The 288,358-nt window shown below is 42.4% G+C and overlaps 3 protein-coding genes across 5 annotated transcripts; 1 reads left to right on the top strand and 2 right to left on the bottom strand.

The window, feature by feature from the left end:
- Window positions 1-46,672: 46,672 nt before the first annotated feature.
- On the bottom strand, window positions 46,673-226,200 carry ARHGEF28 (Rho guanine nucleotide exchange factor 28). Of its 2 annotated transcripts, XM_074995427.1 has the most exons (36): window positions 226,116-226,200; window positions 217,254-217,297; window positions 192,331-192,478; window positions 184,502-184,795; window positions 172,396-172,579; window positions 171,193-171,373; window positions 167,168-167,240; window positions 157,320-157,372; window positions 155,226-155,286; window positions 118,877-119,007; window positions 115,040-115,341; window positions 109,352-109,541; window positions 106,916-107,027; window positions 103,392-103,434; window positions 101,803-101,926; window positions 100,320-100,446; window positions 99,460-99,515; window positions 97,755-97,806; window positions 96,202-96,349; window positions 95,991-96,112; window positions 94,705-94,845; window positions 92,844-93,094; window positions 89,463-89,585; window positions 88,652-88,769; window positions 87,498-87,752; window positions 86,045-86,121; window positions 84,929-85,107; window positions 83,389-83,477; window positions 81,855-82,037; window positions 78,761-78,892; window positions 77,893-77,987; window positions 74,678-74,713; window positions 74,544-74,591; window positions 70,411-70,899; window positions 68,442-68,712; window positions 46,673-47,773 (listed from the first exon to the last, which is right to left on the bottom strand). In XM_074995427.1, the coding sequence occupies exons 2-36, from the start codon at window positions 217,284-217,286 to the stop codon at window positions 47,613-47,615; spliced, it is 5,082 nt and encodes a 1,693-aa protein (XP_074851528.1). In that variant the 5' UTR covers window positions 217,287-217,297; window positions 226,116-226,200; the 3' UTR covers window positions 46,673-47,612. The 2 variants fall into 2 exon arrangements, 1 of the variants encoding a protein (XP_074851528.1); XR_012645767.1 differs by lacking the exons at window positions 46,673-47,773; window positions 68,442-68,712; window positions 70,411-70,899 and having other exon boundaries at window positions 74,582-74,591; window positions 77,893-77,981.
- Window positions 226,201-243,488: 17,288 nt separating this feature from the next.
- Window positions 243,489-267,179, bottom strand: UTP15 (UTP15 small subunit processome component). 2 transcript variants are annotated; one of them, XM_074994234.1, is made up of 13 exons: window positions 266,862-267,015; window positions 266,091-266,237; window positions 265,038-265,130; window positions 264,754-264,938; window positions 263,014-263,192; window positions 261,357-261,482; window positions 260,222-260,357; window positions 258,382-258,466; window positions 250,877-251,026; window positions 250,183-250,284; window positions 249,898-250,025; window positions 245,461-245,519; window positions 243,489-244,915 (listed from the first exon to the last, which is right to left on the bottom strand). In XM_074994234.1, exons 2-13 carry the CDS (start codon window positions 266,178-266,180, stop codon window positions 244,692-244,694), a joined length of 1,557 nt encoding a protein of 518 aa, XP_074850335.1. In that variant the 5' UTR covers window positions 266,181-266,237; window positions 266,862-267,015; the 3' UTR covers window positions 243,489-244,691. The 2 variants fall into 2 exon arrangements, with proteins under 2 accessions (XP_074850335.1, XP_074850334.1); XM_074994233.1 differs by lacking the exon at window positions 266,862-267,015 and adding an exon at window positions 267,049-267,179 and having other exon boundaries at window positions 243,631-244,915.
- A 155-nt stretch (window positions 267,180-267,334) lies between these two features.
- On the top strand, window positions 267,335-282,733 carry ANKRA2 (ankyrin repeat family A member 2). Its single transcript, XM_074995426.1, has 9 exons — window positions 267,335-267,453; window positions 270,975-271,379; window positions 273,897-274,055; window positions 276,386-276,451; window positions 277,988-278,085; window positions 279,073-279,198; window positions 280,596-280,662; window positions 280,775-280,855; window positions 282,220-282,733. Exons 2-9 carry the CDS (start codon window positions 271,091-271,093, stop codon window positions 282,273-282,275), a joined length of 942 nt encoding a protein of 313 aa, XP_074851527.1. The 5' UTR covers window positions 267,335-267,453; window positions 270,975-271,090; the 3' UTR covers window positions 282,276-282,733.
- The last annotated feature ends 5,625 nt before the right edge of the window (window positions 282,734-288,358 follow it).

The following is a 288,358-nucleotide window of genomic DNA, read 5'->3' as shown; positions in this document are numbered from 1 at the left end:
CTTCAAGCTGGATATTTTGAGAAAAAATTTACCAAAACTGTTCAAATGCTTTCAAGAGTGACGAATGTTGTTAAAAAAAAGTGAGTTCTTCTCTTACAAATGCTTTAGGGCCCTCAGCTTTAGCGCAGGGACAGAAAATTTGGCCTCTGTTAGATTTCCATTTTGCCATCTCAGTGACCATTTGCCCAAATGTGGCTGAGACACAGGCCTTTGAGAAATCCATTGGCACAGGCTCCGTTTTAACAGTCAAATTCTCTGAAGAGTCCCACCTTGCTGATCATGCTGGAGCCTCCCACAGTACCTAGTACCGACCAGCCTGCATGTGAACCTTACCTCAGAGCAACTGGCTGAGCATGCTCCATTTAGGGCTATGGGGACTCGTAAGGACTGTCCTAAAGCTGGCCAGTGGAAAGGAGACCCAGCAGCCTATCTGTCCGGTGCTTGAAGTGCCCATCCCCACCATGCTGGCAGGAGCCAACTCATTAGAATACAAAGGGGACAAAAGTCACACTGGGTGGGGGAGGGGGAGAGAAGTGGATTGAGATGAGGAGTTTGATGGGGCTGGGCTGGAAGGAGGCAGAAGTGAAACTGGAACTGGCTGGGAAAGGAGACAGTGTAGGAATTGGGGGTGGGGAAGAGTAGGAGCTGGGGGAGGAAGTCAGTCTAGGACTGGTTGGGCAGGAAAACTGGGACAGGGAGCTAAGGGGACAGAGGAGTCTTGGCCTGGTAGTGCAGGGATGCTGGGACTGGGAGCTGCTGCAAGCAGAGGCTAGTACTGGGAGACAGGAATAAAAATGAGGTGAATGTCTGAGAGCCAGTGGCTGGCAGGGGACTCGGAGGTGGTGAAACGCCCAGGGCTGGCTGAGCAGGGGGACTAGGAAAGGGTTGCCGGGGCAGCAGTTTGGAGCTGAGATTAATTGTGCAAGAAGCCTCAGACTGGATGTGTGGAGGGGGGAATCACTTGGGTGCAGGGTGGGAGACTGGACCTCAGACAGCAAGCCCAGAGCAACTAGGACTGGCTGAGCCAGGAGATGGGGACTGTGATGAGAAACCTAAGGAGTGGAGACTAGGGCTGTCTAGGAGATGAGCAAGTGTATGGGAAGTGGTGCCACAACAGGACTAGGACATGACCAGTCTAGAGGGAACAGGAAAGAAGAGGGGGGCAAGCCTGGAAAACAGGGCAGAACAAGAGTCTGCGCCTACTAGAGAACACTCCCCTCCAAAGCCTAAAGAGGAACTCAAGTTTCTTAAGACTGATCATTCACCTGCTGTCAGCAAAGATCTGCAAAATATGCTGGCAAAATGAGGGGCTCACCCCCCACCTCTAGTTCTGGTCCAGGTAGACGATAACAATTTACCACTGGTGACATTTATTACCGAAGCTTAACTAGCAGAGGTCTGTGCAGTGGCTCTGTAGGTCCAAACCCTGCTGAGGAACCATCTGTGTGTCCAAACATTGCCAGCTGAGAATTTTTTTCAGATAGCTTTTTATGTGTTCGTATAAAAACTACAGACTATAAATACTGTAGCGTAATGCATACACACTTGGGACACTTGCAGCCGTGACATTCATTCTGGCATTTCCTAATTTCCTAAGGTTGACTTTCAAACATTAATAATGTTCTTTTCATGTAGGTTTTTGTGTGCAATGTAATATTGGGGGGCGAGGGGGAAATGATGCCCGAGTATTCGTCATGCCCTTTGCACTGCTTTGCCATTACTGGCCTTATAGCCTTCTGGAAGGCATTATCCAGTGATCGCTGTTCAGGTGTAGTAAGCTCTCTCAGGTTTCCAATACAATATCCTGATTTTAGGTGCTTGTCCCTCAGAAAGAAATAATAAGTGCCAGACACTACATGGGGACACCTGCCTGCTTACGGAGAGCTGAGAACTACATCGCTGTAGTCTTTATTAAAAAAAAAACTCTCTCAAGAACAAAAACACCCAACCCAATTGAATTTGTCAGATATATAAAAGAAAGATGAACTGTTAGAATTTACCTTTAGGCTGAGAATGTATTAATAGAGCCAGCCTGTTTCCAAAAGCCTGAATTTTATTTGATGTATTAATAGAGCCAGCCAATTTCCAAAGGGCCTAAAGTTCATTTCATGTGAATGAGTAGGTCCCACTGATGGTGAGGAGAAATATACATGAGCACAGCCCTTCACATTTGAACTGACTACTGCCCCCGCCAGCCTTTCTTGACGGACATGACTTTGTAAGGATCAGTTTTCATCTTGGAAAGCCCTTTCTGGCTGCGCAATGATAGGGAAAAATCTGCAAATGAATGCACAACTTTGTGCTTAGCTGCTTACAAGTGGGCCTGAGAAAACAGCCCCCTGTGTTGGTGGGCTCCTGTTATGGGGGAGCAGGCCAAGACTCCATCTTGAGGAGCTTCCTATGCAGTTACCATATAATAACCATATAATGAACCACTGAAAAGTTTTTTTATCTCGTGCTGGTTCTAAGACAATGGCTAATCATTAGTTTTGTTCTCATTAACTAACATATTGTATGTGTATTTTCAGGAAAACCATAAATTATAACAAGTGCTGAATTCAGTCTGTCTTACACGTGCACACACCCACACACATTTGTAGTGCAACAACTACTAGTAAGAGATGAAGCAGCCCATCCATAGTCACACAACAAATCAGTGGCATATCTAGGGAAAAAACGCAGGTTGCTTGATTTTCAGCATGGTGCCCTAACTACTGGACTACATCACTTAACATTACAATGAGCCAGTTTATGAGATAAGATATTTACATCCTACAGGAATTAACCACTGACATGCAAATAATAACTGTTAAACTGTCTCTGAGAAGGGTAAGCGGGAGCAGCATTTTTCCTGTTTTTCTGCAGTAGAAATGGATAAAAGTGCGAGTACTCTGTCTAATATTAACAGTACCTCAGGGGTAATTCTACACGGACAGTTGTCCCTGTAAACTGTGCAAGCTCAGGTTTCCAATACAATATCCGGAGTTTAATGTGCTGATGTCTCACAATATAAGTCCCAAGCAACCAAGTCTAATGGTATAGAGTAGGCATTATTTTTAAGGTCATTTTTAATACGTCACTTTTATTGTTGTTCTTTCTCTTTTTATATCTTCTTCTGTGCCTGTATAGGAATGGTATATGGCTCCTTTGTTTCAGACTTGCTTTTTAATGATTGTGGCCCTTTTCTCTTTCCCGTCTGTGTTGCAGCTTAGTACATTATATTTTCTTATATGGCTCCTTACATTGCTTCCTCCATCTGTCACTGGAGATCAGGGTTTCAATAAATATATGTTATATGGCTCTTGTAATGTTTCTCTCTTTTTATTTCCTGCCCTGGAGATGAGGAAAAAGAGGCTAAAAATCATAGTGCATGGCCAAGGAAATAAGTCACTATGGGGAATGCGGCTGTTAGGATGCTTGAGTGGTCTAAGGTATTGCCTTCAGTAAATGTGGGCAACTGCCTTACTCCCCTATGGCTCAGCAGCAGCATTTCCCACTAACTTACACTCCAATTTCTCTAGGCAGGCAAGGGGATCAAACAGCAATTACATTTAGCCCTAATTTCTCTCTTTCAGCATCGGCGGGAGGGGTAGGGCAGTTATTCTGGTGGGTGCTTATTTGTAAAGTAGCTGCTTTTTACCCCACTCCATAATTTATGCCTCCATGTTGAAAATTACCATCTGAAGTACCTTTGTACCTTCACTTTTGACACCTCAGCTGTTGAAAGCTGAGACGAATCAATCTTGGAGTATTGAACTTTTAGTGATGCAGCTGAATATGAAATTTTTATCTTATTGGCAGCTTGATGGGCCTCATACAAGCCATTTTAATTGTTTAACATAGCAGAGTGATCACTGCATGAAGAAACAAAGTTCCCTTTCAGTGAAGTTCAAAGCCCTGAATGAGGGCTGGCAGGAATATCTACATACATTGCAAAGGTTCAAGTTTTTGCGAGACCCTGCAGAGTCATACTTTTTATTATATGCATATTGGTAACAAGACATGGATGTTGCCAATCCAATATAACTTATCTGAGCAGTCTTGACAACAGACTAGGTTATTATTGCAAATGATTGGCTCATCTGACTAGCAGCAGACTTACAAAAATCTCTAAAAAATATTATTGCAATACAAAAGTTGCACAACGGAGAAATCTCTGTTTTCATGGATTTGATTGTGTATGTGATGCACAGCTAAAGATGTAGAGTGTTTCATTTGAGACTTCATGTTGCATAGTGTATGTGGGTCCTAATAAATTACAAATCATTTAATTACAGTGAGTGATTGCTTTCATTTCTTGAGGCCCCAATAGCAGAGACAATTTGATCAGAGCGTTTATGAAAAATGGTGAGGGAGAGTGGGTCTGTCTTGAAGAAACACTGGAAAAACCTGCAACAGAAGAGTAAATGTGGGACTGTTATAAAGGTGGCTTAAATATAATAAGGGTGTTGTCCCGCCAAAGAGGGAAGCGCTTCTGGATCCAGAAATTATGATCATCAGAAAAAAAACATGTTATAGAGACAGGTCTTTTTATAAATACGCTGTTGCTGTTCTATATTATTGCTTCTTAGTAAAATACAGTGGCTATGGTTAATGAAAATTATCACTCACTTGAAAGTATCAAACTAGGCAGCCTCATTTCCCCTCAGTCATGCTGTTCTGCGCAAAAAAATGGCATCCTGGGATTAAGTTAATTAAGTCATTAATTGTCTGATTACCATCACAAAAGGCCTAATTTTCAGTTCTGTGGAGGCATCTAGATGCTACTCTAGCAGCATAACCAGGCAGAAACAGACCCTGAAGAAAATATTTCTTATGTAGGAAGCCTCCCTGGCCAGTGTACAGCACCCATTTGCCAGTGCTGGGTTGCAGCAGGAGCAGTGAGAAGGCAGGAGGACAGAAGTCAGATGAGGATGATGGATATGGTCAGGGCACACTGTGTTCTGATTAGTCTCTGCATCCCAAGAGGCAGAGGGGACGGTGCAGACCCACAGCAGTCCAAAAATAACAAGCACTTTTGCACCCCATCTCCCTTCCTCTCTAAAATACAGGGTGAGACTTGTGTTCATAACTCCTGCATTTCCAAATTCTTTGCAATCTTCCCAAACACGAGTACAAGGGTACAGTTACACTAGCAAGTTGTGCCATCAAAACCCCGGTTTTTGTCAACAACACTCATGGAGCATGCACACGCGAAATGGAATTTGTCGCCAGTATCTGGACAAAACTCCTCACTTTTGCCGTCAGTGTTCTGCCTCTCAGCCCTGAGGCATAACACTGCTGTCGACAGATTCTGTCAACAAAAAAGAGGTATGGATGCTCTGGGGTGGAGGTGGGGGAGGGCTCCTCTCCACAGCTAGGGTATCCACAACAATGGGCAGCCCTGCCTGCTGTGCTTCCCACTGCCTGTTTTGTTGAGAGAGCAGCCGGGCAGTCCAGCTGCTTTGTCGACAGAACTGAGCGCTCTCCCATTTGGGTTTTGTGTGTGGCCACACTCTGTCAACAGAAGTTTTTGCCAGGTAAGCTCTCCCCACAGTGACTTCTGTTGACAGAGCACTGTAGTGTAACCATAATGAATGTCATAGAGCACTTCAAAATGTCACTCATCTGTCTCTCCTTTTCACATTCTTGTTTCCATGGTTACTAATAAATGTTAAAGGAGAAGCAAGACAAGCTGTTTACAGCTGAACCAACAACCATAAATAAATATCTGACAGATGAGTATGTGGCAAAGAATGTTCTTTGTTTGGGGACAGATCCCTCACTCTCTCTCTTCAACTTACTGTGCTGCTACTCATGAGGTCAAATCAAATTCATGGCCATAAACACTGCATAATCCCACCAGGATGGCCCGAGGACTCAAGAGACAGGAAAGTGGTGGGAAATGACCTTTGTTCCTATCCCCATCAAATTCCCTGACCCCAGCACCTCTGAGGACAAGTTTAGGTGGTTCAGCCACAAAGGGAGATTATATGAAATAACTAATACCATTGGGGTTGGCTCCTTATTACTTGGAAGACAAATTGACATATGTTGGAGTGGGATTTGATTTTCACTGCCTCTCCAGCATAAAATGTTTTCACTGATGGTCATTGATGTGTAGTAACAGACTCGTTTTGCAAATGTGGTCAACCAAATGGCATACGAAGATGAGCATATGTGTGCGCCATGGCGAAAGCCCTCTTGTTGGGGGCTTCTCACATGCCTGTTTGCACAAGCAGCTGCAGAATGTGCACAGACTATTTAAACAGCCACTTTTGCAAATAAGACCCATGTTCAATTTGCAACACAACACATTAACAAAATAATGATGTAGGCCATTGGGTCATCAGTTGTCTATGCCATTAAAGCAACAGCATAACTTCTGGCATTTCTTAAGCTACATCTTTCCCTTACCTTGTATTTGGGACTAAACAGGTATAGGCTTCTGCTTTTCACACACATTTACTTCCTCTGTATGAAAAACTGAATTGGAGAAAATAATAAAAGTATGGCACATATCCTCATTTCCCAAGCAGGCCAACCGATGTTAAAAGTCATTTGTATGGGAAAATGGACCTGCCATCCTTATAGGCTGATATGGCTAAAAAATTGTTGTAGCTGTTGCAATAGTCTTACAGAAAAAAATGCATAAGGCGGCAGTGTGAGCTTTTTTCCCCACATGCAATGAAAAGCTTTTATGCTATAAGAGTTGCTGCAAAAACAAGGAAAAATGCATTACATTATTTCCTTACCTTGAGATATCTGTGCCCATTGCTGTGGCCACACTTAGCCAAAACTTCGAAATGGCCATGCTAATGGCCAAATCGGAGAATACGAATGAGGCGCTGAAATTAATATTCAGCACCTCATTAGCATCCTGCCAGCTGCAGTACTTCGAAAGTGCTGCATTTCGCTTGTGCACTGCTTGGTTACATGGGGGTCCTTTTCGAAATCCCCTTATTTCAATCAGCTGAATATTTTCAGCACCTCATTAGTATACTCCAATTTGGCTATTAGCATGGCCATTTCAAAATTTGGCTAAGTGTGGCCACAGCCCATATATCTTGGTGATCAGTGTGATATGGAACTTATGTAAAATAAACTTGCAAGAGATGGCTGTGGGGCAGAAGGGAGAATATTTGCTTCATAGCAAATTTAAAGCATGAAAATTCTTGTACTTAGTGTCCCATGAGAATTGGAGGCATTAATTACAATGGCATCTATTGCAATGCATTATTACAGTAGCACCCAGAAGGCCAGTCATGGATCAGAACTTCATTGTGCAAGGTGCTGTACAAACCCAGAACCAAAGAAGAGTCCATGCATCAAAGACCTGATAATCAAAGTGTAAGATATGACAGTCAATGCATCCAAGCAGCTAGGTGCAGTGTACGCGGAAACCCTGAGACATATTGGTCTGGATGACAGATAGAATTCTCAGCTCTCCAGTGATCCAGCCATGCCAAATATTTTTTTGTAGGCAACATGAAAAAGGAGAGTTTTAAGACAGGAGTTTACAGTTGGAGGAAGTAGCTTTTGCAAAAGATTATGTGGAGCCCCTCCCAAAATGTTAGGAGCAGCGTGGGAGACCGAGAAGACAAATAGCTTATGTTGGAGATGGGAGTAAGTGGAAGACTGCAAAGAAAAGAGTGATGGGGTAAGAACACTGGGCTAGAAAAAGAGCTCTTTGCAGCAGCATTTTGAATGGCTATCAGTGGAGTAAGCCTATATTTATCAAGGCCAGAATGTTACAGCAATCAAGACAGGTGATGAAGAGGAGCTGGACAAGAATTTAAGTGGTGCAGCAAGATAGAAAAGGCTGCATTTTAGAGTTGTTATGCAAATGCACTTACACAAGATTTAGACATGCCTTGGGAATGAGGACCTGGGGTTGGTCCAATTGAAGATGATGCCCAGGTTATGGGATTGAGTGACTGGATGGGTGTGTGGTCCACAGTGACGTCGAAAGGCAATAGTAAGGAGGGCCAGCTTAGGAGTGTTTTAGCCTCGTTGATATCGTGTTGACTATTAGCTATGCATGAGGGGATGTCAGAAATAGGCTGAGATTGCAATTTACACAGAAGGAGAAAGGGCTGGAGTGAAGAACTAGAGCTGTGAGGCATCAGCATAGTGATGACTGTAGAATTTGTGTCTGAGATGATGAGACCCGAGCCACCTTCAATGAGGCTCAAAGCATAGCAACACAAGGTCAGGTTTCTGGCCACATTCAGCTAACACCCATCCTGAACATGCTGTCTGATTTGCAGATGACTGATATTGTGTATGCCAATGTGGCTGAAAGGGGAAGTTCTGTAATTCATAGCACTGAGGTAATCTCTATCCTTTTTTTTTCCATCCCCAACAAATCATGATCCCAGGTTTGCAGCCCTGTGTGCAATGAGCTTGAAAGCATCATCCTGGACAACAGCCAGGCTATTCGGGGAGAGGGGTGAACACACACTGACCGCATGAGCCTGTACAGACCAGACCAGTGCCCTACATGCCCCCCCTTGCAGGCCACTGTGTGATGAGAGAGGTGGTCTGTAGGAATGCCAGGAGGAAGGGAGAGAACACAGACTATGGAAGCCCCTATACAACTCATTGCAGGTCACTCGGGCTGTGCTGTGTGGTCTATCTGCCTTGTATATAACACATGGCTTTTGTGCAGCACAGTCTTTGATTCGTCGTAAAGGAGTTGGCCTTCTGTGTTTTACACTGTGTCTTCTCTAAAATCTACCTTTGGGCTTTTTTTGGCAATGACTCCATTACCTGCTTCCCCTGCTCTTCCCACGCTTTGACCGTCACGGATCAGAAGGGGAAAAAAGAAAAGGGACGAAATGCTTAATGAGCTCATGCACTCTGCCCGCAGCGCTAGCGTTCCGCTGAATGCACGGAGGAGACTGCTGTTAGAGATTAGCCACGCCGAGCACAAGGACAGGAGACCGTTCAGGGAACATAACATAAGACACAGGAGGAGACGTTGAGGCTCGGGGGTGAAGGGGAAGCAAACAGAGCTGATGAGGTATTTGGTAGATGTGTAGGAAACACATCTAGAGTACAGAGTCCCCCTGCACCTTATCTACTCCTCACCAAATTCCATAGGCTCCTTTCCCAGGCACCTAGAATGGGGTAGTACTGGGGGCAGGGGGCAGTCCCAGGAAGTCCTCCACTTAACGCCCAGAGATATCTCTTTTTCACAGCTTTGATTGCTACACCGGGAGATGGTAATATGGCACTGCCCCGCCAGTGCAATCCCCAACCCGCCATCAGACCTCATGCCCTACGCTCTTTTTCTGCCTGTGTTCCCTGTATTTCCTAAATAAAAATTCACGGTCTCAGAACAATAAGATCTTTATTGTTTGTGTCCACTGCAGGGTGTGGGGAGAGGGGACGGGGAGCAGGAGTGGTCTACAGGCCAGTACACATACAGCAGGGGGCACTTTAGTAAACGCAACACACATACATACCACATCATTGTAGGGTGACTCATGAAACTGGTTTTCAGACCCCTCTGATTGACAATATCCCTTAATGGTTTCTAGTGCCTAGATATCTGGCTATTGGGAAGCAGCACAAATAGCTGCTTCCTTGGCGCCAGCCCCAAAAAATGCAGTTGGGCACCTAAATGCTGTCTCCTAAGACCATAAAAGGTACACAGTATTTTTTAAATCTGAGCACTAGTTTGACCAGTTTCTGACTCTTCTCTCAGGTAGACCAGAATCAGGTCTTTTTAATGCAGTGGACATGCTCCTGCTTAACAACAATGTGAGAACACGAGCAAGCCCTTATTACTTATTACTATACTGTTCAGCAGTGAAACATGTTGGTATCTCGGGACAGAGCCATAAAAGGTGTAAATCAACATGGTTTCTACCTGTCTTCAATGAAAATGTTCCTACCTGCATAATTTAAGGAGCAGGCCTTAAATGTTCTTAAACCAGCTGTTCTGCATTTGGCTAGCTTCCAAGGACCTAGACTGACAACGGTATTAAAATGGCTAATTAATTTAAGATCCTTAATTGCTTACCAGCCACCGCCCTCTATGCACCTTTAATAATTGAGTTGACAAGTATGTTCCTGCATTATTCTTCTGGGATAGTTATATTTACTTTGCAAAGAAAGAGAAGTTGCCAAGGTGAAGGGCATGTCACCCAGAAGGCAGCTCTGCAGGTACATGCCAGCCTTTTACTGTATCAGTAGCAAGGACTGTGCCTCTGTTTCAACTACATCCATTATATAACACTAGAGGCCTGGTTGCAGTGCCACTTGCCAGTGGAAGTTGGGCTAGAAGAAAGTTCTAGACAGAAACTTTTAACACACATGCAAATTGTATGGGCCAAGCCCCATGCTGGCTGGGGGAGGGGTTGGGGCTGGCATCGTGTATGCGGGGCAGGGAGGCTGTTGTTAGCAGGGCGGAGTTGGGCCAGGCCACACACTGGCCAGGGCAGGGGCTCTGTTGAGGGCTGGGCTGAGCCCTGCACTGGTGACAGGAGGGCTGGGGCTGGCACGGTGTTGGTGGGGACGCTATTGGTTGGGGGCTGTGCCAGGCCCCGTGCTGGCTGGGAAAGGGAGCTGGGGCTGGCATGGTGAGGGGGAGGGGGGTCCATTGGGGAGGCTGAGCCAGGCCCTGTGCTGGCCAGGGGCTGGGACTGACACAGCGCAGGAGGCTGTATGATGGGGGTGAGTGGGTGGGGACCATGCTGGCCAGGAGAGGGGCTGGGGCCAGTAGGGGGGAGGGGGTGGGATGGAGGAAACATGGGAGACCCTTGTCTGGACAGACAGATGGCTGGACACAGCAAAAATAATATGTCAGTGTTACTAAACATCAAAGTCATCACTGTTTCTGTTGGCATCAGCAGTTTACTCATCCCAGCCAAAGCTCATAATCTCGCCTATACAAGCAAGCTACAGTATTTAGTGGGAAGATGACTGATGAAGAAACAGATGAAAGAGTCATTCTGGATGGTGATGGCGCCAATTATTTCACCTTCTGTAGTCATTAAGCACCTGTGCACTAAGAATATAACATGGGTGCAAGACCCTACCAATGTGAAATAATGGTGGTTTCTACCCTTGGTGCATTCTTTTTGCACATATATAACTCACTACATAAGGTGCAAGGCAGGGGTGAATCAGGCGACAACTTTGCTGTGATGCTGGAGTGAGCAGAGAGCTACAAAAGGCAACTCTGTGAGTCAAGAATAACATACACTGGCTGCTGTTCCTTGATGCCTTGGAAAATAAACAAACATGGTGGTTTGTTTAATTATATCTTGTTTTGAATTAGCTAAGGGTAAACTATTCAAGTATTCTTGAGTTGCCCATTAGCATAATTCCACTTCCCTCTTAGGACCAGTGCTATGATTTTTTTCACTGCCAACTTCACACACTAGTCCTGCACTCTGCACTAACATTCACAATTATCTCAGGCAATCCTAAGTGCCAGTATCTGATACCTTTGTAGCCTCCTGCACTAGGAAGGGAGACAACAATGGCATGCCAACAACACTTTTTCTAACAGTTATTCTGCCTCCACCTGGCCAGTTCACACTATTTTATTTACTACATCATATTAGCAACCTAAAAAACAAAAGTAGAAGTAATGAAATGGAGACTTTTTAATTCTCTGATTCAGTAAGCTAGTACAGTTAGCTTTTATTTTGAGCCAAAGATAAGCACAATAACAAACGCTAAACTACCCAACATCATTCCTAAGTAAACAATATTAGTGCTTAGGTACACACGTAGGTCAGATCCTGGCCTCAACAAAGACTGCTTTACAGTGAGCCAGTGGGGAAAAGCTGCCTCCAAGACTAATTAAATGCCAAATAGAGGCTTTGCCCTGAGCAGGATAATCTTCTACTGACACAGGGCCGCTGTCATGGTTAGTCTGCCACCACCATCGCCACTGCTCCATGAAGGTCCTAGTGTATAGGGCATGGCTATGAAAGGTGGGCATGGTCAGGATCCCATAGTGCCTCGCTGCTTCATGACCCTCTTGGGGAAATCAGTTGCCTTTTGAACCTGTGGCACGCCACCTCCTTTTTGGGGTGCATCACCACAGCTCGAACTTAGCCGAGATCTAGCGGAAGCAGTATCCCTTCCTGGGACGTAGGGCACAGCTGCAGCTGCTATAATGCTGGGGAGCCGCATATGACTGGAATGAAGCTTGTGAAATAGTTTCCCCACAAAATAAAAATACGGCCTAGCCCAGGCAAAGAGTCCAGCCCCAGTATTGCATCAAATGAAGGTCATCTTTGGTCTCTGTCAGGCCCTGGTTGTCACAATAATGACACCTTTCATCACTATAATGTATAGTACCAGAACTTGTTAATACCTGTGAAACATTGTGTAGGAATCATGATCCTTGAAATATGCAGCTGGAAGCAACAGCCAGTACCACAGTAGAGCACTTAGAGTAGTATTGACCGCAAAATTTGTTGCAGTTTGTAGAAGCTGTGCCCTTTGTATGCTCTAGTCATGCTGACTTTGTAACCTAAATATTCCTTTACCAGCTGCATGGGGGCCCAGAGTCCTTTTCTTGTCATTCCTGATGGCAAACAAATGGAACAAGACCTGAGCCAGGTGTCCATCTTGAAAGTGATTTTGGCCCTGGGTCTAGCTGGCTGATGGGCCAGACTGCTTTGCAAAAAAGGAAACTAGCCTGGAAAAGTCCATCTATAATCTGAAGAATGTAGGACTCAATAATTATAGGGAACTAACTACATCATGCTGAACTGTATTAGCTGGAGTTTCCGACGGCAGTAGCAGCGTGTGGTAGCACAATTCTGTCTTAGATTGCTTCTAGGAAAATCTTCTCGCTTGATATATATGCAGGTCTGGCACACGTAGCGATATATGGGCCTTCATTACTAAGCTCCCAGTGCTTTGTGCTCCCTTCCTTAGCGGCCTGGAATTCAGCCTGAAAGACAGCATAGTGCATGCCAACTGGCCATCATCTCAGAGCCCTGCTATCTCTTTCCAGACTACTGCATGACATTCAGAGTACTGATGTCAATGGCAAAATTCCTATTGACTTCAGTTGGGGCCAAGATTTCATCCCAGGGGCACAGTTATCTGCTCTCTATTTTCTACATGGTCAATCCACTATAAACATAGTGGAAAGACAGTTCAGTCCAATGGGGAAACACCAATAAATCTATTTAACAATGATGCACAACTGGACAAGGATACCTTAGAGAGGTGTAAGACAGATGTGCACATAGTAGGTGAGTGGCCGCAGAGAAAACTTCGGAAGTGCCCCAGACATCGTCCAGCTGGTTTACGTTACAACACTGCAAAATAATTAGCATTGTGCTGAGTTTGTGAAAAATCTTTGTTAAATTTTTAGGCGAGTTAATCCCTTGAGTCAAGAAATGCTTTCAGAAATCGTGGATTCTCCTCCATCTCTCATGGGATCTTTTCTGGCAATCAGGGGAACTTAGAATCAGTGAAATAAGAGAAACAGAACCTGGGATGCAGGCCTGGATACTTGTTTAGCAGCTGGAGATGGAAGACTGCTATAGAGCTTAAAGACGGTGACCATATTTCCCCATGCTGAATACGGGACACCTGGTAAAATTAGTCATATTCAAGCAAGTTCAATGGCAAGCAATCAGACCTATGCAATATAAACATTCAATGGAACCTCACATTAACTGAGCTCCTGGTAAAAAGAAATACTGAGCAGCTTACCTACCCAGTGCTCTCCACTCTCCATGCCTGGCTGGGCCCCAAGGAAGGACCTGTCTCTCCTGTTACCTGATGCCAAGTCTTCTCAAGGCAATATGCTGGGGGCATGTAGGATCACAGTCCCTCCTCCCCAGATTCTGGTCGGGGGTCACACCAGAATGTGGCAAGCCTTTCAGCATTTTGAGGGAGGTAAGGGAGGGGAGCTGCTTCCAGCTGAAGGAGGGTGCGAGTTGAGGGGGAGGGATGACCTGGCCCATGTTTTTCTAGAGATCATCACTTCGTTCCCCATCTTTCCATGGCTAGAAGCAGCTTATCCCTTCCTGCCCACATAATGTAGATGGCAGCTAACACCTCCAGGCTGCTGCTGGCCACCAACATAATTCACTCATCTCCTGTCCTGTGGCTATAGAGCAGATAGGAAGGGATTAAGACCTCAGGATGCATGACACCAGGCTCAGGGAACCTGGCTGAAGGTGCTCAGCAAATCTGGCCAGAGAAGTGGCTCAGCAGGGGAGGGTGCTTAAGGGCCAGAGCAGCTTAACTTTTGGGGCAAGACCTAGAGTGGAGAGGAGGAGAGAATGTGAAGAGGGTGCAAAACGCCCCTGCCTGGGGATCTGCAGGGTCAGGACGTAAACAAGCTGGAAATAGCGTCCTGCCCAGCATTCCAGAGCTTAACTGAGGATGAGAAGTGATGAAAAACAATCTCACCAAATCCAAACAAGTTCTTCCAGTCCCAAAGGACCAGCCACATTCCCAAGTCAATGTATACTTCAGATCTTACCCAAAAGAGCATTCTGTGGCAAGCCTCTAGAATTTAAAATCTAAGGATTTATTAATAAAAAGAAAGAAAGACCAGGTGGTGCATAAGATTATTAAAACAATCAAATTACATACACCATTCACAAAGTTCTGGATGTAGGCTTGCAGCAGTGGTGGAACAGTCTCTGGAGTACAACCTTTGTTAGGATTGGTCAACAATCATTCTGGACTCATTTCATTGAAGATTTGCTCCTGAAGTGATGAAGTGAATTGAAGATAAAGATGGAGGAATCCCAGGGCCCTCTTCATAACCTTGCCCATGTGGAGGGCATTTGATTGGTCCTCCCTGTCTAGAAGCATGTCCAAGATAGAGCCTGTCACATGAAGAAGTCACCCCTCCCAAGCCTTGGTAGGCAGGCAGTTGAGTTACATGTTACAGCCAGATTCCTCAGAGGTTGATTGGAATCTAATAAGTCACTTTCTCTGTCAAGTATGGCTTCATCTGACTAGGAACCCTTTCACAATGGGTTGCCGCACCTCCTAGTGTGGTCTCACAGAAACAAAAAATTCAACTACAAGCTCAGAGCCAATACTTATAACACCACATATAAATATGGTACCAGCATACAAGCGGTATAAACAGTTTCAGCAACTCACCAGCTTTCAGCGGACACCTCAGTTGGCTCAACTGGTGTAAGATTTGGTGCAAAGCCAGAAGAGTGCTTGCAATCACATTTTGCATGTTCAGCTTAAAAGTCAGCACTGTCACATCACTTTCTAACATGCTGTCTAGCAAGGGACATTTCTTTCTAAAAACCTGTCCGTAGTGAAAAGGAAAGGGAACAAAGGCTGTTGTTAAAATGAAAGCCTTATTTAATTTTAACTGTTTTTCCTTCTTTTCTCTGTATTTAATGTGATTAAAAGGATATCTAATGGTGTGTTTACCATGGTACCAAGAACGCAGGTGTCTCTGCATACCAAACCCTGAGTCTTGTTTAATACTGTTTAATGATAGACAGTGACTAGGTTGTTGTAACAGCTTTGGCTCTCTTATTTCTCGTAATAAAACAGCTTGGACCAGAGATGGGTGTCTGAGCCTCCTTCTTCAGTGGTATATAAATTCCACAAGTTTCTTATTTGATTCTCCCATCTCTACTTTGTAGCTAAAAACTCTGGGCTAAATTAATCCTCAACTCAACTCCAGCAGCGCTACAGTAGCAATGCATTTGGCATGCCATGACTAAAACTATACAGTTCACCAGGACCTTACGATGATAGTAGGGGGAACAGTGTACTTCCTGTAGTATTTGTACCATTTGTCACTGTGGTATCCAACCAGCTTTAAAAAGAGAGCTGCTGAATTTATGTGTAAAGGTCCACACATGGAACTGTGGCCAAAATAAGCCCAGCACAGGTCAGAATGGGTTTACATAACAGGGCTACAAGTAGTTTTGTGTTCCCTGACCCTGGGCCATCCAACTGCTGCATCTTCTCCTGATGTACATTACAGCAGCCTTTGGGCTGCTGTGTTTTCTCTCAGCTGCACATGGCCCTAAGGGTCTGTTCTGGCAATCTGGAGATAGCATGGGCCTAGAGACACAACAGATATGCCCACATTTCCCTAGCCACATCTCCTGTTCCATTATCTGTTATGGATCACCGGAGAAGCCCCTATCGTAGAGGTGCCCAAAGAAGGGGCACATGCTCCCCTTGGGGGAGCATGATATTTCATAAGGGGGCACAGCACAATCAACTGCTGAGGCTCAGGGTCATCCATCTCATTAAAATATTGACTTATGTTACTGGTTTTAATGTATGTGTACTCACATTTATATACCAAGTAATAAAGTTTCTACGTACTTATTTTCTTACACATGCTGAAAGTATTTTTTTTTCCACATAACCTAACTGAAATTTTTCCATCGGCTTGGATTGCATTAAACAGTTGGCGGGGGGGAGGGATTCTAATTGAAGGGATGAAAGGTCCCCACCTTAAAAAGTTTGCTCACCCCTTGCCCTACACATCACTATGCCACACAGAGATTCAAGTACCAGGGTGACTTCTTAATTGGCCAGGTTAAGCTGCTCTGTGCTGTTGGAGCATTGGAAAGTAGCCATCATGTGTCTGAGGAGCTGGCCTACTGGCTTTAAAAATTAAGCTGCAGTATTAAGTTTACAAGACAGACACACACAGGTGGAAGTGGAAACTGTAGCTGAAAACATAAGCTGAGCTGTAATTGCCTGTTTGTAGAATGTCATGGCTCAGAGACTCTGTCTTTTGCCTTCGAGAGCAGTCACATATCAGAGGACACAACATTGCTACTGAGCTCTGGGTTTTCAGGTAACAGGCTGAGGCACCCAGCGGCCTCTCACTCAAGCAATTAATCATGTTCCTTAAACACTGTCAACAGAGGCTTGTTTCTCATTAAACCACCTGAAAGCAGATCTGCTGACAGTCCCAAAGGAAAAATAAAGAAGAAAGGTATTTGTTTTCAGACACAGTTCAAAGGCAACAAAGCTAAGAAGAACTGCCAAAACAGAAACAATTACCATGAATTTATTTTTTTCCCCACTGAGCACACTAAGATAAATTCCCCTTGTGCTGTTCTACTGAGACAGCTCTTGAAAATGGTTGTATATGACACATGATGGTATTGCAGACACGGATACAATTTACTGCTTCGTTTCTTCTACGTGGGTTTCTGAAATATAGTTTAAAATAGGCAAAAATATAATGGGCAAAATCCTGCTCTTAGTTATAATGGTGTAGACCAGGCCCAGGGCCATCCCAAAGAGGGTCAGGCCCCTGGGCACACACACTGTATACCTGTCCTCTTCCCCGTCAGCCTGGCCAGGGATTACCTGAGGCAGGGGGCAGGCAACAGCAGCCACAGGGAGTCGCCTCCCCGGCCTCTCTTCACCCCCCACTCACCACTTGGCACTGCCCATGGAGAAGCATGACTTAGTGGGCCAAAAGGCAGTGGCAGAGCAGAACAAGCTGCTCACTCTGCAGGGTGAGTGAACGGTTGGGCATCTGGGGGACCAGGAAGAGATGACCCTCTACAGCTGCTGCTGCCTCCCGTTGCCTCTGGCACCCGTGCCCTGCCCCAGGTAATCCCCGCTCCCATTCTTAGAATGGCTACGGCTGCCCCATTTCATTTCATCAGTGGGATAGCTCTGACCAGGCCTAACCCATTTAGCTCATGGGGGGCAATCCCAGGTGTAAACTGGTGTAAATGAGTAGAATTGGGTCCGTTCAGCTGCTCAGCGGCATATGAGTAGACCTACAAATATATTTTGCTTTGGCTCATACTGCCTTTGAACTTTCACATCTTTTGTTCCCCAGCCTAAATCTTTGCCCACAAAGGAATGCTGACATGCATTAGGTGAATGGCAAATATAACAGTCGAAAGGTGTAAAAAAATCTCTTCTGCAAATAACCATTTTAGACCTGTACAACTGGTTAAGATACAATAGCCCTGATGATTGAGGCAAGTCTCTTTTGCTTTATTTTTGCTTTTTTGTTTAAATTCCTTCTACATCAGGGATCAACAACCAAAACAGTGAGAAGAGCCATTTTTTCAAATTTGGTAAAAACTCATTAATTCAAGAGCCCCAAAGCATGTGACTATAACAAATAACATCAAACCATACTTTTTGTAACCCCTGTTTTAAGAGCAGTGCACACAATGATTTGTAATGTGATACATGTTTACTGCAGGATGCTCATAAAGTTTTTATAAAATCTCTTTCCTCAAAACGTATAGGTGTTTGTACCACTATCTGCCTGACTTTCACTTCAGAATCCACTTTAATTATGCCATTTTTATTTAGAATCATACAGCCTGAGGAGATCATCAAGTCCAGCCCTCTGCTTCCATCAGGATCAACCCCAAATAAGTCATCCCAGCTAAGAGTTTGTCAAGCAAGGACTGAAAAGCTCTAGGGATGGCGATTCCACCACACCTCTAGGCAACACATTCCAGTGTCTCACCACCATCCTGGTGAAGTAGTTTTTCCTAATAGCCAACCTACTTCTCTCCTTCTGTAACTTCAGATCATTACTCCTTGTTCTGCCATCTGCCACCACTGTGAACAGTTTCTCTCCATCCTCTTTAGAGCTCCCCTGCAGGAAGTTGAAGGCTGCTTTTAAATCACCCCTCAGTCATCTCTTCTGCAAACTAAACAACCCCAAATCCCTCAGCCTCTCCTCATAGGTCATGTGCTCCAGCCCTTTAATCATTTTTGCTGCCCTCCACTGAAACTGCTCCAGCACATCCATACCCTTTCTATACTAGGGGGATGGAGGTGGGGGTGGGGGCAAAACTGGATGCAAAACTCCAGATGTGGCCTCACCAGTGCCAAATAGAGGGGAACAACAACTTCTGTAGATCTGCTTGAAATGCTCCTCCTAATGCACCCCAATATACCGTTAGATTTCTTGGCTACAAAGTCACACAGTTTACTTATATCCAGCCTTTCATCCACCATAATCCCTAGGTCCCTTTCTGCTGTGGTGCTGCTTAGCCAGTTGATCCCCAGCCTAGAACAATGTTTGGGATTCTTCTGTCCCAAGTGTAGGACTCTACACTTCTCCTGGTTGAACCATATCAGAGTCCTTTTGTCCCAGTCCTTCAATTTATCCAGCTCACTCTGGATCCTCTCTCTACCCTCCAAAGTATCTACCTCTCCCCCTAGCTTGGAGTCATCTGCAAACTTGCTGAGGGTGCAATCCAGTTGCTCATCCAGGTCATTAATAAAGATGTTGAACAACACCGGCCCTAGAACCAAGCTCTGGGGAACTTCATGTTTAATTTCTGGTTTTTTTCTTAAAATGCGTGTTGCCCTTCACAGCAGGAATGACACAAGCTCCCTTCTCCTTTTCAAAATCAAGTCTTTATTAGCAACACAGTCAAAACACAGATACAGTATCATATCCCACAATACACTGTATATATTATAGGGGGAGTTATCCAACGTTTTGAGATCACGTATCCTTTGCTGTTTAGATATGAGTTGTTCACTGTTGGGCTTTTAGACATTCACCGTTTATTGAAAATAATTGGGAGGTGGTTTGTTTGTACCTTTCCAATTCTAGTGTCAGTTGCCACAAAGTCGTCCTTAAACAGCCACGTGTGGCTCTGGAGCCGCAGGTTGCACACCCCTGCTCTATGTAAAGTGCTCATTTTTTAATTCAAGGAGAGAAGAATGTTGTTTCTTTAGCCCCAGTTATATCTGCCCTCTGTGCTGATTAGAAAATTGCTATACCTTGATCCATTGAATGGCTATATTGTGCTCATGCATGCTGGAGAGTCTAGGGAATGCCATGCTGTGGTCAAAACCCACAAGAGGATTTCTCACCACTGGAGGAATAGCTTCCAAGGATCCTAGCTTGTATTGGGTACATTATTCTCCCTCTCCATTGGGCAGCTGTGCTGGATGGAAGGCAGAGATGTTACACTTCCTGTATGCCCTGTGCCAGCTTTGGTTCTAGGACACACTTTGTGCTGGGGGCAGAGAAAAAGCAGCTGTGGACAAGGCAGTCACAGGCTGTAGGTAAACAGAGCAGTGGAACATTTATTACCTCTTGCGTGTTAATACCCCTGTCCATAATTAAGGGTTTATCTTGACACCAGTCTCTGTTTGTCAATAACATACTACTGTACATGGCCAATAGGAATGGAAGGCACAGCCTGCTGGAAGACCCAGTGAATGGTAACTCTGAAATGGCTGCCACAATACCTGCACAGAACTCATCACCAGCCCTGAAAACAGGGGCCATGCTGAATGTGCCTGGAAAATGGTTCAAATAGCCATGCTCCACTTTGTTTGGCCCATGAGCAAAAGATTGTTCTGCTCTGACCAAAGGCCCTAGATGTCTGTAATGCATTCCACAGAGATGATGGTGGCAAGAGAAAGGCAGGGTATGCAGGAAAAATGAAAATATTTGAGGATCATTGTGTCCATGGGCAGTGAATAAACCCCTGGCTTGGGGAGGCAGCTGACAGCCCCGCCCCTTCTGCCCAAACCCTTCCACACCAACCCACCCCATCCCCCCACCATTGTTGCCTCTGGTTCCCACTGCCCCCACATCCCACTTGTGGCTGCTGGAACCCAGGGCTGCCCAGCAGCATGGCTGCAGCCCTCCTGGTCCAGGAACACTAAAAAAAAAAAAGGCAGATGGCGCCGCCCCAGCTACCCCCTGAGTGCTGCAGGAGAGGCTAGCAGGCTGCACGGCCCCAGCCAATATCACCCCTGAAAGACAGGCAAATTGTTTCAAGGTGTAAAATAATAAAAAAAAAAAGCCCCCATCAGTTACTGAGGGAGATGGTTCTGACACTAGAAAGGGTAATTTGCATATGCTAAGCAGCAGAACAATCAGAAATGCAAATAAAAAGCCCAGAGAAAAGCCTAGACATACGGCTGTGACTATTATAGCTAAACCAGCAAGGGCAAAGGCACAGCAATTTCTGGAGAAGACCAGAAATATGGAAAGCAGAAAACAATGCCAGTGTTGTGCAAACTAGCATGTACAGGAGAGGCTCAGAGTGCAAGCAAAGAAGTAGAAATTGTAATAATCCCAATCATGCTGTTAACACATACAGAGCAAGCAAGAAAGCGCACATACCAAGAGCAGAAAGTGATTCCACAAGTAAAGTGGAAGAGCTATTAACACAGTAAATGAAGGACATTGAACGCTCAGAAGATTTGCTAATTGAAATGTGCACGGACAGTATTTATATGACACACAAGACAGATCGCGGGGCACAGGTAAATATAGTAACAGAAACTGAAATAGAGGTAAGGGGCACATAGAAGAGGAAGAGTCAAAGCTAGAATATGGGTAATGGCCTTTACCATGACTCATTGAAGCATGCAAGGGCAAGGGGAACTGAGCTACATTTTGTGTGCCTGTAATTTTCCACCAGGTCAGACTGATAGAGTTCCTTCCACATGGCAAAAGCAATAAAAGATCCTGGAAACACCTCCATTTTGCTTCTTTCCTGCTGTAGCTTCTGGACTATAGACTTGTACTAATGGGAGCATTCTAACCAAGGGTCTGAAGACCATCAAATTATTTGGAAGCAACCAGAGACTTGACTTAAGCTGGCAATTTATGCCACTATTGCTGCATGCCTTATCTACAACTTCAAAATTATTGTATGTATTTAATTCCTTTAATCAATTGTAGCTCTTACCTTTCATTTTGTAAATAACACTTTAGATATTACATGCTAAAGGATTGGCAACAGTGTGATTATTGGGTAAGAGATGAATTATAAATTGACCTGAGTATATGGCTGGTCCTTTGGGATCAGAAGAACCCTTTGGTTCAAGGAATTGATTTTAAATAACAACACATCACTAGGTTTAATGTCTGGGTGTTGATTCCAGGACTGGAATATCCAAAGAGCCTGCATTTCTGACTTTTTATTAGTCAGTGTGATGAAACTAAAGCTTATGATTGTTGCTTGTTTATCATGTCTTACAGAAAAATAACCACCACTTTTGGGGCATGTCTGCCCTATTTCTCAGCAGCTTGTCATAAATTTGTGTCTTACTTAGGACCCACTGAGGTGTGGTGATGCTTTGTCTCTAGAAGTATTACGCTGCACAGGGGGCCAGACGCTAAAGGATCTAGCAGGTGTGAAAGTGTACATTGATGGCATAATCATTTGAGGCTGCACTGCCATTGAACATCAGAAACAGCTAAGAAGCGTACAGGAAATTGCAAGAGCTAATAACCTTAAACTGAATAAGGCCAAATGTCAGTGGCAAACAATGGAAATAATATACTTTGGAGGGAAAGTGACCTCCAAGGGAAACTTGCTCGATGAATCAAACTTTCATGCAATAATGAACACACCATGAGCTGAAAATTAAAAAAAAATTCGAAAGCTGAGAGGCACGTTGAATTAAGTCAGCAAATTCATACCTAGCTATACACCTTGCACAACTCACTTAAGCGATCTCCTTCACAAGCTCACCAAATGGACATGGAAGTCAGAGTCTGCAAGAGAGATCAGTGATTTCAAGTATATTCATATTACCAGCAGTTCTACAAATCATTGACCCAATGAGAGGTGTCAGATTCCCTACAGATACCTCAAAAGCAGGCTCAGAAGCAATATTGGTTGCCAGTTTCAACAGGCACCCAGACCTAGGAGAGCTGGAGAGATGATGTATGTACCAATTGGAAAAGAGGTGCTAAGTCTGGCTTATGGATGTACAAGGTTTCATAATTTTCTCCATGGCTTTGGCTTTAAAGCCAAGCTTGATTGCAAGCCACTGAGTGCAATGCATAAGGGGGGAGGAAGATTTGGCAGAGCACCATCAAAGATAAATTGACTACTTTTGAAAGTACGAAAGTAGAATGTGACTCTGGCGTTCCAACCGGGATGTCTTTTACTAATGGCAGACAAAGTCTTATGATTCTATGCTTCATCTGACTGTGCATAGCCGCTCTACCCCAACTCTGCCACTGCTGCACCCGTTCATCTAAGACCCTGCCCTCACCCTGCCTCTTCCAGCTCCTACTCCCTGAGGCTGCTACCTGACAGCTGCTCTCTGCCCTCCTCTAACTCCTCCACAAGTGGCAATGGAGTCAGCACCTGTGATAAACGTGTCACCTGCGGTATCGCCACGCATACAGGATGAACTGAATACAGAAACAATGAAAGACAAAATCCTGTAAGCAATGGAGCGAGTGACAAGTGTAAAAGGAAAAAATAGCAATTTGCACTTGCATATTCCCATTACCAAAATGAATTTGCAGTGATTTCAGAAGTCCCCTTGATGGAACACAGATCATTGTGCACAGGGATGATAAGGAAAATATTGGAACAAATAAAAGAAGGATAGCAGGGAGCAGTGGTGTATTGGGGGGATACACAGAGAGGGGTACACAGAAAAATGAGTTCCCCCACACCCAGACCCATGCCATCAGCCTGCCCAGAACTTTTATTGCGTGGTGGTAGAAGCCCCAGGGCTCTGACCCTGTTTCCTTGACAGGAGGGCTAGATGAGTGGAGTGCGGCAAGCCTCAGTACCCCAGCTCTGCATCCCGGCAGACGGAAATAATGGGTAAAGGCCACTACTTGCTCTGGTCCAGGGCACTATGAAAACCTAATTGACCTCTGTGACGTTACTAGATTTTAAATTAAATTTGAAAACCATTTCTGTAACTACTGTATTAAGTTTGCACCAAATCTTGTGCCTCATGGGCCAAGTAAGGTGTCTCATGAAAGCTGAAATATGTTTATGCTACTTGTGTATCTGTGCCATTTTTGTACGTGAAGTCATGGATATTGGCTGTATACCTGTATTAGAAATGTCTTGGAGCTAAGGATCACAATGGAAGGTGTGGTCTCCCAGCCAGGAAGATGGGCTAAAACAAAGACTCAGACTTCAAGACACATCTCAAGAATTTAGTGTCCTCTGGGAAGCAGCCAATGGCACAATGCCACAACAGGTAACCTGATCAGGTGATCCTCCACTGAATATGTCTTCAGGAGGAGAAAGCTTCCCACCACATGCAAGATGGGTGGATGGGGTGTATTTTCAGAGACTTTCAGGATAGCAGCTTTTACCATCAGCTGTGTCGTGCATCAATAGCTTTGACTGATGTATGTAATTTAACCGCTTTAGCAATTTTTCTTTCTCACCCTGTTCTTTCTTACTTTAATGATAAATCTTTACCTTTTAGATTCTAAAGGATTGGCACAGTCTGTTGTTTTGGGTAAGATCTAAATATATATTGCCCTGGAAATGTGGGTGGTCCCTTTGGGGGCTAGAAGAATCTGTGAATTAGGTTTTCATAACTTCTCACATGAGTAAAGGGGGTTCCTGGCTCGGGCATTTGAAACTGCTGGAGAAGCTGCGGGATTTTTGGTTGTGCAACTTCTAACTAGCCAGATGGGTAGCAGATGTACTTTTGTGCCTGGCTGTATCTGTTCACCTTATTGAGAAGGAGTCCCCAGCAGTCCAGGCTGTAAGTGGCCTGGTTTCAAGCAATTTGCCCAAGCTTGGTTCTCTCTGCTGTGCCCAGAAATTCCCTCTAAATACTACGTCTCTCCCTGGGAAGGACAAGGAGATCTAGAGATGCTGTATTCTGGCTATTAATTTAATAGTGATTTTGAAGAAATGGTGAGCAGGTACTAAAAGTGTCAGAAGTACAGAGATTCCCAGCACACAGAACTGATGATAATATACAAACAACTTGTAATTCTGCAGGACAAAGTCAGAACTCAAGTATCAGAGGGGTAGCCGTGTTAGTCTGGATCTGCAAAAGCAACCAGGGGTCCTGTGGCACCTTATAGACTAACAGAAATGTATGAGCATAAGCTTTCATGGGCAAAGACCCACTTCATCAGATGCAAGAGATGCACAAAGTCAGAACTGACATGTTCAACTTGGGAAGACATGATCCCCTAGTTAAAATGGACTACTTTACCACTTTTCCAGAAGTAGTCACTCTTGAAGATGCCCCAGACTCACCAGTTATCAGGCATATTTAATCTGTATTTGCACATTATGGAATTTCTGACAACAGACCACAGCTCAAAATAGGGAATTCCTGGATTTTGCTAAAATGTATGATTTTCACCAAGAAACATCTAGTCCCAGTTATCCGCAAGCCGACTGGTTAATCGAATGTGGAATAAGTATATTGAACTTTCTGAAAAAAAGCACTGGATGCTAGAGAAGATCCATATTTATCTCCAGTCACCTATAGAGTTACAGCAGTGAAATGTGAAAAGTCACCTCTGAACTCATCTACAACAAAGAATAAAAACTCATCTATTGGACATGGCACAAAATCAAAGGATTACTGAGCAGTCTGTGACAGCGAGGCGAAGACTGGGAAAGCACCTCAGACAAAGCATTACAATAAATAACGCCATCCTTGCCACAATGGATGTAGAGGCTCTGTACACTAATATTCCACATAAAGACGGATTACAAGCAATCAGGAATACCATCCCTGATGCCACCACAGCCAATCTGGTGTCTGACCTCTGTAACTTTGTTCTCGCACACAATTATTTCCATTTTGGGGACAATTTATACCTCCAGATTAGTGGAACTGCTATGGGCACCCGCATGGCCCCACAATATGCTAATATATTTATGGCTGACCTGGAACAACGATTCCTCAGCTCTCGTCCCCTATTACCACTCCTCTACTTAAGATACATTGATGATATCTTTATGATTTGGACCCATGGTACAGAGGCTCTCGAGGAATTCCACAGAGACTTTAACAATCTACACCCCACCATCAACTTATGCCTCAATTACAACATGCAAGAGATACATTTCCTGGACCCTACAGTGCTAATCAAGGATGGCCTGATCAGTACCACACTGTACCGAAACCTACTGATCGCTATACTTATCTACACCCTTCTAGTTTCCATTCTGCACACGTGACTAGATCCATTGTTTACAGTCAAGCTCTTAGGTACAATCGCATTTGCTCTGATCCAACTGACAGAGACCAAAAACTACAAGAACTTTACCAAATATTCATAAACCTGAATCACCCACCAGGAGAAGTAAAAAAACAAATTGACAGGGCCAGACGAATACCCAGAGACCAGCTACTCCAAGATCAGCCCAAAAAAGCCAAGAACAGAACACCACTGGTCATCACTTACAGCCCCCAACTCAGACCACTGCAACGAATTATTAAAGACCTACAACCTATCCTTAATCAGGATGCCACACTCCAGAAGGCCCTGGGTGACAGGCCTGTTCTCTCCTACAGACAACCTCCCAACCTCATGAGGATCCTCACTAACAGCCACAGTCTATACCCCAGGAATACCAGTCCTGGAACCTTTCCCTGCAACAAAGTCCGCTGCCAGCTTTGTCCACATATCTTCTCTGGAAATACCATCACTGGACCTAACCAGGTTACTCACAGAATCATGGGCACTTTCTCATGCTCCTCTACTAACTTCATGTATGCCATCATGCACCAACAATGCCCAGATGCTTTGTATATTGGACAGACTTCTAACTCCCTTAGACAAAGGGTCAATGGGCACAAAACAGACATCAAAACGCTCCAGATCCACAAACCAGTTAGTCAACATTTTAATGGAATAGGGCATTCTGTCAATGACCTAAAGGTATGTGTGTTACAGAAAAGGAATTATTGCACCATTTTGGAAAGAGAAACATCTGAGCTGGCTTTTATCTTCAAATTCGGCACATTAACACATGGTTTAAATCATGATGGGAACTTTCTGAGTCACTATAGGGGCTTGTCTGCATACTTGGCTCAATCTAATTCTTGACCTTCCCCCCCACCCCTCCACTCTCTGATTTGCTCACCTTGATTATCTTTTTCTGATTTGTCCTCCTTGCTTACTGTTTTTGGTTCTCTGTGCCTTAAATATTGAGTCTGTTCTGGTCTGGCTATGGTCTGAAGAAGTGGGTCTGTCCCACGAAAGCTCACCTAATAAACCATTTTGCTAATCTTTAAAGTGCTACTTGACTGCTTTTTGTTTTGATAGTGTATGGACTAGCACGGCTTCCTCTTTGTTACTATTCAATAAAGAAGCAAGGACACTTTCACAATTAACAAAATCAAGACTCGGTGAGAATTTGGCAAGATGGGGTCTGGCCAGTCAAAGCTGTGGTTATCAAAGAGCAATCCCTTCTCTGGGTGATCAAAGAACAATCACATTACTGATGCTCAGTGATCAAAGATGAAGGCAAAAATCTCACAAAGGAATCATAAGCATTTACTTAAGATACTTCAACAAACTAGCTGAGACAAGTGACAAAAAGAACCCATATACAAGATGAAAACAATTCTCATCTTGACCCTATTACTGACCTTGTTGCTGAACAGTCCATTACAGACAAGGCCTTTCCTAAAGAGAGTTTGCAATACAGCAGATCAGGAAGATTGCTGAAATGGCCCACAGGAGGGATCCAGACATGTAAAAGTCAGACATGTAAAGGGTTAAGTCAGTTATGGTATTTGTTATAATTTGTTTGTTTAATATTGATAAAAGCGAGCTAAAAGGGGGAAGATGTGCAGCGGAGTTAGAGTGACCCACACACCTACTCGATGTGTTTCACTGTCACACGTAGTGACACCTAGATCACTTACAAAGAGAAAAGAATGAGCCTCCCCTAAAGCCTTAGCTGTCAGCCAGCTGGCTTTTAGGTCAGACTGTAGAGGCTTGTGGATTAAGCTCCAGAGTCCCCAGGATTGTGTCTGACTGTTGGCAGTTACATTAGTCTTCCAAAAAGGGTAGAGAATCGCAAGTCTGGGACTCATCACCTCTCCCATCTTGAGCCCATCCAGAAGGACTACCAAAGTTAGATGGGCCATCAAGAACAACACAGTACAGAGGGTTGGTTAATGGCCCTATCCCACTTGGAACGTGCTAGATCCTACTGTGGGTTTGGAAGCTGAATGAGGGTAATAAAAGAAAGTCACAGGAATTTTTTCCATCTCTCTCTTCACTGTTTGAATTCTGACAGGACTGGAAACTCTACTGAAGCACAGATTCCCTTGAGTTATCCAGGATCCACCCTGAAAGATACTGAATTGGCAGATCTGCCACTCTTAGGACTTAGATCTTATTTGTTTACTTGCTTTAACCTGTAAATTACTAATTTCTTTTTCCTTGTTAATAAGCCTTTAGATAGTTTATTACAGGATCAGCTGCAGGTGTTGTCTTTGGTGTAAGACCCAGAGCACTAATTGATCTTGGTAGATAAGTGACTGATCTCTTGGGATAGAAAGCAAACTAAACATGTTGTGCTAGTTGGTACAACTAAGCATCTGTCACTGAATCCTGTATGTCTGGGGATGAAGGTGGGAAGATGGACTAGAGAGTTTATGGGGACTGTCTGGGACTCCATAGTAATGTTGTTATAGTGATCCAGGAGCTCACATTTTTTACTGGCTTGGTGAAATCTATTTCTAGACCACATCATTCTTTGGGTGTCTGCCCTGTTTTCGACAGCCTGCCCTGAGTAGACACGCACTGTCATGAGCCACTCCAGACACCATGGTGTTCACCTTACACCCAGATAATTAAAGGAATCTACAGCGTGAAAGCAACTAGTAAAGCAAACCTCCGACAGCAATGTCTTTAACCTGTTTGAGGTTAGATGGGGGAGGTAGCAGGATCTATTTGTCTGAGTATCTCTAACCCTCCCCTGCAATTCAAAACTCATCATTTATTTTTCTTGGCTGTCAAGAGGCAGGTCTCCTAGATTCTGATACTAGGAATGTTGAAAGAGCTGGTGACATTTCAAATGCTGGATGATTTCGTACATTTTCCTTAGAAGTGACAGATGCAAGAGATGCCTCTTCAGCCCTGGCTCTTTCCGCTAATAAGTTGGAAAAAAACAACTGTCCTGGTTAATGAGAGAGACAAATAGAATTATGTTTGATCTGTAGACTCCACAGCACTAGCTTCCTGCTCTTCTAACAGAGCAAATGGCGTCATTGATTTGATTTTGCTAGGAACTGTACTAATTGCTATCAAGCTGTCAGCAGCTAAGTGATGCTATTTCTGAATCTATTGATACATCTTTACAATATGAGCTAAAGTTGGAATTACTAACAAAGAAGGACACTTGTCTATCTTGCTCTTGACCTTCAATAGTATCTTCCCAATGTCTATGTGCCTGGCAATGGGTCTATTTGTAAGGCCACCACCATTGTAGAATCTGAAATGCCTGCAAATGGAAGCCATGTTAATAATCAGTGGGCTCCATCTGAATTTGTTAGCTTTTTGTTTCTTTCTGTTGCTTAAGGTAAACCTTTGCAGCTCTCAGACACTGCCATTAGGAACCAGCCCAGGTCAGTAGCGGCAGAAAAGCTGTAACCTGCTCGGGGCAGGAGGTTTGTATACCTGAATGATGATGAAGCACCTAGCACTCTTCCAACACTGCAATAAAATAGAGCAGTCATTCCCCTCTGGTGACTATTGGATGAACCAGATGTCATTAAGTGGTGAGCCCATTCAGGTCCTGATAGGCAGATGGTCACTTCCCAAAGCCACCATTCAAACGGACATCTTCGTTGGCAGTCTCAGCACCGAGGTTAAGGAGGGAATGGGTTGAATGAGATACATTCTCCCTGCCCTATAGTTGGTCCCTCCAGGGTATGTACAGAAGTCTGCACTGCTACTGTGGTGCTGTATCTGTTTTGTGACTAAATAAAGGCACCCTCACAAGTGAAGAACTTGGGCCAAAGCCATTTGAAATAAATGGAAGTCTTTCCTTCAATTTCAATAGGCTTTGATCAGGTCATTTTAAAAAAAAATAAAATAAAAGCTAAAAAAATTAACTACTCACCAGTGCAAATCAAACAAGTTGGTTTTAGTCTATGCACTTGTTAGCATAGTAAGTATGATTTAAAAAATATATATTAGTTGGTGTATGTAGGATACATTCTCATGAAAAAAAACCACTTACAGTATTAAAATCATAGCTTTTCAGAAATGACTTCTCACTACATGATACACAGTCACTTTTTTCTGTAACATTTCAGGCACTCTCAGTTGTCTTAGTAGTATCTTAATACATTATGTAGGCCAAGAGGTTTCATTCCTGAAGGAATGTTTGAAGTTAAAATATTGACGACACTGTCTGGACACCAAATTTTATTTCCTGAGAGAGAGATCCGTGAAACTGAAAGTTTTGAAATATACAATCAATAACAGCAGGACAATCCTTTTCTTGTATTTTGGTTTTTCTAGCAATTCTGACTTTTTTTTTTCATTTTGAATCATATTAAGTCAACCTGAAAACAATGTTGCTGGTTTTTAATTTTTGGCAAATTGAACAGGCAAACTATTTTGGGTTGAAAGAAAAAACATTTAGTTTGACCCAAAATAAAATGTTCAGTGTTGACCAAGTACAAAAAATTAAAATAAAACTCAAGAAAATTTTGAAATGAAGTTATTTTGAATCAAACCCACGCAAAAATGAGCCATTTCAACTGTAGTCAGAGTTTGAGGGGAGGAGAGGGACTTCTTTGTTGTTTTTGTTTTTAACATGAACAGTTAGGAGGAATAGACACAAATTCACAAATTGTCTGCTTATTATCAGATCTGCACTTTTTGCTGAAGACAGACCTGGGACAATGAAACTATATATTTTACCCAATACAAGGCAGATTAGTTACATTCAATCAAGAGCTAAGACTCTTTGTTTCATTTTTAATGGTGACCATTATAATTGTGCTAAGTATGATAGAAAATACCTTGCAACAGGAGAAATTATGCTTGGTATAAGTGAAAATTATTCTGTTCCCCTGAAGTAAGCAGTTGCACGATAGGTTGAACCTCTCTAATCTGGAACTGTCTCATCTCATCATAATCTGGCATGATTTTAGTTAACCAGATGACCCCCTTACCATGGGCGTGGCCAAGTTTCCTGTTGGCCCACAAAGTTTGTTTACAGCCACCAGTCCTAGTTCTCAGTGTTCTGTGCTATTATTTAGCTGTCACTTACCCCTAAATGTTTTCTGAGAGCACAATAAGCAAGGAAAGTGATGATAATGTGCTAGACCAGTGTTTCTTAAACACAGGTGTTCTGTGAACAACTCATAGGTGTGCCACAAGTGTTTGGAAAAATACACTGATGATATATATTTTCTGCTATTAAAACCAGACAAAATGTTACTCATTCATTGCTATGATACTTGATTAAATTACTTCATTTTGTTTTTGCTATATATGTTGTTGGTTGGTTTGTTTTTTTGGTCTGGCAACAATGTTCTGAAGAAAATTTTCATAGATGTTCCACATAAAAAATATTATTTGGTGTTCCATGGTCTCAAAAAGTTTAAGGAACACTGTGTTAGACAATATTGACGTCCCATGGTCCAGCAAATTCTCTCATCCAGCACCCGTCAGGTCCTGAGGGTGTTGGACAACAGAGGTTCAACCTGTAGATTTGTTTAGGAACTATTTCTTGTGGTTATTTAAAGATTTAGGAAAAAAATTAGAAAAAGGCTAATTTCATTGTGTTAGTCCCCCCAAAAAACAATTGGCCATTTCTGTCTTTTTAAGCCTTTACTCAAAGATTTTTTTTTTCTCATTTGAGAGCAGATTTTATTTTTCTTTATGGAAAAAAATGCAGATTTTTAAATCAAAGTAAGACCAAGCAAGCTTCTCATTAGCAACAAGAAGAGTAGAAATAAATCTAGACTCATTCAAAAGGCAGACCTTAATCTCATCTAATTATTTCCATAACCCTAAGGAAGCTGTTTCCCATGAGAGTATGCAAGATAATCCCTGAATATTAAGAAAGGGGTGGAAAATGCAGCAGCTTTAGCAGGCAAATTGGAGAGAGAAGGGGGAATCAAGCACCTGGGAATGATACATGCTTCAGCATTTATTGGGTTGTCTGGCAGTTATTTCTCACAAGCTGAAAGAAAACAGCAGATCACCTTTCATTGCACAACCATACAGAGAATTCAGACAGCTTTCTAAGACCAAATAATTCCATTTCATAAATATATTTTTCAACATCTTGATTATTATCTGGGTTCATATTTGGATATGAAATTATGTTCAAAGAGACCAGGGTGGAATAGTTCTGCAAAAATAGGTCCCAGGATAGAAATTGTTACACAAATATTTAATGTTTGATAGCTTTCAGCATGGCAGTATTCTTGCTGTTCCATCACGCTCTAAGAATTCCTCACTTTTGCTGCCTACCCCTCAGAGCTATGATTCTAGCTGATGAGTGCCCTGGAAATTTCAACAGCTTGATTATAACTATTTGGGTACTCTGTCAACTTCTGCCATGTGTGCTTACTCTGAAATGGTGCCCAGTGAACTCAATAGTATTGCTACAGACTCCAGTAGACATAGAATGGTGTTGTAAACATATTATATATATAAAGAGAGAGAGAGAGAGAGAGCAAAATTCAGGGTCTTAAATCAACAAGATCAAGGATATGTGTGTGTTTGTTAGGTAAAAAAATTAATTTTACTGTTTAAAGTCTTTCTTTCTGGCATATTGGCTCTTTGGAGCCGCCAGCTACTGTAAGTATGAATCAACCTGCATATATATTAGTGCTGTATTTTATATTCAATTAGTCCTTTCACACAATACATAATGAACAAAAGATGGGAACGGATTTTGAAGGCCTTTGTTTGTGTGCCTGGGGGAAAAATAACCTGTTCATTCATCAGCAATTCATTTTACCTGAAAAGCTGTCAAATAATAAGGATGTCAAGTTCTTCTCTTTCTTTGTCCCACACAAAACACATTCTTTAATTTTAAGGAGAAAGCACAAATGACACTACATAATTCACAGCATCTGCTCAGGCCTTAATTAATCCAGTCTTCACATTGTCTCCATAGCAACAATGCTTAGACTGCTGGCTTGGACTACTCAATAGAATATCTTACACTACATATTTTATTCAAATTATAGTCATTATAGAAATATTTCTGAATTAGCTCCACAATGTCAGTGTTGATGGAAATGGAATGAATCCTTACCATAGGTGACCTTAGCTTATTGTCATACATAATGACTTTTATGCTAAGCTACAAAAAAGCAGACATGCTCTTTCTCAAAGCCAATGAAAATTACATTACCACCTTTTGTTTATTCTTAATAGAATTCCCAAGCTGCAGAAAATTAATGGCCATTGTTTCCTACTACGAATATCTAAAAAAGTAATTACTGTATGCAAACGTAAAGCAATGACAAAAGGATAATTTCTTTGCAGGAGTAGTTGAATGTCTGTCTATCTGGGTTTAGTGTGTGGTATTCCAAGGTGGGATCCCTGGAGCTCTTTAATTTAAATGAGGGTGGGTGGGATGAGGTACAGTGATCATTAAGGATAATTAAATCATCTGCATATTTTGGTAGTTTGTTCAAGAACGACCTTTCCCTCACTGTAGCTGTGTGTGTGTGTATATAGAGATATATAGATATATTTTGAGCAGAGGGGTCATGTTCTTTCTTTCCAGCACAGCTGAATGAGGTGCAAAAAAATAAAACAAGCTTAATGTTACATCCTTTGTTAGTGCCTCCTACAGGAGTCTCGCTCTGTTCCCTCCATACTCACATTTCTTTGCTTTAAAGGTTACACTCCAGATCCATTCCTTTAAGAACTAAAGGATTTGACCCAGATCTTCTGGGTAAAGCAGTTTTTGCTGGGTACAGGCCTTGGGCTGCCAAAGTGCCCAGTCCAGTTTTACACCAGTGACAGCAGAGCTTAAAGCAACCTGAAGTCTGCTCTAACCAGTGCTAGCTGGTAAGAGAATTATATACCAGCTGTTGGTAGCAGAAGCAAATGGTGTCCCAGAAACGCTCATTTCTGCCCTTCCCTGCCCCAACATATCCCCCACGTCAATGGCTACAGCAGATGGAGTGGTCTAGGACCCTGTTGTGCCACATTAGTTTTGTGCCTCTCTGTAAGGCAGTCTCACCATCAGAGTATCAGACAGGTAGCCGTGTTAGTCTGTAGCTTCGAGAACAACAAGTAGTCTTGTGGCACCTTATAGACTAACAGATATTTTGGAGCATAAACTTTCATGGGCAAAGACCCGCTTCATCAGATGCATGAGTGAAGCGGGTCTTTGCCCACGAAAGCTTATGCTCCAAAATAATCTGTTAGGCTATAAGGTGCCACAAGACTTCTTGTTGTCGCCATCAGATGAATTCCAGTATGGGAGACGGAGTCAGTTTGCCCAGAGCAGCACAAAGGGAGCAACAAAATGGAGAGGTCTGGCCCTTGCAGTCTAACACGCTAGAAGAGTTCTGTTGACAAAGAGTTATTGCAGTGCTAAAAACTGATGTAAGACTGATCAGTATCATCCCTCAAGATTGCTTTCTGGAACTGTTATAAATCACAGTAGTGCAGATCATGCAGGCAGATCAACATTATACATATCCTGATGACACTGGAGTACAAGATGCATTGTACTGTGAAACTGGTATTTGTTTAATTTTATAAACAATCATCTTTTCTGTGTATATGAAATTATAACTTTTATTAAACATTTATTGTGTATACATTGACTTGAAACGAACAGGATTTTGATATTATATTTGGACAAAATTGCTGCTCTGGGGGCCTATACAAATTAAATGTTAATCTGAGCCTTGGGATAATTTAATTATTGCTTCCTTTTGAAGTACAAGAAACTATATTTACTGAATAGATTATGGATCTTTGAAGGTACATCTTGCTTTGAAGATTAAGTACCACACATGTTGTTACTTAGTATAACCATGCTCAACCTTTTTATCGTTTGTATAAATCAGAGGAGAATTTGAAGCTTTCTCTGAGATTTCATGGAGCCATAGAATCTCATGAATTTGCTAATTAATGATGAAATACTCACTGTAGGTCCTCAAACTTTTTTAAAAAACAGCAGGCAAATGCACAACATAGTAAAAGTATATATGGATTGGATCACCAAATGTACAAACTGCACACATACATTTTAATACAACCCACTCTCAACATAAGAATGGGTATGCTGGGTCAGACAAAAGGTCCATCTAGCCCAGTTTTGTGTCTTCCAACACAGGCAAATGCCTGATGTCCCAGAGGGAATGAACAGAACAGGTAATCACCAAAGTGATTCCCTTTCCTGACAGCCTTTTCCAAGCTCTGACAAACAGAGGCTAGGGACACCATTCCTACCCCTCTGATCCCCCCGCCACCCACTCATGCATCTGATGAAGCATGTCTTTGTCCAAGAAAGCTTATGCTCCAAAATATGTTAGTCTGTAAGGTGCCACAGGACTTCTTGTTGTTCTTGAAGACACAGACTAACATGGCTACCTCTGATACATTCCTACCTATCCATTGGTGGACCTAACCTCCATGAATTTATCTAGTTCTTTTTTGAAACCTGTTAAAGTCTTGGTCTTCACAACTTCCTCTGGCAAGGAGTTCCTTGGTCTTACTAAGAGCTGCATGAAGAAAAACTTCCTTTTGCTAGTTTTAAACCTGCTACCCATTAATTTCATTTGGTGACCTCTAGTTCTTCGGTTATGGGAACAAAAAAATAACTTTTTCTTATTCACTTTTTCCACAAGTCATGATTTTGTATACCTTTCTTACCTTATATACCTTACATTTCTCACCCTTTTGGATACCGGTATTGGCTTGCTGCCTTCCTAAACTGTGTCAGAGAGGGATCAGCACCGCTCCAAGGGGGAACACTGGTCTCGGTGAACATTAAGCTATTAATCTTTAAGGAGAGACCCCTCAAGTGAACTGTTGATCAAGAGCCAAGATCCCGTTGACTGAAAAGCAGTGCAGATTGATCCCCCACTTAGTCTCCTTTTTTTCTAAGCTAAAAACGTCCTAATCTTTTAAACCTTTCTTCGTATGGCACCCATTCCAAACCCCTAATAATTTTTGTTGCCCTTTTCCGAACCTTTTCCAATGTCAATATATCTTTTTTCAGATGACATGACCACATCTGAACACATATTCAAGATGTGGATGTACCAAGAGTTTATATATAGTCTTATTATCTATCCCTTTTTTAATGATTCCTAACATTCTATTTGCTTTTTTGACTGCTGCTGCACACTGAGTGGATGTTACAAAGAACTATCTGCAATGACTCCAAGATCTCTCTTTTAAGCAGTTATAGCTAAATTAGTCCCCATCATTTTGTATGTATAGTTGGGATTATTTTTTCCAATGTGCATTACTTTACATTTATCAATATTAAAATTAATTTGCCATTTTGTTGTCCGATCACTTAGTTTTGTGAGCTCTTTTTGAAGCTCTTCACAGTGACTATGTCTACACTACAGAGATCTTTCACAAAAGAAACCCTTCCAGAAGATCTCGTCCGAAAGAATTTCTTTCAAAAGAGTGCCTTCATACACAAAAAAAAGGTGGCTCAAAAGACTGATCTGCTCTGTTGAAAGAGAGCATCCACACAGCCCCCATTGTTTCAAAAGAATGGGCCAGGGACCAAAAAATCAGGCCCCATGAGGACTGCTCTTTTGAAAGAAGGGCCCTGCAGAGCGTCTATACACATTTTCTTTTGAAAGGTGTTTTCGAAAGAAGGAGCTCTTCCTGAAATGGGAAAGGAAGCGTGATTTCAAAAGGAGCAGCACATTCTTTTGAATTAGTTTTGAAAGAATACCTTTTGTGCGTAGACTCTCCATGGGATCTTTCAACAGAGCCCCCTTCTTTTGAAAAATCTTTCGAAAGAACTTACTAGTGTAGACTCAACCAGTGTGTTTTGTTTTCATTCTCATTCTGTTGTACACAAGACACATTCCTCCTGGTACCTGGTGAGTGTTATGGGGCCAGGTTTCTCCAAGGCAGAGTGTAATGGAGAACAACTTTGATGAGTCCCCTCACAGAGTCTCCAACAGACCGTTTTATCTTCCTTACTCCCTTTCATCCGCTCTTCTGCAAAATGAGGTTGGTCCTCAAAGCTCCAGTTCTTGGTGGTACTTGGAGAGGGACCATGGCCATCCCTGTGTAAGCATAATGATTGATATTTACCTGCCTCCCAACAGGCCTGGAATGATCCATTTTTGTGCACAGGTAACATTTGGCAGCCTGGACAAGGCTCTGCAGAGAAGTCATGAATCCTCAGAGATAGTTTAGTAGACTTCTGCTGAAAGGAATAATGTAAGTTTTACTTCCACTCCTTTCATTTGCAAATTCTCTCCCCTACTGAGGGGTTTTGAGAGGTATGATGCCACAGAGGAAGGTGATCTTTCCCCTAGTGTGCATGCCCCCACCCCCGAGGATCCACACAATCAAGTTCATCCTTTATTAAACTCAAACCATTCTGGATAGATCTACCTGCAATGTTTGATTAGAAGAGACCTATAGTCTGCAGTTTAATTATTTATATAATTAATTACTAAACCTGAAGTGCTGAAAGCACACTTCTTTTTACACCTGGCATAGAGACCTGAAGGCAGACACAAAAAAGATGGGATACACCTGGCCAGAACTGGAAAAGATTGCCCAGGACAGGGGACGCTGACCAATGGTCATCAATGACCTATGCTCCAAGATGTAGGAGTGGAAGAGGCTTATTACTATGTATTTCTGTATCTGCTAATTTGTGGTCTAAGTTTTAAATATTGTATTTAAATCAAAGATGGTCATGAGCAGTTGAAGCTTGGAATCAGATAAGTAAATTACTTTATAATAAATGCAGGTGCTTAGAAATGTGTGATCCACGTTTGTATTCCACTGTGCTTCAAGACCTGGAGTCAGAGACTTCCAGAAAGCAGTGTCTGTTGGTCCAACCATAGGCCCTCACCTTTTTTATATCACCAACTAAGGAGAAATAGTGCAGGGTAGGCTACCTGGCTCTCTGGTACCTCACTATCTATCTCCTTCTGTCAGGATCTGGGACTTGTGATGGATCACAATTTTGATATGAGTCAATAGTGCAATGCTGCTGCAGAAAAAGCAACAGCAATTTTAAGTTGCATTAACAGAGCTGTATCATGCAAGTCATGAAAGGTGATAGTGCCACTCTGTGAGGTACTGGTTAGGCCTCAGCTAGAGCACTGAGTATAATTTTGGTCACCAGTGCATTGACAGGATTTGGAGAAGATGGAAGGGATCCAGAGGCAAGCAAAAAAGATGATTAAAGGGATGAAATGCAAGTTGAAAGAGCAAAGGCTGAAGGAACTGAGCATGCTTAGTTTGGAAATGAGGAGATTAAGGAGGGGAGTCATGGTAACAGTCTTCAAATATTTGAAACAGTGCCATAAAAATGATGGAGAAAAGTTGGCATCTCTTGTCACAGAAGGCAGGACAAAGAGCAATGGGTTCAAACTACAGCATAGCAGATGAGATTAAATGTCAGAAAAAAATTCCCAATTGTAAGAACAGAAGGACATTGGAACAGATTGCCTAGCGAGAGTGTGGAAGCTCCTTCACTGTAGGTTTTCAAAAGGAGGCTGGATAGTCATGTGTCTTAGATAGTTTAAATCAGGAAATCCTGCATCTTGGCTGGGGATTAAATTAAATGACCCTCACAGTCTTTTCTAACCCTATGATTCTACTGTGAATCTAAGCATGAGGAGAAACAGAAGGGATTGCAGAAGGGTAGTAGAACACAGATAGTGATCACACATTTAAAACAACCTCCAATTATTATAAGTAACTAATGCTTCTTCATGTGCTGGTCCTGATGTGTATTCCACATTGGTGACTGACAAGCAATGTTCAAGTAGGGCGCGTCTACACGAGGAACTAACTTCGAAGTTAGGCCCTACTTTGAAGTAGCCACCAGAGAGTCTACACAAATTTTCCCTTACTTTGACATTAACTTCAGAGTACGGAGTCCAACTTCCAAGTACTTACTCCATTCCAGGAATGGAGTAGTGCCCTACTTTGAAGTTTAACTTTGAAATAGGGTGTGTATGGACACAACTTCAAAGTTGCTTACTTGAACGTAATTTTTGTAGTGTAGACACGGCCATAATGTCTCATGAATGTGTGGATGGAATGCTATTCGGTTGCTTTGCAAATGTCAAGTAGGAGTACTTTGTTAAGTGAATGCCATTAGTGTCACAGTAAATGTCACAGTAAAATGAGCCATTGCTCTGTGGGGTGGGAGGAAGATATGATAGTTGGTAGCAGATGCACCAACTTCCTCTGGGCCCCACAGGTGCTTACCCTAGCCCGACTCCAGCCCAGGCACCACTCCCTTCCCCAGGACTGGAGTACCCATGGAGTCAGTGTTTAGACTTTGTAGCAGAGTAAGGTACTGTCCAAAATTCATTTAGAGATCATCTAAGAGAATATAGCTTGATTTGGACTAGTTCAGTTACTGTGAAAAACAGTCTGGGTGACCTTCTGTTTGGCTTTCTCTTTGCAGTAACAAGGCTGCATGTTAAGGGAATGGTGAGTTCTCTCTTCACATGTGTGTGGTTTTTGGGGAAAAAAACCACAGATAAGTGGATTGACTGGTTCAGACGAAACTCAGACCACTTTTGGGGGTGAACTTAGGTGAGGAAGGCTCTGCCACCTGTGCACCAAGCCCATCTACTCATCTAGTCGAGCTCCATGGCCATATGGAATGTAACCACCATAAACAAGACAGACATGGAACTTGCAGCTAGTGGTTCAAATGGAGGCTCAATGAATGCCAAAAGAACAAAGTTTAAGAACCATTGAGGAATAAGTTTGGACTTTCCAGAATATGCTAATCAGTCAGAAAGCAAAACCTGAGTAGCTGCATGTAGGTGGGTAGTACGCACAGATTGCTGCCAGGTCTACCCAGAGTTAATGGAGACACTAGCCATTCTGAAAGAGCAAAGATAGTCCAAAATAAGATGACTCTGATGATATGCACTTTTATTGTGCCCAGAGGGAGAAAATCTTTCACTTAGCTAAGTAGGATTTCCTGATGGAATCTTTACAGTATTAGAAAGGATGTTTTCTATGGCTTCAGAAGAGGGTTGGCCTTAGGGAAAATGGCACCCTGCTCAAACTTGTATTTTGGCACCTCTGACCCTACCTGCCACCTTGAGCTCCCGCCCTGACATCCATTGTCCTTTACTGCCTGCCCACCCATGCACCCACCCCATTGCTCCTGGCTAACTGCTCCTTCCTTGGGCTCCCTCCCCTGTCCATTGCTTATAGGTCCACTGCCTCCCCTCATTGCTCCCATTCCCTCCCATAGCCTCACACCTCAAGCCTGCCCCACTCCTTGTCTCTTGTCCATGCTGCCTTTTCCCTCTGACCACAGCGCCCCCCTACAAGGCTAGCCTTGGTCCCTGTTGCTGTTCATGCTGGGTGCAAGGTGTTTGCAAGTGCAGCAGATGGTGCAGAGGATACAGAGTTCATCTATCTGCTCGCAGGAAGGAGAAAAGACCTGAGCTGGGGTGAAGAGGGAAGACCCTGCTCACTCATAGAGTGTGGAGAGGGGCCTACGAGTTGGGCTGGGAAACCAGGTGGAGCAGCAAGAGAGGGCCTTGTTTTATAGTCAGTGATTTGCCTCCTACACACAATAGACTATGCAGTGGTACAGAGCAAGGGGCTATCCCAGGGGGACAATCTGAGCAGTAAGAAAAACTTCTATGGTTCGGTCAGAGAGAATTTCCAGATGGCGCTAGTATGGCTTCACACAGGCCTACACGTATGAATGCTTGCCCAATAGCCTTTATTTGCTTACTACACAAAACCAGAGTGCAGCCATTAACACATCCCATGATCCCATGGCTTGATTGATGCTGAGAGTGGACAGCCCCATTTTAGAGATGAGATTTTAGCGTGAAATTATCCTCATTACAAAGATTCTTGAGTTTGGCCAGCGAATTGTTATTTACACTGTGCTTTTATACATATATAATATGACTATTTACTGGAGGTTAGTGAAGTAACGCATTAGTTTTGCGAAGCAAAGTGTGAAATTAGGATTACTATTCAAACAGAGAAAGGTCAGTAGTTTGTCCATGAGACATTCAAATTGCTCACCTCCCTCACCCTTCACCCAGGAATTAATGTAATAACATTAGATAAAGCACAGTGATGCTGCCACATATAAAATAAAGAAATTGTATGGCTCATTACAGAGCTGGGATCCACGAGAATCCTGGATTGAAATTTTATGCATACCGTTCATTAATTGTAAGATCTCCAGGAAGTCTCTTAGTCTCCTGATTTTTTAGTCAATCCATGTGGATGCCCTCAATGTCAAACTGTCATTACATAAAGGCGGCTTTTCCTTTCCATTAAAAAAATCAATTAAAACAAACACTAAAGGTGCACAATCAGGATAGCATGTGCATGCTCTCTCTGACTGAAGAGCTACGTAACTGTGTGTGTGCGTGCGCGCTGCCACGGGTTACAGCATATTACTATAGAATTTACACCAGCTTGATGAAATACAGTGCAAAGGCTTGTTCACTTTTGCAGGTTAAGGACTGCCACGTAAATTAATGCAGCCCCAGAGGCAGCAGCAAGAGGAAATAATGCCATTTTTATGTGTTAAATCTCATAAGAGATTTTAAAAATCACCTCACTAAATAAGTTCTGCTCTTTGCTAAGAAGTCAAAAATTTGCATTGAGTTTAGTCCCGTTCCTGGAAAACAGTTTGGCTTAATCACTTGCAAAATGTAAGCTCTATACACTGGCAGATGTTGTGATGTGGCTCTAGAGACAGTTAGTAGGTGGCTAGAGATTTTTTCTTATTTTATGCTATAAATGACAAAAACATCAAGTAGTTAAAATGATCCAGCCCAAGCTTGCCAAGTTACCAAGTACCCAAAGTTTGGGTGCTCAGCACCATGTAAGACTGAACCCTTCATGAAGGTCATTAGACCTTAACCAATCTTTTTATAAGTATTGTTAGCACTAGTAAGTTGGATAAAAACCTTAGTTTTGTGTTTGCCTTAAAAACTAGCAAACCTTATCAAGCTGTCTGGCATGACATTTTTGCTTTGCATCTCAAAATCACACCAAACTAAAAGCAGTAGGCACAGTCCAGGCATTAACTTAAAGAAACACTCCCTTTATTGAATGATTGAGGATCATTTTAATATTTTTACCTAAGTGCAGAGAGAAAGCAGACCACCACCAGTGGAGGTGTCTCGCAATAAAATTATTTTTTTTATTGTTAATATTGAAATGTATTGCTAAAATCAATGCTGAGGAGCCAAAGATAAACTACTGAGGAAGTCATGGTAGAAAAAGGAAGCATACTATACCTGATGAGTTGAAAGTACATACAACAGTAATGCTTGGCACCTGCAAAATAAAACTGCTGCTAAATGGTGCAATAATCAGCAAGGTGATTTGTACTATTAAACAGCTGCAACAGGTCAGAGAAAATGTGGAACTACTTTGTTGAAATAATTTCTCTCCTGCAAATAAAAACGAGGAAAGGAGGCGAGATCATTAATATTCTCCTGACAATACATGAACAACCAGCCTACTGAGTGGATATTGAAAAGGCTCAGTGCTGTTTCAGGGAGGCAATTTCATTGTTAGCTAGACTGAACTAGTTGATTTTCATTAGTTCTCAAAGGCTCATGTTGCAGTTTGGCTAAATATTAGAAATGGCTAAATAACGGAGAGTGTGCAGGTTGCACAACAGAGCTCATGTTAAAGACCACCTGCCTATGGCACCTTGGCTTATTTTGTAAAATGCTTTCTTCATTTCAATACCTAAATCCAGAGGCCACCCATTTCCTGCCTTAGCCTTCTTCAGTCTCATAAGTTCTATTGTAAACACAGGTGAGCAAAATAAAATATATTGTTTGACCGTGGGGAGCTGGAGAAATTTCAACAATAGCTGAAGCACAAACCAGCTACTTCTGGAGCTTTCCCTGGCCTCCTCAACAAACTTGATGAGAGAGAAGTGAATCTTTCCCTTGGGAAAAGATGGTTTGTTTAAAAAAAAAAAAAAAAAAGTACCATGCTGGATTTTGAACTGTGGCTTGTCTAGTCCAATAGTTTTTCTTTGACAATCATTAGCACCAGATGCTTCAGTGAAGGCACAAGAAAACTCATTGTGGGGCATTACAGCGCATTGAAGCATTAAAGAATAAACTGCCTGGGGAAATTTTGTCCCACCAGTCAGTAAGTGGCTTGTTCTCATATGTAATGAAGTATACCCTGTGCACTGCCCTGCTATTGAGAAACTCACCAACAATTATATAAAAACAGCAACAGCTTATGTTATTGGCTGGTAAAATATTTCAGAGACTGGTTTGTTCTCACCCTCGGGAGTCTAAAACAGATATGTTAGTAACTGTTTTCCTATTTTTATCTCTCTGACATTTTTAAAGCTTTTGTAGCATGAGGATTCTTGTCAAATTAGAGCAGTCTGTACTGGGGCAAGTTTTGTAGCACACCACCAAAAACTTATCTATGAGCAGATCCTCAGCTGGTGCAAGTGGAGCTACACCTATATCCGCTGCTGAGCGGGCCCAGTATGTTTGGAGAATAAGCCTGTCATTTGCTCAGTGAGAGTCAGTTGCTCATTCTGCTAGCCTAATGAGGCCAAGCTTGGAAAATGTTGCTTTAGGGCTATTCTAATCCCGCTGACTGAAAGTACAATTCACAGTAGGAAGTCAGTGGTTGCAAGGAGGGTGCAGGCACTGTGTTCAGAAGACTGGCCTTCAGCAGGCAGGTAGAACAGACATCTATGATAAAGCTATCAGCTCCTTGGTAGAGGTTTCTGACTAAATAAAGTAGTAATGAAATGGTGGATTGTTGGCCACAGGCAAGTTCTGGATGGGGGGCAGAGCCAGTGCAGAAGGAGGGGTGGGGAATGAACCCATACTACAGTGGCAGTTTCTGTCCCATGTAGATGGACCCTGCTCCAGGCATTGTGACCTTGCACCCAGGGTCACGCTACCACTCAGCACTAGGACCCCATGCACCGGGTCACAATACTCACAGCAGGGAGCCAAACGCAGGCTTGAGGGACAGGAGTTGCTGATGCAGGGTCAGAATGCTTCTCCAGCTCTTATCCCTCCATATCAGCTTGGCATGGGGGTTACAGCTGCACATGTTCAGTGCTGGAGGAGAAACACTGACTCTATCCCTTACCCCTTCACCCCCAGTGCTGGGAAAAGTACTCCAAAAAGTTAACTGAGTAAAAGCATAGCTACTTTGCAACAAATGCAATTAAGTACAAGTCAGTGTATCCTTCTGGAAATCTATATGGGTAAAAGTACAGCAGTGTTACATCTTAATTGTACTCAAGTACCCAGAAGTACAAGGAGCCAGCCTATGGAAATCTATGGTTAACCACCCAAGTTATCATTATTTTTCACATATCTATCTAACCCTCCTTCCCGCCACACACACATAATGTGCGTATATACGCATATATACTTAGGTGTGTATGTATATGTGTGTGTGTATATTATATACTATATACTATGTACACACATACTATGCATTTATATTTCAAATCTGGAAATTAAATCTGTAGTCGCAGCCTTCATTTATAAAGCTAAAGAGTGACCAAATTAAATACAGGAGTCAAATTACAGAAATTATAAAAAGACAAAAAGCTTAAAACACACTATGCAAAGTTATAAAAAATAAAAAAGCGCATTTCACTGAGACTTTTTATAAGCCAGAAGAACAGGGTGGAAGCATTGCAGAGAGGATGTGGCCCAGACTACATTCCCACTGAGTTCCTCTGAGTTTACGTGCCCCATTGAAATTTTCAGAGGTTTCCAGAACGATACTCTGACTTTTACTTATAGCAGTTTCTCCACTCTTGGTGTTCACATGTCCACATTAGCTACTGATAATGGGCCACATCCCACCTGACTGAACTGACTTCACTTCGCCTCTCTTGATGTTCACAACTCCACATTAACTGCTGATAATGGGCCACATCCACCCTAACTGACTAGACCTTGTCAGCTCTGGCCCTCCCCTTGACTGAGACCCCCTCTTTAAACCCTTCTCTGAAAACTCCTCCACTCATGCATCTGACAAAGCGGGTCTTTGCCCACAAATGCTTATGCTCCAAAATATCTGTTAGTCTATAAAGTGCCACAGGATTTATTGTTGTTTTTGAAAGTACAGACTAACTCGGCTACCACTCTGATCGTTGAAATTGCAAGTCAAAACAATCACACCTTATCTTCGGATTCTCACATTAGGAACCCCAGTGAGTTCCTGAGCATGAAGATTTGTAGGTTAAGATGGGAGCAAAGAAAAAATTCTTATTTTTAATCTTGATGCAAGAACAACATTGTGCTCAAAAATGTCTCAGGTTGTGGGCTTTAACAAGGCCCCATGACCTGAGAAATTTCAGCATACTGATAAGTACAGCTTGCAGTAAGAACATAAACAAAACCTGAGCGTGTGGCTAGATCATGAAGAATTGAATGAAAGGTAAATGTGTTTCAGCCATCCAGCCACACATCACCCATTGTGACTCACTTCCCCAGGCGATGCCTGGGAAAGCTGATTTCAGTAACAGTTGCTCTCCTCTGCACCCACCCGCCTGCCTCACATTGGGGAAGCAGCAGCCCCCACCCCTCCCCTAAAAGTAAGCCAAACTTCTAAGCCAGCCAGGGAAGCAAGAAGACAGGACCAATAACTGCTAGGGGAGGGGCACAATTTAAAGGTTCCCACCTCAATAACCCACAGGGAGTGGATCCACCCTAACAAAAATGCACATAGCAGGTTTGCTCCAAATCCCAGCCAGCTGGCGGGCACGCACGCACTACTCACCTCCAAACCTCAGGCAGCTCCAACACAGAGAACACACACAAACTGCTTTAATCCCCACCAAACTCAGCCGTCCACCCTGACTCCAAGCCTGTCCCACTCTTTTGCTATAGGGCTTCTACAGGATGTCCTCTGCCCCAGGGAGAACGAGCAGCTCCTACCCTGGGTACCTGCCTTGCTGATGCCACCAAAGGAAAGTAATTGCCTGAGATGGAGTAAGTGCCACTGTCTTCCCTGTTCTTAGCTGAGAAACTGAGTTTGCCCTCCTACCTAGCTGACTGGCCAGAGGTAAAGTCACATGAGATTATTCATAGGCACCCCCCTCAGCATATCACCCGGGGCAGCAGCCCTAGTTGCTCAGATCTAGTGCTGGTAGTGCCTACATACATACTGTTTTTGACTGTAAAGGTGTTGATGCAGCTATTAACATGTTATTAAAAGGGTTCTTCTTTGGCAGGGTCATTGTGCTTGTTGGTTATTTAAAATAGTCACTGCATGATATTGGATAATTGCACACGCAGCTGTACTTTAGCAAATTGGAATACTGGCTTGCACAACTGCTAGCAGGGTGATGAAAGTAGTAAGTAACTAAGCCCTTTCAGAAACGGTGAGTAAAAAGTACAATATTTTCTTCTAAAAATACTTGAGTAAAAGTACATATTTCACAAAAAATAAATTACTAGAGTAAAGTACAAATCCTGAAATGTACTTGCATAGTGTAATGAAGTATTTCTGTTTAGTTACTTTCCACCTCTGCTCACCCCCAAAATCTGGCTTGACAGGATTTAAAAAAAAAAAAAAAAAAAAGAGAGAGAGAAGTGCAGTTTGTGGGTCTCTTACTAACATGTTTGGAACCACTGACCTAAGGCCTACGTGAAATATGAAGTAATTTGTCTATTGATTGAGACTAGTTTGGCGTAATTCATTTGTTCTGCATGTAGTCACTGCTGTGTTTGATAGTAGCAGGGTACGGACACCAGACCAAATGGAAGACCTTCTTCTAACATATATGATAACTCTGTTCTGTGTGTGTGAATGACATGAAAGTTAAAACCTTCCAGAGAGGTACAGAATATTTATTAAGTCCAACAGAATTATACAAATATTTGTGAAGAAAAAGAAGCCAAAAATAGGTCCTGCTTTATTATTCTCACACATACCGAGCGAAAGTGGAAAGGTGGCTTTCTCCTTTATGGAAAAGCAGTGGAGTCTCAGTGGGATTTTGTTAAATTAAAGACATTCTATGTTCTTCTCTTCTTTTTCCTCCCTGTGGGAATGCTTCATTTGGTGAATTCTAATGCTAATGTAAGTAAAGGCAATTCCTGTGAGCAGGCGCAGTTATTCTACATACATTGCCAAACCTACAGTACCTTGGCACAGAAAGCATGCCCAAACTAAGAGTGGGTCTGTGTTGTGAACAGACCTCTGCTGAGATCTAAACTGAGAACTCCAAAAACATCATCTTCTGTGAGTTGTGATGTCTTAGCACAACTCTGCAGAGCTGCAGGGCTAGTAACTCAGAAACCCATCTAGTCTTCCAAGGAGAGCACATTTTCAAAAACGTTACCCACTGCCACGCTCACTCTCCCATCTTCCCTTCTTATATCGCTATTTTTAAACTGTTACTGATTCATACTATGAAAGCTCACACACAGACGCTTATCTCTAAACACTTGAAATCTGCATTTTTAAACTCAAGAGAAAAGCAGTTCTTGTCAGCAGTCTTGTGGGGGGGTGTCTGTGACATTTCTAACCATCATTACCTTTGAGTTTGTCCTTTCGGTTGCTTCTTGTGAAACTCTGGAAACCACGTATCATAAATTAAAGATTACAAAAATGCTTTTAAAAATAACTTAATTGTTATATTTATGGAGGGGAAAATCTTGCATTGAATATTAAATACTATCCTTAGAGCCTTTTGGTCATCAAGTGAGCAACTGCATACAGTTAGCAAAGCAAAATATAATTTCATTCCAAAGTGCTACTGGTATTAGGAAATGCGCGATCAGAGGTAAACAATATTTTCTTCAACTCTCACTCCATTTTCAGCATCTTGTGAGCTGTGAGACTGTGGGTTCAGCACAACATCAACAAGTGGCTGGGCCTGGATGCATCCAGGATTCCAACTCTGCATTCTTGGGCACTCGATCTGGGATGCAGTTAAGTCTGTAACACACACAGAGGACGTGATACAATAAACAGCTGATTCAGACTAATAACTATCAGACAAAATTCTTATTTTGTGACCGGAGATTAGTTAAACCACTACCATGTATGTACAGGATTTGCACATAAAGCAAAACCTTGTTACTATAGTAATGTACCCTATACTGAAGCACAACATTGACCTAGTCACAGCTCAGTGAAAGCAGTAAATATCTTTCTATTGCTTTCCAAGGGCTTGGGCTGATGTCATTGTTTTTAACCATGATACTAAAAACAGAAGCAACTATACCCATAGGAGAAGTTTGTGTCTATCCTGGTTGTAATTCTGTATGCTCATATGCAATGGTATAAATACCATAGGACATGGGTTGGAAGGCAGCATATGCTATGAAATGCATTAAGTAGACTGCCCCTTTTGTAAAAGTAAGAAAGTATCACACAGCACATAAAGGGTATATTTTCAGCCAGGCGGAGACATTTTTTGTGTTTGTAGATACATAAGAATGGCCATACTGGTTCAGACCAATGGTCAATCTAATCCAGTATCCTGGCTGCCCGTTGTGGCCAGTGGCCATTGATAGATACTTCAGAATGAATGTACAGAAAAGGGAAATTATCAAGTGAGCCATCTCTTTCATCCACTCCAACATGCTAGTAGTCAAAGGGTAAGGGAAACCCAGACCAGCTTGGCTAATAGCCATTAATGGACCTATCTTCCATGAGTGTATCTAATCCATTTTTTGGAAACCAGTTATATTTGTGGTCTTTGCAATATTCCCTGGCAACGAATCCCAGAAGGTTACTGTTCATTGGGTGAAGAAGAACTTTTTTGTTTTAAAGATGTTTGTTTCAAACCTCTTGTTTATTAATTTCATTGGGGGACCCCTGTATCTTATATTATGTGAAGGGGTAAAGAAGACTTCCTTATTCACTTTCTCAAATCATTCACTATTGTATCAATCTCTATTATATCACCCTCCCCGCCGAAAAGGAAAAGCAACAGCTGTATTCAAGCCTGTTTGTCTCATATGGGGTTCACAAATAATATCTGCAAAGATGAAACTGTGGATCTTCAACACAAAAGTGAAGGGTGTGCTCTTGTACTGGTGCAAGACCTGGTGTACTACAAAGTCTTTAAATCACAAGCAGAGGCCTGATGTACATCCTTCACAACAAACAGCAAGACTTGGTCACAAATAAGAGGCTTTAGAATAGAACAGAAGAACCACTTGACATTAAAAGAAGGAGAAAATGGGGATAGCTAAGCCACACTCTCCAAAAACCACCATCCAACGTAGTCCATCAAGCTCTCAAAGGCCGTTTCTACACAGGCCACTTTCTTCGAAAGTGGCATGGTAATACACGGCCCAAAATATACTATTGAGGCACAGATGCAAATTCCCTGTGCCTCATTAGCATATGGTCATGTGAGTTGGAGTCTAGCAGACTGTTCTTCTGGACTCCAAAACGCCGTGTAGAAGCGCGGCCCCATGGGAGCTTCCGGAGGCCCCTTCTTCCTGAAAATTTTTGGGAAGGGGCCTCCGGAAGCAGGACTTCGTTCTGGAAGACCCCCTGGGGGGCCACGCTTCTAAACGGCGTTTTGGAGTCCAGAAGAATGGTCTTCTGGACTCCAAATCATGTGACCATATGCTAATGAGGCATGGGGAATTTGCATCCGCACCTCATTTTTCGGGCCATGTATTCCCGTGTAGAAACGGCCAAATGGAACCCGCAAGGAAAACACAAAAGAGGCAGACCTCAAACAATGTGGAGAAGATCTACAGAGACTGAAGGACAACAACTGGGGTACTCCTGGGGTCAGTTAGAAGTTTTGTTCTGAGACAGAGTGAAGTGGAGGAGACTTGTAGATGACCTATGCTCCACCTGGAGTACAAAGCTTTAAGTCAAGTAAGTCCCACTATCATCTCTTTTCCAAACTGAACAACACCAGACATTTTTTATAACTCCTCATATGGAAGCTGTTTTGTACCTCTAATCATATTTGTTTTCCTTCTCTGTATTTTTTCCCATTCTAATATATTGTTTGCTAGATGAGATGACCAGAACTGCATGCAGTATTTGAGTCATGGACATATCATGGATTTATACAGTGGCATTATGATAGATAAAACAGCAACTCTCTTTCTAATATTCTTTTAGCTTTTTGAACTGCCACTGCACATTGAGCAGAAGTTCTCAGAGAACTATCCATAATGATTCCAAGATCTCTTTCTTGGTAGCAGTGAATTTATACACCACATCATTTTTATGTATAGATGGGATGTTTTCCAATGGGAATTACTTTGTATTTCTCAGCACTGAATTTCATCTACCCTTTTGCTGTCCAATCACCCAGTTTTGTGAGATCTGTTTGTAAATGCTTCACAGTTTCCTTTGCATTGTCTGCAAACTTTGTCACTTTACTGTTCACCCCTTTTCATAGATCATTTATGAGTATGTTGAACAGCATCGGTCCCAGTACAAATCTTTAAGGCATCCTACTCTTTACTTCTCTCCATTGTAAAAACTGACCATTTATTCCTACTCTATTTCCTGTCTTTTTACTAGTTACTGATCCATGAGAGGACCTTTGCTCTTACCCCATGAAACCTTACTTTCCTTAGCCTTTGGTGAGGGACAATGTCCAAGTACTGAAACTTCAGTTATCAGAGCAAGTCCTAGAAGTTAAGTCTATCTGATTTGCACTTGCAAACTGTAGGTGGATATATAGTAGGTCTTGGGAAGAGTTGATGTAAATGCTGGTAAATGTCAATTTCACTCTACACACACAAACCGACAAAAATATTTCTCTTGAAAATAACCAAATTTTCAGAAAAGCAAATTTAAAAAAATCATTTCCTGAGATTTTATTAGAATTTGATTCATGAATATTTACTTTCTGAATTTTGACTGGATCTCTACAATTTGTGTTTTAATAGTTATATTAACTGTTTTTTAATCTCAACATCTACAGATCTAAAGTTATTAAATAACTGTCTGACTCCTGGAATTTCCCTAACAGTGAAAATTAAAATCAATACAAATCTAAATGAACACTTATATCCATCAAATTTATATTAAAAAAATCTGCCAATCTAATTAAAACTTTTGATTTCACAGTTTAGCTGCAAATTTCCTGTGCAACACAAAACAATTCAATCTATCTTGAACTCTAGCCGTGTCTACACTAGCCCCAAACTTCGAAATGGCCACGCAAATGCCCATTTCGAAGTTTACTAATGAAGTGCTGAAATGCATATTCAGCGCTTCATTAGCATGCGGGCGGCCACGGCACTTCGAAATTGACGCGCCTGTCCGCCGCGCGTCTCGTCCTGACGGGGCTCCTTTTCGAAAGGACCCCGCCTACCTCGAAGTCCCCTTATTCCCATGAGCTGAGGTTAATTAGCCTTGTCATTTTTAGCATTTTGTTATTAGTATATCTAAAATGAAGGCATCTGACTTCTAGTTCTGTGATACTAAAGATTGGTGACAGAATGATCTTTTTTCTGCCTCTCCCTTCCATTGTTGATCACAGTAAAATTACTGGAATGTCTCAGAATACGCAATTATTCATTTAAACAAAGCAGCATGTATTTTGTTTTAGCTTCTCAGTTATTTAGAAAGATTTTGTTAAGAGCCTTAGGACCAATTTCATAGCTGTCTTCAATGGGTTCAGCTCCATCTTGATCACTTGTGGAGTGAGGTAATTTAAAACAGTTTTATAAAGAATCTCAGTTACTACTGTCAGCAAGATTCAACTCTTCAATCTTCAGTTTGAGATATACAGATCTCTTCACCACTGGAGCTGCCAGTGTGCTCTAGGCTAAAATATTTAATTTTTTTAATCCTTCTATAGATGTGTAACAACTGTGCTAGCTTTAAAAAGTGTTCAGTTTTTAAACCATGTTCTTTCTACAGTATTGCCAATGGACACGAACAGCAGAGATAAAACAACATATATTACTTGAAATCATGCCCCTCCACACATTAAATGCCTGCAGTCTCACCTCAGCATGGAGCACTGCCCACCAGCTGTCTGGTATCGCTTAATATGAATTTAATTAGGTGTGAATTCTCGACTAAGTTGTCTGCATGGTAAGCATTGAACCTTTTGATGGCTAATGACACACACACACAGGGTCCAATGGATATTCTGCTAACAATGAACATGTTTTATTGACCTACTTCTTTACCAGCTCATTAAACACAGCTGCACCCAACTGATGAAGGGAAAATAATCATAATAAAACTTTAGAATGCGTTCTTGCACAAACGAATCACAAAGAGCATTACCAGCTGTGTGTATAAGGATCACTTCACTCATCACAGTAGCCAATCTGTGCCAGCACAGTACACAAATATCAGCTTTAGAAAGGAAGAAAAGTATATTTTATGCAACCAATAAAACTGAGGATGTAGGTAGATACCCCACCTAATGTAAACACTTCAGCTGGAATTTTGCCAGCATCCTGATGTTAACACTAATTGCACTTCATTTTGAGCTCTCACTGGAGAAAGAGAAATTCTTTAACAAACCACTCCTTAGAACACCATTCCCCAAACCAGTTGTACCTGCCCCCATAACACTGCCATGTACTGTTAGAAGTCTAACATCTTCACTTATACATCTTCTGCCATCTCAACTAATCCTTCACACTCCATGCTGAGTACACTGCTAGTGTTGATCATCACTTTACATTTCTCTCTCCATTTCCTACATACATTAATGTGCACAGAAATTGTTAACAATGTAGACATTTAATGGATGATCACTGGAATCTGAATTAGCACCTGTTGAATGGAAAGCATCAATTCACCCTTCAAAACTATTGTTTCATGCTCTCTGCAGATTCAGGCAGAACGTAAGAATGGCTGTACTGGGTCAGACCAAAGGTCCAACTAGCCCAGTCTCCTGTCTTCTGACAGCGGACAATGACAAATGTACCAGGGTCTACCAAATGTAGACCGTGAAATTATCAAACGGTCACCTATTGCCCATTCCCAGTTTCTGGCAACAGAGGCTGGGAACACCACTCCTGCCCTAATAGCTATTGATGGAACTTTCCTCCATGAATTTACCTAGCTCTTTTTTCATAAAATCATCATAGAATCATAGAATTCCAGGGCTGGAAGGGGCCGCACGAGATCATCTAGTGCAGCCCCCAGCCTAAAGTAGGATCAACCCCAACTAAGTCATCCCAGCCATGACTATGTCAAGCTGAGACTTAAGAACTTCTAGGGATGGAGATTCCACCACCTCTCTTGGTAACACATTCCAGTGCTTCATCACTCTCCTGGTGAAATAATTTTTCCTAATATCCAACCTATACCTCTCCCTCTGTAACTTCAGACAATTGTTCGTTGTTCTGCCAACTGTCACCACAGAGAATCCTGTTAAAGTCCTGGCCTTCATAACATCCTCTAGCAAGGAGTTGAACATGTTGACTGTGATCTGTGTGAAGAAATGCTTCCTTTTGTTTGTTTTAAACCTGCTCCCCATTAATTTCACTTAGTGACCCCTAGTTCTTTTGTTATGGGAACAAGTAAATAACTTTTCCTTATTTACTTTCTCCGTACCAGTCACGATCTTATAGACCACTATTGTATCCTCACCTTAGTCTTTTATTTTCTAAGGTAAAAAGTCCCAGTTTTATTACTCTCTCCTCATCTGGCAGCCTTTCCATATCCCTTATCATTTTTTGTTGCCCTTTCCTGAACTTTTTCCAGTGCCAAAATATCTTTTTTGAGATGAGGCAACCACATCTGCATGCAGTATTCAAGATGCGGTTGTACCATGGATTTATACAGAGGCAATAAGATATTATTTGTTTTATTCTCCATACCTTTTGTAATGATTCCTAATATTCTATTTGCTGTTTCAACTGCTGCTGCACATTGAGTAGATGTTTTCAGAGAACTATCCACAATGACTTCAAAATCTGTCTCCTGAGTGATAATAACTAACTCAGTCCCCATCATTTTATATGTATAGTTGTGATTATGTTTTCCAATATGCATTACTTTGCATTTATCAACATTACCATTCATGTACCATTTTGTTGCCCATCACCACATTGGTTACATTTATTTTTGTAGGTTCTTCTGAAACCAAAAGAGACAGTCACTCATTTTAAAAACGAAAGCACAGGCCTTGGAGACATCCCAGCTCTTTCTTCACATGCCCCACCTTTTGACTAAAGGTATGTCTATACTATGCGGAAGATCGGCCTGGTCAGGTCAATCTTCCAGGGATTGATTTTGCACGCCTGGTAGAGATGTGCAAAATCAAACTATCTGGGGTCAGCAGTCAACCACTGTACTCATCAATATCGCAAGGAGTAAGGGAGGTTGATGTGAGAGTTTCTTCCATTGACCTCTGTCTGTGAGATTGGCCAGGTAAGTCTATTGCAGATAAATCTATTTTAGCTACACAATTGCTGTAGCTAGAATTGCGTATCTACAATTGACTTACTTGCCTTGTGTAGACCTGCCCTACAACTGCTCTTATATAATACAACATCACAGATTCATCACCATTGCAGACAGAAGAGTGCCTTCTACAGATATACAATGCACACCCTGCAAAAACACAAGGGTTTTACTTGGTGAGTGCTTAAACACTGACCAAGTCCAACTTTCTGCTTATAAAAGATGACAAGACCAAAACCATGGTAACTACAAGAGACCTGAAAGAGCAGTGAAGAGCAGTTTCAGTAGCTAAAATAATGCAAAGTGCTTGTTTGAATTCATTATGTGCTTATCTCAGCCTTTAATGCTAGAAGCTTCTGCTTACTGTGAGAAAACCATGGGCATCACTAAAGTGCAAGCATGTGATCAAAGCCTCTTAGCTGATGTTCACAGTGAAAAAATGTTCATGCTCCACTGATTTCAATAAACAAGGAAATGCTCCCTTTTTCTGGTCCACACTCTGAGGGATCCTCTAACAGCCCCCTTAATGTGACCATTGCTGATTTTGCTTTGTCTTCTAATCAGAACTGGCAGGAAACACAGTGTGATGATTTTGCTTCCTGTGGCATTTTAAAAAAATACAACAAAAACTGAACCTTCACACACAATCTGTGTTACATGCATCTCAGACACAGGAAGTTTAAGCATCTGGTTAAGATGAGATTGTTGATAAACACACTGTGAACAAATAGCTACTGTGAAAATGACTTGAGTAAAACCAAAGGGAATACTTTACTTCAAAGCTAGGAAAAACTATTACAAAGTAGATGTGGCTTGGTCTCAACTCCCTTCAGGGAAGCGTTCCTCTTGGGCAAGAGGGATCACCTCACACATTACTTTTCCTTCCTTCCTCACCTTCCTTTCCCTCATTTATCTTGATTATCCATAACCTGGTCCTTACTCCTTAGTCTGAATTCATGACTGTTTCCTTTCCCTCCCTTAACTCTAAATCTAGCACCACATCCTGCAGCAGTGTCCATCTGTGATCTTGATCTGATTTCACTCCTGCTATAATCCACAATTCTCATCCCACATTCCCTTTATTTTAACTACTGCAAAGTCCCTTCTTTATGGACTGCACATATGCTAGCTCTCCAAACCCCATCACAGGTGACACTGCAGGCCACCTTCTTCCAGAAAGTAAGAATTACTACCATATCCCATTCTCCAGCAACTGCACTAGTTTTCCAATAATTTCTAGAGGCAGTCCAAAATTGCCCTCTATATATTTATGGAAATGCTGCAGCACATATTAGTATCAACTTTTCTCCTTGTCTGCTACACATTATTGAATTCTGGAAATATATTCTTTACAAAAGCAATGAGGAGTCCTGTGGTGCGTTAAAGACTAGCAAGTTTATTTGGGCATAAGCATTTGTGGGCCAGAGCCCACTTCATCTCATGCATCAGATGCTCCTGCCCATAAAAGCTTATGCCCAAATTAATTTGTTAGTCGTTAAGGTGCCACAGGACTCCTCATTGGTTCTGCTGAAACAGACTAGCACTGCTACCCCTCTGAAACATTCTTCACAGTTACTTTTTAAAGATTTTGTTTTGTATGAAAGACTCTAAGCAAAATAAAATTGTGAAGTAGTGTAGAACCTCACTTATTAACATTCATATTTGGGGGATCTGGTTGTGGAACAAACTTCTGGAGAAGATTAGGTGAAGCCAATCTGATCTGGCCGACCTTTATAGTATGCCTACACTGGAGTTGAGAGGTATGATTTCCAAATAACAAAGGCTAGCTCTGATACTGCTAGCACACTAAAAGTAGCAGTCTGGCCACAGTGTTATGAGTACTTGGCTAGCCACCTGAGTACTCACTGAGGGTCTTGGATGGCTAGTATGGGTATTTCTACCTGAGCTGGAAATTATATTTTCTACATGCAGTGTAGACAGACCTTTAGAAAATGCTACAAAACCTTTCTATTTCCTAATTTTTTCTACCATAAACTGACACCATCAAGATCCCCTACTTGCTTATTACCACATCAAAAACAAGCTACCCATAGAAGAGCTTTCTATAACCAGAAAGGAAAAACCAGTCAGACATTCCATGACATTTACAAGGAATTCCATAATTGTGAATATATTTCATGTGGAAGGCACTCAGACACTATGGTAATAGACGGCAATACAAGACACAGACAGACAAGACAATCTGCCCCTGGTTTCTTAGTAAATATCATGCAGGTACTGTGGTGAGGTTTCATATTACTACGGCTCCATTACTTTTATGTAATTTGCTACAAGGTATTTCCTGTAATATTATAAATACTGTCATACATAATTAAAGTAGACAGCATTTTTCACAATAAGCAAGCAGGGTACATTTCGTGATTCAGTAGCCTTGACTTTTATTGGGGGTGCTTGCATCCTTACTATTTTGCAAAATTTGATTATCTTCAAAGAGTTTCTCTGGGCCATTAGGGTGAATTATTTATTCATAGTGGTGCACTGCATCTATTCCAGGCTCTAAGTGCATTACAAAATTTATAAGAAACCATTTTAAATAATGAGGTAAAACAAGGCACCCAACCAAGCCTACACTCATAGATCATTCTGCATAAAAGAAACACAGCTTCCCCACTAATTTCAAATAACAATTTAGTAAACTTCCATTGTATTATATTCCTGAGAGCTCATCTCCCTCTCTCTCTGGGACACAGCTTCACCCATGAAATCAGCAGGACCTCTCAAGTGAGGCCATGTGTGCACTACAGCATAAACTTAATTTTAAGGCACTTAGCTCGATTTTACAATGTGACTGTCTTCACTGCAACTACTGTTAGGTTGATTTTAAGGGACGCTAAGGTTGACATTCTTACATTGACCATCTGATGCAGTGTAACACCAAATTCGAATTTAAACGGTTGAATAATGCTAGTGTGGAAACAGCACTACTTTAAATTGATTTTATTGCCCTCCAGAGGAGGCCCACAAGTATCCCACATTGCCTCACTGGAGTCTGTTCTGGCACTTTCACCTCCGCTACTCTCCAGATGTGCAGGAAGTAGGTAACAGGAAGCCCGGGAATTTGAATTCATTTTCTTTCTGATCAGCATGGATAGCACATCTCAGGAGCCATTCATTGATTAATCTCATCATTGCATCTAGCCATCATGACTACTCAGGGTTCTTCTGATCTCAATTCTCAGGGTTGCAAAAGACCTCCAGCATGAAGCTATAACAAGATCCTGGATCTCATTTATGTTTGAGGAGAAGACTCTGTGCCCGAGCAGACTGTGGGTCAGCAAGCAAAATGTGGATATTTACGAGATGATTTCACAGAGCATGATCAATAAAGGATATGCCTGGGATGCTCAGCAATGCTGGGTCAAAATAACGAAGCTCTGGCAGAACTATATCATGAAGTTAGAGAAGCCAACAAGCGATCTGTCTCATCTCCCAAGACATGGCCCTACTATGAGCAGCTGGATGCCATTCTTGGGAGGGACCCAACTACGCTCCCCAAGACTAACAGGGACTCTTCAGGAGACCATCTTCAGGACTCTGGTGGGAGTGGAGATGTGGAGCAGGAGGCAGAGCCCGATGAAGAAGAGGACACCGAAAGTCAGTAGGCACCCAAGCAAGCTGATCTTGACAGCTCAGAAATCTTCATCACCTGGTAGCCAGTCCCCTCATCGACACCTGATGCTCAGGGATGAAGCCATGGTGGAGAGGGCTCTTCTGGTGAGTATATTTATAAGAATACTACAAGCAGATTGAGCATTGGTCAGCATATAGATTTAATTCTGTGAAGCACATTTTTAAACTGCTACAAGCGGGTTGCAGCTCAGGCTCAGTGGATCTATGCCCTTAGAACAGCTTCTTAATGGAGCACTTTTCTCTCTTTGGAGATCTCCATAAAGGTCTCAGCCAGGCAGTCTTATTTTTCGCATAAGGTTTTGGGGAGGCCTGATTTATTCCAGTTTCCATGATAGTATAACTTGCCATGCCAGGCAACCAGTAAGTAATTTGGTATCAGGCACCACACAGCATTCTGGCAAATGTTCCATCCCTTTGCTCACACAGTATGAGCATATTTTCTTTTTCACTCTTTGTTATTCTTAGGAGGTTGATGTCTCTTTTTGCAACCTAGAAGCAGCATGAGAAGTCCCATTAGAGTTTGTCCCCTTAAAATTATTGCACTGCTCCCTGGCCATTTATATTTCCCAGGACTGCCCCCGCTCCATGCAGCTGGTGGGCTCTCCTGGACCTCTCCCCACCCACCAAGCTGCCTGCTTTTCCCCCGCACAGGATTTATGAGGAGCTACCAAGGAAGCTCTTTTCTGTGCATTACATTTTATGGGGCTGATGACCCTCCTTGCCAGACCACCATGAACTGGTGAAACCGACCTCTCCTCCCTGCCACGTGGCTGCCAGGCTGTGTGGACCCAGCTCCCAAACACCAGCATGTCCATAGTGGGCTTTCCCCCATTTAAATGGCTTTTTCCCTACATAGGATTTATGAGGAGCCACTGAGAAAGTTTTTCCTGTGCTTTACAGGGATGACGAACACTTTACTGTTTATAGGGCTTTGTTTGAAAGCCCACCCTTGCCCCTACCACCATCCTTACACCATCAAGATCTTACCATGTCCATAATGAACCTGTCTGGATAACTAATAGCTTCTGTTCTGCAGAGGTTGATTCATTGTCATTCCAAGAAGCCAAAAGTAGTCTTGGAAAACAAAAGTTGAAGTGATTATCAAACAGAGACCCATTCATTCTACAGGTAAGCGTGTTGTGTCACTGTCAAAAACTGTATCAAAATTTTTACCTTCAGTATCTTCAACAGGCAGCATGAGTTGGGGAGACAAAGTTGCTGGGATAAGGTGAAAGAAAAGACCCAAACAGGACTTCATTTTGCAGCAGTTAGAAAAGACTGACAGGGAGCGAGCCAGAGTCATTGCTAACCAAAAGTGGACACAGCAGTGGTGACAGAGCATGCTCCAGTGTTGCCAAAGCATGCTCCAGTCCAGGAAAGAGGATTTGGCAGAAGTTCTTGATGGCTGTCAGGGAGCAAACCAAGATCCTGCATTCCATGCTCGAGAGGCAGAAGGACACCCAGCACAGGACCCATTATGCGGCCTCCTCATCCTGACACCTGGCTCCCTTCAACATGCTCAACCCCCAGCCCATCAGGGTCCCAGAATGCAGGGGTGGGGGAGGCCAAGGACACTCTCGCGCTCCTCCCCCAGAACCTCTCCACAGTGAAAAAGTCTATTCCAACAAACATGATGCCAGGATTCTCTTCTTTTACCTCCCCCTTAACCCTTCCCCACACCAATAAAAAGAATGTTTTTGTGAAAACTGCAGTTTCATTTATTGGTTCACATTTGGTGGGGTGCAGTTGGAACTGCTTTCATAAAGATCAAGCATACATCTTTGTGGGGATTTGGGGTGGTTTCCCAATAGTTAGATGCAGCAGATTCATGGGGCTGTCTGCTGATTCATAAAGCTATTTTTCAAAGCTTCCCTAATTGTCATTGCTTCCGCATGTGCATTGGTGAATACACTTGTATCCAGCTGTGCAGAAGCACTGGTCAAGGCATCTGCATCTGCAACCCAGGCTGGCATGAAATTTCACCCCTTTGAGTCACCAATGTTATGGAGAACATAGCACGTTGCAGTCACAGTGGGGATGTTGGTTTGGGAGAGGTCCAGACAGGCCAAAAGGTACCTGAATTTGGCTTTTCAATGGTCGAAGGCACATTCCACCACCTTTATGTACTTTCTCAGGCTGTAGTTGTAGAGCTCCTGGCTGCAGTCCAGGCTACCTGTGTACGGCTTCATGAGCCAGGGGAGCAGAGGGTAAGCAGGGTCACCCAGTATCATTATGGGCATCTGGGAATGTCCACATCACCAATCTTGATTCTTCTGGTCTGGGAAGAAAGTCCCATCCAGGAGCTTTCTGTACAGACCTGCATTTCTACAGATGTATGCATCATGCGCTTTTCCCCACCACACAGTTAGGGAATCCCCTGGCAGCAAAGCCATCCAATATATGCTGCACATTTCCCAGAGTCATGGTCTTCTGCATCAGATGGTCACAGATTGCACTGGCTACCTGCATCACTGCAGCCCCCACTGTAGATCTGCCCACCCTGAATTGACTTCCCACTAACTGATAGCTGTCAGGCATTGCAAACTTCCATAGAGCAACTGCCACTTGCTTGTGAGCCTTAAAAGCAGGCCTCATTATGGTATTGCTGCTCTTCAGAGCAGGGGTACAGCAAATCACAAAGTTCCAGGAAAGTGGCCTTGTGCATGCAGAAGTTCTGCAGCCACTGCTGGTTGTCCCAGACCTCCAAAGTGATGTGGAAACTGGAAAGAGTAAAATTTACCCAGGAAATCCTCTACTTATATTAGCCAACTTTATAAAAATGACAATTAGTTATAACTATCTTAGTTACAAAGCTAACTAACACCAATTTATCCACTGTGGTTATATTCAAAGACTAGATAAGATGTTTTCACTGAGAGAATTAGTAACAGAAGTACAAGACTCTACAACAACAGAGGCCAAAAGCATGTGTTGGCTGAAATACATTAATTGCAGATGACATATAATGAGATATTTTTCACTCTGGAATCACACTGTCATGTGATTTAATCCCTTCTGCCATCTGCTTTACACAAATGGTGATGTTACTCCCAAGAGGAAAACATACTTCTTTTATGATTCACTTCCACCAAGCATCCCACAAATGTTGCTTTATTAAAGTTGAACACAAAACTTCATAGTCTGTGGCATGAGACAAGACTAAAATTTGTTGCCAGTTACAAAACTGAGGAAGACTTGATTCTGCCTAGGAACTTATCTGCCAGCATTAATGCATTTGTGCAATATTAATGCTGGCACTGATGGAATTGCCTTGTCTTACAAATTTCCACTTTTGTTCAATTGGTTGAGTTACAGCTACACTTTGAGCAAAGGGTACCTGAGATACATATGCATGCAGTCACCAATACTAAGGGTCCTGGGAATGTGTCTAGAACAAGAGACACGTATAACTTATCTTAGAATTAATGGAATTCTGTCAACTTTACATCTAGTCAATTTCCAAAACTGTGTTAAAAGTAGTTTCAAACACCACATCTGACCAAGAGTCTCCCTGTCAATTCTGTGACTTTGCAATCACATTTGCCTCTTTTTGAAAGTTTTTGACCCCTTTATTCCTAGGTGAAAGGCCTATAAAAGCAGTGGAGGAATACAGGGCAAACTGTGAAAACTGACAATATACAATATGCTGTCAAATGTGCAGAGAAAGGAAACTAAAAAAAATACAGAAAAGTACTTTCCATACTAATCAGTATATATTTTCCTGCTAAAATCATGTAAATGGACTATTCAGACCCACTGTTTTACTGTTTGCCATTCAGCATTTTCTTAAATTAAATCAGAAATCTTAAGTGTGGACTATAACTTGGGAGGACTTTTTAAAAAAATGCAGATACTGACTGCTATTCCAGAGAGCTTCCTAATTAGATAATTTCAAATGAACCAGCTCATTGTTGATGTGTTATTAAGAGGCAATATTATATATACAAAAGAAGTTTAAATTTCAATATAAAGCCTATCAGAAATTAATATTTAAAATAAGAAGTCAAAAGACAAATAAAGGAACTCTAATACATTTTTGTTACTCAACATCTTGAAAGTTCCAACTGAGAACTGAACCTGTGTTCAATAAAGCACTTAAACATGGGCTCATAGTTAAGTATGTTCCTGAGTGCTGTCCTGAGCAATGATGGGTTTCAGAATGAGGCTTTACTGACCTGAAGCCCAAGTGAGACAGTGGGAACATCTTTACAGTGTCAAATAAAACAAATTTCTCCTGATTGTCACACATTAATTTTACATGGTGTAGCTCCTGTGACTTCAACAGACTTACTGTAAATTCTAATTATGCCCATTCAGTACATTTTTAGTTTCCTGGATGGAAAACACATTAAAGAAAATTATATGGAAATACATCTCACTGTGGCATATCTAATATTAAGACTATTAAAAACAACATATTACTAATAATGCATCTTAAATAGTAGATGAAAAGAAGTGAAGCTGGTTCACACTCGTTAAGAGTGGGTTCGGCAAAACAATCATCAGTTTCTTTGCTTTGGAGCAGTTTTTTAAAGGATTTAAGAGTATCTAAAAGAATAAGACACTAGAAAAAGACAAAGGTACTGGAAAAATACCTAAAGGAAAACTTTCTCCTTTGATGGGGATATAAAGTCTAACAATAGAGTTTGTAATGTTGTAGGGGTGTTAGTACCAGTATACAAGATACAAGGTGAGTGAGGTAATATATTTTATTGGCTCAACATCTGTTGGCAAAAGAGACAAACTTTGTAGCTACACAGAGCTCTTCTTCAGGTCTCAGAAGGATAATCCAAGTGTCACAGCTAAATAAAAGATAGAACAGAGGGTTAAGTATAAGGCATTAATGTATGTTGTAAGAGACCCTCCAAGCTGAAGTGGGCTAGTAACAGCTTCCAAACTTGGGACAAAGGCAGGTTAGTGAGTTACAGATCGGCATAATTCATAAACCAGTGTCTTTACTGAGTTTATTATTTCTAGTGTCTGGCAAAGTATTGCATTTAAGCTCCCAGGCCTGTTATACTCACCTGCTAGACTTCTAATGCTTCACTTGAATTTCCCTCCAACATACTTTGCTCTTCTGACACAGAAAACCTCAGTATTTATAAGGTTATTCAAGTCAACTCACTAAGATAATGCTGCAGGAGACTGAATGCCATTAGTTAGACTATAATAGGAGTTAAGGGCACTCAACACACAATAGCTTAAATTGATTTAAGTTTTGAATTGACTTAAGCCCCACTTTAATGCTACTCGGGGGAGCACTAGTGGGATTTAAGTGATGCACAGGTCTTGAGCTGGCCCTCAGCACTGGAATGAATTGGGCCAGGAGGCACTCAGGTAACTATACATTACCTAACACCTGAAAACCAATTTGCTGCAATAAAGCCAAGGGTTCCCACCACCAGGACTAGGCCTCTGTACTTTGAAACTATGCCTACATTAGGCAATAATTTGACAGTGATCAAGATGCCATGGGGGGGAACTACTAATGTATAAGCATGGACAGCTTTGCCCTTTCCACCTGTGCTACTCCTCTGAAGCACAGCTGGAGACCTGAGACCCACCTAATCTCCCACAGCCAGAGCCATGTGCCCCTCCCTGCAACTGGGAGGCCTATGAGTTTACCCCTCTTACCTGGAGCCTTGAGTACCTCCCCTCCTTCCACTCCCTCCCCACTCCCTGGTGGCCAGAGTTGCCTCAGACCAGTAGGAGACACTCCAGCTACCCCCTCCCAGATCCCAGGCCACCCCACAGGAGACGCTCTTGTCTCTTTTCTTCTGGGAAAAGAAACAGCATTTCTACTATGTGACATGCAGGTTCTGGGGCAGCTGAGAAGGAGATATATGTTATTCACTGGGTTTCATCAGTCATCTGCCTGGAGTTCTGAGAAATTACATATGAACCCAGGAAGCTGAAGAGCAGATACCATCAAATAACAGGTAACATCTTCCCTTACCAAACCTACAACCAGTCCAGTGGCAGCCTCCCCTGGCCTATCATATCCACCACCCATGTACATGAGCTACATGTGATGAATAACTGGTTTACCACTTCAAAACTGTCTCTGATCACTAAAGAAAAGAACTGAAGATGTGGAGCCTTCCTCCTTTCCCAAAAATGTGTTTTCTCCCCGCAAAATGACAGAATGATTAACAGTGAAAAACATGCATAAGTACAATGGTGTTAAGATTTTTCTATCTTTTGCTTGGTTGGAATGCTGGCAGTCATTTTTGGCACATCCCCAAGAAATATTTGTGCTATTATTTTCAACATACCAAACAGGGACATCTCTTGAGCTAAGACTGCAAAAGTAAATAAATTAACAAATAAATAAACCGAACTTCAATTTCCCCCAGATCTATCATTTGTTCAGACTTCAGTGCAATTACTGGCAATGACATCTGAACAGAAAATGCACTAGAGCACCTTATACTGAAGCATTTATATAAAACTTTCAAAGGAGTTCAAAGTGTACACATTAATCAAACTTAAAAGGATCTAAGAGGTAAACATTCAGAGCAATGCATGGCTAAACCCTTAGGCATCACTGAGGACATGCACCCTGACATGTCAATTGAACACTGGGATGTAATTTATTCACTGCTCAAGCTATCCTGGCATGGAACTATATTTCCTTCCTCTTTCCAATTAGCTGAAGTAGTAGTACTCTTTCATGCAGATAATTTAACCACTATTAGCCTGCGGTATTAGAACATTTATCTTCCCATCATTTTCCTCCTTCTATTAAATGACTGCATGAGCGCTGATGCCAGTTACAGCCTTAGGAAACTTGCCCCCAGGTCTTCGGTAGGCACGCACGCAGGCTCTCTCTGCCATCTCCCCTCACCCAATTTGTAATCATGTCAGCTATAAGAAGAGACCCTATGTCTTAATCCTATACAATATGAATTCATTATTATGCAGTGAAGGAATGTAGCTAATTTCATGCAGGTATATTTATCGAGTTAAACTGTATGGCAATCAGCATAGAACATATAGCATCATTAATTTTTTGGTACCACTTACAGATATTCAATGTATTGTTTCTGAAAATTATTCCGTATCTTATTTTTCAAGGTATTCTTACATACTTATTATGACACACATAATAATGCAGTAAAAGCAATTGCCTAACAGCAGTCAGTTGTTAAAATATGAACTGTCATGCAACACAATTACTTGCATGTTGCCATTTCCAGTAAATTAGATGCAAAATATATTCAACTGTTGCTTTTAAATTCTATTTCCACTTATCATTTACGGGTATTTTTCCTCAGAGAATTATAAAAATTCACAATAGATTTCAAAAGAAATGGCTGAAAAATTCAAAATACATTTCAAAATTCTGTTAAAACTTTGAAAATGTAAAACTTTTGACTTGCTTTTGTTTTTAACACCCTCACAGTCTTTCCTGCATTTCTGATTAGAGGATGTCATAACCAAGACCAATGGCACCTGTATGCTTCCTCCAAGGTTAAGCAAGGGCACCCACTCTCAGCTTTTGACTCCCCAGCCTAAGCCCCCCTAAGGTTTACTTAGAGATGTGCTTTTATAATCTTCAGCAACATACTAAATGAAATATCTTTAAAGCAAAGTTTAAATTAAGGTCCTGTCAACTAACACAGTAAACTCAGAAACTGACAGTGTATACCTGGGATTGGGAAATACCTGTTACATGGCTTCATTACCACTTGAATGGCTCTCACAGGTTCAATGTTCTGCTTGTAGACCTAGCAGGTTTTTCCACTTTTAAGTTAACTAGATCCTCTCCGGAAGAAGCAGCGCCAGAGAACAGTGATAGGAAGAGGCAGATAGGTAGACATTAAGACCTGGCAGTGCCTCACATTTTGGGTGCCCTAAATGTTTGCATATTCTGCAAATGGGCAAGGACAACCCTGCAATTTTCTCCAGGTGGTGTTGCCTCTTGGGAGGTTTTTACAATCTGAGCAAATTTGCCTAATTGTACCTCAGTTTTCTTAATTCCTGTAGAGCTGGGGTCCTCTGCCCCCATGGAATTACACAGAATAGTTGGCCCACAATGATAAACATATTCAACACAGTAAAATTTAACTAAGTTCACTGAGGCCTGTTGACAATATGGCAGGATATTGCAATATCTGTTACAGTCAGAATTTTGTAACATTTTGGAGCAGAACTGACTTTATTCTGAATAAGTGTCAGGACTTGTGTGTTTAGGATTAGAGATCTTCCTGAACTCTGAAAGCTTAGCAAAATGCATGGGGGAAAAATCAATTTACTGATGTGAAATAGCCACAAAACTCAGCTTATTTTATGTTGCTTAGGAATGGGTGATTTACTTCACTTCCATGTGCTGAGCCATTTGTTTGTGCTTTAGAATGCCATCTGTCTTTCAGCAGAGAAGTTTAAAGTTCTTCTCATTTGGTACTCTGTTTAGAGCAGCACATGATAGATGACAGAGCAAGTCCTGAATCAGACTCACACAGTGTGTGACTAATACAAAATACCTGTCATGCCTATTTTCCAAATATTGTAACGGAATAATATACCCTTTCAATTTGGGCAGAGGGGTTTATCACATCATCTGCTCTACCAATAAACTATGGGTAACATTTTCAAAAGTGCGTATGTGACTTAGGAGCCCGTGGGCTTGTGTATGCACAGAAGGTGCACCGGTTTAACATCAATTCAATTCAATTTTATTCAACCATTGCAACTTTTGGCATGTATTGTCTTCTGTAGGGTTAATATTGGTTACATCGGTTCGGCTTGCATCAGACTATTTATCAATGCAAGCTAAACTAGTGTCCATAAATTTAATCCTGCATGAATGCTGACACAGAGTTAAATTAATTTGAGTTAAACTGGAGCAACCTTCCCCCATGCCCACATCACATTTTGAAAATGTTATCTTATATTAATAATTAAGCTGATTTGTTTTGTTACATAGTGTAAAATCAGGCTAGCCTGGCCCATTTTTTATTATTATAGGGTGACTAGCCACTATCGCTATATGGGAAGCAAGCATATCAAGGATAACATTTTCTCTAGCAGGACTTGAGGCGATTCTCTTTTAATGCATTAAAAAGGGACTTAAGGAGACAATTCCTTAGCCAAAGCTCTTGTTTGGGTAACAACTTTGAAATTTAGCCCAAGATTGCTTAAAGTAATACTATGTGTATGTAAGTTTTCAGTTCTTGACCACACTGATTTGACTGGTGTTTTGTCCTGTTTTGAACATAACCCTCCACACTAGGTTGTAGGAAGAGCAATCACTCTGCCTGGCCATGAAACAGGCTCACTCAGATCCAATTCTCAGGATATTCTTGCTCTCTGAGTTGGCAGGAGGCAATGTGTTCAGACCCACTAATGCTGAATTGCTTTGTGTCACTTGGAAATACAGGAGTTAGGGATGGGGGCAGGTGGTGGTAGGGATACTACTAAGTCAGTTAATTTATTTCCCTGCCACTGGAGTCTCATCCCCTAGATTTTATTTATTTATTGGCCGTACTAGCAGGTTCATCAGAGTGCCTTACAAATGGTCATGAATCAATGGAGATACTCAGTAAGCCCAAAGCTGACATAAAACCCCATGGCACTCAAGCTAGCTGCCACCTTAAAAACTTGATATTTCAGAATTTTATCATTAACTTTCATTTATATCCTTGAGAAAGTTTTCAATCCATAGTGCAATGCTTCTTGCTAAAGCTCACCTGCCTAATGCAGAGTGAGAGATTTCATCGAATAGTATCAACATCTGTAACAGAATCCAAATGTATTTTATCTACAACTTGCCCTGTTGTAGATTCTGTAATTCTGCAATTTAGGATCAAAAAGGGAAGTAGTCAACATCTTACAGTAACAGCTATTCTTACGCTCATGTTATTTATTGTACAAGATTCCTTCATTCTCTAGAAGTTATGTGATCTTCTTTCCACAATTCAGGTGAGTTTTTCAATGCCATTCTCAATAGCTCCTCAGTAAGGTCTTGAAGCAAAGGGTATGGTCAAGGTTTATTTTAAGCATTAATCATAATTTAGAAGTTGTAAATTAAAAATCATTCTAAGTCAGAAATGGCAAATGTTGAACAGGAAGTTTCTTGCTGTAGCCACTTGTCCGCAGCCTTGATATTTCATACACTAATGTCAAATACTGGCAAATCTTAGCATGTTGGAAAAAATGCTTTGATCTGCTGATACCAAGGATACAACCCACATATCTATTTGGAGGGTTCACCTCACCACACCACCTAATCTAGCAATACACCATAGATAACATTTTCCAAAAGGCTTAAGTGACTAAGGAGCCAAAGGGCCTAACTGTGTTTCTTTCCTCTGATTTCCTTTTCTTGCCTCCGCTCAGTCTACATATCAGAGTTGTCTCGATAAAATCTACCACAGCAGCAACTCTGCTCACACATCATCACAATTAAACTGTGACTAAGTATCAGCCACACAGCCCCTGGTGCGCACACACAATTCACCACTACAATGTTATTAGTTTTCATTTTTACTACAGAATTGCCTTCTGGAATGATAGGACTAATCCCTTTGTGAGGTGATGGATTGCCTGTTTTGAGTATTAGATATAAATTTAAGGTGTTAATTACCATTATTACAAGCATCCTTGTTGCTTTTGTGGGAGCAGGATACCTGATGGCAGGAAGCAGCAGATTTCCATAGTTCCTGGGTGACTGCTGGTGCATTTTCACTAGTCCTGCTTATATCTGAATTGGAGACATTTATCCCATATACACCATCCTGGTAAATAAGAGATGGATTTGATCTATTGAGATGATTTAGCGACATCTGTACTAAAGCTTCATTTATGAAGAATGAATTTTCACCACATATGTTCTCCGATTGATTATGTTCCATTATCTGCACAAGAGAAAAGAAGGAAAACATGTAACAGGTGCACTCCATCTTTGCCTATCCTCATAAGGTCCCTTGCCAAACTAGCTTCCAGTAAGGGTGAAATTTGTAACAAATGCCCACTTTATTCATCAGGCACTGGGAAGAACACATTAAACAGATTGCAGTGCATAAGAATAATCAGCAAGAGTCTGCTAAATAATGTCTCAACTCCATTCATAACTCAAGAAAGCAAATCAATGTTTGCCGAATGGGAAATTACAAGAAGCCAGATCCAGGAAGGAGCTGACCTTTTAACACTCACTTTGAAGGGCTAAAACTCTGTCCCTCTGCTCAGTGTTGGACCATTGCACTTGGAAAGAATGAGCAGAAAGGGCAAGAGAAATTCCCCAGTTACAAATTTATAGCAGCTTTTAAAAGTTATCAGTTTCTTCTTTCCAAGCACATCTTAAGAGTGGCATTCTTTCAAGAGGTAGAGAGGGCTTGTTAGTCCTTCAGGCCACCATGGAGACAGCCTGCACCATGGAGACAAGGACAAAGACTGAAGCTCAGCTATGGCAAAGAGGAGCACATAGGGTTTAATGAAAGGGATGGAAAGCAGGAACTTGGACGGTTGGGGCTGCCAAGATTGCTCTGGTGTTCCTCTCTCCCTATCACAGCCTGTTAGCTTTTCTCCCCCCATCACAACATACAAATAGACAGACAATCCCTCCTCCCCAATCCCTTCCATATAGTTGATGGTCAGACTGTTTTTTTGGTCATGCCTTTTAGTAAGTCCTACTCAGTGCGACAAAGGACTACTGGAAACTGAAATAATCTCTAGCTGCACCAGTGCTCAGATGGCAAGGGTCCATATTTCGTCACACCCACACTGCTTTCACCAGGCTTAGATTGAATACGGAGGCTAGTCTTGTGGAGGCCCTCACTCACCTCTCACTTTCAGTGCTGGCCTGGACCAAGCCTCAGCTGGGGCTGGTCAGGGAGATATACGATTTTCTACCAACTATTCACTCTCTTAACCCCAGCTCTCGAGCTTGCTCTGGCAGGGGGTGAGGGGACATCTGGCTCCCTTCATAACTCAGAACAGCCCTGAGGATTCTATAAGTTGTGTCAACTGACAATGGCTTCCACCAGGCCATTACACTATTAGGGTTCCCTGGCCTGCAGCACGACCCTCCTGCCTGCATCTGAGAGGCTGCTTGTGAGAGAGGGTGGTACAGATCAGGCTTTCTACCCGCCTGGGATTCCCACACTGCTTACTTGCTCCAGCACTGCTGCAATGGTACTGAAGCAACTGTTGAGGATCTGCCCTTTCCAACTCTCTAGACAGTCTGCACCTCATACATGGACATAGCCAGCCTCTGAGAAACAGGAGTTCTCCTGCTCCAGAAAACGAAACAGTTCCCCAACTATTTAATGGGAAATTAATGTGACAGAGTAAAATGTGGACACAATGATCCTTTCTATTTCCTCACATTTATATTCATGGGCCAAGTATCACTCTGCAGTGCTCCCAGTCCACGGTAAGCCCTTGGTTACTCTTGAAGCTTGGCCCCATACACACCAACTCCACAAGTTACCAAGTGAAGTATCAGACTTGTCTCAGAACATACTTCTTGCAATTTGAGCATCTTATGTGTGGGTTGGGTTAGGGTAGAAGTATAGTCTGGGTTAGGGTAGAATTATCAAGTGGAAATTATGTACCTCATGGCTCCCTGAAGATGGAAATGCTGCAGGCAGACTGCTCTGGCAGCTGTGTTTCCAGTGCCACAATATCTTTTGTTGCATCTTCACCTTCTCTCTCTCTTTTTCTACCATCCTTTGGCCCTCTCTAAGCCTTTCTATGTTCTGCTGGAATTCCTGCAGCTGGAGCTCCAGTTCTCCCTGGTTCCTATGAAGATGCTCTTCCTGAGACAGGCAATCTCTCTCCCTTTCCTGCAGCTGACTTTCTTTGATCTCCTGCTCCCTTTGCTGCTGGTCACACTCACGGGACCAGCGCTGCTGCTCCTGGTGAAACTGTTGCTGAAGTTTGTGTATATTCGCCAGTTCTTCCTTTTGCTTTTCCAAATTTTGGTATTTTTCCTGGTCTAGGAGTATGTTCCCACGAGAACTGTGACCACGACAGGTTCTTCCATACTCCTGCAGTAGCGTCTTATGGATCTCCATATGACTGTCCTGGATGGTTAAGGCTGCCTAGTCACCAAAAACAAATATTATTTTTTCACCTGATTATGAATTTTCTATAGAAACAGTATGTAAAAATAATATTATTATTTGAGCATTGATGCTCAGCCGCTTCTTTGGAGTCTATTCCTTATGTTTGCACAGAATTGTGTGTTCATGAATGTGCTGAGAGACACTTTGCAATGAACAGAATCTTTTTATTCCTTTTCAGTTAGTGATGAATGTTATCATTTAATTTTGATATTACAGTCAAAACCCAGATGCACCATTTAGGATCAGAGCCCCATTGTGTTTGATGCCATTTTGCAATAAATAGAGTTTCTGCAAAGAGCTCTGAAATGCCACTTCTCATCAGCGGATTTCAAAGAGCTCTACAGAAGAAGTTTTGTATCTTCATCTCCATTTTACAGATAAGGAAACTAAGTCACAGAAAGGGGGAACTGACTTGGCTGAGTTCATCCAGCAAGCCAATCTCAGAGACAGGAACTCAGGTGCCCTAAGTCCGGGGTACATGTACACTATAGGGAAGATCGACCCTGCCGTGGTTGATCTTCCGGAGTTGAATTTAGTGTGTCTAGTGGGGACAGGTTAAATCGAATCTACAGGGCACCCCTGTCGACCGTGGTACTTCTGCCCCTCCCCATCCCCTGTTAGAAGTAAGGGAAGTAGACAGGAGCACAGGCTCCCATTGACCTCCCTCAGAGGAGACAGCACAGAAGCCCAAATTAAGATACATCGACTTCAGACACTGTAACAGGGTTCAGGCCAGCAGACCCCTGGTGGAAGGGTGACAGGCAGCTAAGGATGCAGCTGGGGCTAGGGGAAAGAAGAGCAAGACACAGTTAAGCTCCAAGGTGGAAGCAATAAGGTGTGGTGGCAGTTAATTAATGAGGCCCAGCTGGTCTCACTGCCAGAGTGCTGGCTGGGTTTCAAAAGCAGGCCCAGTCAGAGGGGCTGGGGAGAGGAAGTAGACATGGTAGTGAAGCAGAGATGGTGGAGGTAAGAGGAGAGGAGACACAGAAGGAGAGAAAACAACACTTACAAAGACAGCAAGGGGGAGAGAGAGGAGCTCAATAGGAAGTGCCTGGGCTCCCCTCCCACAGTGACACTGAAGCCCTGGCTGTGGAAAAGGCCAGGAGGAAAGGACTGATCAGCTGGCTCAGACTGGCAGAGGAGGGTGCATCTTAACCCCTCCAGCTGAAGGGAGAGGCCAGACCCAGGCTTATCCTGTCACATTACACTCCTGTATTGCAGACTTGTCCCCAGCCAAGACTCTATTCGCTAAGCTGTCCACTAAGCTGTGCAGCTACACATGCTCTCCTCAAAAGTGCCCATGGAGAAGAAGGATGGTTCAGCGGTCAAAGTACTAACCTGGGACTGGGGAGACTGGGGTTCATGTTCCTTCTCTACCCCAAGACTGCCTGTATGTCCAAGCACAAGCCTCTTAGCCTCTCTATGCTTCAGCTGTAAAATGGGGCAACTTCCCTACCTCACAGAGGTATTGGGAGGTTAGATACATTAATATCTGTGGTGCTCAGTTACAACAGGGATGAGGCCCACAGAAGTCCAGGTGGAAAAAAGAATAAAGCTGCTCATTTTGTCACAGAGCAACTACTTTCAGTAAAACCTGCATTTAAGCAATTGGGCCACGGCCTGCTCTGGGGCCGGAGCTGCTCAGGGAATCCGTTCCAACAGGAGTCACCTGAGGCTTCCAGTGCTGAAGAGCAGCATAGTGCAGTAACAGCCTTTAGCTGGGTGCAGTAGGCACTTTACAGCTTCCCTGGCTCTTGCTTGCTGTCTTGGCCCAGCTCTTTTACTGGGCTTGGAAGACAGGGAGGGCCACGGTTCTTTGTCTTTGCTCCTCTCTACTTCCTGTGTTTGATAGTAGAACAGAAGTGAACATCCCCGGTTCCTAACATTAGGGAGCGATTATAGCTTGATCCAGTGCAGAAATTGAAAGGGTGGCAAGATTATAATGCTGTAGTCAGGAACACCACACACTGCCAGGCCCAGTCTGGGTCTAATATGCTGACGTTGTGGACATGAAAAAGTAGTTAACTATCAATTTCATATTTTGATAAACTGTTTTCTTTTGAGATTTTTCAGAAAAGAAGTCCTTCAGACATTAGATAAAACAGATTCTCTGGAAAATTGGAAAAAGATCAGTGGTTCTTCCTGCCTTGCTCTAAACCTTACAATAATGACAACAGAACTGTGCAGATACATAAGACCCCTCATTCTAAAGCATCAGGCCTGGTCTACATCCACCGAGTGACATCCCTCAGCACTGTGATAAATTCTGGGCACTGATTGCCATGGGCAGGTTGACTAAATTCTCAGTATAGATACAGTTAGTCAATGGAAGAATTCTTCTGTTAACTGAGTCACCGCATCTGAGATGGATTAGCTGCATTAACAGAAGAACCCTTCCTCCAATGCAGGAAGCATGTACGTTCACTTCAGCATGGCAACAATTGCCTGGTAGAGTACCTGAAGTATAGATGTAGCCTCACAGACACTTTAAAAACAGTAATTAATTAGGCCTCACGACACCAATGGAAGTATCCATGTAGCTCTGGTCCAAATTTTCAGACTGAACAATTTTCTCATGGTTTTATCAAAATTAAAAATTTTAAAATGACTTTTTTCATGACATTTTTCAATTTCTCTTCAGTAAAATAAACAAAACATTTTACTTCAAATGGTCAAAGATGTATTATTTTGATCACAAATGTCAACATTTTTAACATTTTCATCTCAGAGGGGTAGCTGTGTTAGTCTGTAGCTACATGTTACAAATGAGCCACACACAATTTAATTTGTTTCATTAACTGTTTCTTCTAATGACACATAACTTCCGTCTCCTTCCTTTTTTTCTGCTACACATACCATGGATTCTGTTATTTCCACTTCAACCCATGTGATGAAGTGAGTTTTCCCACCTAATAAATTTGTTAGTCTCTAAGGTGCCACAGGACTGGTTGTTTTAAATATTTTTGTATTTTTCTTGATGTGAGATGAAATCTAATGTTGTAATATGGGATTTTTCTGTGGGATGGAAATTCAACTTTTTGACTATTCTGGCTAATTATACCCTGTTTACAGTTACAAGTTTAAATAATATAGCCAAGATCACCCAGGAAATTTACAGTAATGCTAGCAATAGAGCCTAGAAGTCTAACGCTTAAAAGTGTATTCTAAGCATTAAACTAAACAGTTCAATTACTGGTCAAGCACATCACAATCTGATTCTTAACAATAAAGCTAAAGTTTGAGAGAACAGATGTCTGTCGTACAAGAAATAGCTGTGCAATTTACATCACCTGGAGAACGTTTTAACTGAAATATCCAAATTTTCCAAGATACTGAGCAATATCTCTAAAGGGGATAAGGTGTTAATTGACAGATTTTCCTAGATCCTCCATCATATTTTCCCCGTAGCTATTTGGAAAGCTTTCTAAAGAAGCATTCTGCTGAATTCATAAAAGGAGAATATCACTGTAGCACAGGCTAAGCCAACACATGTAATACGTTACTTAAATCATGCAACAGCAAAAACTAAACAGAATATATCATGGTGACACAGTGTCTGAAATGTTCTAAAGTGGAACTTTAAAAGATGCGTTACTGCATGAATTTAACAGAGTAATCACCTGTATGCTGTACAAGAGACGGGTTAAGTTCTGGATTGCTTGTACAATCTGGAAAATAAGAGAAGGATTTTCAAAACTATGAAAACTATGAAGTTAACCTAAATAATAAATTCATATTTGGACTTTCTACTCACCTCTGTTGGTGTGGAACATGAGAAATTCATGTGTTCCTACAATAAATATAAATACATGTAATGGTGAATAGTTGTTATACACTTTGAAATACGATATTTGAGGTAATGTTTCTTCCTAGTTCAAATACACATATAGTTAATTTATGCAATATTACATCAAATCTTTTGTGTCATGTGAAAAAAAGACAGAAACAGTAATCTATGAAGACTAATAGTTCACCAACACCAGAAATTACTTTGAAATCACTAGCGATCCCAAGGACAACTTTAAAAACAGAAGTATTGCATCCTCCATTTTAATCCCCACGTGGACAACTCTTACGAAGAAATGATATTTCCATTAACACTTTGCTTCCTTGAAATTTTTGCAAATACCATATCCTGATTACAGTGAGTACAGCAGAGTGACTTGTGTTACTTACAGTCAGTTGTAACAGAATCCTGAAGAACCACAAGTTACATGCACCAACACAACAAGGGGGTATTGTCCTAGCATACCAGGGTGAATAATTTAGATGTGTTATGATGCGTGAAATAGAAAGACAAGTGCTTTCAGTTCCCTGAAAAGTGAACCAATAGCCTACTAATATGCATCCTGTCAAGGCTTGTTGATATCCGAGGTGGGTTGTTAATTTTACATTACATTTTTTCTAACACTTTGAAAATTTAGAAATCGGGGTTTAGGCAGAAGTGGAGTAGTTACCAGCACTGCTTCCATCTTGAAAAACAGCTCCTATGAAAAGGATGAGGAAGAACAGAGAGCGGCTAAATGACCCTTTCTGACTACTTCGAACACACTATGGCTGCGTCTACGCTGCCCCTCCCTTTTGGAAGGGGCATGTAAATGCAGCCGATTGAAAATGCTAAGGAGGTGTGGATATGAATATGCAGTACCTCATTTGCATAATAGCAGCCACTCACCATTTTGGAAGAGCTGCTTTCTAAATGCAAAACAGCCCTGTAGATGGGGTACCTTCGAAAGGAAGCCCCACTTTCCAAAGCGCCCTTCTTCCTAATTTTTTCAGAAAGAAAGGTGCTTTTGAATGTATGGCTTCCTTTCGAATTAATGCCATCTACATGGCTAGTTTGCATTTTGAAAGCAGCACTTTCAACGTGGTGAACGGCTGTCATTATGCAAATGAGGCACTGAATATTCATATCAGCACCTCATTAGCATTTTCAATCTGCTGCATTTACATGCTCCTTCCAAAAGGGAGGGGCAGTGTAGATGCAGCCAGGATTACTGTTCACCTGTTTTTGGTTGCTGGAATATTTGGACTCTCTCTCACTTCTTCATGACAACAGAAGCATCCTCAGCATCATGTTGTGGACAAAAACTTACTGTCGCATCTTACTTTTGATTATAAAGAGTAAAATAGGGGCCTGATTCAGTTTTGATAGAAGAAGTGAGGGCAGAAAGGTCAGAAGCTGTTGCTGCTGAGAACGCAGCCAAGGTCAGGAGGAAGTGGAAACATTAAACTTGCCACATTTCCCTCCCCCCATCTCTTTCCCTTTCCATCTTCTATCATCCCTCCTCACAGTTAAACCTTTAACCGAAATGTTGCTCCTTCAGTGCTGCTCAGCTCTGCGGCAGATTCCCTGCAGAAGCCCCAGTGCAACAGGAGCACTAAAAAAATGGAAACAGTGGCCTCCCCACTTGTGGCCAGGTCGCAGAGGTGAGCAGCAATGTAGAAACAGGTAGGCAGCTTTGGTTAAATATACAGTGGGAAAGAGGGTGACCATGAGAAGGGAGGGAACAAATCACAAGAGAGAGGGAAGGGTGGTACAGGCGGCAGGGCAGATGGTGGGAGTTGCTTTAAAACCTTACATCTTTTACGTTAAAGAGAGAAATGGGGGTGTCTAGGGAGGAAAAGACAATCAACCATTCTTCCTTCCTCAACCTTTTTAATTTCATATACTGGGCCTGAAATGGAACTAAAATAACATCTGTGCCTGCCTGGCCACTGACATCACTAAAAAGTGGTGAATGGCCAGTCAGAACATATAGACAATGGGTGCCCATAACTATTTTCTTAAGAAATACTTGGAACCATGGGCTGCCCTTGAAATCCCTTGTCACTTCTCTTGTGCATGCTTAGTCTGCCACCTATTGGTAACTGATTTTTGCACAGCAAGAAACTGGCTCCCAGCTGTTTTGACTTGAAGTCTGTGATGGTTTTGAATGTGTCTCCACAAACCCCAGGTTGGATTATTGCAAATCACCTAGGTTTTGTCCAATTTTACTCACTTTTACTCCTCTGCTAGGCTTTTTTAAAACTTTTTAAAGCACTTTTACAATTTTACTTTCATTTTTAGTATTTTCCCCCATCTCTCTCACTCCTTTTTATTGCTTCTCTGTAAAACTCCCAGATCTCTCCTTATCTCCACAGGAAGTCCTCAGGTTTTGCCCGATTTTGATCCCTTGTCTAACTTTCTGAAAAAAGCATCTTGCTGCTGTCTGTGATGCTGCACATGTAGGCACAACCTGGGAAAGATTTTTGCATCTGACAGTTTAGGACTAATTGCATATGTTGTTTGAAGAGTTAAGGGGTTTTGAATTAGTGGCTGTCTCTTATTTAAAAATTGGCCTGCTTTGTGTCTGAGTAAAATTCAAAACTTTGTGTAAGAACACCAACCCTTTTCTATAAGGGAGTCGGTAGCAGGGTCTAAGCACCCTGATTAGGACAGCCAGCAGAATTCCTATTTGTGATAGGATGGGGTGAAGGGCTTTCACTGCCAGGTGCCAGAGTTGGGAGTGGAGGGATTCCCACTATCAGTCCAACATAGGTTGGTGTTAAGGATAGTATAGTATAATGTATAGTACATTAATACAACCTGAGCTGGCAGATACTGATACAGATACCCCTGAGAGGGAGCGTGTCCTCTTTTTTGAAAGTTCAAATACGGTAACCCTCCAGTAGCCTGTATGTAAGTGGTACAGAGAGGTGGTTGCTACTCCTCTAGCTCACAGGCTTGTATGTCTGCCACAGTGATTTTTCTAAAGACATTCGTGGGTTAGTGACCTTCATTTCATTTCTTTTCATTTATTTGAGCTTAACAAAACGTCCCATCCAGTGTTATGGGCACAGATACAGTCCTTCGAGTTCACAGTTTTATTATTGATTTATTTATCTATCTATCTGCCCCGCAGGAACCTCCAGGCCATTGGGGTGGGTGTCATACAAGCACACAGCAAGAGATATCATTTACAGTACCTTTTCCTCCACCACAGAACCTGCCACTTCAGTCACAGCATGACACATCCTGGGACTGAAGTCAAAAGAGTCTTCGGCTCCTTCGATTTCTGTAGCTAGCAATGAAAACCCCAACAAAATATGTGGGAGAGGTAGAAAAATAAGAAAAATGCTAAGCATGACATAGTACATTCGTATTCTAAGCAGAGAAACAAACAGCACATAGTATGATGACCCTACAAAACACCAAATTGCAGATTGACATGAACTGTCCCCCATTCTGTCTATAAATGCTGATGGGAAATACGAAAAGGTGAGCGAAAAGGTGGCATTTGCTTTCTTTTCTACCTCAAAAAATAAGACATTCCCCACCTGTATAAAAAAAAAATTAACAAATGTAACGGAGTTCTCTGTAGCAGTAGTTTCACAGGGTTTTCCACCAGAATTTTCAACTGGCATTTTCAATGCAAGCTAAGAAACCTACACTACACAATGGTGGTAATTACTGGAATGTCAAGCTCCACACATCGATCGATTCACAGACCCTCTCATGACAGTCAGTGGAAATTATTTAAAAGGCAATATACGCTGGTCTGGAGTTGAACAGTACAGACAAGATAGTGTTATACCTATATGAAATATTAATGTTGACTGTAGGAAGGTACGCATCACAGAAGACCCCCGCTGGTGTAAATTATCCACTGACCTCAATGAAATTATGACAATGTAAACTAGCTGAGGAGCTGCTCCCTTCTATTTTTTTTTTAAATTACTACTACTGTATCAATTTTAATTGATCCTACACTGTCTGGAATGCAGCAGGCTAGGAAACATCCGGAGACAATTAGTACGGTTATCTGGGCAAGTGAATGTGTCAGGATTTACTTACAGCCAATAGAAGAGGCCAACATTTCACTGGCCCCAGGTGGGGGTATCAAGCCTGGGTCTTCAGTACTCTTCTCTGTTGACCTGTTTGCATCATTTGCTTGTGATAATATTACAGCAACGTGGAGGCTTTCAGCTGGAAAGGAAAATAGAATATATTATAGAAATAAATGAAACAGATGCATTCTGCACAAGTAATCACAGTATTTTTGTACTGGAAAGTGATCTCCTTGGAACTGCTGTAGCATCAGCCTCAAAACCCTGATGTCTAAGGCAGAGTCAAGAGCAAGGGAGGTGGGAAAGAAAATCAAAATTAAAAAGGGGGAGGATGAGGACGATGTGTGTATGCTTCATTACACTTAGTTATGAGTAACTTATATAATGCTGATTGATTTCAGGAGATGATTATTTCATAAGAGGCACCCGCAGACAGCTCAGGCTCCATTATGACAATGGAGATGCAGCTTTCCAGCAACTAAATAATACTTTCTTGGCAACTGATGTATTTCCTTTGAGAACTTGCGGTTTTGCACTGTAAATCTATGTCTTTCTCCACAGACAGTGACTCAGTACATTTCATTCAAATGTGTTTTGTTTTAAATAATATTAGAAGAAAACATTTCTCCATTCATGAAGACCTCCAAAACATGGGTCATTTTTCTCCACTGATTGCAACCATCCTGTGTCACTGTTTCCTTCTTTGACAGGATTGGATGGGGAGAGGGGAAAGGGAGAAGTAGACATGCTACATCTTGAGCTGAATAAGGCTTTTGATACAATCTCACATGAAATGTTCATGAACAAACTACAACACGGTGATCTAAATGAAATTACTACATGGCAGGGTCACAACTGGTTGAAAAACCTTACTCAAAGAATAGTGATCAACTGCTCACTGTCAAACTGGGAGAATACATCTAGTAAGGTCCTGCAGAGGTCCATGCTGGGTCTAGTACTAGTCAACATTTTCTTTGGGCTACATCTACACTACATCCCCCCTTCGGAGGAGGAATGAAAAATGAGGGAGATCTCCTTTGGGAGGAAAAAAACAATTCTGAAAAAACCCTTCTTCCTATTTTATTTCAGGAAGAAGTGTTCTTTCGAAAATGTGTTTTGTTTTAAATAATATTAGAAGAAAACATTTCTCCATTCATGAAGACCTCCAAAACATGGGTCATTTTTCTCCACTGATTGCAACCATCCTGTGTCACTGTTTCCTTCTTTGACAGGATTGGATGGGGAGAGGGGAAAGGGAGAAGTAGACATGCTACATCTTGAGCTGAATAAGGCTTTTGATACAATCTCACATGAAATGTTCATGAACAAACTACAACACGGTGATCTAAATGAAATTACTACATGGCAGGGTCACAACTGGTTGAAAAACCTTACTCAAAGAATAGTGATCAACTGCTCACTGTCAAACTGGGAGAATACATCTAGTAAGGTCCTGCAGAGGTCCATGCTGGGTCTAGTACTAGTCAACATTTTCTTTGGGCTACATCTACACTACATCCCCCCTTCGGAGGAGGAATGAAAAATGAGGGAGATCTCCTTTGGGAGGAAAAAAACAATTCTGAAAAAACCCTTCTTCCTATTTTATTTCAGGAAGAAGTGTTCTTTCGAAAATGTGTTTTTTCCCCCCAAAGGAACCCTGTCTACATGGCTGCTTTTGTTTTCTTCTGGAAATGCGATTGTGTGAGATTATGCAAATGAAGTGTGAGATCTGCAAATTTGCACTTAATTTGCATTTTCAATCTCCCTTATTTGCATTCCTCCTCTAAAAGGGGAATGCCGTGTACACGTAGTCTTGATGAAATGGAGAACAGAGTGGAGGGTTTACTTACAGAATTTGTGCAGAACACTAAGCTAGGAGAAGTTGCATGCCCTTCAGAAGACAAGATTAGAATTTAAAATGACCTTGACAAATTGGAGAATTGGTCTGAAATAAAACAGGTGACATTCAATAGGGAAAAAGTACAGGATACTGTACTTGAGAAGAAATATTTAAGTGTACAACCACATTTTTAAAAAAATGTATACAAACTGGGGAAAGTGCAGAAAAAAGTACAAAAAAAAACCTGTAAAGGGTTAGAAAATATGACATATGAAAATAGGTTAGAAAGTTGGGTATGTTTTGTCTTCAAAAAAGACGACTGAGGAAGGCTCTAATAAGAGTTTTCAAATACATAAAAGACTGTTATAAAAGGGACAGTGATCAATTGCTCTCAGTGTCCACTGAAGGTAGCACAAGTAGCATTAGTAAAAACTTTCTAACTGTAAAAGTAGTTAACTTCTAGGACAGACTTCCAAGGGAGGTTGTGGAATCTCTAGCATTGGAGGTTTTTATGAACTGATTGGACCAGTAAGGAAAGGTCTAAGTTTAACATGATCCCTTCCAGCTCTGTATTTCTCTAACTCCATAAAACATGCAACCCACAGCACCAGGGTAGATATTTCTTAGAAATCTCTTATCCAGCTATTCACATAGCTCAATCCTGCTGAGCTATTGGAATACCTGCTAAACCTCACCACAAGGCAATATGACTGCAAACTAAGAAGGTTTCAACAGATTATTTACTTCAAATACCTCTCTTTGGACCTGCCTACATCATAGGCACCAATTCTGCGCATGATCCAGGGCTGGAATGCAAAATCAGTAGGTGCTTAACATCTACGTGCAGCCAAGCACCCCTCCCTCACCCTCAATGCTTCCCACCTGCTGGCAGCCCTAACAATCAACTCCTCTCCCTCTCTCCATCTCAACGCCTGCCACAGGTCAGCTATTTCATGGTGTGCAGGAGGTGCTGAGAGAGAGGAGGGAGTGGGGATGGGGCACAGGTGGGGGAGGGAATGGAACTGGATGGAAAGAGGCAGGGCGGGACAGAGTGGGGACAAGAAGAGGGGGAGCCTGGGGGAAGAGATGGAGTGAGATCATGGCCTGGGGCACAGCAGGGGTGGGAAGGGGCAGGGTGCAGGTGGGGGTTTTGTGTGGATAAAGCCTGGAGCAGAGCAGGAGTTGAGCACCCCTGGGGAAAGCTGCAAGCTGGTGCTTGTGGTCTGCAGTCACTGCTTCATTTCCTCACAGACAATCTCACCTTCCCGGAGAGCTGCTGCCAACAATGAGGAAGCCTGTGGCATTTCTCCAGAGTCAGGTTTTATAAGGAGATGAGGTTCCACATGAACATCTTCAAATCCACTCATATCCCCAAGCTCTGCATAGATATGCAGCTTGTCTTCCAAGTAACTGCAGATCTGCTGGTCCTGGTTACTCAGAGATTCTATTAACCAAATTTGAACATGTCGTGTTAGCAATAACACCATTCCATTCTGAAGGTAAAGTATGCTCCCCACTGCTCTTCTCATCTGTCTGCTGCATAACCACTGCTAACTGAAAGCTACTACGTACCTATGAGCAAAGCCAAGGAGTGACTCAGTTTGCATAATACCTTTTGTAAACTGAAACGGACAAGATTCATTCTGTTCATGGTCTGCACTGATGAAAGCTGATACAGGTCCTGGCAGAAAATTCCCACAGTGGCAGAAAGTCGGACTGCTAAGAAATTCTAGTGGGGTAATCTTGACTCTATTGAGGCCATCTGATTCAGCCCCCAAAATGGGCTAATCCAGAGAGGAGCTCTGACTAAGGCAGCTAGAGGAAGTGAGGATTCAGTGCATCTCTCATAAGCCTCCACCACAAAGGTCCCAATGGAGACCTAAAGTCATCTTCTCATTATAACTAGATACACCTCTATTACTCATAACCTATGTATCACTCTAATCTTTGTTCAAAATATGCCTTGTGAAGTATCATTTGAAAACTAACCACTTGCAGGTCAATAACATTATGGTGACATGTAAATTATATGTACAATTATGAACTTAAGTCAGAATTATGAATGAAACGTGTCTAAGGGATAAATATGGGGTAGAGGGGAAAATGTTTTTCAAAGACAAAAGACAAACTGGCACCTCTAGCCAAGTATCATCAAATCTGACTGGCAATCACCCATCAAATGGCCATTCTTTGGCAGAGAAGGTGGGGGAGGGCAGGAACAGATCAATCTGCATTCTAACAAACAACAAGAAAGACTCCCTTTCACCACAGGACTCTTGCCTCCCCCCTCACAGCTGGAAGAAACTTCATCGAGAGGTAATGCATTTTAAAAGGTACCTGGACTACAGAAGTAGTGGGCAAAAACACCCCCGACTCTCCCTCTCTCCCTCCCACAAAGAGAAAGGAACCGGTCTTTGGGAAAATTCTGACTTGACAGTTTGATCGGCAATATTCCTGGGAACCTCTGGTAAGGATTTTAGTTTTAGCCAACTCTAGTTTGTTAAGTTTTAGTTAAGTTTCATTGGCCTTTTAAAATATTTTTCTTGGCTGCAGTGGGCTAAAAATATAAAATAGGTGCATACAATGAAATAAATGTGTACACTCAAGTCACGCATGTCAAAGCATTCCCTTGCTTTACCACGTCTGCTTATCTGTCATAGAACCATCCTGAAGTCAGGATTCTGGTGTCTTAGTACTTGATGCACATCCCTTTATTAGTCACTAATCCCGATTATTGTTTAAACTTCTATGTCTCTGGCACTGGAATTTTAAGCATAGTGTGAGAGGAACTGTACCTTGATATTTTTGTATCTTGGCTGCTTTGGCTTCAGCTATCTGTCTATCCTCATCAGATTCGCTAATTTTTCCTTCTTCCTCTGGGCAACTTTAAAGTTGAAATGCAAACAAAGGCTGACAAAGTTAAATCTGTGTATCACATACATACATAAATTTCAGATACTAAAACTACAATGCAGTACTTGCAACTTGTATTTTAACAGAGACGCAGACCTTTCTGCAACATTTAAAAAGTATTTAATACACTCATCCCTCGCTATAGGAGCACAATTGGTTCCCAAATTTCTGCTCATAGGCGAAAACTCATAAGAGTGACACTAAATTCCCATTAAAATACATGTAAAAGTCTCCAATTCATTCCAAATGGTTATAACTTGACATAAACCAGCTGAGTTTAAGTACTTTTCTGATGTATTTGAATAGTTTGGTACCAGAAATAGGATGTAGTGTTTGTATGTACAGCAGGGATTCCCAGCCTGGGAGTCGGGACCCAGACATGGGTCCCATTAGATTTGTTACAGTTCGCCAGCTGGGCAGTTCCCAGATGCATGTGGCTGTCAAAGAAGCCATTTGCAGTTTCTTAACACTGCTGCCTCAGGCAGATATCTATCAGTAGAGAGAGCTGCCATCTCCAGCAGCTCTCTCTGTCACTAGGGACAGCAATTACCTTATACCTAGGTATTTAGGAATGCAGGGGGGTCTAAGACTGGGGGGAAGTTTGGGGTTGCGGGGAAGGGGTGTAAGGCTGGGGGTAGTTTGGGGCTGCAGGGAGAATCTAAGGCTGGGGGTGGTTTGGGGCTGCTGGTGGGGTGTAAAACTGGGGGCAGTTTGGGGCTGCTGGGGGAGTGTGTGGCTCAGGGCAGTGTGTGGCCGCTCTAAGATGGGGGATGCTTTGGGGCTGGTGTGGGGGGGTTTAAGGCTGGGGGCTGTTTGGGATTTGGGGGGGGGTTAAAACCTGGCCAAGGGTCAGGTCTGTGGGGTGGGCAGGGGATGACTAATACAGTAAACCCTGGAGTTACCCAGGGGTTGCTCCTGCAAACCCTGCATAACTCAAATTTTCCTGCAAGGGGAGGGGAGCCAGAAACCACCAGATTTTAACTTAAGCCAGAAACCACCAGGGCTGGTCAGTTTCCTGAATCCCAGAGTGGCAGGAGCTGGGAAACAGGGGCAAGCGGGTTCCAGTCTCCCCATGGCTTGTGCGATCTTATTTCAGAATAAGGCTGCTCCACAGGCATACTGTCAGAAACTCCATATCACCACTGGATCAAGTGGGTGACTCCCATGAGCATCTGGCAATGCACAGAACCTTAACATAGAACAGTGGGATCCAGATACTGATGTCAAATTATCTTAAGCCTTTGCTGAATTTGGCTGCGGGGTGAAAATCCACGTGAAACAAAACTGACACCCAAAATGGCTTGCTGAGCGCCAAGTAATCCAGAACTGACAGACTTGGCACAGCTCTGGAGATACACAATTTGTGCCATCAGATATGCACTCGGTTTGCATGGTAAAAAAAACAGATACGTCTTCCTGTACCTTTCCACTGCATTTTGAATCTGCCTCATCCAGTTACTGCGTTCTTCTTTTGAGTTTGTATGAATCTCATACATCTCAGGCCCTGCAGATGACGCGCTAATCAGAAACATCCCTCTTTCTTCATTGGCTACCTCTCTTACTATCAGCTTCTGAAGGCATATAACTGAAGGTTTCTGGTCCTATAGAAAATGATCACAACACATGAATAAGAAAAACAATCCTATAATAAAAGATAAACATTTTTAAAAGCACCGTTATTACTTTGTCAAATTAATCTTAGTCTTGATGCTTATGGTCACATTCAAAGAGGATTTTGCCAAAGATCAGCTGGTAGGCTCAAGTTTTGAATGATCAAGCAAATAAATATTCTTTCAAGTGTTCCTTTCAACAATCAAATTATGATGAATTTTACACTGTCCTGGCAATACACTGCTGGGATAAAAACTGGTGTTTATTTGTTTAAAAATGTGAGACTGCAGTGTCAGACTAGGTTAGTAATAATGTTTCCTGTCTTTTTACAGATATCTAAGAGGCACTTAAAATACTGTTAGACCTCATGTTAAATAAAATTGCTTAGGACAGTGTAATGTTCCTCAAAGGTAAAATTTTCAAAACCAACCAAGAGATTTAGAAGCCTATGCCCTATTGACTTTCCATGAGACTTAGACTTCAAATTCACCTAGGTGCTTTCAAAAAAAATGTACTCACAGGCCTTTCATGTATTTTTATGTAATACATATGGTATTATATTTGTGATTAGAACAAATCTCCAGCTTTTCTTCACAGATTTTAAAATTAATTTTATAGAAAAAAACCTAAAAGAACCTGCTTTATTTATGAACCTTTCCAAGCGGGTGAGACACAACTTGGCAACAATTCCTCCCCTCTCTTCTCTGCTCAATTCTCTCACCTTAAGTTATATATTTTAACTTTGGAATTAATTTTAATTTTCCATATATTAATTAATTTTTGCTTAGACAAGATTCCTAGCACCAGAAAAAATAATCAATGTCACTATCAGTATAATTGGATAACAAAACCTAGACGAGCATCCTACTTTGAAGAAACATGCAAATAAAATATTTAAAGTATGTATTAAAATGTTTCTATACTTACAACAGCCGCAAATATATATTTTTGATCTTTTTCTTGTAAAAACAGCAGCACATCAGTTAGAAGCAGAGCTAAGCTATCTTTAAAAAAAAAGAATGGTTTTAATTAAAGATATAAATAAATAAATAAGTAAATAAATAAAAGAATGCTTCTTTTAACTTGAAGACAAACCCTGATCAATAGAAACTGTTCAGCATTCTTACAGTAAATCCAGCAAGAAATGTCTGCACCTCATCACAGTATGCCCCAAACAACTTCAGGCTACTGTTTTACAGTTTGAGTGAATGATAGCATTTTTAGCTGCCACCTTCCTGCAACAGAATGCCAGAAAACTCATTCAGTACTAACTTGGAAGGAAAAAAGGGACACTAGCTAAAATGCACCTCTTCCACAGGTGACTAGGGCTATGTCTACACTAGCCCCAAACTTTGAAATGGCCATTTACATGGCCATTTCGAAGTTTACTAATGAAGCGCTGAAATACATGTTCAGCGTCTCATTAGCATGCGGGCGGCCGCGACACTTTGAAATTGATGCGGCTCGCCGCCGCGCGGCTCATCCTGACGGGGCTCCTTTTCAAAAGGACCCCACCTACTTTGAAGTCCCCTTATTCCTATGAGCAGATGGGAATAAGGGGACTTTGAAGTAGGTGGGGTCCTTTCGAAAAGGAGCCCCATTGGGATGAGCCGTGCGGTGACAAGCCGCATCAATTTTGAAGTACCGTAGCCGCCCGCATGCTAATGAGGCGCTGAATATGTATTTCAGCGCTTCATTAGTAAACTTCGAAATGGCCATTTACATGGCCATTTCGAAGTTTGGGGCTAACGTAGACATGGCCTAGGTGATCTTTAGAGAAATCACATTAGAGGACAGACTCACACTTATTTATGTGGTTGATGAGACTCAATATAATTACAGCACAAGGAAGTGTGGGTAAAAAAGTATGTGTGCATTTTTTTTCTAATGTATAAGAATAGTTGGCTTTCAATGGGATGTTCATGACAGCAAAAAGAGAAAACTGGATGATTAAACACCAAAGACTGAATTCTGTACTTAGATGTAAATATGGTGTGTGGCTCCAGTTAAATTTGATACTCTGTTTTCTTTTCAAACAAGGGTGTTGGAAGTTCAGGAAAGTCTGATTTTCATACTTTGTACAAAATCAGATGAGAGGTACCGGGTGGTGTAAATTTACATGTCAGTACAACACAAGGTAACGTGCACGTAAGCTGCATGCTATGGGTGAAAAGGAGCAGGTTTACAGCAAGAAATGCAAACAGTAGCAGAGTGAAAGAATCTTATGTGATTAGCTGTGTCATATGTGAATCTGGCTCTGCGCCTGCGTGATTATGCCAGTGATTAGCATCATTTCTTGGTTCTTCATGACTCCAGTGCTAATTTTGATACATTATTTGCAAATAAAGAGCCATGAAATTTCTTTGCAAGGACGTGGTACCTTTGAAACGTCCGGTAGCAGTTTTCCAGTATACCAAACCTTCATGCAAAAGTGTCCGCTCTTTCTTTTTCAGGTCTTGCTTCCTGAAAACATGGCCATTTTTCAGTTTGGTGTAAGTTTTGTTTTCAATCTTATTGAGAATCTCCAGCAGTTTTTGCCTTTTCTCATATTCATTGACTTTCAAGTCTACTGCTGCAATCATGTCCTTAATCAAGGAATGGGCTTTGCATAAATCTTTATGCTCTTCTGTTCCTTCTGTAGGAAACAAAGAACCAACAACATTACAGCTCATTCTCATTCAACGGATGACATCTTTTCCTCATTTTATATGAGCTGATTAACACAATTCAAGACTTAAACCAACAGCTATATCGTAGGTAGACCTGGGAAATTAATTTCTGGTAAGTAATGTATTTGAAAAGTATTGCCTTTTATACCCCGCAGCAGTTTGTAATTATCTCAGATTTATTCAGTAGTCAAAATTATTTGCCAAATAGTTTCTGCAAATGATTCATGTATTGCTGATTCTATACAAGGACTTAACTTCTGGTTTTCAAAATTTAACATATACATTATATACATAGATCACATGTCATGTTGTGTTCCAGAATGGATGAAAATAATTTATAATCTGGTTTACAGCATGAATAATTGCAAATTCCCCTTTTGGCAAATATGCTGGTCAGTTTATCGATCCCTAAAATATTCAAAATGGGCACAGAAAAAATTAAAACAACTTTATATGACTCGTTGTGGAAAACATTTTGTACTATTTATTGCCCAAAACCAGTTGTGAGCCACTTTCTTGAATTCATTTAAATAGTTTTCCAGGTTTAGTCCCAAAAAAGTTTCACAGCTGACATTCAAGATCTTCCGCTAAAACAATTAGATTCTTCAGATGTTTGAGGCTTATCTGAACATGACCTCTGAAGCTTTTAAAGTTTATCCATTCTTAACAAAGATACATGCCCGATGTACTGAGTGGGTGATATTAACCCCTTAAAGATAGCTTAAATGATGCACACGAGTTTTGTGTTGGTTCTTGGAACAATTGCAAATTTCATGCTTTGGGACTACGTTGCATATATTAAGCAAAAGAGGTATTAAAGTTGCAGATTTTCTCTGACAGGACGCAAACTGAATCTGTCCCTTACCTTTTGAGTACTGCAATATCCTTTCTACCAGGACTGGGTATTTTGTGATTCGCTGAGTGACAAGCAGAATGCATTCTGGGATTCCTCGACGTCTAGCCAAAAGATTGCTATTTCGCAGCTTTAAAAAATAAATTTGCATATTTTATCGTAAGTAGGAAAGTTACTTTAAAATACGAATTTACTAACAACAAAAGGATTAGCTCTATATGTGCTAGAATAAACTAAAGCTGACAAAAATGTTACATTAGCTGCACTATCCCCACTGAAATGTCAGATGTCATCCTGATACTCCCAATTATCCACAGTCTGTAGCTATCTTTCCAATTAATGCTGAGAAGCTGCAGATTACACACATAATCTAATTTTATGTTCATTATCTGTGCCTCATTTGATATATAATCCTTCATTTAGCATGGAGACCTTTCCTATACAGTTGGGGTGGTTTATAGCAGGATGTCTTAAAGATAAAATTGATGAGGTGGCTTATAACTGGAATGTATGTGTATGACAGACTGATGTCCAAAGATTTTTCTAATCTAAACACAAATGTAATTTACCAACTCTCTCGTTCAACACGACTCTGTTTTAATAAGCTATTGCAACAGAGCTATTAAATACCCTGGATCTGATCTTTGAAAGGAACTCAATCCAATTTCCCACTTTGCACATACAATTATATGTGCTCACAAAATTTCAGGAATAAAATGAGAGACTGCTTCTTAAAATCAGGCCTTGTGTTGTTTAAATTGAAACTACAAATTATGAATATATTTTCTAGCCACTTCAACAGTCACATTTTTTAAGCACTTACTTTAATAAAATTCTGGAACTTCTTATTTTGTTGCAGCTCTTTAAAGAGACTAACAGCTTCTTTTTGATGACTACAAAATTCTCCATATATATTCTTCATTTTATTGGCACTTTCCTCTGAAAACTGATGAAAATAAGAAACTTGTATTCAACAATATATGTAACTGTAAGCAGAATGTTTAAGGATTTTTGCATACTATATATTGTAATTCCTATCAGTGTTAACAGATCCTGACACTGCATCCTTCAAATCAATGGGAGTTTCACTCTGCATAAGGAATGCAGAATCAGGCCTATGGAGATTTGCACAGATAGAACAGATTGACTGTAAAAACAACTACTTGCACAAGTGAGGTGAATTGCATGCAGGTCTATATGTTTAATTTTAAACTTCAAACAAATATCCTTAGCTCTGCTATTAATATTACCTGAGTTTAATAAGATGGAGAATTTTAGAAACTTGCTTGTTTTAATCATTATTTGTGCTGTCACTTTTCAAATACAGTGAAGAGGGACAAAAGAGCATCAGCCATGTGTCTGCTCTCCCCCTCTCCCTGGCACAACTCCTCCCCGTACCACCTGTATCCCAGGGGATTGCCAGGACAATCATTCCTCCATCCCAGAACTTCACTGCCTCCCTAGTCCCGCTCTCTCCCTGCCATTGCTCGGCCCCTTCCCTCTCCCCAACTGATATGGCCCAGGGGTCTACCAGAGCAGATCTCTCAATCAGGTCCATCAGCACTCGCTGGCAGTGATCAGGGGAAGCGGAATGATGTGACCTTAGCTCACTCTGCTCCCCTGTGCTGTGCCACTCCATTTCCCACTAGTGAGTGTGGGAGGTGGTCCCGCCCCCCTCCTCCAAGCAATGCACCAGGACTCGGCGGAACAAAGTGAGCTAGGGCCATGTCGCTCGGCTTCCCCTGGCCACTGCCAGTGATGGGGGAGGGGAACCTTGCTGCTGGTGCCAGACCCTCCCACTAATGGCCTCTTGACCTTCCTGCCTATAGCATTTGGTGGCACATGCCTCCCTCATGCATTGCCCCTAAGGTACTGTGTTGTTGCAGTCATTATAGTCCCATGAGGTTAGACAGACAAGTTGGGTGAGGTAATATGTTCTATTGTACCAACTTTTGTTGGTGTGGGACACAAACTTTTGAGTTTACACATAGCTATTCTTAAGGTCTGGGAAATGTACACAGAGTTTCACAGCTAAATATAATGTTGAACAGACTGTTTAGCATAAGTAGTTAGGCCATACTTAGAGGGACCATTCAAGGTGAAGTAGCTGGTTAAAACCTTTCTAGTCAGGGAGAGGGAGGAGAAAGCTGGAGAGGGAATATAGTTAAATGTGTTTTGGGTAGTTGTAATTAGCCATAAATCCAGTGTCTCTATTCAGACCATTATTTTTTTAACATATCATATTTATTATGTGATATATATATTTATTTATTATATCATTTATTTATTATCGCAGAATTAGGAATTTAAGCTCCCAGGGTTCATCTTTTGCAGGTTTCCTTTGAAGATGGGGATTGACAGATCAGATATAGAGTGATCATTTTGTGAAAATGTTGACCACCAGGAGACACAGTATTTTTGACTTCTATCAATTTCCTGTGTAAGTTCATTCAACAACAAAGTGATTATCTAGTTTCACCCACATAGTTGTTACTGAAGCATGTAGTGCACCAGTGACATATAGCACATGATGTGATAGTAATGTTGAGATAGGCCCTATGACTTTAAAAGACGTGTTGATCATTATTGCATTGGAGATATACCAGCCAGTTTGTATCCATTATTCTGCCTGGGACTGTGCCACTTTCAGCTGGTGAGCCATGGTCTGTGGAGAGTTTGCTTCTGACTACATGTTATATGAGGTTGGGGGATGTTTGAAGGCAAAGAGAAGAGGTTGAAGATAGGTTTCTTACAGTATGTGGTCTCTACCAAACACGTATTGTAACTGTTCGAAGATAACTGTTTGAAGGGACTGGAACTATGGTGCTGCCCAGGCTTAAAATGTTTCTATCGTAAGTGGTTTATAATTTGGTTAATGGCCATCAGCAGCCCCCCTCTGGTATATGAGTTCCACTGTGTGACCTAGGAGAGGTCGGGGGCGGGTGGAGGGAGGGGTTATTTCATACTGAAGCACGCTCTGTCAGGGTGCTTGGGTGACCCATCCCATGATGCGATTTAATTCTCTGGTGGACTGTCCTTATTTGGTGAAGGTGCTTTAAAATGTGTTAGGGTGTATATCCCAGACTTTTCTTCTCTGAGCATATTCTAGGATATTCAAGCGGCTGGCTGCAGACAACAGGATTTTTTGATGTGTTTAGGGTAGTGACTGGATCTATGAATGTAGGTGTGATGATCTGTGGGTTGCTTGTATACAGCTACCTGTAGTATTCTATTGCAGAAGCTGATTGTGATATCCAGGAACTTGAGGCTAGTTGGGGAATGTTCGAGAGAGAGTTTTATGGAAGGGTACTGGTTGTGGAAATTGCAATGGAAATCTATGAGGACTGAAACATCATCCATGTACCTCAGGTACATCATTGATTTTGTGGAGCATTTTTCCAGAAATTCTTCTTCAAAATGGCCTTTTAAGAGGTAGACATAACGTTAAGATACTTTGCTAGATACTAAAAATCAGGGAATGAATAACGATACTGGATGTATGATTAATTGCAACAATCTATAACCCATTTACTCCTTTCTCTCCCCCCCAGCAGATTTTTTCTCCCCTTTCTCTCCCTGAAACTTGAGAGCTAAGTTATCACTTCACCTTGAACGATCCTAAGTGTTAACTACTTATGATAAACAATCTGTGCCACCTTTTATTTGGCTGTGACACTGTGAGAACCTTTCCCAGACTTAAAGATGAGCTCTATGGAAGCTTGAAAGCCTTTCTTTCTCTCACCCACAGAACTTGGTCCAATCACAGATACTGCTTCAGCCACTCTCAAGTACAGGTCAACACATGTAGTAGTAAAACAAGTTGCCTCACATGCCCTTGCCAAAATACATCGATGCTGTTTTGGAAGACCTTCTTCCAGAGATGAGAGGATAATTCATTCTTGCAATCCTTAGCTCAACAACTAGGTCAGCTAGTACCAGTGCTGGTGGTAGATTAAGTGACAGGAGCAACTGTCTACTATGAACTTGATTCTGGCTATCAAACATACAAATAGGTCATTGAAACTGTTTTCAATGTTTCCCTCCACCACGTGTCATCAAGTATGCATGGAATCTGAAGCCGTAACCAAGAAGTGAAAATCTTTGCTGCTTATTAACCAATCCTAAGAGATCTAGTTATCTCCCTGCCCCACAAAATTTTTAAACTCTTGAATATGCAAAGATTTAATTTTGTTCATCTCTTTACCTGCTGCACGAGGATGTCTCCAATTCTGTTGATTACAAAATTTCTCTCATTTCCTCCCTTACATGATTCCTGTCTTCTCTCCTTCATAGCGCAGAAGAATTGCCTGTGGATCTCTAGCAGTTCATCTAAGCAGGGAAATATTTTGTCTACAGTGCTGTGGTCTAGTTGCAATTCTTCCTTCATTCCTTTCCTGAATATTTCAGACATAATGAAGAGGGTGTGGATGTGATGCACTTCTGTTTGCATCAGCTCTGCAGTTTAAAGGAAGATGAGGCAGTGTAATAATCTGATTAGATATTTTCCATCATGTTATTTGACATGTATTACATAGTTTAACATTCAAATATACAGACATAAATATTATTTCTTCTGTGACAAGAATTAAAACTATTTCCCACCCCATGGTTGCATTTGCTCTCCCCATGGCACACAAATTGTGGGTCTGAAGGAGGTAGAGAACGAAAGGGAAAATACAGATATTTGCATGCAGGAACGCATGCACAGAAGAGAATACAATTTTCACAGAGGCAGCTACTCTGTAGAAAGCTCCTCTGGCTCCCTCTACTGCACTATGCTGACCAATACAGCATCAATGCCAAGCAGAGGCACAGCCAAAAATACTGAAATCCAATTCTTGCCTGAATCATATTCTTTATTAAATTATTTTCCCTAGTTGGACTTTAACATCAAAAAGTAATGACTTTCTGATATGCTGTGCTAATGCAAGTGTGTCAGCCGAAACATGGAAACTCCCAACCTCCACAATACTAATAACTTACATTTACTTTAAATCTCTCAAAGCCTAGCAATAAACATTAAGAATTAGATGCAACTGAATACTGCATATTCTTTAAATTATTCTAGTTTGTTTGCACACTAATATGTAGACATACAGATCCTGAAGTCTGTACTCATTCAGTGGGCATTTGAAGTCCCTGGAAGATTAATTGAGTAAGAACTGAATAAAAACTTGAGAGAGGCTCTCCAAACTGGCCACAGACTGTTTTTTAAATCAATTTTCTGCAAAGAATATCATTATTTTCGGTTATCTATGAGACCGCGTACTTCAATTGTTGATATTTTATTCTACAGACACCTATCAACTTTCTTTTTCAAAACACTTTTTATTAAAAATGTATTTAATACTGAACATTAAAGCATTTTAAGGACTTAATTTTGACTTCTGAAGATTAACAGGTATAAGCAAGAGAACAGACGAAATAATTTGCAATGAGTAATTTAGTGAATTCATATATTTTTTCCCCACAAACTATTAGTCTAAAGTTGTGAACTCCTCAGATGTATTAATTATTCAAAATTATTTATAACTCTCTTTGCCAAATAATTCTTTGGTCTGCAGATTATCCATGAACAATTCATTACAATAATTCATATTTCATGTTTTTGGTTAATTACATAAATCATATGGTATAATAGTTCCCTGACTGGATAATTTACACATCTATCAGACAGTGTAAACTTTGAGCTTTAAATTCATAATTTGATTTTCATGACTAGTCCAACATTTGAGTTTAAAATTCACTTTTCAGGAATGTACATGAAAATAAAGTTTGAGTTCTCCAGGGTTCACAGAATGTATAGATGAATGGGTCAAGAATAGGGTTACACTGAAATTAATTTTCAAACCCAAATGAATATCTTTAGACAATTGTCTTTGATATTCTGTTAGCTCTGCATTATTATACATCATTATTTATGCCTACATCGTCTTTAAATATTCTTAATTATTCATATTAAAATTAAGCACTGAGCATTTTTTCCAGTTAGATCACTTGTATATCCCACCTCATTGCTTGTAACAAGTTATTTTCAACTTTTTAAAAATAACTGAAACACTGACCAAAGATTACATCCTGCCTTTTGATAACATCCTTTTCTTGCTTGCTACAAAATGCTGGATCCACAACAAGACTCCACGATTCTGCCTCAAACTCTTGTGCCTCTGTGCTGAGGTCAGTCCAGAGGGTGGCATCCACATCATCTATGATAAAAATTAAAACTTTGTAAGCACCACTCACACTAACAGGTTGGTAGTATCACAGCAAAGGAAGCTCTCCATGAATGAACATTTATTCATGAATTGGTTATATGGCTGAACTGAAGTAAGCCTTAACTGAAGGCTTAATCGTATTTAAAGATTCTAACCAGTACTGAGAGAAGATTAAAATGAAAACACAAAGCCTCCAATGATGGCAACAGCACTATATTACATGTTAGTGTAAATGGATCAAAGTGAAAACAAGCAGAGATTTGGGAACCAGAAGAAATATTTTTTCAGGATCGGAACCATTGTTTGAAATACCCCTAGATGTCTCCTCTGATTGGAAATGCTTCAAATTTGTGCACACCCAGCTTGAGATTCCTTGTGCTAGATTTTGTTCTTTCTTTGTGAGAATGTCCTTCACCTCTGGAATTCACTCCTCTTGTTTCCTTGAAATAGCTCATATGTGTTTGACTTTCCAGACATGAATGGGTGTTGAGGAAGGCAGTTAGGAGGTAGCATTTTTATGTTGTGGGAGGAATATGAGTGATGTAATGTGTGTTCTGTTTGAAGCCGGGAGGGGCAGCAGCAGAGAGGGCTGGCTACGAGTGCTGGGAAGAAATGAAAGGCTGTTTTGGTTTTGTAACCTCTTATATCCTTAATTAGTGGCAAGGATGTCAAGATATTTTAAATGTTAATTTTTCATAATGACAACAAATAAAAAAATACTTAAAATTAATGCAAAGAGTTCAGCACTAATTTAGACCCTGTTGTAAGATATTACGGATCACATTTTAGTTCCCAGTTATCTGATGGTGTCATTCATTATAATATCGGAGGGGTAGCCGTGTTAGTCTGGATCTGTAACAGCAACGAAGGGTCCTGTGGCACCTTATAGACTAACAGAAAAGTTTTGAGCATGAGCTTTCGTGAGCACAGCATCTGATGAAGTGAGTCTGTGCTCACGAAAGCTCATGGTCAAAACTTTTCTGTTAGTCTATAAGGTGCCACAGGACCCGTCGTTGCTATTCATTATAATGGTGATCAGAATCATAATTAGGTTAGTTTAACCTAGTAATTAATAATTCCTCTTTGCATTTTGCAGCATAGATTATAACATGTTTAATTCTCAGTTTACTTCTTACCTTCCATTACAAAAGAATCCATTGATGAAAGGGTCCCTATAGATTGTAACAGCATCTCAGACTGTGAGCTGGGCCTCCAGCTGCTACTGTCAGCGTCTTGGTCCAAAGGTAGCATAGCTCTTCTGCAATGAAAAAAGCATTTACTTCCAACAACTCACCCAGAAATGCTGAATAATCTAGTTAACTCACTGCACCAATAGATGCCTTCTACCTTTCAAAACTGGCACATGGTACACTTCTGGATAAAGACTGCGGCTGCTGTGAGACATCTTTCCTTGCAGCAGAAAGTCCAATGGGCATTGAGGAAGACGGATGCATTGAGGAGAACGTGGGCTGAGGAATGTCTCTAAATGATGAATCTGTGAGGGGAAATGTACGTGTCAGTCTTGTAGAAAAATCTCAGATGTTATAGATGGCATGATTACTGCATGAAATACTACACAATTCTCTTATAGGTCAATAGATGCCACTGGGCATATTCTTCTATGGTGCAAGAGCACGGGGTTCCTTTCTAAGCTGGATGAAAGAACAATTTACAGGGTAAAGTTGAGTGTCTTTGGTGCTCACACTCTTAACTATAAAACAACCTTAAGCCACAGACACACTTACATCACACCCACACCCATACTCACACATGACTGAGCCACACACCGGAGTACATGACTGGGAGGATTTTCAAAAGACCTCAGCAACTGGTTTACCTGTGCTCCCACTGCTATCAGTGGAAAAGCTTCCATTGTCCAGCTACGTTGGAGGGAGAACAAGTGACATCAGATGTAATTAGGTCACAACTTTGTTCCTGAATGTCTAGGAGTACTGGCAGATAAAACTGTTCACTGTAGGAAATTACATAATCATTTCCACAAAGGTGGGGTAGCAGCCTGGTCCCCTCTTTACCCAGCCTGGTCTCCAGCCAACTTGTGGGGACCTCACCAACATCCCCCAATGCAGGTGGCTATAAAAGAGCAGGGGATTGACTCCCTGCCATAACAGTTATAGCAGCATCAACCCTGTCCTTCTTTCTACTCCTTTAGAGAATATCTCCATTAAAAACTTGAGCATTGCATTTTGTCTGATAACCACATCCCTTCCCTACATAGTAGCTTCCCGAGACACACAGAGAGTTGTAGCATCACAGCTTAGTCCCAGTTAAATTTTTATCCAAACTAAGGCCCAAATCATTGTGAAGAAGGTGGAGAAGAAAAAAAAAAACCTACCTCCTTGGCTACCCAGTAGGGAGCGTGAAAATTTGTTCCCAGACCTAAGGGAAAGGAGTCACTTGTGAAATGCCCACAGCAGCTCCTGATAAAACCTGTTATTTAGCTACATCCAGGGGCACAAGGTAAACTAGGGCTTTTCTTGCGCTGGCACAGACCTAAATAGTCCTTCCCCTCATTCTGGGGATGGGGAAATGGGTCAGCATCCCTATGTTGACGTGATATGAAGCTGCCATAGAAAATAATTCTCTGACTCTCTAGCCCTCTTGCCCAACCAGACAGCCAATGACCTTCACCACTTAATACTCTGTGAGGTCATTGACTTCAATGGGAGAAGACTTAAACCAATTATGAATGCTTTCTGAAAATCCTACCTTATACTGTAGATATGGGAGTCACATGGAAAAATGCTCATACACATACAAAATTGTGAAGAATTCTTGTACTACTATTTTGTTATTCAGGCTATACAATAAACTTTATAATGATAAATGTATGCCTCTTAGCTTGTTTGCTTGCTTGCTTGCTTACTTACTATGCTACTTACTTGTTAGGACAGCTTGTGGTCTGGTCCTAGCATGGTATCTCTCTTGGAATTTCTGGTAAAGAAGATTTTCCTTGTATTAAAATAAAATAACACATGACTACACACTGACTAGTCAGTAATCTGCTTTCACCTGAAAGAGCCCTCAAGCAAACTGCATTATGATTATGAATTTCTGCTACTGACAAACAAACCAAAGCGAAAGGATATTGAATTTCAGCTACATCACCATACTAAATTAATTCAGCTTATTGTCTTTCAAATTACTGTGTTATGTAAGTATGTTTCTGCAACATGTGTATGACTTGTGAAGGCTTAAAGAAAACAATTTACACATGTAGGGCTACGTTTTTTAAATTCGTTTGAAGAGACCTGAGACAAGAAAACTGACTCAAAGTCTGTCTGAGCCAGAATTTGTGCCCTTTGCTACATGGTACAAGCTTCATACTCTTAAACAAGTGTTGCATTTGAGGAAAACACATAAATAGTTTTTCCTCTCTTATCCTCTTGATGACTGGCTGGGGTTATGGTCTCTTCCCAGTAAACATCCATCAGTGCTAGTATTTATAATACCTGTTAGAGGCAGCTGATTTAGCATTACAACTTATTCATCGGATCCTTTTCTAAAATTTATCCACAGGCTATTCAGTGGGTGCACATTGATAAAGACAAAAGACAAAAATAGAATAAAAATGCTTGTTTTAGAAGTGCAGATTTGGACATGTTTATTCTGAAGGTTTGTGCACTGCAGTAACTATTTTGATTCAGCTACACTGATGAAAATTCCAAGTCTAGATCAGTGGTCCCTGTAAAATGAGCACTTGGGCCTCTACCCAGGAGAAATTCAGGTGCCACCCAACTGATTAGCACAGCACCCATAGCCACCCACAGTTGGCAGCATGGGTTTCTCCTGTTGGTGCATCCCTGCACCTGCCATGGTGCACATAACATTTATTCTGCCCAAGGATGGAAAAAAATTAGAGGGAAAACTGGTCTAGAGGCACTGCACTAGTTTAGAAAATGGTTTGTATTTGTGTGGCTTATCCAAGTGCACATCACTTGTTAATCCCTGGAAAACAGAAGCTCCCCTCAGTGTACAGCTTTTAAAATGTAGCCCTCATTTGAATTGGGAATTACACAGTGAGATACACTTGCTATTACACTCCCAGGGGCTCTGCTATGTACTTTATGATTTTGTCTACTGTCAAGAACATTGAAATTATATAGATCACAGAAAACCAATGGCTCCTCCAGGACAGCCCTTTTACATACACTTTAGAAATGCAAATCAAACAATTTATCTCAATGCTCCAAAGATATAAAGGAAGTGACCCTACCTGTTTTCTCTCCACTTATAAATTATTCATTCAAGGAGACGGCTTATTTTTACTGCTTGTGTTAGATGCATATTTGACATTCCCTCAGGCCTTTGCATACAGACACTTCGTCTGGACAATTTCTGCACTTTTTTTTTTCCCAGTGGGGTATCTTGTTTGTTTTAGTAACAAGGTCTCTATACAAGAAATAAGTCATTCAACCCGACCCTATTATGAAGCACCCTACCAAGACAAGGTTCTGTTCAAACACTCTGCATAAGCATCTCATAGCATATGCTATCACCATAGAAGAAACCATGGAGATTGAGTTCAAAAGTCAAGAGAGAATATATACAATAACAGCGTACAAAGAGTGAATCACAGAAATTTACCTTTGTACATGCAGGAGCACATTCCTTACAGTATTTATGCACAATCGCATTGCAGGCTGAAAAGAAAAACAGATCTCAAAGCTTGAAATTGAAAGGAGCCAAACATTAGTGCACTTTATCCTGGGACTTCATTTTTCCTCCTTCAGGTCCACATACAGAATAACCACAAATATGGCTTTAATTTTACTCTTAGCTTTCCCTGGGGCTGTTTGAGAAATTAACTAGCAGGACACCCTTGTGAAACAAGTGGCCATCATCTTTATTCCCTCTCTCTGGCCGTGTCTATACTAGCGAAAAACTTCAAAATTGACATGCAAATGGCCATGTCGAAGTTTACTAATGAAGCACTGAAATACATATTCAGTGCCTCATCAGCATGCGGGCGGCTGTGGCACTTCGAAATTGATGCGGCTCGCCACCGCGCGGCTCATCCAGACAGGGCTCCTTTTCGAAAGGACCCCGGCTACGTCGAAGTCCCCTTATTCCCATCTGCTCATAGGAATAAGGGGACTTAGAAGTAGCCAGGGTCCTTTCAAAAAGGAGCGCCGTCTGGACGAGCCGCACGGTGGCGAGCCACGTCAATTTCGAAGTGCTGCGGCCGCCCGCATGCTAATGAGGTGCTGAATATGTATTTCAGTGCTTCATTAGTAAACTTCAAAATGGCCATTTGCACGGCCATTTTGAAGTTTTTGGCTAGTGTAGATCTAGCCTCTGAGTCCTGGGGACCCCGACCAAGCAGACAGAGTAGGTACCTTCAAATTCAGATAGTGTAAGCTCTTGAAATAGAATGTTAAGCAAGTACTCTGCAGCAGATTGTCAAAAAGTTATATAAAAGCTGATAAAAATCAGTAGCTACTTACAAGAGCACTGCAATGATTCTTTCCCTAAGAGGACTTTGTCGCATGCCATACACAGAATGCTGCCTGAAATGTTCCCAGTTATAAACTGATGTCTGTTCAGTTTGTCTTTGGCTTCCTTGTTCTTTGTCTTCAGATCCAACAGAGCCAACAAAAGGAGAAAGATTAAAATAGCTACATGACCATCAGAATATTTGAACTTTAAAGCATTCTTGAGAGAAAATCGATCTTTAAACCTCTATCTCCTCTTTCTAGATACAGTGCAATTATATTATCTAATTCATAAAATTAAGTTCTAGAGCAGTAGTTTTCTAGCTTGGGGTCCCCAAAGTGGGTCTAAAAAAGTCTGCAAAAAGTTATCGTTACTATAGAACCAGTGGTTTCAACCTGTGGATTTCCAAAGGAATGTACACCTCTATTTAAAATTTTTTGTGGTCTGCAAATGAAAAAGGTTGAAAACCACTGCTCCAGAGAGATAAAGGCATCTCTCATACCAGTGGCTAATCAGCTAGTCTCCATTAATTAAAGGCACAAAACCACGTTTTTAAAACATGAATATGCAGAACAAACAGTTCTAAGTGTGAACTGGGTTCTAGCATATGCAAATAGGGATTTGTGCTGGTGTTAACCTTATTTGACATATAAATGCATGCACCTGTAATTAAAGGTAGATTTTTAAAATTAGTTATTGCAACTCAATTTTTGATCTTCAGAGGGAAACTGCTACATTAAAAATCATCTATTTTTGTAATAAACAAGTTTCCATTCCTGTGTTACTATAAGCACTTTACAGCTACATTTTACAACACTCAGTCACACTGGGATTGCACTTACTCACATTAACGTAACTACTATGTGAGTAAGTGGTCACCAGCATGGACATACTTTGCACAATCTGGACTTAAGATTATTAAAAATGAAACATTGAAAATATCTGATTTACTTTTCACAATTTATTTTACGTGTTTACATTAAGCACTAAGTTTGGGACCTGATTCTACAACTCACACATGCTTACCAGTATTTACTCGTGTATTAAGTTCAAACAGAATTATTCAACTGAGTAAATGTTACAGTAGAGGCTAAATAAGTTCTTACTGTGGATAATAAGAAAAATAAACATGTACTTTCTCTAATATTTTTATTTTTATATATCAAGTAGGAAAACCTTTTTCCAAATATACTTCAGACATTTAAACTTGGGCTGAATCATAAGACACATGATAAGTAAAATTAAAAACTGGCAAGGGAATTCAGTACTGTGAAAATAAGGTTACTTTTAAAAATTAACAGTATTGTTTGTCAACACAAGGACACTCTCAACAGATTTGTCATCAGATTTAAATTTAAAATGTATTATAAATACCCAATACATAATTGGGAACATAAATCACTTACTTTTACCTAACAGACAGATCTGATCCACAGTTATAATGAATTTCAGTTATGCTAACAAGCACCTAGTTATATGTAAATCTGAAATTACCTTGCACTTATTTCGTGTACTAGTCATTCTGTTCATCAGGAAGCTGAAAGTACGACTCACTTTATGTTTTTCTGACTCAATTTTTGTAGGTATAACATACTTATCCCATTCCTCCTCTTTAATCCTAAAACATAAATTAGTAAAGACAGGTCATTACACTGCATATAACATCTTGAAGTGGAGCAGCACCTGGTTAATATTCTGTTTTACCTAGCCTCAACTATCACAGGATGTATTCAGCTTTAAACTATAATTGTTTAAGAGGTCAGTATCAAATTAAAAAGTGATATCATTCTCTGCATAACACAAGGTTTAAGACATGCAATTGTACTGTAGAAATTGTGACCTATACCTTAAGTTTGACATAATTATGCTGTCATCAAACCCCTCAGCATGCAAATTCCCATATTTTGTATGCTCTTCTAGGTGGTTCTCTTTTCCTTGCTGTGCCTGAGCGCAGTCTACTGTGAAGTAAGAAGTTTTGACTCCAGTGAGGATTCTTCTGCATGAGCACCAGCCTGATAGGTCTTAATTCAGCACACCCTTTTACCACATGCTTAGGTGCTCTGCAGAATGTGGTGGCCTGATGAATCAGTCCTAGCTGTATGTGCAGTTTCTTTTTTATCTGTCCTAAATAGAATTAGGCACAGGTGTCTCTGAGCCAGCCTGCAAGCTGCAAAACCATGGTGCAGCCCTGATTCAGGGATCGGCTGGAGCACATGGTAGACCAGTGAGCCTCACATACTAAGGGGAAGATGGGATGTGGCTTCCTGCACTTCACGTAGAGTGAGACAGAGTTCCCTGGTCCATCCAGCCACATAGTTCCAGAATATGCAAATGATTTTTATTTGTAACAAATAAAACATATAAATGTAGAAGGAAATTTCAATAAAAATTGCAAAATGAAGAACTCAAAAGTCAAGAGATGCCAGTTAAGGCTGCCTGTGAAACCATTAACTCTCCTGTATGTATATTCATTGTATTACAACCTTTACTAACGTGAACACACAGTTTTAGTTTTCTTAGACTTCTAAAGTGCACAGAAAATGAACTGAAAACCCTCTTATTATTCGGTATGCACCATGTATACAAATGGCTCTCATGATGTCCCTTGGCATAAAAAATAATGTGCAGTGTAACAGTAGAAGCAGCACACCTCCATCGAAGGGGTGTAGGGAAAAATGCATGATCCTATATTCAACAATAAGTAAAGGGCTATTAGAGTAACAACTATTGCACAAAAGGAGAGAATTAAGGTTGCATGTACAAAGTGGACTTAAGAAATAGCAAACTTAAAAGTTGTATAGACACTCCAACGTGTTCCAAATACATTTTTATAGACTATATCCAACTCCTACATTAGCACAGAGCAAAGCGTAATCTAGAGAAGCACTCTGAACTTTATTAGGAAAAGGCAGAACATGGCATATTTATCTATATACCAATATACCATGCCGCCTACTTTTGAGTTATGATTATCATTACAAAAATCTGTGTTACTAGTTTTTAACTAGGAGCACTAACATGCAAATAATGGTAGACGAATAAGAATTACACTGCAGGAATTTAGCCGTAACAAATGTCAATACCTTTTTTCTCTTGATTGCTCTGGCAAGCTGTATGCTCGTTGCTCTATAAAAAAAACAAAGCGTTAATAAAAACTAAGGTGGCTATATTGGGATAATTATTTGCTTGAAGCACATGACCTCCACCAGGATGTAAGCTCAATCATCATATTCTGGCATGTTGGTTTGAAATTTAGAAAACAAAAATTATGAGAAGCAGTATTGAGAAGGATAATACAAATTATTAAACAGGTAGTATGGGATAGATTTTTGCCTCGAACTGGGTTGACATCAGAGAATGCCAGTCTTTGCAAACCATTAGATTGCATTTAAGAAGAAAATTATTCTCGTCTTTTTTCCAAGCAACCCAGTTTTTGAGTGGTTCACCTTCCATTTTGCTTTTTCAGCTATTCTGTTGTAAAGCGCATACATGATACTTGTCTATTATTTCCAAGACCAGACTTTATTTAGCTTTGTAGAGATTATCTGAAACACATGCTTGCCTTTAAGTACGTAAGAAGTCCCAACAGCTTAAATGGGACTATTCACATACTTAAAGCTAGGTTCATGCTTAGGTACCTCGTAGAAAAAGGGCCCATATGAGAAAATACCCAGCAGTTCAGCAAGTAAGGCAGTATATTTTATCATGTAAGTAATGAGAATCAAATAACATTTCAGCTAGCTGCCAGACCCAAGCTGTGCCACAAGATACTGCTCTCAAGGAACAAAGGCCACTTTCCCACAGAAAAATGAAGATAGCTTCATGCAAAATAGCACCATTGGGTTGCCACTGCAGTACTTACTACAGGGATGGAGCAGAGACACTGATTTAGAGAGTGAAAGTGCCTGGAGAAGGGATCGACCACTGTTCGTGAGCACACCATCTACACAGCAAGGACAAATTCTTCACAGTTACAAACTAGAAATAGCCTCCTGTATTCATATATGCAGCCATTTTATTCCTATGTGTATTAAAAAGCTTTGGCTATTGCAATGGCAATAGGCAGCACATTTCCTACATTTAGATTGCACCTCATGATGCAAGAAAGAAATGCTCTTCTTTTGAGCTAATCCCTCTGGACTCAGAGATGCAAATCAGCAAAGTCAGATTGGATTTTCATTTACAAATTCAGATTGTCTACCCTCATTTACAGCCAAATCCTAAACAAGACATCAAAGTAGCTGTGGGAGTTCCCTGCTGCTGGGAAGTTGGGTCTGGAGATCTTCCCTTTTCCTACTTGCTAAAGAGTAGTTCTATGTAGCAGCACTGTTCATGCCAGCATGTTGCAATGGGAGTTAAGACCGAAGCAATGAGGTAGGAAGAGCCAAAAAATGTGCTCAGCAGATCTCCAGAGACACAAACCCATTGGCCAATCACTCCATGGTTGGACAACACAGTGACTACACTTTGTCTGCAGCCTTGAGGGGCTGCAAAGTGACTATTTGTGCCCCACTAGCTTGGAAAGGAGGATGATTCTAGCTCTCTCAGGTTCCACATAAACCCCTATTAGTTTATTCTGACTTTACATAGTGTAGGGGTCTGTGACCTGTGACTCCAGAGCTGCATGCAGGTCTTTCAGGACGTCTTTGTGGCTCCTGATGCTATAATTGCAAAGTGTGAAAAAAAAAAAACTCCTGATTTTTGATAAACGGTGAGCATCCTGCAGTAAACACATATCGTATTACAAATCATTGTGTGTGTGTGCTGGTCTTAAAATAGGGGTTACAAAAAATATGGGTTGATGTTATTTATTAAGGACTGACTCATATTCACATACATTGAGGCTCTTGAATTACTGAGTTTTTTACAGAATTAAAAATAAAATAGCTCTTCTTTATGTTTGGTTGCCAAACACTGACATGGGGTTCAGGGATTAGGCCTGATTAGAGCAAAAATTTTAACCATGTGTTTAACTTTACACAAGTGCTTCAGTCTCACTGATATTACCAGGATTTAAAACACATGCTTAAATGCTTTGCTGAATGAAGAGACTTAGACCATACAGGACACATGCCCCTGTTCCTCTTCTGCTTTTTTAGGCTTCTCAGATAATCTGCAGGGTAAAAAAATGTTAAAAATCATGTAACAGTTAAAAAAATAAATAAAGTTTCTTGGAAATCTCGCCGGTGTTGCAGATACTGCACACACAAAAAAAATTCTCAGTAGAAACAATGATTCAATTTGGATTTGAGGAATAAAGTCTACCAAACTTGAAAAAACATTCATCTACATTTTAACCAAGATTATTGTTGTTTGCATTCTGCTACTCGGCATCAAATGAAAAATGTCCCAACCCTGCAAACGTTTAAATATGTGCTTAACTTTGAAGTCAACAGTACTGAAAGTTAAGTATGTGCGTAAGTCTTGCCAGGTACAGGCCTACATAAAAGAAAGAGCTTCAGAAGCCAATTCAGGACAGCACTTAAGCACACACTTAACTTCAAGTGCTTAAGTGCTATCCTGAATAAAGATGAGTTTCCTAAATTATGCTGCATATACTAGGGGCAAAACAAAAAACAAACAAACAAAAAAAACCCAAAAACAAATACACAGTCAATTTCAAACTCATGTTCTCTCATGCTTATTGCTCTCAGAAAGAATTTTCCTTTTGGAAGAAAATCAGGTTTGTTCTCATCCCCAAAGTAATTTAAAAACAACGAAAAAATGGATTCTCTTGAAAACAAACTGTTTCTCAGAGATGTGATCATGAATAAGGCTGAGTGCCTATTTCAGATGCTACATCATTTTATGGATTTCTAATGCAGCATGTTACATAGCTGTCTCCTAGGAAGGCCTGAGTTGTTTGCTGAACTTTAAAAACAAACCAATCAACCCCTTAATATAGAAGGATGTTAGGAACAATTTTTTAACATCTTGCTGGCTGCACAGAAGCACAACAGACAATTGTGTAACACCACTCTTCACTGTAAGGGCCTTTGAGCTCTTCTCAGCAATTCAAGGATGGGCAAACTACTCCAGCTAACATAGATGGAAGTCTGCCTCAATTAGGACTGACTATGAGCAGAGAATCAGATTATCCCTGCACGGTAAAACATGCAGAATAGGAGTACAGGGAACACAGGTTTGTGAGAATCCCCCAAGAGTGAATCCTCCTGTCATCCCATGAAGAGGGAAGCATTTGGTCCTCTGCTTGTGGAAAAGGCCCCAGCTTACATATAACCCTCACATATTCTCAAGGATCTGCAGGATGTGAAGGCCTTCTGCACAGAGGGCCTGTCCTCTGCACCAAGTGTGGCTTCTCTCCTGTGTCACTACTCATCTGGGAAAAAGAAAATTGTCCCCTAGGCTGTCTTTTTGTCTCTGCATCTCCCACCTATCCAAACTGTTCCCTTGCAGCTTTTACGCCCTCCCACACTGCAGGCTCTGGACTTACAGAGTGCCCACATACGCTGGGGGAGAGCTGCACACATAGGGGACCCTTCCCTACAGGGATACCTGTGAGACAATCCAGACCTGAGTAAAGAAGTCAGCATTTGACCTGGAGTCTGGGGCAGTCCATACACACAAACAGAGAACTAATTCTCACCTTCATTCGAATCACAAACAGTGAAGTCACGTGCAAAGCGAGACTTTCCTAACAAAACTTTGGGCGAAGAGCATGAGTAAGAGCGTGAACGAATTCCAGACAGTAACGATTCCTAGAAGAAATCAAAATGAGGGGGACAAACACATGATTTAAAGGAAAGGCAGCTGATAGTACAGGAAAGCATGTGGGCTCAAATTAGATCAAGAAAAGTCCTAAATTATTTCAAACTGGTGGGATCAACATCTGAACCAGGACTCTCAAACTCCCAGCTCACAGGCCAGCCCAGGTGAGAGCAGCTACCCCGTCCAGCCTTGGACCTGTCCATTCCCCTCCCCAAAGCTCTGCCCCATCATGCCACCAACCTGCCTGCTCTCTCCCCCATGGCACCTTGTCCCCCAAGGGAGCGGCCTTGGGGATGAGCGAGGGGCCTGGCACAGCACGGCAGCAGTGGTCAGACCCCCTCTGTGCTTCAGGCAGTGGTGGGAGCCACAGAGCATGTGGGACAGCCCTACTGCTGTTGCTGCCTCATACCAGCCCACCCCACTAACCCAACAGCGATCCTCAAAGCTGTTCCCTCAGGGGACAAGGGAGCAATGGGGGAAGGAAAGAGAAGGTGGGCTGGGGTGAGGAAGAGGCAGGAGATGGGGAATGGACAGACCCTTCTTTGCAGTACTCCTGGGACAAACTGCATAACTGCTCCAGCCAGGCGAGGCCCATGGGCTAGGAATCTGAGACACTTGCTCTGAACAGTGACTATATCTTATGTCCAGTTATCTTCGCTGCCTTTTTACAGTGGTAAATGAACATGGTGTTTCCACACCAGAACAGACCAGTGTTCCATCCAGCCCAGTATTCTGTCTCCAGCCATGATCTGTATGTTTCAAAGGAAGGACTTACTATCTTCTCCTTTTCTTACATATTTTTATTGTGCCTGGAGACCACAAGGGGCAATCTCCCACTCCATTTAGTGATCAGTTAATGATATGCCTTGAAGGCTGAGTCATAAATTCCATGTAAAAAGCCCATTTCTTTTGATAATTTAAATTAAACCAACAGTATATGATTTTATGGTTCATTAAGTACATGGAGTTTCATTAAAAAAACCTATATTTTCACTCCTATACATACATATTATTGATATTCCAAGCACATAAGTGACTTAATAGATAAAACAATATTCTCTTTGTTTCAGTTCCAGATTTGAAGTCAACTTTAAAGGCTCTGAAAAACAATAGTGATGGTCTGTGCTCTATCTATCAGATGGAGGCTTGTATCATAACACAAACAATGAGTAAATGCAGCACAAAATGCAGTCTTTTCTCCAATGAGGACACTATGTGACTGAAATACTGTTGCACAAAAACTGAACTATGTTTCTCCTCTCTTGTGGACCGTCATTTGAAATTGCTGCCACAGATATAACTGACATGGCTGTACAAATGCACTGCTCACAATGTACCTGACCTAGAAATACTAATGGCAATTTCCATTGTGCATTTGCAGCAAAGAGAGTTCCATGCTGCAAAAAGCTTTGCTGAAGCAGCTTTGAGTTCTAAAATACTGAGAAAATGTTACATTGATTGGCAGGATAAATAATACTGAGCAGGTTAGAAGAGACATGGTGGGTGGGCGGAAGCATTTATGCATCAACTGAGAATTTTGCTAACCTGCTTGATGTAAAGAAACCAATTTTCTTTTTTAAAAAGCAGCTCTCTTTCATTTTGTATAGTAGTTGAACCCTTTTTCCTTTCTTATAATCTTTCCTCCCCTCTCCCCTTCATACACAAAAAATCAGGTAAAACCCAGTGGCAGCTGGAACTTTCTATCTGTTTGATAAAATAAAAATAAATCCCTTACCCATGAATAAAAAAGAAAAGAACTCTGTATATTTTTGACTTTTCCAGAAACAGCCAGAGTCTACGAACTTAACAGTAGTCAGAATAACTGTGGGAAGCGTTGGTATAGGTTGCACCTCCTAAAACCAGCATTCTCTGGTCTATCAACACCATTGGTATGGCAGGACCACAGATGCTCCTGGACCAGGGAGCTCAGGGAGGAGGGCCTGCTGGGGCTGGGGTAACAGTCTCTGAAGCCTGGCAGGGAGCAGCGCAAGGCCAGAGCTGGAGCCAGCTGTCCCCTGGCAGCTTCGCAGGCTGCAGCAGGGGCCAGGGACGGAGCTGGAGACCACCCCTGTGCACCAGCAATGTTTACAAAGACATTAACTCTTGTGCCACAGAGAATACACTGGGCCAAAACTTCCCTCTCTACCAGTGCAAACTGGGATAAACTTTATTGACTTCTATGGAATTAATCTGAATTTACACTAAAAAAATTGAGAGGTGAATTTGGCCCTTCAAATTTATATATAAGTTCCAATATATTTTCAACAACTTAGTTGAAAGCACAACAACCAAAACCAAAACGATATCCAAATACCTTTGACTGCACATTGTTAGATTCCATCTTGTGGATGCTATAGTCAACATCTGTGCTCGTCTCAGAAGACTCTAACTCATCCCTGTTGCCCGCCAATGTCACTGAAGAATTGAGGGAAGGGTAGCGAATATGGGGTCTGCCAGAAATCCCTTCTCTTCCACTGTCTACTTCAAGGTCATCAAGACTAGAACTAAAGCATACAACAAAATGTTTGGAATAGACAGAAATCTAATGAATATCCCGCCCCACCCATCAAACTTAATGCAACAAACAAAAAAAATCATCAAGTAAGTGGTGATTGTGTTAGTCATGCTCTTGTCCTCTCTCAGCTTTGTGGTCCCTCCTTACCATGCTCATGGTTTTACTCCAGTTACATTTTGCCTAGACTTTAAAAAATGGTCCTTTCGTAATCAGGCCTGCATACACGTGGGTTAGAACTGGGTACCCTTACCTGAACATGTTTGTAGAGAAAACAGAACTGTAGACATCTGCTCCACTTTTGTTTCCAAATTTCAAAGTCAAGTTTAAGTGGGAAGTTGCATGATAAGAAAAATGTGTGACTAGCCTATATAACAGTGATGGCCACTGAAGGCCAGCGAGTGGGCCATCTGAGTGGCCCTCCTTCATCTCAATTGGCCACAAGATTGAAACTGGACAAATGCACCAACCAAGACTTCAAGAATAAGATCAAATACATTGCACTTCATTTTCTTTCTTTCTCCTGCCTTTTCGCCACAAAGTGATCCATTATTAGAGGCAAATTAAAGAGTTTGCAAAAGTAGCATAAAGAAGCAGAGGGAGAGCACAGCTCTCAGAATGTTGTGTGCAATCAGCCATGCTCCTCACGTGCACATACTTTAAATATGTCGTTTCTCATTTTGCCAGGGGCTGCTTTACCCTCTCCTCCAATGCCGCTTCAGCCCCCCACTCCACCCTGTACCTCAAACTCCCACCCACCCTCTTCCTTGCCTCCTCCCCTGTGTTTGCCCAATCCCATTTTCTCCCCCTTCCCTCCCAGCATTTTTGGAGTGTCATGAATTGGCTGATTCACATCTTATCCCTGCACCTCCTCCTCCCTTCCAGAACTTGGAGCACCACAAATCAACTGATTCACAGAGCTCCGATATGCTAGGAGGGAGGAAGAGAAGTAGGTACATGCGGGGCCCCTAGTGCAGGAGGAGGCATGTGCAGGCCACACGTAGAACCCTGATGCGCCTCAGATTGCCCATCACTGCTATATAATGCGGGAATTCTCAGGTTATTTTCTCCAGCACATGAGAATGGATGGAGAGTGGACGAAAAAAATCCACCAGGATCCAAACATTAAGAAATGATATGCTGCAGGAGGCTCCTAGAAGCTACTTTTTGAGTAAGTCTAATTTTAAAGTGCATAAATTATTTCTTTTGTTTACAGATAGAAAAGAAGGAACATAACAAAGCTTTAAAATCCCAACCCTCATGAAACCAAAAATGAAAACAATTAGAGAACATTTGACTTGCAGATGTTCTTGAATATAACACTACAATGAGATTTCCGAGACATATCTGCACCAAGGGGGTTCCTCTGCAATCTTTTTGTCACTTTATCTGTGTACATCAGGTCACGGTCCCTTTGTTCATGTGACTGAAATGAACGGTTGGCTGCTTGCAATAACATTCCAGTCTTCCACCACAAAATGTTTCAAATACGCATGGTATTTCTCAATAGCTACGGATTCATGCTAGGAATCATGGCATTTGAAGTGCTTTATACAGCATGAAAATTCACCTAATTAAAAGATTTATTTTTCAACACAGTCCAAAACTGCTTTATTGCCGGACTTCTGGAAGTTATTTATCCCCATTTTTGACATGAACATGTCATGTGACATTGGAGGAGTAAGTTACTTAGCCTCTCTGTATGTTAGTTTCCCCATTTGAGAAACAGGGATAACCACACTTATTTATGGCCCTGTCAACATTAGAAAAACAGCACCACTGCAAACATATTAATGAATTTACACCATACAAATGCTTAATTGTAATCACATTGCACCCATGTGAAGCAGGATTTTGTCTTACTACAGTAATGTACACTAGAAGTTGAATGGGAACAAATTTCTCCAATATAGACGATCTATAAAAAGCTATCCAAGATTTATTATTTAACCTTTGCTTTGAAGTCCTTGGATGAGGATGCCATTTAACATCAAATTTCTATTATTTTACTGTAGTATTACTTCACACCTGACCTGATCCTACAGTGTTTTCTCAGGCAAAACTCTCAGGCTGCGTCCATACTAGGAAGTTTTTTCTAAATATTTTCTGAAAGAAGGGGCTCTTTCAAAATATCCAACAGAGCCTCTACATACAAAAAGCTTTCTTTCAAAATTAAATCAAAAGAATGTGTGACTCCTTTCAAAAGCACTCTTCCATTCCTGTTTCTTTCGAAAGATCACTGTAGTGTAGACGTAGCCCCAGTGAATGTTTTGGGGAAGGATAATTTTGAAGTAAACGTTGAAATAGGAGACAGATCCTGTGCTGTAATTGTGGAACACCAAGGACAGCTCAGGAAGAATGTGGCGTGCGTGTAAAGGTAGCTTTAAACCATTTTTGTGTCCCCCAGTCCTGGAGGAGGTCCTACTCCCAGCATAACAGGGTTGACTACTGGATGCTCCAAGGGCTGGACCTCCTGCTTTTACAACTGAAGCAGGACAAAGTAGGCCAAACACAACAGAGATTTGGGTTCATGGCCTACTGTAGCCTGGTGATTGTTGATCTAAAGAAGTCATATGCACTCAGGAATATACAATTCCTTTCAGTGTGTGTTTGGAACAAGCTCTCAGTGTCAGAAAGCCAGATACCTGTCCAGTAAATGGTGTTCTTCGAGATGTGCAGCTCTTGTCCATTCCATGGCCAGCGTGTGTTCTCACCACATGCACCAGTGCCAAAATATTTTCCCTCAGCAGTATCCATAGGGGAAGCTGCTCTGGCAACTGCAGCATGGTATAGTGGGGGTTACATGCTTCCCCCACACTCAGTTCCTTCTTGCCAGAAACTCCCAACAGTGGGGAAGAAGGGTGAGATGTAGAATGCACATGTGCAACACATATTAAAGAACATCAGTTACAAACAGATAAGTCTTTTCTTCTTTGAGCGCTTGTTCATGTTCATCCCACAGTAGGTGACTCCAAGTGGTGTCCCTGGCAGAGGGCAGGAGTTGAAGGCTGTGCTGACTGTTGCACAGCTCCGCTGATCCTGTGTCATAGCTGGCCAGCAGAATAACAGCATAGTGAGACACGAGCATGTGGATTCAAGATCTCGTTGCGACTCTACAGATGTCATGAATTGGCACGGATGTCAAAAAGGCTGTTACTGAGGCTTAAGCCCTAACTGAGTGAGTTCAGATGATGGTTGGCTGGGGGAACCTCGCAAACTCATAGCAGGTCTAGATACAAGAAGTGATCAAGTTTGAAAACCATTGAGCAGACACTGACAGACCCTTCATTCTATTGGTGGTGGCTACAAAGAGCACAGTCAATTTGCAAAAAGGCTTGGTGCACTCCGAATACAATGACATGGCCCTCCTGTTATCCAGTGCATGGAGCCACCTTTCTTTTGCTGACCTATGAGGCTTGGGGTAGATCACCGGTAGGAATATATCCTGATTAACATGAAAAGTGGAGACAACCTTCAGTGAGAAGGCTGGGCCTTGTCCTTGTAAAAGACTGTGTATGGGGGGTTCCAAGCACAGGGCTCTGATCTCTGAAGACCGTCTTACTAAAGTCATCATCACCAGGAATGCATCCTCCAGGGCAGGTGGGACAGTAAGCAAGAACTGAAGGGCTGAAAGGGTGCCCCAATGAGCCAGCAGGGGACTAAGCTGAGGTCCCATTGTGGGACAGGGTCCCAAACTTGGGAATAGAACCTCTCAAGCCCCCGCAAGAACCACACCATGAGAAAATACCATCTGCCTTGAGATTGGTTTGTAAAAGGCAGAGATAGCGGCAAGGTGCACTCACATGGAGGAATGTGCCAGCCTGTGATTCCTGAGCTGTAGCAGGTAGTTGACTATCGCCTGTATCAGAGCATAGCCCGGAGAGATTCTGCACTCTAAAGACCTAAGACAAAATTCTGTCCATTTTTCCTTTTATGTTAGACGTGGAGATAGTTTTTGCTGCAAAGGAGGACCTGCTGGACCTTCTCCAAGCAAGTGAACTCCTCTTGTTCAACCCAGGAGTATCCATGCCAAAAGGCACAGGGACCTGAAGTTAGGGTGCAGAAGCTAATCTTGATCCTGCAACAGGTGAGCCGGGGAATTTGGAAGTGGCCAAAGTGGGTAGAGTGCCAGGATCATGAGTGTGCCAAATCAGCGTTGGCAGGACTATGCCAAAGCAATCACGATCACTCAAGCCTCATCCAATTTGTCCTATATAGAGGGTCCTCGGACCATGACAAGTGAAAGACGTCACAGACAGAGCCCTTTCACAGCCCCCTTCCTCCCACCCCAGGTGCAAACCCAGTAGCATTTTGTTGTTTTGTTTTGTTTGGTGGTTAACAGGCCCACAAGGGGAAGTCTCCACCTTCAGAAGATCACACCAGCCACATCTGGATGGGAGCAACCACTTATAGTGAGAAGAAAAGTGTCCCTGCTTAGGCAATCTGCACGCCCCATCCCTAGCATAAGTCGTATGAGACGCTAAGTTGACTAACACTAGCACCACGGAGAGAACTACCTACACAAATAGAAATGCTTTTGCAGCAAAAACTAAGCTGTCTGTAGCACAGCATTTCCAGTGCACTATCACTGATGACAAGAAAAAACTGAGGGGGAAGAGGAGGTCACTTGAGCTACTCCCCTACAGATACTGTGGACGGGAAAACTTCCAGCACTGGTACATGTGGTGAGCACTCGTACATACTGTGGAATGGACATGAACACGCACGAGAAGAACAACTATAAATCGGCTCATGCTTCACTTTCATGGTTTACGACATTAAGAAAAACTCAGTGAAAATTCACACCATAATGATTGCCTAGCTCTTGTTTTCTAACAAGTGTCATCCTTTGCAGCACCCACCACGACTGAGGCCAAGTAATATGAAGTCTTTTAGAAACCACTTATGGTTTGTAGGAAACAAAAGCCAAAGAAAAACAGATATAACAACAACAAAAGAATCCTTTATAACTAGATATAGCACAATATAAAATTTTGTCTAGAAGTGACGAGGGGACAGTTTTTCTGAAGATACTTTAGATTTTTCTAGGTACAGGTGCTAATATTTCAAAATATTTTGGGTTTTATTTTTCTGAACTAAATGATATTTAATTAATATTACACACACACACACACACACACACACACACACACACACACACACACACACACACACACACACACACACACACACAAAATAGGATACTGGTCACCTCAGTTTCAAGGATGACATCAACTATCACAGATTTTACTAATGGATTTTCATGTGACTTGTATATGAATTCGAGAAGAATGTTTACAGCACAAGACACAGAGCTATCTCCCTAGCTGTTCTGATTGAGGTACATGTTGTTTCCGTGCCTGGCTCAGTGCTGCCCGCTGCTCCATGCACTTCTCAAGTCACAGACACCCACCTATTTTATACATAATCACAAAACACATTATTGAATTTTAGTCTTTTCCCAACAATACCATCAAAACAACTCCATACCTTCTTTTTTTCATGTCAGCATAAAGTTGACTTCGTTCCATATTAAATCCACAAGACTTGAGTGGTAGATACGAACCTGCTGCATACAGGTTTGAAGGTGAAGTGAAAGGCTGTGAGCCTAAGCTGTCTACATTATTCACTGTCATTTGGTTATCTTCATTTTCCACATAAATGTATTGGCTGCTTTCCCTAAGTGAGGCGGATGATGAGTTCACGGGTGTCAGGGTTGAGCGAGTGTGATCTGTGCTTTTTTCAGTGCTGACACTGTCAACATTCATGTAGTTAGCATCCAAATCTCCACCCTGGAGCATAAGAAAGATCAGTATTAATGCTAGTGAAAAGTAAGTAATGACATATTCCTACACAATAGTGATCTTTCTTCAAACTAAACTTCGTCATATCACTGTTTTTTTTCTTTATTACTTTCTGGGAGCACAGAAACTGGATGTAAACTAATATGACTAATAAGTTTTCCAGGCCTCAGGGTAATAGTTACAGGAGAATGATGACTCGAACGTCTTAGCCTGATGCAGTGGTTTGCAACAATTTTTCATTTGCAGGCACCAAAAAATTTCAAATAGACATGAAGACTCTTTAGAAATCTTAGGCATAGTCTGTGGATTCCCAGGGATCCACGGACCATGGGATTAAAATTACTTGTCTAATGGAATTCACACTCATTTCACATTATAAACCTGGATTAAACTAAGTCACAAGTTACTTTATGGTCTCATAATTTAACACCAGCTTTGTTTATTTCCTAAGCTAAAATTGCACAGCCCAGTAAACCCGTAATATAGTTTAATGCTCAGGATTATTTGGGGAGAGTTAAAACATGGAGTCATTTCATTTGGAAAAAGCATCTTACAAGGCAGGCATGTGTCTTTCCCAATAACAGTTTTATAAAGTCAGTAATCTTAGGGATGCCCTGGCACAGTGCTTCCCCAGAACTTTGAATGGGGGAAGGAATCTGCCCAAACGCCATCAAGCAACCATGCTGTCACTCCTGTAGCTTGTGCATATGGGATACACCTCCTCTCACACGTAGCAAGGAAGGGCATCTGGAACAACATATATTCGGGTTCAATGGAAGGACCACAATTTGGACCTGGGTAAATAATGGTGACTATATAATACTTTTAGAAGACAAGGTAGATTTTCCTATACCACTTCTCCAAAAGGGAAGTGTCTGTTAAGTGTCACTCCTTGCTTAGTTAGAAGTAGAATGCTTTTGAAGGGAGAAACGTATAGCAAACCTCTGGCTATGTCTTAGCACCTCTAGAAAGAACAGATATAACCAAAAAGACTGAAAGCATTGATAGTTTCAAAACAGAAGAGCTCTATTATTTTATCCTACTGACTTATCCTCATCCAATTCTGGAGGTTGTTGTAGGGTAGAATTCTCTTAATAGACCATGAATGGAGCTACTGAGATTTTTTAAAAAGTCCTTTTTCCATAATCAAATATATTAATCTGTCACAAACCTGGTATTACTTTTGTTGTACTGTGCAGGTCACTTACAGGAAGAGTAAAATTATCTTCTTAGATATTACACACTCTTCAATAAAATGTCTGGGCAGGACGTTGCAACTATGGGCATTCCACATACACTCACAGAGAAGAATTAAGTTTTGTAGATCCTAGAGGAGAATGTGGCCCAAGCAAGATCCAACTTTCCAATGTATTATTAATAGTTAAACTGTCAAAGGAGAGAAGCTTTATCCTGAAACCCTCGCCCAAGAATATACACATGCCACAGTGCATCCATGATTAAACATGGAATTACATGGGTATCTGTGCAACTTGGATAAAGCAGATACAAATGCTGTTCACACGCCTCGTTAGCCATTTGGATGTGCTCTTACTTAATTTTCACACAGACGTGGCAGTTTTATGCAGAATTGTGATCAAAGGTGTATTATTGGACATTTCATGACTGATCTTACGATGAAACTTTAGCCAGCCCTAAATACACATTTTGAGTCTGTCACAAAGATCAAGATCAGCTCTTTATAAGATGAGTATATAATTCAATGAGAGAAAAAACAACCTGAGGATGCACTTTCAATCTCTCTACCATCTTCTAAGATTTTCATTTAATAGTATACAATAATTTCTTACACATATGTACTGGCTTTCACCCCCTGAAGGATCCCAACCCATTTTACAACTTAGATATATAGCAGAACCTCAGAGTTACTAACACCCTGGGAATGCAGGTTGTTCATACCTCTGAAACATTCTAAGCGCTAAACAAAACGTTATGGCCGTTCTTTCAAAAATTTACAACTGAACATAGACATCACACAGCTTTGAAAGTTTACTGTGCAGAAGAAAAATGCTCCCTTCCCTTTATTTTTCAGTAGTTTATATTTCATACAGCACTGTATTGCATTTGCTTTTAGGGGTGAGGGTATCTCAGCTGCTGCCTGATTACATCATTAAGTTTCAAATGATGTATGTGATTAACCAGTCAGTTTGTAACTCAGATACTTGTAAATAAGGTTCTACTATAAAAGGGTCACTTATATCACCACAAAAATGCAGCCATCTTTTGCTGGAAGTTGGCTGGTGTTTTACAATACATAGCATCTATCCACAACAGTTTACAGTAAGACAAGCAATGAGGGAGAACAGCACTTTGAATTCAGATTCTGGGGAGAATTTAGATGGGTTAGAAGCAATTACCTAAAAAGTAGCTTGGCCAGATTCTACTGGGTCTAGTGTCCTTGTGATAAATAAGATAATACAGTTAACAATCACAAGTGCTCAGGACCTTAGTTTTACATCACATCTGGCAAAAATAACTTTCTACTTTATTGTGTCCTATAACAATAATTGAACATTGGTTTGTCTTTTCACTTATTTTTCATTCCTATTGATTTGATAAATGGGACTTGTCAATTAACAAGCATCAGGAAACATGACCCTGTTTAAAACAAGAGAGAATTTAGGAGTGGATAATCAAAAGTCAGGTGACCACCCATCCCTTATTGGCCAGGACAGCCCCATATTTTGGGCACTAGGAAGATGTCCCAATTTATTTCTAAAACGGGGCTAATTGCCCTGTATGTGTAGGCTCCTGAGTCCCTGAGCTGTGGGGAGCCGAAGTCCAACCAGCATGGCTTCTGCCAGGTTCCCAGCTCCCCACACCTGGGGGAAGCTGGGACGATCACTGGCATGGCTGGCCCAGATCCTGCTGCCCATGGCTTGGGGAAGCTGGAGACAAATCACTGTGGCTGCCGCCTGGCGCTCAGCTCCCCACTGTTCAGGGAAGGCACAGCCTGAAAGGCGCAGCTGCAGCCTGGCTCCCCACTGCTCAGGGGAGCCAGAGCCCGAGAGGTGTAGCTGCTGCCTGACTCTTGGCTCCCCACAGCTTGGGGAAGCCAGGAGCTGTTGTTGAGCCCCGCAGCCAGGGACCACCCCCTGCCCCCGGTAATGTGGCAGCCCCCACAGGGAAGCTACCACCTGACTGGCAGGTTGACTGACTGTCCTGTTTTGGCAGGGACGCTACCTCATCCTCCTGCCCTGTATTTGGCATGGGGAGATACGGCCACCCTACACAGAAGAGCAGTTCAGCTCATATAAAACTTAAAAAAAAAGTCTAAAAGTTATTTTCATAACTTTATTTTGTTTATTAAAAGTATCTAATAAATGAGTTAAGAATGACAGCAGACAAGGGCACAAAGGTGTGGTAATTATTTAAATACATGTCATATTTACAAACATTATCACTACTACCTGACCCACATTTTACTAGAATTGAAATAATGTATTTTACTGGGAGACAATGAAAAGCCACGTATTCAGAGCATAAAAATGCAAGACTGTCTTACCTGACCCACCACCATGCAATTTGCATACACTTCATCGCTTCCATTCAGCATGGCAGTCAGTGTGGGTGCAGCAAAGAAGGTAGACAGATTTGGAGATTTCTTGAGGACATCAAGTGCAGAATGTCGTTTTTCTGGAATGAAAAATTATGGGAAATACAGAATTTATATTTTCATGCTACTTCCTTTTCTCTTCTCCATTCTGCCAGAAAAATAGCTAAGCCTAATCACTAAGCGTCAACCCATTATTAATTATGCCTAAAACATCTGCGACTGCATTTCTACATTAATTCATTCGTTCAAAAATCTGCATTTATATGCAAAAGTGCTGACGAGGGGTGGGGGTAAAAGGGCCCAGCTGCCCCAGGCCCAGTGTTTTAAAAGAGCCTGGAGCTCTGGGCCTCTTTGAATTACCATGGCAGTTCTGCCATGCCTCAGTGTGTGGCTGTGAGGAAGTGGGAGGGGAGGCCAGCACTGCAGTTCAGGCAGTTCTGAGCACCAAATTTCCTAGGCACCTCCCCTTTCCACCCTTGGCACCCCCCACTTCTGGGGTTCAGAGCTGGGCTCCCCTCTACTTTGCTCCAGGGTCCACAGCATCTCTCAGCCCTGCTGTTCTTTGCCTAACCACCTAATTTCACAATATCTGTTACATGAAAATTAGTAAGTGGCGTTGATCCTGCTTCAAGCAGGGGGCTGGACTAGATGACCCTTCCAGCCCTATGATTCTATGACAGTTGAGTGACATTGTTGACCAAAAACCTACTTTTTCCACACACAAAAAAAAAATGCAGCTTGATCAAAACATTTTGCCAATTACACCAAACTGTTTCAGTCAAAAAATAAATAAAATAAAATGAAAATTTATCCACAAATGTTGCAACATTTCATTTTGATACTTCTCAAACAAGCCATTTTGATTTTTCAATCAAGATTTACAAGTGAACTTACCATTGTACAATGGAAGAGGAGGTGAAGCCTAGTGGGTAGGGAGCAAAGACACCTGGTTCCTAGTCTCTGCTTCAGTGAATATATTATTACTCATCCATATTAGAACAGCTTCAATAGGAGAAACAGAGACCCAGGCCAGAACAGCCAATTAGCTGGTGGTTAGTACATTCAAATGCCTTCTTCAAAGAAGGGACTCAAACCTCGGTCTCCCATTTCCCAGTTGAATGCCTTAGCCACTGAGTTATTAGGAGGGCACAACTACCCCTGACCTTCTCCTCAATTTCTGTATGGTGTCTAGGCTCCTTGATGAATTTAGCCCTTCAGTTCAAGATTTCATTTGTTTTTACTAAAAATTGTAAGAATGCCCGAAATCCACACAAAACATTTTGCTCAACCCAAAACAGCTATTTTAGACTATTTCATTTGTCAAATACTCTGAAAAAGTTCAGCCTTGAGAGGACTGAAAAGATTTTTTTCAGTTTCTCAGAACTGCAACAAACAAAACACCTCAGCTACTTGCACAGTTGGAAGTACAGTATATTGATGTTCAATCAATTGCAAATGAGAATAGGAGTAGCTACCTGCCTAAGCTACCCAAGCGCAGTAATGTGGGCCATCTTAAATCCTACATATTTTCAGATTTTGCTTATACTAAAAATGGTTAGCACCATTTTAAGGATGGAAAAAACAGAATATGGCAGCAACCATGGTGCAACGCTGGAAATTTTTTTTCCTGATTCCACACAAACCTCAATGTGCTGTCCAGCCAGATGTAAAGTGCACTACTTCAAGGATTTATTCTTATATGGGGGGTAACTTCCTTTTTCCATTTTTTCCAGGACATATAAAAAGGCAGTTTACAAACATCAGAGGAATGAATGAAATGACTGGCACCATTAGTTATTTATAAACATTTGTCATTAAATGACTTTAGTGCTACAGGTACAATAGAAAGGCTTTCATTGTTAGTTTCATAAAAGTGCAATACAAATTGGCAAGATCTGGTAATCTACCCCAATCTCCAAGACAAGACCCATGGTTAGATGGCAGCAAAATTCATTCATTGGCACAGGAATCTAGCTCTATGATTGACTACTGTCCACGTCAAACAAAAATATGTACATAGGAGGGCATACTATGGAAGGTAATAAGCATACAACCAGCTGTGCAGAGCTCAACAATTTCTATTTCTGATCTACAGTTCAGGAAAAATACTCAGAAAAGTTTACATACCACAAAACATATTTCGTGCTTTGTCAAACTACAGGTTGAACCTCTCTCGTCTTTCACCCTGGGGACCTGACTGTGACTGGTGCCGAAGGAAAGAATTTGCCAGACTATGGGAGGTCAATATTATCTAGCATCATTACCAACATCTCAGCTCTTTACTCGGCTCTTAGAAGACATTTAGGGGTAAATTATGGTTAAATAACAGCACAGAACTCTGAGAGCCAGGACTGGTGGCTGTAAACAAACTCTATGGGACTACGGGAAACTTGTCCACATTCATAATAAGTGATCATCTGGCTAACTAAAATCATGCCAGATTATGAAAGTTGCCAGATGAGAGAGTTCCAGATTAGAGAGGGTCAACCTGTACCAACATTATCACGTGATTTGAGGAGCAAGTATTGGACAAGCTGCTAGAAGGAAAAAACAATGATTCTTCCCCACTTAAGCACGAACATCTCTGGGCCTATTTTAAAACTGCATTAGGGTTCTGCTCCTGATGTACAGTGGCAGAATTTGAAATACGCACAAGGTAAGACAAGATTTTGGGACTGAGATGGAATTTACTTAACAGTGGTATATGATATACATTCTGAACTTCCCACGAAAAAAAGATATTACAAATTTATATTCAAATAATGTCTTCATTTTTCTTAGCTATCCTCTATCACTCTACCAGGCTACTTTCAATACAGTAGGAAAATAAATAATGCTTATCAGTTATGTATTCAGTATATGGAATCTGGTTGAGCCAAGCCACAGTATGCTTACTGACAATATTCAAGGGATGAAGATCTCCAGGAAACAGACATTTTGGAGTCATAGCTTGTGGCTGCCTGCACTTAGTGAAGTGTCTCTAAAATGCCACCTAAATTCTACTACAGCACAAATTCTTTGTCTTGTACAAAAACAGTTCAGAAGACTCCATGGCCTTGGCAGCAGATCAAACTTGGGTTGACGCTGAAGGTGTCCAGGAGAAAATTATCTCTCTCTTTGTCTGCAGACCATAAAACTCACCATGAATATTCTACCATAAACCCCTCACCCAGCAAACTTAACCACAACAAGTACCATGAGGGTAGACAACAATATGGTGGATAAATGAGTTTTTAATTATTGGTACATGTGGCATATTGAGCAATTTGGTCACAAGCTTTCCAGCATTTTCCTCTCTGCAAACAATAGGCAGAACAATATCATAAAGAACTAGTAATCATGGTAGAGGAGTAGATTTAAGTTTACCTGAAATAAGACATAGTGGATATTAGCTGTAAATTGGTCATTTTTGTGCGAGATGCATGAGCCCATATTGGAGTACACTACTCTGCCACTGAATAATTCATTGTCAAGGCTCAAGTGCAGAAAATTTAGACATTGACACCACGCCATTCTGTCCATTTTTCTGAGCAGGTTGCTGCACATTTTGACCTTAGGTGCTGTCTTTATAAGAAAGTCATACGTGAGAGTTCTACCCAGCATGACGCCTAAAGAGACTAGATATGAATCATGCTTTATTTTCTGACCACTGGGAAATGTGTTCAACTCTTAGACAACTTGTGAACAGTGTAAGTGGAAGACATTGTACAGTCTTATTTCCAGTAGTGCCACTGATGACAAAATCAACCAAAGCCACCAAATCTGCACTCAGAACATTCTCAAATACATCAAATATGAACAGAGAGTAAGCCGTGCTAGTCTATACACTATCAAAACAAAAAGCAGTCAAGTGCTACTTGACTGCTTTTTGTTTTGACATCAAATACAAGTGTCACTGAGTGCTAAGACATATGTCATCTGCATATACAAATTTGGAGACCTGATATACAGTGGTCATTAGAACAATGCCTATTAAAAAAAACAGTTTCGAAGTGACTATTTATCATCTGGCAATAAGACACTGCCAGTGAAGGCTGAATGTGGTGTTCTTTTGAAACTATGACATCTTATTCATTTTGTGATTAATTACAAAAGGTTACCGAAACACTGCACTGTAACACACACATTTTTACTGTAGTTTCTACCAAAATACCTGCAACCAGACCCTCTTGTTTTATGCAAGAGAAAAATCTAGCCCAGCTATGGAAATATTTTCATTGTGTTCTGTAGACACCTTGCTTTTGAAGATGCCTATGAGGAGATGACTCATGCACAAGTTCACCACCTAGCACAGTGCTCTGCAACCTTTATCACTTTGTGGAACACTTCACCACTCATTATAATTTCACAGCTTGCCCACAGATTTATGTTAAATATCCCCATGATTTTTTTTTCAACTTTTAATTGAAGATTACTGTTAACCTCAGTTTACACCACAAACTTTACTTTCACGCAGTTCTGTAACTCAACCCTAACTAACAAACACAAACAAATGTACATTGTTATATATTTTTATTTCTACTTAGTAAAAATACAGAAACTAGAACATATATTACATATGTATACTAACCACGCTAATGAGATACTGCGCCTGTTTTGATGAGCACAGATGTCAAATATTTGGCTCTATATTAGAAGGAGCCATTTGAAGCTCTTGATCCAGACCCAGCAAACATGATCTCTTCTTGATTTTCATTGAAGTTAATGTTGAAAAGATGGGTTTGCACAGATATGTCTTTGAAAATGGCAGCATGACTGAAATCACCTGACCGGAAATTGTTGGTATGACAGGGTGTACCAGCCCCACACTAGCCAGGGGGCAGGGGGCCAGGCTTGCTGATCAAAAAGGCCCCTCCCCTGCAGCCCTGCTGGGCATGCTACAACTGCAGTCCCAGTATAAAGGCCAAGGAGGCCAGTCAGTTGGGACTGGTCAGCAGGGAAGAAGGAGCTCCTGCTGCAGGTTGGGAGCAACATCTGCCAGAGGTGGGGCCGCTACTGCCTGAGCAGCAGCAGCCGCCACCTGTGGAGGAGCAGCAGCCGCTCAAGGAGATGCAGCAAGAGCTGGAACGACATATTGCATTGGGAATGGGGTCAGAAGAAACTCAGGGCAGGGAACTAGGAAGTAACTTGGGAGCTTAGAATATTGCAGTGGGGATCCCCGCTGAGCTAGTGGTTGGGGAGACACACCCATGAGTGACAGGGCCCTGGGCTGGCGCTCAGTGGAAAGAAAGGGACCAAGCTCCCCTACCCTCACCTCTGTGACCCCGAGGAAGGGGGAACACTGACTAGGCTGCTGGGCCTGCAGAAACTGACTAGGCCACTGGGCCTGTGAACACTGACTAGGATGCCGAGGCCTGACTAGGCTGCTGGGCCTGACTGAAGGGACAAGGACTAGACCACAGGGACCTGAGGGCAGCGGTGAAGTCCTCCAAAGAGGTATGGGGCTGGAGGCCCTGCCACAGTTGGATATTAATTTTTTACTTGGATCCAAAAAACACCCAGTGGTACTTCACTGAACTTTAATTATAATGTTCGATTGCTTGTCAGATTGGCCAACTCCTCTCTCATCTTAACAGAAAGTTCATTGAAGCTTCAGCCAATGCTGCAAAATGATTGCAAATCCAATCATAACTGTCAGAACCAGTCAATTTAAATTAATAGACAAATTTTTTATGAAGCACGATTAAATGTTTCTCAGCCAAATTTAACAGTCTAACTTTGTCGTATCTTTCAACCTCACATTTTCACTTGAATGTCTCCAGTGATCCACGCTTAACTTCTTCATGCCATAATTGTAGTTATGTTTGAAAACCATTTAGTCTGTCCATGGATGTTAGAATGTTTTCATCAGGACCTTGCATCCTGAGCTTTAACTCATTGTGATGTTCAAAAACATCAGCCATGCATGGGAATTTGGCCACCCAGAGCTTATCTAGGAACAATTTTATAAAGTTTGATTAATTAGAAATTGCTGAACTTCATTTCTGAGTTGAAATAATCTGGATAAATCTTTTCCTCGGGAAAGCCAGTGCACTTCTGTGTGAAAAAGTAGAGAACGCTGTTTGGCTCCCATCGCTTCACAAAGAAAGTCAGATATATGAGAATTGAGAGCTTTTGATTTGATCATGTTAACAGTTTTCAAGCACTTGCTCAAAACTGATGCGAGTTCATTTAGCAAGCTCTTGGTCATAAGTGCTTCACAGCAAAGAAAGCAACAAGTGACTTGAACTGATGAGTTTTGGTTTGGGACGTCTGAAATGAAACCTTCGATGTTTTTGGTCATCAGAGCAGAACCATCAGTGCAACACTTCTGCATTTTTTTCATTTTATTCAATTTTTATTCAAGAATTCATCTTAACTCCAAAAATTTCATCCCCAGTTGTTCACTCAGGTAGTTCTTTACAAAAAAAAAAAAATATATATATATATATGTGTTTTGTCATGCAGCCCTTGCCAATGAAACGTACCATACTTATTAGTTGGACTTTGTTTTTGATGTCTGTTATTTCATCAATTTGTACAGAAAAATTTTCAGCAATTTTTCAACAAGCATTGTTAATAACGTGTCAAGCATTTCATAAATGCATTTTTTGACTACATCAGCTGAAAGTGGTACTTTGGCTCACCTCCTTTACCTAGGATCTGACTTCAGATCCTATCATGTCTTACAATTTCTCTGCATTCCAGTAATATCAATGTTTCCCCACTAGTGTGCACCTTTTTGGTTTGGCAATTAGCTTTGTGATGTGTTAACCAGCTTCTAATGCAAGTTTAGCAACTGTCACCAATCCCATCATAAACTTGCTCTGTTTCAAGTTCTGACTTTGAAGCCACTTGAAAAAAAATAATTTTCTTTTGTGTGTAGTCTGGATGTTTCAAGGAAAGGTGGTGAATTAATTTACTGGGCACCACAGCTTCATTCAAAAGTTTCTCTCTACAAATGAGACACTGATTTTGGAAACAAGGCGTCACCACACCACAAAAAACCAAAGGTTAGGTACTCTTCCTGGCACTGCCTATTTGCTGTTTTTGCTTTTTTAGGTGCACTGTCACTAAGTTCATCATAACTTGGCATATTCTAACTTTTTTGTGTAAAAACGTATCCATGTTTTAGCAATTAGCAGTTGTAAATACTACAGCTACAAGAAAACACACGTGTACAACTATCAAATATTTTCAAACAACTGGTGATGCGGCAAATGCGTAGCAAACCCAAGCTCCTCTGCGGCGGTGGCAAACTCCATGGTGTGTAGAACTGAGTGCTGACCTCACTATGTATACAGGCTGCTAGGCTCGCACCTGGGAAGGGGAGAGCAGCTCCATCCTGCTCCTGTACAACTAGTGAGCAGCTCCCCAGTAGGGTGGCTGCCACCTGACAAGGAGAAAGCCCCACTCTATCTCTGTGTTGCACGGCCAGGCAGCAGCATGCAGCAGTAGTGGCTTCGAGACCAGAAGGCAGCAAAACATTATGGGGGCAGCAGAGCGCAGTGAGACTCTGTGGATGTTGCTCCAAGACGGGTAGGGTCTTGGGTCTGCACTCCAAGCAGACTGCAGTGCGCCCCGCTCAGCCCCACCAGCGCCTACGGAGAAGGAGGCTGGGCAGTACAGATAAAAGGGTGCTAGCGTGGCCTCCTCCTGCCACAGCTGAGGCCTGCACATTCACACGGCTGACCCTGTGCTCTTCCCACCTCTGGCCCAGCCACAGCCAAGGCGACTGGGGTCAAAATTTGATGGCGTACTAAGAGCCCCTTCGTGGCACATGGGTTGCAGAGCACTGACTTAGCAGACCCATCTGCCTAAGGAGATAGTACTAAATATCACTGAAGTTGGTACATTTAACCTCATGTGAACAGCTGATTGCTGAATTTGAAAACGGCACATGAAATGCAGCCAGATCAATTTTAGGCAGAATGGATGGTGAGGGACTTGAAAGGTGACATTCCAAAAAATCCACTTAATATCAGGAGTTCTCTACTGAAACCCATGAAAATACAGTGATGTAAAATTTACTGAGAGGCACATGAAGCTCTTTCATTCTTAAAAGTTGAAACATTTTCAGTAAAGACAGGTTTGACCCAAGCTTATCTGGCATCAAAATCATACAGTAACTTCCTCTCAGTTCTGTGGACTACAACCTATTTCCTGCAAAGCACAGGAGGAGGAGGAAACTAAAAAAGATTTCAGGATACAGGCAGAAAAACAAAGCAGCAATGCAATTGCCTCTGGAAGATGCTGTACAGTCCTCAAAATACACACAGATGTGAGGCAAGTGTGACAGTAATGACTGGAAATTTACACTGGCCAAGATCTGGAACGTGTTTTATTAAAACCAGAACCAGTGCCAAAATAGCACTGCTAAGCCATCGAACAATGTACAACCCCTCACACACACAACCAATAGATGAGGGGTCCTGAATGGACCACTGGTGAGGTACACAGTGCCAAGGAGGACAGGGGGAGCAGCAAATGCAGGAGCACATGTGAGCAGGGAGGGGTCCCCCCCAAACAGACTCTTTCCCATTAACAGGGGATAGGGTAGCAGGATAGCAAATCAGCTCTTGTGCCCCCCCTCTTTCAAAAGCCTCTTGCTCCTGCTACTTACTTAGTCCTCCCCTCTCCTTAGCTGCAGTGTAGCTGCTGTAATTTTTAGGATGCTACAGGCATGACCACTTACTTATCTTGATCCAGAGGGAATTTTCCTTGTTGAACTAAACTGGCAGGAGGTTTTGTTTTATTTCATTTTTTTTCTTCCTATCTTCCTTGTGTCATCGGATTTGAACCTGAGACCTCGGGCGCTTAGGGCTCCAGTTTGAGCTCAAAGCCAGTTGGTTCTCAGCTAAGGCTGTAGGAGTGTCTGTCTGTCTCTGTCTGTAAGTGGCCTATGTGCCACTACATGGGACAACGGTTACGCTCGCAGCACCATGAAGACACAGTCCAGATACTGCAGTAAGACTTTCCAAGCTTCATAGCTTAGCTTGTCAGTATTCGCAGGCTGTATTCCAGTGCAGATAAAGCTAAATGGGAACCACTGCCAAAAGGTAAATGACCAGCATTTTCCTGGTGGTCTTTTACCTCAGGGAGTAAAAGGACTCCTGAAGTCTCTGCACACTGAGGTTTTCCCTTTGGAACCTTTATTAACCCTCCATTTGGAGGCGGGGCACAGGCGGAGGGATTCAAGGAGTATTCTCTGGGTTATTGGTTCCAAGGTCGGAGCCCTGTGAATTTACCAGGATCCAACTAAATGGCTGGTATACAAGAATGGGTACACAACACTCTTTCCCATTGTTAAATCAAGTTGTGGTATGCCCCTGAAAACGCATCACACATGCATATCATTGGTTCACCTGCATGTCCTGATCAAATGCAGGTTTCACATCTTTGTGAAAGCTTCTCTCTCATAACCCACAAGGATTAGAACAGAAACCCTGACACCTGGAAGTTCAGAAATTCTAATATTTAAATGGTATTACTATAAATTATTTGGTTTCTAGCCCTGGCAGTTTTGTGGGATTTCACAGCATAAAATGTTAATCCTTTATATTACCATTTTACTTCTCCTTCCTGCTTGAATTCTAACATGATTTTAGCAACTGCCATGCTGAGAACTTTTAGATCTATGCACGGATTCTTTATGCCTGCCTAAAACCTGGACACCCTGTTTTAAAACTGTATAAATCATTGTTTTCTACCAGACTTTGGCAGATATTTGACAGTGAAAAATCGCATGGAAAATGTTGATACCTTGAAAACGTGTTTACTGTTTTGCCAAGTAAGTGAGCACTTCAAGGACTAGTTCTGACTCAAACCAAGAATCAACAAGAAAAAATGAGCCCAACACAGCTTCTTACATATTCACTGTCTTCCAAAATATGCACCCCCTCTATCAGATATACATTTTGAGTGCAGTTGACATGGACAATACTCCAGCACTAGAGTGGGTAGAGCTGACATATGACTGACTAGAGCCATGTGTACACGTGCACGCTACTTCGAAGTAGCGGCACTAACTTCGAAATAGCGCCCATCACGGCTACACGTGTCGGGCGCTATTTCGAAGTTAACTTCAACGTTAGGTGGCGAGACATCGAAGCCGCTATCCTCATCAGGAGATAGGAATAGCGCCCTACTTCGACGTTCAAAGTCGAAGTAGGGACCGTGTAGTCGTTGCGCGTCCCACAACTTCGAAATTGCAGGGTCCTCCATGGCGGCCATCAGCTGAGGGGTTGAGAGACGCTCTCTCCAGTCCCTCAGCTCAATGGTGGCCGCGTGGAGCGGCCCCTTAAAGGTCCCCTCCCCCTCCCTTCCTGTGCAGGAAGCTGAGGGAACGTGCAGGCGGCAGCCTAGACACGCGGCCAGCCTGCACGTCCCTCAGCCACCCAGAACAGGGCCAGCACCTGCCATGGCTGCCCAGCAGCCCCCCCAGCCGAGCCCCCCCCAAGGGGAGCCTGAGCAGCCAGGCTGGGAAGCGGCAGCGGGGCCCCTCCTGGACGGAGGCTGAGCTGCGGAACCTGCTGGGGCTCTGGAGCGAGGAGGAGGTGCTCCAGGTAATGGGGAGCAAGAGGCGGAACGCGGATGCGTTCGCTCGGCTGGTCGAGGGCCTGGCCGCCCGGGGTCACCCTGCCTGCACTCTTGACCATGTCAGGAGTAAGGTTAAGGAGCTGCGGCAGGGTTACGCCCGGGCCCGGGATGCGGCCAGCCGATCTGGGGCCGCCCCCATCACTTGCCCCTTTTACAGGGAGCTCAGGGACATCCTGGGCCCCCGGCACACCTCCTCCCCTCCAGCCATCCTTGATACCTCGGCCGACGAGCCCCAGCAGGCCCTGCAGCCGGAGTCCATCCCGGAGGTAAGCCCTGCACCCCAGGGGCCTCCCCTGGAGCCCACCCCCGGGCCATCGCAGCAGAAGGAGGAGGAGGGCTCCTCCTCTGCTGAGTCCGGGCTGCAGATCCTCCTCCCGCCCTCCCGGAGCAGCAGCCGGGCGTAGGCCCCCCGGGGATCTCTGGACCGTGGGAGTGGACCGACAGGTATGTACCCCCCTCTGTTGTACACCCCCGGGGTTGAGGGGCGGGGGTAATAGATATGTGCCCAGGGCCCCCCACATGCCCACATGGCCATGGCCCCAGGGACAGCAGGGCCATGTCCCTCACAGCAGCGCATCAGCCCCTGCCCCCCCCAGCACAACAGTGCCATGCCCCATCCCCGGGGCAGGGGGGAGCGGAACCTCGAGGGTCCCCCAGGAGGAGGGGATGGGACACCCCGCAGCAGCAGCATGTGATGGAGTGGGGGGAGTGCAAAAGGGAGACTCAGGCTAGATATGAGCAACAAGCTGAATAGCTCCCAGGGGCAAAGGATGATCCTGGGGCTACAGCTGGCAGGTGACATCTCTGCCCTGAGCAAAGAGGAGGGAGGAGCCGAGCAGGCTTTGAATCGGGGTGGGGGCCGCAGGTAGAGGCTAGGGGAAGGGAGAGCTGGAAAGCAGCCAGCCTGAGGAGGGGGCAAGCCACACCCCAGAGAGGCACCCCTTGGGGTCTTCTCCCCAGGACGGGTTGGAAGGACTGTCTCTGACTGCTGTGCGGTCACTCCCGAGAGAAACCGGGCATCTGTGGCCTAAGAAACCTCTCCTGTCAGAGCCTGCTGAGTGAAGTGAGAGTCACTCCCGCCAGGGGACGGGGTGCAGTACAGGGGGACCCCTGAACCCCATCCATCCCAGTAGCATCTCCCAGGGACGGGGAACCTGCAGCACAGGGTTGGGGGGACAAGGGTCATGGCTCGGGGCCCACACTAACGCCTGTCTCCATTCTTCTTCCCCCCCTCCTCCTGTGTTCCGCAGCTGCACCATCGGAAGGACCGGAAGAGAGCGCCGGCGAGGCATCAGTGGTCCCGGAATCCCCTCCGGGGCCATCGCTCCAGGCAAGCCCCTCGGCGGAGGACCGACCGGCCCCACGGCAGGCTAGACGGCGGACCCCGCAACAGCACCCGACGGCGACAGACCCCCAGCTGCTGGCCATCCATCGTCGGCAGCTGGAGCTCGCGGAGCAGTGCCTGCGGGAGGACCAACGCTGCCTGGACCTGCAGGAGCGGGCACTGGCCTGGTGCCAAGAGGCATGGGGGGGGCCTACATGGAGACATTAAACCATCTTGTGGACTACCTGGCCCCCCATGCCGCGCCGGCCGCCGCAGCGCCTGCCCTGCCTGCTCCACCCGCCACACCACCTGCTGCTCCGCACGTTGCCGTCCCGTCCGCCGTCGCCCCGCCACCCACCACCGAGGGCCGGACCACCAAGGGACACCTGGGGCCAGCTGAGACTCGCTGGTAATATCTTCCGATCCGCCCAGCCCCGGACAGGTCTGTGGCCGAGGCAGGGCTCCTGGCCACCCACCCCCAGTGCCGGACTTTAGGGGCATGGGGCCCGGGACGTGCCCCCCGCCCCTTGTATATAGTTATATATGTCCAAGAAGAGTATTGTTTTATTGACCCATTTCATTTATATTTGTGCCCCCCCTTTGCCCCGTCCCCCCCATGTAAATAGTTCTCCCCTTCCTTATCATCCCTGGTTTTCTTTTAATTGACCAACGTCTCCGTTATGTGCAATCCCTTTTATTATTGTTTTATTTGTACAGAATACTTTTGTTAGAAGAGGTCTTGTATATAGTTTGTTCTTGTTTTAATTATAGCTAAAAAAAAAAAAGTTCTAAAAGAAAAACCAGTTTAAGTTCAGCCACAAGTGTGTGCTGTCATTTGTCCAGGAAAAGTGGGGTGGGGGGTGCGGTTGGGTGCTCTGTGGTGTGGGCATAGGGGCAGGGAGTGTTGTGGAGGAAGGGGTGGGCAGTGGGGTGCCTGGCAGAGTTCACCCCGCGGCCTCATCATCGAAGTGGGCCCGCAGGGCCTCCTGGACCCGGGTCCCTTCGGGGTCCACCTGGCGACTGGGGGCAGCGGGTGGCTGCAGGTCGGCCCTGCCAGCCTCCACAGCCCAGCCCTGATAAGAGGTCTCCCCCTTGCTCTCCACCAAATTGTGCAGGGCGCAGCAGGCACCCACAATCTGGGGGATGTTGTTGGGGCCCGCATCCAGGCGGGTGAGGAGACATCTCCAGCGTCCTTTCAGGCAGCCAAATGAGCGCTCCACCACCTGGCATGCGTGGTTCAGGCGCTGGTTGAAGCGCTCCTGGCTGGCGGAGAGATGGCCCGTGTATGGGTGCATGAGCCAGGGCCGGAGTGGGTACGCTGCATCTGCGATGACGCAGAGGGGCATGGTGGTGTCCCCCACAGGGAGCTCCCGCTGGGGGATGTAGGTCCCCACCTCCAGCTGGCGGCACAGGCCCGAGTTCCGGAAAACCCGGGCGTCGTGGGTGCTGCCAGGTCAGCCCACATAAATGTCCTGGAAACGGCCCCAGCTGTCCACCAAGGCCTGGAGGACCACAGAATGGTAGCCCTTGCGATTCATGTAGCATCCTCCACTGTGATGCGGGGCGCGGATGGGGATGTGAGTCCCATCCAGAGCCCCGAAGCAATTGGGGAAGCCCAGCATGGCAAAAGCCGCGATGGTGGCATCTGGGTTCCCCAGCCTCACGAGCCTGTGCAGGAGCATGGCGTTGATGGCACGCACAACCTGCAGGGAAACCACATGGGACAGCACCAATGAGGGGTGAGCAGGGTGTTCGTGGCCCTGCCCCGCCCTGCCCTCCCCCACCCTGCCCTGCCCTCTCCCGCCCTGCCCTCCTCTGCCCGGGCCCCCCTCCCCTGTCCTGCCCTCCCCCCGTGGGTCCTCTTACCTCCATGAGGACAGCCCCGACGGTGGCCTTGCCGACACCAAACTGCTGTCCCACGGATCGGTAGCTGTCTGGAGTGGCCAGCTTCCAGACAGCGATGCCGATCCGTTTCTCCACAGGGAGGGCACGCCGCATGGCAGTGTCCTGGTGCCTGAGTGCGGGGGTGAGCCACTGGCACAGCTCCATAAATGTCTGCCAGCTCATCCTGAAGTTCCTGAGCCAGCGGTCGTCGCCCCACTCCTCAAGCACCAGCCGCTCCCACCAGTCGGTGCTGGTGGGGTAGCTCCACAGGCGGTGGCATGTGAGGCGGCGGGGGGCGGGGTGCTGCAGAGTTGGGGGTTGAGCCCTGCTGCCCTGGGGGCAGCTCCTCCTCCGGTGTAGCAAGGAGGTGCTCAGCTGCCTCCAGCATGGCATGGATCAGGGCGAGCCCTGCTCCTGCCGGGAGGGCTGGGTGGACCTCTGGCTGCTGCTGCTGCAGCTGCTGGGGGTGCATGCCTGCATCGCCCAGGGTCTGTGTGCCTATGGCTCCTCAGACCGTGTGCTGTGCAGGCTGAGTGTGTCTGGGAGGGGCCCTTTAAGGGAGCGGCTAGCTGTTGCCCCGGAAGTGCTAGTCCGCCCTGTGATCCTGTCTGCAGCTGTGCCTGGCATCCCTATTTCGATGTGTGCTACTTTGGCGTGTAGACGTTCCCTCGCAGTGCCTATTTCGATGTGGTGCTGCGCAACGTCGAAGTTGAACGTCGACGTTGCCAGCCCTGGAGGACGTGTAGACGTTTGATGTCTCCAAATCGAAATAAACTACTTCGATGTAGGCTTCACGTGTAGACGTAGCTTAAGAGTCCAGGCAACAGGCCTTTCCGAATCAATGTAGAAGTCAGAAACTGAGATAATTTACTCATGTAAGCAGCAGTCCCCACTGCTGCAGCACTACAATCAGGTAACTGACCATGCATGCATTCCACGCCAAAGACAAGAGTAATAATGCCCATAAACCGCAAACAAAGAGACCTGCTGTGCATACACATGGGCATATTAAAATACATATTTCTCTGGGATACTTTCAGCCACTAAATATTTATTGGCATTTAAAGGTTAATAAGGGTGATGTGTTTTTCTGGTGATGTTTCAGTTGGTTTATTTTTAAAGCTGACGTCTCTGAATAGTCCAATGGGCTGTGAAATAAAAATTAAACCTTCAAGGACTATTTTGTGTTTTCCATTATAATGTAATCCTGCAGCTCTTCCAAAGACAAAGCCCCCTACTGATTTCACACGTGCATGAAAAGCTTAGTCAGACTAAATTCATAAGAGGAAAAGAATTTCAAGACTTTGCTGAACTCATGTGAGAGCACTAATAATTATACATTGACTATATTAGTAACTTATTTCTTCTGCAAAGGCCAGGTAATTTTTTTTTAAACTGTCAAATACATGACAAGAAAGCATGTAATGCAACAAATTCCTGAAGCCCCACGGACTGCTTTCAGCCTGATACAATAAGGCCATGTGTACACTAGCCAAAAACTTTGAAATGGCTTATCTGCTCATAGGAATAAGGGGACTTCGAAGTAGGAGGGGTCCTTTCGAAAAGGAGCCCCGTCTGGACGAGCCACGCGGCGGCGAGCCACGTCAATTTCGAAGTGCCACGGCCGCCCGCATGCTAATGAAGCGCTGAATATGTATTTCAGCACTTCATTAGTAAACTTCGAAATGGCCATTTGCACGGCCATTTCGAAGTTTTTGGCTAGTGTAGACATAGCCCAAGTTACATTTCAAATGCTGCACTTGATCCTAATGTCACAGAAATCAATAGCAAAACTTCTACCGATTTCAATGGAAGTAACTTCTGGCCCAGTATATTACAAATCAGCTGTCAACTTTAGCACACAAAGTTCAATTTACTTAACTGAAAAATCAGAAATGCTAACTAAAGAAGTGTTAACAAAAATACCTTAATAACACACCAATGCTGGGTCTACACTTGCTCCCAACTTTTAAGGGAGCATGTTAATCAGGGCGATGGGAGATTACTAATGAAGTGCTACAGTGAATACACTGAACTTTATTAGGCTAATTCTCCCCTGCAGCAACTTTGAAGCTTCAAGCTTCGAAGTGCCGGCATGCGTGTAGCCACCGGCACTTCACAGTGCCTGTGCTACTTTGAAGTCCCTTTACTACTCAAAATGTTGAGTATTCCCCACAGCACTTCATTAGCAATCTCCCATTGCCCTGATTAACATGCCCCCTTTGAAGTTGGGGGCAAGTGTTGACAAGCCCCTATTTACCCTCTCTCTGTAGCTATGATTGAAGGCCCAAAATAAAACACAGTTAAAAGAAATGAGCCAAATTCAGCAGAACTACATGTGGCATATGGTGAGTCCAATGACACGAGACATCACAGAATCTGAGTCACTCCCTTTGGATGGCCTGTGCCATCTGCCTAGGATTGGCACTCTGGGTTCTACAAAATGGAGCTTGTATTGCCACCAGTATGAATTCTGAAGGCAGAAGACTCTAAAAAGAGCCACACAATGCGTATCATTGTGGGGTCACTGTAGAGACACATACACACACACCAATGCTGCCCACTTTTAGGCTATGCTACCCTGTTGTAGTTCTCTTGCCCCTGACTCTGTCCACATATCTATACAGGTGATACCCATCTCAGGACCCAGCCACACCATCAGGAGCTCATCCATCAATACATCTACTAATATGATCTATGCCATCACGTGTCCATAAGGACTATGTGACATTGGCCAAAACAGGACAGTCTATGTGTCAAAGGATAAATGGACACAAATCAAACATCAAGAAAGTTAACATACAAATAAACAGTAGAACACTGTAGCCTTCCCGGACACACGATAATAGATTTTAAAATAATCATTCTTAAAAAAAAGCTTCAAAACCAGATTACCAAGAGAAACAGCAGACTTGCAATTAATTTGCAAATTTAACACAATCAAATTAGGACTGAATAAGGACTTAGAATGGTTCTCTCACTATACTCTTCCTTCTCTTGGTATTCACACCTCTCCATGAACTACTATGAGTAAGCCACATCCACTCTGACTGAACTGGCTCATTACCACTGGTCCAAACCTTGATTAGTAACTCCCTTCTTTTGATATGTTTGCATGTACACGTACGCACGCGCACACACACACGCACACGCACGCGCGCGCACACACACACAGAGTAAACCCTTGATTTTACGGACCCAGATGTAGGAGACATCGGAAACAACCGACAACCCTGTTGTTCCTGAACTCTACTGTGGTCTGTGAAATCCTAACCCCGACCCCACTCTCCCGAGAAAAAGAACTTAGGGGACTTATTGCTGCAGTGACCTGAAGGAGTCACCGCCTCCTCCACTGGAGCCACCATATGCTGCTCTCACCAGGAGTGGGGCGCGCACGCGGGCAGACAGCACTCATGTATGTGTCCCACCCCCAGTAGGAGGAGCACATGGTGTGTCTGGTGGCTATGACACCTCCCTCCAGGCTGCACAGTGGCCCCTCCTGCTGCGCACGGCAAGGTTCCTCTAGCCACACATGGCCGGGCACCTCCAGCCACGTGGTGCGCTCGCTTCAGCCACACGTGGTGAGGCACCTCCAGCTGCGTGGCAGGTTTTGGTTCCAGTGGCTGTGGTCTGGTGAGTCCCCAACATGTTTTCTTTTTAGTGGCAGGGATGGGAACTGGGGCTGGAGGATACTGGTGGGGGTGGGTGGGTAGTAAACCTGCTTATTTAACGGACATTCTGGTTGAACAGACACCCCTCCCGGACCAGCCCGTTAAATCGAGGGTTTATTCTATATCTCTCCCTACTTCTGTGATTTCACTCCATGCATCTGACAAAGTGTTTTTTTTTACCCACAAAGGCTTACATCCAAATAAATCTGTTAGTCTTTAAGGTGCCACAGGACTCCTCGCTGGCTTTTGCAGATACAGTCTAACATGGCTACCCCTCTGAGACTTATCGACAAAAGCTGCTCTTATAAAATATATTAACTCACCTATGTTGCCTCTCTATTAACACAGTATGTATATCAATAACATCGATGTGGCAAATAATTTAAATAACTGCAAAGAATTTTATTCTTAGTACGTCCAAAAGCAAAACAAAAAATATTGCCCAAATGCTAAAAAGTGTTACCTGGAAACCCAGTACATAACCTAACTTTATTCACCAGCATTTTAAGTTGTCATAATATATAAAAGTTGCACATTTTAGCAAGCAGGAAAGTAACAAAAACAAGTCAGTTTTAACAACATTGCTTCAAATAATGCTAATCTGAAACGTGTTTTGTGTTGGCACAAGAAAACCTGTAGCCTTGAATGACCTCCTTTAGAGAATGGCAAGCACATAGGACACTGAAGATTTTTCTCCATTCGAGTCAAAACTTATATCAAGAAGTTTGAAAAGAGCATGCAAAGTGAAATAGAACTGACATATATCAGTGTGTCCAGACTGGGAGCAGGGGAAAAAATGACTAATTCCTTTCTCTGGATACAATAAATAGCTTTCAGACAGCTCACCAGAATTACCTCCAGCAATCTAAATATGGATTAATGTGTAACTCAAAGTATTACAGCTATGGAACTAGGAAAGAGAAATCAGACAATTAAACAACTGGCCAACCTTTTCAAACCTGGGTGCATAAATTTCAGCCTCTCACGCCAGATTTGGAGTCAGATTTCTAACAATAGTCAAATCCCCAAATGGAATGAGATTTTCAAAGGTGCTCTGCTCTCACATAGGTACCCACATGAAGTGGCCAGCTCTTGAAAATCTGTCTCTCAGTTCACGAAGGTGACAAAGCTTTGTCTGACTTCAAGCACATGAGGAGCCTTAGGGGCCAGGCTGACTTCCATACAACTACTCACCTGCTGAAACAAAGCAAGCAGTCCTGTACAGACTAACATGGCTACCCCTCTGAGACTATTCACCTGCTAAACATTAGAGATGTGCTTAACAAGCTGAAGTAGTAGGGATATCAGCGCCTGGCTTCAGGCATCCACATATGAAAATCTTACCCATAATTTTCAACATGCTTGTTTCACGAAAGACATGTAATTTCAGCGGAGATGATCTTAGAAAATAAGCAGAAATAATTCTGCCTAACTTGTTCCTGGCAGTTTCATACTACTAAAACCAGTTTGTTATAGATTAGTGGTAGCACAGTTGAAAAGCCCCACAGGTCCCAACTACCGATGGCTCACCATGCATGTGGTGCACTTATGATTTATGGCTTGTTGGTCATGGTAGCAGCAATTAGTAATTCCCTTTAACTCCTATGGGCCAGAATAAAAATAGCATCTTGATCACTCTAAGCTGTCTGTAGGAAAGCATCATTTTTTTTTTTGACATTTTGTATCCCCACAGAGCCAGATGGAAAGTATCTTCCAATTACAGAATGACGTCTCTGAAATTTCCAAAAAAGTTGTCTGTAGCTTTTACTCCAACCATTTGTGTTTGTTTATGCTGTTATTCAATCTGAGAGCAATTAACACATTGTGCAAGAGAGCAACCACAAGGCATTTTGTACCACTTATGCTCTATAAACACACATGGCTTGATCTGGGGAACTACTGAGATGGCAGCTGGGCAGAAACGCCTACACGCCCCTACGTACCGTGGAAAGGGTATCTGTACTGTAATCAGTTGGTCTGGCTTAGAAGGACATAATGGAGACTGACCAGATGTGAACAGGGAAGAGGCACAGCACAGTAGTCTCTGGTAGAAGTGGCCTGTTGTGGGTTGGAGGAGAAGATTCGATTCCCCTTTCCCAACCTCCCAGCATATCTGGCATTTATGCAGGTGGAACACATTTCATACTATCATGTACTCTTGCTGTGGCAACCACCACACATATGATCTCCTCTGCATTTGACAGACAGACGTAGTGGCATATTATTAAGCTTAAGGGAATAAAACCCACCTGTGGAGGAGAGAAGATAATTATACCTTACATCACATCACAAGTGTACACAGTGCTGTGCAGCAGGCAAAATGTGATGCACGAATACAGTAAGCGTGTCCCCAGAATTTTACTACCTAAAGGCTACAGTTGATAATATACAGAATAATTATAAAACCATGACAGGAGTATGGACTTACAGCTTGACACTTCATAGATAAACTGGGTCTTTACGAGCTACTGAACAGAGAATATGTACTTCAAAAACATTTCACCCACTTAACAAAATGCTTACGTACCTACACAGGACAAACCATCTACATTCTTGGAAAGGAATAAATGTTATAGCAAACTAAAAAGCTATTTATCCCAGGTTTAAAGTGCTCATTTGATAAACATTTCTGAGCTCTAAACAAACTTGGGGCCAGATTCTTGGCTGGTATACATTAGCCTAGTTCCACTGATTTGAATTAAGGTAAACTGATTCAGAACTGCTGAGATTGGGGAGGTTATTTTTCCTTTAATAAAAACCTGGAAAACAACTTTATGAAAGGAAAGAGTACAGATTACATGCTTCCCTGTGGTGTCATCATTTTATTGCTTCTGTCAGAATGAGGTAACAGTTAGCTATCCTCCATAAGATTTCCAGGGATAACTTTCTCGTATAAGCTTCCAAGTACAATTTCTTTTTAAGAAATTATGCTCTCTACCACACCACTTTGCTACAATGGTATTCATAATGCTTACCTAACAAAGCCTTCTGATATTTAATTAAACAAGGACCCATGCAAGTAAAGGAGAGATGACCTTATAGTCTATTATTTTATGGACGCAAAAAAGATTTTCCTCCATCCTCTGATTTTTATCTATAACTAAATATTTCCCTACTAGCCATTAATCACTGCAAGAGTTAAATAACAAATCGCCCCTAAAATCAAACAAATGTGGTTTATAGAACTTTACATAAATCATATATAGAAAAACTGTGTTTACAACAACTATTGCAGTACAGTTTTGTAAGTTTTTAGTATGCCAGAAAGGCTTAGAGTCAAAGAATTCTTGAAACCCAAAGAAAAACTCACTATTCATAGGAAGAAATATACGCAAGGAGAGAAATCACCATATGTAATACAAATAAAACTATTTTCTCTTATTAAACAAACTGAATGACCCTGAAATCAAAGAGAAAAGTTACACTGAGTTGAAAAAAAAAGCCAGGAAATCTGTTCATTCCAGAAGCCTTTTTACATCTACTTGTACATGATCAGCAAGAAGACAATGAAAAAGAGGCAGAACTACTAAGGAACAGGGATTTAAAAGAAGACAGCTTTTTCTACCTTGCTTGGTTCCCCTTCTTCGAATCCTCATTTTAGGTAAGGAGGGCCAAGAATAATTAAAAGGTGAATCAGAATCTGAGTCCATTCTTTTTACTAACAGATCAGGCAGCAGATACTCAAAGCTGCACTTAGTGGTGTTCAAAAACAAGTCAAGTCTAAGAGTGATGTAAACCAAAGGAATGGACGAGGCAGGATCAAATTGCCTTCTAAACGCAGGGGAGGGAGAAGTAGTAAATGTTTGCTCCCTTCAGGCATCCAGGCATGTAGACAGATCAAGTTGTAAATATGAAGGCAGACCCAAGGAGGTTAAAATTCGAGAGCTCAGAGTGGTGCTGCCACACCACGGTCCACAGCTATTTGAAAGGTCATTGTGTGCCAATGAATCATTAACCCACCTTTCATTTTGATGTAAATGAAAACAATAGGAGTTAAGTTTGGAATGAAAAAATGTGTCTCAAAAGTAAACAATCCTACTACAATAGGTCATTTAAAAATAAAAAAGGAAAACCTTTTTTGTGTGTTACAGTTTTTAATAAAGGGATTGCATGTAAAGCTAAGCTAAGGGTTTGAACTGTAGAAGTAGAAGATTAAGAAATCTAGAGACATAAATTAATAACATTAACTAATCTTTCTGCTGGACTATATATTTCTCCAGAGCAATAGTTCCTCCATCAGCCTCAGCAGACCTTTACATCTTGCAGCTGAAAGAAGCATCAATAACCCACTCGATAGGCTGCAGCTCCCATCTTTCCAAATCTAAATGGCCTAGAAGCTTAAATATTTGCAAGAAAGATTACACAGGCATTAGGGAAACTCTCTTTCCAATAATATTTAGTCTGAACAGCATGTTCTTCTTCGTACTGTCACCAAGTTAGACAGTGAATCATAAGGATTTTGTAAGGCTGGCACCTTTACAGCACTGGTCTAACCTCACAGCAATGCACAATAGAGCTAGTGACTAATTTACAACAAATCCTCCATTCTTATACAGTCTCCCTGAACAACTCGTAGACAATTAGTATTCAGTAGGAACTCATTATCCCCTCCTCCCCCAACATCTTTACACTACACAAACTGCATTTTATAAACAGGCTCAAATGTGGCTATACAAGAGCCAACACAAAAATGACATATCCACTGTTTGTTAGCTGAACTCCATTAAACATTTCTTTTAGTTACCCCACAATGTATGTGTTCTTGTACTCCACATAAAGGAGAAGAGTGAATATGTGAGGCAGCTTAAATGTCAGTTTTGGAAGATGATGACATTTGAGTTTGTTAACATTCCTCACTTCACTTCAATTATTTTTCGGACTGTTGAGGTCTACAGGGCTACTTCTGTATTATGTTTCAAGTGATTCCCCAATCCACATTTTTGGAGCAGATAATGATATATTTGTTGGAAGAAAATAATTCAGTTGAAACACAATTCACAAGTGGGATTATACAAATACCTATCGAATTTTCCTGGATGAAAACAGCAGCAGTATACAAGCACAGAATGAAGTGCCTGAATTATGCAAAATGTTATTTAATGGGTGATTGTTCTTTCTTTGCCTTAACTGAATCTTGGCTTATGTTATTAGGCCACAGAAGAATGTTTTCCTCAAAGGCTGCAACTGTTGGATTTTTACTTCAACACTGAATACCTCCATGCACATTTCATGTGAGTCTTTTCTTAACAAAAACCCCAGTAAACAAGAACTGACCTCAGAAAGATCACTCTGATTCAAATGCATGGTGGATAGTCCTCTGTTTTGGAATACCTAGACCTCCTGGACTGTCAGGTTCACATTACTCTGATACATCCTGCAGCTACACGAGAACATGGGAACTGCCATATCATTTCATCACAGGTACTATCCTGTCCCCAACAGTGGCCACTACCAGCTCCTTCAAAAATAGGGACAAGAAACCACTAAATGGACATTTTTGTGCCGATTAGTCCACAGAATAGTCACAGAGTTAATCTGCATCTTCACAAAAAAAAGTAGCCCTGTAGCACTTTAAAGAATAACAAAATAATTTATTAGGTGATGAACTTTCATGGGACAGACCCACTTCTTCAGATCTAGAAAATTCTGATAAAAGTAAACTGACACAATGAGAAGTTGACAGAAAGACGGGGAAAAATGAAAAGAAAACGGACAAATCACACATACAGGAGAGAAGGAGGGAGGGGCAAAGGAAATTACTTACTGCAAGTGTCTACTAATTAGTTTGCCTGAGATCACTACAAATATCAAAGATGTGGCGACTGTCCTTGTAACTGATATTTTTGTTGAGGCAAACATGTAAAATATTGAACTTGAGAATGAACTCCAATTCAGATGTCTCCCTTGTAATCTGGTGTCAAAGACACTTTGTTTTAGAATGCAGGTTTTCAGGTCTTGAATGCTACAGCCTGCTCCATTGACATGCTCACTGAAGGTTTATGTGGATTCAGATGCCTAATGTCTGGTTCCTATCTGCTATTAGGAATAAGGGGATTTCGAAGTTCCTGGGGTCCTTTTGAAAAGGAGCCCCATCTGGACGAGCTGCGCAGTGGCGAGCCGCATCAATTTCAAAGTGCCGCGGCTGCCAGCATTCTAATGAGGCGCTGAATATGTATTTCAGTGCTTCATTAGTAAACTTCGAAATGGCCAAGTTTGGGCTAGTGTAGGCACAGCTTGAGAGTGTAGCATCACGTTCCAGTGTAGGTTATAGATTGTCGATAATGTGCCGGAGGGGTGTGAGCTGTGGGCTATAGGTGATGACAAGCAGAGTTCTGTTATTAACTTTCTTGAGCCTATCTAGAAGTAGCTGATTTCTTGGTATTTGTCTGGCCCTGTCAATTTGGTTTTTCACTTCTCCTGGTGGGTACTTAAGTCTTATGAATGTCTGGTAGAGATTGCAAAGTTTCTGGACTGTCAGTAGGACTGGAGCAGATGTGGTTGTATCTAAGGGCTTGACTATAAATGATGGATCCTGTGATGTGTCCCGGATGGAAGCTGGAGGCATGTAGGTAAGTGTAGCAGTCAGTGAGTTTCTGGTAGAGAGCGGTATTGATCTGGCCATCAGTGGTTTGTACTGTGGTGTCCAGGAAATGGATTTCTCCTGTGGAATGGTCATGGTGGAGACTGATGGTGGGGTGCAGGTTGCTAAAATCTCTGTGGAATTCTTCAAGAGCCTCTTTATCATGGGTCCAAATGATAAAGATATCATCAATGTACTTAGGCAGGTGTCTATAAAGTTAAGCGATTTTTTTCTACCTTTCTGGTAAATTCTCGTCATGTCAGTTTACTTTTATTAGAATTTTCCAGGTCTGTCCCACAAAAGCTAATTAAAAAATTAAAAATGAAATTAAATTATTTTATTAGTCCACAGAAGAAAGTGGTTTCCTAACCACAGGTACTAGTGAATGGTTTCTGCCCAGAAGCAAGAGGATTTACTCCTTATACATAAGTATCCAGCCACGTATAACTGTGGATATTCTCATTACCCATACAAATATCTAATCCTAATTTTAGTCCTAAACTCTTGACTTCAATGATATCCAATGGCAACGAGTACCATGGGTGAAATGCAGCTTAATGAGGATCAGAGGAAGCATTTTCTTTCTTCAGTTTTAAATTTGTTTCCTTTCAATTTCACCAAATGTTCAATCGTTCTTTCTTTGAAAAAGCGTAAATAATGAGCTGGCTTGATTTCCATTCTTTATGCCATTCATTATCTTGCATATGACTATAATATCTCAATGTTCATCTCCTCTCCCCTCTAAGTTAACCAGTCCTCAGATTTTAAGTCTATACTATTCTAAAAGGCAATGTATTTATTAATTTTTATCAGTCTCTTCAGAACGCCTACTCTGCTATGTTTCTTTGACTGGCACCAAACACAATGATAAAAGTGAGGACATACAATTGATGTATTAAATGGCATTAAATTACTATATGTTTCATGCCCTCAGCTTTTTTATTTTTCTGCCCATGGAGCATATGTTTCTACCAAGCTGTTCACACTGAAATCCAAGTCTTTCTCAATAGCTTAGAATTTAGTAATGGGTATGGGTACTTCAAATCATTCCTTCCAGTGTGCTTTAATTACCTTGCATTTGCCAGTATTGATTTTCCTCTGCCATCCTAATGCACATTTGCCCGGTATGCTAGTTTTCCTAATTTCCTCTAGTCTTGCCTAAGAAAAATAATTTTGTTTCCTATATAAATTTTGCTTCCTCATTGTTCACCACCTTCTCAGGTGATTTTATAAACATATTGAACATTAACCCTTTACAGAGCCCATAGGGCACTCAACTATTAAACTTTTGCTAGGACGACAATTGGCCACTTATTTGTCTTCTATATTTCCCAGTTTCTAATCCATGACAGTACTTTTCCTCTGAACTCCAAGGGCTTGTCTACACCACCACCTTCCTTCAATGGAAGTATGGTAATTAGGGTGTTGGGAGTTTACTAATGAAGTGCTGCTGTGTATAGGCAGCACTCCATTAAGCAAATCCCGCCCCTCCCCCCCCCACGGCAACTTCGAAGTTTTAAACTCACCAGTACTTCGAAGTGCTGGGGCAAATTTTGAGGAGTAAGGGGACTTCGAAGTTGGCCCAGCACTTCAAAGTACCAGCGGGTGCACCGTGGCTAGATGCGTGCTGGCACTTCCAAGTTTAAAACTTCAAAGTTGCCGCGGGGGGGAATTTGCTTAATGAAGTGCTGCCTATGCACAGCAGCACTTCATTAGTAAACTCACAACACCCTAATTACCAACCTTCCTTTGAAGGAAGGTGGTAGTGTAGACACAGCTCATGATTACTAGGTTTCCACAAAAGATTCTTATGAAGGACTTTGTCAATAACTTTCTGAAAGTTCAACTACATTATCAGCTCCTTTTCAATCAGTCACTATTTTGGAAGATTATTTTCTGAATTGGGTATCTTGTGAATGAGATGCTAAAAAACAGTGACTCTACGTCTCCTCTGTGTGAACATGGAAGATCCGAGACCACTTTTCCTTGGCTTTTGTATATGGCCAGAATTTCCCTCCCCACACTGTTGCACAGTGGCCTAGCTACCCACTTCAATTTAGAGGTAGATGCAGGTCATTTGTAGCCGTTTAGATCTTTTGAAATAAAATGAGTGTTCTCTGTGTAAATGATCCTTACTTTCCATTAAAAATGCTTCTAATTATTCATACCTGGGTACAGATGAGAAGTAGAGTCAAAAGACTGAAAGTTGCTGGAGTGCACACTTAACACCAGTGCTTTTTTTATGCCATTACTCGCCAGCACCTTGGCAGCCCCAGTGATGGGACTGGCTGGTGGGCGGGGGTGGAGAGCAAGCTGAGTACCGGCACCTCTCTTTTATTTAAAAAAAAAAACAAAAAACACACTGCTTAACACCAATGTTCTAGGCATATACTAATATCTTAAAGTTTCAAATTCTTACAACCAGGGCCTGCCAAGAAAAATCAACATGACATGCATGTTCTTTGCAGACATTACAGCCTATTGTGTATTGTCTGAACAGTCTCTACGCTTGCAGTAATAGGGGAAGGCAGTTCGGGAATGTAACCAGTTTAATTAGCTTACATGGAGTACTGAAGTCACTGACACCATTTTCAGAAGCAGCTCTTTTATCTACAATGCAAATTATAAAGCTTCAGGGGACACCCTAAGCAGAGAGGTGCAGAAAAGGAGGAGGAGAAGGAATCTCTTGCCTCTGGTTTAAAGATACCACGAAAGGACTTTTAAACAGACTGTGTTGCTGAAGCCCATATCCCTGACTATCAGCTTAGCCAAAGAGGGAGAAAACCCATTCAGCCCAAAATTACTTCCCTGCAAATGGCAAACATGGCATGGAAGATGGCAGCCATTTCAAAAGTGAACGACCCCACCAGCACTGCTTATGATTGGGCCCTCAGCATAACCACTGACCACGCAGAGCATGAGCTTCCCAAGGCACAGCTCTCTGCCCCTGGCTCCACACAAGTGCGCCATATTATTTCATTCTGCAGAAACAGAGATAGCCACAATTCTCCCCATTTGCACCTAGTCTGGGGGGCAGCGGAGCCCCAGTTACCTGTATCTGCACTGCAGCCAGAGTGGGGAATTACCAGTGAGAGAGTAGGGTATGGCATAGTAAATTATGGTGCACAAGTGGTGAGGAACTCATCTTTAGAGAGCTCTGCAACCTCTAGGCATTACCCCAACCTGATCCTGGCTTTGCAAACTGAGCCAAATCCTGCTGAGCAGCTGCCATGCTTGCACGCAGCCCACAAATAATAACCCACCTACAGCTATTTACATTATATTTTAACAATAATTTCAGAATTCCACAAGTTATTTGACAAAATGCCATCAGCCACAGCCACCCACTCAAGCCACCTCAAATCTACTGCTACTGCCAGCTGCTCAGAACAAAGGTGTTCCTCATTCTGCGTGCTGCTGGACAGGAGAATTACCACAGAATTACCAATTTCCCTCACTCATCAATTTTTTCCCATTCACCCTGCTCCTGACAATATCTGTGTTCTTCTGATGGACATTTATAAAAAAAAATGCTGCTTGTTTCCATAGACCTACTGGATGAACACCACAAAACCAGGAGGTTTTTTCATTTTGTCTTTTTTTTAAGTACTTGCTGTTTCTGCCTATGGGTTTACAATTGAGCCCATCACCTGAGTATGTGGAGTGAATGTAGTCCCTTCTTCACTCTACTCTCCACTATTTTGTTCCTTACCACCGAGAACAGGTGTATTTAATATGCTGGGCAACAAGTAGGTCAATAAAATACATACCTGCGTTGACAGAATATTACCTTTGTTACATAATCCAAAAGATGAAATAAACATTACAGATTCTTTAATAGATTTTAAGGCCAAAAGAGAACCCACTAGATCATCTAATCTAACCACCTGTATAACACACTTCATGAAACTCATGCATAACCAACTGCTGCCTCTTTACCACAGCATTTAACGTGCTGTTCTTTTGAATAATATCAGTATTCTTTTTATTATGATGCATAATTATTTCAGTCTAAAGAGTGTGCTCTTCTCACTGACGTATCTCCTGTTGTGCCTACAGGTGGGTGGATATTGAATAACTGATCTGCTTGGGCATCTGAATGCTGAACTCTATTATGGAATGACCAGGCAGGTAAGCTCGTTGTTCAAACACCTGATGGCGTTCCCCTGACTACAACAGCCTGGGACTCCACCAAGTTCTGTCTCACCAGCACTTCTGTCACTGCACGACAGAAAAACAAACTCACCCATTCGGGGATGGTTTGCACTACAAGGTGAGGCAGCTTAATTACATGTTTCAGGGTGTGAAAAATGGCATGCCCTGTACAACATAATTAAGCCAACCTAAGGCCCCATGTGAACAGAAGAATTCTGCCTCACTGACTGAGCTACCGCCTCTCAGACAGGTGGTTTACTACAGTGACAGACGACCCCTTCCATCGCTGTAATAAGTGTCTATACTACAACACCACAGCTGTGCCAATGTAGCATTTCTCATGTAAACATAATCGAAGAGAAATAAAAGATAGCAGAGAAGAGTTGCAGTGAGAAGAGGAGTAATAAGGAACTCCCTGAGCATGCAATGGACTGCCTGACACCAACACATATACCCTCTTTTTAAAAAGCAAACGTCTGTAAAGAACTACATTCAACAGGCTTGTTCTTCTCATAAAAGTTAGGAGCAGCTTAACCTTAGAAACTAGTGAATTTAAGAACAATAGCTTTTCATAAGTGTATGGCAGGGCTCCAAAACTCTAGATAGCTATCAGTGTGATTAGGATGAAGAAAAGCAGTGCTACAGTCAACTGACCGCCATATACAATTGGAGCAGACAGGGCCATCCCTATGGAAGGTATGGGGCTGGGGGAAACCCCTTCCAATATCTCAGGTGGAGGGCCTGGGGCAAACCCCTCCCACCACAGGTCCCATTCCACCCTGCCTCTGTTCCACCTCCCGCTCCACCCCTTCCTCCAAGCTCCACTCTGTTCCACCACTCTTGCCAGAGACCCGTCTCCCACGCAACTTGGGCTGGGGGATTACCTGGGGGCCTGCAGTGGGTCACCCCCACACTCACTGTGGTGATGGAAGCTGGAGAGACCCAGCAGCCTGCTCTACCTCACCCTGCCCCCATCTCCCAGCTCATGGCACTCCACTTCCTCATCGTGGTGGGAAGTGGAGTGCCCTTTGGCCAGGGTGCTCTGCTTCCTGCTGTCACAGTGAAACAGAGTGCAGCAGGCTGGGAGAGGGCAGTGGGCAGGGAGGAGTGGAGCAGATTGCCAATTTGCTCTGGCGGTGACTGCCACAGTGAGCGCACAAGTGGGGGCTGACTCCAGCTACTGCCCTGCACCAGGCCCCCAGGTAATCCTCCAGGCTGCCCTGGGCCCCGTCCATTGGACATGTGTGGCGGTCACCCCAATGCACCCCAAAATGCGGGGCAGCCATCCTATGGACAGGATGACTCTGGGGACAGATCTTCAGTTGCTGTGACTTGTCATAGCTTCAGTGACATGGCCCCTCTATCTACTGCAACATTTTTTTGAATTCATAGCTCTTCTTGGCTCCAGAGCCTTTAGTTAGTAAGACAACTGTGACAGGAGCATAGATCTGATTCTAGTCTCTACTTTCTGGCCCCATTCACCTGACACTGGTCAAGGCAACAGCTCAGTACAATACATTCTGTCTTAACTGGAATTCTATCATCCAGAACTCTCAAATAACCAGCATTTTAATCCTAAGTAAATTTTAGCTACGTTTTCCATAAGTACAGTATAATGAAAGTAAATACAAATGAATACAGGAAATACATTACAGGCTTACAGTGTACAATACTCCTGTTGTTGGTAAATAAAGTATTCTGCATCCATTTTTATTTGTTTCTTAACATCTAAGCTTGCTTTTCTTTAGTGTTATGCACTGCGAGGTACATCTCTCTATTACCCAGAAATATTTGAATATCCAGCAACCTGCTGGTCCTGGGGCTGAAAGATATGACAGAGTTTACCGTAATATGTCATGTGACAAGAGTCAGGACCTACTGACTCCTGTGGCTAATGTCAAACAAATCCAGCAAAATATGTCCACTGATATAATTTGCCTAAATAGCCTTCTTGTTCCATGTCAATTCACATCAAAACCACAGTAGGATATACTTAGCTTGGGTTCGCAGTAAAGCTACAGAAAGAAGTCCATTAGTGGATTGCCCCTGATTCTGATGAAAAGGTCCCTTGATCTTGCAAAACTTTGAGTATTAGGGACTCTGTCAATTATAAAAAGGAAAACAAAGCAAAAAAGCCTCCTTCCAGCTCCTGCAGCGAAGGCCTACGCAAGATCCAAAGTCTCCAACGACATTTAAAGCTTGCACAGCTTTGCACAAAAGCTAAACGGAGCTTTAATTAGATCTGACCCTTGCAGAAATTTAGCTAATGAGCTCGCAATAGAAAGCATGTGGATGCTTATTTACAAACTGCAGCACTGTAAACAAGATTATTGCACAACAATTTCATTAGAAGTAGCATTTCTCATGTTTGATGGGGCGATGTCAACAGCAGGGGTGGTCTTAAGCTGGATGTCAAAGAGTAAAAAGAAAGAGATACATGTCCATACACAAAACGCAAAGGGTCTAACTCTGTGTTCCACAAGCACTATTTCTAGAATACATTTTAATACTTTGAAGGCTAATATCCCATTTTATGGATCCCAAGTTATTTATTTACCTTCGTTTGAAATGGAGATGAAGCTGGCAGAAGAAAGGCAAAGTAGCTGATTTAAAAATCAGAATGAAGAGCTCCTCCTTTTTGAAGGATGATTAAATCAAGCAAATTTTTCCAGGGATTTTAGACAGGGGAGGAAGACACTTTCTGGAAGGCCAGACAGCACATATTTGCAACTGATTCAATTTTCTTTCTCCCTCTTCATGCATTTTGTGTGCGCGCGCGCACACACACACACACACACGAAAAAAGGGAAAAATGTTGAGAGCCAAGAACACAAAAGCCTGCATATTTTAATACTTAATATTCTTCTTGGAGATTTTTCCAAGAACTTTCCATTAAGCTGTGTTTATAGCCACACTTACTTATGAAGACTTTTTCAATAAAAGAGACATTACTTCTCAGGTCTCCTTCAGCTCAACTTTTGATTCTTTGTAGACCTATAAGAATGTGTATTCCTTGTCTGTCTATTGAAATAAACTAGGACAGCATTTCCCAAATGCAACCTCCAGGGCCACATGCAGCCACCAGGGGCTTTTCTTGCAGCCGTAGCTTCTTGGGCTGTGATGGGAGTAGGGGGGTTGCAAAGCAGCAGCCCCTCCTTCACTTTGTTGCTCCTGGATTCACCGCATTGATGTTGGTCGCTGGTGCTTCAGGTTGCCAGGTTTCTGGCTTTCAACCAGAGCACCCGGTTGACAAGGAACCCTAATGACTCCAACCAGACCACTAACAAGGCTGTTAAAAGTCTGGGTGGCCGCACTCTGAGGCCACCAAATAATCTGTCCTAAGAACCCTGAACAAAGATCACCTATCTGTTGTTTAAAGAATGCACGTAGCAAGGTTTTGTGAGAAGACACAGACTAAAGCACTCTTCACTAAGCCATGGTACTCACCTTGAGGTTTTGCAAAAAACATGAAAACAATTGTTAAAAATCATTGAGAGGCCTGCAAACAAAAATGTTGCCTAATTTCCACAGACATTAAAAGACCGCTAGGAAAATAAAATCATGAGTTTCCACAGTTATTCTCTTGCTTTGAAATTTCCATGCCATCCCTCTTCCATAAAACTAGATAAAGACAGGCTTTTCTGAAACTCTTCACATTGGAAAGGGACTGCCCTAAGCTATCCACTTAGCATGAAACAGAAGTGGGAAAAACAAGAAATGAGTAGTGTCAGTTAACAACAAAAAAAAAATCAACCCTGCGCCCAGCATGCGCACACATTTGTCATAAAATTCTGAGTCATCTCAACAGACATATTAATAAAAGGATTTTGCAATATTTAAAACATTATTTCCTAGGGTCACAAACTCAAAACCAGACATATTTGACTATAAAAGCCTTATTTACAAACAGTTTGCCCAGCTCTAACCGCACATATATATTATCTAAAAAGAGATTTTACTCAAACCAGTTGTAGTAATCACTTTATAGACCTTAACACTAATTCTAGAGGCTACTAATATTTAAGCACAGGAGAATAGCAAGAATTTCAATTCCTTTCTACAGAAAACAATTTAAATCTTATCAACTGAGTAAGAAAAGCTAATTGAACAAAACAGCAAAACTGAAACCAGATTTTATAAAGATTACATTGCAGTCCTAGAGGTTTATACAGAAGAAAAGATCATTATAGTCAGTTCCTTAAAATGATACAGGATTAGACTTGGATTTCTGTGAAAGCTGTGAAAATCAAAGGACAAGAATTTACTAAAACTTTTATGCAGCCCTGGTCAGGCATGGATTTGCTAAAAATTTTGCTTCAATGTTTTTATCTTTCAAACTGCAAAATATGGGCTGCAGACTAAATTTTGTTTATTTATTCATCTTCTTGACGCCAGTAATGCAAATGGTAGAGTAGAGGTACACAAAACCCATTGCCAGGTCATTTATACTACAACTATCTGAGCAAGACAAATATTTTGAAAAGTGGTAATTTCTTCCTGCTTCTCTGTTTTTAATTGATACTTTAAGAAGAAAGTCCACTTGTATGTTTTGAATTTTAAAAGGTACTTCTATTGGAAAAAAGCTCTTAAGCCATTATAAATGGCCTTGTGGACATCCTCCTTCTCAAACTATACAAAATAGGAAGAAAATATAATATTTAAAAGCACATGCCCTGTTAACTCAGTTACATGCCAAACAGTAATAGCATTCAGCTGTCACTTCTCAGACTCCTTCCCCAAAACCACAGAACTTCAGAAATACAATGCAGTGTAAGGGTGCACATGATTTAACATCAAAATCTAAAAAACACCTTTTCTGCTTTTTCTTTTCTGTATCTTTTACTCTCACTCCATAATTCCCTGTTCAGTTTTCTGTCCATCCTCTACTGTTGTTTCTTCTCTCTCTCTCTTTAACTGAACAGATAAAGATGAATTGGAAGCATTTTTTTATTTGTTTTTAATTGCTCAGTCGAGATCTCTATCAGCTCCCAGGAAAGAAAGGTGAAAAGAAGGTTGGGTACGATTGGTATATGGATTCAGGAGTCTCCATAATCCCACTTTCAGCCCAAACTAAGAGGTTCCTTTATATAATGGGAGATACACATCTCCTAGAACTGGGAGGGACATTGGGAGGTCATCTAGTCCAGTCCCCTGCTCTCTTGGCAGAACCAAGCACCATCCCTGACATCTATTTGCCCCCAATCCCTAAATGGCCTCCTCAAGGACTGAGCTCACAACCCCAGGTTTAGGAGGTCAGTGCTCAAACCACTGAGCTATCCCTCTCTCCTTTCCCCCAGCATCTTATGCTTCCCCCACCTCCGTTGAAATACAGCAAACACTGACCCCAAAAATCCTTAACACTCATTACCTCAGATATCTGCACAGCGCAAATAGCATCTCATATGCCCTCAGACATGCTCAGTGGCCTTTAGTGGCTTCTACTCCCCACTCGCACTTTATACAGAGGTGACTAAGGTGAAAGCTCTTTCCCTCTCTAATACTGACAAGAGTTGGTAAAAAGCAGCAACCCAATTTGTGTCTAAAACCTACTGCAGGGTGCAAGGTGAAGACCCCCTTTTCATCCATGTAGTCACAGCTCCCACCCTCAGAAAATGTTTTAGGAAGGGCATCAAGACCTAGCACCCCCTGAAGATTCTGGAGAAGGTACAGTGGACAGACAAATATACCTTAAAGGCAAACACCTACTGGCATAAAGGTATTAGTAGAACCCAAGGGCACGGGTGTAAGAGAAGAGTACTGATCCAGACAGGGAGAAAAGACCTGGGAGTCCTTTCAACAGCTGTCATTATTATCTATTAATTTTGACAGAATTTTTCAACAGAGGTGGAGGAGGGACGGGAGGAGCTAATATTCAGCAGCCAGTTGATTTTCAGAAACATACAATGAACAAACAGCACTACATAGTCTCCCCATTAAATGTATTTTTATTTTTCTCCTCCCTACACACTCTGTACAGCTTGCTCTTTTCTATTCATTCTTCTTTTCTCTCCCCTCACCTCACCTCAGCATCTCACTCTATTTTTCATCTTCCCATTTCTCTCCCCTTATCTGCCACTGCATGCTTCTTCTGCCCAAACCACAGCCATTGACATAACAATGCCAAAACAACAACAACAAAAACAGTCTAGAGCAATATAAGACAATAAAATGGAGACATTTGACAGTTATTTTGGTATGGGTCAAGCTGCAAACATGCATAGATTTTTATTTTTAAATAAACCCATCAACCCACCTTAATTTAATATACAAAATATTAATAAAGTACAGTTCTCTCCTTTCCTGTATTAGCTCTACAGTATATATTACCCCTGCTCAGCTCTCCTAGCCTGTAACAATACCTCATGGATTAATCCTATAAGCTCTCACATACACAGTGCAGATGGCGGGGTGGAGTCCAGGCCCTACTGAAATTAATAAGAGATGGCCACAACTGGAGATGGGACACTGGGGGTAGCCAGAGCTCTGTAGCATTCTCTCTCTCTAATATCTGTGTGAGGAGCTCTGAGCTGACGTAAAAGCCGCAGAACTGGCTCCTCAGATAGCTGACTCTAGGCTCAGTATAGATCAGTAGTTCTCTACCTATTTGCTGTTGTAATCCATATATGCAGGACTCTCTGTGAGATGTGTGCCAATATACACTTTACCTGCATGTCTCTGAGGATGTCCAACGGGCCACAGGGGTGCGCTGATTGGGCTGCAAGCAGCCCACAGGTCACCACTCAGAAGCACATGTAGGTGGTGTGCTGGTGGAGGGACGGCGCATATCCAGGATGAAGAGGGGTGAGTCAGTTGCAGGGCAGAGCACAGATCTACCTATTATCTGCTGCTGTACATTTCCTGGAAGACCATATGCCACTGGCTGAACCAGAACAGGAACCAGAACAGCTGTGGCTTCAGAATTAGTGAGCCATAATCCCTCCCTGATGGCTTGTGCCATCCTCTGTGAACATACAGTCCAATAAGCAATTCTGCTTAACAAAACAGAATGTGACCATGTAGACTCTATCACTTTACATAATTGTACAGCATTATTGGTGATGCAGGGCATGTATACATTTCAGAATATGAGTCTGGTTTGTGCACAAAGGCACCCAAGTCACAAGCATACACACTTATTTTGGCAACACACTCTTAATGCCCTTGTTTAAATTCTACATTTCTGAGACAGGGACACAATACATAGATGCAACATACACATGCTAAAGTTACTGAACTGAGGATCATCTCTCACAATGGTGATTTGCAATACTTAGGTAATGGATTATGATTAAAGATTATCAGAAATATTGAGCCAGAATGTTGCCTCTGCACCTGTGGATTTACACTTGCGTAGAATTAGACCCATGCCCTCTACTCCCCTACACAGAAAAACAAGGTGGCTCTTAAGCTCAGTAGCAAAGTCTGTTATATTTGCTTCAGTATCAACAAGCTGAGTTATCCGCTCCATTATGCCACTGTAACATGTGCAAATTAAAAACAGCCTAGCTATTTCTGTCTGGAACCCCAACTCTCATTGGCTGAGTTAACTGACTCTGCCTGCTTCCTTCCTCTTTTGCTTTGTATTAGCTGATGTTTCACTTTGTTACTAGAGCTCTTCCCAAACATGGGAATTTTCCTCACTGTTTTGCTTGTGTTTGACAATGTTATTGGCTGCAGGATTATCCATCTCTATCCCTAATCAATGTATGGGAAATATAATGCATCCACCCCCATTGTATCTAGAAATTTCTGTATATGTTTCATTAATGTGCATTTATTCAAGTTAATTGTACAAACTCTTTAAAAGATCTTTACTTTCATTTATGTAACTGGAAGGTCCTAGAATATGACGATGATAGGTGTGTGCAAGGTGATAGGTGTGTGTAAGGATCTAAAACACAACAGAAGAACCTGGCATAGTTTTCCTTCTGAATAACATCAATTTTGCTGAGCACACCTTTCGTTTGGTGCTGCTCGTTAAAGTTAGCTGTCCTGCTTCTTTTAGAGAAGTTGTCTCACACCTGTAAGTCAGCAGCGTATCTGGGTCTATGACAGCACTTTAGTGTATAGATCAAGCACTTTTGGAAGAGTGAAATAATTTCTTACCTATATCCAACAAGACCTGGTCTTCATTTTCACTTGAGGGAACCACACGATCCCTGTAAAGCTAGAAAAAAAATTGAACTTGAGCTAGATTTTAAAGATGAACAGTCAAGTTTGAACTTCATTGCAAACTGTGCTGGCTGCTTCCAGAATTTGTTTAATCTTTTCAGCACCGTTTGCTCATTTCGTTTTATTTCAAGAAATGCAGAAAATAAAGAGCTACCTACCCCAGGCTCTATGAACCTTTAATGCACTTATAAGCCAGAGGAAACCTTGTTATGGGTGAGTTAAAACTTGTTCTAACTGATGTATGAAAATACCCTTCATGTAAGAAACAGTTAAGTGGCACCACCTAAAACAACACCTAACAGAATCTGCTCAGAAATGGGCAGTAGGCTCCAGTGGGTGTCATGACCAGATGCACGAGTGCAAGTGTAATCTGAGAAACAGAAAAGCAAGGGAGTTAGAGGCAAAAAGCTAGGTAGTCACAGGGTGGCCTGTAGCAGTCCATGATCCTGGAAAAAGAAAGACACAGCCCTCTGGGGTCTTAGGAGCTGGGGCTATAAATTGAGATATTGCTACCTTTGTTCTTACTTCCCCTGCATTCAACAAAACAGGACTTTGTACATTCTTCGGAAATAAAATACACTGCCTCAAAGAGAATACCAGACTCCATCAACTGGAACGACCCAGGGGGCCTGAACTTTGATTAGCCAGTGGAGCTGGGAAAAGGCAACCATATATTAAAAATACAGTTGCCTAAAAGATAAAGCTAGCAGCCTCTCCTCCGGACAAAGAACATTATCAATGAGAGATTAAAAATCAAACCCTGACAATATCCAACCTCCCCTGCTAGCACAGAGACTCTCCCTGCTTAAGAGCTCAGGCTTTAATGTGTCTGGAAGGGTCACCAAATACAGATGATTTTGGAGCAAAGAGGGATATACGTTTAAAACGAAAGAGCTGCAAAGAGGAAGTCTCGGGCCATTTATAGTTTTAGAGCTCAGAACTAATGCCTCTATCTCCATCCAGAAATTAATAGGTGGCTAATGCAGATGAGGGATCTCTAGTGTCACACGCTCCCAGCAACACATGTGCTTTGCTGCATTCTGCCTCAACTTAAGATTCTAGGTGTATTTAATATGCAGCCCTCTACAGCTGTAGTAATCTAATCTGAAGGTGCAAAGGCATGGATTATGATAGGATGGTCTGTGTCCACATGAAATGGTCAGTCTCCTGGCCAGAACTAGACCAAACAAAAAATCATCAATAAAGGCTATTGCTACTACACCAAATCATCATCGGAGAGAAAGGGACCTCGAGCGGTCTTCAGTCGAATATCCTGCACTCAAAGCAGGAGAACGTATTATAATCATCAATATCCAGATGCAGTTTCAACACCTCCCCCACCCTGAGACATACACATAAAGCATGATATAAAAGAGACATCAAGTAGAGTTAATCAAAATAGGATTGCATGCAAGCACCATAGCTTCTTTGGCGGCTATTAAATGTAAAATATCATGTTTTATATCAGATCCAGGTAAAAATAATCCCAAGCAGGGTCAGTTTCTTATGCCACATAGTCTGTGTATGATCCTGCAAACACTGCTAATGAGAGTTTCCCCCACATTATTTCCCAGGCTCAAGATCACCTAAAATATCACCTCACCCTCCTGGACCTCCACTGCCTTCCTTAGCTCCACACCTCAGGAACAATGGAGCTCTCTATCTCAAGGAGGAAGCTAGGAGACATAGGAAATGAGGCTTCTCCTCAAGCCATTCCTGGGGCTGTTGAACTATACGCTGCCATAGGAATGACCACAGACATTAGGACGTTTCGGTCCAGAGGGAAAATTTTTTTCTTTGACCCAGCCTTCCAGCCCACCAACACATAACAGATTCATTGAAGTATATAATAAACATACATACACATAACTTTCCCTGGGGCAGGAACGAAAGGGAAATACTGCTTGGCTGGCATTAGTCACCTTGCTTATATTTTTTTAAAACTATGGATCATGCTCAGATCCCACAACTTCAGGTGCAGAAGAACTTTGACAGAGACTAGTTATTCATATAAGGTTAAAGTTTTACCTTCACATCTTCACTTCCAGGTGCAGATGCATCAGACGCCAAGTTCACAGGACCTGTAAAAGCAAAATTTCTTGTGAACGCCTAGTGATAAGCAGTGGATCTTTGTTCTTTTTTCAACGAGGAGGGGGAAAAATAATGAACAGGCAAGCAACACAGAACAATGCACTTTTGTAGCACACGCATCCCCCCCAAACTAGCACACCAGTGGGCAGAATACTAGATGGTTGTACAACAAGCTGTTATGTTATTAAGGACCAATTGTAACAGGCTTTTAAACTTAAAGGGACAGACAGCGAAGAAAGAATATATGTTGATTCATAAACTAGGCTTCTGATTTGCAAAGGAGACCTCGAAAAAGCACACAAAGAAGCTGTGCCTTAAACTATGGGAGATCCCAACTGCTGTGAACTGTCCTAAAGACACTTTGCACATTTTAAAAATGAGGTGCTGCTTTTTTAAAAAAAGAAAACAAGATTTAAAAACCTTTCCTTTCCATCACTTTCTTCTTCATAGTTTCTTTTTAAGACAATAGGAAAGGACACAACGAGCACAAAAACATGTTCAAACTCTAAAGGATGTGCCCAATCACAGACAATTATGAACTAGCAAACAGAGCAGGAGTAACCTGCTTCTGGGCATGTAAATGATTACACACATCTACAGGGCTTCCTAAACGATTAGATACTCTCACATTTGTTGGTTAAGACAAAATAAAACAACCCCTTCCATTTTCACAACCTTCCCTTATATTTATTTCTTGTATATTGAGGCTTGTAACTCAAGATGCAGGTCTGCCCTCAGATACACACTCAGACTATATTTTGATAGACTTTAAGGTCAGCAGGGACCTACATGATAATCTCGTCAAAGAGTGGGCAAACTACGGCCCCTGGGCTGAATCCAGCCCATCAAGGCTTTTAATCCAGCCAGTGGGATTACCGATCTAATGGTGCAATGGGGCTAGGGCAAGTTCCTTGCTGTCTGGTGGTCCAATACCCCTCGGGAAGTGAGTGGCACATCCCTGCAGCCCTGAGGGTCTCTGGGCACCACCTCTGCCTGAAGGCATGGTCCCCCACTCCCTCAGCCAGGAACAGGGAACCATGGCCAACAGGAGCTGGAGCAGCAGTGCCTGCAGATGGCAGCAACACACCTGCCCTCCCCGACTCCCGCCATGAACTGCTGTCAGACATGCTGCCCACTTGCAGGACCCATGTGGAGACAGCACAGGCAGACAGCTTGCCTTAGTCCCGCTGTGCTGCCACCCTAGAGCTGCCTGAGGTAAGCAGCGTTGGGCCAGAGCCCACACCCCTCCCACACCACAACACATATGGGCCGTGTCTACACTCGCCACAAACTTCAAAATGGCCGTGCAAATGGAAGTGCTACTAATGAAGTGCTGAAATACATATTCAGCGGCTCATTAGCATGCGGGCAGCCGCGGCACTTCGAAATTAACGCGGCTCGTCCAGACGGGGCTCCTTTTCGGAAGGACCCCGGCCACTTAGAAGTCCCCTTATTTGGAAGGGGACCTGGAAGTAGCTGGGGTCCTTTCAAAAAGGAGCCCCGTCTGGACGAGCCGCACAGCAGCGAGCTGTGTCAATTTCGAAGTGCCGCAGCCGCCTGCATGCTAATGAGGTGCTGATATGTATTTCAGCGCTTCATTAGTAAACTTCAAAATGGCCATTTGCATGGCCTTTCGAAGTTTTTGGCGAGTGTAGACGTAGCCGTGGTGTGCCACACAGTTTCCTTACTCAGCTGGAGCCCTCAAGCCAAAAAGTTTGCCCACATGGATCTAGTCTGACCTCCTGCACATTACAGGCCACACATCCTTGCCCACCCACTCCTGTAATAGACCCCTAACCTCTGGCTGAGTCACTGACATCCTGAAATCATGATTTAAAAGAACATCAGAACGGCCAACTCCAAGTTCCAGAGAATCCACCATTTACACTAGTGTAAATGTGCAGATGACCCATGCCACGTGCAGCAGAGGAAGTGACACTCCCCCACCCCAGTCTCTGCCGGTCTGACCTGGGTGGAAAATCCCTTCCTGACCCCACATATGGGGATACATTAGACCCTGAGCACATGGCCAAGGGTCCCCAGACACAGATATGCAGCTGCATTTTCAATTTACTTTGTAAAATCAGCTACTGCATGTGAATGTAATCACAACTGAATACTTACAAGTCATATATAAGTGTTTGGGGAGATATCATTCACAGACTTCATAGATATCATTCATAGACTTTCGATGCTTGCTATACCTCTTTCCCATCCTTAATTTTGTACAGAGGCCAGGGAGACAATACAAACTAATAATCTGTCACCAATCCATCCCCTCATAAGAATAGCTAACTCTAGCAACAGTACATACGGTCTAACCCTATAATCCCTAGTCAAATTAAAATTGCTGGGGATGCAATCTTGGCCCCACTGATGCCAATAATTTTTCCATTCTGTAGAAGTAAAGGTGACACAGGATGGGGGCCATACTGATTAATTTTATAATGAACCACTTAATCAATCCTTCTGTTACAACCAGGTATGTGTCTCATCCTGCTCCCCAACCCCATCTAGAGGGTTCCTGCTGAAAAGCAGCAACACGTGGGAAGATGCGACAGTCAAGCGGACAGAACACCATCTTCTATGCAAGGCAGGACCCACTGGTAGGTGCATCGTGCACAAGCTTCAAACAGCCTGAAGATGGTGCAGAGGTACAAGTTACATGCACCACAAGAGCAGCAGCAGCAGTTACAACTACTGACAGCTCACCAGTGCTTGCTTGCTTTTCTTTTTTTTTTTGTTTAAAAAAAAAAAGTGCCGGTACTCACCCCCCACATAGCCCCAGCCACAGGAGCCCCAGCCTGGGGGGAACATTGCTGTAGAGATGCCAGTAGCACCACAGAAAAGCCCTGCTCATAAATTTTAGGACCATCAATGAAAAAGTGTTCTAAATGTTCATATATTTCTAAACTGATTCCTTCCTCTGCCTCAGGCTCCTCATGTGACCTCGAGCAAGTAACTTTACCACTCTCTGCTGCGAACGAGGACAGTAATACTTTCCTGTGCCACACAGAGTTAAACTCTAATGCTGCGGTGTCCAATACACCTTCCGTTCACCACATGTGGCGAACTGGACAGCACGGTGTGGCGAAGCAGCTCACTAGAGCTGCGCACTTGGAGCACCCTCTATCCCTCCATGCACACGTCCCACCAACTGGTAGGACAAGTGCATGGTGGCAGTGGCTGAGGCAGCTCCTCCTGAGGTTGGCTCGGGGCTGCAGGATGGCTCGTGGTACTCAGGGAAGCTCATGGAGAGAGGCTTGGAGTGGTGCTCGGGGCAGCTAGCGTGGCAGAGCTTGGAGCGGCGGCGTGGCTCCAGCGAGTTTCCGGCAGTTTGTGGGAGGGGGGTGTCCGGTTGGTGGGGGGCACCTGGCTGTGGGTGGGCTGTGCTGATTGGTAAATTTCTTTTGGACACCACTGCTCTAATGTTTAGGAGACCCTCTGGATAAAGGCCCATATAAATAGCTAGACAGAACACTGGTACTGTGTCTTGTAATTGCTGCATCAAACCACCAAACCCTACAGATAAAACTCCCAAAAGATGTTTTTATAATGCTATGAAACAACAAATTAACCCAATAAAATATGTGCCAATATAATGTGAAACGTTTACCAACAGTACAGAAAGAACAAGAAGTCCTGTGGCACCTTATAGACTAATAGATATTTTGGAGCATAAGCTTTCGTGGGCAAAGACCCGCCTCATCAGATGCACCTTCTTCATCTGATGAAGCAGGTCTTTGCCCACAAAAGCTTATGCTCCAAAATATCTGTTAGCCTATAAGGTGCCACAGGACTTCTTGATGTTCTTGAAGATACAGACTAACATGGCTACCTCTTAGTACAGAAAGAGATTACCTCAGATGCCACTGCATAGTAAACAGGGATAAATAATAACCCTTTAGTGACGGTCATAACTCTGGGTACGTCTACTCGGCAGCTGTGCATCTGAGCTGGGTTTACTCTCTACCACAAATGAGCAAGAAGATTTGCTCCCAGATGTGCTTGCAGGGTTCAAACTACCATATGAAACATAATAGCGTGGACATTCCAGCCAGGGCGGAAGCTCCGGCTTGCAAACCTACCTGGTCCCTAGGCTACAGAACCCAAGCTTCAGCCTAATCCAGAATATACAGATGGCTAGTTTCAGAGAGATAGCTCAAATGCTGGTAACACTAACTCAAACGCCATTCACTTGTTCCCAGCCGCACTGCAGATTTGCTCTAATTTTAAAAAGCAAGTTGGAGAAAAAGAGCTGAACTTTAGAACGATGACTCCCACAGAATGCTCCCCTAAATATCTCTAGGCATCTTTCTGCTACCACTGGCAGTCAGTTGATGTTCTTGTAATTCATTCTTACAGTCCTTGGGGAAACACTACATCACATACAGAAAGTTATTTAATATGTAGACATAAATTGGCCATAGCTCTACATAATAATATTCTGCACAATTCTCATTTGCCACAAACTTTCAAAATTAGAAAACCACAGAATTTTTTTTATAACATAGGAATGGTTGAAATAATAGTAAAACATATTTGTACTTTGTTTTATATCCTTACAAGAGAATTTGTTACTCTGTGCATTTGAATGTAATTAAGTTGCTATGGGAGATCTACTGTTAAGCTAGCAGTATCACTTTACTTTGACCCACTGAATTTCCGGGTGGTGAAATGCAATCAAACTGCTGTATTACTATAGCAACCTTCAGTAGATAATAGCTCAGAACTTCTGATAGCATTATGCTTTAAAGGTCTGTTGATCTTGACTTTAGCCCTACCCCAAAGTGAAAAGATATTACTGAGTAGAACAATAGACATTTTAAACTTTAAGGGGTATTGCTTTATGAAGAATTATGCAAAGAATTTTGTGCTGTAAGCTTAGCACCTAAATTAAAAGTATTTAGTGAATACAACTTCTAAGAGAACAACATAGGGAGATATGGTAAAAAGAGTTTTACAAATTGTTTGTTACATGATTTCACTTTGTAGCAGCAAAAAATAATAATTTGGTTTCCAACAATCCAATTTTGTTTTGTCTCTTTAGCTCTTGTTAGCAGAAGACAGAATGTGAACCAAAGTTATTAATTATCTTACTGATTTTCAGGTATCTGGATTCAAAGACTGTACGAAACGCAACAAATAGATGCATAATTCTTTTCACCAGCCATAGAAATATGAACATCTATGGCAGTAACAAACTATGTGAAGATATAGAAACTATGATGCATTATTATTGCATATTTCTACAGCGGCAGTACCCAGAGTTTCCACTGCCAGGTTATTGTCCCCACTGGGCTGGCCACTGTATAGATCAGTGCTTCTCATGGTACACGAGAGAAGCTGTTTGTGGCTCTTTAAGCAATAAAATGCTCGGAGCCATGAGAATGCTGCATGCTGCTCTGCACATGCGTCCCTCCCTTGCGTGTGGAGGGAGAAGCGCATGGCAGTGGTGGCAGTAGCAACAGCTCTGGTGAGTTGCTGGCATTGGACTACAGTGGCCGGGGGGAAAGCTGGGCAGGGGCTGGCCCGGCTCTAGAGGAGGGTAGGGGGGTGGGTCAAAGTACATAGCTGGCAGTGCCTGGCTCTGAAGTATTATGCTTGCTATCAGAAGTAAGCAATAAAATTGCTATTTGTACAACTTTATCGATCATGGTTCATTGATGTTTGCATAAAATGTATACATAGGTACATATAAAAATTGGACTTATTTTATCTTCATCTAATATTTTATTTATCTAATTTTCTACTTTATTTTATTTATTTATTTATCCCTTTGTACAATCATAAGTATGATGGCCTGCAGGCAATTTCTTCCAGTCAACCAGTTACAATTAAGTTGCTTAAACAACTGTGCTGCAGTGGTAGAAAAAAAATTGCATGTCTGAAAATGTTGTGTACTGGGACACACACACACACACACACACACACACACACACACACACACACACACACACACACACACACACACACACACACACACACACACACAGAGAGAGAGAGAGAGAGAGAGAGAGAGAGAGTTCATAAAAAAAAGTTGAGAACACTGGTATAAATACACAGGTCCACAAGTTAAGTGATAACAATGTATTTATTCACATCACAGGGCTAATCTACACTACATTGTATCTCTAACAGAACAGCTTTGATTGCAAAGCTCCTTAGTGGAGAAGCAGATTACACTGGCAAAAGGATTTATTTTGCTACTACAGTTAAACCATCTCCCTGAACTACATACCTTGCATCAGGTAAAGGACTCTTTTGCCATTATAAGCTGTGTCTATATGGAGGTGAGGGAGTTGCTGATATAGCTCTCTTGGTTAGGGATGCAATTTTTTTCACATTCTTAACCAATAGCTATACTGGCAAAACTTTGTAGTACAGAACTGGCAATACGTATCAACAAAGAGTGATGAAAGTCTCTTTGCCATTGATTTGTGATGAGACTAAAGGAGTAATTCGAGTAATAGCTGAGTCCCACAAGCTGAAGGCTCTCAACATTGTATAAAGTAGCTCAGCATCAGCACCTCAAAGGTTTTAACCCAAAATGAGATGGCATAGCCAGAGCTTAAGTGATGCCTCAAGTGCTAAATCAATATTTATTGACGTGCTATTTACATGCACCAGATCAGGCTGCTTGGACTTGCCCTAAGAAAAACCACCATGCATGACTCGCATTCCCCAAGCTGCTGCTATGAATTCGCTTGCTGTTAGTGACACCTGGCAGAAGGTACAAGATCACAGAAACCAAGGCGCTGAGAACTTGTACCCAAGATAATGAAGTTTCTGACAGCACAGTATGTAATTCCTTGTGTTGTACGCAGTTGATTTTATTAACAAAAGTAGATTTTAGGCTGTCGGTGTTAATACTGATTACTGCTAAGGCTGACTTTAGATCGGCTTTTATGATGTTAATTGCCTGTGGGTTGCTAGAGAAGAAGAGCACAAATGTCCTACAAGAGTTTAATGGTGGCAATCATAAGTGACAAACTCTTAAATATGTAAACTGTGGGTTCATGTCCAGCAAGGAGGTCATTTCCTCATTCTGTTAACTCACTCAGAATACCTAGCTAACACCTCTGGCATCCCAATTTTTATTTCTCTCAGCCCACAGTTCCTGATCCTGTAACATTTGTGGAACTGCTTCACTTTATGTCAGCTTCAATGGGACTTCTCACAGTGTTTGAAGTTAAGAGCATGTGCACGTTTTATATGATTAAGTTTGTATCTCACAGAATTAGCCAATGCATACTAGACACTTCCTCCAGATACACCTTAATGTGCGTACAACAATGAGACCTTGAATCTAGGATAGTCATCAACTAAATGCCAGGCCAGAGTATTTGCAGAATGATTTTTTTAACTCTTTTGTGCTAGGACTTTCTTGTTGTGCAGTCTGCAAAGCTCAGTATAATCTATCTAATAAAGAAAAATAATTATGGTCAAGAAACAACATCCTGCAAGTACTGATTAAAACTCTCTCATCTGGTACCGGAGAGGTAGCTGAGTTAGCCTGTATCTTCAAAAACAATAAGAGGTCCTGTGGCACCTTATAGACTAACAGATATTTTGGAGCATAAGCTTTCATGGGCAAAGACCCTCTTCGTCAGATGCATGAGTTAGGGGGTTTCAGAAGAGGATTTAAAAAGGGAGTCTCAGTAAAGGGGAGGGCCAGAGCTGACAAGGTCTATTCAGTCAGGGTGGATATGGCCCATTATTGGCAGTTAATGTGGAGTTAAACCAAGGACTGAACAGAGACTGAGAGCAGTTGTCCCATTACAAAAGCAGTTTCTCCACTCTTGATGTTCACACATCCACATTAGCAGCCGACAATGGACCACATCCCCCCTTACTGAACTGACTTGTTTTCTCCTCTCTTGGGGTGCTTCTACACTTGCATTCCTCTTTGAAAGACGCATGCAAATGAGGGAAATCAGAGATGCAAATGAGATGCATATTTGCATATTTGGTTGCTCATTTGCATATTCTTATTTCAAAAGAGCTTTTTTGAAAGAAGAAAACCGGTGTAGATGCTGCTCTTTCGAAAGTAAACCCCATCTTCAAAAGAATCCTTCTTCCCTTTATTTAATGAGAAGAAGGATTCTTTTGAAGATGGGGTTTACTTTCAAAAGAGCAGCATCTACACCAGTTTCCTTCTTTCGAAAGAAGCTCTTTCCAAAGTATGCAAATTAGTATGCAAATTAGGCACAAAATATGCAAATGTACATCTCATTTGCATGCCTCTTTCAAAAGAGGAATGTAAGCATAGACACACCCTTGATATTCACAGCTCCACATTAACTGCTGATAATGGGCTATATCCACCCTGACTGAATAGACCTTGTCAGCTCTGGCCCTCCCCTTTACTGAGACCCCCCTTTTTAAATCCCACTGTGAACCCCCCTCCCCACTCATGCATCTGATGAAGCAGGTCTTTGCTCACAAAAGCTTATGCTCCAAAATATCTGTTAGTCTATGAGGTGCTGCAGGACTTCTTGTTGTTCTCTCATCTGGCACTCTCTCGTCTCCCGGTCCAGCAGGACAACAGATGTTGCTGGACCAGAGAGTGCCTGAATGAGAGCGCTCCAGCTGCACGGCTGCAGGGGAGCCCTGCTGATGGCAAGGAGCCCACTGGCAGCTCACTCTGAGGAGACCCAGTGGCAGCCTCAGGCTGTGAGCCAGCTCAGGGAGCCTCACTGCTGGGATCCTGGCAGGGGCTGGGAAGCCCTGCCAGTGTCCCCACAGCAGCAGAAAGCCCAGCCAAGGAGTCCGTCTGGGGCATGGACCCTGCTGGCAGCCCTGTGGCAGCAGAGAGCCAGCTGGGGCAGGGGAGCACCTCAGTGAGGAGCCAGCTGGGGCATGGACCCCTTTGGCATCCCACAGCAGTGAGGAGCCCAGCCAGGGCAGGAGAGCCCTGCAGCTGTGCAACAGGGAGCTGAGTCAGGGAACCTAGCTGGGTACAGAGCCCACTGGGGAGCCCTGCTGGGGCACAAAGCCTCTTTGGCAGCCCTGATGCTGGTAGTCCTGCCAGAAGCCCTGGCTGGCATCCCAGCAGCTGGGAGCCCTGGCAAGAGTGAAGCGCCACCCCTGCCCACCCTCAGCCTGGGGACAGGGAGTTGGCAGCGACCAGGAGGGGAGCCTGGCCAGCAGGCTGGCAGCCCCCCTTCCAGTGCAGTCAGGAGGTCTGACCTTCCCTGGTCCTGTAAATCCCCTCATTCAGGACCTCTCAGGTCCTGAGGGCGACAGACAAGGGAAGTATAACTTGTACCCTTCTACAAGCAAATTTGTGATTGAAATCAATACGGGACACTCATTTAAAACCACAGGAATTTTGCCACAGTAATGGATTCAGGACCGGGCAACACAATTGTTTACAAAATGCTTAATTCATTTTCCTTTCATTCACTCAACTGGGGCTTCTTGCCTGTTGACTTGTTTTTATTTCAGCAGAAGACTGCCCTCTTCTGGAACTGTAGTGAGGTTTATCTAACTGTTGCAATATTCTAACATTCTTTTAAAAACACCTGATTATTAGAAATTCTTGCATACATTTTTAGGTTCACATTGGTAAACTGATTATTTCAAAATTCTGTAGAATGTATGATTTCATGCCTTCCTGATAATGAACTGTCTTATGTAGTCTACTATTATCTATCGTACAGCTCTCTGATATCATGTACACTAACCAATCATATGAAATAAATATATGGAGCAAGCACATGTGCAATTTTAGCTAGGATTTCACATATCTATTATAACCGAAGATAAAAAGCTGTATGTACCTTCTGCAGAAGCTGCTGAACTGCATGGCATTTGTGGTCCTTCTACTGTCCCAGCTTGTTGTGAATTAAGAATCTAAAAAACACCAAATTCAAAAGCAGCCTTCTTGGAAACATCTTCATATTAGTACACTCATGCACGCATGCATGCATAAACAAAACCAAAGAAAGTCAACAGGCACATTTAAGTTAATATTAAAAAGTTCTCCAAATGTTTTGGAGAGCAAAATTTATAAAATACTTTAAATTAAAAAGTAACCAAGGAAAAAATTTACTTGTATTTGTAGGATATAGGTTGTCTAGCATATCAGATTTCATATCTGAATTGTGTATTACACACCCTTTCTCCACTTTCTCTCTGGAAACGAATAATGTTTGCATTCACATAATACACCAGATGGTCAATGTTCTACACCAGTTAAACCCTATAACTGCCCTGTAAGGACAAGATTCTTACAGCAGAAGAAACTACAGGTTGAAGCTCTCTAGTAGGGCACACGTGGGACCTGACTGGTGCTGAATGAGAGAGTATGCTAGACCACAGGAGGTCAATACTGTCTAGCAGCATTACCAACACTTCCACAGCTCACTGGCCTCTTAGGAGACATTTAGGAGTAAATTACAGCTAAATAACAGCACAGAACTCTGAGAGCCAGGACTGGTGGGTGTAAACAAACTCTATGGGACCACAGGAAACCTGGCCACGTCCATGATAAGTGGTTGTCTGGTTAATTAAAACCATGATGAATTACGGATATCACTGGATGAAAGAGTGCTAGATTAGACAGATTCAACCTGTACTATAGAAAGGTGCAGTGACTCCCTCAAGGCCCTACAGTGAATGAGTAAGTGAAGCAGAATTAGCACTCAGAATCTCCCGGACTTCTAGTTCTGTGGTTATGGCTCCATACCAAAGAGATCCATATAAGACCTATACTGAATTGAACTCTGCGTCATGCAGTCAGATTGAATATGTATCCTGCGGCACTACACAGTTAAATGCTTAACAAATATACAACGCTACCTATTTCAAAGTATTTTCTAAGCTATAAGAGCTCTAGCCAGTAAATGATACATATACTGCACTACCACCTTTACAGGCTCTGGTATCCAGAAAGATCAAGGAGACAAAATAGTTCTCACAAAATTAAGAGCAGCCTAAGGACTACTCAAATTTACACACCCACAGGCGTCTCATCAGGACTACACAGCCAGGGGCAGCTGTGCACTATGGCCCAGATTTAGAGATGTGTTGATACTTTAGGGAGTGCTGCACTCAGCACTGGCGATGCGTAACTGATTTGGGAGCCTAAATCCAATTTTCAAAAGTGAGACAGGCACTTAGCACTGCAGCCTAAATCCCATTAACTGCCAACTCAAGCGTGGGTTTTTCCTATTCCTGCAGCTAAGGAACAGAAACAGGGGGACTCAGCCTTGCTCCTGCTTGGGATACCACTAGATTTTCCTGCTAATAGGGAACAAAAAAACTTGCCTTCGCACAGCTTTTAGGAACAGCAATCTTATGCATTATCTGTCCCTTCTCCGTTTTATGGTCTACGTTTGGTCACTAGAACAGGATTGGTTCTCTCCACTGAAGTTCCATAGACTTCTCTTTTCCCACACTGACTGCATTCACTAATGTATCATCAGATGATATACCTAATCCCAGCAGACTGCACAGCATACATATAATGTCTTGTGAATGCATGGATAAATAAGCACATGGACACTTTACGCATCACTCCAAAGACAAAGCGTATAACTGTGACACAGGAAGCAAATGTGACACACACAGGCAGACATTTTTCAAGGAAGGAGGGTCACTCAGCTTGCAGGACTCCATTATCCACTATGATGAAAACTTAACCCTGTCCTGGACTCCTTAACAAAGAGGGTTTCCTTCTGAGCTGCACCATGCAGATTTCCGCCACTCCCTACGTTTGGTGTCAAAATGGAATTGTTTATAACATAATCACAACATCTAAGAAGAAGTGCTGATACCATCATTTCCACAGCAAGGGATAAAATGGTTCTGAGGACAGGTCCCTTGTTCATTTCAAAACTGAACTCTGTCTACCACCACCACAGGAAATCTCTCTGCCACTGCTCTACCCAACACCAGTCCATTCAGTAAACGCAGACAGAATGGCATGAACTAGTTCTAGCAGCTGAAGTCAGGCAAGCCTCTAAGTTATCAGCAGCTATTTCATGCACAGGAAATTATACAAACCCATAGGATGGTTGCTACTAGAACAGATTAAAGCCCATTCTGCTCTGCCCGTGTCTGCTTCCTGGGTCACAGTTATACACTTTATCTTTGGAGTGATGTGTAAAGTGTCCATGTGCTTATTTATCCATACATTCACAAGACGTTATAGGTGAGCTGTGCAATCTTCAGCCTGTGGCAGGAGCACTGAATGCTTTAAATTTAACATCTGTTTCAATATAAGTAGGTATGTTGAAATCTTGTGTCCTATCCCCCCACTTATTTTTCAAAATTGTCAAAATCCCATTATGAGGGATGGGGATAAAGAAAGAAAAAATGTGTATTTATTTACCCTGCTTTCCTTGGCCTAAATTAGCTTGGTCAGACAGTGTGATCCACCCTTTGTGGGGTGACAATTTCTCAAATGAAGTTAATGATAATCTGATTTCCTAGGCTCTGTATAACATTTAAATTAAAAGATTAAATACTTTAATATAGTGGCTTGTTTCTGCTACCTGGGTTTCACCAGGCCTACCATGAAAAATCTTGCATTACTAAAAAGACAATCTCTAATCATTTTTCCCCAATGAGGAGGAGCTACACTACAGAACAGGTCTCTGCCTGTCTCTTCAAGAAGAGGAAAAAACAACTTGGATGACTGGCAGAACATTTTACTGAGCATAACAATGACTGCAGAATTTTTCAACCTTTACTCTATTCTCCACGTACACTTTCTGTGTGGTTGGCATTTTCTCCTGTTTTCCCTAAGTGCTGCAAAACCCACAAGGTTTGAAGAGTGTAATCTTTGTCATTATTTTGTTTTTGCTGTAGAAAATCAGAACAGCCATGTGAAAGGTGTTGTATACAAGTCAGAGCTATGAAGCTGGGGTCAGTTTTTATATTGGAAAGCCTAGAAATCTAGGGAATGATTAAATGGGACTGCCTGTGTAATAAAGCAAACACACAAACTAGTGTACAAAGATCAAAGCATATTGTGTTGCTCATTTTTAGTTTAAAATTATAACCATTTTGAAATAAAAAAACAGAGAAACAAAACAGAATATGAAAATGGAAAGCAAAAAACAGAAGGAAACTTTAATAACACTAAAGGGGAAGCCAATAAATAATAACTTTATGTAACCCTTTTAATTCAATAATTTTATATAGACAAAGGCCCTAATTTAGGAAAGTAAGTAAGCACATATCTAACTTTAAGTACTTGAATATTCACACTGAAGTCAATTTCATGTGTCACTCACCATACTTAAGAGTTAGGCATGTTTGTGTACCTCACTGAATCAAGACTAAAGTGATCAAAATGTTGTACAACAAATACAATATAAATGGAGAAAGCACTATCTTTCCTGTCTGTGATCATATAATGTCTAGTACACAGTGGGGCCCGCAGTCCATGTCCAGGGCTCCTGGCTACTATAAAAACTAACATCAACTTAAAAAAAAAAAAAAAACCTCCTGCTACAAACAAGAACACAGAAAGAAAAGGCAAAATTAAAAGAGGTTTCACAGCAAAGGTAGTTAGCACGGGACCTTTCTAAAAAAGTGTCTGGAAATATGAGAGCTTTATCAAGTACTCTGCTAGCATTATTTCTACACTTCAATTTCATGTGTGAAAATACCCACTTTAGCACAGATGAAACACTACTGAGAATAATCATGTGCCTACAAGACCATCACTTACCATTTCGAAAACCTGCACAGTTTAAAGAGCAATACCCAAGAAAAACAGATTGAGTATGAACAGCAAATGATGTAAATTGTAAAAAAAATATGTTTCTGTGCATTCTGCTAATGTGGCACCTACCGTGTAAAGAGAGGTTCTATCCCAGAAGTATTTCCTGAAAAGCTTAATGTCAGACTCCAGCAAACGTTCCGTGGTGTGATTAAATGTCAGTGTCAGAGTTCCTGATGAATGAACAAACTGTAGGAAACCACACTCACTGATCTCAGCTTTAGAAATGCCGAATGAATGACTGCCCTGAAAACTGAAACAACACACTATTTAAATCAAAACATATGCTCTGTGTACAGGTTTAGTGAAAATATAAACACAGAGACCCTTCTGTTCTCATTGGTGCACAGCACTTCAAAATTCTAAGTCAGTTGAAAAAAAATCCAAGGCAGAAAATATTAAACATGAATGAAAAAACACATCTGGGCAAACAAATAGTTACTGGTGGAATCATTCTCCTTAAGCAAATCCTACTGTTTTAGGCACCAAAATGGAAAAAAGGTGGTTACATTCAGAATAAAGGCAGCAAAATAAAACAGCAGCACAAAACATTTCATTTTCCCTTCTATTGTAAACTAGAAATAGTACCTTTTCCTGATAGCGTTGCCATATATAGTAGTGGGAAGGAATTGGCAGGCTTATTAGCCGATTACAGTGAAAAACAGACAGCGTCTCAAGGGAGCACTGCACTGTTTGGATGTTACAAACAAATGAGACATTCATAACAAAATGTACTGTACCAGCACAATAAGTCATTTTCTCATGCAAATTAGAGTAGGCACAATACTCTCACAATCTGTAAGTTGTGCAGACCCATAAACCAAAGACCTTCATAAAAAAAAAAAGAATTCTTGCCTCTATTATTTTCTGTTCGCTTGTGACTTTTTGTTTCCAGTGGGGACTTTCTGATGGTGGAATGTGATTATTTGGTACTGCAGGACTGACAGAGATTCAAGCGATACCCTAAAATCCAAAGATCTGAAACTTCAGACAATTAAGGCCCCTGGAAGCTTCAGTCCTCCAAGTTACTGGCCAGGCTAAAGCACTCTGACAACTCCAGAAATTTAGCCCTGCCTGGGATGATAATCAGCACCTTATTTTCTTATTTTTAACAAGAAAGGCAAGGTTGCACATCTAAAAATGCAAGGCCGGCAACTACAAACAGAACAGAAACTAGTATTTAGGTTAAATTATTTGAAAGGGTTTTTGTTTGTTTTGTGCTCTTCAGTTTCAATGACTAACAGGTAAGCAGAGGTAAAAGGCCATTGAACTCACTTCATGAAGATTTCAGCAAGTCTGGAGTGCCCATTCTGTGAAGCCAAATCTAATGGTGTTGCTCCTGCTTCATTAGGTAAAGCTAATGCCAGCAGCCCACCAGGCTGAGATAACAGGAACTGCGAGAGTTTAACCAAGCCCAATCTTACTGTGAGGTGAAGAAGTGTTTCTCTGCAAGAGGATTCTGAAAATACATACAGTTGTTAGTAAGCATCATACAAATCTTTGTAAAGTCTGAACAGATGCAAAATATATATGTAGTCCAAAGACTCACTTATTCCAAAAGTGAAAGAAAATGCTTGGGGTTTGATTTTGCACACCTAGTGGGGACGTGCAAAATCAAACTATCAGGGTTCAAGAGTTTACCCTGGTACTCCTCGTTATTGCAAGAGGTAAGGGAGGACAATCAAAGAGTTTCTCCCGTCGACCTCCCTCTGGGAGGAGGGCCAGATAAGTTGATTCTAGATACGTCGATCCCAGCTATTGTATCTAGGATCAACTTTCGGGTCTAGTGTAGACCTGGCCTTGGAGTCCTCATTTTCTACAGCTCATCCCTGTGTACCACTGCTAGCACACTGGTGCCCTTATTTCTGACTGGGCCCTCTAGCCTTTACTATACTACAAATTATAAATAACAAGGCATCTTCCCAGCTGCTTTGCACAGCCTCAAAAGCACAAAGCAGCCACAACTGGCACCAAGCATTTAAAGCCTTTTCTTTACAAATGGTAGTGAATAGTGAGGGGGGCACCCATCCCATTCCCACCCTTGCTCTTGGAACAGCCCAAGAGAAGTACATGCTAGAGCCTGAGCGTGGTTCACAATTCTATGGGAAGCCAGGGCAGAGAGTGGAGGAAAAGTCAGATGTGTTCACAGTAGCCTGTGTTGCTGCAGAAATGTTCTGCAACATTTTATATTAGTTGGTGTTTCTTAACTGCTGCAGGTTTTATGCCCAAATATAGCACAGTGGTGCAGTCCAGCCAAGAGGCCAGGAAGCCACGAATAACGAAGGCCAGGTCTTCAATCCACCAGCATGGGACTGAGTGTACTAGCCAGCTGGAGATGGTGGAAAGCACTGCTCACAGCCATTGCACTGGGAGAGCTCAGCACAGCAAGGAATCCAAGACTACAGATGGAACCGATCAGTTGTGGATTGGCCCTTCAATCTAGGGAGACTGCACTGTGGCTGCAAATGCCTCAGAATACTTTCCTCTTTCCACCAACATCATTCATTCGGATTTCAAGACAGAGTTAAGAGGAAGGCTAGAACTGTTAGTATGTTTGGTATTTCACACTCATTGGGCTATAGTCCTCAAAAAAACAACTATCAAACGCCAAAGGAATATAAAACTCATTTTTGGGTCCACTCTGGTTACACAATTCAACTTAAACGTTATCTCATCAAGTAAATCTATTGTTTCTGCTCAATTAGTACAGCCATTTAGATTATATTATTGGCAGCTACAAATTCCACCAATGACAAAGGAACAATGTGATCCTGGATTGGGCTGTACACAGGTGTATGTGTGTTCACACATTAATCCATCTACAAAGAGCAAAAACAGTTTGCAAAACATATGCCCCACCGCAATAATTACAACAAATAGAGTGACAGAAAAAAGACTCAAAAGAGAGAATCAGGGTAGCTGGTCAAAGAAGCAAATAATTATGTTACCCAGAATACTGCTGAATCAACTAATGCGAGCGGTATGATTTAATAGCTCTGGGTTTTCACAGCTTCTTAGAAGCTTCAAGATAATCTGTTTCTATACCAATGATCATACTCTCACCGCTCAGAGCCCAAAGGCTCATTCCAAAACACACACCAAATGATGGCAGCATGAGCAGAACATGAAGAAGTTTTGAAAAATTAGATTAGCAAAAGGGAATGAAACAAGAAAGAAAAGGGAAAAAATGGGTAGGACCAAAAAACCCCAAAACAACCAAACCTGGGCATTATTCATTGCATTGCATTCAGCTGCAAAAAGAAAAAAGCAACTAAAAGATTGGGGAAACATTAGATTTTTAAAACATGGAAAGATGTGAAAAGACAACACTTTTGGCAAAAGTTTTCATTTTTGAGAAAAGACCATTTTTCATTGAAGAACTCCCCCTCTCCTTCCCCCTTAGATCTGAATGAAATATTTCAACCATTTCTAACTAAGCTTAATAATGTATGGCAGTTGTTTAAGAAAGGCCTAGATGCTAAAAAGTAGGTGTTACCAGGGAAGGGATATGCCAGCCAGACCTTATTTTCCATCAGATCTTGATTCTGCTGCCAAAAAATGTGCTCAAGTGATAAAAATCTGAGCCAAACAATCTGTTTTAAACATTAAATAAATCCTTTTGTTCTTACTTGCACCTGAATCCCTTCCTCTATCCAAACAATAAAAGAACAAAACAATTATTTCTCTCTGACAGAAATGACTAATCTCTTTCTGGGCTATGAACTTTATTTCCTGGAAGGAGACTGAAAACTCCAGACTTTTAACTTGAAGACAAGACAACACAACAGTGCAACAGATTCTAGTTTTTTCTGGCTCCATCTTCCTATGAACTCCTAATGAATTGTCAGGCCTTTATATTAGACAAGAGATTGTTTATAAAATATTCTTTAATATACCCCAGTCCTGAACACATTACACATATTTATCTTTACACACTGCAAATAGTCACATGAGTTGACTTCAGTGAGACAAGTCACATCTGGGTACCTGAGTGGTTGCAAGATCAGAGCCTTAGTTAGAAGTATGTGACTAGAATTCTGCTTAGACAGTATTGATCTATATTCCTCACTATTGGCTGTTGCATGTTTTGAGACAGGTCACTTATCCCTCAATCTTAAGGGTAGTGCAGGCTAGAGCATTATTTTTTAGCCGACCATAGGTCTATCACTTAACATCCTCTAATCCGTCTACGTAGTTTGGATAAATGTTCATTTAAAGAGGCTGAAAATTGGTGTCTGACATTCCAGGCACTGTAGTTAGATCATATGTCTAAGACTACATCAAAACAAGCACACAACATCCTGGCAAGTATCAAGAGAAGTGACTCCTTAAACATACTAATTCTTCCAACTGTGTCATATGAAGTGAGTCTCTTTCTCTCTCTCTCTCACACACAGACCCCTTCACATGGTGTACAGAGGCCAGAGCAGCACAAAGAGCCCTAAGAACCCATAACTTGGGCTTTGTAAGGATTTCCCTGGTGCAGAAACTGCAGAAAATGGCAGTAAAGCTTCGAGAATTCTGCACCACTGTGCGCACACATAATTAATGAGCCATGAATATTTTTAATTTTTTGCAGAGGAAAGCTTCTGCTGAGAAACTGGGACAGTTCATTTGGCCACCAGAGGTGCTGTGGCAACAGAACATCACAGTAGCTCCCAGCAAGTGAGGGAAGAGGATGAACCTGCAGAGCTTTCTTCACAGCTCCTGTTGAGGCAGGTCAGGAGACAGGGCTATGAAGAAACAAACCCTATGTGGTGTTGGGGTGTCACACAATGATTCATAAGGGCTGGCGGGAGAACAGACTGGGGCAGGGGCTAAGTGGGAGTGGAGGTCCAAGGACCACAAGAAGAGAAACACAGGGCCATATAGTGACAGGAGGTAGAGGTACAAAGCCCACACGGGCAGGGGTGGCAGAAACACATGGGACAGAATCAGAACCACATACAGATGGGTGATAGTTAAGTAGGGGTATACTGACAAAGGGGGGCAGGGAGAAGGGTGCATGAGTACACGGGGAAGGGAGGAGTGGGAAAGTCTGTGTGGAGGTGGAAGGACACATGGACAGGAAGTACAAGGACATGTAGATAGGCGAATGGGTACCTGAGTTGGGATGGAGACACATATGTGCATGACTGAATGGGAGAGGAGAGGGGTCAGCCAGGATCTGCAGGGGGGGAAGCTTCCTCATGTCCCTCCCCATCCCCTAAAAGAACTCTACTTTTCCTACCCATATTCAACAACCTTCCAAGTTCACACTCACATTCTTTCCCAGTCATTATTTCCCTCATCTTCAAACTCCTTCACTATCTCTGACTGCCCGCAAGCCATTCCACTGCTTCTGAGGCATGCAGAAAATACGGTTCTGCCATAATGAAACAGACCCAGTCCCCATCTAGTCCAGTAGCCCATAGAATCATAGAATTCGCTGGAAGGGACCTCCAAAGGTCTTGCAGTCCAGCCCCCTGCCTAAAGCACTATCAACCCCCACTAAATCATCCCAGCCATGACTAAATCAAGATGGGACTTAAAAACCTCTCAGGATGGAGATCACCTCTCTCAGTAACTCATTCCAGTGCTTCATCTCCATCATAGGTCAGTACCAGGTGTTTCTGGGGGAAGTGAAAGAAACCTGCTTATCCCCAGTAGTCATAGACTGCTTTATCCACTGAAACATGAACTCTTTATCAAAATGTGTTACCACTAGCAAATGTAACTCTTGATATTATTGTTATCCCTAAAAATGTCTAATGCCTTTTTGAATATCCCTTTAGCTACTATCACAGGAAGTACAAGTAAAGAGAATTACACCAGTAAACAAAGAAAAGTAGATAAACTCTAAAATGTCACAAAATAACTAATATTATTCAGAAAAATGGATGGAAAAAATGCAGAGGGTTTGAATTCTCTACCAGCTTCTCCTTTAAGAGCTATTCCTAAGAAATAATTATGACATATTTATGAAATAGAAAATCAATGTTATTTATGTTAGAAAATTAAAAATGTGCATGGGCTACTTCCTTTGCTGTATCTATAATTGATTTTTCAAGGCGAATAACATTCATTAAAATGCAAAAATAGATAATTTGCTTCTGCTAATGGTCCCAAACCCTAAACAACATCATTTACCTTGAAAGTTATTATGGTTTGTGACACAGATAGTAGGCAAATGTTCTGATTTAATTCACTGACCAGCTAGTCATGCAGACAATCTGAACTCCACCCTCTAACAGATGACTGAGAATATCTCCCATCACCCAGCCAAAATTACTGTAAAAAAACAAAGCTACTTGTCTATGCGTGCCCTGCCATGGAAAAAGAGGGAGATCTTCATTTAAGTAAGCAGGAAGTGTCTCAGAAGCACACAGCTGCACTGAAAGACACTGCTGGCCAGACAGACCTGCAAAATTTATGGGTGAACCCCACAGCCTGCTCTGTTCCCCAGAAATTCTAGCCCACAAGCAAAAGAGGGGACAAGTTATGCAGGGATCCTTGCTGAGATTTCCTCATGTGGCCCAGACCTCTCTCACAGATTTTTGTCTACGAGACAGATACATTTGGCCTGATAGTTTTTCTTCCCTTTATAGATAATCCCTGTGGAGCACCATAGAGATTTAGGGCTCTGTAGAAATTGTTGAAAGAAATCTATCTGTAACAGGAAGTCTTTAAAATGTGAGTGCTAGAGCTGCTTGAAAAAATTCATTTTTTTTTAAAAGAATTGACAAAAATAGGGAAACTTCCCCATTTTTAGCCAGTTCTAACAAATTCTGTTTCTCTGGCCACATTAATGGTTAGCATCCTGCAGGCTTTCATTTTGAGAAACAAAAGGTTCATATGATTAAAAAAGGGGGTAGGTTATTTGAATGCAGAGTCTCTCCTTTAGCTCTGGTTGTGACTGTGAAGCAGAAATCACAACGCCTCATGTATTATGTATGTGAATAGCTGATGACATTGCTCTCTCTCTCTCTCTCTGCGAACAGGCACTGATAACAATAATAATTTATGTTTCCTGAAAAGTTCATGGTTTTCTTAACTGTTCCTTTTTCAAGTTTAAATAATGCAGCCAACAAGTTCTGACCTGTGCGACTGTATTAAATTCTTGGGTTGTTTAGAACACTCAGCAGCCAGATCAATTCCTCCCTTTATCCAGCCCATTTTGTACACTTGCAAAGGGATTACAAGAAGCAGTTGCAAATACTCTTATGAATAAATTATTCTTTTGACTGTATTTTCATCAAATTATATGTCTCTACATACTCATTTAAAATATAAGGTCCAAAAACACCACACAGTAGAATAATTCTCTCCACCAATGTCACTCTAAAGTCATTTTCTTTGAATAAACACTCTGGGAATAGATAACAGCGGCTGTTTCAAAATTAACAATTCAAGTAAACAGGTCTTTTGTCTGATAAATGTGTGGTCCTAACCCTGGTTACGCTTATAGTAACTGATAAGCAACCAATTAGTGAGCAAATCAAGCATATCAGTAGTTCTCAGCCTGGGATAAGAGGAAGTTCAAGTTATTAGTTACACAAAACTTTGTAAGAAGAAATGTAAGAGACAAAATAAAACCGTACACATAGAAAGGAGGGGAAAAAGATACAGTGAAGAAAAAAGGGGAAAAAAACCCATGCAGTGTAGACCTACAAGCTGACAGAAATTCCATCAGCGTATATGCCACAAGTGCAGGGGACTGGACTAGATGACTTCTCAAGGCTCAGGAATTTGTAAACTCTTTGAGCAGAGAAAGAGAGATTCTCCGTGACAACTTAGATCACATGCTCTTTTGGACAAAACCTATCATTTTGCTGGGTATTTCTACCAAGCCTACTACAGATGAACCCTCATCCATGTTAGGAGAGGGGTCCTGGGACACAACTGAAATTCAAATAATGAATTGCAAGAGATGGAGTCATACATTTTTCATTGGAGTATGTGCTAAAAAGGGTTGAGAATAAGAGCTCACACAAGTTATGAGAAAGCAACACACTATAATTTCAACAATGTAGGTAATACAAATGTCCATGATGCAGAGACATTGCACTAGTACAAACAGGAACTGCACTGGTTCAATATATATCAGTAAATTAGCAGAGCAAGTCACCTTCGTGCTAGGCCAGTCTTACCATTATGTGGACTTCACAGTGCTGTAGCTATACTGATTTACAGCCTGATTTGGAAAAAAAAAAAAAACAGAGCGGAGACAGCCATGTAGAATAGCGGCACTGTGAGAAAAGTTGTTCAAAGCACTGCAAATCAGAAGGGATCAACAGGAGTAATGGGGGTTCATTTTCCTGAGTAAACAGTTACATCCTCTTCTTGACTCATATATGTAATTCCTAGTAGTGCTAGCAAGGGATTTCCACACATATGGAGAGAAGAATGTAGCCCATTATGCCAAATAAATACAATTCAAGCCCTTGCAATATTGTCCGTGCTGCATTCCTGACAACAGAATTGAGGGCCCTCTCTAGAGAAGGGTCCTGTGGCAGCTTATAGACTAACAGAAAAGTTTTGAGCATGAGCTTTCGTGAGCACAGACTCACTTCATCAGATGCTGGTCTTGGAAATCTGCAGGGCCAGGTATAAATAAGCCAGAGCAAGGGTGGGGATAACAAGGTTAGCTCAGTCAGCAAGGGTGAGGCTTACTACCAGCAGTTGATCTGGAGGTGTGAACAGCAAGGGAGGGGAAGCTGCTTCTGTATTTAGCCAGCCATTCGCAGTCTTTGTTTGAGCCAGAGCTGAGGGCATTGAATTTGCAGATGAATTGTAGCTCAGAAATTTCTCTTTGGAGTCTGGTCCTGAAATTTCTTTGCTGTAGGATAGCTACTTTTAAGTCTGCTACTGTGTGGCCTGGGAGATTGAAGTGCTCTCCTACGGGTTTTTGTATATTGCCATTTCTGATATCTGATTTGTGTGCGTTTATTCTTTTACGTAGAGACTGTACAGTTTGTCCAATGTATATAGCAGAGGGGCATTGCTGGCACATGATGGCACAAATTATATTGGTAGATGTAGACAACCTGCCAACCTGAAGCAAATCCTAACCAGCAACTACACACCGCACCACAGTAACTCTAACTCACGGACCCATCCATGCAACAACCCTCGTTGCCAGCTCTGCCCACATATCTACACCAGCAACACCATTACAGGACCTAACCAGATCAGCCACACCACCAGGGGTTCATTCAGCTGCACATCTACCAATATAATTTATGCCATCATGTGTCTGCAAATTCAACGCCCTCAGCTCTGGCTTAAACAAAGACTGCGAATGGCTGGCTAAATACAGAAGCAGCTTCCCCTCCCTTGTTGTTCACACCTCCAGATCAACTGCTGGTAGTAAGCCTCACCCTTGCTGACTGAGCTAACCTTGTTATCCCCACCCTTGCTCTGGCTTATTTATACCTGGCCCTGCAGATTTCCAAGACCAGCATCTGATGAAGTAAGTCTGTGCTCACGAAAGCTCATGCTCAAAACTTTTCTGTTAGTCTATAAGCTGCCACAGGACCCTTCGTTGCTGTTACAGATCCAGACTAACACAGCTACCCCTCTGATACTCTCTAGAGAAAGCATTGCTACCAACTGGGGGGAGTTTTATGAATCACTGTTGATTTTAACTACCATGGCACAGGTATGACAGGAGAGGTGGTTTCACAGGTAAACAAGTACCTCATTAGAGACTGTCACCACTGCCTTGAAATGCAAAGCAGAAGCAAACAGGGGCCGTGTCTACACTAGCCCCAAACTTTGAAATGGCCATGCAAATGGCCGCAGCACTTCGAAATTGACGCGCCTCGCCGCCGCGCGGCTCATCCCGACGGGGTTCCTTTTCGAAAGGACCCCGCCTACTTCAAAGTCCCCTTATTAAATAAGGGGACTTCGAAGTAGGCGGGGTCCTTTCGAAAAGGAGCCCCGTTGGGACGAGCCGCGTCAATTTCGAAGTGCTGCGGCCGCCCACATGCTAATGAAGCGCTGAATATGTATTTCAGCACTTCATGAGTAAACTTCGAAATGGCCATTTGCATGGCCATTTCAAAGTTTGGGGATAGTGTAGACACAGCCAGGAAGTCACAGAACTTTAAGTAAGGCTATTATGTGCTTAGAGAATTGTTTGCTGTATATAGGAAAGACGTATCCTGCACATGCTGAGACATTCATGGGGTCTTTTAAAGGAGAAAGGGCTAGCTATTGATCATTAGTTACTAGCTCAGACAACAAGAAGTCCTGTGGCACCTTATCAACTAACAGATATTTTGGAGCATAAGGTTTCATGGGCAAAGACCTGCTTCATCAGATGCAGAAGACAGCTAAGACAGAATCATAGGTTACAGGAAAAAACTCTAAAACATAGGAAGCAGCCACACAACACAACTGATGACAAAACACTTCCACGGCAAAGTGATCCTGTATTTCAAACAATTACATTCAGTGCCATAGTTGGGACACATTTCCCTGCATTTTAGGCTTGCCAGTCTAAGACACGGTGGAAAGCAAGCAAGTGCAAAAGGTATGAAACAAAAGATAAGTGAAACATTTCCAAACTCTTTGGAGAGTGCTGAGCAGTACAATATTCAGAATGAAAAGAGTATTCTGAAGTGAGCTTACTGGACAATAACTGAAAATTAAAGAAATATTCTAGTGATATTAAGAGATAGAAGACGCCCTTTCCACCGGAGTGCCTAGTACTGGCTGAGACAGTTTTGTGATCCTATGACTTTGCAACTCAGCAGGTCAAGCAGAAGTAACAGACATGGTAGCAAGTTTAGTGCAGGCAAGTGCCACGCAAACATAGGGTGACCATCCACATCCACCCCATTTTCCCCAGGACCGTCCCTTATTTAAGCTGCCTCACAGGTGTCCTGACTTTTGTAAGAAAATGGGCTAATTGTCCCATATTTTGCGGGGTGCCTGTTCCCCTGCACCCAGTGTTGTGAGGCAGCAGCTCCTCCACTGGGCAGCTGCCCCATTCCTTGGCAATGTGGTCACCCTATGCAAACATCTCAGTGCAGCCCTGGCTTTCCACATCAGGAAATAGCTGTGTCTACTGATACTTTAGACAGGGCCTTCATTAGAACCCCAAACTGAAACCCACTGAAGTAACAAGAAGCCTCCCATCGACTTTTATAGTCTTAGATCAGTGATTCTTAACCCGAGGGGAGTGTGATGCCCTTTCTGGGGGTGCGAGACATGCCAGATTTTTTAGAAGGTAAATCACTGAAAACACAGATTAAGCACAGGCACATAAGCACTACTGCTTTGTTTTATCAAACCATGTATTTATTAACATTATACATTTTTAACTATTACTGTAATATACAAACAAAAAATTGGTTTGTATTCAGTTAGCCACTAACTGTTAGCGCTTCGGTTACCGTTTACTTCCACAGCAAAATTCCGCAACATCTCTGGGTAGTACTTGAGTATTTTGCATGCCTACTGCCCTACTAATTATGGCAGGTAATAACATAAAACTATTTTTCATATATTCAATATGCATTTAAAAGTGTATAGCCCCCCCCATCTCCATTTTTGATAAGGGGTGCGAGAACTTATTTTGAGAATCAAAGGGGTGCAGGCTGCAGTAAAGGTTAAGAACCACTGTCTTAGATAAAGCCCTTGATTAGACACTGTGCTCAACCACAATGTAGTTTAATGATGTGAAATAATGTTTACTACATGAGAAGGAAACGACTGAACGTGCTCCTTATTGCCTAAGCCAGCAACTCCTGATGTGTGTGTGCACAAATTCAATGCACCACACGAGCCACTCTGCTTTGTTTTGAGCATATCCTTAACGTCATATTCTGTTGAGAAAAAAAAAACCCTATAAACAAACTCCATTTTAAAAACAGATTTTCAATCTCCTGGAAAAGCTTTTTTAGAAAAAGAGCATCCAGAGCAGCATGAAAACCAATATATCTACAGACATAGTGAAATAAGAAACATTTTGAAACAACTCTCACTCACTCTAAGGCTGGGTCTATACTCGCCCCAACTTCATTAGGCTAATTTTCCCCCACGGCAACTTCGAAGCATCAAACTTCGAAGTGCCAGCATGCGTGTAGCTGTGGGCACTTTGAAGTGCCCAAAGTACTCTGAAGTCCCTTTACTCCTCAAAATTTTGACGTTGGGGGCAAGTGTAGACAAGCCCCAAGAGTGCAATATATAGAACCAGGTGAAACTCAGTGATTTTGTTTCCCAAATGCGTTTTCACCTTAAGTTCACATCACGTTGTTTGTCCAAAATTTTGAACATTTTCAAGTGCTGAAAACAAAACTCAGCCAAATGTACCAGGTTCTCAACAGAAAACATGTGAAGCCATCAAATTTCACATGGTTCACAAGCAAAGGTAAAAATCAGCTGGCTCTGAAGAAAAAGGTCATGCTCTGCAGAAAACCTAAACCTAAGTTGCATATTTCTAAGCCTGAAACCTGAAACCGACATTTGACCTGATTTCATTACAAAAGTTTTAATAAGACTGCTCAAATAAAGTACCCATTGCTATTTTTCATCTCACATTCTCTCAGCACAGAGTCACTAATAGACTCTACCCATACTTCCTTAGCTGAGCATATAAATACATTAATGATGAGTCCATCTTGTACAGCAGGGGGTGGAGAAACTCCAGCCCAGGGGCCACGCATAATTCTTCCAGATTAAATGCTGGTGGGTCACCAGATGGTTTGTCCACTTGAGCATCCACAGGCATGGAGACCCACAGCTTTCAGGGGCTATAATTCAATGTTCCCGGCCAATGGGATTTGTGAGAGTGGCAGCCCAGCTCATGCCACCTCTTGCAGCTCACTGCTGCTGTACAGGGTGGCCCTGAAACCTATGGAACAAGTATTCTTCAAGGGGTTAATGCAATCTTAAGTGAGGCATCACTGTTGATAGTACTATGGCAAACAACAAGCACAGTCACTAGTGAGACTTCCTGTGCTGTAACATTCTTATGTCTGTTTCATGACATAAGTATTTTTTTTACATCTTCTTTTGTTGGTGTAAATCTTTGGAATCAAGGTGGAGACACTACATTACTGTAATCCTTGTTTTTGTTTTTTCTTTTTTTTTCAAATGCCAAATTTGTCATCAGTTGTAGACAGGCATTATTCTCTAAAAGAACTAACTTCACAGTGAGAGTAAAGGTACAAAAGATTCTTTGAGGGACTGAATTACAACAATTATCAATGATTCATAATACTACAGGAACAAACTGAAGCCTTGATTTCTCTTCTCTGAATTAAGTTTCCCATCTTAACAGTAAAATAAACCACAGGGATGCAGAAACTACTATGAAAGGCCACATACATTAGTCTGAATTCTACAGACACAGGCAAATTACAGTTAAAAGCTTTTCAATGAAAAGTCCTACCGTCTTCGGAACAGCTTCCAAGGACGTTCCATGTAGGTGGCAGTTCTTCATGGGCTATGGCCAGCATCATACCATGATCGAGCAACTGCAAATCTTCCACCGTTAACCCAAATTCACTGAGTAGTGTTTGGTGACTAGTAGCCGTGATGCGGTCAAAGTGGCTGACCAGAAAATGAGATAACTTGCCAGGCAGAGTCTGTTTGTAAGTGACAGAACAGCAGCCTCGGATCACAGGTGAATAGCCCTTCATGTACATGAACACAGAGACTGAAACTGTTTCTTGGTATCCATGGCCTGAAATATAACATAGCTTAATCATTAACTCATTCGCTACTTTTGGAATACATATACGGCTCTTTCCTCATCTCTTTTCAATCCTAAGAAATACTTTGAAATGTATCTGAAGTTGCTTTATTTTACTTCCCTCCATTTAAATACTGATGTTAAAGGGAATCACTTTTGATCACAAATTTAAACCCAACTGTACCGTTAACAAACATCCTCCTAGTTATACTGATGTATTTGGTTTAAAAAAAAAAAAAATGCTCATGTGCCTCTAGTAACTGTTGCTTTTCGAGATGTGTAGCTCACATCCATTCCAACAGGCATGTGCACACACCGCATGCACGACTGTCGCACAATTTTCCCTCAGCAGTACCCATCAGGTCAGCTGTGGAGCCCCCTCGCATGGCGCCTTCATGGCACGGTATATAGGACTCTGTTGACTCGCCACTCTCTCATTTCCTTCTTGCTATAGTAGTCCTATAGAGGGGAAGTGGGTGGGATTTGGAATGCACATGAGTGATGCATCTCGAAGAAAAACATTTGCAGAGGCAAGTAAACATTTCTTCTCCTTTGGGTGATTGCTCATGTGCATGCCCGTAGGAGACTCACCAACAGTTGTGTATGAGAGAGAAGGGCAGGAAGGCATATTGGAGGTGGCTCGATGGAGAGGAGATGCATCTGCAGTGGACTCCGGCTATTATTTTTGGAAGGAGCAGTATAGGTGGAATTTCCTGTTGCTCCTCACTGTGAAGTAGTCCCTGTAGGAATGACCCCACCCGCGGAAGAGGGACAGGGCAATGTTCATTTTGAGTGACCACTCGTGGGTGTTGAAGAAGTGGTTGAGATGGCCTATGAGGCTGTTCTGTACCTGCATAGGTTTGCCGCCTGCAGGGGGATGTGATGGGATACGCAGAAGTTTCATAGGAGAAAGGCTGCTTGGCATGGGGGAGAAGAGTGCGCACCCCACCCTGTCTGTTTATATAAAACATCGCTGCAGTGTTGTCTGTCAATTCCAAGATGCACTGGCCCTGTGGCTGGGTCTCATCATCAGGCAGGTACGGCAAACTGCTCACAGCTCCCTGACATTGACATGCAGCAAGAGCTAACATTGGGACCCCAGCCGTTAAGTCCAGAGGGTGCCTATGTGTGCTCCCCATCCTAACTCAGATGCATCCATGATGAGGGAGAGCTCAGGCTGAGGCCTATGACAGGGCAACTCTGCCAGGACCACCTGTGGCTGTAACCACTAGGTCAGGGATTTGGGGAGAGTGGCCAGGAAGGTGACTGGCCTGTGTATGGAATCTCGGCTGGCCTATAGGATCCTTCCAGCCAGGCCTGCAAGAGGTGAAGGCATAGTCTGATGTCTCGCACTACATTGTGTAGGTGGCCATGTGCTCCAGGAACAGCATGCAGGTCCTTGCTGTGGTTGTTGGGAACAGCTGAAGGGATCGAGGTCCAACAGGGCCTGGAAGTGGCTCTCGGATAGGGAAGCTGTTGCCATCATGGAGTCCAGCAGGGCCCCAATAAATTGTCTTCTGTGTTGGACCCAGAATGGACTTGGGCTTGTTCACTAGGAGGCCTGAGTTAGTAAAAATGGCTCTTGCTATAGCGTCATGAACCAGAACCTGTTCTGGGGAATTGCCCTTGATGAGCCAGTCATCCAAAAATGGAAAAACCTGTACCTAGCACTTCTTGAAGAAGGCTGCCACAAATGCCGTGCATTTTGTGAACACATGGGAAGCTGTCAAGAGGCTGAAGCACAGTGAACCGATAAGAGTGGTCATCTACTGCAAACCTGAGAAAGCTCCTGTGAGCTGGGATAATGGATACAGGGACGTACATGTCCTTTAAGTTGACAGCAGTGTTCCAGTCCCCCCAGTATGGGGAGGGTGTGATGGCGGTTAAGGAGAACATCTCAAACTTGAACCTTTTGATAAAGGCATTGAGGTTCCCCAGGTGGCCTGAGCCCACCCTCGGCCTTGGGGATAAAGGAGAACTGGGAATAAAACCTGAACCTGACAGACCTTCTCTATATCCCCTAACGCAAAGAGCAACTGCACCTCCTGTAGAAGGAGTTGCTTGTAAGAAGGGTCCCTGAGGGATGGGGAAGGTGAGTTGGCAGGAGGGAATGGAAATACATCGAGTATCTTGCCCCTACTGTACTCAAAATCCAGTGATCTGGACCCCGGCACAATAGAAGTGAAACAATTGGTTGCTAAACAGGAACGGATCTAGTGTGGGGACTGATGCTCTGTCCCTTGGCACTCCTTCAACAGCTGAGCTTTGATGCCTGGAGTAATTTAGTGTACCGCTGGCCTTGGCTGAGGAGGAGTGAAGCTGGCACCTCGTGTTATTTCTGCCCCTGTTCCTAGCAGAGTCATGTCTGGCTGCCCAGAGTAAAACTGGGGAGGGGCTTGGGGCTTAAAGGGCTTCCTCTGGGGTGCAGCAGTGTTGCTCTCCAGGGATTTTTAGGGCTGCCCTAGAGTTTTTCAGGCTGTGCAGATGGGAGTCCGTAATCATCGCAAACAGTCCAGAGCAGTTGAAAGGCAGGTCCTGAACTGTGGGTTTGGACCTCTGGGAGAAGGCTCGAGACCTGCAACCATGAGACACACCTCATGGTGGGGAACTGGCCTCTTATCAGTTTTCTTTTTCTTATGCAGCATGCTCAAACCCACCAGATCCTGCAGGGAGCAGTGCCAGCGTTCCCTTTGGTGTCTTCCCTCAGCAGTGAGGGGTCCTGCACAGACGCCTGTGTGCTGCTCACTACCGGAACTGGTACAGGTTCCAACGGCAGGTGATGGGGAAGGACTACATCCATTAGCAGGCGCTTCAGGTGATGGTTATGTTCTCTGTTTTTCCTTGACTGGAAGCTCTTGCAAATAGGGCTTATCAGTTTGATGGCCTTCTCCTAGGCACTTGAGGCATGAAGAATATGGCTTGCACTTGGGCATAGCCTTCCTGCACCTCTTGCAGGATTTAAACCCTGAGAGTGTGGTACGTGCCAATCAGTGGAACTGCAAATGTGGTGGGGGGGACCCAAACTATCTAACTACTAACTTTATAAGCATCACTACATTAACTAATTTACAATAATTAACTAGCGATGGATACCACTAAGAGTACTTGCAAAGCAAGAGCAAAAGGAAGCTAAAACAACCGCCACTGGCAGTAAGAGGGAACTCAGAAGCAGCAATGTCCTATACACTGCACAACAAAGGTGCCACACCAGAGGGCTCCACAACCAACCCGACGGGCACCACTAAGGGAAACTTCTCCAACAACTGTGCACGTGGCAAACACACACCTATTGGAGTGCATATGAGCAATGACTTGATGAAGAACCAGCCTTTCCAATCCTAGGTACTTTAAGATGCTTAAAAACATGCCACATGACAGGAAGTGCTGAATGCCCCATTTCAAAAGCATGAGGCATGTTAAGGCATTTCAAAACCTACAGTCATTTAAATAAAAAAGAGATATGAAAAGTGACAGCCTTGGTTCTACCCTGCAGAGTCCTCAATCCTCATCAGCAGAACTAAGAGGGAGAGAAAAGTGGTTGATCATTGAAAGACTGCACCTGAGCATGGTCATTATGGCTATGGCTACACTTCAGAGCTATTTCAAAATAAGACATTTCAAAACAACTATTTTGAAATAACACAGCTACGCACAAGATGCATTTCAAAATAGCATTTCCACACACACATATTGATTTCAAAATAATTACACTGGGCGCCATTATGGCTTATTTTGAAACAGGGTTATTCCGTGTCTGAATAGCAACTGTTTCTAAAATAGCTATTTCAAAATAGGCATTAGTCCTCCCGCAATGAGGGTTACCAATTTTGAAATAACGTGTCCGCTATTTCAAATGTATTTCAAAATAGCACCTGTAGGCCGTGTCTACACTAGCCCCAAACTTTGAAATGCCACACAAATGGCCATTTCGAAGTTTACTAATGAAGTGCTGAAATGCATATTCAACGCTTCAATAGCATGCGGGTGGCCAAGGCGCTTCAAAATTGACACGGCTCGCCCCCACGCGGCTCGTCCCCACGGGGCTCCTTTTCGAAAGGACCCTGCCTACTTTGAAGTCCCCTTATTCCCATCTGCTCATGGGAATAAGGGAACTTTGAAGTAGGCGGGGTCCTTTCAAAAAGGAGCCCCATTGGGACAAGCCGCGTCAATTTCGAAGGGCCGCGGCCGCCCACATACTAATGAAGCGCTGAATATGCATTTCAGCGCTTCATTAGTAAACTTTGAAATGGCCATTTGCGTGGCCATTTCGAAGTTTGGGGCTAGTGTAGATGTAGCCGTATAGTGGAGACGCTCACAAAGTTATTTCAGAATAACAGCTGTTATCGCAAAATAATTCTGGAGTGTAGACATAGCCTCTGTGACCAATCCTGACATTCAGATTTTGGGGCATGCAGAGTTAGGTACCTCCAAGCCCATACCAAACAATCTGCTAGCTCCCAGTAAGTGTGTGTTTGGTGTGGTCAGGAGGGGACAGACGTGAGGGCAGTGAATGGGCTGGGGAGCAGATGTCACCAGCAGTGCTGCAGCAATTGGAATGTAACTAAAAGACGCGACAGCCACCTGACTGGAAAATCACTACCTTTAATGCAGAACCAGTCTAAATGGTGAGCCACCCCCAGCTGCAACTCTTCCCATACTTCCTTTCTGCTCCCCTAAGAAGATCAGCCCATTTGTGACTGTTTATTAGGAAGGAAGCAAGAAAAATTATGACAACAAAGAGAAGGATTCCTGAGGGACAAAGAGAGGGAACACCAGATTTTTTTAAAGTGGATTTTATACTCACTGGCGTCCCCAGAAGCATTCCTCAAAAGTATGTTTCTAGTTATGAACCACAGTTTTGACAACATTTATTTGAAGCAATTTTAGGTTTTTAGCTTATGCCTGCGATTTTCATAGGAGCCCAGCTGTGTGAAGAGCCCACTCCCCTAGAGACACAACTCCCTAAGTGCCCAGGGCTAGTTTCAAAGACAGGCATTTATGTGAGCTGGCACACTGGCATCTCAAAAATATCACTATAGGATTTGCATTTTGTTCTTATACATTTTACAAGTGAATGCTGAAACCTACTGATGCTATTTTAAAGGGGAGATCTGAAAACAATATAAGTATACATCTAATTTCTGCACAGTACTACTATGATTATTCCTACAAATCAGGTAAACGCACAAAAAATGAATAAGCAAACAAGCAACAGTGATAGCAGTGCCCTTTAAACATAAAATGATACAAAGTACTTGTATTTGGCAACTTTGCTAAGTAAAGTTTTGTTGCAATATGAAGTCTATTCCACTTCCAATATTTGTTTTACTCTCGCATTGTCTTCTGTGGGAAGAGGAAACAGAATGAGCATAGACTATGGCCTTATGTTTTTATTTCTTGTCTACAGACCATTTACACACACATTCATTTCTCTATAAAACTGAGTTTTATACCCTGGCATAAACATGGCATTACATGACTTCCACTTTATTCCATGATAACCTGTTCCCATTTAGTGAATTAGAGAAGCTATCATGCGACAGCAGAGATTTTTTTCTTTTTAATCAACTGCCTGTTTTCAGTATCTAAATCTCCTTGAGTTATTGTGGAAGTATATGGGAAAAGTAACAAGCAGAACCAACTGCACTGGGAAATTGGATTTATATCTGCCATTTTCTAACAGAAAAAGAAAATTCACAAAGCTTATTAAAAAAATTAATTTCTTTAAGACAGCAGCCAGAGGTAGTCTCAGTAAGTGGGGTGTTAGGTTAGTCTAAATTCACACACTCCATTGTGAAGCAGCAGTATCGTACATCAGTATCCCTCTTCACTTCCATGTGTATCATCATTTTAGGCAATGCTCCAGACACAAGCATTGATGGCTACTTAGTAAAAGACTTCAAATCAGAAGAGAGAATTAAGAAGTGACTCTCCTTGGTCCTGCTCTCAGGCATGTTGCCACTAATTGCAAGGCAATTGCAGCCCAGGTACTACACTCATAAGTGTCCCAGTAATTCCAGAAAGCAAATCAATATGGGCTGTGGGTGAACAGCCGGCTTAGGAAAACAGCCGGCTTAGGAAAACAGCCCTCCTTTCATCCAAGGCCCTGCCCCTTCCAGGCCTGCCAGAGCCTAGCCCCCATTGTACCCACTGGCCCCACCCTAAACTAGCACACATACCCCCATCACCAGTGCATCAGGGAGGACAGATGGTGCGGCCCCAGCTTTCCTAGCCCAAAGCACTGGTATAATGGCAAAACCAGCAGCAAATTTTTGCACTATAATTTCTCTAGAGCTAGAACACTGGGGATAAGAAAATTTGCCAGCTGCTATTTTTGCCATTACACTGGGCAGCTCAGCCCCAGACCCCAGGCACTGGTGCACTGGGCTGCCAGGCATCTCAGCCTCAGCCCTGGAGCACCAGGAGGCCAGAAGCCACGGAACAGGCAGTCACCTGCAAAGTCAGAAGCAGGTGGAGTGCGGCTGGGCCACACCTGGCTGCTTTACGTATGAGCATTTCTCACCCCAGCAAGAATAGTAGGTTTACTTGCTCTCTAACAAGTATGTTTCCCATTCTTGTGTCTTCCTCACCCACAATCCAAAGCAAGAACACTCAAAGGCCAAGGACATAAAAAAACAAGCACTGAAAATGCCAAGGCAGATCTAGCGCTTAACCTGAACCCTGTCTCCTTGGCTCCATTTCTCATATTACATACATATCTTGTAGAACTGGAAGGGACCTTGAGAGATCATCGAGTCCAGTCCCCTGCCCTCATGGCAGGACCGATCACCATCCCTGACAGTTTTTTTTTTAATCTATTTGCCTCAGATCACTAAATGGCCCCCTCAAGGACTGGACTCACAGCCCTGGGTTTAGCAGGCCAATGTTCCAACCATTTAGCCACAATCATCATCATTAACCATGGGCTCAGCACCCATTGGTGTCTGATGCCTCTTTCACTATTTCCTTCCAATTTAGGCACAATATCTTCATATAATTTGTCAAACAATACACAGTGCAGGCTGGAATTATCCACAAAACCCCCTATCAGCCAAGACACCAAACAGCACACATATAAGCCAGACCTGGACAAATCAGTAAAATCCTCAGAACAATCCAAGATTTAAGAACTGGGAGATCTTAACCACTACATCATGGGATGGCCCACAGAGAGAGAGAGAGAGACAGAGGGATTCTGCAGTTTTTCCCAGTCCAGGGTGCCCAGGTGCAAAAGGCCTGGATAAAACTTGGCTTATTTTGTAGACGTGACAGAGCCTTAATCATCAAGAAGACCATCTGGAGACCACATGCACAGGACTGCTTCCCCCTCTGCAAGTAACAGACAGTGCTACTAAAGGCATAAAAAGACAGAAGCAAGACTAACCCCTTCAAACTCACCCTCAAAGTCCACCATGTTCCCATTAGGAAAAATAAGAAAACACAAGTATATCAAAATATCATTTCACATCAAAAAGGGAAAGTGGGGGTGGGAGAGAAATTAACTTTGATACAACAAAAATGCTCACCTGGAATTATGGACTGAAGAACACTATCATTAATTCGCTCAGCAAATGTTATATGTCTCTGAGTCGATCCACTGTACACAAAGTAAAACTCAGCATCTTCTGGGAGGTAAATATCTTTGTCAAATGTTGCATGTACAGTCACCTGTCCCTGAAAAAGGAATATAATTTTGTGTACAGGCAGCAATGCTCTTACAGTCAATATGCTTACTAATCTACTTTTCAGGTGTTAAAAATTTACAGGTTATTTTTCAACCCTGCAACATACAGTAGTTCAAATAATCTGCAATTATCCATCATTGTTCAGAAGGCAATACTATATCAAACTGTAATTAATAGGCTTTTCAAAACAATTTAAACTAATTCCTATAAGTCAATTCATAATAATAGAAGAATATCAAACTTTTAACAAAGCATAAATAGATGTGTCAAAATACATAGGGGAATCAACCAGTATACTTTAATATTTATGAGCAGGTTCTGTTAACAATATTAAATTTCTTCATTCTTAAATATATTTATGCTAATTTATTTCTGCATATTCTTCAAATGAAATAACCTTATTGTAAATGCTTGGCTAACAAAACAAAAGGACGAATATATCTCTTTACTACAATGGTGCAAGATCTCAGAAATACTAGGTCTCACAGATAACTGACATTTTTATTTTATTTTTAAATAATCAATAGAAAGTAACCAGCCAAGAAAAATCCACCATACAATAACTTCAAAAAAAGCACAGGAAAGGGATCTGAAAGCAGCAAACAATAACAAAATGTCTGAAATGTCTGAGGGAGGAAATTTAGACGAAGTTGCATTTCCTAAGAGAGAACAGCTTGCTTTGAGTGGATTGCTGCCTGCCATGGCTACTTTTCATAATCCTCTGACAGATTTATCCTAACACGCCGTTAAATACATATTTGATAGAAAACAAAATGCATTAAAACGTCACAATCTTTCCTACGTGAAAAGGATATATAATGTATCTCTACTCAAACCTGGTTCCTGAGTGAAACATGGCAGAACTTTCGAAAGCGTTTGATTATGACCATTTACACCAACACACAATAAAAAATATTAACATTTACATTGTGTCCTTGACACATACTTCCTCTGGTGTTTTATAGTCATCATCAAGGCACGGTATTTGCAAAGTCCTTGTAACCATCAGGCCCCCTATGCCTGCCACACTTCTTGGTTTTCATGTAGTTTATTTCTGTGTCAGTGAAAACAGACTCCAGGCAGCAGCTTTTGAGGACACACTCCCACAGTACCACACCTCTGACCAAGTCTTCTCTGTGGACACCGTCACCAACTCCTCATTCAGACTCACTTGAATGCTGTGTAGTAACAGAGAGCAAGCCGTGCTAGTCTATATGCTATCAAAACAAAAAAGCAGTCAAGTAGCACTTTAAAGACTAACAAAATAATTTATTAGGTGAGCTTTCGTGGGACAGACCCTGGTATGGCTATGGTCTGAAGAAGTGGGTCTGTCCCACAAAAGCTCACCACCTAATGAATTAATTAGTTTGTCTTTAAAGTGCTACTTGACTGCTTTTTTTGTTTTGAATCCTGAGGTGTTTTCCCTTCTCTCTGGCAATGATTCATGACCATTGTGAGTGCACAAGTGTCTTAAATAAATCCCGACAGGCTCGCTGACAAGGGGAGCAAAGGGGGCAGTTGCCCCCAGGCCTCGTGTTTTAAAGGTCGAAGCTCTCTGGCCACTGCCGCTGCCAAAGTGGCCCCTTTGAAATGCTGCAGCAGCGCTGCTGCGACTGTGAGGTAAGTGTGGAGGGGGAGCATACTGGTTTGGGTGGCATCGAGGGCTGACTGCACTTGGCCCCACCCCTTCTGCTCTTGACCCCGCCCCTTCTGGGGCCCAGAGGTGGGCCCTTCTCCCACCTTGTCCCAGGTCCAGCAGCAGCTGTTGGCACCACTGAATCCAGGTGTATAGAATATAAATAAAACTAAAGATAAAATGAAGCAAATAATATCAGACTACACAACATCTTGTTCAGTTGCTAAATGTGAGCAAAATAGAAAGTCTGTCACTCTAAGGCCTGCTCTGCACTACAGTGTTAGGTTAACCTAAGCCATCTTGCACCGACCTAGCTGTGTGTGTGTCTTAACTTACATTCAAACTTTTGAAATGCCTGCCCTGATGGTCCAGCCAGGGGAGCACACCTAGCAGCTCTCCTTTGCTGTGTACAACTGCCCAGGCTGAGCTGGCCTTGCCATGGCATACTTCATATGTGCTCCAGCCTGGAGCAGACAGGAGAGATTGTTTCTCTCTGGCCTGAGTCCTCAGGCACAGCTTCAGGTCAGCTGTAGAAACATGGGCATCCTGAGCAGATCGCCTGGGGGAGGCAGGAAAAAGAATATAACAGGGATCAGCAGCAGGGCCAAGTGGAAGCCAAGGAAATGCAGCAGGCACACAGGAAATCCAGGGAGGTCAACAGTCAGGGTGGTACTGAGCTGCAGACCTGCTGGTGTTACAAACCACTTCATGCCATGCATGGGGGGAGACTCCACAACCAGCCTGCCCACCACCATGGATACTTCTGAGACCCTCAGCATGAACAGTAAGAACCTGGAGCTCATCTTCTGTGCCAGGAAAACTAATGGAACAAATAGACAGAGTTCATCTGCAAACATAAGACAATAGGTAACACCCAGCATGGATCTGCAAAGAACAAATCATATCAAATCAGTCCGATAGCTTTCTTTAGTGAGATATCAAGTCTTGTGGATAAGGAGAAAGGAGTAGATATGGTATACCCAAACTTTAGTGAAGTACTTGATATGGTCCCACATGACCTTCTTATCAGTAAACTAGGGAAATGGAACCTTGATGGGGCTACTATAAGATGGGTGCATAACCGGCTGGATAGCTGTTTTCGGAGAGGTTATTAATGGTTCACAGTCATGCTGGAAGGTCATAACAACTGGGATTCCACAGGGGGTCAGTTTTTGGAATACTTCTGTTCAATATCTTCATCAACATTTTAGATAATGACAGAGTATGCTTATAAAGTTTGCAGATGACATCAAGCTGGGAGGGATTCCAAGTGCTTTGGAGGATAAGGTCATAACTCAAAATTATCTGAACAAATGGGAAAAATGGTTTGAGGTAAATAGAATGAAGTTTAATAAGGACAAATGTAGGCCTGACACATGCCTACCTTTTCAGTTTTGTGCCTTGATTACAGTAAATATCTCTTATCCAATCACACCTTCCCTGTCCTCTTCCCATACAGGGCTGACACATAGTAATAGTTATATGGACTGTTCACTGCTTTGATTTATGCAGTGATATAGATTTTGTTTCATAAGTTTCGTTTTGTAGCAGCTGCTAGGTATTAAAATATATTTTGTATTAGGTATTATAAGTTAGTAAGAAATTGTTTATAGCATAAATTGTTTTTCAATTTTGTAAGTCTGTAAGAAATCCTGCCTGTTCCTTCATAAGAGAAATTGTTTTCTCTGAAGTGAACTGTACTTTGTGCAAGTGTGGGTTGTGTGAAGATGAGAGAGAGAAGATGCCAGCACCAGATGGTCAGAAGGGTTAAAGAGAAGGAGTGAACTCAGACATTAGTCAATTTCAGGATGGCCAAAGGGGGACAGAACTGATGACCTTAAAGCAAAGACAAACCCTTTTGAACAAGACCTCTGAAGGAGGTAAATTAGCTGCAGTCACTCTCAGGGTATTCATCAAAGTACTGATGAAGCAGGGCAGTGAAGGCAACCTAGAGATAAACACCAACAATGACTGACTCCAATGACTCTGCAAAACCCATAGACTAAAATTGGGACTTAACTATAAAAGTGGAGTGTGTAGACTTGGAGGTTTGGATTCGTCCTGTAAAGACTACTTCAGAGCATCGGATCATATTTGACAGAGCTCAGCTCCTTTCTCGTCCCCAGCCTAATTGGCCATTAGGCTGGCATGAGCACTGGTAAGTTTGGTAACTCAAACACCATCTGTAGGGCATGGGTGGGTATGTAAATACTTATGCTGATTTCTATGCTGCATTTGCAATAAATGTATTGCTTTTTCCCCCTGAAAAAAGATCCCACATGCTTCTTATAACACCCACCTGAATTTACTCAAAATACTGTTGCTGATGTCATTTGAATCTCCCACTCCTTCAACCGTTATCATCTACTCATCATCTTGAATCCCCTCCACTCCTTTTTATCTCTTATTGCTCCATATACAAGCACTGTTAACGTAAACCCTCCATAACTATATCCCTCCTGCATTTCAGTTCATTTCCTTCTGTTCACCATCTCATCCATGCTCCTCCCAACCTTCGCCTTACTGTTGCCTTGGTCACATCTACACTTGCCATTGCACCTTGTGTCACAATTCTCTTCTGCATGGCACAGTTACCAACTTCTTATCTACCAGACAATTCTTCTTCCACTGATCTCATCAAGGACTGAATATGCACTGTTGTCCTATGTTAGACTGTATGCTCTCCAAATCAGGGGTCTCAGTGTAGTCTATGGGCAGGTCTACACTAGACCTGAAAGTCAATCCTACATATATGCAATTTCAGCTACAATAATTGCATTGCTGGAATTGACTTATCTGGTCGTCCTCATTGATGGAGGGCAACAGGAGAAACTCTCCTGTGAACACTCCTTACTCCTTGCGATAATGAGGCGTACAGGGCCAACTGTTGAGTCCTAGTAATTTGATTTTGCACGTTCTCACTAGGAATGCAACATCGTACCCTGCAAGATTGACCCTGATCAGGTCAATCTCTCAGTAAGTGTAGATATACCCTATTTTTTATCAGGTTTGTTTACTGTGATGTGGGCGTGCTTAATATTTCCATGTTAGCTCTGATAATTTTGTTAAGGTTCAAGCTAAATTGGTTACACCTTCTGATTGTTTTAGCCCTTACTGATGGACCCAGAAAACATGTGCAAGAAAGGTGACAAGTGCTGCTCTGCAAAATGTATTTTATTTTATTTGGGTAATTAGGAATGTCTTCATTTAGTGCAAACTACTTGTGACACAAAGCAGTTCCTATGTGATACAATGTCACTTAGCTAATGGTTATGCTTCTGTTACTTTTGAGCATTTGATCAGGTTTCTAAGCTTGTAAGTGGAATTTGTGTGCATGGCTCAGACCTCTGAAAAACAGGTACAAAAAGTTTGATCAAGAGTTTGGCCAATTCAATTCTCATGTCTTCTGAATCTGACTTTTTTTTTTAATATCAGCAATACTTTGATGTGAAAACATAATGCACAATATAAATGTTAAATAATATTACATATATTGTTTTTGTATATTATACATGATCTAAGGATGCTTTTTGGAGCAGGACAAACATATTAAAAATATTGAGTGAAGCCTCACTCCACCGAAGTCAATGGTAGTTTTGCCATTGAGTTCAGCGGAGACTGGATGTCTCCCAAGCCTAGGTGTTCAGCCACCGGCTAATTTTTCTTATTACATACAATGTGCTCACAAACTTTATGTGGCAAGTCTTCATCCAGCTGGCTGGAAGTCATTGTTTCCCCTCTAAGGGCTCCTCCCACAACTGGTAGCGTAGAGGAAGAAGGGATGAAGTCTACCTGTGCAGAGCAGGGAGGAACAGGAAACACCTGAGCCAAGTTGGGGATGGACACTGCCTATCCAGCTTACCAGACAGAGTAGTATTTCTATCTCATACAGTCCCAAAGAAACCTCTTTCATTTAGATTGGGCAGGTGGCACCTGCCCTCTGACCCTTAAAATCTAAAAAAGAACCAGATCCCTTTATCATCCATGGACACATGGACACATCATGTTGTTGCCCTTCCCCATCCCCCACCCCCATGCTCCCAAGAGCTAGGCCAAGTCAAGGTGTGTTAAGGTGTGTTTTTTCACCTACCCCCACAAGAGCTTGGGTCCCAGTTGGGGGCGGGGCGGTGGTAAGATCATCGTGCCACAACTTTATCAGTAAAACTTGTGAGCTATTCACTGCAGGTACTTAGCATGGAAGGGACACGGTTATCAGAGAGAACATGGGATGTGGTTATCAGAGAAAACAACTGGAACAGGATTCAAAGGAAAGTATCCCACAAGATTGCTGGGGAGCCTATATTGGGGTTCAGCAAAGAGACAATCCTGCTCCTGCAGTCTATTCCCACCCCTTTCAGGGCGCAGAAGAAATGAGGTACGGGGCTCTTACATCTGCTACAGTGGGGAGCCGAACTTCCTCCTTTTCTAGCTTCCTTTAACTCTCATCTGAGGTTGCAGCAACGGCACAGCTGGGACCTGATTGGGGAGTATGTGGAAATGCTTGAGGGAATGATGCTGACCCACACCATACAATTTATTGCCAGGTACTCACATTTATTTTAAGTGAATAAAGTAGCAGCCTAATTAAACACATCCATTGACTACCATCTTTCTTCTGTCACTGCTAGATTATAGTTATGCTAATGAGAGTTGAAGTACTAGCCTGTTAGTGTCATTTCCTCACTTAACCCGTCACCGAGGCAAACATGTGGCACTACTATAGAAGTGAAAATTACACAATAAATTCACACCCTGATTATTTCCTCTCCAACTGTTTACAGGTAATGTTCTAAGTACTGTACTGCTGGTCCTTCTTGTCTGTTAGAATCATAAAGGAAACCGTTTGAGAACTGTTGCCACCACAATACTTACATGCTGTCTTTAGTAACCCCTTGTCGAGCCTTACAAAGGCACTTCACTCATGATTGCTGCACCTAGTCCATTACACCTACTTGAGCCACAGCATATCTAGTCTCAACCCATGAACTGTGAGGCGGAAGTGAGTAAAGCCAGCGTTCTGAACATTTAAAGGATACAATTCAGTTCTAAATAACCTTCACAGATCACTACTCAAAGGGAAAAGGACAGAAAAAAGTTTTACAGCACACACAGTACATGAAACTGACGCTTCAAATAATTAACTTATTTTAAAATATAACCTGTAAAGCACGCTGTTATTACTTATGGGAGCTAACATGCATTTGGAGGTCAGAGACCTAAAGAAAAGAAAAAAGTTAATCTTTACTTATTAATTAAAATTGTAATTAAAATAGAGCATAAAAACCTTTTCCTGATATTTTCCCTCTAAAGATGTGCACTACATTGAAAATGATGTAACTCTACAACTATTATACTCTCTGTTGAATCAATACTCCTTTGACGCTGAACCAATTTTTTAATACTTTCAAAACTTAATTTTCCACTTCCTTGTAGCCTCGTAGAAAGGAAGGCTGAGAGGAAGGATCCCATGCTGTGAATCTTATACTTATGGGCAGCTGTTCATCCTCAAAACCAACGATATTCCAAGGTCCATTTCAGATACTAGGGCTGAGCAGTTTTCCTTACTGATATTTATTTATTCCACTCAAAAGGTAAATGTTTATGATACAGAAGTGATCTAAAGCTACTGATGTTCTTTTTAGGTACCAAAACCTAAACTCACAAAAGCCACACAGAACTCTTCCCTATTGAAAAACTGGCCAAGTGGCCTGAATACAAAACAGCTTTGATACTGTGGACAGCACAGAACTTCTCTTGGCCAGATTCCTAGGAACCTGCATGATGCTTAGTAAATTGATCACATCTCCTTTTGACACTACTTTCAGATCATTTCTGTATTGACAATTCAAATTCTCTCTTTTCTTTTGCGCTGCCAAGCATGCCTACATTGTTTCCTGGATAACCCAGAAGAACGTGGTGCCAGTAGATTTTAATTGGTCCTTTATTCATACATAAAAATATGTTTAACCAACATATCTAACATGTCCACTCCTACCCCAGCTCCCATCAAATAAGCTCAGTCCCCTGCCCTCCTGTCACTCACTCTTAGGCTAATGCCTAGGAAAAGGGTCATAATCATGCCTTAAAACTCACAATTTAGAGCTGGCAGACCTATAGGGGAAGCCCACTCCTGACCTGCTCACCCTGGGCATATGGAATTTCATACAACAACCAGAAACATGGAAGTCAGGGGAGCTTTAAGAAGGCAGTTTTAGACTGGGCTCCTGCAAATAAGCCCAAGAGCAGACACACTCTATACAAGGTGTATCTTCTAAATAGTCTTCAAGCTAATCTCCATACACAGCACATTGCTGCAATAATTCAATATGGAAGCCACAGAGGCAACGAGTACTGTGGCCAGAGCTGCCCTGAGGAGAGGAGTGGAGCCCAGCGTAACTCCCCCTCACACCCCACCTGTGCCCCAGGAACCACCCCCATGCCGGAGGCTCCAGTTCTTCCCTGCTGCATCCCACCTTGGCCTCTTCCTTTACCAGCCTGGCCACTGACTACCTGGGGCAGTGGGTGGACAGCAGCACCAGCCGCTTGGGTTTGCCCTCCCTCAGCCTCCCACCCCACACACTCACAATGCAGTGCTCCACCGCACCCTCATGGTCCACTGAGCCTTGCTTCTCCACCAGCAGCTGGGAGGCCTCCACTCCCAGCCCCACCACAGAGAAGCAGAGCTCAGCAGGACAGAAGGGTGCGGCAGCACAGAGCAGGCTGCCATTGGCACCGCATGGGATGGAGGGATAGGATGCAAGGGGAGGCGATCTGCTGCTGCTGCTGCTGCTCTTACCACATGCCTTCACTGCCCGCACCCTACCCAAAATAATCCTCCTCCCTCCTATCTGTAAGATGGCTGTGGTAGCTGCTGCAGGGCCTGGGGTGGCTAACCCCACCTCATCCTATGGATGGGACAGCTCTGACTGGAGCACTGTCTGGATCTAAGGAAAGCTTTGTAGATATATAAACAGATGCAGGTGAGAAAAACTGTGTTGACTACCAGTGCTACCTGAAATTCAAGCAGACTCTTAGCTAACAAACTATTTGGATACGCAATAGATGGAGGCAAACTTCTCCAGTAGCACAGGCATGAACCAACAAGGCCACTTCCTCCAGATTTTCACTAAGCCTTTTAGCATTAGAGCTCCAATATTTCTAGATTAAGCCACAGACCGTCTGCTCTAATCCAAAAATTGTTTAATAGAAGAAGCCATGATATTTAGAGAAGATGGGTGAAATCCTGACCACCTTTAATTGAATGGGAAATTTGCCCTGGACTTATGGGCTTCCAGGATTTCACCCTATAATTTTAACAAAGAGAATGACCAAATATTCGGTCATTTCACTATTTAAATTCAATGAAAATATTGCTGTAAACGATTAAAAGTTTCTCCACTCGAGAAGCCAAACATTTCCAAACATAGGTACACACTGAATAGAGTTCTGATCTCAGTTCACTCATAATACCAAAGTCAAGCAGGAGCAATTCCATTGACTTCCCTTCCTTGGAAATGAGAATGGACCCTGGCTCCAGACATACACATCGCAGAAAATAGAGAGGCAAATAGATTTTCACACAGAACCAAACAAAGAGCTTCAGAATTTGTGCAAGACAGTACGTAACTGCCCGAAGAGTTTTAGGATACCAAAGGGAACGGACAATGTGTGGGCAGGGCTAAAATACTGAGCATTTATAAAGATATGTGCCAAATTCTAAACATGCTAAATCTGTGACTAAACAATTGTGACACTGATTTCCTGAATTCGGGACTTAAAAAACAGAGCACACCTCGTATTAGTGAAAATGCTGCCCTGGCACTGGAGCCAAAGAAGAGATTAGAAGGGTTTACGAGTCTAACAGGATTTACAGAGCCAGACATTCTCTTTCTTTTAATCTAACAGAAAAACAGGTTTTTCACACATGTAAACTTATTTAGCCTCCGAGCGGAACTGGGTGGTGATTTACAGCAGGGTTGGGCAAACAGGCTTTTGCCCACAGTGGATTAAGGCAGGTCCACTGGAACACCAAGTTCTGAGACTCTAGTTTGGTGGAGACCTCTGAATTTTCAAAACCAGGGAACTTCAAAGTTCTGCTACCAGCAATGTGAGAGCAGCAGTTCATCCCTTAGGATGATGAGTGAGTTGTTCATTGGTCAGCTCACTGACCAGAGAGCTCACTGCAAAGACTCAGCAGTGTCTGCAACCAGCTGGGCCTTCTCTACTCACTTGAGAGGCTTTAGACTTGCCACTACCCAGGACCAAGGGAGGGATGGAGAACAAGCAACACCTGCTACGGCTGGGGAAGAGCAAGGAATTTCAGCCTTAATCCGGAACTGAAACAAAAGCCTTTTTATCTTCAGTCTGATATGGTTATATCGTCACCATCTTTCCTTTTTCCTTTCTCTTTACTTCACCTTACTTCTTCGGTTGAAAAAAAGATGCAGTGGAAAAGTGATAGCCACTTTGTTGTACCCTAAGTAGGCTTGCTACCTGTTCAGGTTTTCCCAGAAGTATCCCTGCTTTTTTGAGACAGATGTCCCAAGAAATCTGCAGGGATGCTCAGCATATACTGCCAATTGTCTAGTTTTATGGGATCACCCTGAGGGTCTCATTTTTGTTTTTGTTTTTAATTTGGACTGCAGGTGTAGCAGCAACCCTTCAGCATGCATGGCTGGTTGACTCATCCAAAGAGTTACTAGTGCTAATGTTGGTCCTGATTAAAAAAAAGTGCCTTGCCCTTATTTACCATAACCCCAAGCAATAAATTTGGAAGAAGAGTCACCACAAACAGAGCATACTCAGGAATAGTTGCATGTGCAGACAAACCCTTGCTCTGGAAATTAAACATTTGGTTCCTGCTCATATTTGCCAGGACATTTGCCTAGCTGCCTTGACAAACCTAGCATTCACTGTTTAAGAAAACAATTACATTTCTATTGGTATGCCCAAAGCATGAGTCCCAAAACTATTTTTACTCCACTACAAGAAAACAGGAATTGTTCTTTCGGATATAGCTTGAGACATTATTTGTAAACTATGAAGGTTTTAAGAGAAGTACCCTCTCAACATCACATGTGCCTCTAATTGTGAGAAGAGGCCCTGTAAAACTTGCTGTGGTAGGTTGCAAGGCAGATACAACTATATTCATTGGAAGTAGAAATAGAACATATTAATTGTTCCAGAAATAGAGATCTCAACAACCTGAGGAGAAACCTGCAAGCTGTTAATTGAAGTGGGATTTTAACCCTTCCTGTAAGATACAACCCACCACTAGAATTCACCATAGTCACACGCATACTAACCACCACATTACATGACTGATTTGTAAGCAGCCTCACTGAAATGGAATATTTATTTTAAGTATTTAAAGCCAGCTGCTAAAGCATCTCCGCAATATCAGGATGCTAAAACAAACCTGGTTTACCGACTTCATTAAGCTTACTTCATTATTTAACGGGGGGACACCTTATTTTATTATTAATATTTATTTATTTATTTATGAGTGTTACAACAGGATACACAGGCCCTTACCAAAATCAGGACCCCACTGTGCTAGGTGCTGTGCACCTATGCGTACAATTCAAAGCCAGCAATCACCATTAGGATAGTCCAGCCTCACTTGCTGCCTGATACAGTCAACAGAATTTCTCCAAGTAATTCCTTCATACCCACAATGGCTATGGTTACACTAGCGAGTTTTGCCGACAAAACTGATGGAACGTCCACACACAAAATGTGTTCTGTTGACAATCTGTCGACAAAACTCAGCACTTCTGCCAGCATTGTTCTGCCTCTCAGCCATGAGACATAATGCTGTTTTTGACAGAATTTGTCAACCAAAAAGCTGCGTGGATGCTCTGAGGGGCCTTCTCTCAACAGACAGGGCATACGGAACAACAGGCAGCCCTGTCTGCTGTGCTTCTGGGTGCCTTTTTGTCAAGGGAGCGGCCGGGCAATCCAGCTGCTCTTTTGGCAGAGCCGAACACTCTTCCAATTGCCTTGTGTGCATGCCCGCACTCTGCCGACAGAAGTTTTGTTGAGAAATCTCTTCTGATAGTGCTTCTGTTGACAGAGTGCTGTAGTGTAACCGTAGCCAGTACGAGACGGTCACTGCTGAAGTCTCTGATTTTTTCAAGCTGGGCATTACAAAAGTTGGGGCTTCACCAGCATTTTAATGAATTGTTTAGGTAATTCTAAATATTTTAAAGCAAATCACTTAAAATATTATCTACCTCAGTGATTTTTTTGTCTGAGGGGAATGGGTTAAAATGTCAAAATATTTTCTGTGACCCATCACAAAAGCCCTTTGCAATGAAACTTAGCTATTACCATCAACAATATTGAACAAAACCTGAGCCATCAGAAGGAGACAACCTGGACAAGGAGTGGCAGTAAGCAACAAAGGCTGGTTAACGCAAAAGCATATTGTCTGCTCAATAATGAATAATCAAAACAAGGACAAATATAGAAACGTGGCATATATATCTTCAGGATCATGTGTCATGTTTACCACAGCTGCCTTTGCTGCTAGAGTCTAGTAAACAATTGCTGGTGATTTGTTCCAAAAGTGGGGGACTACCTCTTTGAATGAAATGTAATTGGATACAAGGCTAAGCAGGTATTAAAACAACAGCTACACATGAGCAGGAGCATTAAATTAAACACAGCTCAGCCAGCCAGAAAGTAAAAAACAAAAGTGCAACACTTTGTCAAGTCATTGACTTCTGAGCAGATGATGACTAGTAATAGCTTATATAAGAAGTTTTTTTCTCTCATTTCTGTTGCTTTAAAGAGGAAATAAGTACGTACAGCTAACAGGAGTGGCAATTAATCACAGTTAATGAATGTGATTAACACCAAATAAATTAATTAGATTTAAAATAGTGATTAATCACAGTTTTGATTACACTGCTATAACAGAATAAGAATCTGAATTAATTATAAATATTTTTGGATTTGTTTCTACATTTTCAGACACATTGATTTCAATTAACCACAGAATAGAGCCTGTATAGTGCTGTATATTATTTTCATGTGAGCACTATATATTTTGTATTCCGTGGTGTAAATGAAATCATTATATTTGAAAATTTAGAAAAAATCTAGAAAGATTTATTATAAATTCAAACTGGTATTCTGTTATAAACAGTGTGATCAAACCGAACATTAATCATCATTATTTTTAAATCTCATGATTTGTGATTTTTTTGATCAGTTGACAGTCCTAATAAGTAAGTTTCTTCACATCCAAATTATATGTACAAACAACATTTTCTCTATACACAATACCCTGGAAACAGATGATGCACTCTGATATACTCGTGTCAAAAAGAGTGTTATAAATTGTACAAGTTTACTCATCTGCAATTATAAAAATTCAAATAATATACACAAAACGGCATCTCAGTGCCAGATCCCCAGTTGATCTAACATGGCAAAGCTCAGCTGAAGTCAACAGATTTACACTGATGTAACAATAAAACTCTTGGAGTTTATTATGTGAATGTATGCGCAAGACACTAAAAGCATGCTCCAGATTTGCAGGAAAAAAATGCCCAAAGCAAGAGTTTTGTTTACAACCACAGGGGTGGATCTGAAAATAACACAAGCTGTACACAGCAAGCACTGGACTGAACAAATGCTTTTGCACAATTAAGAAGCTTTGCATGAAATTTACATGGAGAATTTCCACAGAAACCATTTTCTGTACACACACAAAACAAGTGAAAAATTCCCCTTTTGCACAAGATGAGGCTGAGATGAAAGACTGATGATAAGTGACAGCTGAGGCTGCTTAGAAAGGAGGAGAAGGATCCTTATAATCCTCAGAGCATAACGTATAGGGTCTATCTGCCTTAATATCAGTATTATCTTGAATTTGCTGCTGAAGTCCCATAAAATGCCCCTAGATATGGAATCACACTAACTTCACCAGTTTGGTTTTGATTTATTTCACTTTAAAAGAAAAATTAATCCTGCAGTAGCTGTTGCCAACTCTCTATCTTGTCAGTTGTTTAAGACCATGTCCAGAGGCCTTTGGAATAAATATTTATTTGCCTAAATGAAGTATGCATTTTAGGTGCACTGAGATGACAGATATGCACTCCTTAAGCACAACATGACTCTTTATGCAAATAGTGAACATAAAAAGTTATATGGCTTTTATGTTTAATAAGCAAGATCAGATTGGCAATGGCAGCACATCTAGTTCTTATAAAGGAAACCATAAACCTTATTTATTCTCAAGATTTATTCATTCACGGATCCTAGCAATATGTGGAGAGAACTAATGTATCCCTACAGAAGGTGCATCAGATCAAGCTGTACTTCCTACTTCCTGAGCCCACCACCCAGCCTTGAGATGCTGACATAGGCTAACATCTACTCACAGAAGTAAAGGGTGGCCATTGTTGCAGGAAGCAGAAATGTGGGCTTGGGGATGCAGCAGCATCCCACGGTTTTACTCCCAGATTCCCCATGCCTAGGGGCCTGCCCTTCTGCTGACCCACCACCAGCTTTGCCTGCCTCAGGTCCTGGCCTCCAGGCAGTCCCTACGGGGACCACTGACTCCACTGGCTTTCTTGCCACCTACCAGTCTCATGGGCTCTGCCAGCTCTCAGGAGCCCATCACTTGCTGGCCATGCCCTCACAACCCACTGGCCCCAGGTCCAGGCCACCAGCCATGGAGGCTATGCTGCTGCCTGGGACTCAGCAGTTGCCTCAGCTGTGACTGCAGCCTAGAGGTAGCGGAGGGGCAAGGGTTGCCATCTCTCCCAGACGGGATGCCATTGCTATGAATGGCATCCAGTTGGTCCAGTCCAGCAGAGCTAGCAACTGCCGGAGGGGCACATAACAGGTGCAAGGGAGGGGGCATAAGGGACTCAGCCCCCACATCCTAAAAATCGTGCCAGAGCCTTTGAGGGTAGCCTACGCACCTAAGAGCTGCAGGAGTTAGCCCAGTGGTTCTCAAACATTTTCCCTGCATCATCCCGTTTTCACAACTATTGCTTCCTGTCACTCCACACAGCATAGATTGTGCCATCTAAAAATGGCACCCTTCACTCAGCACAACCTCGCCTGTACCTGAAGCCAGGCCACACAGAGAGTGCCACCTGGTACAGCAAAACAGCTTCTTTCATGTGGCATGACCTATGTTCTAGCTGAGGTCACACTGTACAGAGGATGCCATTTTGTAAAATGGCCTCCTCCACACACTTTGGATTGCCATGACGCCAGCTGCTAATGAAGTGACCCCATTTGGGGTCATGACCCATACCTAGGAAACTGGTGTCACCTCTTGTGTTGAAGATGTAATGACGGAGGAATTAAAATTACAGGAAATTTGGGAAATCTAAAAAGACTATTTATGGCACAACAAAATGCAACTTCTCCGAAATGGAAGAGCTCCTAGACCAGCAAATATGGTTTTATAATTTTGGTCTTGTATTCACTACAAAGCTAAGTTGGGACAGATAACTCAAATGTTCCCAACTCACATCCTATCCACACACAAAAGCTTTTTGCTCATATGTCAGGATACTTTTAATTCGCATTAGCTGCCCTAGCGGGATGCTGAACACAAAATGTAAGCTACTAACACTTCTATTCTGCAACAGAGCACACGCTCAACGCATGTGCCCCTAGTCCTCCAAACCCTTCCCACACTCTTCCATGTACACAGCAGGGACAGACTTTCTCCTACAACTCACTGGGAAACAAGCCATAGAGCCACTTGACTTACTGCCGTGCAAAAACCAAAACCAAAGCCCCTCAGAAGCCCCAGGCCCGCCCATGAACAAGCGCAGTGCAAGTGCTATTGTTTCTCTGTCGTTTCTCTGTGCGGCTGCCCTCAGGCTAGGCTAACTTAGGAGAAGTAACTCAAGCACAGATAAGTCCAGCTAATGCTACAGTGAAGACATTCCTACAGTGGCCAGGTTCTGAGGTTAAAATGGAATTTGTACTGAAAATACAACATGGAAAAGTGAAATGACAAATGAGATGACAGAGTCATTTAACACTTTCAAGTAAAGCATAGTGGCAGAAGAAAAGCAAACCCCCAGCCCCTAAGTTTCCCCTTTGATCCATATACCAAATGTCAAACCCCCAACTTGAATCACTAACTGCTGCCCAGCTCTTAACTCTCCACAGCACCATCTTCCCACAACCTGGCATGCCCCTCTCCCATTCTATTAATCCCATTTCAACCAATGCACCCTTGTACCACCCTGCTCCTTCCACCTTTGGACTGTTGTTCACCTTCTGCACACAGAGCCCTTACGGTGGGAGAGATTTCATAACAAGATAGGGCACTCACAATGAATCATAGTTCCAAAAAAGTAGATGCTGTGTCATGCAGCAAGAAAGTAACAAGGCCCCTTGCATAGGACCCTGGGTGACACCCTGAACATTACATTCAAGTCTTGGCATCTGGTAATCTGCTCATAGGAATAAGGGGACTTCGAAGTAGCCGGGGTCCTTTCGAAAAGGAGCCCCGTCTGGATGAGCCGTGCGGCGGCGAGCCATGTCAATTTCGAAGTGCCGCAGCCGCCCGCATGCTAATGAGGCGCTGAATACGTATTTCAGCGCTTCATTAGTAAACTTCAAAATGGCCATTTGCATGGCCATTTCAAAGATTTTGGCTAGTATAGATGTAGCCACAGAGGTGTAACAGGGAGTACAGTACTGAGACAAACTTCAGAAACTTCGGCTGACCATCCAGAAAACCAGTAAAAGCAAAATACCTGAGGAGGTGGAATCAGTGGAGCAAATTTGGGAAGACTGAGGAGAACATACGGTTTTGAGGTTTGCTCAAAGTTCCACAGGACACAGAGCCTGCCCACTTTTAACCAGTGGTCCCATTAAATCTGTAAACTGCTGCCAGAGCTGTCCAAAGCATTGGTTCAGCTGCAGGGTCACAACACCGTCGGAATTGGATCCATCCACCCCTCCCTACAGAAAGATGGCCAGGCCAAATGTCCGTGAGTGGTATTGCAACCGCTGATTATGACATTCAAATATGGCCTTCTTCCACCTCTGCCCAGTCCACTAGGCCAAATGGAATTGCAACCTTTTCTACAGGGAGCCTGTTCCTATACAGAAGAGAACATCAGAGTCTGGTAAGATCTCAGCTAGGGGCATCAGCTCATGCAGTGTGTGGGATGAGAGAGAGGGCAGACTCCACGGCTGAGGGAGACCCAAAATCCCTAAGGGGGAAGGGACAAGCAGGGCAGAACAGGGCCCCAGACAGGAAGAAGGAGGGACCAGAAGTTATTCCCCTACCCCCAAGAAATATTTAAACTGGGGTCACTGTGTGGAACAGTCTCCAGTGGAAATGGTTGCTCAGAAAACATAAAATGGTATTTTTACCGCAATGTAAAAAATGCTTTCATATGTTGAACAACCGAGCATATGATGTATAACAAAGGCATGGTTAAAAACCACCTGCCTCTAGCCTATCCGATGCATGCCAAGTGATCTCTGTTACAGACTTGTTTAAGCTGCCTCGCCTTTTTAAAAGATCTTTTATGTCAACATTATAGAAACTCAGAATACTGGTTAATGGCCCGCCTCGGGGGAAAAAACAGCAATCACAAACGTTAACAAAATTATTAAAGAATAAAAGCAAACAGTAGACCTATTAAATCATTCCGTAATATTCAATGTCCAGCTTCTCCCTGTAATCTCATTTATAAAAACCCTGCATAAAACAACAATAAGCACATTTCTTAAAGTTATAACTACTATAAAGGGACCCTGTCCCAGACTGGAGCACCTAGGTGCTACTATGACACAAATAATGATGAATTCAAACAATTCACGGTCCAGGGTGCCAAAATTCCTTACTCTCTCTTTTTCAATCAATTTCTCCCTCTTAAAGAGTAGATTCATTATCACTTTTCCCTCGTATGATGCTATGGTTTCTAGATCACAAAATGACCCTTTTCATAAGCGAGGATTCTCCTGGCTGATGCATATTTTGCTGCAATCCTTACCCACCAGATGACTGAAAGAGTTTACACTTCCTGTAAATATGGCAGCCTGTGCTCCCAAAACCCATGAAAGTCAGTCAAGGAATTTGTTGTCTTCACTCTCTATACCTGATGGTCTCTGACAATGTCTTGATGTAGCTTTTCCTTTATTTCATTTTACATTCCTTGTAGCTTTAGGAAAAAGATCTGAAAACTAACTTTTAAAAAAAAATCAAGTATAATCTTCTGAATGTTCTTATTTAGATACCTTATACTATAAAGGAACCTAGGCAAAAACACCTGCAATGAGTTTCAACTTGGAGAACTATGCCCACTTACCCTACCAGAAAGACATATCCTGAAAGAAGAAAGAAGCAAAAAAGCCTGGGTATTAGCCAAAGCACCCCTGGAAAGAAGAGACATTCTTTGAAAAGGTAACAAGGGATCAAAAGAACTTTGAAATGCTTCCACAGTTGCAGGAGGAAATGAAAAGACTATTGAACAAGGTACAATTAACTGAAACAAGTTGTAATATAGAGATGCCCCGCAGGGATAGGCTGTCTGTATGTTGACTTTGAGAAACACAGCCAAGACAGATCTTGGCTACACTAGCATTTTAATTCTAATTTCTCATTTCTGTACTAGCAGCAAAGCAACACAAGATACTCTGCCAAGTCTAGCAACATCTAGAACTTCTGTTCTGAGCAATAGATGGCACACTAATTAAAACTTCAACAGTTGATTGCTCTGAACTATTTCTTCCACCATTGCTATTGTAAGCTGAGCTACACTGGTGGCAACAATGAGAAATCTGAAGAGAAGTGGTTGTATAGACAGCACCTTGATAACTAAACACACTAGAAAGGAAAGATATCTACCGGTTATGGCACTACCCTAGGATCTCTGAGACCTGGCTGCCAGCAGCTGCTCTACTATGGACTTCCTGATACCCTTAGGCAAGTCACAGAGTCTAAGCCCTCAACTTCCATCTGTAAAATGGGAATAATAGCACATCTCGTAGCCATGTTGCAAACATAAATAAGAGATTGTTCCACATTTGGATTTCATGGTAATGGGACCCACATAAGTACTTAGGAGGTGTTCTATGTTTCACTTACTTCAAGAATCTTACCAAGAACAAAGCACTGATCAAAAATACGCACCGGACAAGCCAAGAAAAACACATCCTGAAAACCCACATTTTTCCCCCACACCAAATTTCACTGGCAAACCCATTTTTTAACATTTTCTACTGAAAATTTGTGCATTTTCTGTGGAAATTTTCATTTTGAACTGAAACAAAAATGTTCCTTTTGTTTTGATTTAAATGACATTTCAAACCAAAAACTGTAATTTTTGTTTCAGACTTTTCAAACAAAGTAAATATTTTGCTTCATTTTCTAACTTTTATCAGTTACAGCAGAATAAAAAGTAAGAAAAGTAGGTCTTTCCACAATTTCTTTCCAACAGATAAGTGGTCAAAAGAAAGCCCACAAAATCAAAAAGGAAAACAAATTTTTGTTTCCAAAAACCCAAAACAAAATCACATTGGTAGTCAAAACGCAAAAAAATCATTTTACAGGGTCAATTCAAAATTTTTTTTTTATTTTCAATTATCCAACTGGCAAAATTTCCTCCCTCTTCTTCCCCCCATTTCAAAAATAAATCAACATTTTCTCACAGCAGATTTTGTTTTTGACATGGACACATTTCCAAATAGGATAGGTTTTTGTGAGACAATTCTGTATGAGCTTTAATGGTCAGTTTCACTGTTTGACTGGTATGCTCTAGTAGACAACTTGCTATTGAGAGACCTTCCCTATCCTTATGGATTGTAGGGGAATCCGATGGGTATCAAGACAACTACCTAAAATCTCAGTGCCTCCATATTGCTCTACTAGCCTCTTTGTCCCTGGGGCACCACGGCTTCTTCTGAAGAATGGCTTTAAACGAACAGACCAGGATGTCACAGCAGAGATGATGAATCTTCCTGAATATGATGCAAACTGGGACGCTGTTAACCTCTACAAGGAAATCTCTGCAGTTCTGTGAACTGATGATACAGGTTGCACCTCCTAAAATTGGCACTTTCTGATCTGGCAACATCCCTGGTCCTACTGGACCAGGGATGCTCCTGCACCAGGGAGCCAAGGCAGGAGAGCAACCCAGAGTTAGTAGCCCAGCAGCCCCATTGGGGCTGGAGCCAGAGCAGATGCCAGCCCCCGCAACTGTGTTGGGGCACAGGACCAGAGCAGAGAGGGTCAGAGCACTGGGGAGCCAACAGCAACAGCGAGCTGTGGCCAAAGGTCCGGGGAGCCAGCAGCAGGACACTGCAGCCAGAGGACAAGCAGCAGCAGCGAGGGAGCAGGGACCAGGGGCATTAACCTCCCCACATCCAGCAAAATCTCTCAGGAACACTCAGGTCCTAAGGTGCCAGACCAGTAAGGTGTAACCTGTAGTTCTGCTCTTGACTACAATAGTGGTGGCATTCATGCAGCATGGAAAGGCAGGCTGCATCCACATTGTGGTATGCAGCTACACGCAGCAATGAAAGGCTCTGGCAATGAGCCTCAGTGGCTGCCTCAGTCAACCAAAACCCTCCCTGCTGCCAGTGGCAGGCAAAGTTCCACCAGCTCCATCGGAGCCAGCAGAGCCTTTGCCAGACACAGGCAAAGACTTCACAGCAGGGAGTCAGCAGGTAACTGTCTGCTAAAAACAGCCCTGTAGATACTGGAGCACTCCTTGGGTGCATAAGGGAGAGGTGTGGGGTAAGCACCTCACAGTCCTGCCATGTCTTTACTCACCCTAACCTGTACTTCTCTGTCTGCACAGCTATTTCTAACTGTGCTATTAAGGGGGCACAGTGTGTATATACTTTACCAGCCCTATATGTGCAGACTATTCATTTCGAGACTATTTCGAGACTATTCATGCCCCTTGCAGCCCCAGCAAGTCTCCTTCACAACTTTGTGGACTGCTCTGATTTCTGTGCTGGGCAGAGTGACCTGAGAGGGGAAAAGGAGGAAAATACAACAGAGCTACCATACCTCCACTACCTGAACAGTTTCCAACAGGCTTTTAGAGGAATTTGTTCTCTTTCACACAAATCAGCAGAGGGAAACATAGGGCCTTAAGACCTAAAGTAAGCATATAAGGCAGCAGATACACACAGGTGCAGGTCCACTGAGTGAGAACGTTATCATTTCTACACACTCGCTTTTCTGATTAACTGCCCTTTAAATACAGAGGACAGCATGAACACTGAATAATGTTAAATGGATAGCAGGCAAACATTGGAAGTCTGTTTTTTTAATATCAGCAAAGTGATTATAATCATCTGAAAAGCTTAAAGAAACTACCAGACATCCCACTGTAATGCAAGGGACAGTAAGCTCAGGAGACTGCCTGAGAATGCCAGAACCCAAGGGAAACATGGAACCAATGATCCAAGCTTGTTCAATTCAGCATAGTAAGAGATAGGGTCATAGAAAACAGAAGTCTGGTATTTCAGGAAAGCACATTTAGAGGATCAAAAGAATCTAGTGAGTGAGATGCAATGGACTAGAGAAGGAAGGGAGACACCATACAGTTCCGCAGTCCTGCTAGATTGGAGCTGTATCTCCTGGTAGAACTCAAAGATCAGCTAGGTTTTGTGGACATGTCTCCGCCTCCTCCATTGCCTTCCAAATCACACCCCCCTAAGCACAGAGCCTGTCAGACTGAGTGCAGTGTACTCTACAGTCTTCTCTGAGCCCTCTCTCTCTCGTTCTGTGAATTTTACGTCTCCAGTGAATATCTATCCCCCATGACAGCATGACACTTCCTGAAATATTTCTGTAGCATTTACTCTGCAAGTGCTTAAAGATAATATAGAGAATCAATAACATTGCTGAAAAATGGCTACTTATTGCTAAACAAAAAGCCTGGAGTCTTGGGCTATGTCTATACAGCAGCGTTATTTGTGGTGCGGGGGGAGACTATTCAGGAAGAGATTTTCCAGGATAGCTTATTCAGAAATAACACTGCTACACACAAATGCATTTCAAAACAGCTGAGAGCTATTTCAAAACAGAGCATCCAGACACAAGAGCCTATTTTGAAATAAAGCCATTGGCAGCACAATGACGCATTTCAAAATCAGCTCTATGTCCTGTCTGCACAGCCCCTATTTTGAAACAGGTGCTATTTCTCATGGAATGAGGTTTACTGATTTTGAAATAAGCCATCCGCTATTTCAAAATTATTTTGAAATAGCGCCTGCATCGTGTAGACGTTCGCAAAATCTTTTCAAAACAACCACCATTATTCGGAAATAATTTTGCTGTATAGACATACACTTACATAAAGCCACTTGCTTTCTTGTAGGCTAACCATTTATAGATTACAATAGCAGAGTTCCCTTATTTTAAGCAATTTAACATCTTGCAAGTGTTTCAGCAAATGCTCATTTTTCTCCCAGTCATTTTACACTGTTTGAGTTAAAACAAAAATAATAAATGTTAGGAGAAGAAAACTAAGATGCTATAATAAATTCAAGTCAGAACTATGTTGGCTCAAATAATACATCAGAATTATTGGACATATGGACTACACACTACACTATACCATACTGTTTTATTAATCAGGTAATAGTGGTTTGGACAATCCTGAATATTTCAGTTGTTTACTAAGGAAAACTCTGTAATGTGGTCAATAATACTTTGCTTCCTAGAAGCTGAAAACAGGTCCTTCTATTAGCTGAAAAACGTGTGTTTGAAACCTTCAGTTTTCTCTTTCATTATAATTTATTTTTGAAATCATGACATTTATAGGTGTGGTAATTAAACTGCAATCCTGTTGCTGTCACTGCAATTATTTATGTAGAAAATGTATCAAAATAATGCATTTTTCCAAACTGAGGAATGGCATCTACTACAGTAAATCCCCGAAATACGCAGCTTCAAGTTACGCATAACTTGCTTTAACGTGAGTTAAGCACAACTTGAAGCTGCTCTGTGGCTGTCAGCCTGCCTACCTGCCCGCAGCTGTCCATTTTTCACTCTCTCCTTCCTCCCCACACACATACTCACATCTTCAAAAGAGACAAAACTAACTAAAACTCGGACTCATGTCATGGCATATCTTCTTCTGAAACCAAAGTTCAGGCTATTTTAAAACAAACTCAAAAAGCCAGAATACTGCTTAGTGAACATGGACTAAAGAACCATTTTCACATCTAATTTAAATACTGTCTGGGTTATATTTTCCATGAAAGCCACACAAAAAAGGCAGGAGTTGCTCAAATAAAAGGAACTTCTGAGATGCATGTGAACAATGATTGGCCTTAGCTAAAAGAAAAATGTTCTTACTCAAGGGCTTCTGCCCAGGGGATAGAATAGACTCTTCGTTTGGTTTCCCAGCTAAACTGAGAATAACCCAAGCAACAAAAAATGTCATGGTTGTCAAGATCCTTAGAAAAGTTGCCTATGAACCTGGGACAGAAGGTGCAAGGAATAGACTCCACCTGTATATCTGCAACAACCCCATGGTGAGCCTCATTAGTTTTGTCAGGGACTCCTCATGATCTACAGTTTATAGTAACCATCTACTTCCTGCACCCACCCAAGGAGGCTTGTAGGGTCCCCTGTGAGTCCCTGAAGAGTTGCATCGACCAGATTCTTTCTGTCAGCCTTAATAGGCTATTCAGGGATGTCTTGGACCCCAGCTTCTGAGAGACCTACAAGACTCAACAGGACACCAGCTGCCCCAGAAGGCCCCTCTGCTCCACCTAGGAAATTCAAAACTCATCTTTTTCCCAGATTTTAGCGCACTCCCGAACACAACTACCATCCCCACAAGCCTCAGGGGAACAGCAAGCAGCTGTCCAACTGAAAACCAAATTATGTCCATGAGGCCTCCAATAAGAACATAAGAACAACCACACTGGGTCAGACCAAAGGTCCATCTGGCCCAGTATTCTGTCTTCCAACTGTGGCCCAGAGACAACAAACAGAATAGATAATCATCAAGTTGACAAGTGTTGCCCATTCCCAGCTTCCGGCAAACAGAGGTTATGGACACCAGATCTGCCCAAATAGTCAAAATAGGCATATCTAAGACTAACATCTTCACTAAAGTTTATGTGAGGCTGACCTTCAATGAGCCTCGCAAAGCTCAGCTACAGTGACAGGCCCTCACTGTGCCTAAAGGTTGGGGAGATTAACCCAGCAAGTTTCTTACACACTGCAGGGGAATTGATAAATCCTCCTAAGGCTCACTACAGGTTCCCACCTCCGTAAACCTCAGTAGATCCCCAGGAAAGAGGCAATGCCTCTAATCACCACCGCAAAACTCATCATCTTAGCTTGCAAGTCTTTTGGCAGACGTTTTCTCTTTCTTCATCCAATAACCTCTAAATGGGTTACAAAAGCGGAAAAGAAAAAAGAGATTTTATTGTTAAGAAAAGAGGAGAACTCCAGCAGTTCCGGGACAGCCAAACACTAAGCTTGCTCTAGCAGATGTTCAATAGAACCATTACAAATCTAAACATTAAATAACTTTTGAAATTCAAAATTTATCCTTAAACTTTTCATCCTCTACATCAGAGCCCCATAAGGAATCCAGAAAACTAAATTTTATTCACTGTGTGGCCTCTGTTGCTTCACAGTCAGATGGCTTTTTGAACTCTAATGTGCTTCTCTATTTTTAGGGTGTCATCATCCAAAAACTTCTTGTCCAATCAATTCCACATTGCACTCAGAAAAGTACCTTGGCACCAAATATAGACTGCCAATTTTGAGGTCGAGAGGACTTTTATGTATATGAGCAGGAAGGAAAATGGGCTGGAAAGGAAAATGGCAAATAAGGATTTATAGCAGAAAGACGGTTGCAACTTTAAACTATGGAGTAACTCATTGTCTCTGTTTTTAAGTACTAAAATGAAGAAAATATAAAATAATTATTAAGAGAAAGTAATTTTAAACTGACTTCAGCAACTTGAGCCGTATTACTCATAGAACACTACCTTGAGAAACGCCTGAATTAGACAGCAACATTCAATGGCCTAAAGTCTCAGTCAACCAGAGAACAGCTTTCTTTTTCATTCATTCTGCCCTGAATAAGCTGTTATCCCAAAGAAAGAGCCTCTTAGGGCAAAAGCCTAATGTTGTAGAACTTACATAAAGAGGTACTTCAGTGCAGCTCAGCTCCATTGTTACAGCATCTACAAACAGAATAAACCAGAGTAATTATCACACACTGAATCACAGGGCACTGATACTATTCAGGTTCTTTTAACATGCCAATCACCATGGTATCTGAATATCATCCAGAATGAGGACAGTAAAAGACTAGATTTATCAAACTTGCAGTTGTTCTCATTTTCTTCCATCAAAGGGGAAAGAAATGTATGTATAATATTGGAGAAGGATTTTTTCTTGTTATATGTTGTGTGTGTTGTCCCCTGCAATAGTTTACACAGTAAACTAAACAAAACAGGTCTGTGAACATTTCTGAGTCCAGCCATCCAGATGTTAATATTGATAGTACGTGAATGCTGAGTATATCAAGAGTGGCAGAGAAAGGAATTGTAAATTTGACTCTGGGATGTACTTGAATCTACCTTTGTGTTTAACACCAAAATTCAAGAGTCTGGTTTTGGGGTTTGTCTTTTTAATTCCTTCATATAAGCACTTAACAGGGTCCAATCTGCCACTGACTGCCTTAAAAAGCACCTAAGGTGACAAATAACTGCTTAGAGTCATTTAACAAATGCATGTTAGATGATCAGTTTAAATTACTACTATTTCAATATAGTCAAGGTAACACTGATTTCTAGTATTATATTTAATTTCTTCCTCCAATATCTCCACAGAAAAAAATGCCTTCCCTAAAACCAACATATTTACAAAATTAGAAAAAAAAGTTATAAGCACTCCATGCCTTTAGAAACCCCAGGTGGATGAATGTACTACATACAACTTCTCTCTCTCGGCACACCAAAACAGCAAAAAGAAAGCCTGTCTTAAAAGGATGCCGTCTCAACTCAGATGCATGTTTGCTGTTAAAGTTGAACCCTTTCCAGTAATAATACAATTATGTTGTGCACAGCCTGTTCACGCATATACATAGCCTACTATGAGTCACGCATAATTGGAATGTTTTCCCTTCTACTTATTGCAGAACTTACTTGCAGTTTACACCATAAACACAAACATTCTTAGAAAATGGTTTACTTATACTAGTCTCATGCAGCCATCTTCTCACATGCATATGAGTAACACTGGGTGTGCCATTATGTTTTGATTTTCTCCCAACTTTGACAGAAAGGCAATATGCTTTGCAAGAATACTGAGCACAGATGGCAAACCAAGGCCAATCTTTCACACCATATGCTTTGTAGATCTCCTATAGATTTTTGTTCTGAAACCAAGGTCTGGAGCAGCAGGTCAGGCACTGCCTGCTAATCCTCCCAAACAGTAGTCAAATGAAGTTTGTATTTAGTCAATAGATAGACTCAGATAGAAGCTCTTGTTTTATTTTGTTCGGAGGAAGGGAGGAGGAGGAGGAGGAAGTTGGTTTCAAGGTGCCTTGTTCTGACTGCAAAGCACAGTCAAGGTTCTTTAGTTACACCGCAACCAGCCCCAAATCTGACCCTAACTGAGATTAATACACAAAGCACATTTGTGTTTGTACAGACTAAAGGAGGTACGACAGATAATCCAAAAAATTGTTTCTTGAGGAATTATCGAAGACGCTGTTTTCCAAAACTGTCACATTTCAGAAAGGATGAAGCACGTGACCTCCTATCTTAGATCTCTCATCAAGCCCCAATTTTTGCTACCAACTTGTTGTACTTACAAACAAGTCAGCGGGAACTGCATCATTTTGTGTCATGCTTTACAGTGAAATGAAATGCATGTCAAATCTACTTTTGAGCTTCAACATGCCAGCCAGCAAAATCTCCAGTGGTTCTCTTCTATTTTCTAAGGAATATGGTACTCTCCAATTGTCCAGATACATAAAGAAGTCCAAAGACCATCACACGTAACCCCCCCAACCTCTTTTACAACATGAATGCTGACCCTCCTATAAATCGCAGGAGCGTCTCAGTGGAAAAAAAAAAAAAAAAAAAAAAGCATCTCTCTAACTATGGTCACACGCTAGATATAATTCCAAGAGATACAGACCAACCCCCTTGGGTTCTGCAGGAATGCACGGAGGGACGGGAAAGGCAGGGCTCACTATGCCCTCTTGTTTATGCAACAGGAGACATAGTTTAGTCCCTAATCTGGGAATTATGACTGTGCAAATGGCTGACGTTGTACAGCTCCTCGTTTAGTAGGGAGTGAAGTTCATACCATGTATATGGTCCACACAATAAATAGCATTCACTAAAATCAAGGAGCTCACACACACCTTCCCTCATGCTTCATGTATATCATGGGTGTCCAACCTTTTGGCTTGACTGGGCCACATTGAGCGAAGAGGAATTGTCTTGGTCCGTATATAAAATATATAATATTGTTAATGTATATAAATCACATAATAATGGTAAAAGTTTACAATCTTGTGGGGCCGCATTACTAGCTGTCCAGGGCCGCATGCGGCCCATGGGCCGCAGGTTGGACATGCCTGATGAATATGCTACTTACAGCGTAGGCTCATCAGGACAGGGATATTCTCTTCACAACCACACAAAGTATCTAGTAATGGTGGGCAACCAGCAGCCTGTGGACTGCACATGGCCCATGGGGCGCCACATATGGCTTACAGACCCCCTGTCTGCCCCTCTCCCCAATGCAGGCCCATCGACCGGGAGGGGGCAGGGCAAAGGTGGTACAAGCATAGGGGGCTGGCACTTCATAGAGGCCCCTTGAAGTGCCACAGCAGTGCTGTGCCTCTGCTGCGTGGGGTAGGGGAGGCCCAGTGCCATGGTCCAGGAAGCGCTAAGGGTTGAACACCCTTGGCCTCGCTCCTTCTGAGGGCACAGCGCCAGGTCCTGGGGCCTGGGGTGCCTGTCAGCCTTGCCTCCCCCCTATGCCTCACACACACCAGGACACCAGAGACCCCACAATTCCTTGCGCTTCCTCCTCCCTCCCAGCACCTTTGGAGTATGTGAAGTACCCGAATCAAGCTCCATCCCTGCCCCTCCTTCTCCATCCTACAGCTGGAAAGCAACAAATCAGCTGTTCACAGTGTTCTAGCTTGGAGAAGTGGGAACAGAGTGAGATTCAGGTTATTTTCACATGCCAAAAGTGCTGGGAGTGAGTAGGAGGAGCAAGGAAGTGCAGGGCTCTGGTAGGGGAGGCTACAGAGCTGAAGATGGAACCTCACTAAATCTAGTATAATATTGAGGCCATGAAAGCTCATTACCTAACAAATGCAACTGTTGGCCTGTAAGGTGCTACAGGACTGCTTGCTTTGTTTTGTGAAGATACAAACATGGCTACCCTGCTGAGATTCACACTTCATATTTATAACTTCACAAGAGCGATACATGCACCAAAAAAGGATGTACAGATCCAGAAGATTGTAACTATAAAATTGACATGTTACATGACCTGTTTTGCATGTAGCATTTTCAAGTTATGCATATTCCTAAGCCAATTTTCACAAGGCAGGGTGTGCAGGTGTCAAGAGCTTACCATCCAAATAATATAAATGGGTAACGTACAGCATTTCAAAATGAGAATCACAATTAACTATTACATTTCAAATGAGACCACGAATTTGACTATGAACTTGCTCACATGAGACATATGCTCATATGGAGCTCAAAACACACACACAATTTTTACTTCATTCCTAATGTGTTACTGAGTTACAAGAACAGACAGGCAGAACTGAATCTAAATTTTAAAGATAGTAACAGAAATGCCTGCTTGAGAAATGGGTGTTTTATATTCTTCTAATAAATACCCATAATCTGCAAACTGCCAAGCATTATGAAAACATTAAACCTTGTAAAGAATGCTTGCTGCACTCATTTAAAACATACTAATGATCATCTACAAACAACTCTTCTGATAATCACCAATTGATAATGTTTCTTGGAAACAAAGGGGCACTTAATTGATCCTCTTTTCACTTCCTGAATAGGAACTTGTTAACACCAACATATATAATATTAACATTCCAAGCCAATAGTTCTGCTTTGCAGTTCCTTTCACACGTTTCGATGTCAGTTATTGTTCAAAAAGGCATTCCGCACAAAGGACTAAAGTCTCTCCAGCAGTTATCCCAAGTCATTGCCGGGAATCCCTGAAATTCCCTAAAGACAAATGCAAAGCACTGTATTTTGGAATGAGGGTGGAAAAAAAAAAATCAAATGTACAACAACAAAACTGGAAAGAAGGAGGTAGGCAGCAGCCCTCCCAAAAAGGACCTGGGGCTTCTTGTGGATAACAAACTGAAGATGTGATGCTGCTGCAAAAAAAAAAAAGGCAAATGTCATTCTAGGATGTACTAGCAGAAGTGCTGTTTGTAAGAAACAAGAGGTAAATATTCCATTCTGTTCATCACTGGCAAAGCCTCAACTTCAGGAACCACATTGGAAGAAAGAAAGAAACAGATTAAAGAGTTCAAAGGAGAGCAACTACCAGGATAAAGTTTGAAAAACATGACCTGTGAGAAAAGGTTGAAAGAATTAGGCATGACTGGTACTGAGAAGACTGAAATGGGATTTGACTCAGTCTAAGCTCTCTGTAAACTGTGTGGCCACGCAGCTGCCTATTTAGTGCTGTGCAGGTGCTCAAGGAACCTGCCCAAGGTGGGGACCTGATGCAGCCAGAGACAGGTTGCTCACCCCCAACCCAGTCCAGTCTCCAGCCTGGGGAGGGACAGCCTGAACCTGAACCTCTCCTTCAGCATGAATCCAGCTGTGGCTGTGGCAGCCCAGATCTGCCAGGAAGGACAGACTGCAGCCCAAATGCAACCACAGCAGGAGCAGCCCTGTCCCCCTTGCCATGGCCTGGACAGCCCAGCCTGGCCCAGCCCTACCTTTGGCACTAGGATCTGCTGGGGTGGCCCACCCTCAGCTCCACCCAGATACAGACAGAACCAGCCAGGGAGGGAAATGGGCACCTATCCTGCAGAGCTGACACAGCGGGGAGAGGTGCCTTCTCCCCCCAAACCACAGGTGCTCCTGTGAGGCAAGAAGATGGGGCAACTCCTATCTCAGTAGCCAAGAACCCCCTCCTTCATCCCAAACCCCTCACTGTGGCCCCATACCACAGCATGCATATCCAGCCAGAGCCATTACACACTTTCACCCCAACCTTTTGTACCAGCCCTGAGCCTCTCTTCCCTGGCCCCATCCCAGAGCTCACACCACTCCCAGCTAGATCCCTCACACTCCAAACCTCTGCCCCAGGCTTGAGTGCACCCCGACACTCAGAACCCCTTGGACCCATCCCATCATGTGAATTTCATTATGAGCACCAATATGGAAGTGATGTGCAGCACTTCACCTCCATGCTCGTGCACATCGCAAAATTCATTCCACTCAGCCAGCAGTGAGAAGAGTTACAGGAACATCAGTCACGTCAGTCTTCCAGCAAGCTCAGGGCTGTTAAAGAGAGGGAGGTGAGCAATTGTACTTCCTCTCCATTCAAGGTGACAAAAGCAGAAATCAGCTTCCTTTGCTGAAAGGGAGATAAAGGTTAGGATGGGGGTGAAAGCAACCTAAGTTTCTTACAGACACTGTCATATCACACCCCCTGGGGAGGAGAAGGGCTCAGGGCAGGGGCTGGAGATGTGAGGGGCACAAGAGTCAGGGCAGAGGCATGGAGGTGATGAAGAGCTCAAAGCAGGGGTTGTTATGGGGGCGGATTCAGGGATGAGGAGGGACTCAGAGCAGGAGGGCTGTGGAGAGTTCAGGAGTCAGGGCAGAGGATCGAAAGCCTCAGGACTGAGGGGTGTAGGGGTGAGTGCAGGGGGGCAGGGGCTCCATTTCTGGAGTGGGAGGCTGCAGCCGCACACACCAGGTCACTGCTGGTCTCCTTCCTCTTCTTCTGACTCTCAGGGAGTGAGGGGAAGTTCACAGCCTGCTACTTTCCTCCTCTGCTCGCTCCTCAGCAGCTGGGAGCAAGAGGAAGGCACACAAGCTAAGCACTTACCCCTCACTCCGTGACAGTCAGGGGAAGAAGAAGACAACCCAAAATGGCACGGGGGGCGGGGGAGAGGGGAGATGGCCTCGGATTGAGGGGGTGCTGTGCACATCCCTAGACAGCCCCTCTCACCTGCCTGGGTGCCTGCTGCTCAAGAAGGCAGCCTGCAGGAGAGCCCTGGGAGACCAACTAGGAGCAGCCACACCAGGGAACACCAGCTTACTTTCACCTCTGGGTTAGGTGTTATAGGAAATGCCTCACTACAAGACTATGAAGCTCTTGAACAGTTTGTCTAGTGAGGCTGTGGAATCTCCACCACTGTAAGGGTTTTAGAAACAGGTTAAATAAACCACTTCTCAGGAGTGGTTGAGATATACTTAACCTTGCCTCAGCATAGCAGGATGGACTAGATGACCTTCCGAGGGCCCTTCCATCCTTGCATTTTTATCATCCTATGATTACAGGAAAAATCTTCCCACCTAGGCCATGGAGCCAGAACAAAGCTGCCCTGAAGCCACTACATCAGTCTAAGGAATGGAAGAGATTTCCAGGGTCCTGACATCACATCCCCCCATCTCTGGATAATTCAGGAAGCAGCGGGTTCCTCCAATGCCACAAAGGGCATTCAGCTGCACTGAGCATATTGAGTGCAGGCTCCACACACCCTTCCATATAGCAGAAATACATCAGATCCCTTGTGCCAGGGGTCAATCTGGGAGACAGGAGAAAGAACTGGAAAGGATGTGAACCTAACCTCCCACAACCCTCCACAATTTCCAGTTTCAGCCTCCTGCCTCTGAAATAAAACACCCATTAACTTCAGTAGTGGTAGGATCAGCCTATAATCAGATCATTCCTCATTATATGCACATATGAGTCAGTTCATTAAAAGCACTGTTTGTAGTCCAGTACAGCTGAGTATTTATACTTTTATCTATGAAAATTTGCATGAACTACAGCAATTTAGACTATCTTACCACTGACATGAATGGGAAACCTCTGACCCTCAGAAAAGTTGTAGATAAATTCTATCTCAACATGTTATTTATTAGTGATTATCTCCAAAGTTTAAAAGAATAGAATTTACCCAGTATGAATTTTGAAAATATCTTGTTTACCACTTTACCCAATAGAAATTGAATTTCTTGTGTCCTAGACCTCTTGAGATAGTTAAGAATATTTATTACTTTTACCATAGTTAAGATAGGTAAAAACTGTTAACATACGGAATTTACAAGAACCTTCAATTATATTCGCTTCTTTTAAAAAAATACACCACAGCTTCTAGTTTTTAATTACCGTATGCTTTTCCCCAAGTACCAGGCGTACCTTTAATCAGAGACTGAAGAAGGAAATCTGTCATTGCCATTCACGTTCTAATGTGTCATGCTGAGAACATGTTAATGGAAAAGGTTTCTGTTATCAAACCTTTTCAGTTTGTACATACTAGAGAAATTAGATAATAGAAAGTACACAGGGGAAATTACAGTAATAATGCCTTTAATGCACTTGACAAAGTGATCATCAGATGGCCAATTTACCTTATTAATGATTTTTTTTTCAAAGGAGAATTTTCTATGACTATTATTTTGATTGCAGCAACACCTCCTGTGAGTAAGAAGCTTTTTAAACAGAGGAACTATATCCTCATCCAACCTGGCCTGCAACTCAGTATCTGAGTCTCACCTTCCCCCAAAAGTGAGGTGTTTACTCATGGGTTAAATACATGAAGTAAATAAGTAGAGGATGTAGGCCCCAGTACTGACCTGTAATCCAAGAGAAAAGCAAACTAATGCACCATCATATTTGGAACACCATACAGTAAGCACTCTGACTGCCTGAACCAGATTCAGAACGCAGATTGTGGCTTCAGTTATTTAGTGTTTTGTATTTTTTTTGGGGGGCGGGGGGTCAGAATAAAACATGGTATAAAAGATAAATGTAAGTTATATTTATATTATCTTTTAAATTGTATATAGAATACAAAGTTGTTCATGTGTATTCATTCATATGTTCCTGTTCGCATAATGGTCCAACACCTTTGTACCGCACAGACCTATTGTCATCTAATAATGTGTAGTGTAAATTACTAAAACCAAACTTCCAACCTGTGAAGCTAAACCTGCAAATAGAAGTCATGAATGAATTGGAAGTTATATAGTTTCCATGACTGTGATGCCCCATACTTTGTGTCTGTAAAACATTTTGAGGAATAACATACAAGTGTTATGTTAGAGGCCAGCACCCCAAATTTGATTTTTGTTAGATTGAGAGCACCATGAAAAACCTGAAAATGGAGTCTTTAGAGTAACAATGTATAAGGGTCATTAGCTGGCAAGAAAATACTTCCTCTGCACCACTGTGATCATAGTAGAATTAATGCTGTTTGCCCTCATAAAATGTGTTGTGTTGTAAAAGCACAATGGTACATGCATTTTTCCATCACTTACTCAGTTACAAAGTCACATGCTGCTATGAGCTGAAAAATACTTCGTATCATACTTTGTGTGTGTGTGACACACACTTTGATATCCTTACTGACCATTACACAAATTATGAGATTCTGCAGTGATGCTCATAAAATCAGAAATTCCCAGTAGAATACTGCAGGCCCAAGATGCTTTATTGCAACATATGTGGCAACTGAAAATACATTATATACCAAAAGGCACTAATGTTGTTTCCTGACTGTCAGGACTCACTGCACAAAGATCAGATCTTACTCTTAATTAACTATTTAATTCCAAAATCCATTATGACCAAAGGGTTTTTTTTTTGTTTTTGTTTCAAATCAGTTAATTCTAATTCTGAAGATGTACAGTGGAAACTGGAGCAGGATGCAGGATGAGGTACTCAGCTACCACACTTGCACTCACCTTCCTTTACTTCATTTTAATATTAGCCAAAGTGAGAAGTAAAATAATCCCTTACCTATAAATGTATAATGAAGCAGCTTGCACAGTTCTTGATCACTTCATTATGCACCACTCGGCTCTTGAAAACAAGTGAACTGGAAAAAACACAGCAAGAACTTCTTTTGCCTATGTCTCTCATGGATTTATAACTGGTTAAAAGACAGGAAGCAAAGGGTAGGAATAAATGGTCATTTTCAGACTGGAGAGAGGTAACTAGTGGTGTCCCACAGGAGTCTGTTCTGGGAGCAATCCTATTCAACACGTTCATAAACGATCAAGAGACATGGGTGGATGGCAAATTTTGCAGGTGATACTAAACTGCTCAGAAAAGCTAATTCCAAAGCAGACTGTGAAGAGCTTCAAAAGAATCTCATAAAATTTGGTGACTGGGCAACAAAATGGCAGAAAAATTTTAATGCTGATAAAATGCATATTGGAAAACATTAACCCAATTAGATACGCAAAATGACAGGGACTAAATTAGCTATAACCGCTCAAGAGAGAGATCACAGAGTCATTGTGAATAGTTCTCTGACAACATTCACTCAATGTGCAGCAGCAGCCAAAAAAAGAAAACAATGTTAGGAATCATTAAAAAGAGGATCAAGAATAAGACAGAGAATAGACTATTACCTCAATATAAACCCATGGTATGCCCACATCTTGAATACTGCAAACAGATGTGGTCACCTCATCTCTAAAAAAGGATATTTTGGCATTGAAAAATGTTCAGAAAAGAGAAACAAAATGATTAGGGGTTTGGAACGGATACCATATGAGGAGAGATTTAAAAGATTTGGACTTTTCAGTTTAGAAAAGAGGAGACTATGGGTGGAGGTATGATAGAAGTCTATAATATCATGACTGGTATTGAGAAAGTAAATAAGGAGAAGTTATTCTTTCCATAAAGCAAGAACTAAGGGCTACCAAATGAAATTAATAAGTAGCAGGTTTAAAACCAACAAAAGGCAGCATTTCTTCATACAGCGCACCGTGGAACTCTTTGCCAGAGGGTGTTGTTAAGACCAGGACTTCAATAGGGTTCAAAAAAACACTAGAAAAATTCATGGAGGTTAAGTCCACCAATGGCTATTAGTCAGGATGGACAAGGAATGGCATCCCTAGTCTGTTTGTCAGAAACTGGAAATGGGCAACAGAGGATGGATCACTTCATAACTACCTATTCTGTTTTTTCACACATGGCCCTGGCCACTGCTGAAAGATTGGATACTGGGTTAGACGGACCTTTGGTCTGTCCCAACATGACCATTCTTATGTTCTTATGTTATAATACGCTTCACATCAGCAAGAGAAACACACTTCTCATCTTATTTGTGACTAAAATAAAAAAATCACTGATCTTCCTGAACAACTACCAGCCAACTCATTGCTCCATTAACACGATAATGCTTTCATTAGTTAAAGCCACCACTATTTTGCGTTGCATTACAGAGAAAATATTTCAAGACCCAAAATAATCGAGTTGTTTGAAAATACAAAAGCTACGGTTATGTCTCATTTTAAGAAGTATATAAAGTCTAACAAGTTAGTTCACAAACTAAATTTTGTTCCCTTAGCATTGCCAGACTCTGGTTATACTAGTCTTACTCCATTGCTGCCAATTTTGAAAGCTGCCTTAATTTTTAAGAGTTTTTCTAACAATTTGAGAAGCAGTGGCCTATTCATGAAAGCATTGTGAATAATTACAACCCATTATATTAGGGCTAGTTAAAGCCCCTCTTTCCTTCTCCATCATGTTTCATAAAAGCTCCACAAAGCTCACAGGTAGGAGGTATCACAAAAACTCTGCTCTTATCCAATAAGAATCCAAGAGCACTGCCTTTAGAACTGTGTTCAAATATATAATCCAAAACAGTGCAATGGTTCATCACCTCTTCAGTCTTTTACTTTGCCACATAAGTGCTCTAACTTCCTGGATAAAGTCTACCAGTTTTCCTCTTCTAGCTATACTAGCTGTGTATCTCATGACACTTTTTAAATATGTACTTCATCTACCTTTTTGAGCAGTGGGGAAAGGCTGTATTGGATATCCTATCTGTTTAAATCAGAAATTGCCAAAGCATATCTATGTTGCGATAAGGTTTTCTCAGTGTTCTATCTTGCTCTGAAGGTGACTCTATGGAACAGCATTAAGGTTGTTCTGGTGATCTTACCTATATATTTTCATACTTTCAGTTCAGCCCTGGGCAGAGGGATTCAGGCTTCAGTCTCAATTCAGGCTTTGCCTCCACCCCACTAGGGTGGCCTGGCTCAGGCAGGCTCAGCCTTTGTTCCCCCCACGTCCCCATGGGACGATGCACTAATAATTGTTGTCAGAAGGGGATCATCATGCAATGGAGTTTGAGAACCCTGGAGCTAAAGTGATCCATGCTTTCAAATTTAACTGTGGGTTAAAGAGGGATGGGGATTGTAAGGACACTTCTACAGGTTTTACAATATCCCCCATGTGTTCAAACAGCTACCACCCCTTTAACTGCTTTAACTTCCCCCCTCTTGCAGAACTAATTTCTAAAGGATGAAATTGCTCTTTGCTCCCCTCCCTGTTCCCTGAGCACTACAAGTGCACATTTGAAAGTCCTTCAGGAAGACCCAGCCCTAGCTCTATTCCTCCTGAGCATGTAGATGTTCTGAAGCTCAGTCCTGGACTGTAGCAAACCCATCTAAATTCTCTTATCTTCCTGAATGTAGTAGTATTATGGCAAATTGGTCTGGGAAGGTTCTCTGTTTCTTGCCTCCCAGCAATTGTGGGCCCCGTGTGCTCAGTTTACTGAAGAAAAGATCTTGCCTTCCTCCCCCTCACTCGACTGCCAGTAATGCAAATCCAACCTGAGCTCCAGGCATCTAGGTGCGCTTTTTTTTCCATCAGTACACAATCATTGGTTTCTGCAATTTAAACATGCTTAAACTATTTCGCTGATGATACAAGAGACCAAACTGATTTCTGTTCACTCTCTCATGGCCATGTTAGCATTGCAGAGCAATCAAGGACTAAGTAGTAGTAGTAACATTTTTACTAGTAAAGTTGTCAGACATAATTCAGAGTGTCACAGCAGGAAAAGATGTTGTTGGCTTAAAAATTGTGCCATTTTAGCCATCTCTTTCTGGGCAGAAATATAATTCATTGCATTGCTTATGGCTTTTGGTATTCCTCATATTGTAAGTGATCATTCATATGGATCAAAGAGCCCCTACTACATTTAAAGTTATTTTTAATGTAGATAGTTGTCAATGTACAACTTTGAAAAAGATTGTGAAACTGGGTTTGAAAAATGCCATGCTGCTTAGAAAAGCCATCCAGCACCAAAAGGAGTAAAACAGAATCAGAGCTGAGAAGTGATGTCTAAGAAAGTTTAGATGCATGAAAAACTGTGGATGTAGCAATGTAAGTGAGCTGATTTACAAGTACACTAAATACAGTTTTTATTACAAAGTTACACTATAAATAAATGGGCATAGACAGAGAGACAAAGTTTCAAATGTAGATCTGCAATCCACATGCAAAACAGCTTTGCAAAATGAATACATGGCCACCTAAGTGTTATGTGCATAAGCAAATATGTACACATGCAAACAAGGATCACGCATATGCATTTTATGCATCCACTTGTGAAAACTGGATCCCTAGTTCTTCTCAGAACTATGAAGATCAGCTCTAATTATCTTAATGCAAAAAGCATTAATTTGCTTGTTCATAAACAATAGTACTTCCCAAACTCTAGCTAAAGCATTTGTGAAATAGATCAATTTCTACCATTTGCACTGCATACTTACAGATTTTGATAAGATGGCCTTTCTCCTTAATTTTGTCTTAAACACCTGCATCCCTAAGCAGGCAATGAGAGTGGTGTGACATCTTACTTCCGTGTTAACAAAGAGGGTCACACATTAGCTAGTAGCTAGAATAAGAAATCAGCTTTTCTGTTATCAAAAAATATCCAAGTTCTAGAGATGGGGTTATGGTTCTCTCAACTACCTTGGCACAATGAACACTAATAAAACTTCCACAGTGAGTGCAAGTGTCTGAGGGGATGCAGATTTAACCCTAGAGCTATGCATTGTTCTTGCTCCATAAAGAAGCTCTGAATGCTGTCAAGAAGAGCTGTGTGCAGAGGCTAAGCCCTTCTGACTATTGTTGCTGGATCCACTTCTCTCCCTCAGTACTGTTTCACTGTTTTGTAATCCATTTTGCGTCGTGCACGTGAAAGTATGACGGACTTCATCACATTTGACTATAGTCTATACATGCAAATACAAGGCATCTATGCAAGCTGCAGTGCATCACACAAGTGGCATGTATAGAAGCAATATGGCTGGCTGGGAAATGGAAATGATTCATGGAGATTGAAGAGGTGTGGGGAAACCAATAAGCTCAGAAACCATTATTATTATTATTATTATTATGAAAATTAAGCATTGATGTGCCAGACAGAAGAGATTTTGAGGCAGCATCTGAAGAGCCAACAAGAAAATTCCTATGTTTTTAAAGCCCACAAATGTACCATGGTATGCGCCATGGGTACAGCATGGCACTCTGCTTGGTGTTGCTACCTGCACAGCTGCATGCAAGTTCTCCCAACATCCATCAAGCTCAGGACTCACAGAGAGTCTATTCAATGCATTGTACCAGTGTGACTCAGCTGCCTATGGGGACAGGAGAATTCCTGCCTTGAGCCCTTCCTCCCCCATTTCCCTGTATGCAAACATACAGCTCAAATCTAAGCTGAGCAGAAGGTTTGTCTTATGTTCCTTTTATATTTTACCTGGCATCAGGCCATAAGATATCCAAGCAAGACTGTGAAAATAGCTGCTGTAAGTAAAAAACAATGTAAGAGTAACTGTGACTTGGTGACTTAAGAAGCTTACCGCTCTATACTAAGAACAATAAACCTTGTTGGACAAATAAAATATAATTTGATGCACTTCAGTAAACCCAAAGAGCCTGTTGAACAACTTGAGTTCCATAATGTCATCACCAACTAGTGCTGGTACAATAAAAGGTCTTTCAGTAGACATACATATTTCCAGAAATTCATCACCTGACTATAACATTTAGCTATGATAAGATGAAACCTAGCAGTACCGGTATCATTTTTATTATTGGTATTACAATAATGCTTACTAGCCCGGGGGTCTGCAACCTGCAGCTCCAGAGCCGCGGGCAGCTCTTCAAGGTCTTCTTTGTGGTTTTCAAACCTATAGTTGCAAAGTAAAAAATAAAACCCTCCTGTTTATTTTTGATAAACGGTGAAAGTCTAAAAACCCAACAATGAACAACTCATATCTAAATAGCAAATGACATGTTATCTCGAAATGTTGGGTAGCTCCCCCTCTAACATGTGCAGTGCATTGTGGGTTATGAGACTGTATTTGGTTTTGATCATGTTGCCAATAGAGCCTTGATTTTGAAAAGGAAAAGGAAGCTTGTTGCATTCCTGCTGTGAAGGGCAACATGTATTTTCAGAAAGAAAACGGAAATTAAATGTGAAGTAAAATGGGCATAATTAAAGTGGGTTCAAGAGTGAAAGTCAGGAAGACAATGGTACAAACACACACATGTAAAATGTGAGGAAACAGAATATGTAAAATGTTTGTGAATGTCCTGCAGTAAACACGTATCACATTACAAATCATTGTGTGCGCGCTATTCTTAAAATACGGGTTACATAAAGTATGGTTTGAGGTTATTTATTTAGGCCCGCCTTGTATTCACATGCACTGCAGCTCTTGAATTATTGAGTTTTCACTACATTTGAAAAAAAAATGGCTCTTCTTGTTATTTTGGTTGCTGATCCCTTTGTACTAGACACTGTATAAACATATAGTTAGACTATATGTCTCGAAGAGCCTACACTATCATCATCATCATCATCATCATCTCATTTTAAAGGCTGGAAATTGGGGTACTGCTGTATTAAGCAACTGACCCAAAGCCACACATGAAGCCTGTGGCAAAGGTGGGAACTGAATCACAGCCCAGTGCCTTAGCCGTAGACCATCCTTCCTATCATCTTTGAAGCACATACTTAAAAATGGTTCTTTGGATTAAAAGTAAGTTAGCCCATTCTGTATCACATAATTGTTTGAAATTTCATTAATACCTAATACTGAAGTCACCACTGGAAAAGATCCTAATAAAGTCACAGGATTTTGGGCTGATTTGGGACAGTGGTTTTAAGGTCAGTGGGAGAACGCTGCTGCATATAAACGGACTCTAGGCTTCAAAACCTTACGAGAAATTTTTGAGTTAAAGACTGCAGAATTTCCTGATCTTTTATTTTTAAAACATACCAAACCCATCAACTACAAAAAACTACCCGAGAAGAAGAAAACCAAAACAAACATATATTATTAGTATAAACATTTATGAAAATACCAGGCTCTGGTGTTGTTTGTGTGTTTGTTTCCTACATAGACAAAGAGCTATTTTTGTCTCCACAAAACTGCATACATTAGCAAGCCAAAAAACAGACACACGGTTCTATAACATTTTTCCACAGGCACACCTTTGTGTAGTACTGCAAGCTGAAGTATCTCATCCTCACCTTCAAGACCTTGCCACAGCTCCTCCACCCCTATATGGCAGATGTTTTCCTGTTCTTTCCCTCCACTAGCTGTACTGAACTCGATGCCCTATTCTTTTGCACCCATTCTTATCCAGGACCCTATTCTACACAGTCCCCTGTGCCAAGTTCCTCAGCCAAATTCCTCCTAAAAAAATTATTTCTGTGAAACATCCAAGAAGTCAACTTAAATAATTAAGAAAAGACACAAAGGGCTCTCCATCCCTGCACACACACACACATACTCGCGCACACACTAGATTTACCAGGATATCTTATGTTCCACGTGTCTGCATATTAGAAAGCAACTTCACTGGGGTATGGACTGTCTTCATTTTGATAATTGTACAGTGCTCAGCACATCATCAGCAATAAAATAAATCAAAACAAGTCACGTTAAAGCCATCTCAATGCTTGGGATGAGAATTCACAGAAATCTATGATGCAAGTTTGCCTCTGCGATTGCAAACTCAATTTGATAAAATATGAGCAAGCATGGCAAAAGCCATTCCCCTCAGAGTCTCAAATAACCTGTTCCTGTTTCCTTTCAGAATTTTATTTCTTTTAGCTTGCCAGTTCATTGTCATTGTTGCTGCTGTTCAGCTGAAAGCATGTTTTGTTCCAGTTCAAAAAGTACCACTATAATACAGTTAACTCTTCCATACTCAGCACTCTATAATTAATCTATAATCTAGGATCAAGAGCTCTCAATAACTGGCATTTCAACCATAAGTAAATTTTAGTTACCTTTTCCATAAGTACAGTATAGGTATAGTACAAATAAATACATAGACTGCAGTATAAGGTTACAGTGTACAATACTACTAGTCTTGGTAAATAAAGTACTCTGCACAGATTTTGTTTGTTTCTTAATCTCTAGTCTTGTTTTTCTTTAGTGTTATGCATTGCTAGGTATGCCTCTCTATTACCCAGAATATCTGAATATCCAGTAACCTGCCAGTCCTGGGGCTGAAAGATATGAAAGAGTTTACTGTACAACTGTAATGTAAGAGACTCAATGAAAGCCCTTGCTTTCCTGTGTCACTCTGTGATTCAATTGTTAACAGATACTATTAAAACAAGCAAAATTGCTGATGCTTAGCTCAGACTAGGCGGGAAACGAGCTGGAACATAACCGTGATTCCCTACATACCCTAGGGTCGGTACAGAGAGGATTACTCTGGCAATCTACTTTGGGAAGCCAACACTTGGTTGACTGATGACAGTGGGGAGAAGACCAGCCCACTTTCACAAGACCATCCTCGGAGCTTCAATTAATAACTTTGCTAGATGCTAGAAATCATGGTCTTACTAAGGACACCGCATTTATGGCTGTAATCATCTGCAGCCCACTGACGTTTTTGTCCTGGGACCTACAGCAATGCCAATGGGTCTGCTCACCCTGACTGGTCTTAGCTTAGAGCAGAGGTAGCCAACGGGGGGGGGGGCGAGCGGGGCCAAGGGCGGCCCACCAGCCGCTTTTGTCTGGCCCTGAAACACTCCCATTATTCGCTCTTTTCGCTGGACTCTGGCCCCTGACCAAACTAACGGGCCGCCGCTGCTTTCACGGGAGCACATGCTGCCCGCTACGGAGCGCGGAGCCTGCGAGCGGCTGCCCCCGCCCCGAAGAGCTCCCGAAGGCAGCGCCGGTCTCTCGCTCCGCGGGGCTGGCGCAGGGCAGGTTCTGACCTCCCCGCCCGGCACGCGCACGCTGCCTCGGGCCCGGCCCCCCGCCAGCCCCGCAAGGCGCCGCCCTGCCAAGGGGGCGCCCGACGCTTCCGCCGGGCTTCCCCCTGCAGGTGCGCGAGAGCCCGGCAGACACCGCCCACTTGACGCTCGCGGCGAGCAGATCTCCTCCTGCCCCCCAGCCGACCCCCGTTACCTGCGGGAGGGAGGCTCAGCCCTGCTCCCGGCCGCCGGGCTGGAATCGGAGCCGCTCGGCAGCTACCCGGCGACCAGCGCCGCCTTCCTGCCGTCTGGAGGGGAGGAGCCCGGCGCTGCACAGCCCGGCGGCGGCGGCGGGGGGAGGGGGAAGCACGCGCTCAGCCCTAGGCAGAGACCCGGGCTCCTTGGCCGGGGGTGGTGGGGAGCCTTCTGCCACTGCCTGGCTGCACCCACAGCACCCCTCATGAGAGCAGGGCTGGCCCCCACCCTTCCAAACTCCATGCCTGGCTGCCTAGCTCCCGGACATCCAGTCCTAGAATTAAAGAATATCCAGTTTGGGGGCTTTTCTTTCCGTGCGGGTTTGCAGCCATGTTCAAAGGTCCTCTCCCCACTCACCTGCACTTTGGAGGTGTGGGGGGGAACCACCAGCCTCCAGGGGCTGGGGCTTTCAGAAAAGCACGAGCACGAGGTGAGTGGTAAGGTTAGGGACATCAAGGCAGCAATTGGGTGTTAAGGATGATTACTTCCAGCCATACTCTGGAAGCCCACCAAAGCCACCTAGTTGCACATGCCTAGTCAAACTTGATATTTAAAGGCACCTAAAGCCCAATGATTTCAATGGGAGTTTTGGAGTAAAAATACCTTTGAAGTCTGAGCCACAGCCTCAGTCTGTGCCTGGAAGTGCTTTTACAACTTTAATTCCACCTACCTAGCAAAGGAAAATTCAGTGATCTGCAGTGGTCCTAATCTAATCCTCAGGAATACCTATTAATCCTAAAATAGCCCTAACCTAGCAACAGGTGACACATAAAATGTTTAAAAAAAAACCGAAACTATTGCTATGTTTGTATGCAGTGTTGGTGTAGCCATGTTAGCCCCGAGATATGAAAAAGACAAGGATGGTGCGGTAATACTGCATCTTTTATTTCAAAAGCTAGTCTCTCTCACCAATGGTCACTGGTCCACTAGCACGTATTACCTCATCCACCTTGTCTCTCTAGTAGTGCTGTTTGTGGTAATTCGTGATCGAGGGCAGCGTTTCCCACACTAATTCGGCCACAGAACACTTTTGGGCTTGGAATATATTGACAGAACACATACATGCTGAAAAATTGCCCCATGTAACGCTCAAAAGTCGATTAAAATAATTAGTTTTTTTAAGATGTCTTTTACAAGAAATAAAAAAACCAAAAGAAAATCATCTGAACAAACAGCTAAATGTCCTTATGATAGGCTAGTTAGAAAACACTATAATTAAGTTAAAAATTAAGTACAAAACAAAACATCAATATAACAGCCAAAAGGAGGATAGTTGGCATCATTCTTTTGCACAAAAATAGAAAGGATAATAATCAAAAAAGGCCTGTCCTTCCTTAAAGCTTAGAAAATATTTTTATGAAAAAATGCAAAGAATTAAATATAGAAAATATTTTTAATTTTTGTGGTTTTATAAATGTTATTTTTACAGAAAACTACTGGAAAATAAAAATAAGTAGCATTTGACAGTTTTTTTTAAATGGAAAGATTTTGCATCTCTGTTTTGGCATGAGTTGAATAATAACTATAATATTAATATATCTACAATCTAAGAACTATTCAAATACCTTAGTATTTTTGATACACACAATTTCTTATTTAATATTTTAGAAGGAAAAATATTGCTAGCATCAAATTTTGTTCACGGAACACCTTTTCACCTTGCAGAGACCAGTTTGGGGAGCACTGATCTGGGGTGGTAATAGTGCCCTCTACTGGATGGATTCACAGAGCATGATAGATGAACTGTCCACCATAGTCTGTATACATCCAGGAGTGTTTCCTCTCACTCAATATGTAGGAGGCTGTGCTTTGGGATCAAAGTGCTGAATTGTGCACTCCACCATCACCTTCTGAGCAGCTGTAGTGTACAGCACAGTGAGAAATGTTCATTCTTAGAATTCCATAAACTTGCAAAACTATTACTAATCATATATTTGCTGTTTATGCTCTAATAATACAGGTAGCACTACAGAAACACTAACCCTTATATCCCCACCTCCAGTGCAATGTATTCTTATTTCCACTTTACAGACAAGGCAACAGACACAAAATGATTTCTTGACCAGATCAAAGCCACACAGCAAGTCATTGGCAAAGCCAGAAGCAGAATTCAAGAATTCCTTACTCAAGCTCATTCCTCCATGTGGTACTGCAAAATATACCATACAGTCCAGATAATGCAACTGCATTTTACATTACAGTATACTTTCATTCTAAAGATCACATCACATTTTGCTTTCTATCCACACATAGCCCCTTTCTCCTGCTAATATGATAAATTATCTGTGGAGGTACAAACTGGTTAATGTCTGTAGCATCTTCCTTTTAAGATACAATAGATGCAACTACAGTGAAACTTTTGTTAACGAACACATACTAATGCTGATCACCCATCCTTACAGACAATGAAATCTCAGCTTCCAGTGTAATACATTATGCATCAGTTCATTAGAACTTCAAGGAAAATAATACCTTATATTCCCACAATCATCAGTTTTCTCTGTATTTTTGTTTAGTCTAATGCCCAAATGAAAGTCAACTGCACTGTCCTTGGATAGACCAAATAAGGGATGTCTTAGTTCAAGTATTAATGTTTAAAATTATAATAGATAATAAAACAATACTCAACCTATTGTCGTCTTTACTCAGATTTGCCAGATTTTTGCTTGATTCCCTAAACTTTTTTTTTTAAATTGCAGCATACTTTAAAGGGTTCCTACAGGTGTCCTGAGTTTCAGTCTTACTACAGAAGTCTTTACCTAAATTGCTCATTTTTATGAATGCACTACCTCTTCCATCATGATGGAAGTACTACCTACAGAATCTTTCACAGACCCTGTTGTGAGTATCCATGATATTGCTTACCTCCCAATCAAACTGCTTGTAATATGTTTTATGATTGCTTCTACATGCCTGACAGAGAGAAAATCCTCAAAGTGTTCTCCCAGTCTTTCTTTAGACTTGATTATTGGCTTTTCCACAAATTGGCTGACTGTGGAAAATTATTATGTTAGGTTGCCCACTGCCAAGTTAATTCAGGTATTGCTGTGTTATTTCATGATTTAGTAAAGACATGGCTTAGTCCTATCTACACAGGCATGAAAAATCAGTCTCTGAAGTCATTTGTTTGGGCACAATTTATAGTGTACATTGGACCAAAGGTGTTCAGAAATGGGAATTTTTTTCCTTATTGTAACACACATATTTATATTTTTATGCTTCTTTTCCAGGACCTGCTATTCCAACAGCAGGAGCAGATGCTAAAGTGACAAGTTTACTAGAGATTTCGTTACTGAGCTCTATGGGACCCTCCCTCAGAATTCAAAAAATTTGGAAAGCAAGCGTCTTCCTTTGGTTCTGTTGCTGGAGAATCACCATAAACCTGCTGCATATGCATTATTTCTTTATGTCATGCCTACAATGCTCACCCTATCCCTGTATGCCCAGGGCCCCCTTTCTTCTTTCAACTTTCTCCTGAAACCTCAGCTCTTCTGCAAGCACTCGCAGAATTAACCCACTGACTGAAAAGCAACCTATGCACTACCAGGCTCAGGGGTTTCCAATCTATTGTGCCTGATCTCTGTGTGCCTTTCAGACTGCCCACCTCTCCTGGCAAGGATGTCTGCATTTAGTACAGCACCTGGTATACAGTCTGCATGCATGGACAAATGAATAAAACATTCTGCACAGACAGCAGCTACAGAATTAGATCCAAAACTATCACAGTATTAGAAGCAACAGCCCATGCCACACATCACACATTAAAGTAATGCTAAAAAAAGCTGTGGCCAAGAATGCCAATAAACTGGGGGAACACAGGGTAATTACCAAACTCAAATGACACAATGGAAAACACAAGTTTCTCCTTTGTGGTCTTCACACTAGATGCCCTCAGTGTAATTACTGGCCTATAATTCACTTACCAACCCATCATTTTATTTTATTTTATTCAAAAATTAATAGTTTGTCATCCCATTTAAAGAAGCAGGCCTATCTCCCTGCAGCAATACAAATGCAGCTGTGGGAGTCAGCCCTGTCCCCATGGCTTACACGGGATCCATGAAGGAGAGCAGACGAAGGTGATGTACTCACAGTTTGTAAGACCAGGATCATTGTCCTCCACAAGGAAATAAATCTGCCTTCAGAATAGGCTGATTATCCTTTGTGCCTCCATTCTTTGTAGCTTAGTACCACACTTATCAATGGCAAAAACACCCACTGAGGTCAGCGGGACTAGGATATAAGACCTTGCATACACATCTTTTAAATGCCAGAGCTGGAAAAAATAAACGGTGATGTAGATAGAGAGTGAAGAGAGCCTATGAGTCAGATCCGGGGAGGAACATTGCAGTCAGATGAGGACTTGCAGCAAAGTCATTACTGTAACAACTTATTTATATAGTACCTTTCATCCAAACCTATCCCCATATGCTTTACAGGCAGCATAGAGAGGGACTGTTTCATGCACCATTGAAAACCAGCCACCTCTCATCGGCAAGCAATCCACCTGACACCAGTACACTTCATTAAAATTTATGATGTAAAGACTTACCTATGCAAATGAAGATCCCTTTTTCTTCTCTCTCCCCCTCCCCCCCCCCCCCAGCCACATTGCTTTACAAAACCGATATGGAAACTTCCTTGAAAATGAGTGGTCAGGATGTTTTATGTATATCTCATCTTCAACAGCACAGTGGCCTCTAGCATTAGGCTGCGACATTGATTCATAACTAAATTAGAGAGAAGCATCAGTTAAGCTCTGATCCCACAAATACTTAAGCACTCGCTTAACATTACTGTTAGCAGTCCCAGTGAAATCAGTGGGCCTACAATTTGCCAGCCCAAGCCTTTAACTGTCAGTAGAGAAAAAAAAAGTCAGATTTGACTTTAAAAACAATGCATTTAAAAATTATTATTGTGCCTTTTACTTTGCTTTCAGTTTTTAAGCTCTCTCTCCATAACTATGAGAGTGAAGGTGCTCCATCAGGCAGAGCTGAAGGCCAAAGAAAACAAAACAACAGATGATCTAGTAGCAAGCTGCAGACTCAGAAGCGAAATAGCAGCTCAAATCACTTCTGCATGTGAAAAATGATGCACTTATTTATATCAGTTCTCCGTGCTCTTAGCCAGGTCCACTGATGCCAGGGAAGCAAATGGGCAGTTTCCCTGTTTCAAGGGGGCCCGGAGTGCCATCCACCATCACTGCAACTTCAGCAGCAGCCAGAGCTTCAGGCCCCTTTGAAAAGCCACCCATCTGTGCAGCTGTGAGAAAGGAAGGGGGCCCAACAGTGCTGCAGGCTGAGTGTCTTGGGCCTCATCCGTTCCAGGGTGGGGAGCCAGAAGCCTCTCCCACTGTGCCTTGGAGTGGTTGCCAGCCCCGCTGCTCACAGCTTTATATAATTGAACATCCCTTCTAGCTTCCCTCATCTGAGCCAGGACATGCTCACCATGGCTGGTGGTATGAGCAACACCAAACAAAACATGTCTTGTTTAAAACTCTGGGAGAGCAAGAGATAGGAGCTCAGTCTTATGTTTTGGTTGTGATTATACCAACAATGGTACCTGTGTTGTACCTGTAGAAGCTGTCAGAGCAACTTGGAGGGGTTCCGCCTCCACACTCGTGGAACACCTGAGTCAGAGAAGGAAAAAAGAGGACTCAGGATGACATGTTCATTGAGACCCTGCAAGCCAGTGCTGCATCAGACTGTGAACAGAAAGCCTGGGGGGTGAATAATGCAGACTATTTACAAGGAAAGAACAATCAGGAGAAAGGCTCAGGAGTCAGAGTGGGAGATGTACACAGACATATCAGGGCTTCCTTCTGCAGCAAACAGATTTTGCAGACTATTGTCAACCTGTTAGTTAACAGGGACTCACTTCCCTTTGCAGCCCATGGGGAACTCCAGGATAGCCCCTCATCTTTCCAGGTGGCATCAGGGGCCACATCCCTGGCCCTAACACTCCACACAAGCAGGACAATCACAACTTCACGTACACTGACCTAAGAGGCCATGAGTGATGCATGTGTAGCTAAAATAGACATGAACATTCCTTCCTTTTCTCTAAGCTCTCTTTCAAAAATTAAGATTTTACATTTTTTGATTTTAACTTACCCAGAATTGATTTTGATTTTAAATGTTTTTGTTACTCATTTAAATTCTTATTTGGAAAACAAGTTATCTTTTAACATATGCTTCCCAACATATGCTGCAGAATGTCTGATGGTACTGAAAGCATCAGCTTACTTGTGGTTGTAAACTTTATACATTTATGATTATTACAGTATGTCACTGATGGAGTTGCGTCAAAGACCACAATATTACTAGACGCATTATCAGTTTTATATTCACATATGTACACCAAGCAATTTCTAACAGCTCCCCAAGCTGCACAGTAAACTAGAGCATAGTACACCAAAATGCATTACTGTAGGTCTCTGTTAAAGTGCTCTTTTAAAGAGTCTTCATGAGCCATGCAGCTTCATGCTGAGCTCTTCACATACTAGTCCTTGAATCTGGTTGGGCAAATTCAGCAGACAGCTGCTCCACATCCGTCCTGCAGCAGCTTTTCATTATTTGTTTTGCAAGTACTATGTAGGACACAGCAGGCAGCAATGACTATAGGCAACTGCAGGAAAAGGGTTCCTGCCACCAGGGAGTGAGGGGGAAGTTCCACCCCTTCGTGCAAGCCCCCTTACCAGCTGGGAGCTGGGGGGGAGCAAAATGGGCTGGGTTGCTCCAGTTCCCACCATTGCCAGTGAGTGCAGAGACAAGGCTGACCTTTGCTACCAGCACCAGGTTCCCCGCTAATCCCTCAGGAGCCACCCAAATTTTGGAACCCAGGGCAGTTGCCCCAAATCAGCCAATGGATGAGGACAGTTCCACCATCCGCTGGCCCCTTGCTCCTTCCAATACCACAACATTTAGGGGAGCATTCGACACTTTCTTCATACCCTCCTACACATTTGCCCTCCCCCACCCAACGACAGCCAGAACCATTGTTATATTTTTCTCACTGAGATCCCTTCTTGTGACTAAACAATGGCAGCATCCCTTCAATCTACCAAAAGCTTCGTGAACTGTCATTCTGTACCTGCTGAGTTAGTATTTAAGTCTTTCCACAATGTTGTTGAGGAGGTGGATTTAGGGCTTTATCAGCCAGGGAAGTAAGGGGTAGGCTAGGACCTTCTAGGATTACCATTGGCATTTCTACATCACCACCAGTAATCCACCACTTGGGAAAGAGTCCTTGCTTGTAGCTTTCTAAACAGTCCTGTATTCTTAAAGATGAAGGCTTTATACACCTTCCCTAACTATTTAACCCTGACATCAGTAAAGTGTCCCCAGTGATTCATCAGTACGTGCATAACCATAGAAAAATGATTGAAGCTGTTGATGTAGCCTCCTCCACCGCCTTCCCTCACCGAGACCAAGCCCAAGCCCAAGCCCCCTGCACTCCTCCTATGGTCCTTCCGCCCTGTGGTCCCAGCCCCAATGGGAATCCCGGACCCAGGGCAGGAGGGGCACCCATGGCTGCTGTGGCTTGCAGCCCTCGCACCCCTTCAGCGTATTAATGCCCCCCCCCCTCTGTCCCAAGCTGTCCAAGTTGAGGTGCCCCCACTCACAGTCCCGTGCCCCCCCATGCATAGCTACCCCCATTCGCCCAGTACATAATTATTTGCCTAGCTTTCAGTTTCAACCAAGTTTTATACAGTTCAGTAAAACTTTAATTTTTCTGCGCCCCAGTGTCCCTCATTATGTGATGAGGTGTCATAGTGGGGACGGGGGAGGGCTGCAGCCACAGGAGCCTGGGAGAGGGTCACTTGGGCCTGCAGGCAAAGGTCTACCCGAGGGCCTCCTGGATCCAGAGCCCGTTACAGTGAGCTTGGTGGTGGGAGGCTGCGGCAGGCTGGTCATAGCCAGGGGCTGGCGTCAGACATCCACCTCCGAGGAAGGTCTCCTCCTTGGCCTCCACGAGGTTGTGGAGGGCAAAGCTTACCCCCATAACGTGGGGGACACTGCGCACCCCGATGTTCAGGTGCATGAGGATGCACCTGAACCACATCTTCAGGTGGCCAAAGGCACACTCAACAGGATAGCATATTTGGCTGAAGCAGCTGTTGAACAGCTCCTGGCTGGGGGTAGGGTGGCCTGTGTATGGCTGCGTAAGGCAGACCGCCTCACCCACCATAGATAGGATCACAGTGACATCCCCAACTGCAAGCTCCCACTGGGGAATGTAGGTCCCCATCTCCACCCTCCAGCAAAAGCTGGAGTTGCAGGAGACCCGTGTGTTGTGGGCCTGGCCTGACCAACCCACGTAGATGTCCATGAACCACCTTCTATAGTCCACTAGAGCCCTATATCACCACCAAATGGTAGCCCTTGATGTTAATGTAGCGGCCCGCACTGTGGTCTGGGGCTCAGATGGCAACGTGCACGCCACCAATGGTGCCCAAGCAGCAAGGAAAGCTGAGGGCGGTGAACCCAACAGCGTCAGCATCCAGGTCTCCAATGTGGATGACCCTCTGGAGCAGCCCTCACAACCTGCACGGGACAGAGACAGAGAGGGCACATTTGTGAGTGCATGAAGGGGTGCCCCTGGCTGTGGCAGCCTCCCTCTGGACCTTTCCTCCCCACTATGCCCCCCAGCCCTCCAGGCACCTCCCTGCCCCATGAGGCCATCTGTCCAGCAGCAGACCTGTGTAAGAATGGGGTGTCATGGTTCATTCCCCCCTCCCCCCCACACACACACATCCTAGCCTCCAGAGGGTCCCCCTCGCCCAGGAGCCCCCTTCCTCCTCCCTGTGCTGGGCCTGTGAGCTAAGCGTGCCTTACCTCCAGGAGGACAGCTCCAGTGGTCGACTTGCCCAACCCAAACTGCTTTGCAATGGAGTGGTAGCTATCCAGGATGGCCAGCTTCCAGATGGTGATGGCTATGTGCTTCTCCAGGGTGAAGAGAGGGCTGCACGTGGGTGTCCTGGTGTCAGAGGGCATGGGCAAGCCAGCTGCAGAGCTCCAGGAAGGCTTCCTTCTGCATGCAGTTCTGGAGCCATCGCACGTTGTCCTGCTTGCCTAGAACCAATCAGTCCCACCACTTGGAGCTGGTGGGATACTTCCACATACACCTCATCACCCAGAGGGGGTGCACCCAGGGCCGGGGTGGGCTGGGCTTCTCGGCCCCAGTGCTGAGTCTCTGCCACCGGAGGAGCTGGAGGGCGGCGTCGATACTGGTGGCTAGTAGCCCAAACAGGGCATGCATGCAGATCTGGAGCTGGTGTGGGTCCCTGTGTGCATGGGCTCTGATGTGCTTGGATCAGTGCAGCAGGCCTCAGTGTGTGCAAGGAAGGGGCTATTTACGTAAGCGCATGGGTGGAGCTCTGAGAAGGGCTTGCCGTCCATGTGACCCTGTCCACAGCGTTTCCTGGCCCGTTCTTTTGAAAAGTGGCCAAGGCTGCATGGCTGCTATCTTTTGAAAGAGTGGCTCAATCTTTCAATTCCTTGTGGTGAGTGGATGCGATCTTTCTAAAGAAGATTTTCTGCAAGAGATCTTCCAGAAGATCTTCTTCTGAAGGACCACTGACAAAGAGTTGAACTGGGGAATTACAAGGGAAGAAAAAAAACCTGCAGTGCAGTCAAGCTATGCCAAAGTCATACTTGATTTTATTTCTGTGGCCATCTACCTGACGTTTGAGAAAGACCAATTTTTATAGGACTGACATATATTAAAGTTAAACAATCTTGAGTGAGGGAGAAGAAATAAAATGAAAATCACAGACATGTTTAGAGGAAAAACATCTCACTTTGTATTGATCTACACAATGTATTTTAGTACTTAAATAGCTTTGGAATAAAACTTTAAATCTTGGCACTCAAAAAATTACATGGAAAGTTTGCCTTCAAAGGGCCCACTCTTTCTGTGATCAGTAATCCAGTCTGTTCAAAACACATCCTGCAGGAGTTTGTTTCATTTCCTGAAGCAAAGGAGTATTTTGAACGCTGATATAGGAAAAAAAAGTTGTTTGGGGAAAGTTGCGTAAATTTCAAATCCAAGGTATTTTCCACAAATATGATTATGGAATGATATAGTTAGTTATTCATATCTTGTTCTGGAGACCTCAAAATACCATTCGTTTTGTTCTCTTCTAGAGAAGTAGCCTTTTTCCTTGTCATGGTAGCAAACAGTGCATCCATCATTCCCAGCACTTCAAGTAGCTCTGCCTGGTAATCAATCTCTTTTTCTACGATCTCTTGGAGTTTCAAGAACTGTTTATCAATGACTGTCGACTGTCCAACCACAGGGAGATAAATATCTGAAAGAAGGAAAGTTACTGAAGTGAATCTACATGTGGGTATCCTTGTCACTTGGTTCATTTGTAGAACATATATTTTACTTCTTAAATATATAGTTATATAAGAAATTTTGCTTTATAGCAAGATGGAAAACAATTAAATAGCCAGCTGAAAAATTATTGATATAATCTTATAAAAGTTTTCATGCTAATAAGTCTAACAGGGGGATTACATTTTCTTTAAATGTTTACTACTTGTGGTATTATGTACTGGAAGAACTTGGGGGAGCTAAGTTATGCCATGTAAGTCTATTAAATTCAGAGTGGAGGGCAGTTAGAGCCTGGCAACAGGTGTTCTTTTATAGCATAAGCATTAATCAAAATGAAGAGCATAATCTGATCAGTCATCTGGCAAAAAAAGAAATAAAGTTTGGAATTTTCTGATCTCTGCTTTCACCACTGGCTTTTAATTTTATCAGTTCTAACTCCACATTGGCTATCTAGGCAAAAATGGAATTGAGTAAACTTAGTTTGTACCAAAAGGAAAATCCTGTTACAAAACTTACCAATAATCATTTCTGCCACTTTTATCAGCATAGGAGCAAATCTTGGCTCAACCACATACCTGCAGACAGAGAGCGATTCTTAAAATCAAAATATTAGCCATATACTCCCATATATCAGTTCATAAACCGTTTTCCTATACTTAAGTAACTCTTACCACAGGAAAGTTTAACTAAACAACTTTTCATTCATTATGAAGGGGTAAAAGCAGTCCTAGGGATGTGATAATCAGGAAGTCACATATGGCAAACCCTCAGGCTGTGGCCACACTAGCAGCTCATTTCCAAAATTATTTTGAAATGAGAGGCTATTTCCAAATGAGCAAGTGACTACACAGCAATTGCTCGTTTCGAAATTAATGTCAAAATTAAAAGGCGTTCATTTCGAAATCGTTATTCCATTCCCGTGCTGAGAATAACGCCTCCTCTCAATGTTAATTTCGAAATTAAATGTGTGTAGCCGCTCCCCGGCTGCCATTTCAAAATTAAAAGTCCTCCACAGAGCCGGGACCTCCCACCAGCAGCCAGAGCTCTATGGCTGTCAGCTGCAGGGACACACAAACCCCATGCAGGAAGCTGAGCATGTGCTGGCAGCTGAAGTCCAGGACCTGCTGGCTGTCTGCGGGGAGGAGGACATCCTGCTCAGGAAGGAGGGGTGGAAGAGAAACGCGGATGCCTTCGCCCTTCTCGCCAGCAACCTTGCCGCAAGGGGCCACCCCCACCAGACCCCCAACCAGGTCCACTCCAAAGTGAAGGAGCTGTGACAGGGCTATGCCCGAGCAAGGGACTCAGCCAGGCAGTCAGGGGCAACACCAGCAACCTGTCCCTACTTCAGGGAGCTCCACCAGCTGCTGGGACTCTGGGAGGCTGCACCACCCAAGGAGAGCCTGGACACGGTGAAACCGAAGGGACAGGGTGAGGAGCCCCAGCCAGGACCCTCAATGCCCCCCGACCCACTGCAGACCCCAAAATATCTGCTGGCACCGGGGACAGCAACAGCGAGGGACCACTGTGCATGGCCGAGCCCTCCAAGGGCCCTAGCCGGGCTACCTCTACCTGGGCCTTCCCTGAACCACCCAAGGAACCCTCAGGTAGGACTACGTGTGGGGTGCACCGGTCATGCGGGGGGGGGGAGGGGGGCAGTCCCCGGCGCAGCTGGTATGGGTCTGGGCACATGGCCATGGGCCAGGGACGGCTGTCATCTTTGCCAAGGGGTGGGGCCGCATGAGGCCATGGGCTGCCATGAGAGTCAGAAGCCCGGGAGGGCTGGGGCAACCACTGTAAACAGACCCACGCTGACAGACCCCACAGAAGACAGGCCACCCCAGAGCCCCTCACCACAAGCACGGTGGGGACAAGGCTTCTGGCCCATGGTACCCGGGCTCATGATTGACAGGGCACCACCCTCTCACCTTATGTCTTCACTGCCTCAGCATCTGCCAGCCACCCCAGCGCCCTGGACATGCCTGGGAGCCCCACAGAAGCAGAGGAAAGTGAGGGGGCGATGCCTCCCCGGACCAGGTGCCGTGGTGGGAGGAGCCGCATCTGGGCAGATGATCTGGCGGCAACCCACACGGCTGCATGGCGGGAGCAGAACCGCTTGCTGCGTGAATGGCTCTCCATGGAGCGGGTGGCTGGGTATCTCGACACCCTGACCCAGGCCATCACCAATCACCTGGCCTCACCGCCTGCCCCATGGATGGCCTTTCCCACCGTACCCCCTCTACCCCAGCCCCCACTTCCTGCCAGGTTCCCTCCTCCTCCTCCCCGCTCCCCCTGTCCCAGCTTCCCCCTCTTCCCCAGCTCCCCCCCAGCACCCCTAACCCCCCCACCGCCCCACCCTTGCAGCTCTGCTCCCAGCCGACATCACTCCGGCCGAGAGGCGGGAGCTGGCGCACTGGCTGTGGCCAGGCAAGCCCTGCCTGTCTGTGCTTCTTCCCCCTCGTCCCTGTGAGTCCGAGCCCCTAGATACCCTGCTCCAGCCCTACCTCTGCGTTCCACCTGCCCCATCCTGGCCCCGCTGTAGTACCCGGACCCAGGGTGGTCACGGCTCCAGGGGCCGTCGTGGCTCCCAACCAGCCACCCCGACGGAGGATTGAGGCCCGACGGAGGACTGAGGCCCCCCGCCGCCCCATGTATATAGTTCACCCCGGCCCTGTAAACAGTCACACGTTCTTTGTGTTTCAAAAATAGCAGTTGAATTTATTTAACAGTGCTGCGTGTCCTGCCTCGCGTGGGGATGGCGAGGGGGGTGCTGGTGGGGCAGGGGTGAGAATGGGGAAGGGGGCTTGCGTGGAATGAGCTGGGCCAGGTCACAGGAGCCCCTGGGCAAAGGTCTCCTGGAGGGCCTCCCTAACGCACACCACGCCCCAGTGCACCTGGCAACACGGGACTGCACCTGGCTGCTCACAGTGCAGCACAGCCTCGGCTGCCCAGTGTGCCACAGAGAGCTCCCGCTCGCTCTCCACAGGGTTGTGCAGTGCACAGCAGGCGCCCATGACAGCGGGCACGCTGGGCAGACCCACCTCCAGGCGCATCAGGCGGCACCTGAAACATGCCTTCAGACAGCCAAATGCCCACTCCATGGTGTCCCTGGCCTGGTTGAGGCGGGCACTGAAGAGGTCCTGGCTCTCATTGGTGTGTCCCACGTAGGGGCGCATTAGCCAGGGCTGGAGTGGGTAGGCAGCATCAGCGATGATGCACAGGGTACATGGTCACATCCCCCACCAGCAGCTCCCATGGGGGGAAGTAGGTGCCCTTGGCCAAGCCACGAGTTCCGCAGGATGTGGGCGTCATGGGACCTGCCCACACAGATGTCTGTGAAACGTCCTCAGGCATCCATGAGGGCCTGGAAGATGAGGGCATGGTAGCCCTTTTCGGTTGGTGTACCGTCCCCGGCTCTGTGGTGGGGCCCAGATGGCGATGTGGGGTGCTGTCCAATGTACCGATGCAGCTGGGGAATCCCAGCTGTTGGAAGCAGGCCATAGCAGCGTCCACGTCTTCAAGGTGGATCAGGCGGCGCAGGAGGATCCTGTTGATGGCGGAGACAGCCTGTAGGGGGAGAGGGCAGAGGTGCCTGTGAGTGTGTGGTAGCATGTAGGGACCCCCTCCCTGGGGCCCCGCTCCCTGGGACCCCCCTCCCCAAGACCCTGCCCTGGGTGTGTGGTGCCGGGTGCCTTACCTCAAGGAGGTCAACCCTGACGGTGGCCTTCCCTGCCCCAAATTGGTGGCTGACCAAGCAGTTGCTGTCCGGGGTAGCCAGCTTCCACAGGGCGATGGCTGCTCGCTTCTCTAGGGGGAACGCGGGCCACATGCGGGTGTCCTGGTGGCAAAGTGCTGATGCCAGCCAATGACACAGCTCCATGAAGGTGGTCGGAGTCATCCAGAAGTTGCGTAGCCACTGGTCGTTCCACTCTCCAAGGACAATATTATCCCATCATCCCCCGCTGGTGGGGTACCGCCAGAGGCAATGGGCAGGGCTGGAATAGGGGGTGATCTGGATGCTCCGTGAGGGAGCCTGCAGGAGGCTGGCCATGTGGCAGGCAGCACATAGCCTCATGTGGCATGCTGTCAGGCTGGCCATGATGTCCAGGGTGTCCCCTTCAGTGAAGTGCTGCAGGTCCATGGCAGGCAGTGGTGTGGTGGCTAACCAAGGCTCTGCAGACAGCTGTGCTGGAGGTCGTGTGCTGCAAGTAGCCAGGATTCTCAGCATGTGCATGGGGGATATGTTTGGGAGGGGGCCTTTAAGGAGTTGCCTGGCCCGTGCTCCAGGAAGGGCTTGGTCGGCATTCGTCCCTGCCCTCACCATCTCCTGCCCCGTTATTTTGAAATGAAGCTGTGGCTGCGTAGCCACTCCATTTCGAAATGACTAGGAGTCTTTTTGATGTTGCAGATCTCAACGTCGAGCCACGTTTCACATGTAGTAGCTTCCATCGCACTTATTTCAAAATGATGGATAGGGATAAGCCATTTCGATGTCACTCCCTAGTGTGGCCACAGCCTCAGTGGGGAAAGCACTGGAAAGGTGGCAATATTCTTTTTAAAGAAAGAAAGAAAGAAAGAAAGAAACAACACAAGGACTTACTTAAAGCGGAGCAGAAAATTGCAGGCAAAGAAGCAAGATGGCAAGTTTAAAGAAAGTTTTTTGTAGGTCTTCAGAGGGCACAGCAAACCTGATCAACATGCACTTCTTAAATTAAAGGAGCTGTCTAATGACCATTTAGGCACAAGTCAATTAAGAACACAAAGTAATTATGAACAACAGGAGAGGTAGACTTGTGCCTCCCAAGGTCACTGACAAAACTCCTGTTGACTTCATTGGCGTCAGGCTTTCACTCCAACAGTCTTGAAACAGCCATCTGCAAGGAAGCGCGGCAAAAGCTGGCAACAAAAAACATCTGCCTTGTGACACAGCCTTGTTAGAGGTAATTTAGATGATACCTTATCAAGAAAGCCATGAGAACACTCAGTTGTGCTTCATCTCTTCCTGCAAGTGCATTTGCCAGTGTTCCTCTGCGAGTGAGCTCCTGCATGACTGCAACTGTAATTTCAGGTGTCCTGTTATGGGCCTAAGCACATGTAAAGAGAGTTTATTACCAGTGCTCATCTTCAACATGAAATGAAACTTACCTAGACAGAAGCAACAAAGTAATATTATTTCATATGTTAATATAAATTTCAAATGACTGCAGTGAGTATTGTTGCACAAAGCAGTAATGGCCTTACCTGTAGTACTACATCAAGAGCCTTGGATACCTGGAAGCTTTTAAGTAGTTTGTCATACTTTTTCAAGTGACTTTTCACGGGTTTACTGACAAAGAAATCCTCCTACAGTTGAGAGGACAGTTAACAAAAGAGAAAACTTGTTTAGCATAATGCTAAGAAAACACCTTTTAAAAATTAAACACTAATTCTCAATTTCTTTATATCTTTTTCCCCCACTTGCAGCAATTTGTTATCCAGGTGCCTTCTATGAAAGATTTTTTTTTTTCTGGGAGGGGGAGGGGGAGTTATATATTTGGAAAGTCCATTAAAAATGAAGTTGTCAGTACAGCTTAGATCAGTGGCTCCCAAACTGGGGGTCTATGGGGCAGGGGAAAATCATACAAAATAAGTTTAAATATTTAAATTAAATATCTCCCAATAAGGTTATTAATTGCTATCCAAAAATCTACGTTATGTCCTTTTTCCATTTATTGAAGTGTAAAAAGCAGTTAGAATTGCCTTTGATAGGGGCCTGCAAATAGTCTGGGAGGGTGATTAGGGGTCCACAGAGTGCAAAGGCTGGGAACCACTGGCTTAGATCATTCCCTTTACACTCCTTCATGCTAGCATTAGTGCACAGATTTTTTAAAGCAGTTTTTATTTTGAAGAGTTATACAAAATGTGGCTACCACACACTTCTTCCTCTCCCCCGTACCTGCTTTGGCATGTAGCTCCTTCCTTTCACAAAGGTTCTGTATGCTGGCTGTTTCTTCTTTGGAAGACACTCTTTGCTTTTTTCATGTTTTCTGTGTCTAACGTTTAGGACCCCATTGGTCATACCTACAACTATAGTTTCATCTTCAGGCTAAAATGAACAAGAAATTGAGTTTGTAACAAATGTTTTTGCTGTGATGAATCTTTCCACAGCAGACAGTGTTCTCACGTTATATGAACATTGTTTATATATTTTGCATGAAACAGATCCAATAAAAATCAGAAAGTACCACACTTTGCTGAGAAGCAAAACTTTTTGAGCACATTAACCTCTATTGTTCTAGATTTTGAACACTACTTTGACTATTTATATACAAGTTAAAAATAGAGGATGTGTAATACTCCCAGATTCTTGGGACCAGTTTAAATTTAAGATGATATATTAAACAGTTGTAATACAAAGCAGACATTTTGAATAACAGTTGTGAATGATATCCTAATAATCCCTCATTGGATGGGTAACAAAGTTTAAAACTGAATGAAAGTTATTCAAAATACTGCTAGCCACAAATGTTATTCTGACTACCATTTAAGATTAATAGATTTGGGCTACGTCTACACTAGCCAAAAACTTCAAAATGGCCATGCAAATGGCCATTTCGAAGTTTACTAATGAAGCGCTGAAATACATATTCAGCGCCTCATTAGCATGCGGGCAGCCACGGCACTTTGAAATTGACGCAGCTCGCCGCCGCATGGATCATCCAGACGGGGCTCCTTTTCGAAAGGACCTCACCTACTTCGAAGTCCCCTTATTCCTATCAATAAGGGGACTTCGAAGGAGCTGGGGTCCTTTCAAAAAGGAGCCCCGTCTTGATGAGCTGCGCCAATTTCGAAGTGCTGCAGCCGCCCGTATGCTAATGAGGTGCTGAATATGTATTTCAGCGCTTCATTAGTAAACTTCGAAATGGCCATTTGCATGGCCATTTCGAAGTTTTTGGCTAGTGTAGACACAGCCTTGATGTTTAGATGACATTGAAAGAGCAGCAGGGTTGTTTGTTCTAACTCTCCTCCCAACCTTGATATTTTAAAAAGTCAGTGCCAGTACCCCATTATGGAACTAATTTTCTCAATACCTATAAAAGGGGTGAGCAAAGGGTGGGGGGCAAGCCCCCCTGGGTGGGCATCAAATTTTGTAAGGTGGGGGAACCACAATCAGCTGCTGGGTCTCAGGCACATCTATCTTATTAAAAATGCTGACATCACTGTTTTTATGTATGTCTATTCACATGTATATGCTGATTACCATATATAGAATGTAAAAGCTTTATTAAACTCTTTCATATCCGGCAAACTCAGGACCAGGAAGTTGCTGGATATTCAAATATTCTGAATAATAGAGAAGTATACCTACCAATGCATAACACTAAAGAAAAACATGATTAAATAATAAGAAATACAAAAAATGTATGCAGAGTACTTTATTTACCAACAGTGATATTGTACAGTGGTATTGTACAGTGGTATTGTGGGAGCAGATGGGGGTAGTGGGTTGGGGAGGGTCCTATGGTGATGGTAGCTGGGGGGAGGGGCGGTGAAAGGAGGGGAGGAGGGTCACGGGGATTTGAGGTCATTGCTCTGCAGGGAGCTATGGTGACTCGTGGTGACAGAGAGGTATGAAGTATTGGGATCCTTAACCACATTCTCCACACCCCACTGCCTTGTGGGTTATCCTGGGAAGGAGAAAGGCTAAGGGAGTAAACCCTGACAGAAAATCCAGAGTGGAGTCCAAAGGCAGTTCGGTGTCAACTTCTGGCACTGTCCCGGCAACTCCTGCAGCTGAGCTGGTACCAGATATGGAGGTTATCCTCTCCTTTGGACTATATCAGTAAAGCCGAGAGGGGGACACTGGTGTCTGGGCAGCCCAGAGTCTCCATAATAAGTGCCCAGGCTCGCGCCCGGAGAGGTACTCCAGCATCGCTGAACAGCGTTGCGTCAACACGGGAAGCAACAGATACCGGTTATAACCTCTTGCTCGACTGGCGTAGAGAACGAGCGCCAGGGGTTGCCTTCGACGGTGGGAGAGATCCTCGCATCTCACTAGACAGTCACCACCCGCCTCAAGCTGGACAGCCCCCAGCCAATAGGGTACTGTCCCGTCACAGTTCACCTGCCTCGCTGGGTGCGTGAGGCTTAAGGTTCCTGAACCCGACAAGTGACTGAAATTTGGGCACCAGGCAAACCAATAAGAAAAATCAACAAGAAATGAGGAACATCAACAATTTAAGCTTGCTTGCTGGAATGTGCAGACCATGCTGACCGGCTTGACTGAAGATCTTCAGGCCATCAGTGACACCCGAAAGACCGCTGTCATCAACGAGGAACTGAAGAGGCTCAGAGTTGATATTGCTGCACTGCAAGAGAGGCAACTCGCAGATTCGGGATCTCTAAAGGAAAAGGACTACACCTTTTTCTGGCAGGGTAAAGCCCAAGAAGAACCCAGAGAGTATGGTGTTGGCTTTGCTGTCAGAAACACCCTTCTACAAATGGTGGATTTAGCCATGGGCGGATCAGAAAGACTTCTTCGGATCACGCTTCAAAAACTTGCGCCGGTCCTGTCCACCTGATCAGCGCTTATGCCCCAACCCTGTACGCCACACCAGAAGTAAAAGACAAGTTCTATGACGTGCTTAGTGCTGCTGTAGCACAAACACCTGCTCGTGAACAACTGTACATCTTGGGTGACTTCAATGCAAGAGTTGGAGCTGACTGGGCCTCATGGCCTTCCTGCTTAGGACACTTCGGTGTGGGAGAAATGAATGACAATGGACAGCATCTCCTTGAACTGTGCACGTACCACAATCTGTGCATCACAAACACATTCTTCTGAACGAAGCCACAGCACAGAGTGTCGTGGAGACACCCACACTCGAAGCACTGGCATCAACTAGATGTGGTCATCACTAGGCGTAATAACCTCAAAAACGTCCTTCTGACACGCAGCTATCATAGTGCGGACTGTGATACAGATCACTTGCTAGTTTGCTCCAAGCTCAAGCCGAGACCCAAGAAGCTGTACCGCTCTAAACCTGCTGGAAGGCCCCGCATTGACGCCAGAAAGATGGCAAACTCGGAGAAAGCTGAAACGTTCAGAGAGACCCTCCAGGAAAATCTGCGCAGCGGCCCTGGGGGTGCCGATGCGACATCCAAATGGCAACATCTGAGGGATACAGTTTACAACACTGCCTTGTCGGTGTTTGGAAGAAGAGCTAGAAACACGAACGACTGGTTCGAAGCTAACTCTGATGAGATGATTCCAGTCATTGAAAAGAAGCGCGCTGCACTCCTGGAGTACAAACACTCACCGAGCCAGAGTAGCCAGCAAGCACTTAGAGAGGCCAGAAGAACGGTACAGCAGACAACCAGGCGCTGTGCCAACAACCACTGGCTCCAGCTACGCAGCAGCATCCAGACCTGTGCCGACTTTGGTAATCTCAGAGGAATGTACGAGGGTATGAGGAAGGCATTAGGACCCACCCAGAACAAGATGGCACCTCTGAAATCCAAATCTGGTGAAGTCATTGCTGACAAAGCCAAACAGATGGAGCGCTGGGTTGAGCACTACTCCGAGCTGTACTTATGCGAGAACGTTGGGTTGATGCAGCCCTCGATGCCATCGAGCTCCTACCAGTAATGGACGAACTGGATCAAGAATCAACTGTGGATGAACTGAAGAGAGCCATCGACAGCACTGCAGCAGGAAAGGCCCCTGGTCAGGATGGTATACCACCAGAGGTAATCAAATGTGCCATGGACGCACTCCTGGAACCCCTACATGAGCTACTGTGCCTGTGCTGGAAAGAGGGTGAGGTTCCACAGGATATGCGTGATGCTAACATTGTAACATTGTATAAGAACAAAGGAGACAGAAGCGACTGCAACAACTACCGTGGAATCTCCCTCCTAAGCGTCACTGGTAAACTGTTCACTCACGTCATCCTTGGCAGACTCCAGAAGATTGCTGAGAGGGTGTACCCCAAATCGCAGTGAGGATTCTGCACAGAGAGGTCTACCGTTGACGTGGTCTTCTCTCTAAGGCAGCTGCAGGAGAAGTGCAGGGAGCAGAGAAAGCCACTCTACATAGCCTTCATCGACCTGACCAAGGCCTTTGACATGGTCAGCAGGGATGGTCTGTTCAAGCTGCTCCACAAGATAGGCTGTCCTCCACAGTTACTCAAGACGATCCAGACGTTCCACGAAGACATGAGAGGAACCATCCAATATGGCGGTGCATTATCGGATGCTTTCAGAATCAGGAGCGGTGTCAAACAAGGATGCGTACTTGCTCCGACATTGTTCGGGATCTTCTTCGCACTCCTCCTGAAGCATGCCTTTGGATCTTCAACAGAGGGCATCTTGCTGCACACAAGATCTGATGGGGAAACTGTTTAACCTTGCAAGGCTGAAAGCTAAGTCTAAGGTGCGAGAAGTCCTCCTCAGAGACATGCTGTTCGCAGACGATGCTGCTGTAGTGTCTCACACAGAAGACCAGCTTCAAAAACTGCTGGATCAGTTCTCCAAAGCGTGCAAGGACTTTGGGCTTACCATCAGCCTAAAGAAGACAAACGTATTCGGTCAGGATGTTGCTGAATCCCCATCAATCAGCATTGACAACTATACGTTAGAGGTCGTCCACGAGTTCGTTTACCTCGGGTCCACCATCACTGACACCCTGTCATTGGACACTGAGCTAAATAGGAGGATCGGAAAAGCAGCCACAACTCTGTCCAGACTCAGCAAGAGAGTGTGGAATAACAAGAAGTTGTACACTCACACCAAAATGCAAGTCTACAGAGCCTGCATCCTCAGCACCCTCCTTTATGGCAGCGAGACTTGGACCCTGTATGCCCGCCAGGAAAAGACGCTGAACGTCTTCCACTTGCGCTGCCTCAGGCACATCCTTGGAATATCACGGAAGGACAGAGTGACCAACACCGCTGTCCTCGAGCAAGCTGGAATCCCAACCATACACACCCTCCTCAGGCAGCGTCGACTCCGCTGGCTTGGCCACGTCCACAGGATGAATGATGGAAGGATTCCAAAAGACATCCTGTATGGTGAGCTAGCCTCTGGCAAAAAACCTCCCGGACGCCCCAAGTTGTGCTACAAAGATGTCTGCAAGAGAGACCTCAGAGAGGTAGACATCGAGCTGGACAACTGGGAAGAACTAGCAGACGACCGCAGCAGATGGAGGCAGGGGTTACACAAGGGCCTTCAGAAGGGCAAGATGAAGATCAGACAGCTAGCAGAGGAGAAGTGAATGCACAGAAAGCACAATAAGGACTTGCCAGACACCCACTACCTCTGCAAGAGATGCAGCAAGGACTGTCACTCTAGTGTGGGTCTTCATAGTCACAATAGATGCTGTAAATGAAGTCCTCAATTGAAACTTTAAAGGGCGCGATCCATAGTCTGTGCAGACTGAAGGATGCCTACTACTACTGGTATTGTACACTAAACTTAAACTATATTTGCTGTATTTATTTGTATTTACTTTCATTACACTGTACTTATGGAAAATATAACTAAAATTTACTTATGATTAAAATCCTGGTTATTTGAGAGTTACAGATGATAGAATGCTGGTTAAGACAGCGTTTACCGTACTCATTTTCTTATACATGCCAAAACGGTTTTTCTTCATATGAACATAACCAACATTTCTGTCGCTTTGGACAACATTAGACAGGTGTGGGGGAGGAGGGTGCTAACTGCAGGGATGAAAAGTTGGGCCTGATGCAAAAAATTTGCTCCCCCCTGCTCTGAAAGACAGTTTGAGGAAGATAGAAGGGGCAGGACACTATATATGAAAGATTCCTTGTTCAATCCAAAGTAAGTCCAGCTAAAATAATTGGGAGCTAATTATCATATAGCATCTCTGGAAGAAAATAAACATTCAGGAGCTATCACCATGACCAGTTACACACAAATGTTTTAAGAAGGAAGCAAAAGAGACAGAATGACTGAATTAATTTAAAGAAAATAAATCTATTAATGCCACCTGAGGACTGTGTTAACATCAAGTTTGGAAAACATGAATATCATGGGACCAAAAGTTAGGCCTAACTGGGGGACAAAGTAACGAGAAGATGGGCTAGGGTCCACAGAAAAAGCTGTCACGGCTGATCTGCCAGCCCAAAGCATCCATCTGTGACTGACTGGACACCCTGTATTTTGAGATCATAAACAAAAGCTGTATTTCAGCCATCTTGCACTCTCTTACCTCTTCTCCCAATTGTGTGTCTATTTTGTTGAAAGCAAGAATGTGACTATAATTGACAAAAAAAGACTGAACAGGAGAACTAACTCTTCCTCAGCAAGACCATAAATCCCTGACAGAATAAGGCTATGTCAACTCTACAGCATAGAATCAATTTTAAGGCACTCAGCTTGATTTTGCAATCACAGAATCATAGAATACTAGGACTGGAAGGGACCTTGAGAGGTCACTGAGTCCAGCCCCCTGCCCTCACGGCAGGACCAAGTACTGTCTAGACCATCCTTGACAGATATTTATCTAACCTGTTCTTAAATATCTCCAGAGATGGAGATTCCACAACCTCCCTAGGCAATTTATTCCACTGTTTGACCACCCTGACAGTTAGGAACTTTTTCCTAATGTCCAACCTAAACCTCCCTTCCTGCAGTTTAAGCCCATTGCTTCTTGTTCTATCCTCAGAGGCCAAGAAGAACAAGTTTTCTCCCGCCTCCTTATGACACCCTTTTAGATAACTGAAAACTGCTATCATGTCCCCCCCAACCTTCTTTTTTCCAAACTAAACAAGCCCAATTCTTTCAGTCTTTCTTTATAGGTAATGTTCTCCAGACCTTTGATCATCCTTGTTGCTCTTTTCTGGACCCTTTCCAATTTCTCCACGTCTTTCTTGAAATGCGGTGCCCAGAACTGGACACAATACTCCAACTGAGGCCTAACCAGCACAGAGAAGAGCGGAAGAATGACTTCTTGTGACTTGCTCACAACACACCTGTTAATGCATCCCAGAATCACGTTTGCTTTTTTGGCAACAGCATCACACTGTTGACTCACATTTAGCTTGTGGTCCACTTAGGCACAAGGTTCCCCAAGCAAAGAAGAGTAGAGCCTTCTTTACAAAGCGGATCACAGTAGCATTCCCTCCCCACTCACTCCTTGGAAGAGCACACTGCTCGAGACACTTCCAGATCAGAAGACAAAGGTAAGACTAGTGCCAGACCCAGAGCACAACAGCATGTTAGGCTGCCATAACAGTCCATTGACCTAGTGTGTAATACTCAAAGTCTCTGTGTAACACTTTTATGTGTAGAATTGATTCAGTGATGCTCACACACAGCATCCCTCTGAAATGTAGAGATTGCAATGAAAGTTAAAATCAATTATGTACACCACTTAATTTCTTTTTAAATATTCTAGTTTCCACAGAGCCTAAAATTTAATATTATACTTACAGCTAGTGCAAGACTGAGAATTGATGCTGCATAATTAAAGCTGTGGACTACTTTGTAGGAGGTTGTACTGTAAATCTTCACATGCCTGCACAGAAGAGGAATTAATTTATAACTTCATCATATTTCCATATTTTGGTTTAGCTATTTGACAGCAATTTCACCCTCTGTGGGCTTGTCTACACTAGCTCTCTACTTCGAAGGGAGCATGGTAAGTAGGGTGTTGGGAGTTTATTAATGACGTGCTGTGGTGCACATGCAGCAGTTCATTAAGCAAATTCCCCCCTGTGGCAACTTTGAACTGTTAAACTTTGAAGTGCTGGCTTGCGTCTAGCCGCAGCACACCCGCCAGTGCTTCGAAGTGCGCAGGGTAAAGGGGACTTTGAAGTACCCCGGGGCACTTCAAAGCACTGGTGGGTGCGCTGCGGCTAGACGCAAGCCGGCACTTCAAAGTTTAACACCTCAAAGTTGCCGCGGGGGGGATTTGCTTAATGAACTGCTGCATGTGCACCGCAGCACGTCATTAATAAACTCCCAACACCCTACGTACCATCCTGCCTTCGAAGTAGGGAGCTAGTGTACACAAGCCCTCTTACAAATGTTACAGACCCTTCAACAAGTTTAGCATAGTAATTTCTTCATTCCACAACTGATTCTACTTGCACTAGTTTCTTCAGACCTCCAGCCTGTAGAAAGATTTCACACTCTCAAATTCTCCCACTTGCTGTAACATAAGGTTGTGCAGGGGTTCTCTTAAGGATTCACAAGGTGGTTGCAGGGGGGTCACAAGCTGTCAGCTATATGGAGCTAGCAGCCCGAAGCCCCCGTTCAATCAATCCCCTCCCCCACATTTTTAATATACGGGAGCGGAGGGGAAGGTCAAACTTAGAGGACTGCTGTGTGAAAGGGGTCACAAATACAAGAAGTTTGAAAACACGGGTAGTGGCTCAAACATCTGGCTGACAGCCCAGTCCTGGCCTCCATTACAGATTTACATGGTCTATGCTATACAGATTCTGCAGAAACTTAGCTTTCATTTCAAATAATATTTCGATTTATAGCTTTCATGTAACTTTCCAAACTTGAACCAACTACCAGGGTACAATTACCTTCTCTAGATAGCAAAGAAAAAGCCAAAAACACGTCTCAGTAATTTGAACCTTTTATCTTTTTAACCTCTTTTTGCACTAGGTATTTCCCATCTGCTTTGGCCTCTCTTTGCTAGTGAGTTAGAACAAAATACTTTGAATTATTCTGCTGAATTGTTAGCCACTCCAGGGGTTAAGAGGAGACAGGAAGAACCAGGGCAGCCACTTGTGGAAGCACAGAACTACTGCTATTATGAATAAAAAAAAACAATGGGGGTGGAGGTTGTCATTTTTGGTGTAAAATGCAAGCGGTTATTAGAAAAAGAGGATACTGAACTAGCCTGAAATCACAGGCATTAGTATATAAGCGTAGCTGGTCTTTCATATTAAACTGGGCTGAAAGAGGTGTATGGTAGTGTGGGATTAACTTAAGTTTGAAGTTTCAGGAAATGGAATATCAATTTGGTAAAAAAGCCACAGTTCAACCCTGAGGACGACTCACGCATCTGCTACTTAAGTCAATGGGAATGACAAGTGCACTATTAATAGTAGAACTAGGTCCCAAAATGGGTTTCAACATTATCTGGACCAGTAATTGAAATACTAGTATGAAAGAATATTGCTTCTATTATTTTATTCTTGTGTTGATTTAAGTCTCCTGCCTTAATCTATAGTAATCATGACTGCATATATTTTCCCAGATTTAAACACAACAAAAATCCCCAAAAAGTTAGAGGATAGTGCAAGATACTAACCTGTCTAATGACCCTGAGAGCAGCCTTTGCCCAGAGCTATTGAGGCATAAACAAGTTACAGTTTTATGGTGATTTTTCAGAGACACTAGTAATTGCCCTCCTTTTAGAACGTCCCAGACTTTAACATATCGGCCTCCTATAAACAGAAAATACATGCAAAGTTTCAATATGCTTCATATTTAACCTTCTTGGCAGACATTTCTCAATTAAAAACACACGCACACACGAACATGGCCTGTTTTCTTTTCACACTAAGTTTTCTTCCTCCACCCTTGTTCACTTTTGATCATGGCATCTTTAGGCCTACTAAAGGATCTGAATTTATATTCTCTAGAAGATATGAATGCCCTCTGGTCAAACAAGGAGGAAAAAATATTGCATTACTCAGGTAATAGCAGTTGTGGACATCAATCATCTGTTAGAGAGGTTATGGAGGAAAAATACAATCTCTTTTTAAAAACATTATAGAGGCTTGGTTTGGAGTTGGCGATCTTCTGTTTGTATTGAAGCAGTATCATGTGGTTTGAGGGAGAAGGGAAGGGAAGACCCTTAAAAAATGAAGATTCTCAGCCCTTTAGGTCAGGTGCAGAAAAGTCACATCTTTCAAGAATAACAAGAAGTCTTGTGGCACCCTACAGACTAACAGACGAAGCAGGTCTTTGCCCATGAAAGCTTATGCTCCAAAATATGCTCTGTCAGTCCGTAAGGTGCCACAGGACTCATTGTTTTTGAGGATACAGACTAACTCGGCTGCCCCTGATACTTATCTTTCATGGGACAAAAGATTCTTTAGCCTATCATTTCACCTTGCACAGTACCAATGAGAGTCAGTTTCCAGTCCTAAAGACGAACAGCAAATTAATCAAAAAGCCTCTCACAAGAACCATCTCCTGCTTACTCCCTGAACTTTCTCTGTCCCAAGAGCTGAACTCATGTCAGACAAAAGGTTACTATTACTGCAGCGGGATCTCAGAGAACTGTGGCCAGGACACTCATGGCAGTATGACAATTAATTAATAATGCAGTTAAAATGGACAGCTTTGGTGTTTCACTCTCACTCGTAACACATGATAACCCATTCTGTGGCTGCCACTTAAGGGGGAGAAGGGAAAAAAAATTCATCTTGTTCAAATACCTGCAGACACCAGAAGCCCTCCAGAAGGGAAGAGAAGAACGCTCTCTACAGGCTGGCCATGTTCTACAGTCATAACACTTTTTTCTCTCCGTGCATCAAATACCTTCACAGTGTGATCGTATGAACCTGGAAAATATTCCAGAAAATAGTTTTAAGTACCAAGTACAGTTCAAGAACAAAAGCCACCCATACACTCAACTAGGAAGAATATTCAGTCTGAAGTGCAAAGGAACTACTGACCAACAGAAGAGTATTTAGCTTCATAGTGCAAGTAGCCAGTATCTTAGGCTACATCTACAGTAGACATAGCCGTAGATGGCTGATACATGATTTTAGCTATGCCAATTGCCTAGCTAAAATCAACTTTTCAGCCTCCGACTTCTGTGCCAGTTTTCATGGAAAACTGCAAACAGAAGCACTCCTCCCATTGACCTTCCTTGCAGCTCATGAAAGTTATGGGGGCAACATTGATCTTGTAATGTGCAGTTTCACACACGTGTGAAATAGCACCCTGGAAGATCAACCCTGAGCAGTCAATCTTCCATGGTAATGTAGATATACGTCTCATAGAAATCAATTTTCATTTTTAAATGGTATAAGGATCTCACTTTTAGTCCTGTCAAGACAGTGAACCTTAAAAACCACAATTATTTTTTGTACCTACCCCTTTCACTCACATGATTCTTATTGCTAAAGTCATAAGAACCACCAGAGTTAGAAGCCAATGTTCTACCATCTAAAGCCTTGAAATAACAGCTATAAAAGTGTGAAGATAAATAATAATAGTCCAACCAGTGGTCTGATACACAGAACACCACTAAAAACAAAGTTATGGTGAAGAGTTAGAGCGCATTATAACTCACAGATAAGGGTGCATGATACTTAATCCTCAATATTATTAAAATATCAGGAAATTAGCAGCAATTGGTTCTAAGAGCTACAGGTTGAACCTCTCTGACCTAGCAACTTCCATGATCTGGCAGGACCATGGATGTTGCTGGATCAGAGAGCCAAAATCACAAAGGTTCCTAGCAGCTGGGAGCTCAGCCAGTCTGGAGGCCTGACATCCCCAGTCCAACATACTCCCTCTTTCAGGATCGCCCTGGTCCAGGACCTGAAAGGTCCAACTTGCACTTAAAAACATATTTGTTCCAATTATGAAACTTCAACTTTTAGACCACACAAGCCATGTTCACTGGTGCCATTTTTTCCTAAAGCCTTAGCAAAAATTTTCAATTCTTTTGATGCAATAGGTAAGTGGAATGCTTCTTTATTTATTAGAACTCAAGAAATAGTCTGATTAAATATTCTACCAGAATTATTGATCTTATAGGAACAGAGTACTGTTCTACTTATTATGAAACCAGACCAAAAAAAACAAACCAACAATGAAGAACTGGCATAAGAGACAAGCCCACTGTCCTACAATAACAACAATAGTCATCCTATAAAACGTAAATGCTAAAACAATCAAGATTTTAAAGAGACAGAAAAAAAATCAAGGAAAGAGGACACCTGAAAGGCAGGAGAATCCCAGTTTGGGGTAAGGAGAGAAGAGCCTCATTTAGACGTGGAACCCAGATCAACCAGAAACTACTTTTCGGAGTTCCTTACATGAGACCAATGCAAGACAAAACACATATCTTACAGAACAAACCTGTTACAAAAACATCTGTGTTCAATTTACTTATACAGCCACATCTCACGTAATCTGTATGCTCACTGTATGACACAATTGCTGTTGCAGTTGGAATATCCCACAACTTCGAAGTATAATCATCAGCAGCAGAGAATATACGGTATTTATCAGACAGAAAGTCCGCTACGTGTACTGGTCTAGAAAATCAAAATCAACAATGTCCAGGATTACTACAAGTACTTCACACTTTGAGTGCAGAGTTGTTATAGGAAAATATGTCCATTTAATCTGAATTGGCATAGGAAAAGGTAGATAATGATCTACTTGCTATTACAAAGTATAGGGTCATTGCTTGCAAGTCATATTCTCATTCAGTGGTTCAAAATTCTTATTAAAAGCTCAGATCCCAAAAAATGGGCTGTACTGACTTTCTTCTATTCATTAATCCTGCCCCCATGAAGGGCAATTACATATTCTTTTGCATAAAAAGCGAACATTAAAATAGGAAAGGACCTAGTAATTCTATACAAGAGTTGTAAGGAATGGTCATACTATACGTTTACTTGTGCATCTCTTTGACACCATTAATATCTATACTATAGATTTTTCCTCTGTGAATTAGTAAGAGGGTTTTTTTTAATTCACTTTTGAGCCCCTTCCTTGCCATCCCAAAATTGGATTTTTTTCCCTCGTTTGAGAATGCTCTTATGCTGAGGAATATGTCTCTTTATATAAGTAGCTGATCTTGTACATCAGGTGCAACGGATATTTATAAAGTGTGCTGTGGATACATTATGTACACGACTGCCTTTAAGCGACATCTCATTACCAAGATGGCAAGGATTATTTTCTACAATAATCAACATAGTCAGTTTGGAATTAAGAATTATTGCAATTCAGAATCTGTCATTAGGAACAGCTGAAGCTTTAATTTTTAATAATCTAGTTCAAGATCCTGTCTTCTGACACTGGCCAGTTCCAGGTGCCCCAGACAGAATGAACAAAACAAGCAATGGAGCGATCCATTCCCTTCACTCATTCCCAGCTTCTGGCTAATGGAGGCTACTTATATCATCCCTGCCCATCCCGCTTAATAGCCATTGATGGACTCATTGTCCCTGAACTTATCTAGTTCCTTTTTGAATCTTGATATAATCTTGTCCTTTACAACATCCTCTGGCTTCCAAGGAGTTTCACAGGCTGCATACTGAGTGACAGAGTACTTTCTTTTATTTGTTTTAAACCTGGTGCCTAATAACATAAAAACTAGGGGTACCAAATGAAGTTATGAGGAATAATAACACTTCCTTATTTACTATCTCCATACCAGTGATGATTTTAATAGACGTCTAACATATTCCCCACTCTTAATCATCTCTTTTCCCAAGATGAGAACTGCCAGTCTCCTCATATGGAAACTGTTACATATCCCTAACAATTTGTATTGCCTCTTTTCTGTACCTTTTCCCATTCTAATGTATCTTTTTTGAGATGGAGTGATCACATCTGCATGCAGTATTCAAGGTGTGGAGATGCTATGGATTTATACAGAGGCAACATGACATTTTCTGTCTTACGAGCGATCAATTTCCTAATCATTCCCAACAATTTGATTGCTACTTTACATTGAATGGACATTTACAGAAAACTATCCACTACAACTTTGAGACTATTCTACAAAAACATATCATGCAAAATACTCCAAGGTATTTCAACCATGAAATTTATACATTAAGAATAAAAACCATGTTATCTTACTTAGTGTGACCATCATATTGCCTCAGTGCTGCTCTCCCAATAATATCAAATAAGCGCACAACACCTTCTTCACTGCCAGCAACAAGCAGCTTGCCATCGTCTCTATACGTAGCACAATAAGCAGCATCTTTGAAGCGAGAGAAAGTTTTGATTGGTTCCTGAGAGTACCGACCATAAATGTGGATCTAATTTAAAAAAAAAAAAAAAATCACAAATTTTAAATTAGTAAGTTTTCATACAACACTAACTGAAAAAGTGAAATGGGTCTTATTATGAAAACTTACCCTTGAAGAGGCTGTGACAGCATAATTATGTGGAGGAATTGGAGAGAAGTCAATTTTAGTCACTGCACCAAATTCTTTTATCTGAACAGGAGTCTAAACAAATTGAAGTGATATGAAAGAATTTTAATTTTACCATACCAGAAGGCTTACGAAGACATGAAAGCTTGACCTGGATGCAATTATTAGTCTACAATTATTATCTAAGGTAAATTACAATAACCTTTAGAAATTGGAGAGAAAAAAAATATTTTTTTTAAAAAAAGGTTTCTTCCCCTCCAAGAATTTGACTTTTCTTTTTTAATTCTAATGTCATTTTTAAGCTTGATGTTCTTTCATTACTATGGAATTTGCCAAAATGCAAAAACAAAATAAAAAAAAAATATTGCAGTAATACATACTTTTCAAATACCTAAATGTACATAATTAAAATATTTAGTATACATCTTCATTTTTAAAAAGAATTACTAACTGCGATTAAGATAAATAATATTTCATTAAAGTGAGCTATATGTAGGGTGTGTCTACACTAGGAACTAACTTTGAAGTTAAGCACTACATTGAAGTAGCCAGCAGAGAGCCTACACGCATTCTTCCCTCACGTCAAAGTTAGTTAGTAGGGAGTCCAACTTCAAAGTCCTTACTCCATTCCCAGGAATGGAGTAGTGCCCTATTTCAAAGTAGGGTGCGTAAAGATCCTCTACTTCAAAGTTGCTCTTCAAAGTAAGCAACTTCAAAGATATTTTTGTAGTGTAGACACAGCCATACTGAAGTTTGTCTGGGGTCTTGAACTACTGACTCACATCAAGTGCATTATTAAGAGGGATACATGAGTTGAAAAAAACACAGTTAAGTTGACACCTCTACTGAATCCATTTTGTTATACAGTGCACAGAGCATGGGAAATTTTTTTCTGGTTTTGTTTTTAAGTGTTGGCTATTTATACAGTAGCATAAAAATCAAGACAAAAACCTCTAAGCAAAAACTACTACACAAACATTGTTAACTTTCTCCATATTCTACATATTCTCACCTTGTAACCCTACATATTCTCACCTTGTAACTCTTCCAGTACAAAGTATCTTGTGTGATTTTCTCACCAAGCTTGGGAAATGACTGAACCACTACAGGTTTATAACTAGCCATTATTTCATACAGCTAGATTCCCAAAAGCAGAAAGTGCAGTCACCGCTGTTATGCTCACTGTAAAGCAAAATTGCAGTATTTTAAGGCAACTGGAACTGAAAAAGACTTCACAATAAATTTTAAATTTGAACTAAACAGCACAACAAATGTGAACGTGTTTAAAAAATAATTCAAGATACAAAATAACGTTTATTCCATGAATTCCCTGAAATATTTTAACCAGACTCCTGATTTTATGGTTTTGGGGGCAGAGCTGATGGGAGCAGGGAAGGTAAGACCAAGGCATGCAATATGGTAACAGCACAGCCTTACATCCAGAATGCTGAAGCTGTGTCAGATCACACGCAAGCTCCTGTTAACTTTCATCCATACTCATCAAAACACGTGTCAGTATCACCGAGGCCTCCTCAAGAAATAGATCATTATATATTTCAGCGAAATAGTAACGCATTGACCAGTCAGCAACTGCACAACGCACACGCGGGGATAGCCCCCGTCCCCCGGCCAAAGGTGACCCCACATACACACGCCACCCAAGTCACCATGACAGCCCCTCCCCTCATCACAGCAGGGCTCCAGTTTGGCCACCAGTTGCCGAGGTGCCGCCGCGGACGTGATTCAGGTGGCTCTGACAGGTACAGCCCCACCCACTCGCCAGGAGATCCCGTCCTGACTACACACCGGTCGGCCTGGCTCCGCGGGTTAGGGCCGCGCTCTGCGGGGTAGTCTCTAGGCAGACAGGGTCATTATCTCAGCAGTGAACGAACGAGCCAGCGGCTCCCCGGACTCAGGAGGCGGCAAGAGAGACCGAGGCCCGGCTGTTTTCCCTCCCGGAAGGGAGGATGTTCTCTCCCGTCACGATCCCCACCTTTGCGACGGATCCTTTGGCCCAACGGGGAGGCCCCGGAAGGCAGCTCGGGACGAAGGAGCCCAATACCGGCTCAGCAAGCAAAAGTCACGCTGTCGTCTGTCCCACGCTGGCTGCCACCGAGCATCACGTTGCTCCTGTCGCCGAAAAATTGCATCATCCCTGACCTCTCTCACGCTTGTCTCTAACCTGCGCGACCTCATGAGAGGCCCAATGAGAAAACGAAAAAGGGCTCCAGCCTGTCCAATCGCGCCGATGGTTATTGGTCCGTAACTGGGAACGCACTTCCGGGACCAGACCGTGAGGCGGTCGGAAAAACCTTCATTGTTCACGGCAAACGGAGGGGAAGTGACGTCATCGAAAAATTAACAACTCCGGTAACGGGAGCAGTATGGACGAGCCTAGGTGAGTGGGTCAGATCCTGGAGACCTGTCGCGCTCAAGCTCGCGCCTACTGCCCTTTCCCCACGGCATGAATAACGGTGACACCGGGCACGCGGCCGCCCGTTAAAGTGGCTGCAGGCGGTAGTGGCCCAACGTTGGGCGCGTTTCTGCCACCGGCGCTGCTTTGGCTGTACCTGGAACTGAGTGTCGCCGAACCGGCACTTGTAACGCGCGGCTCAAGCCGCCCTCGCGGTTGCTTTGGAAACTCTGGCCCCGCTAGAATAGTGTTTATCGCTGCCGTTGTCTGGTGTGCTTGTCATGTCAGCAGGGGCAGCGGGTCACTGGCAGTTTCAGCTTTAAAAGCTGGGGAAGCTGGAACAGGGTTAGGCAGCGGCGCTTTGCCTGGAAAGCGGAGCACGTGAGCGATCAGCTGAAACTTGTCTTCAGGATCTGTAGTAGGTTCCTCTGATCGTCCAGATAGATTTTAAGGTGTTGGCTTTTACATGCAGAGTCGTAAAAAGCTTAAATCTAGCATACTACGTTGCCATAATATTAATGGCACTGAAGTCAACTTTACCTCAGTTATAGTAAGAAGGTGTCAGGAACTGCTTTTCTGTCCTGATCTGAAATAGCTTGGCTTTACCATCTTGCAGCAACTATTTGTGTCATTTGGCTTATGAAGAGAGTTAGAAACTAAAATCTTGTCCAGTGGCAGTGTTAGTATTTAATTGTCTGGTATAAAAGGTGAACTGATTTAATTGGATTTTATTTTTATAATTTTGGATAATTGTAGGGTGTTCAGTTTGGGAAGGGATGCTTTTTATTCTAAATCTAATATAAACACAATAAAATTAAAATAAGATTATTAAAAAATTCTTGCCATTTTAGGATACCTGTTCTTCTGCTTACAAACTTTTCCTGTGCTGTTTTTCTCCCTACCTCACCTTTGTACTTTCCAAAAGACTGAGTTGCAGAAGTTTCTGAATTTGGAGGAACTACAGCATGTACTTTTGCACAGTGGAATTAATGTATAGGTATTTACAGTACTGATCATGATAGTTTTGCAGTAGCTCATCATAAATATTAACAAATTGGGCCTTGAAATATGCCCACAGGTTAGGGAAATATCCTTTTATAAAGGCACAGGAGTACTATGTGACTTCATAAAATTACACTGAACTGAGAAATGAATTGAGATAGGGTAACCATCCACTCCTTTTTGGGTAGGACAGCCTTATATTATGGGTGCTAGGAAGGTGTCCTGATTTATTGTGCCAAAGGAGCTAATTGCCCCATATTCCATCTTTTCCCTGAGTGCAGGTGGCTGCTGCCCAGTTCTGGCTTCCCATAGCTTGGGGAACCAGGAGCTGGACTGGTGCAGCTGCCTCCTGGATCCCCACAGCTGGGGGAGAAGGGAACCTGACTGGTGGAGCTGCGACTCGGCTTCCCATGACTAGGGGAGCCAGGCCAGCATAGCTGCCACCTGGCTTCCCAGAGCTAGGGGAGTTGGACTAGCATGGCTGCCAGGGCCCAGTTCCCCCACTGCTGGGGAAGCTGGGAGCAAGACTGGTGTGGTGGTGTGGCTGTTCCCTGACTCCTTGTGGCTGGGGTAGCTAGGAGCTGGACCAGCATGACTTCTGCCAGTTCCTGGCTCCCCATGGCTGGGGGAAGCCAGGAGCTTCACTGGCAGGGTGGCAACTGCCCCCCGCAGCCAGAGAGCACCCCCGGCACCCAGCAGGGAGGCAGCCTCCACAGGCCAGCCACCATCTGACCATCCATCCCATTTTGGTGGGGGGAGATATGGTCACCCTAAATGTAGATCACCTAACTGCAGTTTCTGTGCATTTACCTATAAACCATCCTTCCTCTCTATAGAATCCAGCATTGGAGTTCATAATGTATATTTATTTATTTATTTTGGGGAAAGAAAAAAGAAAAAAGCACAGATTGAAGTCTTGAACTTTGTATTGGTTTAATAATAATCTGGATTTTGTCTACATAAATTAGTGATTTGCATTGGCTCTGAACATATTGCAGTTCACACACACTTCTTTTAGAGGAAATTAGCTATAAAAGATTTTCATGTGTACAGCGAAGTGGACAGCCACTTGTTTCATTTAACCAATAATAACTCTGTTAAGATCTTGAGTCTGCAAGGTGACATACATTACTATAAAAAGATGACAAAGGTTTCTTGCTAACTTATTAAATGGAGCCTGTGACAATTTAGGGTTTGATGCAGGATCAAGTCCTACAAGGTGCTGAAGTCACCTAATTGTGTGAGACAATACATTATCATGCTTGTTGAAATCCAGAACCATTTATTTTAACAATGCTGGATCTGGTTCTGATTTACAATTCAGTAGAGTTGTAATGATGTAAAATAACCATAAGTAGTTTAGAATCAGGTCCAATAACTGTGTTGCAGTTTCATTATAAACCAGCAGGCTACACTCAGGATTAGTTTTCTGAGACACACATAGCTATGGGGTGGGGGAGGGCTTTTTCTTCAAGATTTTGCTGGGCCAGGAGGGTGCTATAGGTAGAGGAGATAGGTCTGGAGCATTTACCTGCCACCCCACTCCTGGGGCACATGGACATGCGCACACACTGTGGGAGCTGCAAAGAAAGGCCTCAAGGGAAGCAGCTCTGCATGCTGCCCTTCCCCCAGCTCAGAAGAATGGGGAGCAGCAGTGTGCAGAGCCACTTCCTCTTCTGTACTGTGGATGTTGCCATATTAGGAATACGTGGAGTATAGAGGTAGAAGTGTAAGCCTTCTGTACATAGTCTTAAGCCCAAATCTTATAAATCTTACTGAGACAGAGTTCTTAATAAAGACTACAAGATGTGGCCCTATGAGGAGATGCTTTACTCTAGCTGCTTTGGAGCAAAGTTTATGTACCTTATAGAGTCAAAAAGCCCAATACCCCTCCCTCACACCCTTCTTGGCATATATTTTTAATACAGAAATTAACAGAGTTCAGGTTAGTTTGGCTGGTTCTAGGATTCTAAATGCAGGAGTGGTCAGTCTCGATTCTCTTTTTCTAGTGAGTCACTTATGCCCATGGGGGGAAAATGCGAACCACCTTCCCAGTGAGTCATAACATTCACCTACCTGATCCTTTCTTCACAAGTATCCAACAAAAAAGTGAGGTATTTCAGAGTTTCAAACTACACATTTTCATTGTTTTCCTCAAATCAGATGTTCCATGGAGTAGCTGGAGGCAGCTTAATGATAGTCAGTGGAGGAAAATCTCTTGTCTGCTTCCATGTTATGTCTTATTTCTTTTCACTGAGCTGCTTGTAATCTTAGTAATTGAAAGGTCAGATCCTGAAATCCTTATTTAGTTATAACAATTGTTAGCATCAGTTTGAATTTTGTTTAAATAAATAAAATCAAACACAGATTTTGAGATTTGGCCTGAAATTTGTATCTATATAATTGCAGCTAGTTTAAATGTAGTGTTAATAACGTGTTTTTTATTTCATCATGAAGTTGTGGCATTGTATTTAAACTTTCCAAATATTTCTGTTCAATTGTAGATTCTTCTGAAGTCCAGATCACTTCAGGGAGTGCTTGGCTGTGTGGAAGTTATGCTAACAAACCACTACCAACTGGAAACCATGAAGCAATATTTTACATAGTTGAGATTGAAATCATGGCATCTTCAGCAAATCTAGATGTTGGGGCACAGATAATTGTGGAAGAGTGCACTAGCAGCTATAGTCTGTCTCACATGCCAGACATTAAAGTAGAACACCAGCTTGATTCCACCACAGAAGAAGGCCCAACTCAAAGTGTTACCATGGGAATGAAATTCATTTTGCCTAATAGATTTGATATGAATGTCTGTTCTCGATTTGTGAAGTCGTTGAATGAAGAAGATAGTAAAAATATTCAAGACCAGGTTAACTCTGACCTTGAAGTGGCATCTGTCTTATTTAAAGGTTGAACTTTATGGTGCAAATTGTGTGTAGATTATCTTTCCCCCCCACCCATTTTCAATATTTTCTCAAGATTATAGATTAGTTCCTATTGTTTCCTAACATGCTAGAGCATTTTGAAAACTACAAAGCAATATTCAGGATGATTATTCCACTGTCTTCTATTTGCAAAAGATTCCATAGGCAAATGTGTCGTGCCCAGTTCTGTACTACTTATGCACCCAAAACTTCCATTAAAGTCTGAAAATTTGGGGTGAGGAAGGCAAAGTCCATTACAAAGTATGCAAGCTAACTTGTAAAAACAAAGTTGCCTAATATCTTGATGTTTTAATCTATAGCAATTTTCTATCATGTATTCCCCAACATTTCTGTTATATAGCTGGTTCAAAAGTAGTTTAATTCAAAACTTGTTTGCTGCTTCAGATTACATACATCTTATATATATCTTTAAGAAGCTTTTTTAAAGCAATAGGAGTAAAGAAAAGTCATAAATGAATGTACTTAGACCATGAGTCTACATTGAAGGATATGTCTATAGTGTCCAAAAAATTAAACTACTGCCACATTGAGAATATAATCATCTTTTGATGGGATAGTCCCCAGTCCTGCACACAGGTATGCTCTCAGGCCCACAGAGAGCCCTAATGAAAGAATTACATGAGCAGTTGTTAGTTTTAATATACTTCTGGGGGAAATTAAGAGTTTTATCTCTTCCCTGAAGTTGATAATATAACAAATTTATGTCACTGAGAGTGGCCTCTTTTGATCTTGTTTTATCAGTATGATGCTGCTAGATTTGCAGTCATTGCAATAATTGCCTAGTTGAGTCATTTTCACCTATTCTTGAAAGTCTTTAGTGACTCTGTCCAATTCTGTGATCTGTTCCATGTAGGCAGACCTTAGCACCTGTGTACAGGCTCACTGAAATTGAGTGGAGCTTTGTGTTGGCATTGGACTACTCACACAGAACAGCCTGCAAAATTGAGGGTTACATTTGTTACTTTTTTCATATCTGCGCTTTTAAACTTAATTTTCAGATTTCTGTACTATATTATCAGAGATCAGTCTTGTCATGGTGTTGAATCTAATCCATTTCCCATAATGAATATGAGCTTTGGTTCATTATGGGTTTACGTTTTTTGTCCGTCTTCTATATGGCTGCAGTTCAGCCATCATATTAGGGCCTTTACCTTTGTAGCCACCTCTGCAACTGTTTGATTTACAAGTAAAATGTAATTTTGTTTGAACTATATTTGCTCCAGTGACACACATTTTTTAAGTCCAATTTTGTCCTGAATTTGTACTCAGATGTATAACTGTGAAGTTCTTTACAGTATGACTCCAGAGTTACTGGTCATGTTAACTAACCTCAACTCATTTAATTACTACTATACGCTAACGCCAACTCAATTCATCCAGTAATGTAATTTAAAGTAATGCAATGTAAAGTGATGACTTCCTACATTTAAAGTGTTGGAGTTTTTGCATTTTTTTTAATTCTGTGGCTTCTAATCTGAGTTCTCAGAAGTAATGTATCCTCTCCTGAGAACTGGAATCCAAAGTAGAAAGTACGTATTAAATCATTTTAAATTACTCTTTCTGTATTCATCTGTTAGAAAACTAGGAGAACTAACCTGAGCACTGTGCAACTGAAGCATGGTATAGAAGGACCTTTAGGACTGCAGCTTCTGCACACTCTAAGGGTGTGTCTACATTTGCATTCCTCTTTTGAAAGAGGTATGCAAATGAGGTAATTTGAAAATGCAAATGAAGAAAAAATTGCATATTTGGCACCTCATTTGCGTATTCTAATTTCAAAAGAGCTTCTTTCGAAAGAAGAAAGCCAGTGTAGATGCTGCTTTTTCAAAAGTAAACCCCACCTTCGAAAGAATCCTTCTTCTCATTAAATAAAGGGAAGAAGGATTCTTTCGAAGATGTGCTTACATTCAAAGGAGCAGCATCTACACTGGCTTCCTTCTTTCGAAAGAAGCTCTTTTGAAATTAGAATATGCACATGAGGTGTTAAATATGCAAATTTATACCTCATTTGTATTTTCAATTCACCTCAGTTGCCTGCCTCTTTCAAAAGAGGAATGCAAGTGTAGAGGCACCCTAACAGATAGACATCAGTTAATTTGGGAGGTCTCCATTTCTCTTGATCAATAGTGGTAAAACATCATTCACAATGTAGTTGTAGTTTTGCTGAAGCAACAGTGAAATTATACCAAAAAGGAGACATAGTTAATGCAGACACATGGTAGAAGATTTACATTATGATCTTTGGATAATTGTAGGCCATATTCATGATTAGAGTATTGATTTAGGAATGAATTTGGTCTTTTCACTTTATTCTTTCATATATGTAACTAATAGTGGAAATACATTCCATCACTCGTATTTTATGCAGTCTTTGAATATTCTATAATATTAACATATCCTACTTCTATTTCAAATCTGTAACTTTCCTTTCTGCATTATTACAGTCAGTAAAAGACTTTCTCTTTTCCCTGTTGAATTTAGCCGAATGCAACATCCATACTTCCCCTTCTCCTGGAATTCAAGTAAGACATGTGTATACGCCATCAACAACTAAACATTTCTCACCCATAAAACAGTCAACTACTTTAACTAATAAACATAGGGGAAATGAGATCTCCACAACACCCCTTCTTGTAAATTGTGAGTATTCTTCTACATGATAGTAAATGTTGTAAGTTAATAACTGTTTGTCGGATGTTTTGGTTCCTTTCATTGGGACCTTTCATAGATTAAGGCCAGAAGAGACTGTTAGATCATCTAGGCCGTGTCTACATATGCCCCAAACTTCGAAATGGCCATGCAAATTAACTCATGGGAATAAGGGGACTTCGAAGTAGGCGGGGCCCTTTCAAAAAGGAGCCCCGTCTGGACGCGCCGCGCAGTGGCAAGGCGCGTCAATTTCGAAGCGCTGCTGCCACCCGCATGCTAATGAAGCGCTGAATATGCATTTCAGCGCTTCATTAGTAAACTTCAAAATGGCCATTTGCATGGCCATTTCGAAGTTTGGGGCACGTGTAGACATAGCCCTAGGCTGACATCCTTCATGGCAAAGGCCATATTTTGTCCATTCACTCTGTACTGAAGCCAATGAGTTATGCTTTAGCCAAGCACATCTTTCAGAAAAGTATCCAAGTCTTGAGTTGCAGACCTTACAGAAGGCACTTCTGATTCTTTTTGTCTATAAATGACATTACTTGATTTTTTTTAACCCCTATTAATCTGTTATCAGTGTAGGTATAGCAAATAGAAGTTACTAATTATTTTGTAAGTGCCAGCAATGTCCTGGATATGACACAATAAATATTAAGACAGTCCCTTCTCTGTAGCAACGAGATTCAAGGAGATAGAAGATGTACTGACAGGAAATTGTCCAAAGATATTCTTTAAATCTTAAACTGATAATCTAGTAGAACTTTCATCTTATAAATGGCCATAGTTTAAAATCTTAAACATACATCTCTATTAAGCTCAGCAAGTTCAATGACAAAATTTGCCCATTGCTATTGGGCAAGTGAACAGAGAGCTCTATCATGTAATGCCCTTTTCTGAATAAAAGGTGTATCCTTTCTGAGAAATAAAATTATAACGGTGAATAGGAACAGTGGACTTTTATTTAATGGATAAGTGGAAAGTGTTATTAATTTGTATGTATAACTATGTTCCTTCCCCAAGACAAAATGATTGTACCCTCAGTCTCCATGCCCATGGTGTGCTTGTTATAGGGAGCCCTCTGTGCCTATACAGAGCCCATTGCAAGATCAAGGTCTTAAATGTTTGCTTTCAGACTTCTGCTGTAATAACTGTTTTCATGCCAAAGTTTTGTGGAATGTGTAAGTGGGGGGGTGGGGAGATAATGGAAATATTTTCCTCCCATTAGAAAAATAGATCATGTTGCATATGCTTACAAAATACTTTATCTAGTGCTTATTGTACTCACTGGGCTTGTCTACAATTGCCCCAACTTTGAAGGGGACATGAAAAGCAGGTTGATGGGAGATTACTAATGAAGTGCTGCGGTGAATACGCAACACTTCAGTAGGCTAATTCTCCCCCGCAGCAACTTCCAAGTGTCAAACTTGGAAGTGCCAGCATGCATGTAGCTGCAGGCACTTCCAAGTGCCTTTACTTGCCAAAATTTTGAGGAGTAAAGGCACTTTGAAGTAGCGCAGGCACTTCAAAGTGCCTGTGACTACACACATGCCGGTACTTCAAAGTTTGTCACTTTGAAGTTGCTGTGGGATAGAATTAGCCTAAAGAAGTACTGCATATGCACTGCAGCACTTCATTCGTAATTTCCCATCACCCTGATTACCATGCCCCCTTCAAAGTTGGGGGCAGGTGTAGACATAGCCACTGTGAGTCAGGTATTGACTTCAACAGGCAGCCGGCTAAGTTAGTACTGAATGCTGTGACCCCATCACAGCATGTTTTGAATATTCTAATGCAACAAAAGGTTTAATAAGTGTTTGCAGCTTCCTTAAGTCTTAAGATAAGTGAGAGTGTTTGTTTGTGTGACTGTCTATAAAAATTCAGTGCTGATGAAGAAACCCAAGATGAGTTTAAGAATTAAACAGAAATAAAGGAACATTGGAGGAAACATTGGTTAATTGTTTCAAAACTGAAAAGAATATGTTCTCAGTGTATCAGTCATTTGGGGGTTTTTAGTCTCTTTTTTTCCCTCTTCTGATAAATGTTTCTGAAGGCAATATAACATTGGTGCGAAGTGACATTCAATTACACATCAGGTGGCAAGTAGCCATCTCATGGAGATACTGACTACATAACAAAATTTGTAATTCAACATCTGTGGAAAATATTTTGCCCATCTAATACAATTGAGTTTGTGGGAAAATATTAAGTCCTCTTGAGCCACTTTTAAGAATACAGCAGAACTGATTCAGAAGTTGATCCGAAACCAATATTCGCACAAGCTTTATGTACACACAATACCTCTATGTGCTCTTTTGCAGCTCTGTCAGTTCACCAGTTGGCTGCTCAAGGGGAAATGCTTTATTTGGCCACACGTATTGAACAAGGTGAGTCTAAGAGGCTTTACATTTTCATCTTTTCTTTGGAAGATGTTTAATCTTGTTCTATTTTATTATAGCCCCTAGCACACATTAGCTAACTAGAACTCGCACCCGCCCCAATATACAACTAACTTCATAAACTCATGATATCCATTTTTATGGACTTTGATTTTATGTTTTTGTACTTTAAAGCTGTCTGCTCTCCCAGTTGTGCAATTTGGTGTGCAAAGTAGAAGTATTAATGAGAGTTGCATGTTAATCCTTTCTATACTGAAGCGGGGGTGAGGGGAATTTTAGATACCATGTATAGATAACTGTGAAAGTGAGATAAGCATTGCAAAAATCTGCAGATTAGTTCTGAGATGATTTAACCATAGTATTCTTTACTGCATTTATAGTTTGAAACAAATTCTATCTAAAATGAGTGTATTTATAGTCAATTTATCAGTTAATTATATAGCTTTATACTGTAGTTTCAGTCAGCTCTTCACTATTTATCAGGCCAGTTTTGAGTTATGCAGTATCCACAGTAAAACTGTATTATTATTGTATAATGGATATTATTTTCTGTGAAATAAACTCCTAAATAGCCTCCATTATACTGTCCATCATGCTAATGTAGTTACTTGAAAGAAGTTATAACAGAAGTCTCACTGACTGGCTTAACAGACCATAGTTTGTTTCTTGGCCTAAGGAGGTGGTATGCTAGCGTATGCGAATTTGAAATTTACTTTCTGCAGATGTTCATGCAAGCTAAACTGTCTGAACTTTGAACTTCGTAGGAAGCACAGGACTGGGAAACCAGAGACAGCAAATTCATATTTTAAGTTTGAGCATACATTTATTTAGATTTGACTAATGGTAAAAGAAGTCACTTTTATAAGAATTTTTGGCACCCTGACACCTAATATATCTTACAACAATGTAAGTATACTAAGCAGCATTGTAAAAATAAACAGCCATCAGGAAAAAATTATCTCAACTCATCCAGCCAATGAATCTGCTCCAAAAACACACCATCCCCCTTCATTTCTGGGAACACACTTAACCCTCTCCACAAAATCCCAGTCAAATACACAAAGTTGCCAGTTCTTTATTCTTGTCCTCTAGTTTTACATATTATTTATTTGAGAGAGTAGAATGGCTCTAAGTCATGGTAAACACATTCAAATTGCCTAATAACTATTAGTAGGGAACCTATTGTTGGGGTATCTGCTCTGCTATGGCCAAAAATATACATGGCCAATATTATGGACAAATTACCTGCAATATTTCAGTATAAAAATGAAGCTTGCTTTGTGGAAATGTGAAAGTCATCAGAAGTTAGGTTTTCCTCGTCCCGTCCTCCATTTCAGCATGAATAAGTGTATTTCTGTCACTGTCAGGGTTAGATTTTGTATGTAAAATGTTAGGCCAGAGTGGATTTTATGGTAAAATTATAAACACAGCTGTTCATAACAGAAATGTTGACACTACCTTTATTCTAACAGCACTTACAGTAAGGCAGCAAAAATGATCATTGAACTGTATTTTTCTTAACAGAAAATGTAATCAACCATAAAGACGAAGAAGGTTTTACCCCTCTGATGTGGGCCGCAGCTCATGGTCAGATAGCAGTAGTAGAATTTCTTCTTCAGAATGTAAGGAGAAAATACAATTTTCAAAGTTCTTTGTCTGTTTTATATAGATAAGTGTGCACATGCTGCTACATCACTAAAAGTCACGTTAATTGCTCTGCAAAGGGGAAATAAAGGGCAAGTACAGTGAGGCATACTGTCCTTTGAAGCACTGCCCTATGACTGTGCATAATGTCACTAGTATCCTGGCCTCCAGCACTTCCTGCAAATGCCTTTCTCTCACCAGCTTCTCTGTGGCTCAGCCCTCCGTCTAGCTCAATACCCTGTTTGGGTAACAGAAAGGTCCAAATGAAAATCCAAAGAAATCTGAATCATGCTTTTGCTCCATTCGGAAAATCTTCTCCTCCTATGTACAAATTTAGTGTCAGGGCTATAGGCGCCAACTTCCACTCAAGCCAGTGGGGTGCTGAACCTCTACTCCACTGTAGGCCTTGTCCATGTCTCTTCCCACCCACCACCCTTGCTCTACCCCAATTCCAGTCTTTCACTCAAGTCCTGGCTCTTCCTCCCTCCACGAGTGCACCCCCCCCCCACTCTCCCAGAGTTCCCTGAATGCCCATGAATCAGATGTTCATAGCATTCCAAAAGCACTGGGAGGGCAGGGGAGGAATTGGTCAGCAGGGCCACCAGTGGGTGAGAAGCAGTAGGGAGAAGGGGAGCTTGTTTGCTGGTAGGTACTCGGCATCCACTTATTCTTCCCTGTGTGTGCTCTAGCCGCAGAGTAACCATGGGGATAACCTCACAGGATTCTATTGTACTCCTTATGGATGTCTTCAGAGCTATGCCCCACTCTCATCCCTGGGACTTTCTATTTACAGGAGAGTTGTGCTTCCTCTGGAGTCTCTCTCTAGATTTGCAGCTAGGATCTGCCACTAACTCCTATGCATCCAGCTGGAATCACTAATTACCCTGATCCCAGCTTGCCTTAAAGGGCCCTCCAGCCTGTGACAGTAAGCTTTTTAAATAGGACTGTTTTTTTTTTTCTTTCAGGGTGCAGACCCTCAGATTTTGGGGAAAGGACGAGAAAGTGCATTGTCATTGGCCTGTAGTAAGGGATACACGGATATTGTTAAGATGCTGCTTGACTGTGGCGTTGATGTGAATGAGTATGACTGGGTAAGTCAGTCACTGTATGTTATAGCATGCATTGGTCAGAAATTTGCTCCAAACTCTAGAACAGACATGAATTTGAAGATCATGGTAAGTTTTAAGAAATGTAAACTTGGAAAACCTAGAACATAACAGACAGATACATTGTCCATGGGAGGACTTGCTTTTACAGGACCAAGAGAGTTTGTTCAGGCCTCTGTGGCCAACTGTAGCCTCGTGGTTGGATGGGCAGATGAGTGTTGTCTAAGCCTAATAGGAGGGCTAGATGAGTGTTCCTGGGCTCACTTCTTGATGGAATCAGGGACCTTGAGTGCTTGTCTTCGTGCCCCAGGGCTTACTAGGGACTTTTCTGGTGAGGTGAAATGCTTATTTTTCCCCACACTATTGGCCCTTCCCAGGACTTCTAGCCACAGAAGAACTTATATCTATAGTAAGTATGGCAGTTCCTTATACATCAAACTACTAAGCAAATTACCTATGATATAATCAGCCCAGGGCAGGAGAAATTTCTTAGGGAGGAAGGCAACATCTGAGTTAATCTTTAAAATGCAATTGCTTTAAAAGAGAGAAACTGGCCTTTGACTCTTGTGAATGTTGCCTTTCAAAGGTGATGTCATTGACTAAACTGCACTGTCAGAAACATAAGCCTGTATCACAAAATTGCACAGAAAAGGTCTAAATTTAAAAAGTATTTGCTTACTCAGTTTTCTTTTTTCTTTTTTACATGAATGTCAAAGTTAATTGTTATGATCCAATGAATATTACTACTGAATTATTTATATTCCACCATAAGGATTCCTTCAGAACAACATCAGCAGTAAAAATATAAATAAGGGAAATAAGCATGTATTTCAGGTTAATAATCACATTTTAAAAGGTTTCAGATTTTGAACATATAGATAATTTTCTAAAGCACCTGGAATTTTTTGTACATGATGATGAATGCTTCAGAAGATTTTGTATTAGTTAAATATTTCCCATATTTAGTGCAATAAAAATGTTTACCACTTGATTATTTATATCATGTCAACAGTGTGCTCAACACCAAGTGACAGCAGTAAAAACAGGGACTCAGAATTGAGATGTGGTTTAATTTGGGGCACACTGGAGTCTGGACATGGAACTGCCATAACTGGCTCTGGTGCGATCATCCTTTTTGTAGGAATCAGCCTGCTAATTCCTGCTCTTTGCTCTGTCCCAAGACAGAGTTAAGTGGAGGAGATTTGTAGATAACCTGTGCTCCACAACAGAGTACAAGGTAGAGACCCCATGATTATTGCTATCTGAAGGACTTAAATACATGTACTACTTACTATGAGAGCATTCTAGAACAGCTGTTAAGTTTTTGAACTAGATACATGAATTCCAGCTATTAAAAACTGTCTTTTTTAATTCTTATGCAGAATGGAGGGACACCTCTGCTATATGCAGTACATGGAAACCATGTGAAATGTGTAAAAATTCTCTTAGGTAAGACACGGAGATTTTCATTTCTTAATATTATCCTTAAAGAATGCTGTTACTAATAATGGTAAACTACTAACCATCAACATAATTTGTTTTTTCTTTCTATTTTATGTAGAAAACGGGGCTGACCCAACTATCGAGACAGATTCTGGCTATAATTCCATGGATTTGGCTGTGGCTTTAGGCCATCGGAGTGGTGAGTGTTTCTATACCTTTTAGGTTTGCCTATTTTTTATTGCCATTTGTGTACCTACAGTAGCAGTGCTTTACTGACTAAAGTCCCTGTTTCAAAATAGTTTAATATTGCTAAACCTGTTAGGCTGTTGTTTTCAGTTGATTGTGGGCTAGTTAAAATACTTTCTTAATTATGCAAATATTAATTGACTAAACTCATTGTTTGATTTTATTAACTTGTGCTTTCAAAATCAATTAAAAAGTTAGCTCTAGCAGCATGTGCTGTATAATTTTGCAGTATGTAATTTAGAGGACAGGCTGGATTGTACAAGGAACTAGTAACAGGTCATTCGCCTGTAGTTCACAAACCCAGGTCAGTAGTGAAAGTCACTGATCTTGAGCCATATCTTTAGGCCAGTGGGGAGTGAATCTACTTTACAAACTTCTCTATGTGGGGACAACTCAATCAGAAGAAGGATTTATTCTAGAGGAGTGCATACAGTGACACTTCCACCTCCAGGGTATGGTCATGGGAAGATAGTATTAAACTCTACCTTAAGATACACAGGAGCCCTGTCTGCTTAGGCTGCCCAGCAGATGACATGAATTAGCTGCTGTCTTACTCCAGGGTCAGCTTGGTCCATCTTTCTCTGAGATGGGTTGTTTGTTTTTTGAGTACTTTTGCCAGGCCTTTGTTATCATGTACACTAGTCACAATATTCTTGGACTTATCTCTGTGAACTATTAGAAAATTTTTTTTTTGTATAAAAGCATAAAAATTGCTGGGGGAGAGGACAGTTCTGCCAAGGTCCTTCCAGTTTGTCTGTCTATATTCAGGGCTTCCTTGGCTTATATAGAGTCAAAAAGGGGCCTCTTCAGCTGGCTTCTGAACCATATGAAATCTTTGTTTTTAAACTGTGAACTGAATAAAAAATAAGCTAATCCATGCATGTAACTGCTGCAAATCCCTGGGCTTATGTTGCAATTGACAACTTCATAGATTACTTCTATTTTGAACACTAAGAAAATCACCAAAAAGTTTCTAACAGTGACTATGGTTTTTACCTGCTAGTATTCACTCACTCTGTACTTACATGTTAAAATCCTCCATGCCCTACCTAATCTCTCCCATCTACATTTCCAAAGCAAGCTATAGACCTTGGCTTTGTCCCATTCTCGATCAACATACTGGCCCTCATTAGTGTATTCATTGTTTTGCATTATATGATGCTTTAATTTTCATAGATCCAAACCTATAGTGCATTAGTTCATGTCCTGTACAATCATCCAGTCAAAATAAACAAGTCAGTATCTGGTAGTAAAATACAACAGCAGTGATTTGGAAATCATTGAACATTAACTAACTAGGTTGTTTCTCCACTTCAGTTCAACAGGTTATTGAGTCTCATTTATTGCAGCTCCTTCAAAATATCAAGGAGTAAATGACCTTCTGTTGATAGAAAATTGTTCCACACCTGAAGATTTGGACCATGTTTTTGCCCTAGTGATAAAGGCTTGTTAACTTATTTAACTTTACCTCAATGAAAATATTGGGCTGGTTTTAGTAAGATACTTACTTCACGTAGTTCACTGATGTTAATATAAGTCTGTGAAAACTGATCCTTTTGTAAATGTACTTTATGTAAATTTTTAATATAATCATTGTGTTGCATGTAAACCTTGAATAAAGTATAACTGGGTAAATGTTAACATTGAGTGCAGTAACTGAGTTTCTGCAGAGTATTCCACTCGCTTGTGTAAATGATAGTGTCCCTCTAGACTTTGTTTTAGATTTTTAGGTATGTAGCACAGAAGATAAGTTTCTTTGTTTATAGGAAAAAAGTGCACAATGTGTGGTTGTTTACAAAATCTTATGCAGATGAATTAAATGCTTTGTTGACTTCTGTGTTTCTGATTAAACTGTGGGGTTTGGTTGGGAGAGGGGGAAGGAATTAAGCATTGGGAGCTCAATTCCAATTGTCATTTAAGACCTCTAAAACCTTTGGGACCTTCTCTGCTTCTTTTTTGCTCATCAGTAGGTGCAGAAACAGCATCTCCTTAGCTAGAGATTTACCTGGAATGTGGGACCCCAGTAGTCTTAGATCTGGCTCACCTTGCATGGTTTGGTGAAATCTTCTTTACAGTGACTGGCGTAGTGGATGTCAGCGATTGGGGGAAAATGGGTAGAAAGAGTGCCTAGAGTCCATTGTTGTTTTCCACTGACATGGTCCTTTGAGGATCTCTGTCATCTGGTGCAAGTTACAGCTGTTGTTAGGCTGATTTAATCTACACTAGAGAAAGGCAGAGAATTAGGGAGGGATCGCTGGCTCCATGGTAGGCTCCCCACTGCTTTGCGCAGCCTAATTTCAAAAGGGCAAATGTGTTTATCCTTGCTAATTCTTACGGAGCACTTCTCTTGCATCCCATCATGCATCTAGGTAAGTTGCATGTATTCATCAAGTGAAAAGAACAGTAAATCTGATATCAGAGTAAAACAGTTCTATTAAAACTTTAGTTCAGAACTACCTATTGCATGTAGTATAAGTAAACTCAGTATTTTAAAACAAACAAAATGCCTGAAGGGAATGCTAATTATCGTAAAGTTGCAGTATTGGAAATAGGGTGTTTGTGGGGGTGGCGGGGAGTTAATTGATGTTTAAAGTTGTTTTACAGTAAACTTCCATATGCAGCATTCTGTCATCTGAAACACTCATAAGTGGCATTTTAATTATATTTTAGTTTTCTGTATGTACAGTGTAGTGAAAGTAAATGCAAATAAACACAGTATAAGTTTACAGTGTACAATGCTACTGTTGTAGGTAAATAAGTTACTCTGCATACATTTTTTTTCTTAATATCTAATCTTGTTTTTCTTTAGTGTTATACCTAGCAATGCATTATCCAGAATATTTGAACATCCAGCAACCTCCTGGTCCCGGGACTGCTGGATATGAAAGTTTACTGTAACTGTTTTCAGTCTAGTGATAGAACGTGTATATATAGTGCAAACCATTCTTTCTTGAAATTTAATGATTTATGATCAAACATACTTCATTTCAGGTTTCATTTTCTTTATGAATATGCGTAAAACACAATTATCCTTTTTCCTGTGGTTTCATATGACAGGAAGGAGGTCATTTTAAAATATAAGCATTCAATAACCATTTCACATTTTGTTGTAATCTTCAGTTTGTGCTCAATAAATTGACTCAATATAAATTAATTTATTGCTCTTTAGTTTTAAAATGTTTTTTTTTCCCTTCCTTGGATTTTCAGATTGGGTGGATGAAAGATAAAGTAAATGGAAGGAAATAAATCAGAAAAACTAATCAAATATTTTTGCTATAGAATTTCAAAGAATTTTGTGGACGCTACAGAGTTTTACCAATGCCTGCCCTAAGGATATAAATGAAAATGCTCATCTTTAGAAAGTTACCTATTTTCTGAACTCTGGACCGCTCTGTCTACCTTGAACTTTTGCTGTTAGAACAATGCAAGTGGAATTCAAGTACACTCAATAACCATTGTGATGGCCCTATACATTGTTTCATGAATGATGATTCTGCATCCAGGTGGTCTGGCAGCTCACCCGGGGGTGGTGGGGCCTCAGTCAAGAGAAGAGGAACTGGGAGTGTGTAAGTGGGGGGAGGGATGATTCTACCTTTATTGTACTGTTATTTAAGTATAAAATGTGCAGACATCTTACTGTTCTATATTCAACAGGGTGGCCTTAATTCACATCTAAGTACACTTCTTATTTGTGTAAACACTTCAGTATAAAAATACAACAGTAATATAAAAGACTTTGGTTCGTACCTTAAGGTAGGAAAATTGTAACAGGCTGAGAAACCCTGATACGTTTGTTGATATTCCAAAAGTTAAGCCACCACTCTTGTTCTGAGAGAATAAATGACTTCTTCAGCCTTCACCTTTTGGGACTTTGTTCTGTTGGTGCTACTGGTTACCTGGAGCCCAAATCCTGTGTTGGAATATAGAAGTATCTTATGACTGGACCAAGGGATTGGGAAATCGGAAGCTCCTTAATTTTAATTACAACTCTTGTATTGACTCCCCAAGTCACTTGATCTCCCTTCTTTTTCTATGTGAGAATAATGCTTCCCTACCTACCTCACATGGATTTGAAGTGCTCTGAAAATGAAGGATCTTTCTTTTTCCAATGTAAATCAGCAAAAACTTCAGTGAACTTAATGGAGTAAAACAGGTGTAAGAATAAAATAAGCTCAAAACATACCATGCAATGATGCAAATTATTAGCCAGGAATTTTTTTCTTTGAAGGCCAGTTCATCAAAACTGAAACCTTTTACGGGAAAACATTGGTGTTGCCTAGTTTCCAATTTCAAAACATTTTGAATTTTCTTTTTAAATTGTCAGTGTCCTATTTTGGCTTTTTTTTAAAGAAAATTCCATTTTTGGTTGAAAACCACCTTTTCTGTTTCCTTATTTAATTGTAGTTAATAAAAATGTTACATTCTGAAAGGTCAAAATCTAAAGGAAATGTAGAAATTGCTGAAACAAAATGTTTTGACAGACCCACTCCAAACATATTGGTGTGCAAAAATCTTCCATCCTGATGTTTTGTTTTTATCTGACTCTCACTGTACAAGAAAATAATTTCCCTGCACAGTTCTACAGTGTTATAATCCTTGCTGTCACTCCACACTTGAGATGGTCAAAATATGGTTTTAACATTTTTTTCTGGAAGAAATTTTTAAAAATCCCAAATATTTCTATTTGAAAATACTGCAATGTGCATCACAAAAATTGCTGTTCATAAGCTGTATGCTCAGCTCCCTGGTTATAGTTTCCAATTGTGCACCCCAGTCTCACTTCTTCAGAAGCGATGTGGTATGCACACTGGGAGTCTGGCCAGAGAGTCCAGCCCATAGGGAACAGTTCACTCATACCCCCAAAACTACAACTCTTATAGAGTCAGTAGTCCACATTTCTGATAAGAGAGTTTTTGACCAGCTCTACTCTGCATGTTATCCATGTTACCACCAGAGCAGCCCTTCCACAGATGTATTACAGTCTGCCTCACAAAGGCCAGACTACTTGTTAGGAGTTGTGTTTGTTGCAGTAGCTAATATGCTTTACACTGCTCTGGAAATTTCTCTTGCTCATTCATGTTTCTAAGTTGCAATGTAGTGGGATCTGCCTTGTGGAGGCCATATAATAAATGTAATTTTAGTTCTAATTAGTGACCCACCCTCTGCAAAGGTGATTGCAGTAAACTAAAGCCCCTGCTTTATTAGTGACAGGTTGGGATCAGTTGGCTGTGAGAGACAGCCTTGAACAATCTTAAAGACAAGGTAATGACAGGCAAAGGAAAAAAGGTAAGTTCTGTTCATGTAATGTACAGCACTGAAGACTGTACTAGTTACATCTAAAAATTGAAAATTAACACTTTTCCATTTCTTTTCCAGAGTTAATGATCTAGGTAGGGCAACTTACTTGGCTTCTGGTAATAATGAGAGAAAAGGGCAGCAAAGATGAGAGAAGGCAGAATTGATCAAAAGATAAAAACATAGTTGTAAATAAAACACTTTAAATATTTACACTATTAAAAAGGTCTGGTAATTTAATAGTCCTCACAAGAGAATATAAATAGATACACATTTTACATTGTAAGTTTACAATCCTCTGAAAAGAATTTTCTACAAAAGCTGAAACTTAAGAACTTAGATGCATATGGACTCTAGAAAAAAAAAAACTATCTGGGACTGGCAGGCCTGAAGAAACCAAGCAGCCTTTTAGCATAGCTAAGGTTGATGTAGTCACTGCAGCATCTTATGTGTGGTAAAGTCGGCAGGGATAGCTCGCCATCAATACTTGCTACTTTTCTCATGTTGGTGGTGTACCCACATTTACGGAAGCATGATCAGAGATCCCGTTATTGTGATAAGCAGACAAAATAAATCAACAGCCAGGGGAGTGATTGCTGCAGTGTCCGTCCATGATGTAGTGTAGACAAGGCTGCCTGTGGTTGATCCAGTCCAGTGTCCTGCTCTGATCAGAGACCATTAACAGATGCTGCTGTTACTTCTCAGCCACTCTCATTTTTGATCTTGCCTAATTCTGTGGGGGCCAAGCATGCAGTGCTTTGGTACAAACAGGTCTTCACAAAAACAATGCCTGAAACATGCAAAAGGCTAAAGTGCTGATTTATGCAACAGCTAAAACTTTGTCTTCTGACTTTACTGTATTGGTCGCTTTAATATAATATAGATGCACCTATTATTTTGGTTATCAAAAAGTCTGCAGGTATTGCATAATAGTTGAGTGTTTATCACTCCAGCAATTTTTTTCTTAAACAGATTATGGCTTTCACAAATTTACACTATTGATAGAAGTTCATTAATACTTTTCCATGCTCTTCCTTGTCTTCTCTGCAATTCAGCTGCAATTATTTGAAGATCATCCTATGCTGCAGATAGTATCTTAGCTAAACACACACACTTTCTTCATAGTTGTTCCATCCAGGTGCTTGGTGTTGGTGGGGATGTGGCTAAGCCAGGAGAGAATGAAGCCAGTGTTCACTGCTCTGCAGCCACCTCCCACTTCAACTTTTTTTTTTTTTTTTGAGCCTTTATGTGCTGTTACTCCTCCTTTGCCCTCAACCAAAGTTGGGCATGACCTAGGATCTAATGGGCCAGGAGTTCCAACCCTTTTCCAGATGGGTGTCCCATTTTGACAATTCAGGAAGATTTGGGTGATCCAAGACAATTCAAAAATGGGGGGGAGGGCAGAGTGCCATAACTACCAAATTTTGTGCCTGAGGCAAGAATATAAAATTGTGCCCCTCGCATTTATATATTAATAGTTATTCCATAAAAAAGGGAACATACATTAATGAAAACATTATTACAGTTTATTATACTTAATCTAAGTTGTGGCAAGGGAAAGATGACTCCTCAAACTGCTCCCCCTTGCCCCTGCTTAAACCCCACACTCAGCAGCTGGAGGGCTGGTGCGGGATTCACAAATAAAATGAAAAACAGAGAAATCAGCTACATAGAGAAGTAGGGAAAAAAGGGGGAAGGGAGGAGAGGGAGCAAAAATTGCTGCCAGAAACTTAAGTGGCTTGCCTGGGATCACTACTAATATCGAAGACACAGAAACAGTCTTTGTAATGTGTGGTTTCCAACTTTTTTTACACTGGCGGCCACACCGCAATTTTTTACATATTCCATGGGCTGAACACAAAATAGCCCCACACCATCATCACTACCTCAGGCCCCAACTTTAGACCCCTGCAGCCCCAAACTGCCCACAGCCTTAACCCCCACCCCCCCCGAAAGCCCAAACTGCCCCAAGTCTTAGACCCCCTCCTGCAGCCCCAAAGTGCCTCCAGGCTTAGTCCCCCCTCAGCCTTATAACCCCCCACCCCAGCCTTAGACATTCTCCCTCCTCCTGCAGCCTTCCCACCAGGGCTGCTAGGCAGGATGAATCCCCCAGCCCTCCTGCTCCCAATTAACTCAAGTGTTAAGGTTTCAGCACTTAGGG

This window comes from Carettochelys insculpta, chromosome 5 (assembly GCF_033958435.1).
Source record: "Carettochelys insculpta isolate YL-2023 chromosome 5, ASM3395843v1, whole genome shotgun sequence".
NCBI classification, from domain to species: Eukaryota; Metazoa; Chordata; order Testudines; family Carettochelyidae; genus Carettochelys; species Carettochelys insculpta.
The sequence above is the reverse complement of the archived record's forward strand: the minus strand, read 5'-3'. Positions and strand labels throughout refer to the sequence as shown.

Excerpts from the sequence above, each read along its gene's own strand:
- ARHGEF28 (XM_074995427.1), bottom strand. The coding sequence starts at position 217,286 with ATGGAGCTGAGCTGCACTGAAGTACCTCTTTAT. Across the intron at positions 78,893-81,854 it reads GGCAGCAGCTCTCCGGGAAG|CTGAAAGCCTCCACGTTGCT; the intron begins GTGAGATTGTCT and ends TTTCCTTTCCAG. Across the intron at positions 68,713-70,410 it reads CATCTTCAGGGAGCCATGAG|ATAATGGAACATAATCAATC; the intron begins GTACATAATTTC and ends TCTCTTGTGCAG.
- ANKRA2 (XM_074995426.1), top strand. The coding sequence starts at position 271,091 with ATGGCATCTTCAGCAAATCTAGATGTTGGGGCACAGATAATTGTGGAA. Across the intron at positions 276,452-277,987 it reads GGCCACACGTATTGAACAAG|AAAATGTAATCAACCATAAA; the intron begins GTGAGTCTAAGA and ends TTTTCTTAACAG. Across the intron at positions 279,199-280,595 it reads ATGTGAATGAGTATGACTGG|AATGGAGGGACACCTCTGCT; the intron begins GTAAGTCAGTCA and ends ATTCTTATGCAG.
- UTP15 (XM_074994233.1), bottom strand. The coding sequence starts at position 266,180 with ATGGCTAGTTATAAACCTGTAGTGGTTCAGTCATTTCCCAAGCTTGGT. Across the intron at positions 265,131-266,090 it reads TGTACTGGAAGAGTTACAAG|ACTCCTGTTCAGATAAAAGA; the intron begins GTGAGAATATGT and ends CAATTTGTTTAG. Across the intron at positions 250,026-250,182 it reads CTCTTGATGTAGTACTACAG|GCCCATAACAGGACACCTGA; the intron begins GTAAGGCCATTA and ends ACATGTGCTTAG.